At 51.3% G+C, this 224,389-nt stretch overlaps 7 protein-coding genes across 14 annotated transcripts; 5 read left to right on the top strand and 2 right to left on the bottom strand.

The window, feature by feature from the left end:
* Window positions 1-1,621: 1,621 nt before the first annotated feature.
* Window positions 1,622-26,983, top strand: LOC144734059 (chloride intracellular channel protein 5-like). 2 transcript variants are annotated; one of them, XM_078616110.1, is made up of 6 exons: window positions 1,622-1,776; window positions 11,158-11,267; window positions 12,529-12,654; window positions 22,494-22,600; window positions 23,746-23,933; window positions 25,028-26,983. In XM_078616110.1, the coding sequence occupies exons 2-6, from the start codon at window positions 11,212-11,214 to the stop codon at window positions 25,187-25,189; spliced, it is 639 nt and encodes a 212-aa protein (XP_078472236.1). In that variant the 5' UTR covers window positions 1,622-1,776; window positions 11,158-11,211; the 3' UTR covers window positions 25,190-26,983. The 2 variants fall into 2 exon arrangements, with proteins under 2 accessions (XP_078472236.1, XP_078472235.1); XM_078616109.1 differs by lacking the exon at window positions 1,622-1,776 and adding an exon at window positions 2,554-3,035.
* Window positions 26,984-28,324: 1,341 nt separating this feature from the next.
* On the top strand, window positions 28,325-37,889 carry LOC144734036 (diablo IAP-binding mitochondrial protein-like). Its single transcript, XM_078616074.1, has 6 exons — window positions 28,325-28,458; window positions 30,075-30,201; window positions 32,255-32,386; window positions 33,474-33,584; window positions 34,496-34,592; window positions 36,336-37,889. Exons 1-6 carry the CDS (start codon window positions 28,403-28,405, stop codon window positions 36,590-36,592), a joined length of 780 nt encoding a protein of 259 aa, XP_078472200.1. The 5' UTR covers window positions 28,325-28,402; the 3' UTR covers window positions 36,593-37,889.
* A 2,604-nt stretch (window positions 37,890-40,493) lies between these two features.
* On the top strand, window positions 40,494-49,017 carry AGA (aspartylglucosaminidase). The gene is made up of 9 exons (XM_078616075.1): window positions 40,494-40,676; window positions 41,905-42,058; window positions 43,652-43,764; window positions 44,065-44,177; window positions 45,541-45,646; window positions 46,143-46,218; window positions 46,888-46,995; window positions 47,840-47,973; window positions 48,664-49,017. The coding sequence occupies exons 1-9, from the start codon at window positions 40,538-40,540 to the stop codon at window positions 48,762-48,764; spliced, it is 1,044 nt and encodes a 347-aa protein (XP_078472201.1). The 5' UTR covers window positions 40,494-40,537; the 3' UTR covers window positions 48,765-49,017.
* A 3,035-nt stretch (window positions 49,018-52,052) lies between these two features.
* On the top strand, window positions 52,053-64,112 carry RNF41 (ring finger protein 41). 3 transcript variants are annotated; one of them, XM_078616071.1, is made up of 7 exons: window positions 52,053-52,538; window positions 53,451-53,531; window positions 55,036-55,154; window positions 59,731-60,002; window positions 60,157-60,292; window positions 61,288-61,391; window positions 62,633-64,112. In XM_078616071.1, the coding sequence occupies exons 3-7, from the start codon at window positions 55,065-55,067 to the stop codon at window positions 62,982-62,984; spliced, it is 954 nt and encodes a 317-aa protein (XP_078472197.1). In that variant the 5' UTR covers window positions 52,053-52,538; window positions 53,451-53,531; window positions 55,036-55,064; the 3' UTR covers window positions 62,985-64,112. The 3 variants fall into 3 exon arrangements, with proteins under 3 accessions (XP_078472197.1, XP_078472199.1, XP_078472198.1); XM_078616072.1 differs by lacking the exon at window positions 52,053-52,538 and adding an exon at window positions 52,792-52,883; XM_078616073.1 differs by lacking the exon at window positions 53,451-53,531 and having other exon boundaries at window positions 52,466-52,538.
* A 5,976-nt stretch (window positions 64,113-70,088) lies between these two features.
* On the top strand, window positions 70,089-78,304 carry EEF1E1 (eukaryotic translation elongation factor 1 epsilon 1). Its single transcript, XM_078615981.1, has 4 exons — window positions 70,089-70,214; window positions 73,026-73,220; window positions 73,844-73,939; window positions 76,467-78,304. Exons 1-4 carry the CDS (start codon window positions 70,128-70,130, stop codon window positions 76,596-76,598), a joined length of 510 nt encoding a protein of 169 aa, XP_078472107.1. The 5' UTR covers window positions 70,089-70,127; the 3' UTR covers window positions 76,599-78,304.
* A 10,331-nt stretch (window positions 78,305-88,635) lies between these two features.
* On the bottom strand, window positions 88,636-131,975 carry FAM163B (family with sequence similarity 163 member B). 2 transcript variants are annotated; one of them, XM_078616025.1, is made up of 4 exons: window positions 130,532-131,975; window positions 95,901-95,938; window positions 90,867-90,981; window positions 88,636-90,532 (listed from the first exon to the last, which is right to left on the bottom strand). In XM_078616025.1, the coding sequence occupies exons 3-4, from the start codon at window positions 90,957-90,959 to the stop codon at window positions 90,047-90,049; spliced, it is 579 nt and encodes a 192-aa protein (XP_078472151.1). In that variant the 5' UTR covers window positions 90,960-90,981; window positions 95,901-95,938; window positions 130,532-131,975; the 3' UTR covers window positions 88,636-90,046. The 2 variants fall into 2 exon arrangements, with proteins under 2 accessions (XP_078472151.1, XP_078472152.1); XM_078616026.1 differs by having other exon boundaries at window positions 130,633-131,975.
* Window positions 131,976-146,314: 14,339 nt separating this feature from the next.
* On the bottom strand, window positions 146,315-224,186 carry SARDH (sarcosine dehydrogenase). 4 transcript variants are annotated; one of them, XM_078616094.1, is made up of 23 exons: window positions 223,686-224,186; window positions 220,563-220,675; window positions 219,804-219,888; window positions 218,662-219,505; window positions 216,864-217,042; window positions 212,868-213,047; window positions 212,408-212,531; window positions 211,137-211,237; window positions 210,284-210,388; window positions 209,216-209,345; window positions 202,792-202,878; window positions 200,145-200,235; window positions 199,649-199,790; window positions 192,610-192,693; window positions 188,137-188,250; window positions 187,491-187,629; window positions 183,471-183,584; window positions 180,510-180,657; window positions 179,385-179,478; window positions 177,545-177,707; window positions 176,861-177,029; window positions 168,181-168,316; window positions 146,315-149,204 (listed from the first exon to the last, which is right to left on the bottom strand). In XM_078616094.1, the coding sequence occupies exons 4-23, from the start codon at window positions 218,990-218,992 to the stop codon at window positions 149,076-149,078; spliced, it is 2,760 nt and encodes a 919-aa protein (XP_078472220.1). In that variant the 5' UTR covers window positions 218,993-219,505; window positions 219,804-219,888; window positions 220,563-220,675; window positions 223,686-224,186; the 3' UTR covers window positions 146,315-149,075. The 4 variants fall into 4 exon arrangements, with proteins under 4 accessions (XP_078472220.1, XP_078472219.1, XP_078472218.1 ...); XM_078616093.1 differs by lacking the exon at window positions 220,563-220,675 and having other exon boundaries at window positions 223,686-223,861; XM_078616092.1 differs by lacking the exons at window positions 219,804-219,888; window positions 220,563-220,675.
* Window positions 224,187-224,389: the final 203 nt, after the last annotated feature.

The following is a 224,389-nucleotide window of genomic DNA, read 5'->3' as shown; positions in this document are numbered from 1 at the left end:
GACACCTCGTGAGGCCGGGATGAGTCTCGATATTTGCCAGAGTCACCTGGGGCATGTGGCTGCCTGTCGGGATGAGTCCCAATCGCAGCGGCCCTCCTCCTCTTGCGATTGACGTCAGGGGGTGGGTGGGGGGGTCTTAGACGTCCACCGCGAGTGAAGCGGACAGCGCGTCGTGTGGTCGTGGTTGTCAACACCGCTCGTGATAACCAGGGCGGCCGCTGGGATTCAAACCGTCGACTTTCTGCAACGAGCGGCGAACGCGCGGCCGCTACGATTCAGAGGGGGTGCCACTTTCCCCCGATGAGACATCGTCGGTGTGAGGGCCGCCACATCATCTGAAACCATTGGGGGTTTGACAGCAGCACGATGATGATGGGGAGGTGTCCTCACTCGCTGTGTGTTATCGGGGGCCACTGAGGCCGCACAGCGGAGCCCAAAGGTCTCTGGCCACGAGGCCCTTCCCGTCCAGAATTTGCAGCGGTGCGTATGCCACTGTGAGGCTATGTCACCGTCCAGGGTTGCCACCTCTACAAACAAAACCGGGACATGTGTTGAAGGGGGAGGGGTGGATCTCACAAGGAGAACCACCACGAGGAGAGGCACCCACGTGTCAATGCTTCTTCTTGAGTGGGTGGCGTTTGGCCCCTTCATGTTTATGATGCGAACTCACGAAAGCCGCTACACTTGGCACGTGCCGGGGAGAAGAGTCGACATCCCCCAACCCTCGGGGGGCGCGCGCCAGTGACCGCGATGTGGAGGCGAGACGGGGGTCAAAGGGTCACGCTCGCTTCGGGGGAAGCTCCCAGTGCAGCCACTCTGCCAGGTAGGCGGCTGATGAACGTCACAATGGGGTCGTTTTTTTAATCCTTTCTGGCAATATAACAGGAGGTGTGTTAAGATGTTCAGACACGACATAAGAAACATTTTAAAGGAATCAAGTACAGCACGAACCACACGGTACTCGGGGTGAACATGCAAACAACCACGTGGCTCTGATAATAACCAACTAGAAAGGTGTCGTCCGTATACAGAACGTGCCAATCCGTCACGAGTACAGCACTAACCGGTGTGTTGGAGAGCAAAGCCCCAACATTTACAACAATTGCCACGTTCTGTTTACGTGACGAACCTTACTAATTGGCTGTGTCGGGTGGTGGCGGGTTCAACGACACAGCGTTTATACATTTACGCCATCTAACCCAAAAACATGTGTTATGTATGATATTGGTCGCGAAAGCCTACAGCGCGTTAAACATTTTCCGACAATATACGCGTTGGCTTTGGAACTGATTGTCCTGCACCAGAGACAGACAGACACTCTTTGCGGCCTTTGTCTCACCAGCGTGAGGCCCGTGAAGGCCGACGGGCGAACACAGCAGAGGAACGCCAGCGACCCAGGGGACGCCAGAAGGCCGGCAGGTGGCAGTGCAGCGACGAGGGTTGCGAGCCGAGTCCCCGAGGTGTTGTTGTGGCTGCGTCCTCGCACGCGTGGCGGGCTTCTCCGTGACCCCTGCCGCCACACCACGACACACTCCCACAGGGAGGCGCTAGCCACAACATCCCCAACAATACTCTTCGGTTTTTTCGGTAAAGTCACGTAGGTAAAAAATAAAATTTAAATTAATAAAAGTAACATTAAAAATCACGACGTTTCGGAGGCAACACAAGCTTCCGTCTTCAGGTGGAACCGTCACAGCACGATTGCTGTATCAAGTATCAACAAAGCAGGACCCTCTTCAAAGGTTGCGTCCTGAGACTCGGGAGTGGCTCTGCTGGGTAAGTAACTGGCGCTGCGATGAGGGTTGGTGGATGATCATGAGATTCTGAGACACCCGCATTTTTTTTGTGTTTGGTTTGTTGTGCTTCCCTCCGCACCACCGGTTGGCTACGTACGGTGCGAAAGAAGTTCAACATACATACACGCACCTGCAGCAGCGAGGTGCCCCCAGGAGGCAGTACAGCAAGTATGTCGGGACTCGCTTCAGTGTTACCCCCTCTTACGCGCGCTCTTCACGCGCGCGCGCTGTGCACCCGCCAATGGAGTTGGCCGGACATCCCAATGCGCCACGTGTTCTCGACTTGCTGCCACTTGTTCAGCGAACTGAACTCCCAGCACGTGGCGCGAAACGTCGGACATGCCGAACGACCACGCGACAACGCAGAAACACCACATTGAAGTGCTGTGCAATCCTGAGCCTCAGTCTTAACGTAAAATATTGTTTAAAATAAAAATCCAGCTTTTCTCAAACCATCAATGAGGCAGGTTGATCATGGCGGGGTGGGGGGAGGGGTGGAGTTTGACCATACTTCACCACGCTGGTCAGTGCGGGTTGGTGAGTGAGGAGGAGAAGTGGGGGGGCAGACCCAGTCCCAAACATGTCACCCGACGTCAGCCGTGGAATCGAACTGGGCCGTCGCGGGTTCGTCGCACAGCCGCGCTAAGCACTGCGCCACCGCTCCGCTCCGTGCGAGCCACTTGGAGGAAGCCCGCGGGGGGGGGGGGGCTGCAGGATGCGGGGGGCGCGCACCGGGAGGCATCTCTCAGCTCACGTCACAGGCGGCATTCGCAGCGGCAGCAGCAGTAGGACAATCGGCAGCAGCAGCAGTAGACGCATCGGGAGAAGCAGCAGAATCAACATCAGCAGGAGTGGCAGCAGCAGCAGGAGCAGGAGAAGGAGCAGCAGCAGTAGGAGGAGCAGCAGGAGAAGTGGCAGCAGCAGTAGCAGGAGCAGCAGCAGGAGAAGTGGCAGCAGCAGCAGGAGTGGCAGCAGGAGAAGGAGCAGCAGTAGGAGGAGGAGCAGAAGCGAGAGCGGCACCGTCAACAAAAAGAGGAAGTAAGCCCCAGGAGGAGGGGCAGTGTGAGGAGACGCAGCGGCAGAAGCAGCAGGGAGACGGGAATAACGGAGTCATCATCATCAGCAGCAGGAAGAGAAGCAGCAGCAAGAGCAGCAGCAGCAGGAGGAAGAGAAGCAGGAGCAGCAGCAGCAGCAGAGATGTCTCGGGAGCGAGCCCCTGTGATCGAGCTCTTCGTGAAGGTGAGACGACAGGTCGTGGATGATGATGATGAGACATGTGGATGATGATGAGACGAGTCGTGGATGATGATGAGACGTCGTGGATGATGATGAGACACAAGGCCGTAATTATAATATATATTAGGGGGGGCACATCCCCCCCAATATTCAAATATGCTCAAAATGTCCCCCCCCCCAATATATTGCTATGAAAAAAATAATTGCTATGCTATGTAAATAAAAACAATTTTCTAAATCTTGGCCACAATATCTGGACTTGTCTTAATATAAATCAATGCGTAGATTTCTGTTCATATGATTGTGGTTATGGTTGTACTTTAGTCATCCCCAATCTCTGCCATTACATACAATGAAACAAGAAATGGTAAAAAAGTAAAAACAGAGCAAAGTAATACAATGCACTATTAGACATTATTGTAAAAAATAAAAAATAAAGTCCATCTCATGCGTTAGTGCATTTTTTTATGTTTTAGGCAGGAAATGAGTTTTCAAATGTAGATATTTTTCTGGGTTGGGACCCCCAGTCCCCCTGGAAGATTTGGTCCCCCCCCCCCCCCAATGTTAACTCCATGGCTACAGCCTTGATGAGACATGTGGATGATGAGACAAGTCGAGACACGTGCGTCCGCGAAGTCTGCAGGTCACCCCCGGCGGGGGTGGGGGTGTGGGGGGGGGTCCCATACGGGGTAATAATCTGGGGTCCGCAGGGTCCCAGGGGGTGCGTAAAGGTACGTCAGCCATACTGCGCAGGTCCACCAAGCCCACACACTCCGTGCCCCCACACACTCCGTCATGTTGGAGTGTGGGGATGCCACGTGTGGTGGTGGAGTCCACGTGCAGCGGCGTGTTTCGTGTGGTTATGGAGTCCACGGGCAGCAGTGAGGTTCGTGTGGTCGTGAAGTCCACGTGCAGCGGCGTGGTTCGTGTGGTTATGAAGTCCACGTGCAGCGGCGTGGTTCGTGTGGTCGTGAAGTCCACGTGCAGCGGTGAGGTTCGTGTGGTGGTGGAGTCCACGTGCAGCGGCGTGGTTCGTGTGGTGGTGGAGTCCACGTGCAGTGGGAAGGCTCGTGTGGTGGTGGAGTCCACGTGCAGCAGCGTGGTTCGTGTGGTTGTGGAGTCCACGGGCAGCGGTGAGGCTCGTGTGGTGGTGGAGTCCACGTGCAGCAGCGTGGTTCGTGTGGTGGTGGAGTCCACGTGCAGCGGTGAGGTTCGTGTGGTGGTGGAGTCCACGTGCAGCGGCGTGGTTCGTGTGGTTGTGGAGTCCACGGGCAGCGGTGAGGCTCGTGTGGTGGTGGAGTCCACGTGCAGCAGCGTGGTTCGTGTGGTGGTGGAGTCCACGTGCAGTGGGAAGGCTCGTGTGGTGGTGGAGTCCACGTGCAGTGGGAAGGCTCGTGTGGTGGTGGAGTCCACGTGCAGTGGGAAGGCTCGTGTGGTGGTGGAGTCCACGTGCAGTGGGAAGGCTCGTGTGGTGGTGGAGTCCATGTGCAGCGGCGTGGTTCGTGTGGTGGTGGAGTCCACGTGCAGCGGTGGGAGCGGGGTGGTTCGCGAATTCGCGTCCCTGCTTCGAATCCCGGCTGGGGACCCCATCCGTTGTGTGCCTCGCGGTACAGTACAATAGACTGGATGTCGACGTGTGTTGGGTCTCGTCTACGTCTGCTCGGTCCAAAACGACTACGTGGGTGATGCAGTGCGTGAACATCATCACTGGGGAGACAAAGGCGGCCGGGAGTGGCGCTAGGCCACAACACTCAGGCCGTGCGCCCTTACGACCTTAATAGGTGCTCGCTAACAGCACAAGCCCCAACCTTGTGGTCTACCATGGTTGTACTGTATCGTGGTCACATAGATGTGGACAACACCATCAGTGACGGTTATCCGAACCGGTCCTGGGCCTCCCCTAGGTCGATTCAGCCTCAAATGAGTACCTGGTGCGATCTGTAAACATCGCCACTGGGGAGACAAAGGCGGCCGGGCGTGGTGTTGGCCACCCACCCCCTCGTGTGCCGTGCCGACCTTCATAGGTGCTCGCTAACAGCACTTGCCCCAACAGTCTGTTAAGGCTACACGGGGGATCTTTGTCCTTTATTACATTATGTTTTATAAAGTCCGTGTATATATTCATGCATGCTATTGATTTTCCAAACGCTTTCAACTCGTTTAAACACCGTGTCGCCGATTAGGTTCGGCAAAAAAGTTCATGCATATAAATACTTGTGTATTCTGGTGTAATTGTAACGTAAGGGAGGGCCCGTTTCCTGGCTTCCTAACGCACTCCGAGATAAAATCAGCAGCAACTTCCTTCTGCACCAAGAGCAGCAGTTGCGAGAGCTGTAGCAGCAGCTGCGATTGCAACAGCAGCAGCAGTAGCAGCAATATCAGTGGCAATAGCAGCAGCAATTGTAGCGATTGTAGCAGCAACAGCAGTGGCAATAGCAGCAGCAAGTATAGCGATTGTAGCAGCAACAGCAGTAGCAATAGTAGCAGCAGCAATAGTAGCGATTGTAGCAGCAATAGCAGCAGCAGCAAGTATAGCGATTGTAGCAGCAACAGCAGTAGCAATAGTAGCAGCAGCAATAGTAGCGATTGTAGCAGCAATAGCAGCAGCAGCAGCAAGTGTAGCGATTGTAGCAGCAACAGCAGTAGCAATAGTAGCAGCAAGTGTAACGATTGTAGCAGTAGCAGCAATAGCAGCAGCAGCAAGTGTAGCGATTGTAGCAGCAATAGCAGTAGCAATAGCAGCAGCAAGTGTAACGATTGTAGCAGTAGCAGCAATAGCAGCAGCAGCAATGGCAACATCAGTAGCTCATATTCCTTGGGTCTTTGGGTAAAGTCACGTAGATAGGTTCAAAGAAAATAACAAAACAATGATCTACGTGGCTTTACCGAAAGACCCAAAGAATATGAATTCCTGCAGTCACGAAAGCTTTAAGTCAAGATTTAGAATCAGTAGCATCAAGAGCAGCAGCAGAAGCAGTCTTAGTGGCATCAGCGACATCAGCAGCGCACAGAGACGCATGTCACGTTTCGAGGAGTCAGCAGGCAAGTTCAAGTTAATGTATTAGGTATATAGCCCTGTGAGCCATTCGGCTCTTGAATCGGGTGCAACCGCAACAAACAAAAAACAAAAACATGAACAAAAAAACATCTTAAAGTGAATATGTGACTGAGTGCAAACAGAAAATCCAAGAAAAGACAGCAAAATATTGTAGAAAAAAACACCGTACACCAACGCTGTGTGCACAAATCCCAGTGGGATACAAGTCAAACAACCACCAACAACAACCACAAGACAACTTAGATTAAGGCCATCAGTCTAACTCTGTACTACTATAAACAAACATGGCAGGCGGTGTCTGCCCCGCGTATTCATCTCTCCGCAGACTGAAACCCCCTCCGAGTATTCCCGACAGGACGCCACGTGGCCGCGCGTGCCCTCGGCACGAGACGCCGCTTCCAGCAGCGTCATGTCAGCACGTGCAGAGCCCGTCGGGCCTGCTCCAAGCTCGAACCAACCAAGTCTCAAGACATTTGAAAAACTTTCACTGCAACGAACTCGAGTTAGTCGCGTCCATCCGACTCTCTCGTCAGCAGCGACGGCGTTGGGGGTCACGGTAACGAGCGCAGAGACGGCACGATGTGGAGTCGCCTTCGCCGTAGATTTTAAACAAACAGCGGCCACGTCTATCAAAGTGGTTTGCCCAGACGTGCGGACACAAACGATCGCTTTAGAACCCAACAATCGGAATTTTTCGATTTAAAGCTTTCGTGACTGCAGGGATTCATCTTCTTGGTTCTTTCGGTAAAGTCTCGTAGAAGGGAAATAATAAAATAATTAAAATGAAACATCATAAAATACAATGAACTTGTTCATTCAGACGCTGTCTTTCCGACAGCCCTGTTCTTCACCTGAGGACGGCTGCTTACGTTGTGGCCGAAACGTCGTGAGAATTGTATTTTATTATGTTTATTTGTATTATTTTATTATTTCCCTTCTACGTGACTATACCGAAAGAACCAAGAAGAACAATCGGAATGTGTATTTAGACTTGGGGAGGGGGAATCCGATGAGCTATGAAGCGCTTGTTTTACAGACGTACAGCATGGGCACAGAGTCTGCAAAGTTACAACAGCAAATGCAACAACGACGGCGATAGGAATGCAAATTGGAGAAAATGGTAAGCAAGTCCCTAAATATGAATTGTAGCTTCATTATATAATACGTCCGATGTCGCAAGCTTAGGCAAGGCAGCAAACACAACAGAGGTGTTTTATCCTGACAGCGCTCCATTCCGTTGATTAAATAAAGTGCAGTGCACATGGCCAAGGACAGAAAGCGTTGCGTGTGCCAAGGGTTTTCTCCCGTGTTCAGCAGGGTCCTGCACCACAATGTTTGGCCAATTTTGTTTGAACGACAGTTCTGTGTGGTGTTGGTTGTGAAAAAAGAGCTTTACAGCTCGTCGGATTCCTCCAATACAAGGAAAGCCCAGAGGCGCACACGGCAGGATACGGCACGCGCACCTGCACACCTGCGCACCTATGCACACCTGCGCACCTGTGCACACCTGCACACCTGCACAGGTGCGCGTCCATTCGCTGCTGCATGCGGCCTCCCCAGGGCCGTGTGGGTCCTGCGGAATATTTTGCCAAACTTCCACCTCGCTCGGTCAGCGCAGACTTGTGTGAAGTGGGCATAGAGGGTGGTGATATAAAAACACTAAACTGGTACGGAAGCGACTCGCCACCGATGTCAGCCGTGCTCCGGATGACCTCCTCGCCCTCACCGCCAGATGAATGAAACGCGACGGAAGGTTGTTACACACACTAAGTGCTCGCCACAATTGAAGCACAACACCTCGCTGCTGATCTCGTCAAGGGGCATAAACCATCATCACGCGAACTTCCCTGGTGGTCATCCTCGCAGCGGCGGGGGCTTTTGGCTGCGCCATCGACCAAAGACGGCGCTTTCGGATGCGCTTGTGCGGCCGTCTGGAAAGCTCTTCTGCTATTAGGAAGCCACTGGAGCTAGGCACTTTTAATCTAGATTGAAATCCCATTTCTATGGAACTGATTTTTGTGTTCAGTTTGTTGTCCTTCCCCCACACCTCCGATTAACACGGCTTGCTACGTACGGTGAGAAAGAAGTTCTGCATTCATAGACACGTATAGGCTGCTGCGTGGGATATGCGGTGGGGAGCACAGGGCAGTGCATAACATCCATTGTTGTACTGTACATCTATACTCGAGGGTCGACACCTGCCCAGTTAACATTCGGACCGATGCCAATCTGTGTGCGAGATCTGGTGCCGTCATTGCCTTGTTGAACTTCATGACACAGTCGCGTCCTGCGCACTTTCTCACGATAGACCCAGTGGCAGTCGCGTCCTGCACCCTCTCTCACCACAGACCCAGTGCTGACCTAGAGATGTCGTCCGGGTTTGGTCTGCAGCGGGAAAAGGTGGCAGCCCTAATATTGAATGCTCCCCACGTTCACCAACCCACACTACTGACGAGCGTGGTGAAGTATGGTCAAATAACTGCCACCCCCCCCTCTCCCGACAAAACAGCTGTACATGGAGCGCGCTTGAGTCGTGTGGAACTGGTGAGCGGGTTCGAGCCGTGATGGAACTGGGGCGCGTGCTCGAGTCGAAATCTTGAGTTCAAATCCCGGCCGCGAGTCGACTCAGCTCGCCCACGGCTGATAATTATGAATGAGAGCTCCGCCGCGAGATGTAAATTGTGTTTAATCTACGGACAGACTCACCTCCAGCATCGGGATGGGGAATGTCCACCACTGGCTCAGGGAGATGAGTCCCAGCCCCCGCACTCACTTGCACAAGAAACTCATTTAACCTTTTGACATTTGCCATGCGCGACTTTATATTGAGGCACGTGCTGCGATTGCCACGGGTCTTGGTTTTACCTGGTACAGTCTGGGAATTGGCATCCGTGTTCAGACGGCAGGAATTCATTCATACCATGCTCTGGTACCGGTATTGTGCCGGACTTTTTTTTTACCGTAAAACAACACAGCACCTCTAATTAGCGCGATTGGCTATGTATGGTGGAAAGGAAGTTTCACACACAGATAAATATGTCTGTGTTTGGTCTATCGTGCAAAAGGTGGCAACCCTACCGCTCACTCACTCACTACCTCGCCCACTCAATCACTGATTCATTGGTCCCGGTTACTCAGTAACTCACATCCGCTCGCTCGCTCGCTTACCCACCCACTCACTCGGCATTTCACTCATCTATGCACTTGGGGGGGGGGCACCTGGTCGGGAATTGGCACCTGTGTTTAGGTGCCAGTAAATTATTTGTACCCGAGATCTCGTGTTGGACTTTATAATAGTCGACTGCAGGTTCTTGATAAGACGCGGTACCGGCTGAGACATGTCTGGGTTTGATCCGCAGTGGAAATGGTGGCACGTGCCCTGCCCGGTGTGCACGAGGGCGGAATGCGTCATGCGTGGGTGACTGTGGATCTGCTCGCGCTGGGGATTAAATAACAACAAACGGCGTCATTGTCGTGTTTACTTTGGTCAAATCGCAGTGTTTGTCCAGGGAGTGGTTACCCCTCCATCGCAGCAGAATCTCGAACGTTCTAACTTTAAACAGGAATGCCGATCGTGATGAGACTTTGTCATAAAACGGGGTTTGTCGCCGTTGAACGCCGGGTTGGCTAACATAGAGGGGCTAGCAACCACAACAACAACCACAACAACAACCACAACAACCACAACAACAACCGCCATTTGCCACTAAGTGGCGGTGATGTCACTTAGTGGCACTCGGTTAACATCTTGTCTCTCCTCGTACTCCACCACCTTGAGCAGTGAGCGGAGTTGGCGGATGAGTTGCCGAGGCCCTGAGAGCAGCAGAGAGGCACAACATCACCTCCAATTAGCGAGGTTGGCTGCGTACGGTGCGAAAGAAGTTCAGCATACATACAGGGACTCCTCTACTTACGAACGTTCGACTTATGAACTTTCAGAGATACGAACAAACATGTCCGTATGTCCGGTTGCCAGTCCGGACTGTGAATCGTAAGTTCAACTGCCGTGCAATAGATGGTGGTGGTGGCATCTACATCTGCAGGACACGAAGAACCAGTGGAATCTACATCTACAGGCGATTATTCAACTTTTAAAGGCATTTCCCGTGGTTAGTGTACACGCCGTACAACACGTTCGTAGTCTTGATTTGTTTGTAATCTCTCACCTGAAGACGATCGCCTGTGTTGCGATCGAAACGTCGTGATCTATTATTGTTCTATCTACGTGACTTTACCGAAAGACCCAAAGAGTACGTTTGTAATCGACGGAATTCAAGTTGGACTTACGAACAAATCGGCTTACGAACAGACCTCTAGAACCGAACTCGTTCGTTAGTCGAGGAGTCCCTGTACATACATCAGCAGGGGCTAGGAGGAGGCCACTGCACGTGGGGGTCGGGCTATGTGAGAGTCGCAGAGGCTGCTCCCCGCTCACCACGTGCCCCTGTTGAGCCTCCCAGGAATATCGTGGCTCTGTCCGGCGGCTGCTGCCACGCTGGTGCCACGGCGAGCGGCACGCTGCGCTCGCGAGGTCGCCGGTTTGACCTCCCGGCGCGGCAGTGGCAACAACGGCGCAAGCTTCTCGAGTGCTCGCCCCGTCTCTGTCCACCCATGGGTGCAGCACAGTCCATGGTCGGCAGGTCGTGGGTGCTGGGGTCAAGTGTATGCGCTCCCTCCTCTGCCGAGACATCTCGCCTGTGTGGAAGAGCAGGCCAAATACACTCTGGAGGGAACTCTCTGGGCCTCCCTCCAATGAAGACCCTTGCACTAGCAGTGGCGTCAGCAAGAAATTGCAGGGGCTGCGCCTTCATTTGGTCGGAGTAGTCGGTGGTGTGTGTATTCACAGGGGAGCGGATATTTGAACTGGTCATAGCCCTCCCTTAGGTTGACTCAGCCTCAAATGGCTACCTGGTGCAGTGTGTAAACATCAGCGCTGGGGAGACGGAGGCGGCCAGGTGTGGCGTGCGCCCTTCCAACCTTCTTAAAGTGCCGCTACTCGCCAAAGGCACTTGTCCCAGCAGTCTGTTAAAGGCTATACGGGGGGTCTTTGTCTGTGTGCGTTCTCAGGCCGGCACCGACGGGGAACGCATCGGGAACTGCCCCTTCTCGCAGCGCCTCTTCATGCTGCTCTGCCTCAAGAAAGCCGAGTTCAAGATCGTCCTCGTCGACCCACGCAGGTACATTCATTCATTATTCATTCACTATTCGTTCATTATTCATTCATTGGGGGGCCGCAGTGGCTAGGAGATGTTACCTCCCTCGCCTGGTGCGCAGGAGGTCGTGGGTTCGATCCCGACCGTGACGCCTGCTGTGTATTTGGAGTTCGCGAGTTCTCTCTCTCCCCGTGGTCGCGTGGATTGTTCTCCGGCTTCCTTCGGTTAATTACCCTCCACATTTAGAAACTTTCGATTTAGATTATTTGGCTGCTCCTGTAGATTCCCAAATGGTGATATAAGCCACTTCGATGAGCTACAATGTGTGGCAAGGTCGCCTCTGAAAAAAGAGCTGATGGCTCGGTGGGCTTCATCTGGTGAGACCATTGTAGTCGACCACTTTCATGACGTGCACAATTTAACTTAAAATGGACATTGAGAGGCGCCAGAGAATGCGTCAAAGAGAGAGGGAGACGTCTGGAGATGCGCGCAGGAGAACGTCGCTGACGCAGCGAGAGACGAGGGAGTGAGTTGCGGACGATCGGAGCTGCGACACAGAAGTCGCAGTAATACGACTCCATTACACGCCGCGGTGGTGCATTGTGGGCAATTATGAATTGAATTAGCAGATGGAAGCCTGTTTCATTTTGCAGACAAAATCTCACGGAGTTTTAGTTCATCGCTCTGTGGGCCTTCTGAACCATCGCAGTGCGGAATGTTTATTCGTCGTAAAAGTTTCCTAACTTTCGCTGGACGGGTTCACGGTGTTCGGGGAGGGCTCTTACTCATGACGTCAGACAACTGAGCAGCATCAGTGACCCAGGTCTGGCTCTGCTGATGAGACTCGCAACGTCGAAACGGCTCCGGCAATTACTTGGATCAAACCGATGCCGCTGCAAAATGCACTCCCAGAAGGCCGCGTGGCTGATGGGACGCGTCACACGTGTGGCCAAAGGAGGCGGACATCACAGAGTTACCTCTGAGATCCCTTCAAATGACCTCCACTCCACACATTCGGGAGCAGCATCTTCCCACCCGCCCTGCCACTGGGAGCAATGTTGTCTGCGTACAATTCCAGCGAGTTACTTTCATTCTCAGAGCTGCCACTCGCTTGCTTAAGCGACCAAAGGCCGATGAAATTAAATGTCGGTTCATTTTCAGGTGGCGAGACACATCCCCGTCTCACGTTGTGTCTAAGTCACTCGAGCGCACGACAAACCCTCCGCGCGCGATGCCGTCGCGCTGCGTTAATGCCGCTGCGCTGACGCTGTCCGTGTGGTGCCAGGAAGCCGGCCAGTCTCGCAAAGCTCGCTCCAGGCACCCAGCCCCCCTTCCTCACCTACAACGGGGGAGTCAAGACGGACACCATCAAGATCGAGGAGTTTCTCGAGGATGTCCTGTGTCCTCCAAGGTGAGAGGGCCCCCCCCCATGCACACACAACCATCCATACATCATCACCATCACCATCATCATCATGCACACACAACCATCCATATATCGTCACCATCACCATCATCATCATGCATACACAACCATCCATACATCGTCACCATCACCATCATCATCATGCACACACAACCATCCATACATCATCACCATCATCATCATGCACACACAACCATCCATACATCGTCACCATCACCATCATCATCATGCACACACAAACATCCATACATCGTCACCATCACCATCATCATCATGCATACACAACCATCCATACATCGTCACCATCACCATCATCATCATGCACACACAACCATCCATACATCGTCACCATCATCATCATCATCATGCACACACAACCATCCATACATCGTCACCATCATCATCATGCACACACAATCTTCCATACATCGTCACCATCACCATCATCATCATGCACACACAATCATCCATACATCGTCACCATCACCATCATCATCATGCACACACAATCATCCATACATCGTCACCATCATCATCATCATCATGCACACACAACCATCCATACATCGTCACCATCACCATCATCATCATGCACACACAACCATCCATACATCGTCACCATCATCATCATCATGCACACACAACCATCCATACATCGTCACCATCATCATCATCATGCACACACAACCATCCATACATCGTCACCATCACCATCATCATGCACACACAACCATCCATACATCGTCACCATCATCATCATCATGCATACACAACCATCCATACATCGTCACCATCATCATCATCATCACCCATACATCATTATCTATTTATCACCACCACCACCACCATCATCATCGTCGTTATCCATACATCATTATCTATTTATCACCACCACCACCATGATCATCATCGTCATCCATACATCATTATCTATTTATCACCACCACCATCATCATCGTCGTTATCCATACATCATTATCTATTTATCACCACCACCACCATGATCATCATCGTCATCCATACATCATTATCTATTTATCACCACCACCATCATCATCGTCGTTATCCATACGTCAATATCCATTCATCGCCACCACTATCATAATTAGCATCATTCATACGTCATTATTCATTCATCGCCACCATCATCGTCATCACTTTGATCCATACAACACTATCCAATCATCACATCAATGTTACGCTGCTGGTGGAGGCTTTCCCTGCTCTGTCCGCTGCTTCTCGCAAGAGGATGATATTCCACGGAGCTGCAAGGCGATGCTGAGTGACGTCTATATACACATCTCTGTGGGATGCCGCCGTGGCGTAGCGGTTGGCACACTGGACTTGCAAACCAGCGGGCGTCGGTTCTATCCCTGGCCATGGCTAACATGTATGTAGAACTTCATGTTTGTATGTTGAACTTATTTTGCACCGTACGTAGCCAAACGTGCAAACCGGAGGTGCGGGGAAGGACAAAAAAATAACACAAAAAGGAGTTCTCAAGAAATGAGTTTTCAATCTAAATTTAGAAAGTTCATAGCTCCAGTAGCTTCCTAATACAGTACCGGAAGGGAAGAGCTTTCCAGACGGCCGCAGAAGCGCATCTGAAAGCGCCGCGCGATGCGGTGACCACCGCCTTTGTGTGATGGCTCAGCCAAGAGCTGCCGCTGCTGCTGCTGATGATGCTGCTGCTGCCGCTGCTGCTGCTGATGCTGCTGCTGCCGCTGCCGCTGCTGCTGCTGCTGTGAGGATGACCACCGGAGGAGTTGACGTGATGATGGTTTGTGCTCCTTGACGAGATCAGCGCGGTGTCGTGGTTAATTTGTGCCGAGCTGTGTCGGGTGGTGGCGGGTTTAACGACACATTTATATATTTACGCGATCTAACCCAAAAAAAAACCTGTATTATGGATGATATTGGTACCGAAAGCCAACATGTTAAACCAGTGGATAAGGAGTTCGTCTGACGGTCCATGATTGTGGTTTTAATGCATTTTAATGGACAAGCAGAGGAGGCTCACTTAATGGACTGGCTTGGCACTGCCGTTTATTACCCCACATTGATTTCCTCCCTCTAAGGGTGTATGCTCTTCGCCCGTGGCGTGCGCTTGTTTTACGATATTAATAATTGATTGTTGGCAAAAGCCACGTGCTGTTGTTACTTCGTGCAGACCTTGGCCAAAGTTCACCTGGTGTGCAAGGTTATGTTGTTTTATCGGAATGGTACGTAACTAAACTATCAAAAACGAATTTATTTTGCCAGGTAAGGCCCCACTGAGTTTACACAGCTCTTTTTGTAGAAGCGACCTGGCCACAAATGATAGCTCAACGAAGTGGCTCATCACGTGGAAATTCATGGCAGACAAATAATCTAGGCACACGTTACTAAATGTGGAGGGAAAACCCAGAAGACCCGGGGAGAGAGACATACATTCAAACTCCAAATATACAGCAGGTGCCAGGGTCGGGATCGAACCCACAACCTCCTGTATTCCAGGCGAGGTAGTTAACATCTCCTAGCCACCGTGATGATGATGACAGAGAGACACGCAAACTCCATTAAACGCAGAGTGTTCACTTGCGTGTGCCACGGTCTATCCACAGCTGCATGGAAGACCTTCCCAAAGCAGCCCTAAGAAATGAGCTTTCAACCTAGACGATGATTTAAAAGTGCATCATAGCTCCCAGTGTCTTCCTGATATTGGAAGCAGGAGCGTTCCAGACGGCCGCAGAAGTGCATCTGGAAGCGCCGCGCGCCGCGGTGGTCTGCATCCTCGAGTGGGCAGACTGGGGCGGCACGATGGGCATCCTGGGCTTGGCCCTGGGCAGCCTCTCGCTCGTGAGACAGAAGTTCGCGCATTGACGCCCTCAGCCCAGCCGGAGGCGACTGAGCAAACAAAAGCCCCATCGCACTCGCAGATTTGGGTTTTGACTTCGTTTTTGTGTACCGCAGCCATGAACATTAAAAATACCACGTCCATTTCCGCGCGGAAAACATCGAGACCGTAGCCTCACACAGCCTCGTATCGCACGGTTGGCGACACACGGTGGCTACGTACGGTGCGAAAGAAGTTCAACATACATGTGGCGCGAGGCTGGCCTAATATGTACGCACGTTGAACTTCTTTCGCACCGTACGTAGCCAAGCGCGCTAATCCGTGAAGAGATAACCCGGGCAGGGAGGGACACTTTGGCCGTGTCGTGATCGGATGGGAGAGCACAGCGAGAGAGGGCGCGAGGGAGGGAGGGAGATTCTGCGCGCGAGCACCACGCCGGGGCAAGGGGCTTGCGGTGAGACCCCCGACCGCTCACTAGGCCCAGAGGCTGCGAGGAGGCATCTGCTCCACCGCGGCCGGCTCCGTCGGCAGGAAGTCGGTGTCGTCCCCCAGAGTCCGGGCCCCCTCCGCAACACCGGGAAGCGGGTGGTTTTTTACGCGGGTGGAACAACAATGGTTCAGGCACGCGTGTCGCCCACACTCGGCGGACGTTTCGGGAAAAAACGACGTGTCCGGTGACAAACGCATCCTAATGTCGCCCAACGGTGCATCACGGTGACATTTCACCGTCCAAGAAACAGATAAATCTGTGTGTGTGGGGATGTGCTTACGCATCATTTTTATTCAATGAAGGTCAGGAGGGGTGGCGCTGCGGTTAGCACACTACGCTATAAAACCCAGCAACCTGAGTTCGATTCCCAGGCGTGGCTAGCCGTGGGGAGTGACATCTCAGCGGCTTGAGCCCCACGCCCCCCACTGCCCCAATCCTCACTGAGCAGCGTGGTCAAGTCAGGTTCATACAACACAAACAACCGACGTGGCATAACAACAACAACAACGACGACGACGAGGATGATGATGACGTGAAATTTCACCACGGCACCGCACGACATTCGCGCTCCTCCTCGACGCCCACGGGAAGAGAGTTTCACAGCCCATCTGTGTGTGATCCACCAACCCTGGCTGGTGGTGGTGGCAGTGGTGGCGGTGGCGGTGGTGGTGGTGGCGGTGGTGGTGGCGGTGGTGGTGACGGTGGTGGTGGTGGTGGTGGCGGTGGCGATCGTAGTGGTGGTGGTGGTGGCGGTGGCGGTGGTGGTGGTGGTGGTGGCGGTGGTGGTGGTGGTGGTGGCGGTGGCGGTGGTGGTGGTGGTGGCGGTGGTGGTGGTGGTGGCGGTGGTGGCAGTGGTGGTGGCTATGCTCATGTCGCGGCCTGTAATCCCAGCTGCTGTGGAGGCAGCAGCGAGGGTTTGATGGATCGCACACAGATGGGCCGTGCAACTCCCTGCCCGTTGCTGCATGTCGAGCCCTCACCCAGACACCCGAGGAGAATGGGGTACAGCGACGTGTGGACTCATTTCCGTCTGTTCCATCTGCATGGGATAGAAGTGTTGCTGCCTCGCACCTCTGGGTTGCTCTGGGTACTCGGGTTTGCGCGCACACGTTGTGAACACTCTCACTGGGTGGACACGTGGTTTCTATGTTGGACTTCGTTTGCACCGCACGTAGCCAACCGTGATAGTCGGAGGCGCTGGGGGAAATCATCTCCACGCCGCCTCTGTGTGTAGCGGATGACGCAACGGTGTGCGATGCAGTGGCGTACATGGCGCTACTGGATACAAACTCGGCGTTATTTTTTTAATTCGATAAGCGCAAACAACGTGGAACAATACGCCGGGAAGACAGATTTAATCAGTGCGCGCTGGTTTGCTCTTGGCACACGGCTCAGAAGCACGGCTAACAATGGACGAGGTGCGGAGAGAGAGGCACGGAGAGACGCTGGGGTTCCCGACATCATCCAAACAATTCAGAAGAGCAAGCGGGCCTGGGCACGACGTGCTGCTGGAGGGTTTGTGGATGATCTAGAATAGTCATGGAGACGTAGCCAAGCGGTGGTACGCGTCTGGGAGCATGGCCCCCACGGGAGACGGAGCGGTGAAATCACCTCGTGCGCAGGTGCGAGATGGATCGTTGTGTGGCAGGACCGCGTGAGAAGGCGACGATTTGGGGGAGGCCTACATCAGCAGTGGATAGGTCATGTCTGTATGTTGAACTTCTTTTGCACCGCACGTAGCCAACCGTGCTAACCGGAGGTGCGGGGGGAGGACAACAAACTAAACACAAAGGGCTGTTCTAAAGAAATAAGTTTGTCAATCCCCGGTGGCTTCCTAATATCAAAAGGAAGAGCGTTTCCAAGCAGACGAGCAGTTCACAGGCGTGTCTGCTTGCGGGCGGTCAGAGAAATGGGTGAGCCCCGCAGCTGCTGCTGCTGCGGTCAGGAATTGCGTCTGTGCTGTAGCACTTCTCCTTTCGTGTAAGCCGACGGCAGTGGGACGTGGCGTGTTGGCGATGTACCCCGTGACTTCCCGGGATGCTGAGCGGTGGCGTAAGTGAGTCTCCCGCAACAGATCTCGGTGGGCAAGTCGATGCGATGGGTTCCATGGGTAAGGCCCTCTGAGCTGACAGAGATATTTTTTTCAGAAGCGACCTGGCCACAAATGACAGCACAAATAATTGGCTTATCATCACGTGGGAACTCACGTCAGCCAATTACTCTAAACGCGTGACGGTGATTCTACACGTGGAGGGAAAACCCGGAGGACCCAAAGAAAAAAATCCACGCGACCACGGGGAGAGAGACACGCAAACTCCAACTATACAGCAGGCGTCAGGGTCAGGATCAAACCCCCGACCTCCTGTACACCAGGCGAGGTAGTTAACATCTCATCGCCACCGCGGCGCCACTTTGGAGGTCACATCCCTCGACTTCGGCTCGTCAGGCGGGTGGCGCCGACTCGTTTGAGGTGCCGTCCGCTCTCCTTCACGGGAGGTCAAACGAAGCCGGGGGCCCCTCTGCTGCTGGGCAGGCGGGTGAGGGAGTCCGCGCCTGAGGAGCACCGGCGGGAAACGGCGGTGTCTAGCACCGCGCTCAATTCACGAGAGAGATTTCGTCGCAGACAGGAAGGCGAGGCGACCGTCACAGTAACGGGAGTGATTGCTGCATGGTTGTATCCTCACAGTGTGTGTTTTCATAGCCACATTGTTGGCACGCGCCGCTGTGAGACCGCAGGACCCCCGGTTCGATTCGCAGCTACGAGCGAGATCTGAACTCAGCCCTGTGGTGCAACAATCTCTGGCACGTGTCGTGACCCGTACCGCGTAGATCTGACCCGTGTCCGTTCAATGCTCGCCGAGCTGCATTGGCTTCCGGTTGCACTCATTGCACGCAAAGCGCTCGCCACAAATGGTCCACAATACCTTGCCGATCTCGTCAAGGAACATAACACTATTGTAAAGAGGCATTATCACACAACGGATTAGCAGCAGCAGCCCCTGTGTCTCTGCGCGGCTGGCATAACGCGCCACGGTGGCTAGGAGATGTTAACTCCCTCGCCTGGAGCGCAGGAGGTCGTGGGCTCGATCCCGACCCTGATGCCTGCTGCTGTATATTTTAGAGTTTGCGTGTCTCTCTCCCCGTGGTCGCGTCGATTTTTCTCCGGACCTTCCGGTTTTTCGCCCTCCACATTTAGAATCAACGTCACGCCCTTATATCATTTGGCTGCTATACATTTCCACGCGATAAGCCACTTCGTTGAGCTATCATTTGTGGCCAGGTCGCTTCTGAAAAAGAGCTACATAGCCTAGTGGGCTTTGCCTTCTAAAATGTTTTTGTTTCATTTAAATGGAAGGGCCGTTCCATGCGAACTCTAGAGAGGGCCCCCTAAGACCATTTGCCCGCCTCTTATACGCAGGCCAGACGTCTTGGACGAGGTGGGAGCGCTCGCTCTTCACCACACCACACGCGGACCTGCCACTAAACTAACCGTGGCGCGACCCACGTGCACCCACACTGCCGCGTGGACAGAGGTCCGCGTGGGGATTTGAGAATCTTGCCGCGGCGGGAGATGGGACTGGCGATCTCTCTCGGACCGCCGGTGCGGCGCGCCGCTGACCGCTCGTGACACCGCTACCGTGGCAGCCTCCCGATTCCAATAGAGGCCACGGCAAGCTTACTCTTCTCGCGTTGTGTAAATATTTATTATGCAGTCGTTTCCCCTACTTTGTAGCGCGGCTGCTGTAAACCCGGCGACTGATTTAGCATCAGCCCCAACATTGTCAAGTTTCGGAGAGGGTTCACACTGGGCCAGAACATGCCCAAATTATATCCTCAGAACGCCCGTGCGGTTTTTAGACTCCCCCCGTATAGCCTTAAGAGACTTTTGGGGCAAGTGCTGTTAGGCGAGCACATGTGAAGGCCGGCACGGCACAGAAGGGGTGGGTGGGCAGCACCACGCCCGGCCGCCTTTGTCTCCCAGTGGCGATGTTTACGCACCGCACCGGTTACTCATTTCAGGACCACTTCTGAGATCACCCATGTGGACTGTGAGTGGGTTTCCAACTCGGGTCGCCGGGTTCGTAGGGCTGTGCGCTAACCGCTGCGCTGCTGCTCCCCGTCAGAAAGCAACACCCACGCACACACGCGTGCAACAACGAGAGGAAGTTCAAGTTTCCCTTCTAAAGTTTTGATTGTTTCGAGTTTCGATTCGTGGAAACATTTCCCAAAACTCTCGGCTCACCCGCCGCGTGTCACGAATGGCCGACGTAAATGAGAACGTTCACCAGTCCGTGGGAATGGTGGTCACGTGGGATTGGTGGTCACGTGGGAGTGGTGGTCACGTGGGAGTGGTGGTCTCGTGGGAGTGGTGGTCTCGTGGGAATCATGGTCACGTGGGAGTGCTGGTCACGTGGGAGTGGTGGTCACGTGGGCGTGGTGGTCTCGTGGGAGTGGTGGTCACGTGGGAGTGGTGGTCACGTGGGAGTGGTGGTCACGTGGGAGTGGTGGTCTCGTGGGAGTGGTGGTCACGTGGGAGTGGTGGTCACGTGGGAGTGGTGGTCACGTGGTGGGAGTGGTGGTCTCGTGGGAATGGTGGTCTCGTGGGAATGGTGGTCACGTGGGAGTGGTGGTCTCGTGGGAGTGGTGGTCTCGTGGGAGTGGTGGTCTCGTGGGAGTGGTGGTCTCGTGGGAGTGGTGGTCACGTGGTGGTCACGTGGGAGTGGTGGTCACGTGGTGGTCTCGTGGGAGTGGTGGTCACGTGGTGGTCTCGGGCGGTGCTGAAGCAAGCCCGAGGAGAATGCGCAAGGCAAGGAAGCCGTCTCGCCGTATCTCCATGGCCACCCACGGTGTCCGTGAGGAGATTCTCGGAACTCGGGAAGACAATTCCTGGAAGAGTTCCATCTGTGTGGGAGGACCTGCGCTTGGTCGCGGGCAGGGCATCAGCGGTTGATGGTGAGGGAGGTGTGAGCGGTGAGGTGGGGTGAGGGAGGGGGAGGTGGGGTGAGGGGTGAGGTGATATAGGGGTTGGGTGAGGTGGGGTGAGGGAGGGGGAGGTGGGGTGAGGGGTGAGGTGATAGAGGGGTTGGGTGAGGTGGGGTGAGGGAGGGGGAGGTGGGGTGAGGGGTGAGGTGGAGTGAGGGAGGGGTTGGGTGGAGGAAGGGTGGGGTGAGGGAGGGGTTGGGTGAGGGTGGGTGAGGGAGGGGTGTGGTGAGGAAGGGAGGGGTAGGGTGAGGGAGGGGTGAGGGATGGGTGAGGTGAGGGCACAAATAGGACGATTACCCTCACACTTGGGACCCCCCTAGATCCATATCCATGGGACCCCTGGTGGTAGATGACCCCTGGTGGTAGATGACCTCTCGTGGTAGATGACCTCTCGTGATAGATGAGCCCCCGTGGTAGATGACCCCCCGTGGTAGATGACCCCTGGTGGTAGATGACCCCCGTGGTAGATGACCCCCGGTGGTAGATGACCCCCCGTGGTAGATGACCCCCCGTGGTAGATGACCCCCGTGGTAGATGACCCCTGGTGGTAGATGACCCCTGGTGGTAGATGACCCCCCGTGGTAGATGACCCCTGGTGGTAGATGACCCCCGTGGTAGATGACCCCCGGTGGTAGATGACCCCTCGTGGTAGATGACCCCTGGTGGTAGATGACCCCCGTGGTAGATGACCCCTGGTGGTAGATGACCCCCCGTGGTAGATGACCCCTGGTGGTAGATGACCCCTGGTGGTAGATGACCTTTCGTGCACCGCAGGGCGACTCGGCACCTGATCCGCTCGTTGCCCGGCTTGGCCTGCGACGTTTCACAGGCCTGCTGCGGGCGTTGTGCGCCGTGTTGCTCACAAGGCCCACAGGTAAATACACACACACAGGCTGCGTCCAGCACGTGTCTGCACGCCAGCTGTGTGTATTCCTACTGCAGCTAATGGCTCGTGAAGGAGTTGCATATTCCCCCCATCCCCCCAAAATAAATGCTTTCATGGAGCAGTGAAGAAGAGGGAAAGGCGTAAACATCTGACTTGAGTGGGGTAGATGACCCCTCGTGGTATGTACGTGGCCATGACTAACATGTATGTATCTATGTTGAACTTCATGTATCTATGTTGAACTTCATGTATGTATGTTGAACTTATTTCGCACCGCACGTAGCTAACCGTGCTAATTGGAGGTTGGGGTTTGAGTTATTGCTTGGCTTGGTTTGCTGTGTGATTGGGTGGTTAGTTGGGTGGTTGGTTCGGTTATTGGGTGGTTGGCTGGGTGATGGCTGAGAAATCGATTAGTTTATTTGATCGGCTGAGTGATTGAGCGATTTGCTGCGTGGTTGGGTGGCTGAGTGATTGAGTGGATAGCTAAGTGATTGGGTTGGCTCAGTGATTGCAAGGTTGGCCGAGTGATTGAGTGGATAGTTACGTGATTTGGGCAGCTGACTGAGTGACTGAGTTGCTGGCTGGTTTGTGGGTTGTGGACTAACGTAAGTTTCGCTCGTGTGCTGTAGGTACCCAAAGCTGGTAGCCAACAACCCCGAGTCAAACACAGCTGGGAGCGACGTCTTTGCCAAGTTTTCTGCGTTCATCAAGAACACGAGCAGTGCCAACAATGACGGTGAGTGTAACTCTGTCCACGTGTCTCTGTGTCTCCCTGTCCCTGTGTCCACGTGTCTCTGTCTCCCTGTGTCCACGTGTCTCTGTGTCTCCCAACTTCCCGTGTCTCGTTTGCATGATGCACAATGGCTGTGTGCTTTGTGGACATTTACGTGATTTTTTACTCATTGCTATCCTGCCTGCACTGTTATTCTGTTATGATGATGGGTCTTCCCATCATTTACAAACTTCAATAACCAAGGGGATATCATTGGAGTCTTTGGCATGGGGCATGGGTGGTGGTAAAACACTCAAGGGGAGGAATGTAACATTGAACACATAAAGAGGTGGCCCACCAAATCTATAACACCCCCCCCCTACCCCATCAAATGTAACCCGGTGCTGTGTGTGTACGTACATGTGTGTGTGTGTACGTACACGTGTGTGTGCATGTGCACGTGTGTGTGTGCACGTGTGTGTGTGCACGTGTGTGTGTGCACGTGTGTGTGTGCGTGCACGTGTGTGTGTGCGTGCACGTGTGTGTGTGCGTGCACGTGTGTGTGTGCACGTGTGTGCGTGCACGTGTGTGTGTGCGTGCACGTGTGTGTGTGCGTGCACGTGTGTGTGTGCGTGCACGTGTGTGTGTGTGTCACGTGTGTGTGTGCACGTGTGTGTGTGTTAAGGCTAGACGGGGGATTTTTGTCTTTGTGTGTGTGGAGAGTGGTGGTGCAGCGGCTAGCGCTATGCTGCGCGACGAACCTGACCACCCGGGTTCAATTCCCGCTCGCGGCCAAAACCAGTGACGATTATCTGAACCGTCCCTGGGACTCCCCTAGGTCGACTCAGCCTCAAAATGAGTGCCTGGTGCGGTGTGTAAACATCGCCACTGGGGAGAGACAAAGGCGGCCGGGCGTGGTGCTGGTCACCCACCCCCCCTCGCGTGCCGTGCCGGCCTTCATAGGTGCTGCTCGCTAACCACACTTGCCCTCGCAGTCCGTTGGAGGCTCTCCGGGAGAAATCATCAGAGTTGTTTATTTTAGTTTGCATTTTGACTGCTTGTGTTGTGGTTATTGCAAACATGATGCCTTGTATAAAGGTGTCAGTTTTTGTACCAGTTGCAAGGGTACAAACCTATCACTACGACTTATTTGTCGTTTGGCTTTGCAGCGCTGGAGAAGGCGCTGCTGAAGGCGCTGGGCCGCCTGGACGACTTCCTCGCGACTCCGCTGCCGGACGAGGAGGCGGTGGAGGGCGAGGACGGGACACCCGGCACGAGCTCGACGCGCAGCTTCCTGGACGGAGAGCGGCTCACGCTCGCCGACTGCAACCTGCTGCCCAAGCTGCACACCGTGCAGGTCGGGCGGCACGGGGACACGCGGCACGCACGCACAAGGTCCCCTCCCCGTAGCCTTTAACAGATCGTACATGATCTTCTTGGTTCTTTCGGTAAAGTCACGTAGAATGGAAAAAAAAACATAATAAAATAATTCTCACGACGTTTCGGCCACAACGCAAGCAGCCGTCCTCAGGTGAAGAACAGGTCTGTCGAGAAGACAGCGTCTGAATGAAACACCCCAGGCTTGGAGCGTCTATTTAAGCTGGGTTGGAGGGGGAAGAGCGCCTTGACAAAAGAATTTGCATATCAATAGGAATTTAGCATATTTATTTGTATGATTTTATTATTTCCATTCTATGTGACTTTACCGAAAGAACCAAGAAGATTAATCCCTGCAGTCACGAAAGCTTTAAATCGAAATTTAGATCGTACATGAGTCAGTTTCCAGCGCTTGACACAACCTCTTTCACTCTGATAGGACTAGCGGTTGGAGTGGGACTGTTTTGCTGTTGTTTTACTGCCTTCTTCAAGCTCGGCAATTGATGTACGGCTGCTAATTCAACTTAGATACTTTAGAAATGTAATGGCCACCACGGTGGCGAGATGCGATCTTCTTCGCCTGGCGTGCAGGAGGTCGGGGGTTTGATCCCGGCCCTGATGCCTGCTGCTGCTGTGCATCAGGAGTTTGAATGTTCTCCCCGTGGTCGAGTGGAATTTTTTATCCACGTCCTCCGGTTTTTCCCTCCACACTTAGAAACGTGCACTTAGATTATTGAGATGATTTTGCTTCTATAAATGTCCACATGATAGGACACTTTGTTGAGCTATCATTTGTAGCCAGGTCACTTCTGAAAAATAATTTAATAGCTCAGCGAGCTTCACGTGGTGCAATAAAAATGGTCGAGTTTTATTTATATGTTTTTGTGTGATTTATTTTTTTACCTTTCCTATGCTTTCCACCCCCATCGTGTTGTTGTATTGTTTGTTCCTGTAACGTTCTGGCCCCCTGCCCCTACTGGACATCTGTGAAAAAAGAGCTTCATAGCTCATCAGATTCCTTCACGATATAAAAACTAAAAACATCTTATTCTCATTGTCTCTGTGCTCGTGCAGGTCGTCCTGAGGAAGTTCAAGGGAATGGAGATCCCCGCGCAGTTCACGGGGATTGCGCGGTACCTCAAGCACGCGTGCGCGCAGCCCGAGTTCACCGACACGTGCCCGGCCGACAGCGAAATCGAAGCGGCCTACACCGCCGTGGCCCGGCCCCTCGCATAGACGCGGCGCGACCGCATGGCACGGCACGGCATGGCTCGGCACGGCTCGGCATGGCGTGGCACGGCATGGCATGGCGGGTGTAACGGCCACTCCCCCTTACTCCTAACGCGTTGCAGCATCAGCTCTGTCCCTGGTTTTCCACCGTTGACCAATCCAGACATGTCTCTCGCTCAGCACTAGGCCTATTCACATTCGTGCAGCGTACTGTAATAGCCAGAGGTGTGGACTCGAGTCATGTGACTTGGACTCGAGTCAGACTCGAGTCATGAATTTGATGACTTGCGACTCGACTTGGACTTGCATAACAATGACTTTGTCCCACCTATGAGATGTGGACTCGAGTCATGTGACTTGGACTCGAGTCAGACTCGAGTCATGAATTTGATGACTTGCGACTCGACTTGGACTTGCATGACAATGACTTTGTCCCACCTCTGGTAATAGCCATCAACACGATGTATGTTGAACTTCTTTCGCGCCGTACGTAGCCAACCGCGCTAATCGGAGGTGTGGGGAAGGACAGCGACATATCGGCCACCGAGGCGTTGTCGGACATTGAGTCGTCACACGTCCCACGGCTCAACGTCAACCAACGTTGGACCAACGTTGGCATCTGCGTGACTGCCATACTCATCCCTGTGTAACTGCCATACTTGTTAATCTCTATTTAAACTAAACTATAAACTAATTTTTAGTTTACCAAGTAAGGCCCATTGAGCTGTATAATTCATTTTCAGAAGCGACCTGGCCACAAATGACAGCTCAAAGAAGTGGCACATCACGTGGACATTTATAGCAGCCAAATACCCTAAAAGCAAGTTGATTCTAAATGTGGAGGGAGACACTGAAGGATCTGGAGAAAAATCCACGCGACCACGGGGAGAGAGAGAGACACGCAAACTCCAAATATACAGCAGCAGGCGTCAGGGTTGGGATCGAACTCACGACCTCCTGTACACCAGGCGAGGTAGTTAACATCTCGCGACGGTGGCGCCCACTTGAGCATCTTCACGGCAGCCTGCTACGTGGGGAGCATGCGCCTGAAAGTCAATTTAAAGTTTGTTTTCTCACGAGCAGAGAGTCACATGAGTGTCGTGGCAGTCGATTGCAACGCAGCTGAGGTGTGAGTTGACAAGATAAGAGCCTGAAAAATAAGAAAATATGTTACCCCTTCTGGCAATAGAACTGGAGTTGTGTTAAGATGTCCAAACGCCAAATAGAAACCCTTTGCAAGGACTCAAGTGCTCACCACTCACATCAACCAAACACGGTACTTGTGGCGAACATGCAAACAAACGCGCTCTGCTGATAATAATTCACGGCATAGTCTTTGAAGCCGATTGGCCTTCACCATAAACAGCAGCTTCTTCGTGGTCTTGTCTCACCAGTGTCAGAGCAGAGAACAACGCCGACATGTGAACGGACGAGAGCCGTTTGGTTGTTGTTTGCGCTCGTTGCGATGTCCCTTCAATCCACACATTTAAGCCGCGATGGCACCTGCGCCAATAATCACAATTCCGACTGACAGAGCTGTCCGTTGTGCATGTTGAACTTCTTTCGCACCGTACGTACGCCGACCGTGCTAATCGGAGGTGCTGCGTTTGAAGCTACATCGTTAGCGTGCTATGAAGGAGGGCCACATTACCCAGACACGTTGCCTTGTTACACATTCTTCCTTTTAAAGCGACACACAGCCGTTACCTGCTGATCCGCCTAGGCTGGACATCTGTGAAGAAGAGCTTCACAGCTCATCGGATTCCTCCTCCCAAAGTCTAAATAAAACATTCCGATTCAGTGGCATTGTTGTTGTTGTTGACGAGCGTGTTGAGTTGTTGATTGTGAGCTGATGCTTGCGCACTGCTGCCACCGCAGCTTCTTTCGCATGGATTCAGAGCGGCAGGTTAAAGGTGTAAGGATCTTTGCGACGACATCTGTCTCCGCTCGGGATAGGCCCTCAACATGTCGCTGGCAAGGACGAACCGAGGGGTCCGATGGATCGGCTCGTTTGGCCCTGAGGAGGACCTTTGTTGCCAGGCTTGTTGTTTCTGCATGGCGACGTTACGGTTGGTTTCCTTAGCGATGTCGTCCCTTACGAACTTCGTCGTTGAACTTCGTTGCCGCAACCGTGTGGGGCCGCGCGAAGGCTGACAGCACCCCGCCGCAACAGCCGCAACAGCGTCACCAGATGTCGCAAGTGTAGTGTAACAGCGCCGGCTGGTGGACATCAGCGGCAGCTGTGGTGGACAGACGGCACACACGCCGGTGAGGGCGTGAGCACGGGGTGTGGGCAGAGCGGAGGAACTGGGGCAAGGGTCACGGAGGACCCCGTCTGGAGGCCCCTGGAACCTGCCGGTGGGTTCGAGAAGGGGGCGTGGTCAGGGGGAGCCAGGCCGCGCTGCCGGGAGCATAAAAGGAGCCGAGAGCGGGGGGCTCAGGGCTGTCGGTGCTAGGAGTAGACTCGTCTCGTCGCCGCTGTCGTCTCGTCGCCGCTAAACGTCTCTGCTAGCCACTGCGCTACGAAGGAGAGGAGTCGGCTATCTCAGTCAGCACCGTCAGTGTTAGACGGCGGGTGTTGTGTACAGGCTGGGCTACTGTGGAGAGTGTGTGGACGAGACCGTGAATGGTGGTGAATAAAGGTGCCTCCTACAAACCTTGTCTCCGAATCATTGACACTACACATTTATTGAACATTGTGGCAGTCTTTTGAAAGGGGGCCCTTTTCTCACAGTTGGGGTGGGGGGGTCAGGTGGGAAAAGATTTTACATTCGAGGCAAGTGGCTTACGGGTGGCAAGGGGCAGTATTGATTCGGGGGGGTTATTTCTGATATCGTGAAAAAGGATTTTTTTAAAGAAGCCATTAAATATCCATGCTGATGCGTTGGGCGAGTGCAATGCTGCCCTATATAGGCAACCACAGATGTTGGAGAGTGCGTGGAGGGGAGTGGAGTGAGATGAGAGGGGAGAGGCAGGAGAGTGCGTGGAGGGGAGTGGAGTGAGATGAGAGGCAGGAGAGTGCGTGGAGGGGAGTGGAGTGAGATGAGAGGGGAGAGGCAGGAGAGTGCGTGGAGGGGACTAGAGATGACGTCATCCTCTTGACGGCTCGTCGGGGCTCGTGACGTCAGCCCTCGAGTTGCACAAAGCGTGACGTCATGTCGTTTGAACCGAGACGCGCGAGTGCGTCACGCTGTGCGCGACTTCGTCACTGTGCTCGGCATGGCCTTCACACGAGGCCGCGAGGTGGCGACCGCTGCTCTGCGACTGCTCCGCTGGTGCGTGTGGGGAGCAGGAGCAGGAGGGGATCACCTCATCACCACCACCACCACCACCTCGCCATCAGCAGCCACCACCTCGTCGTCACACACACGCGCCAGCACCGGTCACGCCTCGCCAGCAATACCACATGCACCACACAGAGGTCATCCTCATCGGCGACAAAGCCTCTCGCACACTGGCAGGGCAAGTGCTGTTCGCGAGATGAAAGCCGGGACGCGGCTGTGTGTGGCCAGCACCACGCCCGACCGCCTTTGTCTCCCCAGTGGCGATGTTTTCATGGCGCTAGGGTACTAATTTTGAGGCTGAGACGACCTAGGGGAGGGCCTAGGATCGGTTGAGATGAGAGCGTCACACTGATGTAGGCCGTGAGCGGGATTCGAACTCGGGTGGCCGGGTTCGCAGTGCAGTTCGCTACCCATGTCGACGTGGTCTCACTCCACTGCTTGACTGCTCACTTAATAAGTTATTCACAAGTCCTCGTGTTGAGCTGTACACACACACTGTCTTATCTCATCGTTACTGTACAGTGAACTTTTTTCGCACCGTACGTAGCCAAGCGTGCTAGTCGGAGGTTAACTTCGTCCCACCCACACGCCGTCAGCGCACGTGGCAACAAGTTGCACCTCGTCAAGTTACACCTCGTTAACTTAAACGTCGTCAACTTAAACCTCAACAAGCATTTAAACTCGTAGTCAGATTTATATAATCAACCACAATACATCATCATCATCCATTACAAACGTTTGCAAACACCTCATCAACGTACAGTCACATAAAAACAAACTCATCTATCAGCTGCATAACATCACGATCAATTAATGCGCATACTTAAACTCGCATCATCAACACATCGTCATCAACACATCGTCACCGCGTCATCATCACCTCGTCATCAACACCGCGTCATCATCACCTCGTCATCAACACCTCGTCATCAACATCACGTCATCATCACCTCGTCATCGTCACCTCATCATCAACACATCATCAACACATCATCAACACCTCATCAACACCTCATCATCAACACATCATCAATACCGCGTCATCATCACATCATCAACACCGCGTCATCATCAACACCTCGTCATCAACACCTCGTCATCAACACCTTACAACGCGGAATCTGCACCTCATCGTATTCACAATCGTCAAGTTGTCGGCCATCAACGACACGCGTGGTTACCTCGTTACTTACACCTCGTTACACACATTGCCGCCTCGACAACGGAACCCTAAACACTGCACACCTCATCAACTACAACACTGATCAACACCAACAACATTGATTAACACCAACAACATTGATCAACACCAATAACACACCGTGCGAATTTAAGGTGTATTGTTGTAACGTTCTTACCCCGTACCCCCACTAGACATCTGTGAGAAAAGAGCATTATAGCTCATCTGATTCCTCCAGTATACATGTTCTGTTTCTGCATGAAGCTGTATGCCATGACAAATATACTGTGCAGACCGTGTTGAAGTGGTCTGGCGCGATGTGGCTGTGGTGCATACGAAGTGAAGTCACGGGCCGGATGTGTGGCACGGGCCGTGTGTTCTCCACCCCTGTCCCAAAGCGTGACCTCTGCTCTGTGCTCAAACGTAGGTCCGTGCTGGTGCCTCCCAAGCGCAGCAGCTTCCACGTCTGGGCACGCCGGCTGCTTGGCCCTCGCCTGCTGGGGACCGCCGGGGCGCTGGCAGGAGCCTCCCTCTGTGCTGTACCAGTCTTCCCTGTATGACCCAACACACAGTCACACACACACACGAGCACCACGGTGTCTAAGCTAAAAACTTTACTTTTATTTATTTTACAAGGGAAGGCCCACTGAGCTATAAAACTTTTTCAGAAGTGACCCGGCCACAATTGGTAGCGCAACGAGAAGTGGCTTATCATGCAGAAGTTTATTGCCGCCAATTACGATTTTAGATGTGGAGGGAAAAGCCGCAGGACCCTGATAAAAATCCACATGACCACGAGGAGAACATGCAAACTCCAAATATATAGGAGTTGGGATTGAACCCACGACCTCCTGTATACCAGGCGAGGTAGTTAACATCTTTCCACCGTGGCACCCAATGAGGTGACGTGTTTGCCAGTGAGTTCACGATGGCTCACAACGTGCATTTTCTTGGTAATTTTTGGTTTCCTTACGCACGCAGTCCATTCCTTCAAATGAAATTGAACAAACACCTCGATACCCTTGTGAAAGTCTTCAAGTTCATTGCAGCAATCCTTGATGACTGATCAGTGACATCGGTCACTCTGAATTTTCCAGGTTCTGAGGACAATGGGATTCATCAGTCACGGCATTCCAATTATTTTTTATTTCATTTAGTGCCATGTATTCATGTAACAATTATTTGAAAAATCAACAGTACAGATAAATTCGATGTCCATGCTAAAAGAGTATCCTGTTCAGGTACAGGATGAAACCATATACTTCCTTTAAAATTTGCATAATAAATGCATTTAGTCCATACTGAAAAATATTGCAATCGAAAATAATCTACACATGATGGACAATATCCCATTCATCAGTTGGAATCAGGAGGCTATTGTAAATACAAATGCATCGTGTATTATTCCAGGAGGTAGTGACTGCTAAAACTAAATATTTAAAAAACGAAGGATTACTCATTTTATGTGATTTAAAAGTGGCATTTTTTATCTGACTTAAGTTGATTAATTTCCCTCCTTAATGAAAACTCAGGTATTGCCTAGTTTGGTAGTAGGGTTGACATGAACTAACTAATACGTCAATTTTATTATGTACCTATGTACACGTTCTGCTTCACAAATCATGCGTGCCACTGCACGTGTGGTGCATGTTCACGCGTGGTGTGTATGTGTGTGTGTCTCCTTGCAGGTAAGGTGATCTGCTGTTAACTTCGTAATTTCCTGACTGTTGTCAGCACGTTCGTACTTTATATGTACCTGTGGGAATTGATCAAGCTTCTATGTAAACATAAACACTGGGGAGACAAAGACAGCCAAGCGTGGTGCTGCCCACACCACCCCCTTGTGCGCCACAAAGGCCTGAATAGGCGCTTGCTAACAGCACTTGGCACAACAGTCTACACGGTTACGCGAGGGATCTTTGTCTTTTAGCATGTGTGTATTCATGTTTGGCATGTAATAATTCACTCTCCTGATTAACGGGATGGTCATTTGTTTGCACGGTCTTGTTTGTATTGTCTGCCTCTTCTACCTTTGTTATGTGTGCCTCATGCTAAATTATGGTTCTTATTTGCAAGAATTAACCCATATGTCATGAGCAAACAAATGTATTGAGCGATTCCATGTCAACTGAATCGGAGTTACCCACCTCAAGATTTTACTTAAATGTTACGTTGAGGCAGTGGCGTGGCCCAGTGGTTGACGTTCACCGCTTTTTGCAGAAATTCACAGTTGGAATCCGACAGGCGGCCCTGGTTAATATTGCAGGTGTATTAACCGGGAGATACTACACGCCTTCTGCGTCACAGTGGATTAAAAGTGTAGGCTTTTGTGTGCCGTTGTCATTGTCAAATTTGTAAATGTTATGGATTGCATATATAGCAACATGGGCCCCTATTGTGAAACTACTAAAAATGTTTTTAATGAAACCAGGACAAATATGTAAGCACAGTAATTCATATTTACTGAGATACCCTCTTCTCGTAGGTCTGGGTCAAACACTTGAAATGCATCTCGTTTCAAAGTGATTTTTTGTCAATGATATTCATAATGACGGCACATACTGTAATTGATTGTTACCTGTGTCATGAATGCGTGGCAACACACAGATCCCCGAGGCAAACTCTCTGAGTCAAGAGACGCTGCTCAAAAGGGCTGCCTCCCTGGCCACGGATGGAGCCACTGCCTTTCTCTCTCAGGCTGCGCTGGCCCTCTTGGATTCCCTCGACAGATACACCAAGGCACGTTGGCGTCGCAGCACTCGCAACACAACCGTTGGGCGGTGGTGATGTGGCCCAGCGGTGGCGCATTGGCCGCTTGTCATAGAGGCGGCGTGCCACGCTGGCGAGATGTTAACTCGCTCGCCTGGTTCACAGGAGGTTTAAGGGTTCAGTTCTGACGCCTGTTGTATATTTGCAGTTTGCATGTTCTTGCCATGGTCACATGGATTTTTCTCCGGGTACTCCCGATTTTCCGTCGACATGAAGATTCAACACGCGTTTAGAGTAATTGGCCGCTGTAAATTTCCACAAGGTAAGCCACTTCGTTGAGCTATCAGTTGTGCCCAGGTCGCTTCTGAAAAGAGCTACTGTATATAGCTTAGTGGGCCTTAACCTGGTAAAATAAAAAATAGTTTAGTAGTTGGTTTACGGTTCAAATCTAGCGCCGCACCGATACTGTGGGTGTAGTAGCCATAGTATACTGCTTCACTCACCGTGGGCGTTAAAGATGCCCTGACGTCATTCACAAGAGTCGGCGTTGGGGTCCAAATTTGCCAAATTTGAAAATGATCCACAAATTATTCAATTGGGACGGTACACAGCAATATTTGTCCCTTACTAGCAGACTCATGCCCCGTGTCACTCTTGCAAAAAGACTGATCCCGGTCTCTCGGGTTCTGACCTTGTTAAACAAGTAAATAGGAAACATTCCAGCTTGTTTCCATTTTTCAAGTGATTAAAAGTCGCATGCATAGCTGGCATGGAGGTGCCATGTATAGTTTCCTGTTAGCATGTCAAATAATGATGGTTGAGCACAAAACCCACAACAACGAGCGGCTGGCAACAGAGAGCACTGACGAAGTGGTAATCAATAAGCGTGAGTGCATTTGCTTTCTTGCATTGAGCCAGGGACATTATAATTTTGGGAAAAGAGACGATGGGAGGGAATTCTAAAGTGGAGCAGTGTGAGGACAGAAGCGCAAAGAGTAGAGTTGTGACCTGCAGTGTGGTGCTTGTACGCAGCATGGATTAGAAGAAACGCATGTACTTGCGTGTGCTTATCTCTGTGTGTGCTTATTTCTGTGTGTGTGTGTGTGCTGGCGAGCAGGCCTTACACACGATGGGATCGCTTTCGCAGCAGTACGTGGACCTGATGGCCCAGCTCAGCTCGAAGGATGAGGAGTCCGTCTGGAACCTTATTGTTGAAGCTCGTGCAGACGTAATGATAATAACAACAATGCAATTCTTAACACGCACAATATTTCACAGGCATAATTACTCTGAGGCGTAGAGCCAGGCTTCGTGTCGCTCGGAAAGCCAGACAAGAGATGTGGGGCCTTTAAGTGTCTCTTAGAAGTGTTTGTAGATTGAATGCTGTTCTGAATGTGCACCAGTGGGGATGATCATGGCCACGTTCCAGATGGCGGAGGCTGCCACAGAGAAGCGACGGATGGCAGTGAAGGTCCTGGTCCTTGGTGTAGAGGAGGAGGTTTTGAGTTGCGCTGCTGTGGAGAGTTCTCCCGTGAGCCGTAGTGCAGGGTGACGAGAGAGATAAAGCGGACGACCAAAACCAGAGGTGTGGTGACACTGGCAGGTGATCCATGGTGGAAGAAGGGACATTTCCCAAAATATCACCTATTTTATATTTTTCATTATAAGGTCACAATGTGATTGACGAATGTGTTGAATCAGAATCTTTATTTAGATGCAGGAGGAGGAATCCGATGAGCTGTGAAGCTGTTTTTCACAGATGTCCAGGAGGGGTGGGTTAGCAAGTTAAACAGCAAACATAAACACATGATAGGAGTGCAAAATATAGAAGAAGGTAAGGAAGTCACTCAATCTAAATACAGACAAGTCTGATTTATCAAGCTTGGGAAAGGCAGCAAAAACAAGACAGTCCCAGACCACAGCAAGATAACGCCACACAGCAGTGATCCCTCAATACAATGGCACATTCACATTAAACTATCGATACACAGTTAAGGATCAAAGTTACATCACATTGGCAAATGTGACCTTATCCAGCAGTAATCTTCTGCTTCTGGATATTTTTTCGAAGGAACATTTCACGACGTTAATTCACGATGCACCACTGCCGTCGTGAAATCATCTGTTGTGATGCCGCAGGTCATCCGGCGGCAGGAAGAGTGTCAGAAGATGGAGGAGACGTGGACTGCGGCGCTGTACCTCTCGAAAGGGGCGGCCGAAGCTGCCTTCAAAGCAGGTGCCCTCTGCTGCCACCCGCCCTCCGCACACTCCCCCAACAACAACAACAACCGCCACTAAGTGGCGGTGACGTCACCCCGGCACTTGTGCCAGGCTATGTGGACGTTAAGGCCACGTGAAGCAGGAGGTCACGGCACAAACCCTGCAGGCGCCATGGGTTCACTGACTGAGTACTACTAAATTTTGTGGAAACAAATTCAACACTCTCCCCCACCACCTGCAGAGAAAAGAGAGGCTGTGGTGACTCAGATCCTGCATACGTCTCAAAAATTCCCCTGATAGACAATTTTATGCCGGTGGCCACATTATTATGGTTTTCTTGTCTTCTTACCAAAGGGCCCTCTAGCCATCTGAGTCGACTTTCAGCTTATCTAAGATGGGTACCAAGCACCATTCTTGCCCTCCTCCTCGTCTTTCCATATCTGGCCCAATGCAGAATCAGAATGTCTTTATGAATGGAGAAATTCAATAGGCTATGAAGCTCTTTTTCACAGATGTCCAATACGGGTGGTTCAGAAAGTTACAAAAACAAACAATACAGACAACGATCGGAGTGCAAAGTTTCGGAAAAGAAAACAAATCACAAAAAATAAATATGTAAACAAGATCAAGTATATTGCATAAAACTTTATTTGAAGCTTTCGTGACTGCAGGAATTACTCTTTGGTTCTTTTGGTAAAGTCACGTAGAAAGAAAATAAATTAAATAATAGAATTAGACGTTTCGATTGCAACACAAGCAATCGTCGTCAGGTAGAAAACAAACCTAGTGAACTTAGAAATACAATGCAATACAACACAGAGAGTCGGCTAACAACAGTCAGCACCTTACCTGGTTGATTACGTTCTTCCAAAGATTGTTAAATCTGAGAGAGAGACAAAACAGACACGAAGACACACAGACAGACACACAAGCAGAGAGAGACTGTGTGTGTCTCTCTCTGTGTGTCTCTGTGTTGTCTCTCTCTGCTTGTGTGTCTGTCCGTGTGTTTCCGTGTCTGTGTTTTGTCTCTCTCTCAAATTTAGCAATCTTTGGAAGAACGTAATCAACCAGGTAAGGTGCTGACTTACGTTAGCCGACTCTCTCTGTTGTATTGCATTATATTTCTAAGTTCACTAGGTTTGTTTTCTACCTGATGACGATTGTTTGTGTTGAAATCGAAACGTCGTATTCTATATTGCATACGTACACCAATTCCCCAGCTTAAGCAAGTCAGCAAAACAACATCAAAGACAGTCGTAAAAAATTGCACGTTAAAATGTTACTATCGATACATGGCAAAGGATGAAAGTTACAAATCACACTTGCAAATGATTGTTGTATCCAGCACTAACCTTCTGCTTCAGGATGCATTTTGAAGGAAGATTTATAACTTTATAGGAGTAAACAATGTTGTTCCTAAACGTTTGGTACTGTAAAGGCAAAAGCTTTATGCCCTTTTCATTTTCTTGCTCTCGGGATAGTTAAAAGGCAATTATATGGACGTCTTAGGCTTTTTGGGTTTGACAATGGGGTTAATGGATTGCCAAGTATCGCGCAGATTTGCCAATCCAGTCTTATGATCCCCGGAGATCCATCTCGCCATACTAATTTGTTGCACGACATCAACTGCGGCTTGTTTTGTATTTACTCTTTTAATATTCGAGCACATACTTGGCACTGATGACAACCCTACGAGACCCTAGTGCCGGTGGGAAAACCTCATGAACTCTACAATTGCTCGTGTGTTCTTCTCTGCCAGGTGTGGAAACGGCGGCAAAAGTAGCACTCACTCACCTGCAGCTGCTGCAGGAGCAGTTGGAGGAGGCTCATGCCCTGGCCAGGGCGGCTGAGACGAAGGTGGCCAAGGTGCAAGTGGGGGAGATCCAGCGCACGGCATTGCTGGCAAAGCAGAGAGAGGCTGGCAGCAAGGGTTCCTCCTCCCCGCAAGCCAAATCCTCTCAGCTCACGTACCTGCAGGAAGAGGAACTCCCCGAGCAGTACCTTCGTGAAGATTGAGCCAGAGGTAGCCCGGTGGCTGAGGGAGGCTAATGTTATGCACGTCAATATGTGTAGAGTCAGAGGTTAATATAGATTCTTTTTTTTCACAATTTAGGCGAATTATATGCAAATGACGAGGGGAGCGGTGGGGCAAGTGATCAGCGTGCTGCGCTGTGAACCCGAATAGCTTGAGTTTGTTTGCCGGCGATTGCTAACAGCCGTGGCGAGCGGTATCTGAACCAGGCCCCGGCCTCCCCTTCACCAACCCACACTGATAAGCTTGGTGAAGGATGGTCAAATAGGTGTGGGGAGGCCTCCATCCAGCAGTGGATTGACAAAGGGCTCCAAGTTGCATGCAAGCGACGGTCTAATGGAGGTAACGCTGCTGTATGAACGAGACAGGATAAATTAGAATTGTTACACACAAGACCATAAAATTTGATAAAATAATTGGAATTTGCTGTTCTTTGCACCCCTGTATAGTGACAATGAGTGAAATGGCTATTGGGGTGAGATGTTTACATGCCAAGCTGATGCCGTGTCGGAGCACTGATCTCAGCACTGCTGAGGTCTTGAGTTCAAGCTCAGGAGACGTAACCCCGTGATTAACCATGATGCTCAAATTTAGCGAGTTGAGTTTCAACCAATGACTGCACGTTAAAAAAACCCAAACTGTAAAATGTTAAATCTTGACTTAAAGCTTTTGTGGCTGCAGGAATTCATATTCTTGGGTCTTTCGGTAAAGCCACATAGATAGATAAAAAATAATAAAAAATAACTATCATGACGTTTCGATCGCAACACAAACAATCAGGTGAGAAATATCCCGCGATATGTTTCACCTGATGACGATTGCATGTGTTGCGATTGAAACGTGGTGATATTGTTATTTTTATCTGTAACATGTAATTATCTCAATTGTGGCATATTCACCTGTGCACTCAAACAGGACATTGCAGTGGTGTGAATTTGTTTTTGGGCTTTACACAAAAATGTTGCTGCCCCAGTTAAAGCACCTGCTACGTGCCAAGCCACCCCAGAGGGACACACCCTTGTAATGTGAGACACGAAGTCCAAATGATCATCATGTTCCAAAAGTTTAACATTGCAGTTTGATAGTGTTTGTAAAGGAGTGATTTGATGTTGCTTTACGCTTAGCACCCGCTCCCCTCTCAGGTTTTGATACGCCGTTATTGTTTGACAAGTTACGAATGAAAATGTTACGAAATAATAATTAAAATGCCCGCAACTGTCGATTAGGGTTTTTTTGTTTATTCTGTTGGAGAAAAAAAAACAATAAACGACGTTTTTCAGAGTTTTCTGTTAATATTTAGAACGTTCTGCTTTGCTGCGCTTATTTAAACTGAGTTGTCAATTTGTGAAAGACTCTTGGTCTCATTCGGCTCTTAACTACCTATGAGTGAATAATTAAAAGACATTGGTTTGATTGGCATGCAACGGACACTGCAGGGCACGTAAAGTATGTTCCGTCGTGTGCATAAAGAAAGCAATTGAAGTGACTTCAAGAGTAATTCTGTGGGTCATCCTATTGCAAGGTGGTACACTGGGACTTGCTACATGACATGATGCTGAAAACACAGTTGCAAACCAAAAGGGGAGAAAACTAAATGCACCGAGAGAGAAGACTGAACAAGGACCCACATCAAGACAAACTTGTAGGTTTTCAAGAAAAGCACAGCCCACAAATACGTGGTTCTTACCTTGCAGGCTACCTGAGCTGTCCAAAGCTGTCATAACGAGTTATATTACCCAGCGAATGCGAACATATAACTTTAAAGTGACTTTTGCATACCATAAGAGTGCTCTAGTAGAATCACTGCATTGGTATTAAAAGATAGGATGGTAATGCTGCAGTGATGTAACCAGAGCCTGCTTTCAGGAACGTGTGTGGCTGAAAGTCCCTTTCAAAGTGTGTTTTCTTCCCACTCGTGCTGAACAGCTTGGGGCCACAGCCTCGGTATTTGTCTGCGAACTCTTGAGTCAATGAAATCTCATGGAAAAGTCCCAGCTGCTGAGACGAATGTTATAGTCTACAAGGCTCGGTAAACCACAGGTGGACAATGAATGTGAACTGTTGTCAAATAGCGTTATCACGGTGTTACGCATTCACTTTTGCGCTTAATGATTTACACGTTGCTTACGTTTTTTGGATTAAAGAAAAATCTGAATATGCATTGCCACCATGATCTCAAGATGTAAGTAATAGATTCATCTTCAACATTCCACTTGATTTCTTCTGAAAATCTGGCTGTGCCTGATGATGCTCGTTGTAATTGCTGATGAAAGGTCATACTCAGATTGTAAATGTGGATTTCTTGCAACACACCGGTGTGCTGTACTAGTCATGAATTGGCGTATTTGCATGACAAACCTTACTGATTGGCAGTGTCGGGTGCTGGTGGGTTTAACGACACATTTACGCGATCTAACCTAAAAAAAACCCTGTATTATGGATGATATTGGTCGCGAAAGCCTACGTGTTAAACTGATTTCTTCTCTTTGCAGAAACTGTATCAATGTTATGACAGGTGGATGACAGCTCCCACTCACAACGATCAACTTCGTTTTGACGGAGCCATCCAACTCTACCGTGTTGTCAGCCAGAATGTGCGCCGCTCGCGGATAAACCCGTGGTGCCCAAACCGTGACTCAGTCCACGTGCGGCTCCCAGTCGGTTCAAAGTGCAACTCGATAGAGGGGCAAATCAGTTGTAACTTTGTGGTATTTTATCCGAAATAGGAGAAAACTGCTAAAGTGGACGCGGCCCCGGGACATGAGCATTTCCACGGCGCTCCCACCGATTTTTTTTTTAATCCAAAAAATCTCGTCCCACCAGCGCAAGTGAACCGGCCGAGTGACCACCGCACCGTGTAACTTGCGGTTATCTGCGGCTTGTGAATATTTCACTTTTGTGGCTCGCAGCGTCATAAGGTTTGGCCACCCCCGATCTCTGCTTTAGCCAGGACATGTGCCCACCTCCCCTGAGGTTGACAGGTTTAGCCTGAGCACCGCAACCACAGAAAAGCAATGTCACGGGTTTAAATGTCATTCATGTGCAGCGCACTTCAATGCCAGCCAGCATTTAGAGAGCGTGTAGACCACAGAGCTGTGGTCTTAAGTGAAAGTAATGTGGCCTGCTGTAGGATAGAGAAGTGTCTCGTTCATCTGCCTCTGGTGATCAGGTAAATGTCTGCTCCGTTGAAAAAGAGTTATAAAAATAATAAACGTAGAGTTTACATTCTGCCCCTAACACTGTGTAACATTTCCTCCACGCTTAAAAAGCCATACTTCTCATTTTTCTGATCACTCAAACCTTCAGTCGCATTCCCTTGTTACAGCACCTGAAACCAAAAAAATTAAGTTGCGTCGCCTATGACATTGTGATCACGTGGGTGTCGGTGTCGCCCAGGGGGCAATGCCCCTGCTGATGTCCAAATAAACAATCAAAATGTTTGCAACAAGCAAGTGCTGCAATTGTTGAGATCTGTTGGATGTTGTACAAATGTAATTGGAAGTCATTGCTTTTGCATGTTGTCTATTCACGTTGTACTTGTAGACAAATATCAGTAATCTCCGACTTTGCATCGGCAGCCTCCCAACACGTCCAGAGGTTAATCTGCTTACAAACGAGACCGGTTCATCACGAGTCAATCTCCACCACGAGCCTCACCACTAGTCAACATCACTAGCCATGTCCACCACGAGTCACCCTCACTCCACCACAGTCAGCCTCACTCAACCACCACTAGTCAATCTCACTCCACCACAGTCAACCTCACTCCACCCCTCGTAGTCAACCTCACTCCACCACTAGTACTCAACCTCACTCCACCCCTCGTAGTCAACCTCCAAACTACGCGAGACAGCCCCGCCCCTCGACCCCCCCACGCCTCCCGCTCCCCTCGTGACCCGCAGCTCGTGTGTCGTGTGGGGACCATTCTCATGGAGCTCTTCCGTCCGTCTTTGTCTCCCCTGCTGCTGCTGCTGCTGCTGGCGAGTGGCTGCGTGGTTCTGTGTTCCCCGCCGCCGCCGCTCCCCCTCGTCGTGAACACGTGGCCGTTCCGACAGACGGCGCGGCGAGGTGAGGAGGACACGGACAGGCAGAGAGCACCCCCGGTGTCGCCTCAACAAGCGTTGTCAGTAGCGTTGCCTGTGAAGGCCGGTACGGCGCACGGAGGCGTTGTTGTGGCCAGCACCATGCCCCCGGCCGCCTTTGTCTCCCCAGTCGCACGTTCACACCCTCGCACCGAGGACTCGTTTGAGGCTGAGTCGACCTAGGGGAGTCCCCGGGACCGGCTTAGATGATCGACACTGGCGTTAGTGGTCGTGAGTGGAACTCGTGTGAGGCCGGGGTTTGTGTTTTAATTTGCAGCGGTGGTGGGCGCGAAACGTCGGGCCCACCGCTCCTCGCAGCCGAGGCCGGTGAAGCCGAGGGCCCCAGGCAGGAGAAGTCGCCCTCTGCCCCGCAGGGGAACCAGGCGAGCAGGGGGGGCCGGTTACCGCGGTTGTGGCGATAGGCCGTGAAAGTGCATTGCGCTTTTACAATGTGTCACGCACGGGGGGTGTTGGTACGTACATCTATGTTGCCGTGTTAGCTCTGCTGCGTTAGTGTGGAGTGTTGGTACGTACATCTATGTTGCCGTGTTAGCTCTGCACCTCTGCTGCATTAGCGTGGAATGTTGGTACCTCTGTGTGTCGGCACGTGTGTATGTACGTTTAACTTCTTTCGCACAGTACGTAACAGCCGTGTGTGTTAGTGGAGTGTTAGTACAGAGTGCTAGTACCTATGTGTGTGTCAGCGTGTGGTGTGTCAGTGCCCCCCCGTGTGTTAGTGGAGTGTTAGTACTGTAACCATGTGTGTTAGTGTAGCGTGTTCGTACTCTGCGTGTTAGTCTAAAGCGGTGTTCTTCACTCATTCTCAGAGAGGGTGCAACTTCCCCCAGTACGACATCACCAGTGTTGTGGGGGCCGCCACACATTTGAAACCATTGGGAGATTGACAGCAGCACGATGTTGATGATGATGGGTGGTGCAGCGATTAGCGCGCTACGCTACGAGCCCGGCGACCCGAGTTCGATTCCCGCTCACGGCCAACATCGGTGACGATTATCTGAACTGATTGTGGACCTCCCCTAGGTCGACTGCCTCAAACGAGTGCCTGATGTGATCTGTAAACATCGCCACTGGGGAGACAAAGGCGGCCGGCGTGGAGTTGACCACCCACCTCCTCGAATGCCATGCCGGCCTTCATAGGTGCTCGCCAACAGTCTGTTAAGGCTACACGGGGGATCTCTGTGTGTGTGTGGCAGCGTGGAGTGAGCTGAAGGCAGGTGGATCTGCAGTGGACGCCGTGGAGGCCGGCTGCCTCCAGTGCCAGCTGGACCGCTGCGACGGCTCCGTGGGATACGGGGGCAGCCCTGACGAGCGGGGGGAGACCACCCTGGACGCTATGATCATGAACGGGTGAGATAGATAGGCAGAGAGGTGCCACGATGACGAGATGGTAACTATATTCTTAGGTTTTTTCGGTAAAGTCACATAGGTGAAAAAATGTTAATTAATAAAAGTGATTTTTATTTTTTATTTTACTTTTATTAATTATAATTTTTTTACCTACGTGACTTTACCGAAAAAACCTAAGAATATGAATCCTTGCAGTCACGAAAGCTTCAAATCTAGAGATGGTAACTACCTCGACTGGTATACAGGAGTTCGTGGGTTCCATCCCAACCCTTGATGCCTGCTGTATATTTGGAGCTTGCGTGTCTCTCTTCCCGTGGTCACGTGGATTTTTCTCCGTGTTTTTCCCACCACATTTGGAATCAACATCACACGTTTAGAGTATTTGACTGCTATAAATGTCCAATGATAAGCCACTTCGTTCAGCTATTATTTGTGGCCAGGTTGCTTCTGAAAAAGAGCTATACAGCTCAGTGGGCCTTACCTGGTAAAATTAAATATAGTTTAGTTTTTTAATAGATAGGCAGGAGGTCGTTCAGTAGGGATAGGTAACCCATTTCTTCAGGCACACCCGAATTGAGCCAGCGCGGGTCCCTCCTGGTACGGGTGGCTTTCCACTGCATATTTGCCTACCCAAGCCGGAACCAAACCGTGAAACTTTGGTCCCCACAAGGCATCTGAATTTGGCCACGGGCGGCACAATGGCTCCACCACATCATCTACGTGCATCTTGTTCTTGCCCGTGACATCAGTCAGGAAGGACTCTGTGAGGACACGGCCTCACCATGCCATCCACACGTGTCAGTCACAACCGGGTTCAGTGCGTGTGACGTCCACGGCACCGCTCGGCTTCTGCAGTTGAAACAACCTGGCGCACCCCCCCCCCCCCCCAGTCGCACCGAGATGGTTCAGTACAGCCCCAGTAGCTCGGTTGTGCAGTGGTAAAGAGGGAGATAGGAAATTACTTTTTAAAATTATTATGTTTGCCTGTATGTTGAACTTATTTCGTACTGTACGTAGCCAGCCATGCTAATCGGAGGTGCGGAGGAAGAACAACGCGGCTTGTTTATCCAGGAGAGGCTCATTCAGTCTCATGACGCTTTTTCAGGACGGTCCTGCCAAGCCTTTGCAGTCGGGGGTAATGATTGCAATTGAGTGAATCGCAGGTAATTGTTCAAATTTGGTTCATTTGGACCATGACACCGGCTAACGGTGCCTACTTTTGTGATTAACGCCACAGGATCTGTAACGTCCACTGTATTTTTACAGTTTATACACCCGCAGTATTAACCATAGTGGCTGGTCGGATTCGAACTGTGAGCCTCTGCAACAAGCGGATTATAAGATGCTCTGGGAAGTTAAGACGTTCCCCAAAACTCGTGCCCAGTGTCAAAAACCTCTTAAATCCCTTGTGATTATTGTTGTTGTTGTGAAGTCATTGATGACTGGAAGGAGAACCAACAACTAAACTGCAATCGATGGACGTCTGAATCCCAGATTCGAATCTAGGATCTCACCAATGCTGGCTGAGTGTCTCTCTGACAAGGTATTAACCCCGAGCCAGGAGACGACCTCGAACTCTGTTGTGTTTTGCAGCGATACCTTCGATGTGGGTGCCGTTGCCGACCTGCGTCGAGTGAAGGATGCCATCGGCGTAGCCAGGGCCGTCATGGAGCACAGCGAGCACACCCTGCTGGTGGGGGAATCCGGTAATCATTTTTTTCTTGCGAAACTTGAACTTAATTCTGCCAATTTTGTGAGGCTCAACCAGGACACATGGTAAGCTGGCAGCACCCTCCACCCATCAGCCATGCACGTTATTTACATAGCCATGCCCACGCAGTCACTCGCCCAGCTATCGTTTGTGGCCAAGTCGCTTCTGAAAAATAAGTTCATTTAAATGCAGTTTAATGGCATTGCCAACTACTAGATGTAATGTGATGATTTAAATTGTACAGAGGTGATTGTGGCTCATGTGACTAAGGCATTGTGTTTGTTGTCTTTATCAGCATCGAAGTTTGCTTTGGAAATGGGCTTTCCTGAAGAAGACCTCAGCACAAACTCATCCAGGGAACTCTACGAGAAGTGGAGGCGAAACTCATGCCAGCCAAACTATCGCAAGGTGCATTTTACTTTCATCATTGTAATGTAATCAAGGCTAATGCAACCATTACATACACGCATTGCTCTTACGTTGTGGAGGCTAGAGGTGTGGGCTCGATGGAATCTGATCTGGTTATGAATCAATCCAAACCACGATGTCACGGATCCGATCCGGATTGCTTATGTCGTCATCAATTGGATTTCATTGCAGAATGATGTATTGCTGGATTTTCAGGTTTTGAAGCTCCGGAAAGTATGACGCACCACAATTCACCAATAAGATTGTACAGACCTGGTCACACACACACAACCCTTCTATATAGTACAAGACCCACCACGATCTCTTGGTTTAAAATAAAGTTGTAAGAAGAGCACCTTGTAATCCATAGAATATAGCAATAATGTATAACACAATACCGTGTTCTAAAATAAATGTAAAAACACTTTTTTTCATGTAACGCTAATGTAACATTTATGAAGCAAGACTATTTACTCTTGGGATGCTTTGCAATTCCCCTTTGTGAAATGTTTCATATGATGCCTGTGGAAGGAATCCGCAGTGCGTGGAGACAACCTATCACACCTACAAGGGCAATAGCAGCCCCCCCCCCACTGCTCCCCCTCCCTCCACCGTGGCACGCTCCGTGCTCCCAGGTGGCCTGCATCGGCCTCAAAAACCCGACGAGAGCGCTGACGGTCACTCATGCGGTGTCGGGACACGGCCACACTGTGGGAATTGTGGCTGTCCTACTCGCGACTGGCTCCCAGTGGTGATTGCCCAGATTACAGATGCACAGTATGGGGGGAGGGGGATTGTGTGGCCTGCCCGCACACAATATTGCATGCACATGCCCCATGACCTCAGGCAGTGCGTGAACTAATGCTCATGCGGATGGATGAATGAATGAATCGCCGCCAAGCCAGTGTGCGGTCAGGCCTCTACTCCCTCGAGACGCAGCCTTCTGTTTATAGTCACACCGCTGAATATGATTTGCTGCACTTGCCCTCTGCTGCCCACAGTGTGTTATAGACTACCGCACAGCTTGTTGTGGGCAGCAGAGGGGATTGCAGCAAAATCCACTGTTGGATCGTACTTCTGTGCCTCCCACATTTCTGCTCTGCTGCCCCCCACAGTCTGGAACTCCCTTTCCCCAGCTGTCTGTGCTGTTGAGTGCCTGCCATCTGTTCAAGTCCAGGCTCAAGAACTTGCTTTGGTCCTCTGCCTATGACCGACTGCCTCTTTCTCTGTAACAACTGTGCCCACTGCTTTTGTGCCCACGGTCTGTGCCCATGGTCTCATTTAGACGCTATCCAAATCCCCATTGCATTGTACTGACTTTGATTTCGATTATTGCATTTTATAGACCGTGTTTCAATTGCAGAATGTAACACCGGACCCAGACAAGTCTTGTGGCCCCTACAAACCAATTGCCTCTTCTACGCAGACCTGGTCAAGTCCCATCGGCATTGACAATCACGACACGATTGGTAAGACAATGTTTGAATGGCAATGTGTGATGCAGACACCGCTGTGTCCTGTTGCGATATTTCAATAGGCACTGTTAATTCCTGAGGACAATCCTGTGATGGTGGGAGGGCTCAAACGTTCCCTCCTCTGTTTTCCGAATTACAATCTGAGCCACAATACCCGGCGATGGAATAAACTGATGTTCGTCCTGTAGTTAAGAGTACGTCCAGAGCTGGCACAATTAGTCGGTTGAGTGTTGAGTCGGGAGAAAATTATAATCGTGTGGTCGCGTGGATTTTTCTCCGGGTCTTCCGGTTTTTCCCTCCACAATTAGAAACATGCGTTTAGAGTATTTGGCTGCTATAAATTTCCACTTGATGAAACACTTTGTTGCGCAATCAATTGTGGCCAGGTCGCTTTTAAATAAAAAAAAAAACTGTTTTTCAATATATTTCGATTTAAAGCTTTCGTGACTGCAGGGATTCATCTTTTTCAATATACTTTTCATTTTCGAAGGCATCGTGGTGATCGACTCGCAGGGCCGAGTATCTGCGGGGACCTCCACCAACGGGGCAACTCACAAGATCCCTGGGTGAGTTTAGATGCAGTTGCTCTCTCCTCAATTGATGATTATAATAAAAACGGAGCGATTTCCTGCTATGACAATTGAGGCAGTGCTCATCTCCCGTTTACAAGCCCCGAGGTGGAAATTCCTCATTCCTATGGCAGGTGTGAATTTACACAAAGGAAAAACACCTCACCTCGTTACTTTCAAAGGGAAATGACGACTCGGAGGCGTGAGGAAACACAGACGAGTGGCAAAGGTGGCCGGGCGGTGAACTTTTGAGGAATTCCCCCCCGCCCACCAAGCTGTACGGCCAATTGATGAGCATTTACTTGCGAGAGGATACCAGAGCACCGAGATAAAACCGACATGCAAGAAGGGACTGCTCTGTCGCATACAGATCGAACGGATGTAGCCCACATTTTTGCTGCACCACCTTCTCCAGGCATGCCAGGGTATGTGTGGCACCTCGATGCGCTTGATTAGGGAGTTTCACAACATTTGTGCGAGCCACCAACCCTCGCCTCCACACTGCTGGATTACAGGCGTGGTACTTATTTTATAAGGATTTTGAACTCGCGACATTACGATTGTGAATTACTGTAGCACAAAAATGTTCATAATAATACCAATTTACAGCCCTTTGTGTCTGCGCGGGTTATTTCTTTGTTTGGTTTGCGTGCTCTCGTGTTCCAGCCGCGTTGGAGATTCTCCTATACCTGGGGCCGGCGCCTACGCAGCAGGGAGTGTGGGAGGGGCATCGGCCACGGGCGACGGTGACGTCATGATGAGGTTCCTGCCAAGGTGCGTCTGCGGCTACTGTCGCCAGACAAGGCTTGATTTTTGCAACTCGCCCCAAAATGTGGGACGTCTGGCAAAAAAACACTACCAAGCTGCGGCGTGTACAACATTCTCTGGCACGTGTCGTGACGGGTACTGCAAGATCCGACCGTGTCTGTCCAGTGCTCACCGAGCTGCACTAGCTTCCGGTTTCCGAAGGAATACGGAATAAAGTCACGCTCATTACTCACAAAGTGCTGGCCACAAACGAACCACAATACCTCGCTGATCTCTCCCTCCCCCTCCCCCCCGCCGGGAGTCTATAAAACAAGTACTACTTTGTGGATAAGTTAACAGTAGTTGTCATATGGATAGACTCTCCCCTGGAATGAGGAATTTCCACCACTGACTCAAGGCTGTAAATATGAGATGCGCACTGCCTCTGCTCATTAGAGCAGGAAATCAACGTTTATCATTGCCTATTAAAATAACATTTTTACAACAACCCGATCAACTGTGCCTGGGAAAGCCTTAACCCAGAGGCATTTCTGGGAAATACTCAGCAATTGTTATTACGTCACAAACAAAAGCCACCCTGAATCCTAAGAAGTTGTTCAGAGGGTCCGCACTGAGGATGTGTGGCCAACACCAAGAACGTTGCCATGCTTTTGGCAATGGGAAGAACCCAGAGAGCTTGAAGGGAACCCCACGCAGAACAGGGGAAGGGCACACAAACTCCACACGGAAAGGCACCCGGGTCAGGAATCGAACCCCCAGGTACCTTGCTGTGAGGCACAATTATTTCCATTGCGTGACTCTGACACCCATAACTGGAGTACCTCGAGACGATGACCAATTGGTGTCTCAGTTATCAGGCAGTGGAGAGCATGAGGAGGGGCATGGATCCCACGCTTGCTTGCGAAGACGCCATCCGGAGGATCAAGAAGTTTTTCCCGAGCTTCTTTGGAGCCATTATCTGTGCCAACATCACTGGAGGCTTTGGTAAGTGTTGTGTGCCGTTTGTTGTTGTGCTGTCCGTGTTTATGGGGTGTGGTGGCGCTAGTTATTGTGCCGAGCTACGAATCCGGCTACCTGGATTCAATCCCTGGCCACGGCTAGCATCGGTGGCGAGTCTTATCAGAACTGGTCCAGGACCTCTCCCATATACATTCAGCCTCATGCAAGGGATGCCCAGAGCCGCCTTTAGCGGAGGCTCTTCCGCCAGCAGTGGAGTAAGCAGAAGGCGCAAGCGGTTCAGCATACATTGTATTTAGAGTGGTCTAGCGCCGTTATTGTTAAAGACATTGTGCTCACTGCAGAGACCGTAGCGACACGACCGCACTCTATGATAGCTGGCGCCAATCCGTGCCACACGCCCTCCCGCATGGCTTGTGGGAGCCTCAGTACCAATAAAGTTATTTCATTTTTTCTTTGGGTTCCGTTTCGATAACATACGCGTACATCATTGGAATGGAAAAGGGTTAATATATAGAGGACCGCAGAGCTTGGAGGGGAATTTGGCACCAGCTCAACACGTGGCTGCTGCCTGCCTGCCCACTTATCTGTGGTTCCTCCTCGCGCCACTGAGTCGTTCACTCCCTTCGAGAGTAAGCAACCGTTTAGTATGTTACAAGTTGAAATTATGACACAATGTCCTGTGCTTTAATTCACTGTTCTCTGTCCTGCTTGCAGGGGCAGCATGCAACCAGGCTCCCGGTCTTGACCAGTTCCACTACACGGTCTTCAACTCTGCCATGGGCCAGGCTACAGACTATACCGCCAATTGTTTATAAACCTAGATGATGGAGCGTTTTACACGCTTTTAAAAGGCTTCGCAGAGGTGGTTGGGGGAACCGGGAGACTGATACCATGCTAGACCCGTGACACACTTGAGATCTTGGGTGGAACCTGGGTTCAGGCCACGAGTGGTTGTGAGGGTACGTGTGATGGAGGAAGACCAGGTTATGCGGGTTTTACATTCTGGAGGATTATGAGTTTATGGTCTCGGCCTGGTGTGCATTGACCACACACAAAATAAAAAAAAAACACATTGGGTGTTTCACTTAATTTGGCTGATTCCAACTTTTAGAATTAAATATATCAGTTTTATTATTGTGCGATGAACAAACAATTGTTACGATCTTTCCAGCTCATAAAATATGTGTGCACCTAGTGGAGTAGTTCTCAGCCTCCTGGTATGGCAGCGCCCCAATCAAGACCACTGGTCCCCGTGCCACCCTTCTGATTGCCCAAAAGACATCAAAGGTTACCAACAATGCGGTGTTAGAGATTATTTCATGTCGTGTGCTTTGTTGCGCAAAGTGGCGCTTGCATTCCTCGTACACATGCCATGTTCCCTGCACAGTGTCCATGTCACAGCCTATCACCTTAAACCCCCCCCCCCACCCTCTTTAAACTTCCATGGGGCGTCACCGATAGGTTGAGAACCGCTGCTCTAGTTTAAAGATGTCTGTTGAAGGAGCTTCAGAAGTTGTTCTGTGATCTCATCCTCTGGGCTATTCTTTCACGATGTGGTGCAATGCAATTTACGGTTCGAAATGGAAATGTTTGTCACATGATATGACACTGATAGCACAATTGTAATTGGTTAAAAAAAAAAACCTTTTAGATTTTACAAAATGTTGACAATTAGTTTTTCATCCATAAATCGAGTTTAATTCTATCTTATGAATTAATTTTTCAAGGCAATGATTAACGAAGAGCCTGAATCATTTGTGTCCATAGTTTGAGGTTTTCTTTGAATTCTCAGGGATCTTTACATTCCAGAATCATTGATTAGTCTACGACACAAGTCATCTTTAGCAGCAGGATCATGATTTCCAAAACAATTTTTTTTAATTATTCAAAGATGTACATACATATAAGGATGTACATAAATATATATAAAGCAGGCAACCACAACATTTCCAATATAGACTGCTATGGGAAACGGCAATTGATCAAATACCTCGTAGCGTACACTTACTCATTTAGTTTAACTCGTAGGCTTTAACACCGACTCGCTTACATTTTTAATACTGTTGAGATAAAAGTATTCTAGCTAGGTGGTGCGTTGTGGGACCAAATCGAGTTTAAACCATTAAGGAATGACCATTGCATTAACATAGCAATGTCATCGTCAGATTTGTCTGGAGTCGAGGAGGGGAATGATAACATAACAATTTGCAATCAACACGGATGTTGGGAAATTGCATCTTGGTTGACACTGCAGGTCATTTGTTTCTTAAAGGTTAACTGTCGTTTAAATTAGATTTAACATGCAATTAATTCCTGGGTTAGGCTACGCAATTATGGGACCGAATCTGTGTTGTAAGGCCCTCCGCCACTCAACAGAGGCACACATTAAAATGTCACTTGCACAGGCGTTTAATGTGCACATTGTTTCAGCTCACCGTTAAGTTAAAAGAGCAATTCTCACGAGCACATTTAGCAATTAGATACGTGATGTTTCGCTGCAAACTAAACCAAGAATGTTCGTCAGAATAATCAGGAAGTCGAAATAAAATCCAGCAAGTCAGAAGAAAACATCGTGTCAACATGAAATTGTCACAATTAAACATTCTGACGTTTGTTAAATGATTGTAAACATTTAATTTGTTTGGCTATGTCGTATGTCGGGTGGTAGAGGGTCTGACAATACATTTGGCCTCACCCAAACATCAACTATAACTTATAATACTTGCTGCAAAAACATAGACGTTAAGGTTTCTTGTAAATTACCAAATACCACTCCTTATGTTCATGTTGTGATATAAACTATTCCGGTGGGGTTTATGGTGGTGTTGATGGGGATGATTGTTCATAGTGTTATGACATAAATTGTGATCTCAAAGTTTTATGAGCAGGGGCAATTATGGACATGTGTTCTTTCTAACTGGGTAATATCCAGTGAGACTTTTTGCAAGGGATATCTGGGAAGAATACATCATAGGGAAATTACTGCACAGGTTGTGTGTAAAAAAAAATACTGTACAAGAAACGAGGTTTTGTATGTACAGGTGGTCCATGTGCTGAAAACCCAACACAATATGAAGATACTGTCATTGTACACGCAAACTGTGCAAAAAGAAAGTGCTGTAAATTATTATGAATCATTTAAAATGAATTATTCCTTTAACCTTTGTGGCTGCTTGTTTTATACATTGTAATGCTTTCCAACTAAGGTCGCCCAACACTTGTGAGGCACAGACCAGGGGAATGATTCCACAACTCCACGTGGGGGGGGGGGGGGTTATACCCCGGGTTCATGTCTGCGATTTTAATTCCACTTATCAACGGAGTAAAAACTAAACTATTGGATAACCCCGTGGGTAACAGGATCGATTTGCCGTGGGGAGATATTTTGCGCAAGAAAATTGCAAATTACAGAATGCCGTTATGTAATAAGTTACGGTGAAAGTCGCGGAAAATTTGCAAGGAATATGGCTCAGCGAATGGCAATAACTCAAGTCAATAAATGTTAATAAATTACGGGGAAAGTCACGGACAAGTGCATTGAATACGGCTCAGCGAATGGAAATAACTTATGTCAATAATGGCAATAAATGATGGCAATAATTGATGGGGAAAGTCACGGACAAGTTAATTGACTACGGCTCAGCGAATGGCCCTGAACAGCAGTCCTAGTATTGTTGTTGTGCTGCTGCTGACGCCGTGAACGACGCGTTTGCACACAAAGCCACCCGTCACCTTCCGTAAACAAACATATATATGCTGTAGCAACAGTAAACAATAATCAAGAGATAGAACAACAATAGCAATATGGGAAACAAGCGACGTTGGGAGAAGTCGTTGGGGCCAGGCCCTCCGCCTTGTGAGGCGCTGTTACTGTGGGGAGCTGTCATTGGTGGGTTCTAACCGATTCCAAGTGTCACGATTAAAGTACACATACGATTCGCACGTCGATTCCCTCCCAACTCTTCCAAGCTACAATATGGAATCAATACCGGAATCGAAATCATCGGTTCGCACACTCCCAAAAGCACGATTCTACACACGAAAGCGAGCTCAGGAGTCGATTCCGGCTTACAAGGAATCGCCGAATCGGTGCATAAAGAACCAGTGACGTGTAGAGTTCACCGCGGACCCAATCAGCGCCGTGTGTGTCGCTGGGGCGGCGTGGGCTGAAGCCGCCCTCTGCCTCTCGCTCTCCCCGAGTGTTGCCGCAGAGCGCGAATGGCGACGTCGAGCCGAGGCCTCGGACGAGCTCCACGGCCCGCTTGAGTCACAGGCGTACAGCCACAGGCGACGAGAAACTCATCTCGCCGACGGGGGGCACCCTCCTGCACGCTGGACGGATACGCTCAGCCGTACCGCGTTCTTGTTGTTGTTGTCGTCGTTCAGTGGCGGGAGTGTAAACAATAAACACATCGATGTTTACAGCGCCCGCACGCTGAAGAGTCGTGCGCACAGCGCGGCGGGGGCTGTGGGCGCGGCACGAACAGCGTGCTGCCTGGAGAGGGACGAGCGGGAGGGGGGCGGGGGGCGGGGGGAGACGTTAAAGCAGCAAATGACCGCGGACTCCGGGATCGCGTTTCTCCCTCTCGGTAAGCGGGAGGGATGGGGGGCGGGGGTCAGGAGGGGGAGGGGATTGGGGGGGGGGTAATTGGGGGATCAGGGGGGGAGGGGATTGGGGGGGTAATGGGGGGATCAGGAGGGGGGGAGGGATTTGGGGGGATCAGAGGGGGGGGTCGTTCAGGGGGTTCAGGGTTGAGGCCCCCTGACGTTCCCATCCATCGCCCCGTGTTGCTGTGACAGCCCCTCGACACGATTGACAGCGACTTTGCCACCACCATGAGTCGTGCCGTCAACTTCGTCAACATCATCGTCACCGGTGGCATCTTCATGTGGAGCATCACCTGTGCCAACACAACACATCGCCACCATCAGCAGTAACGTCTCCTGTACCATTGTTGTCATCAGCATTGGCTGTACCATCAACAACATCATCATCATCACCGTGATCATCATCAAAACCATCATCAATCTCCTGTACCAGCAAGAGATACATGTCCAATGCCATTGTTGACATTTACAATATCATCATCAACGCCATCATAATCATCATCTCCATGGTTAGCATCAACACAAACATCATCGTCACCACCATCACAGCAACAGTCCCACCATGATCCTCGATAGCAACATGAACATCACCAACACCTTCACATTGTTGATCAACAGCAACATCTCCCAACACCTCTGTTTACACAGCAGTACCTCACACCTGCCATGTTTATGTAACTTAGTTGGTAAATGTGCTCAGATCAGTCGAAAAAATAATCTGCCCGAGCGAATTTCTAATTTAATGTTGATTATTTGGGCGGTGTTTTCTATTTTTCACGTGACACTTGCTTTTGCCCCTATTTATATTTGTTTTGCTTTCATCATTTTGCTGACTCGGGTCACTATTCCACGTGTGTGTACTGTACGTTGAACTTCTTTCGCACCGTACGCAGCCAACCGCGCTAATCGGAGGTGCGGGGGAAGGACAACCAACTAGAGACGCGGCAAGAGAGAGGCTGCCCTGGTCTCTTGAGGTCTCGGCTGGTGATACACAAACAACACGACACGTTTAGGCACCATTATTAACACCAACACCTCCACCATCAACGTCACGAACGGCATTATCAGCAATATCAGTAGCAAGAGCACCATCATGGGCAAACACATCCCACCAACACCACCACCATTACCACCATTATCAAGAACGCCCCATCACTACCATCATGAATATCAGTACATTTCTAACACCACCATCATCATCAACACAATCACTTACCACCACAATCACCACATCAGTATCACCACATTGGTACCACCACATCAGTACCACCATCACCAGCATCTTTACGGCTGTGCTTTGCCATTATGTTATCGTTGCTTTACATCGTTTGAATTGATGACAGGAATGTAACAAGGAAATCAGAGTTGATCAATGTGTTAATGATTTACCCTATGATTGGTTAACCATGGTGAATCATTTATCGTCTACTTATTAATCTGTTATCTCTCACTTCCATAACTGAAGAAGTGGGTGAGGTGGAGTGAGAGCAGAGAGGGTCTGTAACATCATCACCTGTGGGAACACAACATCAGTCTTTGCTTTATACCACCAATCTGAAGATCCCTGGTGGTGTGGAAGCTTCCCCATCTGGTGGCACAACACTAACATCACAAGTGCACTCTAATTAACCATCGTTAATTTAACTTTTTACTTTTACCAGGTAATGCCCATTGAGCGACTTAACCACAAATGAAAGCTCAACAAAGTGGCTTATCTTCACGTGGAAATGTTTATATTCTTTGGTGATATCGCATTGGCAGTGGTGCTCAAGTACAACATTCGTTATTGACAATTATTTAGTTTTTTGGAACTTAAATAGCTTAACACCATATTTCTCCAGTCAACAAAATTGATAATTGAATGTGTTGATTAGGCCACGAAATTATTCTGGAAAAAACTGTAATTAAGACCCTCCACCAACTAACAACAGCCACACAAATTGAAGAAACATTTTCTCAACAAAATATAGCAATTAGATGTGCAACGTTTCGCTTGAAACTGCATCAAGCATAATCAGGACAAGAACCAGGAAATCGTGAATAAAATCTAGGAAGTTGGAATAACCGTGTCACCTGACCCAGCATCTTAAATATGTGTGCTGGTTGTTCCTGTGAAGCCAATCAGATTAACTAAATATTAAACTTAATTTAATTCCTAATTTTACTTGTTTCTCTCCTTCAAAACGTTGATTCCTTAGATGCATTTAAGTCTGGTCTGAAGACTCGCTGTTTTTCCTGTGCATTCAAGTGACACCTCACTCCTTGCACTCTTTTCCCTTCGTACTTTTTTTCTTCTTCAATTTATGGTCTTGTTTTTACCCTGACTGTAATTTTAGTTTGAAGCAAAGTTTTTGCGATGCATCTTGAGTCGCGGTGGCATTTTGACGCTTTGTAAGTTGAAATTGCATTTACCTGTCGATCAAACCAGTAATGTGCCTGTGTTGTTGCTGCGCGTGTGTGTGTTTTGTCTGTCTGCAGCTGTGTCATTGCTAGGGCAGCTATGAGCCATGGGCTACGAGGTGACTCGGTTTGAAGGAGGAGTGGATGAGGAGCTCATCTGCCCCATCTGCAGTGGTGTCCTTGAAGAACCTCTGCAGGTAAATCGAGTTGGAGATGACCTTCGTAAACAGGTCAACAGGGAATGTGGTGGTCAGGTAGCTCGGAGGTGGAGAGCGCTGAGCTGGAACCGCTGAGATACCTGGGTTCCCATCAGTTCCTGTGATTAAACTGGGTTCTCAACTTTTGTGAGTTAGCCGTCTCAGTCCATTTACCAATAACTACTTTACCAAAAATGTGTATGCAATAAATTTGTCTTGTATTTCTTTCTGCGCTTAATTGAGGTATTTCTAGCCCTGGGAATTAAAGACGTTTTTTTGACTATCATGTGACGAACATCACTCTCTGTAGCAGAGCAGGCGATAAATTGCTTCCTTCTACTAAGTGGATGAGAGGCCACCTGAAAGAATGTCAGAAGTAGTTCTGTGGTATCCACTTCTATTGGCTGTCCTTTGACACAGCGTTCCGAAAGCATTCTTCGTCTCAATACATGACACTGATATCACAAACATTTGAGGGTAAAGGCCGACATGTTTTGTGAACGGCGTGAGTAGGTGGTGTGTCTGGCAACAGTGGAGGAGGTTCTATAATTCGGTCGTTATTTGGCATGAAGTTAGCATTTCGATTTAAAGCTTTCGTGACTGCAGGGATTAATCTTCTTGGTTCTTTCGGTAAAGTCACGTAGAATGGACTTTACCGAAAGAACCAAGAAGATGAAGTTAGCAATCGACATGTCAATTAACCCTTTTTCGTTCCGATGTACGTATGTGTACGTCATCAGTGTGTCTTCCGATTCTGTTCCACTGACGTGCGTTTACGTCATCAGAACGAAACTGGAAGAAAAACTAAAATAAATAACTTTATCGGTACCGATCTTCCCACAAGGCCGTTATCGTAGAGTGCGGTCGTGTCTTTACGGTTCTCTGCGGTCAGTACAATGTCTTTAAAAACAACGGCGCTACTTCGCCTCTCTAAATCAAATTAACGCTGAGCCGCTTGCAATTTGCAGACATCTCGGAACGGGAAAGGGTTAAAATACCCATATTCTTTGGTTCTTTCGGTAAAGTCACATAGATAGAAAAAAAATAAAGGCAATAAAAACAAAAACCACGACGTTTCGATCGCAACACAAGCGGTCGTCATCAGGAAAAGGGGGGTTAGCCTCTCAAGGCAAACTGTTTATAAAGGTTTAGAGATGGGCGTAGCCCAAGTGTTTCAGCAGCATGGGCGGGGCAGCTGATGTTAATGTAGGAGAAAACAACTAAGCCGGCAGTGGGTCTCCACCAAATCATTGCACCTCGCTCCACACACCCACACTGCTGACGGTGGAGGTTGACAAGAAAACACAAATCAAGTCATGACCCAAAATGGTTGATATACTGACGCCTACCTGATTCCCACCACCATCCATCCCAGAAGAATTCCCTTATCAAAACGCTACACCATAGAGCTCAATGTATCTCCGACCATGAACACCTGACCAGTGAACTCAAACACGTACACCAAGCTCTCAAGGCGAATGGAGTTTCTGACTACAGAATCCGCCAAGCCATCAGTTTTGTTTGGATCACATGATCATTCACATTATTTGTTTTTAACCTTGTTCATTATCAATCTTTATTTTTACCCAGGAAATACTCAATTAGGGTTCAGACTTTTTTCCTAGAGGGTCATGCTAAGTTTTAACAACAGGAGGAGACAATGTGGCTATGCGTTTCCACATAGAGTAATTTTGTGGCGATTTTAAACATTTGGTCAACCTGGACTGCGAAGCCGACACACAAGGTCGTAGTACTTTTGAAATAACGCCTTGGGATCTCTGACATCCACCGTGAAGCCGGTATGGTTAACCACAATATTAACCAGGGCGGCCGAGCGGCTTGAACCACCGATCAGTCACGTTTCTCACGTTTCTTCACCTAATTTTAGGGGTTGGACAGGTGGGGCGGGGGACGTGGGGAGCAGGGCAGAGGGGATGAAGGTCGGGTCGCTCTCTGGGCTCAATGTCGCCTTTTTATTTGTCTTCAAAGCCACGTCTGAAACGTGTTTGAAAGCGAGAGGCGTTTGTTTCTTGGCTTGCATGTTCTTTGAAGGCAAGGTCTGCAATGTTCCAACCTCTGGCAGTGTGCTACTGCGCCAGATGGCTCACAGTGCCTGCGTCTTGCTCTTTTAATACATTTTGCTACGTTCTCCCGATTGAAATGCTACTATCTGCGTCGTGTCATGAGACGCGCCCGTTCTCAACTCTTTTAGCAACCAGTGTCGGAGAACAGCCCACGAAGATGCGGCAGCAGGGCTACGTTTGAAGTCACCTCAATGGGCCTCGTTATTCCAACTCCGCGGCGGGCGTTTGCTGCATGCCAATTGGACAGAAATCCTCCACAATAATGGGCGCGAAATGCCTACGTCTTAAACAGAAAACTCCCAATTGTCGGGGCTCAAAGAGACTGAATTAATGTCGAAAACCCAGTTGTGTGTGTTCACTTACAACCCCCATTTGCAGTCCACTGCTGGATGAGGGCGTGTCCACACCACGTGGGGGTTTATCAGACCAGACTTCACCACTCATAATAAACGTTTTTGGGTTAGATCGCGTTTATTATTAATTATATTGGTGGCGAAAGCCTACTTGTTAAACATACTTCACCACGCTGGTCAGTGTGGGTTTGTGAAGGCAGGGAGCAAAGATGTGGGAGTATGGTAACAGTACAACAATTAATGTTTGCTGCACGGCACTCTGCTGACAACAGTAGCCTATAACACCTGTTATGCATGGCAGTCACCAATCAAGCATTATCCAGGCTTAACCTTGTTTATCCTCCAGGGTGCAAATGATCAAATTGTCTCATTGGGTAGAGCCACAGAGCAACATCGTTCCCTACTGGGAAACTACTGCTGACTGTAATCATCTGTGAAACAATAGTGCCTTTGTGATAGCCTCACTCCTTAAGAATGGCGGAAATGCCAGATGTGCTGAGGATAATGATCTGGCGAGATGGCGCGCATTCCGGGCGATTTGAGAATTGGATGGGCTAATAATCGTATGTTGGTTTCAATCGTGTCATTCGTGCAAATATCGTCAAATGCTGGAGAGTTTGTAATGAGCACAGATTTCGCATCGGGGCGAGGGAAGCCACAGACATGGGGGAAGGCAGCCAGAAGTGATGTCAGCAGTTGCCAGGGCTTTGTGGTCCTTTACTTGAATGTTTGGCCAACAGGTTTAATGGGGTTTTATGCATGTGGGAGCAAATCAGAATACAGGGAGAAAGCCCCGGCGTTCGAGGGGGATAACACACGATCCCTGTACGGACGGGAACGAGTCCACTTGCTGTACTGCCATCACACCCTGGCAAGCCAGGAGGTGGCAACGTCAGCTCTCGCGGGTAGAGAGGGAGTTTCGTGAATTTGGGCGCTTGCACATGCTGTGTAGTGATATCGCGCGGATCGCTACAAAACCCAGCAACCTAAGTTATTCCATTTGGAGCCAACATCAGTGACAAATATATGAACTGGTCCTGGACCACCCATAGGTCAACTCAGCCCTAAATGAGTATCTGGTGCGGTATGTAAACGTCAGCACCGGGGCGTGGTGCTGTCCACCCATCCCCTCGAGCGCCACCACCGATTAGCACGGTTTGCTACGTACAGTTCGAAAGAATTTCAACATACATAATACAGGTGTTTTGGGTTAGATCGCGCAAATATATAAATGTGTCGTTAAACCCGCCACCACCCGACACAGCCATCAGTAAGGTTTGTCACGTAAACAGAACGCGCCAATTTGTCACTAGTACAGCACTAACCGGTGTGTTGGAGAGCCAAGCCACAACATTTACAATCTGAGTACGACGTTTCGCCAGTAATTACAACTAGCTTCATCAGGCGACAGAGGGGTAGATGTGATGACAACACTTATGCGCTCTTCTTGCACGAAGTGGGGGAGGGGTTGAATAAATCAACGTACATTATGCATTCCCATTTTGCGAGCCCATTGATCTAAGTACTTCCTGTCGATTGTGTGTAGTAAAATAGCCGTACCAACGGTGTGCTGCACTAGTAACGAATTGGCATGTTCAGTGACAAACCTTACTAACTGGCTGTATCGGGTGTGGTGGGTTTAACGACACATTTATATACTTACGCGATCTACCCCATAAAAAAAACCTGTATTATGGATGATATTGGTCGCGAAAACCTAAGTATTATACGTTAACAGCATTTCTCCCAAAAGTTTGTAGGATGGTGACATGGCCCAGTGATAGTGCGTTCGCTGCTTGTTACAGAGGTTCCAATTCGGTAGGCCACCCTGGTCATAACTGCAGGTATATTTACCATAAAATATGCACCAACTACTTCACAGTGGACATTAACGACCTCGTGATGTGAATTGAAAAACTAGGCCATGGCCCAAATTTGTCAAATCTTACAAATTACTTCCAAATTGCTCGATTGCGATTGGACATAGTAACATCACCCCTGCTGTGGAACAACTGCAAACTATGTAGAAACACAGTTCCGTCGTGGCAGCCTTGCACTGTAAGAATTGTGCGGGTACCAAATGTACTCAATTAATGATAAATTGTTATTATTTGTGTGTTGTGCGTGTGACTTGCCCAGGCCCCGCAGTGCGAACATGCGTTCTGCAGCGCCTGCATCCACCAGTGGCTCCTGCGGCAGCAGACGTGCCCCGTGGACCGCAGCGTGGTGACGCCGGCGCACCTGAAGCCCGTGCCGCGCATCATGCGCAACATGCTGTCCAAGCTGACGATCCGCTGCGAGAACGCGCCGTCGGGCTGCACCGCCATGCTGCGCCTGGACCTGCTGGCGTCGCACCTCGCTGACTGCGAGCACAACCCCAAGCGGCCCGTGCCGTGCGAGCAGGGGTGCGGGTAAGCAGTCTGCTGCAGCAGGGTGTGGGTAACCAGTCTGCTGCAGGGTGTGTGTAAGCAGGGTAATGGGTTCCCTCCGGGTTCCCCGGTGTCCTCCCATAGCTGCATGCACGCGTTGGCGTTCCCTGCTGACGTCGACGATTTGCGTCCCCAGGCTGATCGTGCCCAAGGACGAGATGAGTGGCCACGTGTGCGTGCGAGACCTCCGGGCCCTCGTGCTCACTCAGCAGCACAAGCTGAGCGACCTGGAGAAGATGGCGGCCGAGCACCGGCACCAGCTCGCCGAGCAGGTGGGGGGCACGCGCACAAAGACAAAGATCCCCCCCCCCCCCGTAGCCCACCCGGGCTTTTGGGGCAAGTGCCTTTAGCGAGCGCCGATGAAGGCCGACGCGGCGCACGAGCGTGTGGGTGGCAAGCACTACGCCCGGCCACCTTTGTCTCCCCAGTGTTTTCACACGCCGCACTGGGTATTCGTTTAAGGCCGAGTCGACATAGCGGAAGCCCGGGACCGGTTTCATACATTCGTCACCGATGGTGGCTGTGAGCGGGAATTGAACTCGGGCGGCTGGGTTCGTAGCGCAGTGTGCGAACCACTGCCCCACCATTGGCACGCTCAGTTCACGCACTCATTGACAGTCACTCGCTCGCACGCACTCAAGCACACGCGACACGTGACCTAAGTCACGTCCACACACATGCGTGCACAGCCAGGCAGACACACATACATGCAGGCAGCACGCACACACAGGCAGGTAGTCACGCACGCATATAAACACGCATGCGCACACAGACGTACGCACACGTATAGGCGTTCACGCACGTACTCGTACACATGCTCAGGCTAACACACACACACAGACTGTTGGGGCAAGTCTTGTTAACGAGCACCTGTGAAGGCTGGCACAGCACCAGTTCCGACCGCGTTTGTCTCCTCAGTGGTGATGTTTACACACCTCACCTGGTACTCATTTGAGGCTGAGTCGACCTAGGGGAGCCCCAGGACCGGTTCAGATAATCGTCGCTGGTGTTAGCCGTGAGCGGGAATCGAACTCGGTTCACCAGGTTCATAGCGCAGCGCGCTAACCGCTACACCGCCGCTCCCCACACGGACAGACAGACAGGGACACGCAATCACTCGCGTGCAGGCAGGCAGTCGCTCCCACAGACACATTCTCACTCGCTGTACAGCTAAGCCACCTGGCTGGTTTGTGAGACTACGAATTCTCTCAGCGTAACACCTTTACGCGTGTGATCTAGATGTGAGTTTGTGTGCCGTTCATTGCAGAAGCGGGAGATCCAGCTGCTGAAGGAGTACATGCGGGCCCTGAGGAACTCCACCGCAGTCCCACGCAGCATTGAGCCGCCCTCTGAGCAGAACGAAGTGTTGGGGTGAGAAATCGGTGACCCTGCCTCGAACCATAGCCCTAGCATAACCCTAACCTGACTCTCACCATAGCCTGAAGCTAACTCTAGGCCTATCCTAATCTTACCCAACCGTAGCCCTCACCTAACTCTAAACGATGACCTCAGCCTACCTCTATCTCTAGCCCTAACATAACCCTGAATCTCGCCCGAACACTAACCTAACCATAACTATAGCACAAGCCTAACTCTAACTTAACTCTAACCGCAGTATACAATGTATGAATATTGCGTACTCGTGATAACGTAGTTTATAAGAGTTCATTCTAAATTTGAAGTTTTCGTGACTGCAAGGATCCATACTCTTTGGTTCTTTCGGTAAAGTCACGTAGGTGAAAATAAAAATGAAAATAAGAATAAAAAAATTGAAATAACTAAATTAAATCACGATGTTTCGGAAGCAACACAAGCTTCCGTCATCAGGTGGGAAAACCACAGCAAGAAACAAAATTGGCCCACTACAGTCATTTTGATTCTTGCTGTGGTTGTCCTACCTGATAACGGAAGCTTGTGTTGCTTCCGAAACGTCGTGATTTAATTTAGTTATTTCTATATATTTTTTTTATAAGAGTTGTGCGTTAGGAAATGTACTTCCTAGTCCCAACCTAACCCCTAACCTAAACCTAGCCCAAAACTAAGTTTAACCCTCACCTATCCCATGAACTGTCGTATTGCTGTGTGTTTGTGCTGTATATGGCTGGCTGCTTGTCCCCTTGCTGCTGGGGGTCTTGTTCTCTGTTGGAGGGTGTCTATGCCGTCTGCCTACCCAGTGTCTCCAGTCTCCCCGGCCGTCTGCACTTACTGTTGGGTGTTTTGATGCCTCCGTCTGCTGAGTATCCGTCCGTGCTCGCCGCTGGGGATTTGTCCTCTGTTGCTGGGTGACTGCTCAGGCTGGAGGTCTTGTTCTCCATTACTGGGTGGTTCCCTTTGTTGCTGGGTGTCCTCTGGTCACTGCAGGTTGTGGTCCCCTGTCTTGCTGGGCATCTGCGGTCACTGCTCGGTGCTTGTGCCTTGTTGAAAGGCTTCTGTGCTGTGTTGCCGAGTGGTGCCCCGGGCTGCTCGCTGCTGGATGTCCTCTGTGTTTGCCAAATGCCCGCAACTCGCTGCCGTGTGTTTTGATCCCTCTATCGTTGGGCGTCGTCACTCACCGCCGTGTGTCCCGCTTCTCGCCTCCCGTCCGTCCGGCCCGCCGGGACTGCCCGCCGCAGGTGGGTGAGCGCGCTGCAGCCGGCGCGCGTCACTCGCTGGGGCGGCATGATCTCGACGCCGGACGCGGTGCTGCAGGCCGTCATCAAGCGCTCGCTGCTCGAGAGCGGCTGCCCGCTCGTCGTCGTCACGGGCCTCATCGAGAACTCCCACGAGCGCAAGTGGCCGCCGGGGCTGAGCACGCTGGAGACGCGGCAGATGAACCGCCGCTACTACGAGAACTACGTGACCAAGCGCGTGCCGGGCAAGCAGGCCGTGGTGGCGATGGCCTTGGAGAACCAGCACATGGGAGACGACATGATCGTGGAGCCGGGCCTCGTCATGATCTTCGCGCACGGGGTGGAAGACGTATAACGCGTGCCGTGCGTCGGGCAGAGAGGGCCGGGCGCTTGCGCGCTCGCTTTTCCGGCCGTTCAGCGGACATCTGCCACTGGGGGGCGTCCCCCTGATGCTTGGACGAATCCTAGAGGTACTCTTTTTTTATATACAGTTGCTGGGCACAGGCCCAAAGGCACCATAAGATCAAACGGCCAGCAACAAATTGTCACTATCAAAATTGTAATAGATGAGGGTTTACGGGTTTCTTGGATTGAGTAAGCGATCGTGATAAGAGGTGATAGGAGGAAATTCTAAAGTTAAGCAGTGGGGGATAGGGGGGGGAGCAGGAAGAGAGTTGCAGTGACCTGCAGTGCGGTGGTTGACCGCAGAGTGGATGAGAAGAAGCAGTCAGTCTGGCAGACCCGATTCCTCAAAATGGGTGGAGGAATCAATGTCCGAATCACTGCGATGGAGGCACGGTATAAATACTGAGGATTTATGAGGAAGGATTGAGCCGTTATTTCTGGAGTCTAACTTCAAATAATAATAAAAAATATTTAGAAAAACTAAAATTTCCCCACCATTTTCCAATCGTGCCATCGGCGTTGTGAGGCGAGACAAACAGATTCCCTTCGGGGTTCTCCTGCCGGCGAAGGGTCTCGCGTCACGCCGACTCGGAGAGCGCCCCCCTCATTGAAGGTGACGTCGCAGAGCCACGGCACTGGGCTAGGCTGCTCAACTCGCCACACTTCAGGATCCAAGTTAATCACAAGCGGCTGCAACCTGGGATTGAACTCGGGTCAATCCCATTGTTGCCGGCTCAGTGCTCCGACACGGATGTTATCCCTCTGAGCCGCTTGGACACTCCCAGCCTTGAGAGACTTCTCAAGAATGTGTGGAGCCTCACACCTGCGCTGGTCCAATGACTTACTTCTTGCAGCTCTGGGACAGGAGTTTGAGGGTTTTTTTTCTAGAAGCAACGTCGACGGTTTGAAGTAAAATGTCAAAGGAAAGGGAAAACCGATACCCAGCCAACTACACTACTGGCCGTCGCGAGGTCAGGGAGCGACCCTCGGTGTGACGCGTCTCACCTGGTGACATGAAGGTCACAAAAAACTCAACAAAATATTCCGAATGCTGAAATAAAGTTATATTTTCACAGAAGCTTTGGTTTTAGTAAATGCAATGTGAAATATGCTACATGACATGTGGTGGAGAGGGAGAAGGTTTACTTATAGATGAGTACTTTGGGGAAATATATTTAAAATTGTTTAAATTTTCCTAATTTGTATAATTATTTCCCATGTGTCAGTGTCAAATAATTTGACTTCTGTAACCCACAGATTTCTGTCCTTGTCCTGTAACTTCCAACGCGAACGGATCTCTTGTTGCTTCAGATTATCGTGGCAAGTGCTGCGAGCGTAAGCGAAATACGTCGTGATAAATGTGCTTGAGTGGTGAGAGTGATGAAAATTTAAATGCAGAACACTTGAGAGCGTCAGGATAAAAGCCCCAATTTTACTCCAGAGTTTCCAGGTTTCGTCTCGTGCTGGCACCCACCAGCGTTGAGTTTTAACTTTGTTTTGTTAAACTGAGCGAGTACTCTTGAGTGGCAGCGTTGCTTTTGCATCTCAGCCTAATGAAACTGCACAACCCCAGCAGGGATGCACTTGTCAGAGTAGGGACAGGATTACCGAGTCGAGATTTTTCTACGTAGCTGATTGCGATAAGTGTATCATTTAGCCACGAAGCTTTCGAAATACTGGCCATTCTTTCCATCCTGTTTAAGTCGGAAATATAATCATCACCATCCAATAATCATCACTGATGTTTGTTTCTGATTGACAGCGTCGTCGTGAGCACCATTGCTTTTATCACAGTTCCACAATTCTTGATCATCCAAAAGTGGCTCTAATGTTACTCCAATTTACCCCTCCCTCCCAAAATGCAGCTGTCTTTTCATTCCACATTTCCCTCGACCTGCCCGCGTATCTCCCAACCCCATATGCCGGTCCTGGTCACCTCTCTTCATTCTCGTGTCTGGAACACTTCAGTCTGAACTTTTTGCAGCCGCGTGATTTTGGTACAAACACATCTCTCGTGCCGCTTATTGGGTGCATGGTGGCGCTTAAAGTAACACACCGAAGTCTGCTCAATAGGTCATTTTACAAAGTGGCTCATCGTTGCACTTAAGTATGCAGTGAACTATTAAGGAAATGTCAGTCCCCTTATTGTTTTGCTATTGTGATGCAGTGTTCATGCAGACGGCGGTGAGCGTTGTATCGTTTGTGCTTGTGCCTCACTGCCAGCACGGTCCCTTCGCTCGGTGCTTAACTACATTGGCCCGTCGCAGAACGCAACAAAACACTAAAGTTATATGTATAACTTAGGAAGGAGTCTGCTGAAGGGAGTGCTTGAAAGCAATGCTGCTGTGGGCAACAGTAGTACAAACTGTGAGCATGTGGCGATTCAAATCGGTTCTTACGCTCGCGAATATCTGCATCAAACACTGCGCTTGAGAATGTTTTCACGACGTCTGTAGAATATGGAAACGACACGACTGGCACGTTCTTGCCACCCGCTATTTATTAATATATTTATTGTTGTTGTCATCATCGTCGTCCTCATCCATTATTCACTTTCCATCCCAGTGCAGAAACGGTACAAACGAGGCAGTTAAGAGAAAAACACAACAACAACGACGAGGAGGAGGTGTAGACAACGGAGCGACGTCAGCCGAAGCGCCACACAGTCGACGGGGGAAGTCGTGCTGAGCACGTGCTCAGCAGGCGGAGTGTCATTAGCCGTCAGGAGTAGTCGCCTCTGGTGGTGTTGGCGCTCTCGTGTGCATCGCACGAGTTGCAAAAAGCAAGGACGATTCGACACTTGAGACGTAAATACACTCGTGGCTGGAGTACGACAATTCTCAACTCGGTGAGCCATTTCCCTCCTCGTGCGGTCACTCGTCAACACCAGAGATGTACAGAGAGTGCACATTTCATACACACGAACTCAATGTAGCGATAGTTTTTGTTGCATATTGAGGGTTGGGAATCAAGCTTGGCAAGAAAGTGCCGCGTAGAAGTTGGGAGAGAGGGAGGTGGTGGCGGGTGGGACGCGAGTTGCAGGAGGAGGGGACACCCCCGGGGCGCACGTGGGAGCAGTGGCGGCGAGCCCGAGGTGAGCGACAGAGCGAGGCGCAAGACCTCGAGCCGTGCGATGTCTCCGTGTGTGTGTGTTGATGCGACTGGAGGAGTGGTCCTTCGGAGGTCGGGTGGCGACCATTTGGCAACGGTTTGCAGTGCAGTGACTTGCAGCAGAGCAAAGCAATAGCGACGCCTTTACGGGTTGTGCAGTTCGATTGGGTGACGGAGAGAGTTGAACAACGCTGACCAACTTGAATCGAGAGGTGATGCCGCGCATCATATCTCGACGGAAGGTGCAATTGTAACCCAGCTGCACCTGCAACTATTAGAACTTGGGCTTTTCCCCTGATAGTCCTTAGGGTTTTATGTGTTTTGTATGTACGATGTACACACACGCGCGCATCTGAACTATTCTGTGGAGCTGAATGAATGATCGATGTCTAAGGAATGCCCCTTGTCCATACACAATGTTTCGTGTCCATGCACAATGTCCAAATACAAGCGGTGATCAGAAGGCCTCTGTCCCGATGTTTTAAGAAGAATTCGCATTTCGAAGCGGAAGAGACACTTTCATCTTTTGCATTCTGTTTGAAATAATCACTTGTTGTGTGTTCATCAAAAAACGAGACATTTGAGCTGAGAGCAGGCCTATGTTCACAATGAAGCCATGCTGCCACAGGAAATCCATACTTACGATGGAATCCTTGGAATAATCTTCCACATTTGTGTTCCATGGTTTAGAGGTGGTGTCCAGGATTTAAATGCGGGAGGGAATCTTGTTAAGATCCGTGTTTGGGCACCCAACACCATTTACAATTTGTGAACGCCAATTAAATTCGTAATCTCCTGAAATTCCTCTGCATAATTTGATCGTAAGGAATATTTCCGAGTCTGTCGGCCCTTGCGTATGTGTCACAAGCGTTATCAACCGACAGTTTTGTGGTAAACAATGTCTCTGGTTGCCCAGAATCTTGGCCATCAACTAGAAGTGAGCCAGAATACGGGCATGGTCAGGTGCTGCAGGGAAATCCAGGACCTGTTTGTGACAGGTTCGTGGCAGTATATGATAGGGTGGCTCTCCTTATCTTGAATGCAGAATCGAAGGCCAGAGATTTCACTGGAAACCATGGATTCCCCCCGACTTTTCAGGGCTTTGCCTCTTCTGGCCTCTTCTGGAAAAGTGATAGCCTCTGCACCAAAACTGAAACCTTTATACAAGGGATCATGTTTGCAATAACCACAACACTTGCAGTCGAAATGCAAACATAAAGAGACAACTCTGATAATGATATGCACTGTCCTTGAAATTGATTGGTCCACTCAATTACCCCGAGCTCTCAATACTCTGATAGTGCGCTGTTTTTGAGTTGTGCGCCTTTTGGCGTCATCTGGTCCAACACCATGTGAGACTAGGCTCTAAGAAAATCCGTCTCGGGTGTAGACCAATTAATTTCAAGGACAGTGCATATCATCAGAATTGTCTCTCTTTGTTTGCATTTTGACTGCTTTTGTTGTGGTTATTGCAAACATGATCCCTTGTATAAAGGTGTCAGTTTTGGTGCCAGATAAAAGGGTAAAACCCTATTACTATGATAGCCTCTGGTGAGATGCAGTGAAAGCCATTCCGACTTCATAACGCACAAGCTTCACCGCAGGCTGTGCAGGTTCTTCTCAAGCCCCCACCCAGCTTGATAAACAAAGCTGCGTGGGGATTAAAGCCTTGGGATATTGTTGGACCAAGCGCATTGCACGTCAAGGGAAAGGTGTAAACAACCTTTTCGTTAAGGTCACTTTGTTTTCCCTGTCAATCGGAATCAGAATCTGTATTTATACTGGAGGAGGAATCCGATGAGCTATAAAGCTCTTTTACACATGTCCAGTCGGGGCGCGTCAGAACGTTACAACAACAAACAGTGCAAAAACACGATAGGGGTGCAAAGCGTTGGAAAGAAAAATAAATCACTTAAAAATATACAACTAAAACTAAGCTGTTTGTTTTATCTTACCAGGTAAAGCCCACTGAGCTGTTAGATTATTGTTCAAAAGCGACCTGGCCACAAATGATAGCTCAACGATGTGGCTTATCATGTGGACATTTATAGCAGCAACATAATCTAACTTCTCTGTCACTCCTTGTATGCGTGACTGAAAAACAAATCGCTCCAAACAGTTGAACACTTGCTCCTGGTTCACAGACCACTGCTGGTTCACAGACTACGCTAGCAGTAGGCAAGTTGAGTCCACAGTGGCAAAGGTAATAATCATCTCTCTACCGGTTGCTGATTGTCAGCTACGTACCAATGAAGCTATTTACGTCGCCTGTTCATTTCGCTCTACACTCTTGACGTTGCTCATCGTTTACGTTTGTTTACTGCGAGTTGGCTGGCAATTGTGAGAGGCTGCCTGCTGCTGGAGCAAAGGTGTAATGTAGAGAGATCCGATGCCGAAATGATTAAAGGTATCCTGAGAGTGCTGCGGATTGTTCGACTATACTTCACCACCCCGGTCGGTGCGGGTTTGTGAAGGGGGCACTTTAGACGCCCCACCGTCTCGCGTCTCACCCAGTGCCAGGTTGGTGTGTGGGTGTCCCTGCCCCGTAGTTGTTCCGCAAGTCTTCAAGACTCCTTCGCTACCAAGGGAAGTGCCCACTTTAGAACGTGACCATTATCCCGCACCTCCGACCAGCACGGTCGGCTACGTACGGTGCGAAAGAAGTTCAACGTCCAGTAGATATATATTCGTATTGTTTCCTACGGAGCCCAGCAGAACGCCACGTCTCAGTCTTAGCGCACGAGTTAAATCCCAGCTGCAAATCAACAAATCATTACACGGGGTTTATCGATCAGGTGCCGCTTTGTGGGAAGTCCACACTCGTTCTCCTGTTTTCAGATGCGCTTCTGCGGCCGTCTGGAACGCTCTTCCTCATATAGGAAGCCACTGGAGCGATGCACTTTTAAATCATCTAGATTTAAAACTCATTTCTTTAGAGCTGCTTTTTGTGTTTAGTTTGTTGTCCTTGCCCGACACCTGCGATTAGCACGGTTGGCTACGTACGGTGCGAAAGAAGTTCTGCATACGTTCAAGACTTGATTTCTCATTCGGTATATTCCGTAACGCTGCTCGGCTGGTTTGGAGTAGGGATTATCTGCGTAAGGCACTACTACCACGAGAGTGCAAGGTACACCTATAACGATAACGGCCCTCCCATATAATTGTACCTTATATTGATGTAATCATGAGGACAAGCAACCACCTCGTGAAAGACCTCACGGATTTTACACAAAACATTCGGGAAACCAAAGACCGGATCAGCACAAACCGAGCACAAATGCAAGATGAACAACTCCCCGATGTGCTGCGACTGTTGCCATCGCTTCCACTGTGGGGATATCTGCACGTGTTTCACTTCCTCTGTTGTTCCACGTCTCCCCCGACACCCTCTGCTGAGGCTGCGTCCACAGCTCAAGCTGCCCCCCTCGTCGGCGAGTCTCCTGCCGTGTCCTGCCAAGGGACGTGTGGAGATTGACGCCTGGCGCACATGGGCAAGAGGACAGTTGTTGTGTCCGTGAGTTTGGGCCATTATAAATTATTCATTTAGCACATTTTTTTTATCGATCGTTATCAGTTATGCTCGACTTCTCATAACTTTATGGCAATCAGTATCGTAACTCGCTTATTTTCTCGGACTCACGTTTAATCTTATCGTAAACTGAACTTACGATATTGCTGCCATGTCTGAAGTCGTTATATACTCTGACCCAAGAGGTCCAAACATAGCAATGAGGTATCATTTTGGTTGGAGCTCCCGTTGTTGTCATGATAACCTCACCCCCCTTGTCGTCATGACAACCTAACCCCACCCCCCAATCGTCATGACAACCTATCCTCACCCCCTCTATCGTCATGACAACCTAACACCATCCCCTATCGTCATGACAACCGAATCCCACCCTCTCCGTCGTCATGACAACTTAATCCCGCCCCCGTCGTCGTCACGGTAACCCGGCCCCGCCCCCTCCCCCTCTAAAGGAAGATGGAGTCGCGCGTGGAGGAGCTTCGCTCTCTGCAGAGGCTCGTGGGCGGCCCCGCGGCGCCGCTGGAGCGGCAGGCCGAGCGAGGGGTGCGTGTGAGAGATGGGTGCGTGTGAGAGAGAGGGGTGCGTGTGAGAGATGGGTGCGTGTGAGAGAGAGGGGTGCGTGTGAGAGATGGGTGCGTGTGAGAGAGGGGGTGCGTGTGAGAGAGAGGGGTGCGTGTGAGAGATGGGTGCGTGTGAGAGAGGGGGTGCGTGTGAGAGAGGGGGTGCGTGTGAGAGAGGGGGTGCGTGTGAGAGAGGGGTGCGTGTGAGAGAGGGGTGCGTGTGAGAGGGGTGCGTGTGAGAGAGGGGTGCGTGTGAGAGAGGGGTGCGTGTGAGAGAGGGGTGCGTGTGAGAGAGAGGGGTGCGTGTGAGAGAGGGGTGCGTGTGAGAGGGGGGTGCGTGTGAGAGGGGGGTGCGTGTGAGAAAGAGGGGTGCGTGTGAGAGAGAGGGGTGCGTGTGAGAGAGAGAGGGGTGCGTGTGAGAGAGAGAGAGGTGCGTATGAGAGGAGGCGCACGGGGGATAGGGAGAGAGGGAGAGGGGGGAAACCCTCGGCTGGAAGTCGCCGGCCCGTGTCGCGGGCGCTGTGGGGTCGCCGCGTGGTGACACGTGGGGTTCGGCCGGGCCCTGTCACCACCACCACCACTCTCTCTCTCTACCTTCATGACGCTCGCTGCCTACAGCACGCAACAACACACTGCGGGAAGCTGTGATAGGCGACGTTTCGGGCAATAGCCCTCGAGGGCGATTTTTCTGGCTATGGCCCTGAATAGCACTCTACGGCGCTGATTAAGGACCATTGCCCGAAGCGTCGCCAGTGTTAAGGCCACACGCAGAGTATTGCTGACGCGCGCGGTTTGGTGAATTGTGGTGGTGCACCACTGCCAAGGGATTTTCCCTCCACATTTAGAAACTGGGGTTGGGATTATTCGGAGTGTTTGGCTGCGATAAATGTCGAACATGATAAGCCACTTCGTTAAACTACCATTTGTGGCCATGTCGCTTCGGATAAATAAGCTAATAGCTCAGTGGGCATTACCTGGTGAAATTAAATAGTTTAGGTTAACTTTTAATACTTGCTTACGTTTTTCCTATACTTTGCACTCATATCGTGTTGTCTTTGTTGTGACTTTGTGACCTGCCCCAACTGAATATCTGAAATAGAGCTTTATATCTCACGGGATTCCTCCAGTTTAAATACATATTCTGATTCTGAAAGATGTAAACACTTTAGCATTGTGAACCACGAATATACATAAACGTGAATCATACATAACGCATACAGACAGCAGATTAGTCAAGTAAATATTAACCCAGACATACAGCCAAAAGAATACAGTTTCTAATTAATGGGTACTATTCGCTGTGATGATATGGTTCGGAAACTTGGACAATAACATAATACATGGAACAGAAAATAACTCGCGTACGTTGAACTTCTTTCGCGCCGTACGTAGCCAACCGTGATAATCTAAGGTGTGGGGGAAGGACAACAAACTAAACACATCAAGCAAGATGGATTTGATTCCAGCCAAGTCGTGAGTGTAAAAAATTACTGATCCGCTTGGAATTACATTGAGTGAACGCGAAGATAAGAACACATAGGCTGGGTCCAAAGACATTCTAACGATTAGGCAAATGGATTTGGGCAGGGCACATCGCTGGAATACATCAGTCGGTCAGGAGCCTTTTCTTTATTGAAATGTCAGATTGAGACCTGCCCAATGAGACGGGTGATTAATGTGCGCGTTCGCGTAGACGACCTGGGTCGTGGCGACCCAGGGCCAAGATTTATAACGGTGACAGCCAAGGGGTGGAATGCACAATCAGAATATTTATACTGGAGGAATCCGATGAGCTATAAAGTTCTTCTTTCACAGCTGTGCAGTCGATGCGTCATGAGGACGCGTCCGCCGCGGAGATGGAATGATGAAAAGAAGCTCGGGTGCTAGGCGGATTATTACATCGCAGGGTCGTGAGAGATGCGTTTATCCAGCAGTCTGTTTGGGGCAAGTGCTGTTAGCAGCAGCACCACGCCAGACCCTCTGTCTCCCAAGTGGCGATGCTTACGACCAGTTAAAATAGATTATTAAGACATGAACACAATCACACACACTAACACGTCAGCTTATATTAACACGGCAGGGCACAGCACCATAGATTAGTACAGACAGCACACATGTACACACATGGTACACTGACAGCACATGCAACATGGCTGCATCGTAAGCCACACATTAGCACACTTTTCCACAGCTCGCATTAGCACGGTAACGCTAAACCAGCAATATAGTGAAACATAGATTAATACGTCACGCAATCATATTACACACATCACATTGAACTACTGTAATGAATCCATTCTATTACATTCATGTAGTATTCGCTGTTTAATGTTGTTTGCTATGGTCAATGTAGTATGCTATGGGTAATGGTGAATGACTTGTGTTATGCTGAATGTAGCATTCCCTTTAGGACTGCAATTATTTTCTCATCAGGCTTGTAAGGATTAATTGATTGCTATGTAATTAATGTAGATTCGTGCGCTTATGGTATAACACTTTGCGATTCACATATCATTGTTTTATAATGATACCATAAATAATGTATGCATGCACACAATTCCCTTTAGGAGAGGAATAGTGGAGAAAGATGACTCTGAAGTCAGACCGAGAGAGCCGGCGGTTTGACGTGCTGAACGGGGACGAGAAGGATTGTCGAGTGGACATGGAGAGATGATGGCCCAGGACAGGAATGAGTGGAGAAAGAGCACCTTGAAGGCAAACTCCCACGTGAGTGGTGAAATCACATGAAGCTCTGGTCTCACAATGGTGTATGCGTGTGCCGCATGTGCTGCAGGTACCCGTGCTGCATGCGGGAGATGGCTCCAGCGTCGTGGGGCTTGTGAGCGCCGCGTGTCACGTGGTGCGCGCGTCGGGGCAGCTGCAGCTGCTGGGGCTGGACGCGGAGGCCCGCGCCGTGGTGCAGCAGTGGGCAGAGTACGCGGTCGCCCTGGAGCAGGGAAACAAGGACTCCTTGAGGACTGCCCTCCGGGTCAGAAACATGCACCAGGGTGGCCACCTTGCCGCCTAGGATGGCCACTTGTCTGGGGATCGGCGTCTGTGTTTTGGTGGCAGGAATTGATGGAGTGCCACGATGGCGAGATGTTAACTCCCTCGCCCGGTATACAGGTCGTGGGTTCGATCCCGACCCTGACGCCTGTAATATTTGAAGTTTGCGTGTTCTCCCCGTGATCGCGTGGATTTTTCTCCGGGTCCTCCGGTTTTTCCCTCCACATTTAGAAACACGCGTTTAAGAGTATTTGGCCTGCTATAAATTTGCACGTGATAAGCCACTTCGTTGAGCTGTCATTTGTGGCCAGGTCACTTCTGAAAACGAACCCGTATAGCTGAGTGGGCCTTGGTAAAATAAAAAAATTGGTTGTTTTTGCTGCGTTGTACTTTTAGGTTTTGCGTTTGTCATTTTGGTAACTCAGGTCACTCTTGCGAACCAGACTCATGCTGATCTCTCGAGCTCTCACCTTGGTTAAACAAAAAAATAGACCAGTTTTGACTTTCACACACTCATCAGCAGAGCCGAGCCTTTTTGTTATCATCATACGCTGTCGGGATGATCTGTAATCGGTGTGTCACCTGCGCAACTTTGTGTCGTTTTAGGAGCTGAATGATTACCTCGCAGACCGGGTGTTCATAGTTGGCAACGACCTCACACTGGCTGACATCATGCTGTACCACAGGCTGCACCCCGTGTTGGTGAGTTGGGAGTCGGCACGGAATAGATGGACATCGCCGCTCGGAATTGTGCGCGTGTGAATAATTTATACGTAATATTGCACGTGGCAAAATCCTCGTTATTGCATTTCCCATTTCTTGCGTTTCGCCCCGCATCTGCCCTTTGCTGGTTTTAGGTCGCAAAACTTCGTTATTGGTACAACGTAAAATTTTCCCACTACAAGCGTTGCAATAAAATGTACTGCACGCGCCGTTACGTATTCCTATCCCTAAATGTTCCGCGTGCGTTTTCTCCTACCTCGGTTTGTGCCACGGCGTGCGTTGGCGTGTGCGGCGTTTTAAGTCGTCGTGGCGACGCTCGGCAATCCGCGTAGCTTCTCTCGCACACTCTGTAGCTCGCGGCGCCGAGTCCCCACTTCTCCACCGCATCTCCGGTACTCCACGTTGTTGCACTACAAACCCGGCGACCCTGTGTTCGATTCCTGGCCACGGCTCACAATCGTTAGCAAGAGATGTCTGAATTGGTTCGAGGTCTCGCTGCAATTGGCTCGGCCTTAAATGAGTGTCTGGTGCAGTGTGTATTAACACCGCGGAGATAAAGGCAGCCAGGTGTTGGTTTTTTTGTGATTTGCTTATCTTTACAATACTTTTCACTCCTATTGTGTTTTTGTATTGTTTGTTGTTATAACTTTCTGACCCGCTCCTCTTTGACTTTGTGAAAAAGAGCTTTGTGGCTCATCAGATTTCTTTGTACGGTGTGAAAGAAGTTCAACACACGTACAGGATTCTGATCTGGCCACGTGTCGCCTGGTTGTATCACCCCGGCGTCTCCCCCTCTCTCCCCACCCTATGCCCATTACCTTGCTCTGCTTGCCGCTCTGCCACCAGCTCCATCCACGGTTATCCTTCTCAGCGGCACGTCCCGCCAACCCCGTGTGTCTGTGACGGTGGTGTCTGTGTGGGTCCTCCTATTCTCTGGCCCGGTGTTTGCTCTGCATTTGCTACATTTTAATCATCAAGCACTTTTGCTAAGGTTTGTTTTTTCAGTGATAAAGGACTAAATATTTTCATCCATCCATGTATATTTGCTTCAGTATAAATATTTTAATTCCGAAAACCCGATGTCCACTGTACCGGCCTTAGATATTCGCCTACGTAACAGTGTGTACGGTAGGCGACACGGGCGATCTTAGTTTTGTAGATGGAGGGGGTGGTATGTATGCATGTGTTTGTGGAGGTGGGAGTAGTGTTGGTGTTTACAAACACACGGTTTGTGTATACAAGCAAGGCGGTGCTCTTCTATTTGTGCGTGTAAACAGAGATTGTGAGATTCTGTACGTGCATGTGTGTGCAAAGGTGGTCCATCGTGTTTGTGTTTTAATGAAGATGGTGTATATTATGTATGTGTTGGTGTGAATGGTGTGTGCCCATGTTTATGTGTATATTGAGAAGACGTGTGTGTTTGTGTGCGTGCATGCGTGTTTTGTGGCGAATGGTGGCGCAGTGGTTAGCACATTGCATGACGAACCCAGCGACCTGAAGTCGTTCATGGCCAACACCAGTGGCGAATATCTGAATTGATCCCGGGCCTCCCCTAGGTCGACTCGTTCTCAAATGAGTACCTGGTGCGATGTGTAAACATCTCCACCCGGGAGACAAAGGTGGCCAAGCCATGGTGCTGACCACCCGCCCCGAGTGTGCTGTGTCATCATAGCTGCTCACTAACAGCACTTGCCTCAACAGTCTGTTAATGGCTACACGGGAGGGATCTTTTGTTTATGTGAAGCTTTTCTGTTTTCATATCGAGGGGAATAACGTGACAGTGTTAGTGTCTTAGCCACCTGAATTTAAATCCTGGCCAAGACAAACAAGCGTAACGTATCAGAACCTGTCCTGGGTCTCCCCAGGCTCTCATGGTGGTGTTCAGACCTCCGCATGGGGTTGACAAAGGTGGCCCAGCACGGCACCAGCCCCCGCAGCCCCCACAGCCCCCGCAGCCCCCGCAGCCCCCGCCTCGTCGACCGTCCTCGCCTCAAGAGGCTCTCGCTCGACAGCGCTCGCTGCAACACTTCCTTTGGATGTTTTTGTTGTTGTAGATTGAGGAGGTGGTTTGTGTTCTATTAATAAGGCCAAACACAGCAGATGAGCCTCGTCCATAATCTACGAGGAACTGTGTGGACTGGTGTCTGTGAAATGGGGCTTTTATTAACACAAATTTTAAAAAAAATATTTGACCAGGTAAGGCCCACTGGGCTCTAGAGCTCTTTTTCAGAAGTGACCTGGCTATAAGAAATGATAGCTCAACCAAATGGGTTTCTCGTGTAAATGTATAGCTGCCAAATACTCTAAAAGCACGTTGATTCTACGTGTGGAGGGAATAACCGGAGGACCCGGAGGAGAATCCACGCGACCACGGAGATAACATGCAAACCTCGAACAGACAGGCGTCCGTGTTCGGATCGAGCGCACGACCTCCTGTATGCCAGGTGAGGTAGTCAACATCTCGCCACCGTGCTGCCGGTGACGCTAATTGTGCTTCTGATTCCAGGCGGCGCTCTGCGTGCAGGAGCGCGAGCAGCACGTGAGCGTGTGCCGCTGGTTCGACAACGTGCAGCGGTGGCCGCGAGTGAGGCAGCACCTGCCAATGCTGGTCATCCTCCGCAACAAGATTTACTCCTGAAAACTGCGACCGCGTGAGACCGCGTCAGACCACGTCATCGGTTTTCCACGCGGAGAGAAACCAGCCGGTGCGCAGGAGCAGCTACACCGACGACGCGCGCTTCTCCCGGCCGCTCTCGCATCGTTGTGATCACCGTAACGTGGCCTCCGCAGTCGAGTGAATTCCGTGGGTCTCCCCTGAGAGTCGGTTGGCTTCGATCGATTGTGGGTTTGGTACGGATTTTTCCCAATGTGACGACGCAAAGCGGTGACTTTTAAGACCAACACGATGATAGTGTTTTTTTTATTTTTGGACATTGATTGCTGGAGCGATAAATAATAATGGGTGGTGGTGACATGGCTGAGCGGTCGCACAACTGCTGCTTGTTGCATAGGCTCGTGGTTCGAACCCCCCACGGCCACCCTGGTTAATACTGCAGGCGCATTGACTGAATGCACGCCGTCTGCTTCACGTTCGTGGAAAAAAAGGTGTGCTGGCATCATGGTCCAAATTTGAAAAACGACTTAAAAATGACTCGATTGGGAGAACACTGTCGTTTTCTTTAAAAGTTGGTGCTTCATTTCCAAATGTATTATACAGGTGAGCACCTCCTCATGCTGGCAACCTTGACTGCATCCCACGAGTGTTGTTAAACAAGAGCAAATTTAATTCGTGCTCCACAAGTCACTGCCTGTTCAACACTTGGGGCTTCTTTAAAATCTGCCAGTTGGACTTCAGCGGAGTGGAATGCATTTGTAAAGTGTATGCGGGTAAATCAAGTCCATACCTGTCAACTCCTTATCAGTGTCCTACCATATTACAGACCACTTCAGACCTTATTGGTCACCCCTTGCCCTTACAAATCTCAACGTTCATCCTACAAAGTCCCATCACAAGGTAGAAACACAGACAATTATTTTTGTTGTGCCCGTATTGAAACGGCTATACGCCGTATTGACTTGAAAACTAAATTTCCCTGTACAAGAATACGGGGTAAAGCGTGTGGGTTGACAGCTATGAAAGTCCAAACTTGTTGTGTATATTTGTCATCACCATTGTTTTACGCGAGAGAACAGAAGGGAAATCGCGTAATGTATAAGAAGTGACGACACGGCCACATTGATACTCTTCTGTAGCCAATTGGCTTGTTTTGGGGTCCCTTGAAAAATCTGTGAAAAAAAATCGGTCACAGCCACATTCATCATGCGTACTGTGTAATTGCCAAAATAACGTTTTGCTGCATGCATCATTTATAAAGCAGGCTTGCGTAAACATTTGTCTTCTCATAGCAGGCTCCTCTAGAATGTTGATCTTTTCAACTGGTTGCAGTTTACATTTGAATTAACTTTATTGCGTGTTTTTGTTGCCATAATAATACAAGTACTGTATGCCGTCACGTTAATAATGCCAGGTTTGAAAATTGCCGAACAATGTCCCCGTCTGTTCCTGTGTTGGTATTTGGCATGCGTCTGCGATATACATCGCTTCCTTGTTTCAAGAAGGGTTGCCGCGTATGATGATGCTCCGATGTAAGTGAAATCCACGTTAATCGTATAGCCCGTTTTGCTAAAACATCGTTTAATATTTGTGATTGTTTATATTTTATTCCCTGCTGAAATACATGATATTACAAGAGCACAACACTGCAATTGAGGTTCAGAAGAAATGGCTGTTACCTATTAAATAAGTACTTTGCTAAACGTTTAGCAGAGTAATTGGCAATTGTATGACCTCGTTATTGTCATAGCTAATTAAATTACTTCCTATGTAACTGACGGCCACGTAAATCGAAATTTAAGATTGTAAGAGTGAAGCGATTAGAAGACTCGTGGCGGCGGGCCTCTGTTGAGCGAACTGCTGTCCGTGCATGTTGAAGCAAATCTTGATTTGTACTGGGAAGGATAGCGAAGCACCAACACGACACAATAAACTCGTAAAACACAATAACAAAATAATAACAGGACAATTATATCTACCCAAAGAGTGACCAACGCTGACGTCAGAAACGGGCTGCACATCGACGGTGATGCAGGCAGTGATGAGAAGGGGAAACTGGAATTATTTGGACACGGGATGGCCAACAGGAAAATGAAAAGTGTCGTTGTTCGGGTAAAATGGAAGGAACAGGAAAGAGGGGAAGACCTCCGAGAAAATGGCTTGGCGGCAGAGTCAGAGATTGGTGTCAGAAAGATGTTGCACTACTTGAGCATTTTGGCACAAGACAGAGGAGTTTGTAAACATGACGAAATGTGCATTGGACACCTTACAGGGCTATCTGCCCATGGATCGTGATGATGATATGGCGATTAACCGTCGTCATTAAAATGAACATCCTATCTTGGGACGTTATATCCGGCAGCCCTAATTAACAGCCGTGACTCGTGTGACCTGTTTCTCTTGGCGCATGTTCATCAATTGTATGTTGTGTGACTCCCGTGAAGGCACGGGACACTTCATGTATGTTGATCCCTTCTGGATCGACAACAGCGGAGCCAGACGTGACAAAAGGGGACACGGCTCGGCCTGTTTGTTACCCGTGCATCCATCAATTAAAATCGATTGTGACGTGCAAGATACACGCTTTGATTTGTGTGAGCAATAATATACCGGACTGTTCTCCATTTGTACATGGCTGTAATTTGTTCACGTAAGCTTTGCTTATGTGTGTCCGCCTGCCCTCCAAGGGGGGGCTTTCATTCGCCCACAGGTCTCCCAGAGGATTTCGGAAAGGCTGAGGAAGCAAGAGAATCTGATACCAAGAGACCGTGGACCTTGTCTTGAGAGAAACTCCACGAGTTTTAGGGCCACGTGAGCCACAGCAGAACAACCTCACTTGAGACAGAATCCCCCTCGAGTGGAGGCCCTTTCACCAGCAGTGGCGTGGGAAATTGAACGGCTGCACCTTCATTGATTTACCCATCGATGGGTCATCTTTGAAGTCCCGCGAATAGTGTTGAATGCAGTGGCAACTTCAAAAAATGTCCCACTGTCTTTACAGACAACGTGGTAGAATGTGATGGCTATGCACGCTTGGGCTACTTTTAATGGGGGTTTGAATGGCTGGGCTGGTCATGAAGAAAAACAACATTTGTTGTACAGCCAATGTGAGATGCGTTGGCGTTTCATTGGGTAAAGTTTATGTCTTAATGAGCAATATTGGCGTTGGCCTATCAGAAACACCACTGCCTGAGCTCTCCGTTGAATTGGGTAGCAGAAGAGTAGGCGTCTGGTTATTCGTTCAAATAGCACCAATTTGCAGAGGAGCCGATCGCAATACAGAGCGGAGCATTCGGGGGGGCGGGGAGCCTTTTGATGTCGCGCCCACACCGAAGGGCAGGGAGGTCTTAGCGCATCCCATTTGCTAGTCACAAGCCGCTATTTGCGAAGGGCAATTGCCCGAAACGTCGCCTATTCTATATATTTTAAGGCCACTGTTGTTGACACGGAATGTGTTGAGTCGCATGTTTCGTTAATTGTACTTGTGCACATCTGCCAACGCAACAGCAGCATGACCAGGATCATGTGAGTATTGACGATAGTTGCGTTTCGTCGCTTGTGTCTCTCTGAGGTCGATGAACAACATTCTGGTCGTACACGACACGGTCTGCCGCACGCATCGAAGACAATCTCGACTGGCCGATGCAAGTTCTGGATGGGCGATGCATTGATTTGCTGTAACTAAAGCGTCTCGTTTTTTATGTTGTTTGGTGTTGGCCGTGAACGGGGATTTAATTCGGGTGGCCGGGTTCGTAGTTCGGTGCGCTAACCGATACACGACCGCTCCCCACTATACATCAAATACATTCACACCTACACGATAACGTACACACACACACGTGTGTGTGTGTGTACAGGCGGCGTGTTCTGTGTAATTCAGCTTTGTACGCACCACACGTGGGAGTGATTGTCAGACCCACGTGGCCATGCCGTGCACAGGTCGGGAACCCGCGAAACCAGCCAGGTGACTTCTCGACGCAGGCGCGACCATAAATACACGCAACGCAGACGCAGAGTGGCAGCACACCCGGTGAGACTCGGGGCTGTGGTGTCTCCGGAGACGTGAGCCGGTGGAGGTGGTGACCTAGGTGGATGATGAAGGTGGTGACCTTAGCAGGTGGATGATGGAGGTGGGGGATTCTAAATGCACGCGCTGCGGAACGCCGTGGGATTCAAGGGGGAGACCGAGCCAGGCTCACAGCAACAACAACCCTGGGGACGCAACGCCTGGAGAGCCCTGGGCCCTGGGGGAGCCCTGGGCCCTGGGGGAGCCCTGGGCCCTGGGGGAGCCCTGGGCCCTGGGGGAGCCCTGGGCCCTGGGGGAGCCCTGGGCCCTGGGGGAGCCCTGGGCCCTGGGGGAGCCCTGGGCCCTGGGGGAGCCCTGGGCCCTGGGGGAGCCCTGGGCCCTGGGGGAGCTCTGGGCCCTGGACTCCGTCTCCAGCGTGGAGTCGACTCCTCCGTGGGGCCCAAGTCGGTCTGGGGTCCGCCCCAAGGGACGCCCCGTGACGGGCCCCGGGTGGACAGAGACACGAGTTGGGGCCCCCTTGACAAGCACCACGAGAGATGTTTTCAACAACGGTGTCAAAGGACAACAAACAACTTGTTTAAAACGCGGTTTTAGTTAATGTTTTTAATGACAGCGCTTTGATTCACGTCCCACGTTGGATGTTAATGTCACCAGAGCAGTCAGGGTTGGCTTCTGCAAGTTGCGCATCGCCTTCCACTCGTGTCTCGAGGGGCCTTGAGACATTAGTGGAAGGCGCCTTACAAATAAATGTTAATTATTGTTTATTTCTATGTTGTCATAGTGTCAAGAGGCACTGCTACGGAGGCTGTAGTGGGTGCATGTTGCGAAGACGGAGCGCCCCCAACAGCGTTAAATGTCCGAGACCGTGAGCATCACGGCGACGTGGATGAGGGCGAGAGGAGCCGCCATCTTGGGTTGGAGTGATTCGCCATCATTGTCCACACGTTGCCTGGAATCATCTCCAGGTGGTCTCCAGAGCCTGGAGCCACATTTCTCGTGGTGGTGTTGTTGCAAATTCTCAGAAGTGTTAAAAAAAAATGTTGACTTCTCTCGCATAATCACGGTCTCGAACATTTAACATCCCTTCTGGCCCAGGTTCTCCATCATCTCAGCAGCGTTCCATCTCCGGCTGCGTGGAAGCTGCCACTTGAACACACATGAACACTTTTACCGCTTTCTTTCACATCTCCGTGCAGTTGTGCAACATCCTCCAAGCCTTTGGGGGGGGGGGGCTGATGGGGTCATTCCCCATCATCCTGCGACACCGCGTACACTTCGCCACTGTGTACAACACAACCATCCCGCTCGTCCACGTGGATATTAACCACACACACAAAAACCTCGCGTGGGACTTGAACCTGGGTTGACAACTTCTAAAGCAGCAATACCACCCACTACGCTATGAGGGCCCTTGCTGAATGTCGCGAAAGTTGTGGATATTAAATCACTGTCGTTATTCAACATTGTTGTTTCAGATTGTGAGAAAGATAATATGATAATCGCTAGAGTTGACTTTGTTTTCATGATTCAATTGGCAAAAACATGTTCATGGGTAAGTTGGAGTTGAACCTGGGAACTCCGTGACTCACACCGCCACGTGCAAAAATAGAACTTTTAGCAGGAGCTCAAAACTGAGACTTGAACCCGAGTTGATTATTCCATAGACAGCCGTGTTGCCCACTACGCCATGAACGCCCAGGCGATGCTGGAACCATTCTGGCTATTAAATCATTGTCATGTCAGTGTTGTATTGTTTTATTAAATTATATGAAACATGCCACTCCGAGCCCTTTGGTCTGCATCCATTATTGAACTTCATAATAATAATAAGCGAGGTGGATATAATCATCATCAGGTGGAATAGTTCATGCTAAATCTGTGTATTTGAACCCAGGAACCAATGACACCCACACACCAGTGACACACACACCCACACCAATTACACACCCACAAACCAGTGACACACACACCTACACACCAATTACACACACCCACACCAATTACACACACACCCACACACCAGTGACACACACCCACACACCAATTACACAGACACCCACACCAATTACACACACACACCTACACACCAATGACAGACACACCCACACCAATTACACAGACACATCCACAGACCAATTACAGAGACACCCACACCAATTACACACACCCACACACCAATGACACACACACCCACACACCAATTACACAGTCACACCCACACACCAATTACACAGACACATCCACAGACGAATTACACAGACACCCACACCAATTACACACACCCACACACCAGTGACACACACACCAATTACACACACACACACACACACCCAATGACACACACACCAATACCAATCGCCGTTATTCGCCACTAAGTGGCTGTGACATCACCACGGCGCCTGTGCCAGGCCAGGTGCACTTTGAGGCCACGTGAAGTGTCGAAGGCTCGCTGACAGGAGGAGGTCTCGGGACAGACCCTGCAGGTGCCATGAGAGAGCACCTGTAGATGCTGCAGCTGTGGCCCCTGCTGTGCCAACTTGCTGCATTTTAACCGCTCAAGACGCTCCGCTCGTTGTTGTGAGCGTCGCTCCACTGCGCATCTGATAGGCTCACAGTGACAACATCACATGTACCCCCTCTATTTAAGAGCGAACCAGGAGGAGGATTTCTCCACAACTCTGGCTGCCGCCTGATGGTGCTGGTTGTCGTAACTACCAGCGGAACGTCACGGTGAATGTGGGTTTGCTCTCCAACACACCGGGGTGCTCAACAAGTAACTCATTGGCACGTGTTGTTTACGTGACACACCTTACTAATTGGCATGTGTTGTTTACGTGACACACCTTACTAATTGGCATGTGTTGTTTACGTGACACACCTTACTAATTGGCATGTGTTGTTTACGTGACACACCTTACTAATTGGCATGTGTTGTTTACGTGACACACCTTACTAATTGGCATGTGTTGTTTACGTGACACACCTTACTAATTGGCATGTGTTGTTTACGTGACACACCTTACTAATTGGCATGTGTTGTTTACGTGACACACCTTACTAATTGGCTGTGTTGTTTACGTGACACACCTTACTAATTGGCATGTGTTGTTTACGTGACACACCTTACTAATTGGCTGTGTTGTTTACGTGACACACCTTACTAATTGGCATGTGTTGTTTACGTGACACACCTTACTAATTGGCATGTGTTGTTTACGTGACACACCTTACTAATTGGCACGTGTTGTTTACGTGACACACCTTACTAATTGGCACGTGTTGTTTACGTGACACACCTTACTAATTGGCACGTGTTGTTTACGTGACACACCTTACTAATTGGCACGTGTTGTTTACGTGACACACCTTACTAATTGGCACGTGTTGTTTACGTGACACACCTTACTAATTGGCACGTGTTGTTTACGTGACACACCTTACTAATTGGCATGTGTTGTTTACGTGACACACCTTACTAATTGGCATGTGTTGTTTACGTGACACACCTTACTAATTGGCATGTGTTGTTTACGTGACACACCTTACTAATTGGCATGTGTTGTTTACGTGACACACCTTACTAATTGGCATGTGTTGTTTACGTGACACACCTTACTAATTGGCATGTGTTGTTTACGTGACACACCTTAGTAATTGGCATGTGTTGTTTACGTGACACACCTTACTAATTGGCATGTGTTGTTTACGTGACACACCTTACTAATTGGCATGTGTTGTTTACGTGACACACCTTACTAATTGGCATGTGTTGTTTACGTGACACACCTTACTAATTGGCATGTGTTGTTTACGTGACACACCTTACTAATTGGCATGTGTTGTTTACGTGACACACCTTACTAATTGGCATGTGTTGTTTACGTGACACACCTTACTAATTGGCATGTGTTGTTTACGTGACACACCTTACTAATTGGCATGTGTTGTTTACATGACACACCTTACTAATTGGCATGTGTTGTTTACGTGACACACCTTACTAATTGGCATGTGTTGTTTACGTGACACACCTTACTAATTGGCTGTGTCGAGTGGTGGCGGGTTTAACGACCCCTGCTCGGCTGCAAGATGACGCTTCAACGAGAGTGCCATCTTTGCCGAGTGCGGTGTGGAATTGCCCTGCGGGTGGCTGCTTCCTTTCAGATTAAAAAAATCGACGGGAGACGGATCTCAGGGAGTCAGCATTGAGAGTCGGTGAGACTTGTGTTCGCAGGATCCGAGTGTGGACCGAGACCCAGTGAGACTGGGTCTCTTTAAAACAGAACTGGCCAAACAGTCCACGACTCTTCTGTCTGTTCATAAAGCAGTCTTGAGGCGGAGGGAAGCCGACGTGGATGAATTACATCATTGACATGAATTACATCATTAACATGAATTACATCATTAACGTGAATTACATCATTGACATCCACAGACGTCCATCAGCAACGGCGACGAGAGCGATGATGATCGAGTACATCATCATCAGCAGCAGCAGCATGATGATGATGATGATCAGCAACATTGATGGCTCCTTCATCGCGACTGTCATCTGCTTGTCCGTGGGATATTGTGAAGAGGATCAATGTCGTTAAAAGTGCAGCCCTACAATTGCCTGATCACTACCACTCGGAAGCTTTGGCCTACTCTTCCACGCTGGCCAAATGTCTCGGAAGAGCCGGGAGTTCCCACACTTTGCCCCACCACCATCACCACCACCACCACCACCACCATCACCACCAGCACCAGCACCACCACCATCATCACCACCACCACCAGCACCACCACCACCAGCACCACCACCATCACCACCACCACCATCATCACCACCAGCACCACCACCATCACCCTCACCACCACCAACCACCATCATCACCATCACCACCACCACCGCCACCATCACCATCACCACCACCACCACCACCATCACCATCACCACCACCACCACCATCACCACCATCACCACCACCGCCACCATCACCACCACCACCACCACCATCACCATCACCACCACCGCCACCATCACCATCACCACCACCACCACCACCATCACCATCACCACCACCACCACCATCACCACCACCACCACCACCGCCACCATCACCACCACCACCACCACCATCACCATCACCACCACCGCCACCATCACCATCACCACCACCACCACCACCATCACCATCACCACCACCACCACCATCACCACCACCACCACCACCGCCACCATCACCACCACCATCACCACCACCACCACCACCACCATCACCACCACCACCATCACCACCACCACCATCATCACCCTCACCACCACCATCACCACCCTCACCACCACCACCATCACCACCACCACCATCATCACCCTCACCACCACCATCACCACCACCACCATCACCACCACCACCACCGCCACCACCGCCACCACCACCATCACTACCACCATCACCACCACCACCATCACCACCACCACCGCCACCACCATCACCGCCACCACCATCACCACCACCATCACCACCACCACCATCACCACCACCACCATCACCACCACCATCACCACCACCATCACCACCACCACCATCACCATCACCACCACCACCATCACCACCACCATCACCACCACCACCATCACCACCACCACCACCACCACCGCCTCGTGCAAACTTCCCGATGGCATCCAACTGCGCGGCAGCGATTTTCACCGCTCGGTGGACGGAGGCAGTGGGAGGGACTTGAGGCACTTGGTCCCGCGGCTTCTGCTGCCACGCCGGGAGATCGCATTGACCCGGCCACCTCTGAGTTTCAAGTCCCAGTGTCGCTCACCATGACATCGTCACAGCAGCAGCATCAGCAGCATCTGGTTGCATGAATCGGGCTCTATTCATTTAGTATGTAATCTGTGCCGCACAGCGATTTTAATAATACTATTAAAGTCAGCAACCGTTGTTTATATTAAGATGCAGCTTGTTTAAAAATATTCAACAAATTACATCTTCGTGCTCCCGTTAAGCTCATAAAAATCATCGCGTGAAATAATGGCAGAGCGTTTTGCGCTTAATTACATAATCTCTATAGGAACGTTCATTCGCGACACTTGCTATGTGCTCATTGTGTGGTGCACACATTGAAGTATTGACGTGCACCACAAAACAAACACGACCACAAAGACCGCTCCGGTAACAGACGACGGGGGCAAGTGCTGTTAGCGAGCACCTATGACGGCCGGCACGGCACACGAGGAGGTGGGTGGCCAGCACCACGCCCGGCCGCCTTTGTCTCCCTGGTGACGATGTTTAGACACCGTACCAGGTACTCATTTGAGGCTGAGTCGACCTAGGGGAGGCCTTGGACGGGTTACAATAATCTTTATTGATGGTGGGCGTGAGCGGGAATCGAACTCGGGTCGCCGGGTTCGTAGCGCAACGCGCTACGGCACCCCCACACACACGCACACCTCACACACACACCACACACACACGCACACCACACACACACACCACACACGCACCACACACACACACACACCACACACACACGCACACCACACACACCACACACACACACACGCACACCACACACACACACCACACACACACGCACACCACACACACACACCACACACACACGCACACCACACACACACGCACACCACACACACACACCACACACGCACCACACACACACGCGTGCACCACACAAACACACATGCACCACACCACACACACACACCACACACACATATGTGCATCACCACACACACACACGTGTACCACACACACGTGCATCACACACACACACCACACACACACGTATACCACACACACACACACCACACACACACGCACACCACACACAGACACATGCACCACACACACACCACACACACACCACACACACATACGTGCATCACCACACACACACACGTGCACCACACACACACACACACGTGCATCACACACACACACCACACACACATACGTGCATCACCACACAACAACAAAGACAAAGATCCCCCGTATAGCCTTAACAGACTGTAGGGGCAAGTGCTGTTAGCGAGCACCTATGAAGGCCAGAACGGTACACGAGGGGGTGGGTGGCCAGCACCACGCCCGACCGCCTTTGTCTCCCCAGTGGCGATGTTTACACACCGCATCAGGTTCTCATTTAAGGCTGAGTCGACCTAGGGGAGGCCCAGGACCGGTTTAGATAATCGTCACTGGTGTTAGCCGTGAGCGGGAATCGAACCCGGGTCGCCAGGTTCATAGCGCAGCGCGCTATGAACCTGGCGACCCGGGTGTGTGTGTGGTGATACGTGCATCACCACACACACACACGTGCATCACACACACACACGTGCACCACACACACACCACACACGCGCATATGCCACAGCGGGATTCACGGAGGGGAAGAAAAACATGTTGATGCATTTCCATGTATTTATTATTCTGTTCCCTCCACCCAAATTCGCAGGCCAATTCCGTAACTCTGTACAATCATCCCGTCATACAAAGAATACAACCGCCACTAATATACACGCATTATTGACCCAGATGCTCAGCTGGATTTTAGTGGTGAAATTTCACACACACACACACGTGCACCACACACACACACGCAACCACACACACAAGCGTGCACCACACGTACCACACACACACACACGTCCACCACACACACACACACGCAACCACACACACACGCGTGCACCACACGTACCACACACACACACACACGTCCACCACACACACACACGCAACCACACACACACACACGTCCACCACACACACACACGCGCGTACCACACACACACGCGTGCACCACACACACACCACACACACACACCACACACACACACCACACACACACGCGCGTACCACACACACGCACGCACACAAATCCTCAGCATCGCTAAAAACTCGACAACATCCATCATCACGATCACCATCTATCGCCCCGCCAAAGCCAGCCAGCCGCCAAGCCGTTGTCACATCGCTCACGCAAACCCCTCCTCCGGAAAGCAACAATTCATACAAACTCGTCTTCGTGTCCTGGAGTTTATTTTTTTCTTCTTAAAAATAGCCTAATTCGTGCAACCATATCAACAAATCACACTCGGGGACACCACTGCGCGTGCATCGTGTAACACTGTGAACGCCTATTAGTGGCGGTGACACGGACATGGGATGAGCCCGTCCCCAACGAAGCGACAGCTCCACACCGGGATCCTCGCAGGTAAAGGTGCAGCGCTGCAGCCGCTGCATCGTGACACCGCTGCTGCTGCTGCTGCTGCTGCCGCTGCTGCCGCTGCTGCTGCTGCCGCTGCTGCTGCAAGAGGCCTCCCGCTGGGAGGGTAGCTCTAGAGATGACCCCCCCTCTATTTTGAGAGGGTATTTTGGCCTACTCTTCAATGCGAGTCGGACATCTCGGGAGAGTTGGGAGGTCGCCCCAACCCCTCGCTTCACCCCGCGACCGGTCGACCCTGGTGGTCGACCCTGGCGGTCGACCCTGGCGCGCTGCTCTGCGGTGCACGAGTCAGCGCTGACACTGCTGCTGCTGCCGCTGGGTGGACAGAGCGCCAGGGATTTCAGAAACCTCACTGTGGTTTTGACTGCCGCGCCCGGGGAGAACGAACTGGCTATCCCTCTGGATTAGGAACCCCGTATCTGTATATATATATGTGTGTGTGTATATATATTCAGTAACACTCCGTAAAATATTAACAAAATATCTTATTTTCATGCCGACCCGTTCCACTCCACTCATGTGGCCGTGTTTAATCAGCGAAATCAGACGGAATTCTGTTTTCGAGTCCTGGTGACGACTTCCCCACTTTGTAAAAGCCTCTCTTGTCGTCCGTCGACATCCACACAGCGACACACACACACAAAGCGGTGTATCCAAATACGCATTGTGACACCTAAGGAGTATAAAGATATAATAATGTTTTTTTTCACCCCGCCAAAAAGTCTCACAATCCCACGAACTCTCCCATTGTGTGTGTTTGTGTGTAAATAACCAAGCGACATTTCCAGCCGTGAAAACAAAAAAGCCCCCCCCCCCCCTCTCGACGTTAAAAAGGCCCCGTGGCCAAATGTCATGGACGGCTGTGATGTCGCGACATTCACGTTGATAAAATTGACGAAGCGGTCGGAGGGATTTTGAAAACGAGGAGACGCAAAACGAAGTGACGAGGCGGCTCGGGCGTCGTCGTCCTGCCGTCTCCGCCGCAGCGCCGGGCTTCCGCCCCCCTCTCCGTTCGCCGCCGCAGACCGAGACCCGCCAACCCTCCCGGAGCGGGCCGGGCGGAGGGGGACGGACGTTGGGCCCGTCGGGCCGCGCTCCTCCACGGCGGAGGGCGGCGGAGCAGCTCATGGAGCTCGCGGAGCTCGCGGAGACGCGAGCGCTCGGGGCGCGGGGGGGGGGACGGCGGCGGCGACGAGGGTGGCGGCCTTCATACCTCCGTGCTCACGCTGTGCGAGAATCCGCCAAAGTGTCCGGGCCGCTTCGCGGCCGCGGGGAATCCGTGCGGCGGCGGCAGAAGAGACATCGGCGGAGGGGAGCAGGCCACCCTCTCGCCGCCGTTACGCACGCCGCCCGTGGGCGACACGTGCACGTAGAACGGGCTGCCGTAGGGCGCCCGCGACGCCGCACGGCAAGTCCTGCGCTCGCAATCGAGCCGGTCGGGCCGGGAGGCCGGCGGCGGCGGCGGGGGGCCCGCCGGGAGCCACGGGTCGCGGTCGCCGCGGGGGGGCCGCTGGTGGCGGCAGGAGGGGGCGCGGGGGGGCGGTGGCGGGGGCGGCCGTCCCACGGGCAGGTGGTTGCATTTCCCGTCGGTCGCCGGCTCGGAGCAGCGCGAGTCCGGGGAGGCGGGCCGCGCGGTCAGGTCGGGCTGCTCTCCGTCGTCGCTGTCCAGGTCCTCGCGCTTACAGCAGTAGTACTGCCGGCGGGGGGGGGGGGGGCACAGGTTGGCGGAGCGTCACGCGCGTGCGTGCCTTGAACTTCTTTCGTACCGTACGTAGCCACCCGCGCCAATCGGAGGTGCGGCCGGTCATGTGCGTAGCTGTGGCACGCGGCACCACGGTAGCGCGTTCGCGGATCGCTTCTGACGGGGCCTCGTCAAGAGCGCTAGTCCGGCAGCGACGCTCCACCGGGGCGGAAATCCCCGTCAAGTTGTAAACAAATATTATTTTAAAGTCTTTCTTAGTAACCCCCCCCACCCCTTCCCGCACCCGCCACGTGGTGTCATGGTGTGAAGGCAACGTGCCGTTTACCTGCAGACGACAGTAGCACAGAACAGCGATGATGCAGAGAAGGATGACCGTAGCCAATATTCCGCCCGTGATGACAACGGTTCCTGCTGTCATCCGCACCGCTCTCCATTAACCGCTGCACACGCACAAGGACAAAGATCCCCCGTGTAGCCTCTAACAGACTGTCGGGCAAAGTGCTGTTGGCGAGCACGGCACGCGAGAGGGTGGGTGGGTCACACCGCACCGGGCTGCCGCTGTTGCTCCAGTGCTGACGTTTACACGCTGAGACAGGGACACATTTCATGCCGAGTTGACCTAAGGGAGGCCTCAAGCACTGGTCCAGATATTCGTCACTGCTGTTAGCTGTGAGCGGGAATCGAACTCGGTTGGCCAGGTTTGTAGTGCAGAGCGCCAACCACACACGCACACACGCACGCATGTACACACAACAACAACAACCGCCATTCGCCACCAGAGGTCGCAACCGGGTACCCGATACCCGTACCCTACCCGATACCCGGCTACCCGTACCCGGCCGGGTACGGGTAGCCGTTTGCGACTCTGGTGCGGCCGGGTACGGGTACAGGTAGACCGTGAGTCACTGGTGAGTAACTGTTTGTCACTCATTTCCCAACGTCTTGTCTCCACACAATTCAAGTTCCTAGAATAAACCCACCCGCGCCTGCAACATGGCTTCATCCCAGAGGTCGCAATCAGGTACCCGATACCCGTACCCTACCCGTACCCGGCCGGGTACGGGTACGGGTACCCGTTTGCGACCCTGGTGCGACCGGGTACGGGTAAGGAATCAAAACCCGTTTGCAACCTCTGTTCGCCACTAAGTGGCGGTGACGTCACCACAACGCTTGTGCCAGGCCATGTGCACCTTGAGGCCACGTGAAGTGTCGAACGCCCGCTGGCAGGTCACATGCACACACGCATGCACACATGCATACACACGCGCACACGCACTAACATACTCACACGCTTACATGCACATACACACTCACACGCACTAACACACACACATGCACTCACACGCACTAACACACACACACGCACTAACACACACACATGCACACACACACATGCACACGCATGCACACACACACACGCACACACACACGCACACACACATGCACACACACATGCATACGCACACACGCACACACACGCACACACACGCACACACGTGTGTACGTTTAACTTGCTTTGCGCCGCACGTAGCCAACCACGCTAATCGGAGGTGCGAGCGAAGGACAAGAAACTAAACACTAAACGCAGTCTTAAAGAAATTAGTTTTCAACCTCCATGATGATGTAAGAGTGCATAGCTCCCAGTAGCTTCCTAATACCGGACAGAAGAGCGTTCCAGAAGGCCGCAGGAGCGCACCTCGAAAGTGCGCGGCGCGGTGACCGCCTTTGTTCGGCGGACAGCCTAAAGCCGCCGCTGCGAGAATGGCCGGAGTGAAAGTTACGCGCTGACAAGCCGGGCGATGGCGTGGAGGGAAGAGGCCGCCGCAGCAGGATGATGCTTGCGGGGGCCACGGCGATGACAATCCGAATATTTGATGGGAATGTTTAATCAGAAGAGAATGTCCCTGCAAGCGTGACAAGGGCAGGATACTATCACGTCTGCGCCAACGCGGACGCGGTGTCTCTCGTGTGCACTGCCGACTGTGATCCGCTCCATGGCCAGCCACGATCAGTCCACTGCCGGATGAAAACATCCCCCCTTCCAGCCTTTGCCATACTGAGCGACCTTTCTTCATAGCACATAGAGGTCAGAGAGTGGATACACAAGTTACTAAGACTGCACTTTACACCACGGGGCCTGATGAGAATTCTATTTTTAGAATGCTTTTTGATAACCCAGTTTTTAAGTTGGCGCATGCATTGATACCTATGAGGAGCTATTGAGTAAGAGACAAACCCTTCAATAATCGACGATTTTAATGACCGTGATTCTGTCGATGCAAGCTTCTCGCGAGAGTCGTACAAGAACAACAACTCGTCGTGGAGGGGCCCTCGGCATCGTGTCGGGCACGTGGGCTGACGGAGCAGAGTTAAAGGGCCTTGAGATCGGGAAGATAATTTCTCGTCAAGGAGCATCAACCATCATCACGCCAACTCCCCCCCCCCCCCCCCCCCACGGTGGTCATCCTCGGAACGGCTTTTGGCTGCCCATCGAACAAAAGCGGTGGTCACCGCATTGCGCAATAATCAAATGCGCATCTGCGGCCGTCTGGAACGCTTTTCCAACCGATGTTAGGAAGCCACCGGAGTTGTGCGCTTTTAAATCATCTCGACTGAAAACTATTTTTTTTTAAACTGCTTTTTGTGTTTAGTTTGTTGTACTTCCCCAGAATCTCCGATTAGCAGAGTTGGCTAAGTACGGTGCGAAGGAAGTCCAACGTACATACAGACAGTAACGCGGGAGCAGAGCTGCTGTTAACTGCTGATGATGCGGATTGTATCCAGCAGCGAAACGTCGAACACAAATAGTCAACATTTTGCTTGCTTTTCAACGTTCCTCCTCCTCCAGTTTACTGAAAACCAAATCGATTGGCACATCACCCACGTGGTGACTTTGTTTCATTGGCTCCGTCCGGTGTTGGAGGCTACAGATGAAAATTGGCTCTATACCGACGCTGGGGTTTAGCCCAAAGTAAACGAATTACGAGTCATAACATTGGTCGTGAAAGACTGCGAATCAAATTCAAACTTTAGCCATTTAGAACGCCCTGTCCCAGGGAAGTGTCCAAATCCTCACTCTGCCAGAAAAGTCTGAAACCCAAATTCAAACCCAGAACCTCATCAGCGGCAGACCAGTGCCCTGACCTCCGAGCCAACCGGTCACCCCAATTACAAGCGGGGTTGCTTTGTTACAGAAGTGATATTGAATCAGCATCGAGCCTGTGCACGTGTCACCGTGTGATTAGAAGCCGGCTCACACCGACGATGACGAGCCCAGCACCCACACCACCCTAATAGTGGGAGACAGACCACGTGCTACGTCGCTGTGCTACGCCGCCGTCAGAGTTAAAGGCCACGTGGCCTTTTTAGCTATCAGCTGCTATCATATTCTTAGGTTTTTTCGGTAAAGTCACGTAGGTAAAAAATTAAAATTAATAAAAGTAAAATAAAAATAAAATAAAAATCACGACGTTTCGGAGGCAACACAAGCTTCCATCTTCAGGTGGAACCGTCACAGCACGATTGCTGTATCAAGTGAGATACAGCAATCATGCTGTGACGGTTCCACCTGAAGACGGAAGCTTGTGTTGCCTCCGAAACGTCGTGATTTTTATTTTATTTTACTTTTATTAATTTTAATTTTTTACCTACGTGACTTTACCGAAAAAACCTAAGAATGTGAATCCTTGCAGTCACGAAAGCTTCAAATCTAGAATTAAAGCTGCTATCATATTATTATTATTGTTGTTGTTGTCCTTCCCCCGCACCTCCGATTAGCACGGTTGGCTATGTACGGTGCAAAAGAAGTTCAACGTACTTACAATTCCCGCTCTCAGGTCCAGCTCCATCTACTCTCAGATTGGGGGGCCTGTAGAGCTAAACTAAAACTATGTTTTATTTGACCAGGTAAGGCCCACTGAGCTGTACAGCTCTTTATGTAGAAGCGACCTGGCCACAAGCGATAGCCCAATGAAGTCGCTCATCACGTGGAAATGTATCGCAGCCAAATACCCTAAACGCGTGATGTCGATTCTAAACGTGGATGGGGAACAAATTACCCTGAGAAATATCCACGCGACCACCACGGGGAGAGCACGCAAAGGCATCGTCAGGGTCGGGGTCAAACCCACGACCTCCTGTATACCAGGCGAGGTGGTTAACATCTCGCCACCACGGCTATTGTGTGGGGGGGCCACCATAGCAGTGATTCGCCACTAAGCAGGAGAGTGAACATGGGTGGGGGGGGGTGCAGGGCCCAGCCTAGCAACCCCCCCCCCCCCCGGCAGGCGCCAGGACCCTACCGGCCGTGACACATCGATCCGACACCCAGACATTGACAGACATTGACAGACATTGACAGACATTGACAGACATTGACAGAGACGGTGGAACACAAGGCAGAAAGGGGGCATGGAGAGATGCGTGCTTGGAATTGCATTGAGGGACAGCAGAGAGAGGAAGTGGTGAACTCGGGAAGGAGGGAGCACGCCCCCGAGAGTACGTCTATGACGGACACGGAGCGATTAAATGATCTCGTGTAAGAGAGGTGCATGTGCTGTATCACGGGACCAGGAGACGTGGAATTCATGGGGAGGCAATCATCCAGCAGTGGATCGGTCATGGCCGACGTCGATGATGATGATGATGATAATGGCCTTGCTGTAGTAGAATCCAGCCAGCAAAACGTGTTTCTAATATAGAATGTTTGCAGACCCTTTAGTTATAAACATTGTACGGTGGAGGTTTCTCCAGCTACTTAGGCCAATACATCCCCAGTGCAGAAGCTTCCTTGACGAACAAAAACAATTTGCGTCTTCGTGGAGATCATAAATCACCACTCATGTCCGCCTCTGCACATAACAAGACAACAACATTCCCTGGGCAACCCATGGGTCACGCCCTTCATTCTGGGGATGCGTCACTTCATCAGGGTTGATTCAGTGACACACGCAAAACTGTGGAGCAGTCTCGATACACAATGTCTCATCAGCAGAGTCAGGCTGCCCTCGATCAATGCTGGGGAATTTAATGTTTTACGATTTTATTTCACAAGGACCCGCTTGTCACGATATGGGGTCCCAGTTCAACACAAAAACATAATGGATTGCTCAAATGATCATCAGCATCGTATTACATCGCCTTATAATATTCTACATGTCTCCCACCCATCTCAATATTCTTGCTGTATCGTTTACTGATGCATTTGGTCCAACGTGGCCAGCGCGATCCGCTAACAACATTCAACAGAGGCAGGGGTCATGAGAAACCCATGGGGTATCTACACACGGATCACCCATCATCATTATTCTTGTTTGTCAACGTCGTCAGCTCATGATGGGGATGAATGGACGTCTCTCACCGTTATGCACCAGTCTGATTCAGCAGCATTCGTTGCACCTGCAGCGGAGGAGAGAACACAGGGCAGGCTTTAGTGTCACGCAGACATTACACAACACGTGTCTGTGTGTGTGTGTAGGTGGTGATGGTGCAGTGTGTGTGTGTGTGTGTAGGTATTGATGGTGCAGTGTCTGTGTGTAGGTGTTGATGGTGATGGTGCAGTGTGTGTGTGTAGGTGTTGATGGTGCAGTGTCTGTGTGTAGGTGGTGATGGTGAAGTGTCTGTGTGTGTGTAGGTGGTGATGGTGCAGTGTCTGTGTGTGTGTAGATGTTGATGGTGCAGTGTCTGTGTGTGTGTGTGTAGATGTTGATGGTGCAGTGTCTGTGTGTGTGTGTGTGTAGGTGGTGATGGTGCAGTGTCTGTGTGTGTGTAGGTGGTGATGGTGCAGTGTCTGTGTGTGTGTAGATGTTGATGGTGCAGTGTCTGTGTGTGTGTGTGTAGGTGGTGATGGTGCAGTGTCTGTGTGTGTGTAGGTATTGATGGTGAAGTGTCTGTGTATGTGCGAGGTAGTTAACATCTCCTAGCCACCGCGAGATGTTAGCATGGCGCACACGGGAAAACCCTCATGTGCCACGGTGGAAGCACGACATCCAATAAATAACAGCACCAAAGTGAATGTGGCCGGCTTGTTGTGGGGCCATCGAAACCATCAACCTACTCCACTCGAGCACCCAGTTTCATTGTGGGAAGCTGCCTCAGCAGTGCCGGCTCTAACCTCTGACCTCTGAGCCACCCAGCTACATTGCCGACCGGTAATTTCTAGACAAAATTTCGAAAGCCCTCCTTTCGGCGGTGAATCATCATTTTATTAGAGTTAGGCCATTGTGTGCTGATGTCTCATACTAAGATTCCAAGAAAGAAATACACATCATCATCAGCATGAGCTTCCATGGTCATTCCACTGTTGGATCAGGGCCTGCCGGAGGCGCCATCTCTCACCATCCTGTGATGTAATCGATACACAGGTTCATTTCCGGTGTTAAACATTGTCCCAATGTCATGGCAGTCAAACCAAATCTTAATCTTAGAAAGATATTTGAACCTCAATGAGATGTCACGTATTTAAATATAAGATCTAAATCTATCAGTTAATAGAAAGAATCACATTAAAGATGTCTACTCAAATTAATACAAAAAAAACTCAACACACCCATGGGTAGCCTTAAAATGAAAAAGTAATTAATTGGCGAGTTTCCAAGTCATGGCTCCTCTTCAGAAGGCAGAGGAACGCGAGAGAGGCCGAGAGCTACTGAGAATGCCTCTCCACGTGCTCTAAAGAAGGACCACTGCCCGAAACGTCACCCATTATAGTTTCATTTTAAGGTCACACGGTGTTGTTATTGACGAATGTGTTGAGTTTGTTGTTGTTGATTGTGCACCACTGGCAGACAGCAGCAGCAGCAGCGGCGGCGGCGTCACCAAATAATGTTGGAGACTTGTTTAAAACAAATTGTATTTTCATCATTCCTATTTCCCTCCGACCGATTGTTCCCTCTGTGCCGCTGGAACGAAGTTGAGGGACGCGAGAAAACGCTCCCACTCAGCACCAGCTTCCGCACGGAAACCGCCGCCACACAATTATTGATGACGTCTCATCAATGGCACTGTTCATCCACACTCGTTTAATAAGCTCCGCTCAAGTGCGTTCACTGAAGGGCAATCAAACCCACACGTGTTCATTCTCTGAGCTGGATTACGCCAAATTAATTGAAATCCAAATGGTGCTTGCAATCGGGACGGCCCAGAGGTTCCTGGCTGCCCGGGGAAGAATCCACGCAGGGCCCCCCCAGGACCCCCCAGGACCCCCACCTCCCCCCCTTATTCATGAGCGGCTACCGGCCCATTATGGGGTTCTCTTTTGTGTGAGCCCCGGGGCACAGATTTCCCGTGTGGGCCCCCCGGTTTCCGAGTGGTCCCGTGTGCAGTAATTGGTGACCGATCTGAGGCCAGCAGCGCACTGCACTTAGCATCAGCATCTTTGTTTAAGCTGCAACGCGGGGAATCCGATGAGCTTTGAAGCTCGTTGTCACAGGGGCAAGGGGGTAGCGAGCTCCAACAACAAGCAACGATAAGAGTGCGAAGTAGTGAAAAGCTCGGCAAGTTATTCAACGTAAATAAATACTTATACAAGTCCGATTTATCAAGCTTGGGCAAGGCAGCAAAAACAACAAAACAGTCCCAGACCACAGCAAGATAACGCCACACAGCAGGAGTCCCTCAATACAACGGCACATCAACATTGAACTACCGATAACATGGGTAAGGATCAAAGTTACAAATCACATTTGCATGAGAGAATCGGGTTGCCACCTGAGGTACAAACACAACGAAGACAAATCACAGAGAGGACGTCTCGCGATAACCGAACGAAAGGAGAATTGCATGTAAATGCATTCTCTGGAGTGGTGTCTTGTTACTACTACCACCATAATCATGCAGCAGGACATATCCAGGAGTTGTAACGCTCTCCCCTTCCGAGACGACTGCAAGTTGCAGGGTGGCGGTCTCGGTCACCGCGGAATCTCGGAACGTGCGAACCAGTCAGCATCCAGTTTATTTAGAGAGGCGTAGCGCCGTTGTTTTTAAAAACATTGTTACTCACTGCAGGGAACTGTCGCACTCGACGATAGCTGGCGCCAAACTGCGCCAGACGCCCTCCCGAACGGCCTCGTGGGAGCCTCGGTACCAATAAAGTTACTTTATTTTTTTCTTCCAGAAGAAACAAAAAAACGAAAGAAGGTGAATGTCCTGGGAAGACTTTTACATTTCCCAGGGAAGCAGCTACCTCAAAAAGAGGATGATCCCGAGAAACCCTGGACAGGTAGCAACCCAACTTGAAACCCCCGTTTAGTCGCCGACGGCTGAAACAGTGGCAGCTGTATTTATTATTTGTTGAGCTTCAACGCTTCCAGGAGGGTTTCCCGTGTCGGACAAGACATCGCTGTGTGCGTTGTCCCAGAGGAGCAATTCACGGACAATATTTAGAGCAACTGGGATGTTATGGACAATACCAGTCACGCTGGATGTCTTTCGTGCCTTTGACCGGAAACCGGAGAACCCGGGAGGAACACTGGGGGGGGGGCACGGGGGAGAACATACCAACTCGTACCAACTCCGCACAGCAAGGTACCCAGAGCCACGAGTCGAACCCAGGCCCCCTGTTGGTACGAGGCGCGAACGTTTCCATGCCGCTGCGTTTGTGTCCGCGAGGGCATAACAATCATTCCGGCAGCGGCCAGGCTCAGCTCCCATCAGTGGCCGGCTTGAGAGGCACAAATATTAAACCTGTCACGGATGGCTGCCCGTTCATTTGGAATGGGACACGGGAAGGGACCGAGGGCCACATTTGTTCAAAGCACACACACACACATGTACGCACGCACGGAGATGGTCAGGCTTGTACGTTCGAGCCAATCCGACCCAGTAAACAGTGACAAATGTAGGACATCGATGTTTAACTTTAGACCTGTGTCAATCTGTGGCGGTGGGGAAATGAAAAAAAATACAATGGCTGTGGATTAAAGATGGAGGAAAGATTCCATTCCCTTATTCCCTTCTAGAATGAGACTGATCGGACATGGCCGTGGCTCTCTGGGGGCGCAGGAGAGAGAGAGAGGAGTGGGGGTGGCAGCAGCAGCAGCAGCAGCAGCCCAAGTCTGACTGCGCAGCCAGCACTGATGCAGCAGGCAGGGGGCCCCGAGGCAGGCCAGATATCAAACCGAGAATATATTTATATACAAATTAAAAACAAAAACGCCTCGCGGCTGCAGCTGCTGCCGCTGCACAGGAGGGAGGAAGGGAGGAGGAGGACTGGGAGAAGGAGGAGGAGGACGTTTGTTCGTGTGGAATCAGGCGGCGGAGGATCGTCGCAGACTCTCGTGGCCACGGGCGGGCTGGCGTCCCCAACGCCTTCCTCGACGCGGTCCACCCTCCGCGTGACCCCCGCGTGACCCCCACGTGACCCCCCGCGTGACCCCCCGCGTGACCCCTCACATGACCTCCGCGTGACCCCCCGCGTGACCCCCCGCGTGACCCCCGCGTGACCCCCGTGCCAGGAACAGCGGTGGGGGGAGCGAGGCTCGCGCGCGACCGACCGACGCTTCTCGCAGAGGTCTATCGATTTGTTTTATAATTATCATAATAATGTTACCCCCTTAATGTCATTTAGATATCGACTGAAGCAGCCCTCACCGGGTCGGGGACCGCTCTCAACCGCACCTCCGGATTAGCACGGTGCGAAAGAAGTTCAACATTCGTACGTACTTACCTGTTCGAACAGCACGTGGGAGAAGGTTGGGGATATTTCCTCCATAAACTGAACAATCAAGGACTCCGCCAAGCTACGAATGCGGCGAGGTGCAAACCCATCGGGGCGCACATCGCTGCCGCCCACCCCAGTTCCACGCACGCAGTCGGGTGGAGCGAGCGGATTCCGCTCAGCCACCACCCCAAACGCCGTGGAAATGGCTTACAGAATTAAACCTACAGAATCAGAGTCTTTATTTAGACTGCAGAGAAATGCGATGAGCTATGGAAGCTCTTTTTCAAAGATGTCCGGTATGGGTGGGTCAGCAAGATACAGCTGCCTGCTACTGCGAAATATAAAGAAGCAGAAGGCACCAAGTCTCCGGACTGCAGGTGGATAACTGAATATCCCTTGCAGGCAGCAATGCGCAGGCATGGAGATGCCAGCTTGAAATGCAGAGCATGTTGGGATTTCTGTAATGCTTTTTCTGGTGAAGGCACCTCTTCGTAGAAAGGGGTGAAAGTGCAGCCCTGCCAACTGCCTGCTCGCGTGACCGCTGGCGTAAGTGCCTCCCAACAGAAGGCGCTTCAGAGAGCCCCTCTAGCGGGTACTTGGCCTACTTGTCCAAGATGGCCAGACATGGTTGAGGAGGTGGGAGTGCCCACGACTTGTGCCGTGCCGCACCGCACGCGACCTTCCCGTCACCGAGGTTGCGCCCGTTCATTCCACTGGGTGGAGAGATCCGGAGGATTGTTTAAGAAGTATTTAAGAAAGCTGCACCGTTGTTTCAGCTGCCGAGACCTCCGGGGTCGTAAGGTCAGTGAGCAGCACCACCGTAGCAGTGTGCATCCCGTTGCACTTTCAGGAGGGACCCTGTGATTGGGATTCTTGGCCATTTCCTTTCTTAACCCCCTTTGCCCGTTCTCAGACGTCTGCAGGTGGCAGGGCGGGTGTCCCGTTGGCGATTATCTGAACCGGTCCTGGGCCTGCCCTAGGTCGACTCAGCCTTAAATGAGTACCTGGTGCGGTGTGGAAACATCGCCACTGGGGAGACAAAGGCGGTCGGGCGTGGTGCTGGCCACCCACCCCCTTGTGTACCGTTCCGGCCTTCATAGGTGCTCGCTAACAGCACTTGCCTCTACAGTCTGTTAAGGCTATAAGGGGGATCTTTGTCTTGTCCCATTCGCCGCCGAATCGTGGAACGCGCGTGCGGCTCAGCGTTCATTTTATTTAGAGAGGCGTAGCGCCGCTGTTTTTAAAATACATGGTAACTCACCGAAATAAACTGTAACAACACGACCGCACTCTGTGACAGCTGGTGCCAAAACTGTGCCAGACACCCTCCTCCCGCGCGGCCTTCGACTTTCGATTGCGTTCCGAAGCGGTTCCGTTGCGATGACATAAACGTACGTCATCGCATGAGGGTGTCGGCCATGGTGAGTGTTGACCATACTTCACCACACTGATCAGCACGAATTGGTGAAGGTGGTACCCAGGATTGGTTCAAATATTGCTCGCCATCAATGTTGGCCATGGCCAAGTATCATGGGTGCTGCGGTGGCGAGATGTGAACTACCTTGCCCGGTATGGAGGAGGTCGTGGGTTCGATCCCAACCCTGATGCCTGCTGTATTTTTGAAGTTTTGATATTCTCCCAGTGGTAACTTTGATTTTTCTCCGGGTACTCCGGTTTTTCCCTCCACATTTAGAATCAATGTGCGCTTAGAGTATTTGGCCACGATAAATGTCCACGTGCTAAGCCACTTTGTTGAGTTATCATGTGTGGCCAGGTAGCTCAGTGGGCCTTACTTGGCAAAATAACAAATAGTTTAGTTTACGATGGAACTGATCACCGGCGTTCTTTGTGCAGTGTGCAATCCACTGCAACCGCTGATTTCCAATACATTGAGAACACATCTCATGGGATTCACGTAGATTCACGTAATTGACGATCGTTGAAGCAAAGTCAAAGTGATTTCCTGCCCAATTGAGTATTCACAGCCCGCGAGCCAGCGTTGGAAATTCCACATTTCTATTGCATTAATATTCATAAGGGATGTGCTGTCAATTTTCAGATTAATAAACAAAAATATCAGGCCTGGCTACAGAATATCGGAGGATTCCAAAAAATAAAACTTGTCTCGGATTTATTCCGTAAAAATCGAAGCAACGTGACTGATATGACGTCACTTCACCGGTTTTCCCACCAAAAAATAGCGTCACGTAACATCGAGTGACGTCACTTTTACTGAGCCCAAAGACACACGAACGAATATATAAAACATCAGGTAAATGATACAAACACCGTGAAGTGGTGGCTAGGCACGTGGCCTGTAAGCCAGCAGTGCGGAGGAAGCCGGGGTCGGTGGATCACCGCACAAATGTCGTGAAACTCCCTTCCCGACGGCGTGGAGGCGGATCCGTACCCTGGCTCGCCAGGAGAGGTGGTTCCAGCAAAGTGTGGACTAATCTCCATCTGTTCCATCTGTTCCCTCCGTACGGGATTAAGCGTTGCCCCCTCGCACGCGTGGGTTTTCTCCGGGTGCTTCGGTTATCTCCCGCATGTGTACACTCATTAATTGGCTGAAAAACGTCTTCACAGGCAGGTAACCACAGAGCCTTGGCAAGTGTTGGTAGCGCCCGCTCAGCGCCAGGCTGTTGCCTTCCAGCTGCCTCCGCTGTGGTTCCTCGGTGATCGTGAGATGCGGTTTACTTGAAAAACGACGACGCTATAGACCACGGAACGTTGTATTGTGCAGCGAAATTCCGATCCGTGATTTTCCCCCGATATATAAATGCCCAAAACTAAACCCTCGTGCACGGGAACACTAATTCAGATTTTGCATTGCCACAAGTGGGAAAAAGGAAACACGCGAATTCATACACAGTAGAATAACGTATTCAATTCATTTGCATAAATTACCATAATTAGTGTGTTCCATTAATGCATCAATGCTATATTTAAATACCAAGCACATTAATTATAAAAAAATGTGGAAATGTGCTAAATAATTAATCATTTCCAATCTACAGACATCCACGTCAGATGATTTATTATTCTTCTTCTTCTGCTTCCTGACAGCATCACCGCACAATTGTCTCAGTCCGAGTCACATTTATCCGGCTGCATAAAGGGAGGACAAATCTATTATCAAATTATCAAATTATCAAATCTATAATCAAATCATCAAATACGTTACCGGCACAGCCTTCAAAATGCCTCGACACGCGCCAATTGTCACAAATCTCACTCGCACCGTTCAAACGCCACTATTTCTGTATGCCACGCGCTGCATCAGGCGCCAGCCGTTTGATGCACACGGTTTTTAAAGCTTGCCCTGTGTGTGTCTGTGCGTAACAACGATGGCGACGATGGTGATGACGATGCTTTCTGTTTGCCATTTCATTGGGGAGCAGCACTTAAACCTCAATTCCCGCTCATGTAATTTACAGCTCTGAGCCAGTGGGGGGGGGGAGAGGGGATTCCACATTCCTATGACGGGGGTGAGTCTATCCATATGCCAACCAACCGGTTGTTTTTGTCTTGATTTCTGTTCGCTTCATTGCTGCACTGGCGCCGTGGTGGCGATGAGATGCTGACTCCCTCGCCTGGTGTGCAGGAGGTTGTGGGTTCGATCTCGACCGTGACGCCTGCTGCTGTATATTTGAAGTTTGCGTGTCTCTCTGTGGTCGTGTGGATTTTTCCCCGGGTCCTCCGGTTTTTTCCTCCACATTTATAAACACGCGTTGAAGAGTGTTTGGCTGCTATACATTTCCACGTGTTAAACCATTTAGTTGAGCAATCATTTGTGGCCCGTTCGCTTCCGAAAAAGAGCGATACAGCACAATGGGCATCATCTGGTCAAATAAAAATAGCTTGCGGTTTAGAGCTGTTTCGGACCGATCCGATTAGAGCAGAAGTGACATTTCTCACGTGACCTCACGGCCGCTCTTTTCCCACCAACGGTGGCGTCACGTGGCATCGGGTCACATCGCTATCGTGAGCATGAAGACATTCTTCATTCGCGCAGAATGTAAATGACCAAAACAATCATCAACATCTGCCCTTAAAAATCCAGAGTAACTTTCTTTTGTTTTACCCGAAACCCATCCCTGTTGCGGCGCCCCAACCACTGCACCACCGCTTAGCAAGTGCAAATGTTTCTCGTTCCAGGCACCTCGACAGTGACCAGAGCCTGACATCATACAGTGCGAACTCTGGTGACCATCTTGATGTACTGCCTTCCATCAGTTTAATAATAAGTGATCACGTTTATATGGAGCTGCTTGAATGCCTCCGCACTACAAAGAACCTTGCATCACTCTCCATCTCAAGCAATCGAAGGGCACTCCGAGTGGCAGCAGCTCGGACTGTGTGGCACGGGCCTGAAAGTGGACATTCGTCTGCCAGTGAGCGGTAATGGTTGCTGCTGTGTGCACTCTCATCGGAGTAATTAGCTTGAATCCAGGTTCAAAAGGTCGCTCGCCCAATGCGAGTATTTCATGGTCTGTTACCGGTCCGGCGTGCCGATGAGGGCCTGAACGATGCTGCATCTTCTGGGAATTCCAACCCGAGCTGTGTAGAACCTCAACACGTGGTGAGCTCATTCCAGGCCAAGTTGACCTTGGGGAGGTCCCTTAACCACGGGCAGAAGAGGAATTGTGATAGTGCCGAGCCCCCGAGAACATAATTCAACTTGGGTCTCTGCAATGGAAGCAAATAATGATTCCAGGGCAGAGACCAGAGAGACCACATGCGTACAGTAGAGGCCATTGGACTTATGCACTGAAGATACCCCGAGGGCTTTTGCAAAAATGGTCTTAAAATACAATTAGAGATAGAATCAAGATAAATCTTCAGCCGAAAGGTTCAAGCACTGTGTAAGATAATGAAGCACTCGGGTGGATGGATGACTCAGGGAGTTCATAACGGCCATGTCAGAGACACTAAAAACTAAACTTAACTATTTTCTATTTTACCAGGTAAGGCCCACCGAGCTGTATAGCTCATTTTCTGAAGTGGCCTGGCTACCAATGATAGGTCTACGAAGTGGCTTATCACGTGCAAATGTATAGCAACCAAATACTCTAAAAGGTATGTTTATAAATATGGAGGGAAAAACCGGAGGACCCGGAGAAAAATCCACGCGACCACAGAGAGAGAGAGAGAGACACGCAAACTTAAAATATACAGCAGGAGTCCTGTATACCACGAGCCATGCCGAGTTAACATCTCACCACCGTGGTGCCCAAACTAAACCAGCGGCCCAGCGCCTCCGAGAGCCTGGGGCTTGAACCTGTCCTCAATGATGAGCTGCCCTGGTGTAATGGGCAGCTCGCTGGACTCGCAATTCTGAGGTCACCGGTCCGATGCCAGCTCGTGCGGTGGCAGTTCACAAAACGGTGCCAGTTGATTACCCCCCCACCCCCCACCCCCCACATCCGCCACCTCTGCCCACCCAGCAGTGAAAATGGGTTCACCACAGATGGGCGATTGCCAGCTCGTATGTGGTGGGTGTCAAGCGTGGGCTTGCCAAACTCCTCAAACACGTCTGGTTAGCGTGGACGAGTAGGCCAAATACCCTCTTCGAGCTCCCTCTATTTGGAGGCCCCTCCGCCAGCAGTGGCTTGAGCGAATACTTGCTGGGCTGCACCATTTACCTTTTAACTGGAGAATTAGTTCAAATGCACCACTCACGCGGCGACGTAGACCACCGCGCTGGTCGCCTCTGGTGTTGTTCTCTGGTCTGGCACTGGTGGTGAGACTGGGCCACGAAGAAGGCTGCTGTCTCTAGTGTAGGGCAATCCGTTTCAAAGACAGTGCGTATATTATATCAGAGCATGTTTGTTTGCATGTTCACTACAAGTGCGTGTGGTTAATGCAGACTCCATGCCTTGCAAAATGTTTCTATTTGGTGTTTGAACATCTGAACACGCCTCCTGTTTTATTGCCAGAAAGGGTACACATACACCATTCTTATTGTTTCATCATTTTGATCCTGGCAAACGAGGTCCCAGCGATACCGCTGTGCTGCTTGTACGTCTGCACGTGACGAACTTGGCACTGGAAACAATGACCGGCTCCCGATTTTCGGATTCTGAAACATGGCTAAGTGAACTTGGGCTGCCACTCAAAATAAACAAGCCACGTTCGCGTGGCCCTGAGCCTCGTCTCCAGTGACAGTGCATGATAATAATAATAATATCAACAACCGTGAGTATAATACATTGTTTGCTTAATTGGCTCAGGGCCAGCTGTGACACACGCAGAGCAACACAACAACAACAACGGATGTATGATAGGGCGTTTCCACGCAGTCGCATCGCGCAGAGGAAATCAATCACCGATCTGTGCGTGCACAGCTACAGGGAATCCCTGCCGGCAGGTCTGTACGAAACCTCCTTCGAGGACACAAACCAAGTCACGAGTGGTGGGGTCCCACTCAATTGAGTGTGCAGAGGAGCTAAGCTCCCTTCCACAACTCAAAGCCAGTTCTTTAAATCACCACGTTGCTACGGGGGAGGTTTGTATCTCGGGGGAGAAATACACCGCCGTTGTTGACGTCCCACAATGCGCCACTCGGAGAAATCGTGAACCGAGTTGATTGCCGACCGAGAGTTGAACCCGCGACCTTTCTAGTTGCGAGTCGTGCGCTATGGCCTCCACCGACAAAATGGCAGACGCATTTGGTGGAAAATACAAAAAGTAAAATACAATACTGGAATCTCAGGGCAGGCAAGTAAAGTGCGGCCAGCATCAGCTGGAGATGGAGCGTGGTTGAAGAGGGGGTTTCTGGCTCACAAAGACACCCTTTTCCACTGGCACACCTGAGCCGAGCCAGCATAGGGCCCTCATGGTACGCGTGGTTTTTCCACTGGCTATTTGCCATTCTGAGCAAAAACCTGAACCCCTACAAGACATCTGAATATGGCTCGGAGCTAAGCAGGGCCGGTGAGGGGGGGGGGCGGAAGCAGGGCTAATAACCCATTCATGGCGCCTAACGACAGCCAGTACACTGCCAGGGTACAACGTCTCCGTCGCATCTCAACGGTCTCAAGTAATATCCGCGTTTGACATCAGCACCACGGCTCGGCTTCTGCAGTGGAAAAACAACCTGGAGCCTCCCGAGCCCTTGCCGGGCTTCTTCTTCTTCCGCACGGCCGATGTAGACACAAGGCACCGACTACAATTTCACGTTTAGGTGGCTCAAGCCGGCTAACAGCATCAGGAACAGCAGAGTGCATCGCCGTGATGTCTCCTTCATATTTGTGGATCGGTGTGTCGCATCGTTACGGTCTGTTCTGGATGACCGCAATCGCACACTACTCGAGAGTTTTACATTTTCAATTTGTGCATCATCAGCTGTCCGCATCCACTGCTGCCGTGGTTTGTCCAGTGGATGCGGTTTAGGGTGGACCGCGGCTCGACGCCATTACGTCCCCGCCGCAGTGCAGCCCATCGCTTATTGAGCCACGGAACGTCGCTCCACTTGAGAGCACACTTTGTTCATGGCCAGCTGAACCGTGGTCTCAAACGCCCTCGGTCTCGGCGGTGCCGACTCGCCGTCGCCTTGACCGATGCCGACAATTCTGTGCGTGAGAATCATAACCCTTGGCGGGCTGCAAAAACGGGACGTCGATCAATACGTCAATACAAAAACGGGACGTTAAAATGCGGCTGGACAACTTAACGCAGCGTTTGTTTAAGGCCGTATTTCAATGAAGGTTATTTATTTTTTACATCTGTCCTCCCAATTAATTATTGGCAGTTTGTCATGAGCAGAAGATGTCTCTATTCAGGACTCGTGTGAACGGTGGACTACCGCGTGTGGAGTGAACAGCCCTGGAAGATGCCATCACAGAATGTATGTTTCAAATCCCTTGAGACGTCTTATCCACACCAGGGCACACGAGGGATGAGTTTTGTGTGTCAAAAGTTTTTCGGAAAGTTTAGAATCTTTTCGAATCATTCGCTTTGTCATGTACACTTGTGTGTCCTTGGGGCACGCAAAGGGTGGCGTCACTTGAATGATTCGCAGTGGAAGTGACGTCATATGAGTGATGTCACTTGCCTTTTTAGAATCCGAAACACAAAAAAATATCCGGATCATACAAAATGTCCTATTCGGGTCTCATGTGATTTTCAGACGTTTAGGATTCATCTGAAATTCTGGAGCACATCCCCAGGACACACCAATTATATGCCCTGCGATGATTGTTCATTGTATGGTAAATAAACCCTACATATTCAATTCCCAGAGGTGGAATATACCAAATTAATATAAATGTTTAATGTAATGTATTGTTTTTGTCGATGCAGTCTTTGCTAACCGGGCTGAGACCACAACTTGCTAGATTTGAGAAACAGTTTAATTCCAGGCGGCTAAAACTTGGACGTGAACCCAGAAAACTCAGCAGCTCTGCCGACTCGGCATTCTCTCATCGCTTTGTTTCTTTCTTGCTGCGATTTCTATTTCCTGCATTGCAGAACTTTGTTTGACTTGTTTTGCTTTTATCAGTTTGGTGACCTCGACTCGTCCCGGCTTCTCGAGTGCTCACCTGGTTCAACAAAAATCAACTTGACTTGAGCCACCCAACCACCTCCATTTGTGCGCATTAGAAATCAGTTACTCTGCTTGAAGCGCCGCGTCAATCATTCCAGTCTCTGAGCCCATGGACTCTCCATTTTAATCAGTACGCACTTGGTATAATCATAATAATACGTGGTTCAGAAACACCGTGGTCGTGAACAACGTATACAGAGCAGAAAGTGAGAAGTGCACAAAGAAGCGCGGACAGATGCAAGATTCGAATTATATCTAGAGATGGGAACACGTGGATTAGACGGCACAAGCAGGCTAATGACATAATTCAAGCGGCTAAAAAGGGCGGCGGGCTTGGGCAGGACACGTCGCGGCCAGGAGGGGCGACGGACCACGGTCGAGAATAGAAACGGAGCGGCAGCGAAGGGACGGGGCGTGTACGCGCGTTACATCCACCGAGGAGGTGGAGCGGTGAAATAATTTTGTTTGCAGGCGCTGGGTGGATTGTAGGATTTTAGGATCATGAGAGGTGGCGGTGGGGTTGGGGAAGCCTTCATCCAGCAGTGGATTCACCCACGGCCCGACGATGATGACGATGGCTCTCCGAGGCAATTGTGAGGATTGATTCTGTACCTTTCTCTTTAACCATCTTGATTGTAATGTCCCTCATTTAGCCGACAATTCCAGTCGCTCCCTTAGCCGAGATAATTTGCACAAATATCTACGACCCGCAGTCAACCCACTGCCGGAGGAGGGCACTCCTCCTCCCCTACGCCGAGCGCGCCGTGAGGGCTACATGACCATACTTCACCACTCTGGTCAGCAGGAGTTGGCGAAGGGGGGCGCGAATAGATGTTGGAGCAGCCTATAGCACCTGTTAATCCACAGCAGCCACCTATCCCAGGCTCAAACCTGCTGAGCTGCCAACATCTGACAAAGGTCATGGGTCATAGGCGTGCGTTTATCAAATGAACCGAAATAGTCTGAATGCTCATTAGATAACGCTTTAGCCCGGCTACCCGTGTGGAAGCGTGCACGTTTGACTAATGTGCAACAACGGCCGATTGGTCGCTTCAACTGCAAGTATCAAGTTCGACGTGGAATTCTCGACAGCTATGTGCGTGCGTGAGCGCGACTGTGCACGCGTGGCAACAAGCAACGGCGAATGTCCGATTGCTCAGAAAAATACCGCGGATCTCTGCGCACACGCAAGAGATTACAAGTCGCTTTGCATGAACTCCAAGGTCAGGCGGATTTTTTTTTCTTCCCGTAAAAGCGTCGTCGCTTTCGACGTTGCGGAATAAAATGATGTGGACGCAAATTTACAAAAGGAAAAAACTGAAATGCTGGCAAATCATCGGTGCTGACGTTGCAGACAAAAGATTCCTCACGCACGCAATGTGCAAAATGCAAGGCTGCGCTTCGAAGATACGTTTTACTCAAAGTGAAAAGCCATCCTTCCTTCCTGCAAGTCGGCGCACCAACCATCCCGCACGGCCACCGCACCTCTGATGAGTACAGTTGGCTATGTACGGCGCGAAAGAATTTCAACGGACGTACATGAACACATACGCACGTATCAGCAGCCTAAGCACTGCTACCTAGATGCCCTGGATGTTGTGATGCGTGCTCGTGACTCTGGCTACGACAGTCGCAAAAAAAACGATGAAAAAACGATGAGGTGGCCTCATGCCCCCAGAGGTCGGGGCGGTGAGCCAGCACCACTGCTGAGGTTGCTGAGATCAAATCTGGGTCTTGGCTGCCGTGGTTTCAACTGGGTTCTCAGGGGTAGTGAGTTTGTGAGCTCAGCCTGGTCATCAATGACTGCACAACATACAACAACAACAACAAAATTAGGTTCTGCACTCAGTTTGGCCACATTCCAGCTCTGAGAATGAAATATTTGTTTGACTGTCACGTGGACAATATTACTCTCATATGAGAGAGCGGGTGGACAAGTGCGAGCTTCTACTGTGTGTGGACCAGAGATCACTTAACGAGGTGATCTCAGAGGTAGCTCTGTCATATCCGTTTTCGTGGGCGATGCTCTGACACAGAGGGTTGCTTTGCGAGACATCCGAATGGATACTTTGTCCCATGACCCGACACCAATGTTGCATTTGGGATAAAATTTGGGCTAAATCACCAATACTGGCCTAGACGGACAGTTGCATCCCGAGCCGGCGAGGGATGGTAACGGAATGGAGAGGTCTCATTTCAGTAGTGGATAGTTCACGGTTGTGATGATGATGATGAAATTGATGAAAATAAAATGCTTTACTTGCAGGTTTTCAGGGTACTACCTCGCAAAAGTGATGACGGATGCTGGCGTGCCCTCGGCTCGATGAATAACGCCTCCCCGCATGATCGACGCACAGGGACGGGACGGCAGCATCTGAGTGAGAAACTAAATCTCGACGCTAAGTCAATTTTCACTTTTATTGCCCCTCGCAATCTCAACAGCGTCTGGGCGGCCCGCGTAACCGCTCGCGGCGGTGCCGCCTGCCGCTCGCCTAAGACCAGCGCTCGTTCGGCGCAATTTCTACTCCCCCACCCGCCCCCGCCAGCAGCAGCCCCCCCCCCCCCCCGCGTTTCTGTGGTTTGATCGTCGTGATTGGAGCCGACGACAGCGAGGAAGGCGATGGTGGGGAGGTGGGGGGGCGGTTCGGCCGGCTGGGCCACGGTCGCCTCGTGACCTCGTGACCTCGCAGCGACAGTCGCTCACTCCTCCCGTCCCTCCACACTCCCCGCCACTGCCCGCCGCCGTCATGGGGGCCTCGGCGCGCCGGGTGTCCCGACGTGGAGGGTCCCTTTAGCGTGCGGGGATACTCGACTCGAGCGGTCGAGCTCTCGGTCAGAGGCGACCCGGGCCACGAAGCAATAGCTCGGCGACGTGGCGGCTTACTGTGGGATTCACAGCGACCCAAATTATATAGACGCATGTGTAGGGCAAGAGGAGCCGGAAGAAAATAATCCGCACGACCACAGGGAGAGAGAATGCGCTAACCCCAAATATACAGCAGCAGCAGGCATCGTCAGGGTCGGGGTCGAACTCACGACCTCCTGCGTACCAGGCGAGGGAGACAACAAGTCCTCAGCACCACGGGCCCAGCCTCGCTGGGTTGTCCGTGCAGTCAGGAGAAAGGAGGGATGGCTACTCCAGGTCAGGGTGCACGGGCAGCCTCGGGAGGGACGCAAGAGGAAGAACGAAGGGCAGAATCTCAGATAAAAGCACAGTCTGCTGCGTGTCGACCTCGCCAAGTTTGGCATTCCCACGGCGAACTGGCGGCAGCTTGCCCACGACCATCCATCGCGGAGACAGGCAGCACGTACAGGAGTGGTGATCAGGGAGGGACAACTCTAAAAACGATTTAAGTGAAACTATTTTTTTATTTTACAAGGTCAGGCCCACTGAGCCATATAGCTCTTTTTCAAATGCTCTAAACGCGTGTTTCCAAATGTGGAGGGAAAAAACCCGGAGGACCCGGAGAAAAATCCACGCGACCACGGGGAGAGAGACACGCAAACTCCAAACATACAGGCGTCAGGGTTGAACCCACGACTTCCTGTATACCAGTCGAGGTAGTTAACATCTCGCCCCCGTGGCACCCACGCATTGGCCTCCTGCCTCAGGGCTGGCGTGTCGGAGCCAGGCTCAGGAGGCAGCGGCCGGAATCGCCTGACAAGTCCCCTGTGCAGCAGCACGAGTCTGTCCCGTGACCTTCTGCCAGCCGGTGTTCGACACTTCACGTGGCCTTAAAGTGCATATGGCCTGGCACAGGCACCGTGGTGACGTCACCACCACTTAGTGGTGAATGACGGTTGTTGTGTACACGTGTGTGTGTATACACGTGTACACGTGTGTGTGTGTGCGTACACGTGTGTGTGTATGTACACGGGCGGTCAATTGTAGGTGGCTGGCGGAGTTCCGGAGTGGTAACCTTTGTTTCCACACCAACCACGTGGCTCATGGAGGCCTGCTGATGCAGGCCTGCTCAGCGCGTTGTACAGATATTAAAATTAAACCCTCGATCTGGAGCCCCACATCTCTTCATTTCGAACGCACAACGCCGGTGAATCCATTCAGAAATCTCGCAGAGCAGTGCGATCCGTGGATCAGAGATTTATGATGTCCACAGGACCCTTCTAAAAATAAATCCTCCGAGTGGCCGCTTTGCCCTTCACGCACTCTGCCATGGAATCGTCGCATGGCAGGAGACGAGGCAACAACATTTCGTTGGCAGAGATGGGGATTTAAAACATATCAGGCAAACTTCCAAATTTTACGATGTTTTTTTTTTTTGCGCGCAGTCACCGGTGACATGGATTCAAACTCCGCACATCTCAGCGGTGGCAGCCGCATGAAAGGTCTGACCTCTCAGCCACCAATGAACACAAAGGAACTTTACGCAAGGCTCGCCCCACTTGTTCCACGACTCTGACTCGGACACTTTCTGTACTTTTTCAAATTTCGGACATTAATTATACATGGCCCGAGAGAATTAATGGTCTAGTGCACCCCACATGAATCTGTCTGCCTCTCTTCCCTCGCCTCCAAATCAGCCCTGGCTTTGCCTCCAGTTCCCCCAATAACTCAACTCCTCTCCCTCCCCCACAGTGGAACTAAAGTCTGGCCACTCACGTCAGTCCATGATCATTTACAACAAAAGGCGCGAGCTTTCACCTTGACGAAGGTGAAGGGAGATTCAGGATTAAATCCCCACAATTTTTTTTTTGCACAGCCACTGATAATGACGTCACCGTGATGTCATCGCGGCCAGGGCTACCGAAACCAACGAGCTGCGCCTTCACTTCCTTCCATCTGCCAGATCCCGTAAACCGCTGTGAGGTCGACGCTTCTAGGACCGCTCCTGCTGTCTCCCACCGACATTGTTTGCGTTTAGTTTTGTTGTCCTTCAAAAAAGAAAACTGCTGATGATGCGCATTGCATCCAGCAGCGAAACGTCGAACACAAATTGTCAACATTTTGCTTGTTTTTCAACGTTCCTCCTCCTCCTCCAGTTTACTGAAAACCGAATCGATTGGCACATCACCCACGTGGTGACTTTGTTTCATTGGCTCCGTCCGGTGTTGGAGGCTATAGATGAAAATTGGCTCTATACCGACGCTGGGGTTTAGCCCAAAATAAACGAATTACGAGTCATAACATTGGTCGTGAAAGACTGCGAATCAAATTGATACTTTAGCCATTTAGAGCGCCCTGTCCCAGGGAAGTGTCCAAATCCTCACTCTGCCAGAAAAGTCTGAAACCCAAAATCAAACCCAGAACCTCATCAGCGGCAGACCAGTGCCCTGACCTCCGAGCCAACCGGTCACCCCAATTACAAGCGGGGTTGCTTTGTTACAGAAGTGATATTGAATCAGCATCGAGCCTGTGCACGTGTCACCGTGTGATTAGAAGCCGGGTCAGTACCAACGATGACGAGCCCAGCACCCACACCACCCTAATAGTGGGAGACAGACCACGTGCTACGCCGCCGTCAGAGTTAAATGCCACGTGGCCTAATGAGCGAGCGTGCGAGGCCTGCCCACAAGACTGTGGCGGTACCCAGTTACACGGCCGGGTGGACATAGGGGGTTTTGGGGGGACTCAAGGACCTTGCCCCATTGTTTCAACTGCCTCGCTGGGAGGTCAATCCGGCGAACTCTGGACTGCAAGTCCAGTGTGCTGTTCACCATTATACCTTGGCGGTTTACCGATCTGTATTACTTGATACAGCTATCGTGCTGTGACGGTTCCACCTGAAGACGGAAGCTTGTGTTGCCTCCGAAACGTCGTGATTTTTAATTTTAATTTTATTAATTTACATTTTTTACCTACGTGACTTTACCGAAAAAACCCGAAGAATATGAATCCTTGCAGTCACGAAAGCTTCAAATCTAGAGTCAAAACCCCCGTTCACCGCGTCTTCGCGTGCACCGCTCCATAGAGGACCGCAGAACTTGGGGGGGGGGGGGGGCGACTTGCCGCCGGCTCCTCGGCGCGTGGCTGCCGCCGCTGCCGCCGCCGCCGCCCTCCGGCTCGTCTCTGCGACTCCTCCTCCTGGTTCTCCCCCCCTCTCTCTCTCTCTCCCCGCCCGAGCGAGCCGGCACTGCGCAGTGTGTCCATGACGTCACTCGCTTCGTGCAATCTCGGCGTCCGCCTGTCACATTCCTGGTTCGGGAGAGCTCGATTGACCCATCAATTTCCACCGAGTCAAATTTCCACTGGGATCCAAAAAATGAAATAAAGAGGACGCGCGAGAGGAGATTGGATTGCTTTTGGGGGGGTGGGGTGGGGGGACCCCGAACTTGGAAATAAAAAGCAAAGGCACCAATGTGTCTCGAAAAGGGAGATTCTCATCAGCGTGCACCGTACCCGCTACGCCACGCGGCACAGACTCGCCGGACGACGGCCAAGAAAACAGATCGAGAGCTGAGAAGTGCGCAAAGAAGCGTGGAGCGATGGGCGAACTGTAGAGACTCAAGACTTTGCTTCAGCGGGTGAGGCCCCATTGGGCTAAAGCAGCCCTGCGGTACAAGGACGGCCACGGGCAGAGACCGCCGGCAGTGGCGGCAGTTCCAGGGGCATTGCAGGGGCGGAATGAGACAACGCAGAGACGTCGTAATGAGCGTTAAGAAGAGTAAGAGGGCTTTCACTTAGAGGGGATGACGGCTCGCAGTTAACATCTCGGTGGCGTTGGGAAATGTCGTTTTAGCGAGCACCTATGAAGGCCGGCACGACACACGAGGGGATGGGTGACCAAAACCACGCCCGGCCGCCTTTGTCTCTCCAGTGGAGATGTTTTACACACCGCGGCTAAGTCGACTTAATCGTCACCTGTGTTGGTCGCCGGGTTCGTAGCGCAGCGTAGCGCAAACCGCGACGCTACGGCTCCCCCTGTACACATGAACACACACACACACCTGTTGTCCTCCACGTGTGTGGTCAAGCCACCGGGTGGCTCAGCGGCAGTGCGAGCGGTTCACCACCGGAGAGTTTCCAGTTCAAGCTCTGGTTGGAAGTTGACTCAGCCCATCATCCCTGCAGAGTTGATAAAATAAGCACCACTTTGTGAGGAGGTCAACAGTGATTGTTCTATGGATTATTTCGCCCCTGCCATATGAATGTGGAATTTCTACTGGCTTTGCAGGGGTGTAATCAGGAGATGAGCACCAATGCATCAATGCTCATTTGAGCAGGAAATCACTTTGGTTTGTTTTGAACATTTGTAGCCCATATTCTTTGGGTCTTTCGGTAAAGCCACGTAGATAGAAAAATAACAAAATGATCACGACGTTTCGATCGCAACACAAGCAATCGTCTTCAGCTTGGCTGAGTAAAAAGGCTCCCAGTCACGAGATTCTGAGTTCAAATCTGACTTAGGGTTATCATAAATCATAATATACACAACTATAATCATCGTCATCATCATGCCTTCAGTATCCCTAATGCTGTACAAGCACCACGTTCTGAGACCATGTGATGCAGGGATTTTTGTTTCTTCTCACGTACAGACTGGCCTGGTCCCTGCCATATGAACATGGAATTTCTACCACCACCTCACGACCATGAGTGGAGATGAGTGATATAACAAAACGCTTTGACCTTTTTCTAACACATTTACAAAAACGCAAGCACGCACGGACACTGCGCTGCACGCAAATCAAAATCTGTGGCCATGGCATCACCCAGAGTCAAGAATGCAGCACATTCATCATCAATGAAACAGCCTGCAAGGAGCAACCTTAAGGGGTGACGTTTCAAGCAATGGCCCATCTTCACATGACATAGATCAACAACACAGAGTGTCACAACAAATGTGCTTCATCACGTGGTAAAATGGCCAAAACGTTGTCTACTGCAGTACATTTATTTATTTTCCCCCTTTATTGGCGGTGTTATTGACGAACGTGTTGAAATTATTTTGTGCTTACACATCAAGAAATCATGACCTGCGGTCAGCGTGTGTGTGCGTGTTTGCGTATTACGTGCGTGCACGCGCGCGTGTGTGTTTGTGTGTGTAGCAGATGTAAAGTATTCATTTGGAGAGGATTTGGGTTTGTGCACAAATACACCTCGACATTCGCCAGATGCCGCTCACAGATTAGGGACTTATCCCACGCAGATAGAGAGAGGGAGAGAGACACACACACACATGGCACTCACGCACACACGGCACTCACGCACACAGACACGCACACAGACACACACACACAGACACACACACACAGACACACACACACACAGACACACACAGACAACAACAACCGCCATTCGCCACTAAGTGGCGGTGACGCCACCACGACGCTTGTGCCAGGTCATGTGCACCTTGAGGCCACGTGAAGTGTCGAACGCCCGCTGGCAGGAGGTCACGGGGCAGACCCAGGTGCCACGGGTCGACTGACTGAGATGACCGAGATGACTGGCTGATGCACCACCTGTGCCACCTACTTTGCCAACTTGCTGTGCTTTAGCCACCCGGCGCTCCGCTCGTTGTTGTGAGCGTCGCTCCTCCGCCCTCCGTTGTTTTTGGAGGGCGACTGCCTCCAACTGCCCAGTAGCGTCCTTCACGAGCCTCCTCCACTGAGGCCGATCTTGACACCGCTGGTACCGGTCATCGGCAAGTCCACTCAGCTCCACGTCCTCCTGTGCCACATCACTCTATCTCTTCTCTAGCCCGTGCCGCGCCCGTTTAGCCCCCTCGATCCGGCCGAACAAAAGCTGTTTAGGCATGCGGTGGCTGGGCATACGGGCAACATGACCCAGCCAACGCAGCCTTGCCTGCCGGAGGAGCTCACCGATGGGACTTTGCCCAGGATGGATCGTAGGCAGGCCAGCCTAAATGTTTCTAACCGGCGTAGATGCTCCATTAGGGGGGTCCACGTTTCGCAAGCGTAGAGAAGGGAGGGAATGATTGTGGCCGAGAAGACCTGAAGCTTCGTACGGAGCGACAGACCAGGTAGCTTCCACACAGCGTTACGCAACCGATTAAAATATATTGCCGCTCGACTGATTCAGAGTGAGACCTCTGCTGTTAAACTGGAGCAGGTCATAAGCACACTGCCCAGGTATGGGAAACTCTCCACTATCTCCACAACATCCCCATCACCGATTGGGAGTTGTGGGAGTGGAGTGTCCGATGGTACAAAATACCCAGGCAGGTACTTCGTTTTGGTGGGGCTGATGGTAAGGCCCCACCTCTTAGTGGCACTCTCCAGTCTCAGCAGCAGCGTCTCCAACTCTGAATGAGCAGCTATTACCAAATCATCGGCATACATAACGTGGTTGACCAATAGGGAGCCATCCCTTGATCGCACCCGGGCATCAATCAGCCTCCCATTATATCTGTACCAAATGGAAATTCCCCCGGTACAGCTATTGAAGGCTTCCCGAACTACATGGTCAAAATAGATGTTAAATAATGTGGGAGCCAGAGGACATCCCTGTCGCAACCCAAGGTGTACAGGGAATGGCTCTGACTCCCGGCCACGTAGTTTTACCCGGGCCCTCTCACCATCATGACACACACACAGACACACACAGACACACACATACATACATACAGACACACACAGACACACACACAGACACACACAGACACAAAGACAGACACACACACACACCTGCGAGCTCCGCGCATCATTGATCGCTAGCCTGCCTTGCCGTACCCTGCAGCAGGGGGCCGGGGGGGAAGGAAGTGGGGGGGCCTGTGGGTGGGGGGGTGGTGGTGGTGGGGGTGGTGGTGGTAGGGTGGTGGTGGGTGGTGGTGGGGGGGTCCTGTGAGTGGGGGGCTGGTGGTGGTGGTGGTGGGGGGGTGGAGGTGGAGGGGTGGTGGTGGGGGTGGTGGTGGGTGGTGGTGGTGGGGGGGGTGGTGGTGGGGGGGGTGGTGGGGGGGGTGGGTGGGGGGGTGGTGGTGGGCGTGGTGGTGGGCGTGGTGGTGGGGGGGGGTGGTGGGGGTGGTGGTGGGGGGGGGGGGGTGGTGGTGGGGGTGGTGGTGGGGGGGGGGGGTGGTGGTGGTGGGGGGGGTGGTGGTGGTGGTGGGGTGGTGGGGGTGGTGGTGGTGGGGTGGTGGGTGGTGGGGGGTGGTGGTGGTGGGGTGGTGGGTGGTGGGGGGGGTGGTGGGTGGTGGGGGGGGTGGTGGTGGTGGGGGGGGTGGTGGTGCTGGGGGGGGTGGTGGTGGGGGTGGTGGTGGGGGGGGATGGTGGTGGGGGGGGATGGTGGTGGGGGTGGGTGGTGACAGTGACGGCCCCTGGAGCGAAGTGGACGAGGGGAGTGGAGACGGCGCCCGCTGGGCCCAGACGGCGCCGTTGAGACGGAGAGAGCCGTGGGGCCGACATCGTTGTTGTTGTTGTTATTATAGTTATTATTGATATTATCATTATTATTCTAGTTATTATTGTTGTTGATAATCACGCCGCTTGTGTACCCAGGAAAAGGCTCGCAGAGTCTCAAGACTCTTCTTCTTCTTCTCAGGAGGGCCCTGCCACGTTTGTTTGTCATTTACAAAAAAAGCCACCACTGCCATCATCGTTACCGTCATCATCAGGAGCATAAATATCACCATGAAATAACCGCTACCATCATCATCTTCAGTAGCAGCAAGCAATGTCACCACCAACAAACCACCTCATGTCTACCATCATCAGTAGCAGTAGCAACAACAGCATCATTACCACCATCAATCCACCACTACCATCAGCAGCAGCAATATTTATCCTCACTACCATCCACCATCATCATCATCATCATCAAAAGTATCATCACCACGATGATGATCATCAGCAGCATTATCAACATCGCGACCATCACCACGATCATCAACAGCACCACCACCACCGTCATCCGTTGGAGCAACAGGATCATCATTGTGGTCATCAGCAGTAGCAACGATCATTTTCAGGAGCGGCGACACCACCTATCCACCACTGCCATCAGCAGCAGAATATCATCAACAGCAGCAGCAGCATCAGCAGAATATCATCATCAGCAGCACCAACAACGATCGCACACAACGCTGATCCTAGTGACCACAAAAGTGGCCTCGCACCTTCTACTGCCCTCCGGGGCCTTTAAAGACCCCGTGACGTGAGCGGAAGGGAGAAGGGGCCACTGGGTGCAAACGTCGCGGTGCAAATTTTGAAAATTTAGAGAGAGAAAAAATTAGCTGCAAATTACTTGATTTGTATCAAGCGCAGGAGACAACATCGCCCCATACTGTGACACTCCTGTCGGCTGTGTCTGTAAAATGTGCGTGACATAGCCCTGCTCTGCAAGAGTGCCGCGAACACCAACTGGACTGAATTGCTATTATTTCGTGTCTGTTATGTAATGTGTGTGGATTGTATGTTTACAATGTGCAATGTACGTGCAGTGGTGATGATGATGATGATGACCATAATGGAGGGATACTCTGTCGTGATGAAAGCATGCTTAGAAACGTGCGTTTCTAGTAGTTGACTGCTCTCCGTTTACACATGCATCGCCGCTCCGTTGTGGGCTATCATTCGTGACGGACACGTCGCTTCTGCAAAAACAGCGATATAGCTCAGTGGGCCTTACCTGGTAATACAAAACACGGTTTCATAGTTTAGTTTATAGAAAAAACTGCAGTCCCAAGGCAGATCGTTGAAAGATGCCAGCAAAGGGACTAAATTCACAAAACAAAATAATTTTAAGTCCTGAGATGAGATGCCACTCCCCATTGGGATATTTTTGTGTTACGATTTCGACTTACGGAATGAAGTCGACATCACAATTAAGCTACAAGAAACCCGATGAGCCAGGAGGCTCTTCTTTCACACGTGTCCACAGACTAATCATAATTACAGCTTCCAGAGCCCCCTTTCAGGAAACCTCAAGGCGCTTTAGTCCAGATGCAGACGGCACGAGTTGAAGCGATGTACATCACGTGGATGTAAACAAAACACGAATGGTAATTTATTTGTGTTAAAATGCAAATCATCCAGACCCCCTCCCGTCTTCCCGAGGCCTTGTAAACTTCTGAAGATCTGAGCAATCACGGGACACGGTGCTGCACATTTTATTAAACTGGCTTCCAGTTTGGCTTCCAGTTTAATAAACAAAAAATACTTGTACGCATTTTAAATTTCCATCTCTCTCACGTGGGGTTTAATCTTACACGGCACTTCAATTTCCTCCCGCACACAGAATATGACACTGACCAAGACGTGAGAAACAAAAAAACGAATTGGCCAAACAGTGACGACGACATTCTCCAGCCACCCCAACACAGGGACCCCCCTCCTGAGGCCGGGGGCCTTGAGACTCCGCGAGGCTTTGCTCTACAAATAATGATTTCTACAAATAATGATGCCATCAAATGTAGAGCCCCATTGTCAGTCCACTGCTACATGAAAGCCTCACCATTAAAACAGTGCTGGACTGCGTTCCACATAAAATTAACCGGTTTGCTGAGCTCAAATGTCCAAACCGTCAAGCAGACAGCAACAATGAGCTCTGTTATGAAGATCTGTAAGGAATGAGAATAAATGCGTTTCTTGAATTCGGTAAAGGTCATCTGTGGCCGGAGATACAAACTCGGATGGCTGAGTTCACGGCGCAGTACCAACCCCCTGGACAAACAAAGAACCGATGTATGTATCGACAGGCTGTGTCTGCAACTCCCTTGCGCGTGAAAACACGAGGTAACAATGGACTCGCGCTTGGGAGATTCACTCCGAGGCATTCCTAACGAGCTTCAATAAACCAACTGTTGCGGGATGCGTCATTAGCGAGTCCAATTAATTTGGACTCGCTAATGTACGATGCACTTAATTTTGATATATATATTCATGTCGTGTGCAAATTGTTCGGTCTTGATTAGCAACAGTTGAATACATCTGAAGCAGAGGCATTGGCTGCCCATCTGCGCAGTATCAAGTCGAGTCTGTTGCAAAAGCACTGAGCTGCTACTGCCAAGATCCTGGATTCCCATTTGGGTTGCAGTCGCCTGTGGTTATGCCGGGTTGTTACGTACGTATGTTGAACTTCTTTCGCATCGTATGAAGCCAACCGTGCTAATCGGAGATGTCGTGAGTTGATATTCTAAGCCCTGCGAAAACCACGTTGAGAACTGTCGAGCAGACTGATTGGTTAATAGGATTATGATACGACAGTTTTTTTTGTCTGATGATGCTATTTGTTAATGGTGAAGATCTTGCTGCTGATGTTTCGTCCCATCCACACTCTGTTCAACCACAACACTCCTGCTCACCCACTCACCCAGTCACTTGCCCACCCACTCACCCACCCGCTCACTCAGCCACTCGCTCACTCAACCACTCGCCCATCTACTCACTCGCCCACCCACTCACCCGCCCACCCACTCACCCACCCACCCACTCACTGACACACCAATCCTCCAGCTCACTCACTCACCCACCCACCTACTCACTCACACATCCATCCTCCCGCTCACTCACCCACTTGCTCACCCACCCACCCGCACCACAGCTCACGACGTTTCGTTCCACCATCATCTTTTCCCAAGCTCTTGTAATAATAACAATCTTGCTCGATTCAAGAAACGAGTGGCACTCTTATCGATTACAACTTCACAATCGCTGCTTGTTGCTGGCCACGTCGTATTTTGGGGCCTTTAATTCTGTGCTCAGCAACCTTGACACAAAAAAAGACCGTACAAAAAAACCCTTAATGTTAATTACTATTTCGTTTGTCACCGAATTTAATATTATACTCGAATGACGGATACATTTGTTGGTTTGGTTGCCCTGCTATGGAGGTGACAGACACTTATAGGCGTCTGCTGTGGGGGTGACGGGCGCCTCGGGTGAATACGAGGCAATGCAGAAAGGGACCTTGGGAGGAGGTCTCTGACGTCACCTTCCAGAGGACATCCTCTGCGCTGAAATGGCGCATTGCTTTCTGGGACGTTTTGTCTCCTGAAAACACGAGAAATGTTAACTACCTCGCCTGGTGCACAGGGGGTCGTGAGTTAAATCCCGACCCTTGACGTCTGTATATTTGGAGCTTGCGGTGTCTCTCTCTCTCTCTCTCCCTGTGGTAGCTTGGGTGTTTCTCTGGATCCTCCGGTTTTTCCCTCCACATTTAGAATCAACATCACGCATTTAGAGTATTTGCAGCTATAAATGTCCACACGATGCTAAGCCACTTCGTTGAGCTATCATTTGCAGCCAGGTCGCTTCTAAAAAAGAGCTGTACAGCTCAGTGGGCCTTACTTGGTAAAAAAAAAACTAGTTTGTAGTTTTTTTTATAAAAAAAAATTGGATAAAACAATTGTATTACCGCTGGGGTGAATCATCTCAGAGTTAGGGTTATAGTTCAAATTAGGATTTGCTCAGTGGTCAGAGCTTGCCGTAGAGCGAGTTTGCCCAGAGCCAATGGTTTCATTTTTCCCTTCAGGCACCTGGAAAGTTTTATATGGAATTACCAAAGCATGCCTTCACTTAGAAAATGTAAATGAATGACCCTGTGACTTCGCTGTAAGATGTAGGAATCGTATCAGGGGTTAGCTTAAGAACTGTCACCCTGTCACAGCACACCGGTGTGTAGGAGAGCAAATCCACAACGTTTTAGATGTTGTGTTTGTAAATGTTGTGGATTTTCTCTCCAACACACCGGTTAGTGCTGTACTAGTGACGAATTGGCATGTTCTGTTTACGTGACAAACCTTACTAGTTGACTGTGTCGGGTGGTGGCGGGTTTAACGACACTTTTATATATTTACGCGATCTAACCCCCCAAAGAAACCTGTATTATGAATCGTAATAATATTACAGTCCAACGCCTACGTTTCATGTCATTCGTAAATATTCACATTCACCTCGTCTCTTGTAATTGTTTCTGTAAAGATATCTGTTGTCCGCAAAACAAACAAACACAAATGAACACCCCGCGAGCAAGTGTACCCCCTCCTCCTGCCGCCGCTGTGGCTCGCAGTGCCAACGGCGTGGGCAGCTTCAAGCTCACGTGGCTGTCGGCCCCGTCTCACGGAGTTCGTGTTCAATGCCGCACGGGGCAGAAGCAGGAATTAATTTGCCGGCCGAGTCAACCTTGAGGAGGGGGAGTGGGTTGGGGGGAGGGCTGCCCAAGGCAAAGCGAGGTGCTAATTGGACACTGGTGATGTGTACCGTGGCCAGAGGTCGACCCCAGGTTACCCAGATTGCAGCGCAGTGTGTCAACCGCCATCTATCACTACCCACAAATATAAAATAAGATCCCAAGCACGGCCTCATCGGCTGTTGTTGGCCAAGTGCTGTTATCAGGCGCCAATTACGGCTGGCATGGTGCACCGAGTCGGTGATGTGGACAGCAGCAAGCCCAGACGCATATATCTCCGCAGGTATTCATAAAAGGCTGAGTCTACCTAGGGGAGGCCAAGAACCGGTTAAGATAGTCGTCACCGGTGTTGGCCGTGAGCGAGAATCGAACCCGGGTCGCCGGGTTCGTAGCGCAGCGTAGTGCTAACCGCTACATCACCGCTCCCCCACACTCACACTCAAAGACAAATGTCCCCAAAGTGCTGTTTGCGAGCACCTATGAACACACCAGGCAGGCACACCACACACAGGCAGGCACACACGCAGATATGCACACACGCCGTCTGCATGCATGCGCTCACGTGTGCATCGCTCACGAACGTCCGTCTCTGGAGAGTTTCACAGCATGGGGCATGCGCGTAGAAATGGGGGCCTAGCGCGTGGTGGTGGTGGTGATGATGATGGTTGATGGTGATGATGGTGATGGTTGATGGTGATGATGGTGGTGGTGATAATGATTGATGGTGATGATGGTGGGGGTGGTGATGGTTGATGGTGGTGGTGGTGATGGTTGATGGTGATGATGGTGATGGTTGATGGTGATGATGGTGGTGATGATGATGGTGGTGGTGGTGATGGTTGATGGTGATGATGGTTGATGGTGGTGGTGGTGATGGTTGATGGTGATGATGGTGATGGTTGATGGTGATGATGGTGGTGATGATGATGGTGGTGGTGGTGATGGTTGATGGTGATGATGGTTGATGGTGATGATGGTGATGGTTTATGGTGATGATGGTGGTGATGATGATTGATGGCGATGATGGTGGTGGTGGTGACGGTTGATGGTGATGGTGATAGTTCATGGTGGTGATGGTGGTGATGGTGGTGATGATGGTTGATGGTGATGTTGGTGATGGTGGTGATGATGGTTCATGGCCCGGGTAACACGACACCACTCTAGACCACTCTAGACATGCAGCAGAAGTTGACGGCAGAGAGCAAGTGGGGTTCAGAAACATATTTTGAAGTATTTTTTTTGGCAATTCAATCCCGCTCGCGATATCGCCACATCACGAGACGAGGCTGACATTTGGATCTCCCGCAGAGCTGTCACAAACCGTGTTAGACAGCGGCCCACGAAAGTGGGAGTCATAGAACTACCGTTGAGGACTCCGAATTCGAGCCCAGAATCTCAGCGGTGTCAGCAGCTCTGTGCTCTGATCTCTGAACCATCGCTGCCACCCTCGTCTCTGCAGACGCCTAAGCGTGATGCCCTGGGGGCTCGTGTTGCTCCACGTGTCACACACTCCTTCTAAATAACGATCGGCTCGCAAATGCCGCTGTGGCTCAGGAACTGGAGGACTGAGCGAGCACCGCTGAGATTCTGGGTTCAAATGGAGGATCTCAGTGGTAGTTCTGCGATTAAAACGAACGTTCGCACAGATCCGAATCAGAATATGTTTTGAGACTGCAGGAGGAATCCGATGAGCTGTAAAGCTCTTTACTCACAGATGTCCAGTAGGGGCGGTTCAGAACGTTACAAAAACAAACAATAGAAAACACAGGAGTGGAAAGTATAGAAACGGTAAACAAGTCGCTAAACAAAAATAGAAATAAAACTAGACGATGTTTTATTTTAGTTGATGCTCTCAGCCTGATGCCGAGGGATTTCACGACAAAAAAGAAGCTGCATTCAATTTGGGTTGCCACTTGAGTTGTGTAAATTCCAGCTCTTGAGAATAAAACAAATTCACATTAGTTTGACTTTCATTGTTTTTACGCAATTTGCAAAACGCACAACTGGAAACCACAAACCAGTGGGCAGGCAGCCAGAGCTGTTGCTGCCAACACTTGCCCAAGCTCTGTGGTTCTCTATTTGGATGTTTGGCCAGCTCCAACTTCCCACGCAACACCATCATCAGCTCCGCGACTTCCCAGTCCTGCGAGAGCTCCCCATCGACACGCCCCCCCACACCACGTGACGGGCAGAGGAGTGAAAATGGAAGCAAATTGAGAAAGCACAAAATACTTTTATATTTTTAGAAAGGCTAAACGTCCCAAAGCAGGATCTTCCTGAAAGGTGTTTTTAGACTCGGCCAGGCTCTCAGATAAACGACGTCACTGTGTTTTGTCCATTACACAAAGCACATTGTGCAACATTATGCACTGCCGTTGCCACTTGTCCAGATCTGACCTGGAGTCCGTGGATTTGCAGCTTCTGTTGTGTTCGGGTGGCAGGAATGAATGTTCACCCCAGACACGCCCCCTTCTAGCGAGTCGTGATCAGAGGTCGCAACCGGGAACCCGATACCCGTACCCTACCCGATACCCGGCTACCCGTAACCGGCCGGGTACGGGTACCCGTTTGCGACCCTGGTGCGGCCGGGTACGGGTAGACTGTGAGTCACTGGTGAGTCACCGTTTGTCACTCATTTCCCAACGTCTTGTCTCTTCTCACAATTCAAGTTCCTAGAATCAACCCACCCGCGCCTGCAACATGGCTTCATCCCAGAGGTCGCAATCGGGTACCCGATACTCGTACCCTACCCGTACCCGGCCGGGTACGGGTAGGGTACGGGTACCCGTTTGCGACCCTGGTGCGGCCGGGTACGGGTACGGGTAAGGAATCAAAACCCGTTTGCGACCTCTGGTCGTGACGCAACTTGCCCATCCCCGCGATTACCCTCCAGGCCGACAGGTGGCACCCTGTCATTGGTGTACTCGGCTGAAATTAAGCCTTGTGCACATCACCGCCCAACATGTCGACCTTGCTACCCACTCAGCGGGTAATGTTTATGTCTGTAATCACGTTAATGTGTTCGTGACTCTCTCAGTGTGTCAGCCGTAGCACTCGAGAGTAACTCATTGGACTGGGTTGATGATCCCTCGTGACCAGAATAAACCGGGGACCTATGGCATTGAATTTAGACCTTTGGTGACCGATGACCTTTCAGAACGAGCCCTTCCTCAACTCTGCACAATGACAATGGTTCAGGGTGTTGTAACCGACAGACGCGCACATGGTCAAATGACGTCTTGTTGCGTCGCGTTGCCGATCGGGGTCGCCACCTCTTCCGCTGCGGAGAAAACCTCGGCACGTCTCTCGGCCTGGGTCTATCAACACCGCGCAGTCTCCCGTCATAAAGTTAAGCACAATACCGGCACCAGATCCCGGTCTAAATGGATCGCTGCCACCTGACACACAGACGCCAATTCCCCACGATGTACAGGGTCAAACCCAGACAAGCTGGCGGCCCTCGTGACAAGGCAGCCGTGACAACATCGGTGCCACCGCCATCCCCATCTCACCCCTCCGTAGGCCCTGACCTGTCGACCCTTCGCACGGTGACCACAATCACAACTCGCCCCCCTCACCTGGCACTCGCCCCTCAGCGGACACAACGCCGCCACTCACTCGATTGACGCACACTCGCAAAACACACAACTCACCCCCACTCACCTGGCACTACACACTCACCTCACCAATCTCTCACCTGACACCACTCACCAGATACTCACCACTCACCTGGCAACACATTGCCCATCTCACACCAGTCATCGCCACTCGCTTCTCCATTACAGTTTGGGACAACGCGTAAAGGTTTCACTTCTGGTACTTTGTAGACGATCAACGCGTTCTGGAAAAAAACTCCAAGAACATTTCAGATTCATCCGAAATTGTGACGTCACGGGAAAGTGACGTCACGCCCAATGCCAACAGACACGTCACTTTTGTTATCACGAAGACATGTTAATTACAAAACGGGAATAATTCGATAATCCGAATATTTGATAAAAAGATTACAAAGTTATTTGTAAAAATTCCGAAGCAAAGCCCGACTATACTCAACACATTCATCAATAACACGGTGGCCTCAAAATGGAAAATATAAGAGGTGACGTTTCGGGCAATTACCCTTCTTCATTGCCCCGACGTAGAAAAGGTGCCGCTCGTGTCACGATGAGGATGGCGCCCTTCGTCCAGCAGGCGGCGCGTCACTCAATGCGATGACCACTTTGGCCTTTTAAAATAATTTACTGCATTAGGTCAAAAGCCATAGGTCGTACAGAGGTCAAATTCAACACCGAAGATTCCTGGATTATTCTGGTCAAAACAAGAGGGCTCAATTTAGCTCCTCCCAACTCCATCATTCACCCTTCTGAACTATTTTTATTTTTACCACGAAGGGCCCACTGAGCAGTATTGCTCTTTTTCAGAAGCGACCTGGCCACAAATGACAGCTCAACTTAGTGGCTTATCACGTGGACATTTAAACCAGCCAGAAACTCTGAACGCATGTTTCTAAATGTGGAGGGGAAAACCAGAGGACCCGGAGAAAAATCCACACGACCATGGAGAGAGAGACACGCAAACTCCAAATATACAGCAGGCATCTGGGTCGGGATCGGACCCAAGACCGCATGTATACGAGGGGAGGTAGTTAACATCTCGCCTCAATCACAGTCCACTAACTGGGCCCCAGGTTTGTTGATGAGAGTCACGGTCACTCGTCGTACACAGATCATCTTCCTGCAGCGTCTGGCAGGTAAAGCACAAAAGTGATGCCGTGGAAGTGACGTCACTTCGACATCACATTCCAGATCATTCTGAACTAGTTGTTTTTCTTCAGATAATTAAAAATGTCGTATCCACGCAATGGACAAAGAGCTCCCGTGTAGCATGAACAGACTGTTGGGCCAAGTGCTGTACTCGTGTGCACAGACACGAGCTATTCGCCTGGCCAGTTCCTGCAAACTAAATTATTTCACGACGCCATCTCCATGCAAAACGTAGCCTCGAATGCATTCTCGCCCATCGGCCATCGACCCTTGGGGTGAAAATCTTCTGCCCAACTCCATTTTTCTTAACAGTCAAAACGATGTAATGTCAACCTGCGTATGTTGTCTAATTCCACGTGTTCCTCGCTGTAGCTAAGCAGCGTCATCCCAGCTTCGTTGCCCACTTGTAAGATGCTGTGGTCGATGACACATCGTCGTGGTCAATGTCCAAGTTTCTGATCCAAATCTCACAAGCTGATGATACTGTTACCCACGCAAGTATTCAACACAAACCACACACCCCCTAGACAACGACTACTCCTCACCCGTGTCGCCTGTCAGCAGCCTGTGGTGGCAAGTGCTGTGGTGAGCCTGCAGCACCTAAGAAGGCCAACACGGGACACGAGGGAGTGGCGTTGCCAATAGCACGTCCACGGCCGCCTTTGTCTCCCCAGTGCTGTTTAAACACCGTGCCAGGTTCTCGTTTAAGGCTGAGTTAGCCTAAGAGAGGCCCACAACCGGTTCAATCAAAATACTCGTCAGAATGGGAATCTTTATTTGGACTGCTGGAATCCGATGAGCTCTGAAGCTGTTTTTCACAGACGTCAAATATTTGCAATAGTTATGGGTCATCGCAGACACAACACGATACCCACAACACACACGGACACACATGCACCATACTGTGCACGCATATATTACACACAGATACAATAACACGCACACAATATGCATATCAGCACACATGCAGAAACATACTTTACAGGGAAAACATACAATGCAAACACAGACTCACATTACACCCAAATAGACACAACGCACAGTGCTCACACGCAGTCACACAAAGTACACCGGTCCACAGACACGAGCCGCATGGAGACAGGCACACAGACTCACAGTCGGCACATACAAGACACACAGACCGTGCGTACCACACACGGACCACACACAGACAGATGGCAATCAGACAGACAGATGTCAATCACACAGACACACAGTCGGCACATACAAGACACACAGACCGTGCGTACCACACACGGACCACACATAGACAGATGTCAATCACACCGACAGATGTCAATCACACAGACAGATGTCAATCACACAGACACACCAAATACAAAGACACAATACGCTGCTGATACAGGACAACACGTACCGCTAAGAATACACAATTACATACAAAGACAAAGATCCCCCCTCCGTCCCTGTAGCCTACACAGATTGTCGGGGCAAGTGCTGTTAGCGAGCACCTACCAAGGCCAGCGCACTAGGGGTGGGGTAGCCAGCACCACGCCCGGCCGCCTTTGTCTCCCCAGTGGCGATGTTTATACAGCGCACCAGAGACTCATTGGATGCAGTCGACCTTCATATACAAACACATACCAACGTGTAGCAATTCTTTCGCACCGTACGTAGCCGACCGTACGAGACGTACATACAACCCCCTTGTCCACACAAACGCGCACACACCACCACCCAAATCGCATTAGACACACACACGCACGTTCATATAGGAATCTTCGTTTTTAGATGCGAGATTTAAAAAATGCATCATCTCAATCCAAGCTGAAACCGCGACTGCCCAGTACAAAGGGCATCGTCTGCATGGTCCGACTCCACACACACACACAAGGACTGCGTGTGCCCTGTGTGCGCGCGCGTGTACAGCAGCAGCAGCATCGCGGGGTGGGTGACAGGGGAAGAGGCGAGAGGGGAAGAGGCGAGAGCGAGACGAGGAGGATGATTCTCTCCTTACCCGGAGCAGCATCTCGCGCGCTCTCTTAGCTCTGCGACATCCCGGAGCCAGAGACGAACGCGTCACGTGACGCACGCGGGGGTCTCGGAATCAGCACTCACATCGCAGCTGCAGCAGGGGCAGCAGCTGTAGCTGCAGCAGTGCGTGTGGGTGCTGCTGCACGCGGCACCAGCAGCACCACCACCGCCGTCGTCATCGTCGTCATCATCGGCAGCATTTCCCCTCTCCCGACACGCGCCGCGTGTGTCCGTGTGCACCTTTGTCCTGATGATGGAATGCGGCGGGCGGCGTTGCTGCTGCTGCTCTCTAATTCCAGTCCAATGGCGCGAGCGAGTCAACGTCGCAGATGCATCCGTCCGGCTCACGCGCTGCCGATTTCACGCGGTGATGATTGAACACGAGACATTCATTCGCCTTAAACTTTCGCCGCGTTGTGCCGCGCCTGTGTGTGTGTGTGTATTTATACACACACACACACACAACAATAGGAATTATAATGCTCCTGAAATAGTCTGCAGGGTTTTTTTGTGGGTGAGTTTTCGCAGATATCCCCTTTTAGATCGCCGGGTTCATCACGACTTCATCCAGTGGGAGACGTCGACATCACCCTCCTGCTGGGCGCTGCTGCTGCTGATGATGTTGTTGTTGCTGATGATGATGTTGTTGCTGATGATGTTGATGGTTTCGATGTTGCTGATGATATTGATGGTGTCGATGTCCACACGTTTCCTGTGTGCACGGCGTCTTCTTGTCCGAACGGCCGCTTCGATGCAATCCTCTCGTGTCTCTCGTGTCTCTCTCTCTCTCGTCTCGTCTCTCTCGTCTCGTCTCTCTCGTCTCGTCTCGTCTCTCGACGTCTCTCGCGGGCGCCGTGAGACGGCACCTCGCACCTCGCCCAGCCTCACTCAGCCAGTGCGCGCGATGGCGGAGCCTGCGACCTGGGAGCCTCCCCAGCGTCCAAGACGACGACGACTCGAGGCGGACGACTGTGTGCAGGATGACGACTGTGTGCAGGATGTCTGCCGCTAGCTCGCAGCGGGGGGGCAGCGGGGGGGCAGCGGGGGGGGGGTGCAGCGGTGCCTCCCCAGCACCAGCACGGCCGTTCACGGCTTGCACGCTCGCAGCAGCAGCACCACCACTTGCAGCACCACCACTAGCAGCAGAACCACCACCACCACCAGCACCACCACTAGCAGCACCACCACAAGCACCACCACCACCAGCAGCACCACCAGCACCACCAGCAGCAGAACCACCACTACCACCAGCAGCACCACCAGCACCACCACCACCACCAGCAGCAGCACCACCAGCGCCACCAGCAGCAGCACCACCAGCAGCAGCAGCGCGTCTCTGTGTCCCTACCGCCCGTCTCGCCGCACGCTGAGCGGGATGCGTCTCCACTGCGCCTCGACTCGCGGCGATGCAGGGAGGTGCAGGGAGGTGCCCCCGGTGCTGGTTGGGTGGGACCCGAGTCGGGGGTGGGGAGCAGAGGGATGGGGCTGAGCCCGTCGTGCTGGGGGTGGTTCGATGTGGGGGGGGGGGGGTGGAGGAGAAGGGGTGGGGTGAGCGGGGTGAGTGCGGGGATGGATTGGTCCGTTGGTGGATGGGGTGAGTGGAGGGGTGGTGAGCGGAGAGGAGGGTCGCTGGGTGGAGGAGAGGGTTGGGGTGAGGGGGAAGGAGGGAGCGGGTGGGTGGATGAGTGGACAGAGGGGGTGGGTGGAGAAAGGTGGTGGGTGGGTGGTGGATTGTGGTAAAGAGGAGCGAGGCATGAGATAGATGGGGGGGAGGGTGGGGGGTTAGGTGAGTGGAGGAGATGGATGGGCGAGTGGGTTGATGAGTGGAGGGCAGCGGAAACGAGAATGGGTAACCGCGATGGAGAGGATGGGTTGCATGCAGGAGCACGGGGGGGGGGGGCAAAGTGAATGTTGATGACTCCTAACAGTGATGACGCCGCCATACAGTCGCAGCGGGAGGAGCCGTGGAGGAAGGGGGAGGGCGAGTGGGGGTGATGGGAGTGGTGGACGAGGGGGGAGGGCGAGTGGGGGTGATGGGAGTGATGGAGGAAGGGGGAGGGCGAGTGGGGTGATGGGAGTGGTGGACGAGGGGGGAGGGCGAGTGGGGGTGATGGGAGTGATGGACGAGGGGGGAAGTCGAGTGGGGTGATGGGAGTGATGGAGGAAGGGGGAGGGCGAGTGGGGGTGATGGGAGTGGTGGAGGAAGGGGGGTCGAGTGGGGTGATGGGAGTGGTGGAGGAAGGGGGGTCGAGTGGGGGGTGATGGGAGTGGTGGAGTAAGGGAGGGATCGAGTGGAGTGATGGGAGTGGTGGAGGAAGGGGGGTCGAGTGGGGGGTGATGGGAGTGGTGGACGAGGGGGAGGTCGAGTGGGGGGTGATGAGAGTGGTGGTGTATCCCAGGGGTCAGCAACCTGCGTCTCTGGAGAGGCAGGCGCCTCTTTCAGGGCTGCCTTGAGACTCTTGCAACATTGAGGGGTTTTATTGGCGAGTTCGAAAAGCATGTCTCCTCTTGTTATTTTGGTTGCCGACCCCTCACCAAGGTAGTCCCGTTCACCATGATTCAATATTCACTCCATCTCCTCGTGAGACCGCAGGAGAGATGGTGGAGACGAGAGAAATAGATGCAGTGCGACAGGAGCGTAGAGAGCGAATGTGAGAATTCATGCAGACACGAAATCGAATCGCGGCGAGGTGAAAGATGCAGACGAGACAGATGCAGTGAGACGGGAGGAGGGATGTAGCCGAGCTTGAGATGTCGCGAGTTGATAGAGATAACGATGGGAAAGGTATCGTGACATTAGAGAGATGTCGACAACAGAGATGCAGCGAGATGAGAGTTGTAGGCAACAGTGAAAGACGGAGTAATATGAGAGATGGGAACTACAGACAATTTAGGGATGAGAGATGGAGCATCAACCATCATCACGCGAACTCCGATCATCCTCGCAGCAGCGGCTCTTGGCCAACCGGTCGCCGCATCGCGCACTTTCAGATGCGCTTCTGCGGCCGTCTGGAACGCTCTCTTTCTTGTGATATTAGGAAGCCACTGGAGCGAGGCACTTTTAAATCATCATCCAGATTTAAAACTCATTTATTTAGAGCTGCTTTTTGTGTTTAGTTTGCTACACTTCCCCCACACGTCCGATTAGCACGGTTGGCTACGTACGGTGCGAAAGAAGTTCAAAGCTACATACATTAATTAACGTGTTTATGTTAATTTTAACGTTTACTGTGATATTAATTTGAGCTGATATTGGGTACGGCTTTGGCGCACTCCGATTTTTTTTCTCCTGAATTCGGGGGCCCCTTGAGCTGCTAGGGGCCCCGAGCCCTTTGCTTGCTTCGCTTGGGCTTCGTGCCACGAGCAGCAGGCGAGCGCGTGGGTGGTGGATGGACAGCGACTGGCTGCTGGAACTTTCTTTCGTGGTTCCGCTGGGGAGACCGGGTGGATTGTGTGCTGAGCGGAGGGGGCGAGTCGGGGTGGGGGTGACCCCTTCTCATGGGCAGCCTCCTCACCCCCGAGAGGCTGACGCTTCGTGCAGAGTGGCACCTCACACAGGCCGGCGTCTGCTACCGCTGTGTGAGTATTTCTGCGAGGACGTCGCTCAGTACATCGGGTGAAGAGGTGGCTCCGGTGGTTATTGTGAACCCGGCGACCTGAGTTCGTTTCCCGGCAACAGCTCACATCGGTGGCGTGTCAATATCTACACCTATCCTGAGGTCTCATCCCCTTATCGCCTGCCCCCCTTTCCAATGCTGTGGCTTGATCTTCATCAAATGGGGGGGGGGGGGGGGTATACAAGCAAGAAACATCACACGGTCACGGAATACATTAAACATGTTCAAAAGCTGGCTAGGTGATCCACACGATCCTAGCCCAAAATGTTAAACTAATTATGATTAAATATTTGAACATATTACGTGTCCGCGCGATTCCAGGTGATTGTGTGAGAATAAAAGAGTAATGATCACACTATACTACAGCATACATATCGATGTCCCTTTGTTTAACCAGCGAGAGTCAACCGGCATAAAAAAAGTCCACGGGCTAACACAAGCCGGACACGGTGCGCTGCATGCCAAGAAGGTGTCCGTGGCTTAGATATTCGTGCGTGTTGTTGCCACAGCGTGGCACTGACCTTCCCCTGCACACGTTCAACATTCATCCTGCACGGTATCCATGCCACAGCCTGCGACGACCCTAAAAAACATGGGTGCCACGGTGGCTAGGAAATGTTAACTACCTCGCCTGGTGTACAGGAGGTCGTGGGTTCGATCCTGACCCTGACGCCTGCTGCTGTATATTTGGAGCTTGCGTGTCTCTCCCCGTGGTCACGTGGATTATTTCTCAGGGTCTTCAGGTTTTTCCCTCGACATTTAGCAACACGTGTCTTGACTAGTTGGCTTCTATAAGCTTAACACGTCGGCTTTCGTGACCAATATCCATAATACAGGGTTTTTTTGAGGGGTTAGATCGTGTAAATATATGTGTCGTTAAACCCGCCACCATCCGACACAGCCAATTAGTAAGGTTTGTCATGTAATCAGAACAGGCCACAGCGGGCCACAGGGGGCCACAGGAGGCCACAGGGGTCACAGGAGGTCACAGGGGGTCACAGGGGGTAACAGGGGGCCACAGGAGGCCACAGGGGGTCACAGGGGGGCACAGGGGGTCACAGGGGGCCACAGGGGGTCACAGGGGGCCACAGGGGGTCACAGGAGGCTACAGGGGGCCACAGGGGTCACAGGGGGTCACAGGGGGCCACAGGGGATCACAGGGGGCCACAGGGGGTCACAAGGGGTCACAGGGGGCCACAGGGGGTCACAGGGGGCCACAGGGGGGCACAGGAGGCTACAGGGGGCCACAGGGGGTCACAGGGGGTCACAGCGGGCCACAGGGGATCACAGGGGGCCACAGGGGGCCACAGGGGGCCACAGGGGGTCACAGGGGGCCACAGGGGGGCACAGGGGGGCACAGGGGGCTCGATGGACACGCGATTGGGAGCCGGGAGCTCCTGGCAGGATCGAGAGGGGGGCTCGTCTGTGGAATGAGCCCTGGGCCCTGCGCCTCGTCGTCTTCGGTCAAGACATCGTCGACAAGGCGGCGTGCTCGCCGACCTGGGCCGATTGTCTAGTTAACCCCAAGTCGTTATCCCGTCGAGTGGTTATGTAGTTACGCGTGGTGGTTACCGCCCTATATCGTTATCCCGTCGAGTGGTTATATGGTGGCCCTGTTGTGTTAAGACATCAACGTGTTGTCTCCAAGTTCGAGTGTGCGCCCTGTGGAGCCCACTACACCTGGTAATATAAAATAATAATATAGAATAGAAAATGTGCTCGCTGACAGGACTTGTCCCCAACAGTCCGCTCAGCTCAGGCTATAACGGTGGGGGGGGCAGGAGATCTTTGTGTTTGTGCGAGCGTGCGGTTTCTACGCAGCGTGTTTACACCGCTGGCTCGAATGAAACATTGCGACAACTTCGCAATTAGCGGCGGTCAAACCTTACCTGGCAAAATAAAACACATTTTTTTGTTTTTCAAAAGTATGGGCGCATCGCGCGGGTTGAAACCCACCGGCTTCGTGGCACCACCCAGCCTCGAGAATGACCTCAGCCGAGAGACTCCATCACTGGCCTCGACTCCGAGAGACTCCATCACTGGCCTTGATTCCGGCCTCGTCCTCAGAGGCCCCCCCCGGCCTGAAAGCCACGACTGGGTGCAGCCTCAAATAGAAGTCCCGTCACCACGAGGATGGCTTTATCCGAGGGGAACGCTGACAAAACCCACACTACCCATGATAGCTGTTAGGTGAAGTGTATTTCTTCCCACTTTCACAGCGCTGAGGGTCGAGCGAGTGACGGGGCCGCCCTGCTGATCTTGTTGGGTCTCTCGCTCCAGATATGGGCAATGGGAGCTTCATCCAACACCCTGGCTTCAATCAACATCACCGAGCAAGATCCTGCCTTGACAGTTTCATTTCCCCTGATGAGATTTCGTGGTGAGGTGAGCCACTGCGCGGAGGCTGAGACCCCCCCCCCCCACCCCCAGCTGAAACAAATTGACACGTGGACTAATGCAATTACTCGTACGACGTATGTAGTACCCATTTATGTCCAGAATATACACGAAGTGATCACGAAACATGTTGCAACATATGGCGAGTGGAGGCGTCAGGCACAGAAATATACAGCCGTGAAAAGACACAACGGCACACACAGAGGCAGTGACACACACAGACACAGAGAGACACGCGCAGTCACACACAGACACAGAGACACAGACCAACACAGAGACACACACAGACACAGAGACACACGCGTGCAGACACACACAGACACAGTGACACACACCAACACAGAGACACAGGCCAACACAGAGACACACAGACACAGTCACACACACCAACACAGAGACATAGACCAACACAGAGACACAGACCTACACAGTCACACACAGACACAGTGATACAGACCAACACAGAGACACACACAGACACAGTCACACACAGACACAGTCACACATAGACACACAGACACAGTCACACACAGACACAGTGACACAGACCAACACAGAGACACACGCGTGCAGTCACACACAGACACAGAGACACAGACCAACACAGAGACACACACAGACACAGTCACACACAGACAGAGACACAGACCAACACAGAGACACACAGACACAGAGACACAGACCAACACAGAGACACAGACCAACACGAGACACACGCGTGCAGACACACACAGAGGCAAGGACGAGGAGACACACGAGGAGACAGGAACAAGGACAATGACCCCCCGTGTCGGGCTGAACGATTTGGGGGAAATATCTAATTGCGATTTTTATAACATTGCGATTTTATTTGCGATTACATTTTTAAAGTCAAGCTTCAGTTCAATATTCACTGTGTAATAGATTTTTAAACATGTGATGGAGCATTACCACATGATACCATCAAAATATGAACTGCTCTATATATTCTAATGCAAGGATGAGAACTTAAAAGATATGAATTGCTTCCAACATGTATTTATTAAAATGTTTTGATTAAAATAGAACAATCAAACATAGAACAATTGTTAAGTTAAATAAATAAAGTTATAATAATAAAAAATAAAACAATTCCAATAAGAAAGTAAGAGGACTTTTCAAATCGCAAAAAATCGCAGCCTTTACGATTTGCTAATCGCATGGTTTCAAATTGCGATTTCGATTTGAAATCGATTAATCGTTCAGCCCGATCCCTGTGTAGCCTTCACAGGCTGTTGGGGCAAGTGCTGTTAGCGAGCAGCACCTATGAAGGCCGGCACGGCAGACGAGGGGGTGGGTGGCAGCACCACTCCCGGCCGCCTTTGTCTCCCCAGTGACGATTTTTACACATCGCACCAGGTACTCATTTGGGGCTGAGTCGACCTAGGGGAGGTCCAGGATCGGTTTAGTTATAACTCGCCTCTGATGTTAGCTTATTTTATATATATAAAAAAACTATTATTTGTGCTTGTGGACCACTGCCAACGCAGCAGTTAGCATCACCAAACAATTTGTTTAATTGGATTTTACATCGCAATCATCGCCCCCCGAACTGCAACAATACCTTGGCAGGACCCTCCTGCGAGAGAGTCGTGAGACTCAGCGGTTTGCTATCCGGTCCATTTATTTCTGGGTGGCATGGACACAATCGCACCACCGTGGCTCCGTCTTGTGCCGTTAACTTCCCCATTCATGAAGGAGACGCGCGCCCCGCGGGGCCTGTCGAGGTCTCCGACTGTCGGTTCCACCACCGCAGTCTTCGAGCTGCTGAGTCTGCGGAACGCCACCGTAGCCCCCCCCCCCCCCCACGTGGCGCTGCTGCCCAGCCTCGTGGCTCTGAGATTCAGGGCCCCGTCTTTATCGCACGACCTTGTTCTCGGCCCTTGATTGTGATGGATTCCTCTGTCAAAAAAGCCACCACCGCCTCGAAAGCTGCGTCAAATTGTAACGAGCCTGGCAGCCAACAGCTTGCGCCCCCCCCCCCGTCCTCCACAGGTATATTCCCATCGTGCTATCGGCATTGTGTCACGAGACGGGGAAAAATTCCAATCGGAACGGCGGCAGCAGAAAGCAGTGCGTCACCCCGTGCTGAGAGAGAGAAGGGCCGTCTGGAAAAGGTGACATCGTGAAACCGCTGCGGATACATTGCTCTCCTTCAAATGTCCTCGCGCGCACGTTGTAACAACACGCAACGCATCACGCTCATCAATAACACGACGTGGCCTCGAATGGAAAACAAATATAGCGGGTAAAATTAATGACAATGGCAATTTTCGTAGCACGCAAATGTGCTTTGTTAATTGTGCTCGTGCACCACTTGCACGGCTACAGCTGCTTTGTTGTGCTTAGTGTTGTTGTCCTTCCTCCGCACCTCCGACTAGCACGGTTGGCTACGTGCGGTGCGAAAGAAGTTCAACATACTTACTTGCCAACGCAACAACACCAAATTACGTGTTTAATTCCATATGCACAGTCTGTGATGCACCTCCTAGCATGCCCTGCTACAGGGGTGTGTGTGTGTGTCACACGGCAATCAAAGTCAACTTGCTCTGGGTCCCGCAGTTGCTCAAGGGCAGAGGCCACGTTGACGGTGAAGTCCAGTGGGGCCGAGCAGGCTGAGCCCATCGCCATTCGCTCCACTCGAGACTCCTCTTTAACCTTGTGTGCTATGTCCTATGAAGACGGGCCATGGCCCGAAACGTCTGCCGCTTTATATATATATAGTCTTTGTAAGGCAATACTATTGATGAGTGTCATTGATTATGTCTTGAGTGTTTGAGCCGGCTGGCCGGCCAGGCTTGGGCAAAGACTGAGCTCACAATCAGCCAGGCGAGCGGAGAGCGCCGTCGAGATGAATGTATGAGAAATAGGAAGAGGTTTGACCCTTTCTGGCAATATAACAGGAGGTGTCAAGATGTTCAAACACCAAATAAAGGAATCAAGTCTGCATGAACCAGACGCACTTGTGGTGAACAGGCAAACAACCACATGGATCTGATGATAGATGATGCGTTGTCTTTGAAGCTGATTGGCCTACACCAGACACAGCAGCCTTCTTCACGACCCAATCTCACCACCAGTGTCAGACGCCCAAGGCGGACAGCGCAGAGACAACGCCACGCGTGTCAGAGCGTGTGTAAGCTCGCGGTGAGCAGCGACAGCAGCCGTATAGAACAAGGCTGCGGCTGTCTCTGGTGTAGGCCGATCAGCTTCAAACACAACGCATCAAATATGATCAGAGGCACGTGTTTGTTTGCATGTTCACCACAAGTGCGTGTGGTTCATGCAGACAAGATTCCTTGCAAAAGGAATCTATTTGGTGTTTGAACATCTTAACATCACCTGCTTTATTGCCACGAAGGGTAACACCTCTTCTTATTTCTCATACTTTGATAGGCCCCATGATAGATAGAATGTGTTGAGGTTTCTGTTTAATCTCGGGTGGCTAAACCTTGAAGTTGAACCCAAGAAGACCTCAGCGCTACTGGCTCAGAGTGCTTTGACGCAGCCTTAACCCCTTGAGTCACGCAGAAACCCTCCGTTCGCTGGCTTCCTTCTCTCCTGCACAAGCCACACCGATGAATACTCAACAGTGGCTGTCCTATAAACTGCCCCCCCCCCCCGTAATATGAACGTAGACTTTCCAATGCTGTTTCAGAGGTAAGTGTCACACCACGCTTATTAAAGCCGGATGATGCTTGAACTTTTCATTTTTAAAGAAAGTATTTGTCGAAAGATCCCCAACAGTACCTCCTTGCCTGTAAGGGCTTGCTGAGTTACTGTGCACGAGTAATATTTGATCGCCTGCAATGTCACGGTTACCCAAGCGCGATTTCACAGCCATTTGTCAATCCATTGCTGGATGAAGCCCCCCCCCCAACGATGAATCGGTTTTGGGGGTTGTTTGACTATACCCCACCTTGTCTACCAATCTCTCAGCGCCACGCGCTACAGTGACTCATTCAATGTCACTACAAATGGTTACTGCAACGCAATTTTCCCATAAAAGCGGTGTTCTTCAGGAATGCGACGAACACGTTATGGGAGAACAAGACTGTAATACAAGACTGTAATACAATCATCTCAACGTGCAGCGTGCTGCCGCACGGCATTCTCTTTCTAAATAAAGAAGTAAAGAAAGAGAGAGGCCCACTCAGAGGCGCCAGGACAAGGAGGCACCCACAAGCCGGAAGGCAGCAGCAGCAGCCACGCGTTGAGCCGGTGCCAACAATTTCCCAAGCTCTGCGGTCCTTTACCTATTATTGCGTCATCAGGCAATTGAATATAATCGGCTGATTACTTTGTTACCATTACTTTTGATCGTAATATTTTTTAAAGTACGTGTGTATATCTGACGATTGCAGAAGCAGATCGGGTCAACGTGAGGGCAGCAGGAGCAGCAGCAGCCAGGGTAACAGATCACGGCCACACAGCCTCAGTCACAGATCACAGCCCTGTTGTTTATGAGTTTAACATTAACCATGTGTGGTTATTTATGAGCAATCATGAAAGTAATCAGGCCATTCAAGTAAGTTCAATCAGGAAGAACAAATATGGGGTGGCCTGTAAGATGGGCAGTTGGCCAGCGTTGATTGAATGGAGCCTGACTCAGCTGATGAGTCACCTACGCCGGGACCGGTCCAGACTTTTGCTTGTACTGAATAAATGCTGCTGAAATGACGCACTCCCAGAAGGCCGTGTGGCTGATCGATTGTTTATCGGTATTATTTTGTAAATACTTTACATTACTTGCTAAACCTAAAGTCCTCAGCCACCAGATTCGTTTTCAAAAGTTCCCCTTTCTCAGCACTGGATATGAAGATGACGAAATAAATCTGTAGTGTAATAGTGTTGCCTGGCGCACAGCAGCGGCAGCTGTGGTGGACAGACGGCGCACACGCCGGTGAGGGCGTGAGCACGGGGTGTGGGCAGAGCGGAGGAACTGGGGCAAGGGTCACGGAGGACCCCGTCTGGAGGCCCCTGGAACCTGCTGGCGGGTTCGAGAAGGGGGCGTGGTCAGGGCGGAGCCAGGCCGCGCCGGGAGCATAAAAGGAGCCGAGAGCGGGGGGCTCAGGGCTGCCGGTGCTGGGAGTGGACTCGTCTCGTCGTCGCTGTCGTCTCGTCGCCGTCGTCGCTGAACGTGCATGCTAGCTAAACACTGCACTACGACGAAGGAGAGTCGTTGGCTATCTCAGTCAGCGCCATCAGTGTTAGACGGCCGGTGTTGTGTACAGGCTGGGCTACTGTGGAGAGTGTGTGGACGAGACCACGGAAGTTGACACTACGAATGAAAAAAAATTACATTCTAATGGCGTTATTATTGGTGCGGTGATGTGTGGCGCAGTGGTTCGCGCACTGGGCTATGAATCCGACCACCTTCAGTTCGATTCCCGTCCAAGGCTCACATCAGTGGCAAGGAATATCTGAACCTGGACCCGTGCTGGTCACAAACCTGACCATTTTGGAGAAGTAGAGGCCAAGGGACCCCATGAATGATACTGCACAAGAGTCGTTCATAGAGCAGTGGATTGACAATGGGGATGTGAATTAATTCATCATCATCAGCTATCCACTGCTGGATGAAGGCTTCCAAAAACTGCTGCCAATTCTCACGATCCCGCAATCCACGGAGCACCTGTACACAGCAACTGATCTCATCGCTCCATCTCCACGGTGTACGTCCTCCGTTTTAGTTTCATACATCAAATACATATTTCAGTATCATTATTCTGATTGTCACTGACACGCCTGCAAACAAAGATTAATATCCCCCACGTGGACTTTAACACTGTTGGGGCAAGTGCTATTAGCGAGCACCGATGAAGGCCGGCACGGCACGAGAGTGAGTGGCTAATAACACACCCGGCAGCCTTGGTCTCCCCAGTGCTGATTCTCACACACTGCCAACAGGCACTCATTTAATGTTGAGTCGACAGAGGGAAGGCTCCAGGAACAGTTCATATATTCGTCACCGATGTTGGCCATGAGCTCGGCATTTCAGCGCAGCGTGCTAACCACTGCACTAATGCTCAAAATATATAAAGACAAAGATACCCCGTATAGCCTTAACAGACTGTTGGGGCAAGTGCTGTTAGCGAATAGCACCTATGAAGGCTGCACGGTATACGAGGGGGTGGATGGCCAATACCACGCCCGGCCGCCTTTGTCTCCCTAGTGGCGATATTTCCACATCGCATCAGGTACTCATTTTAGGCTGAGTCGATCCAGTGGAGGCCCAGGACCGGTTCGGATAATCGTCACTGGTGCTGGTGGTGAGCGGCAATCGAACTAGGATCACCCGGGTTCGTAGCGCAGCGTGCTAACCGCTACACTACCGCTCAAAACATACACACACAGACACATACGCATTTATATCAGTGTCGGGAAATATTTTGCAATTTAGGCAAAACATATTTCCAAGCAGCTGGTGTTATTTGAAGGATAATTTATTTTCTGATCTTCCAGCCAGATTTCAAAACATTCGAGCAGAGCCGAGCCACTGAAGGCAGAATCCAGAGGCGAATTTTTCTGCATACCGAAGCATTTTTTTAATATCCAAAATCATATCAGGGGGCAGCGCTGACCTCAGCTCCTCATGTCCTCTTACCCGGTGGGCGCGGTGGGGTTATCATTATCTGGCCAGACGGTGCGAGATCTTCTCATCCGCAGAAACACGTGGCTGGGTCTGACGCGGCGCGCCTGGGTGTCGGCACAGGACCAAGTTTCTCCTGCGCCAGTGAACGCATAGCTCCACACACACCACACGCACCACACCACGCACCACACGCACCACGCACCACACATACCACGCACCACACGCACCACACCACACGCTCCACACCACGCACCACACGCACCACACCACGCTCCACACCACGCACCACACGTACCACACCATGCACCACACCACGCACCACACGCACCACACGCACCACACGCACCACACCACGCACCACGCACCACACGCACCACACCACGCACCACACGCACCACACGCACCACACCACGCACCACACGCACCACACCACGCTCCACCCCACGCACCACACGTACCACACCACGCACCACACCACGCACCACACCACGCCCACACGCACCACACCACGCACCACACACCACACACACCACACCACGCACCACACCACGGACCACACGCACCACACCACGCACCACACCACGCACCACACACCACGCACCACACCACGCACCACACCACGCACCACACGCACCACACCACGCACCACACACACCACACCACGCACCACACCACGGACCACACGCACCACACCACGCACCACACCACGCCCCACACGCACCACACGCACCACACCACGCACCACACACCACCACGCACCACACCACGGACCACACGCACCACACCACGACCACACCACGCACCACACGCACCACACGCACCACACCACGCACCACACCACACCACGCACCACACACACCCCACGCACCACACCACGCACCACACCACACCACGCACCACACACACCAAACCACGCACCACACGCACCACACGCACCACACCACGCACCACACCACGACCACACCACGCACCACACGCACCACACCACACCACGCACCACACACACCAAACCACGCACCACACGCACCCCACGCACCACCCCACGCACCACACCACGCACCACACCACGCACCACACGCACCCCACGCACCACACCACGCACCACACGCACCACACCACGCACCGCACCATGGACAACACACACACCACACGCAAGGCAACGATGTACAAACACATTGCCAACGAGACGCGGCCGACTCGTACGAAACACACAGGGATGACAGATTCTGTTAGCGAGCGCCTATTAAGGCTGGCGCAGCAATGCTGAGGGGGGGGGGGGGCAGGGTGGAGTGTGCTCCACGCCACGCAATCCCAGCCAGTTGTGGCTCTCACGGCTGTAGAGAACACACACCGCTAGTTTAAGGCCGAGTCGACCTAAGGGAGGACCAGGACAGGTCGCCACGAGGAATGGCACCAGGTGGCCAGGGCGAGGGGCGCTGTGCGTGACCACCGCGGCTCTCGTGCCGTGGGACGCGGCGCCAAGTCCGCGATGGTTTCGGCTCGCGGGCGAAGCTCGAGAGCGACCGCCACGAGCTGTGTCGGGTGGCGGACGGTCTTGACGACACGCATTGATGTCAGATTTCTACGTGGAACTGACCCAAAATGATGCATCTTAAAGGGTGTATCTACATATTGCAAGCGGGCCCCTTTTATAAACGGGGCTTGGCACTCAGCCGTCGTTGAGTGATTAATGAAGGCATTATTACTCACATGTATATAAATTCGTGCTCCAAACTCATAACTAAAAAGGCAATTAATGGAAACTCTCACGAGGGCCAAATCCGCTAGAGGAGTAAATGCAAACGCAGCTGCTTTCGCCCTCTAAGCCGCGTAATCTAATTAATAAACGCACACACTCGGAAATCGCCAAACAAATAATCGCGTTCCCGGCCGCTCCGATGGTGCGGGTCGGCGCGGCCGCGATGTTCAAGCCACGATCACCGAAGATGCCACGGGGTCAGCGGTCGTGACCCCGAGAGGGCTTCTGTTAGCCCTGTGTCATTTTCTTCAGAGGAAGGGCAGGGGAGGTCGGTGGGGTCGGTGGGGTAGAGGGGGGGTGGGAGTCATTTCCGTGGCGTTGGGACGTGATGTACCCCACGGCATGGGGGGTCGGGGGGGGCAGAATGTGGAGCATCGATAACCGTTGAAGATGCAAGAAGCAAACCCGCGCCACCCTTGTGTTGGATTTCACATCGGCCGTACGCCCAACGTTCGTAACGAATCCCTCGTCCCGAGCGATAATTCTAATAAATAAAATGACAATTACTTAGTTACCCAACGACAATTCTCACGAGCAAATCGAGCGATAAAGTATTTAATTCAATTCGCTCTTCCATGCCGGTGGCGATGTGACACAGTAACATTTGGCTCGTCGCTAAGCGCTTGAACGCCGCGCGGCAATTTAATTTGTTTTGGCCACGTCGGGTGATGGAGGTCCTTGGTGGCACACATTTGGTCAAGATCATTTGCGTGGCCTAATCCGAAAATAAATCATGAATCGGAGCGAATGCATTTCCACTTTCCACCTTAATTGGGAAGCATAAAAGAGCGTAATAAAGTTGTTTTTATTTTGTGTATTTGGCCTCGGGTGCAGGTGCAAGATCGATGGATTGTTGCATCAAAAGGACGACTGCGAGGAATGGCAACAGTTTGGGGAGGCCTTCATCTAGCAGTGGATAGATCATGGCAGGTAGCGATGATGATGACAAATCGAATATTTCTCAATGTTTTGAGCCACTGACAGAACGCGAAGAGGCGCCCTCTAGTGTTGGGTGAGAAAGGCCAATTGAAGGGACTCGGAAGTAGTTCTGTGGCGTCAACTTCCAGGGCCGGTTGACGATACGACTGTGAGGCTGTGCCTGCTGTAGCACAATTGTCACTAAAGTTTGAATGATATAATCAATGTCACTATTCCACAGTGGTGGCAGAAGGAATGCCCTTTGGTGGGGTTTTAAGGGAGCTTTGCCTCAGCCCACAACTGGCAGAAGTTCAATGAATCCCTTACAGATGAAGCAATGACATCCATTCAATATCCGTCGGGAGCTTTACGCCTAGCACTCCACTCGCAGTGGTTAATTACCGTATTGAAATCATCCCGAACGGCCAATTCCAACCACATTAACAAACACGGACAAGGGTGCAATAATTAACATATATATTGTATGTAATCACACGTTCACGATACACGCATAAAAGAAGCCAATGACCTACGGAAATGAGTACGTTAGGAGTAAGTAAATGTTGCTGAGAATTAAACCTGAAGAAATCAAGTGGAGATGGGGCAGAATTACGGCACGAGACGAACCCGACGAGAGATGAGAAACAGAATTAACGAACGAGCGGAGCCCGTGAGAGAAGGGCAAGCCGAGCCGAGAGAGACCACAGAAGAGACGGTAGCAACGAGACAGGACCGTAGAGTTGGGAGGCTGCTAAAGAGTAAACTATTTTTATTTTACAAGGTAAGGCCCACTGAGCTATGTAGCTCTTTTTCAGAAGCGGACCTCGCCACAAATGATAGCTCACTAAAGCGGATTAATACGTGCAAATGTATTGCAGCCAAATACTTTAATTGTGGATGGAAAAACCGGAGGACCCGGAGAAAAATCCACGTGACCACGGCGAGAGAGAGACACGCAAACTCCAAATATACAGCAGCAGGCGCTAGGGTCGGGATCGAGCCCGCGACCTCCTGCACACCAGGCAAGGGAGTTAACATGTCGCCATCGTGGCGCCCTGGACAGGAGCAACTGGGGTAAGGAAGGAATGTGAGGCCTTGTCCCAGAAGTGAGACGTTACCGGCTGACAGCAACAAGCACAGGATTTATTTACGATTCGCACAATCGGGTCGATTCCACGATGACGGAAGTACGGCGCGGGAAATGGAACCCGGCCACAATCACGAAAAGCGCCATTTTATTACCAGGGTGGTTTCAAGGCAAACTCCACACTTTTCGTTGTAGAATATCTTAAGTGAGAGCGAAATGAAGGAAACTTCCCCTGTCGGTCTCAAAGACTCCACCCGCCACACCGCACTCACTTTGTGTCTCGTCGCCGTCATAACGCCTTCATCGCCAGAAGCGTGGAGTCATTTGCGTAGTCACGTCAGGACGTCCGCTCTCGCATCCTCGTCGCGGTCTCACCGACTCTTTCCCGTTCCTAAACGTTCCGCACCAACGCTCAGACTCGAGCGTGCGAGACGCGCCGTACTGCTAACCTCCTACAATGCCATCACGTTTGGCGGTTCCCTTCACCAGGTAATGAATCACACGACAAGATGTCTCGCGCAGTCCGCGAGTCGAGATCAGACGTCTCTCGCGTGTCGCTGCCACCCGAGGTGGGATAACTTTCGTGGTCCCCATTTGTTTGTGTGACCAACAACGGTGACCTGTTTGATAGCCACTTGAAATCTGGCTGTCGCCTGATGAAGCTGGTTGTAATTACTGTCGAAACGTCGTACTCAGATTGTAAATGTTGTGGCTTGGCTCTCCAACACACCGGTTAGTGCTGTACTAGTGACGAATTGGCACGTTCTGTTTACGTGAAAACCCTTACTAGTTGGCTGTGTCAGGTGGTGGCGGGTTTAACGACACATTTATAGATTTACGCGATCTAACCCAAAAAGCCTCTGTTATGCACTTGAAATGAGTTGGGTTATCAAGTAATTAATTTGTATTAGTTGCAGAAATAAATCGATGCGACTAAGGTTTCACTACCTATGTTGTCCCTAATTATAAGTGTTGTGAGTTTACTCGTCAACACACCGGTGTGTTGAAGTAGTAACTAACTGCGTACCTGTCAACCCATACGGTTTACCCGTATTATTGGACAGGGAAATTGAGTTTCCAGCTCCATACGGCGTACAGCCGTTTCAATACGGGCACATCTTTTTTGCCTATTTGTTTGTGTTTCTCCCTGAGACTTTGTACGATGAACGTTGAGATTTGTAAGGGCACGGGGTGACCAATAAGGTCTGAATTAGTCTGTAATAAGGTAGGGCACTGATTAGGGGTCGACAGGTATGTAATTAGCACGTTTTGTTCATGTGACAAACCTTACTAATTCCCTGTGTCGGGTGGTGGTGGGTTAATGGCACATTTATATTTATACGATCTAACCTAAAAACCTTTATTGATTAGAGTGGCCTATGTGGTACACATTTCCGCTGCTCTGGCCCACTGACTAACAGCTCACAGCTCACCGTTCTCCATATTAGCAAATATCCAGCCTGCTTTGCGGTAAAGATTCATCGACTCGTCAATGTGAGTCTGTTCTAGTTTTTTCATACGCGTGTGAACCAACTACTTACGATTCGTGCTAGTTATACGCTAATGTTATTTTCTTGTCATAATCCTTCAACTTTATCCAGACTGTTACGAGGCATCCTTTCAGATCTCTCGCAGGGCAGTGCGGTTAACCCTTGGTGTTGGAGAACGGCCCACAGACGCGGACACTACAGAGCAACCTCTGAGACCCCCTTCAACCCTTCAACCGACCAATGGTCTACACATAGCAGAGGGCACCATTTTCCCACTCGCTCTGCATATGAGAGTGGTGTTCGTCGCACGACGGTCAAACCGATATTCAACATTCTCGGAGCTGGGATTTAGCGGAACAAGGGCTACGATGAGATTGAACGGAGCAAACGAGGCAGACAGCACAGGCTGAAGGCACGAGACGTAAAATACAAACGCCTCGCTAAGATTGAGATAGAAAACCATTGATTCTCGAATAGAATTGCAAACGTGAATTGCGACAATTTGTCTAGCCGTGCGGGCGGGGCCGAGGGGGCAAATCGCCGCAGGCCTTAGCGATCGCGCTTTGTGTAGGCCGTACGTCACGGGCGACGCTTCGAGATGAGCGGCTGCTGGTGGCAGTGGTGGGCGCGCTGTGAGCGGCGCGCGTCACTCGTAATTCCCGCGCACGCGCTTGTTTTCGGGGTCGAACGGAGACTTGAGGTGCAACTTGGCCGGGTATTTGACGCCCATCCTCTCGATGGCATAGTCCCCGTTGCACAGGAAGTCTGTGGTCACCTGAAAACGACAATCGTGCGGTAGATAGTTGGTCACCACCAGAATCATCACGAATATTTAACCAAACTGAACTATGCAACTCTTTTTCAGAAGCGACCTGGCCACAAATGACAGCTCAACGAAGTGGCTTATCACGCAGACATGTATAGCAGCCACATACTCTAAACGCTTGATGTCGATTCTAAATGTGGAGCGAAAAACCGGAGAAAAATCCATACGACCAGGGGGTAGAACATTCAAACTCCAAATATACAGCAGACAGCAGGCATCAGGGTCAGGATAGAGCCCACGACTTCCTGCATACCAGGCGAGGGAGTTAACATCTCGGCACCGCGAGACGCTGAGACAGCACGGGTCCACACACAGGCGGAGCCGTGCTGTGAGGTGACCTCCGAGGTGACCTCCCAGGTGACCTCCCAGCACAGAGGTGACCTCCCAGCACAGAGGTGACCTCCCAGCACAGAGGTGACCAAGTGGCTCAGAGGTGACCAAGTGGCTCAGGGCAATGAGTGGAGATTTACCGACACGCTTGAAGATGGTTTTCAGTCAAACGTAATTCTACAGTTTCTCAAGTGGCATGAGTCGATAGCCTCAACCCGGTCACCAACGACCACTTACACGCAAACACCAGCACATTTACCCCGTGTGTGCGTGTGTGCGAGTACAGCGGGGAGCAGGAGTGAAGTGGTTTGCACACTGTGGTATGAACCCGGACAACCGAGTCAGATTCACAGCCACTGGTGCAGAGTGTGAACATCAGCACTGGGGAGACAAAGGCGACGGGGCGTGGTTGCTGGTCACATCACCCTCTCATACGCCGTTCCGGCCTTGTATGCACGTTGGACTTCTATCGCACCGTGCGTCGCCAAACGTGCCAATCGGAGGTTGACACGACGCTCACTTACAGCACTCTCCCCAAGAGTCGGTGTAGGCGACACACGGGGGATCGTTGTCTTCATGTAGGCACAACATGTCTCGACATCTACTACACACATGCCTGCAAGCTGGGTGGAGCGCTGGTGCAGTGGATCGCTCACTGCGCTGCGAACTTGACTTAAAACCCTACGAGGCAAATTAGTTTGTTCTCCCCCCCCCCCTCCGCCACCCCCCTTCTCTGCTCCGGTTTTTAAGAAACGGGAGAGCTGGCGAGGCTGGAGACCGCGCTAAGCGCGCGCTAAGCGCGCGCCAAGCACACGCTAAGCACACGCTAAGCACACGCCACTCGACGATGTGCCTCGAGACAAAGGCGCGCCTTGCTCGAGAAAGGCGACAGTCAGCGGCCAAAGCCGCTGGCGTTGAGCGGTGATCCACGGCCGAGGGTTGCAGCTGCTTTTGAGGCCGGCTGAAAAGAGGCCGGACGCAACAGCAGGGACTGAAGGGTGTTGGGCCGAGTGTCCTGTGAGGAGAGGCACACTCAAGTCACTCGCACGCGGAGGTGTTGACGTGAGGCTCGCATTCTCACACCTCCTCCTTACAAACACTTTTGGTGAAAATAATTACGATAATAAAAATATTTAATGTTTAGATCGCGTCGTTCCTGCCAAACTGCATCTCACACTGCTCTCGTCAAAGATCATGAACTATCATGACAAACTCCGGTCATCCTCGCAGCGGCTTTTGCCTGGCCATCGAATAAAGGTGGTCACTGCGTCATACACTTTCAGATGCGTTGGAGCTATGCACTTTTAAATCTAGATTGAAAACTAATTTCTTTAGAACTGAGTTTTATTTTTAGTTTGTTGTCCTTCCTTTGCACCTCAGATTAGCACGGTTGGCTATGTACGGTGCAAAAGAAGTTCAACATACATACATTAATTAAGGTGCTTATGTTAATTTACTTTTAAGAATGAAAAGCAATACAATAAACAAAGAAAGCATGCTGCACCTCGCAAGACACTGAGGGCACCCAGACCAAGGCAAACTCCAGTCAACGTCCAAGTTAACAAAACTAGGTTTGTAGATGGGAACTCGAGCAGTGGAAGGGGAATTGATTCGGCGAATGTGGAGTGGGATCGCGTTCCGCGCCGCGTAGGCGGAACTCCGACCACACCGGCGAGCACTGAAGCTCTACACCAGGGGTGGGGAACGTCCGCCCCGCGGGCCGTACGAGGTCCGCGGAATCATTTGGTGTGGCCCTGCCAAGGCAACCGCAGGCGGGACTCGAAATTCAATAAATCTAGGAGCAAACCTGGAAAAGCAGTTGCGAGTAGCAACATCATCAATACCAGCTCACATCACGCGCCTCGCCAAAGAGAAGCAGTTCCAGCCCATCGCGTTAGGGGCGAGTTAATTGAATGTTTGACTAAATCTAACGGGCTAATTTTTAAGTTCATAATTTTGTATGGCCCGCGAATGCAATTTTGTACAAAGGTGCAGCCCTGCAATTTCTTGCGTACGACGCTGCTGGCGGTAAGGGGCCTCCACAAGAGGGAGATGTAGAGAGCGTCTCCCCGTAGGAGGGAACTTTGGCCTACTCTTCCACGCTGGGCAGACATCATGGGGGGCGGGGGGGGGGATGAGCAAAACTAAAGGTGAGTGTGTACAAACACAACGTGTGTACACACACAACTTGTGTACAAACACAGCTTGTGTGTGTACACACACAGTGTGTGTGTACACACACAGCGCGTGTACCTCGAGCTAAATCAGCGCACACCGCTCGCGCGTGACAGCTCATTCACAGGGACGGCTGCACGAGGCACGAGGTCAAACGCCGGAATTGAAAGGGCGGCGTGCATATTCAGTTAGAAACGTACCACACGCACACACACACACGTGTGTGTGTGTACAAGACAAAGGCAACGATCTCCACCCCCCGTGGAGCCGACAGGGGCTGTTGGGGCGAGCGCTGCCAGCAAGCAGCTGTGGAGGCTGGCACGGCACGCGAGGGGGTGGGTGTTGGCCAGTCACCGTGCCCGGGCCGCCTTTGTCTCCCCCAGTGCCGATGTTTACGCACACCCCACCAGTGGCTGATTTTCGGCAGAGTGGACCTAGGCAAGGCTCAGGACCAGCTGAGACATTCTCTGAGCGGGAGGTGACATCGGCTCGCCTGGGCTGCAGCTGGTGTTGCGCCCGAAACGTCGTGATTTAATTTAGTTGTTTTCATTTATTTTATTTTTTACCTACGTGACTTTACCGAAAAAAACAAAGAGTATGAATCCTTGCAGTCACGAAAGCTTCAAATCTAGAATTCTTATAGTTTCTTCATTACTTCATTACCCGCGATCCGCAAATGCGGTGGTATTGATTCTGCAGCACGGTGCCTGTTGCTGTACTGCACTGACGGGGCCCCACGGGGTGATCTGAGCAATGACAACAGGCAACCCAGCAGACATTTGTGTAGCAGGCCACGCGAGAATACTTAGAATGAGACCGGATTTCACATTGTGTACGTGATGTAACAAGTGCCGTTACATCACGGCGCACTGGGGTAGTGGTCGTCTCCTAGTCACACCCCGGCTGAACCAGTGGTGGAAATTCCACAATTCTATGACTGGGGTGAGTCTCTCTGTAAGACAACCACTGTTGACTTTCTCACAAAGTGGTACTAATTTTATAGACCCCAAAATGATGATGGGCTGAGTCGACCCATCCCCTCACCCCCAACTAGAATTTCAGCTCACAACCTTCCAATTGTGAGTCGTTCGCTCTGCCGCTGAGCCACATGGCTACAAGTAACAGCGGAAGGCTGAAGCCGCGATTTGACCCCAGGATCGAGGTGATGTAACCTCTGTGCCTGGCGTGGCCATTGTGAGCTCCCCGGCTGGGAGACTCAGATCCAGGCCTTGAACCCAGGATCGCAGCGGTGCCATTTAAAAGTCTGACAGCATTGAATGAGCCCCCTTGAGACGGCCCAACAGACCCAGGGCTACAACTTATTTCTCGGCATCACTGGCTCAGCACCGGGCGGTGGTGGCGACGCACGTGGACTGCAATCCAGCACTGTGCAGGCAGCGGCCAGGGTTGGTGGGTCATCCGCACAACGAGTGACCAAATGTTGCGAGACTCTCTCCCCGTGGGTATCGAGGTGCCAGACCGTTGCTTGCCAGCAGAATGCGGCACAGCAAAGTGTGGCCTGATGTCACCTGTCCTTCTCTGTGGGATGGAGCAGGGGTGGCCAACCTCTAATAATTATCAAAGAGCCAAACCCTACCCAGGAGTTCTGCAAAGAGCCAAGTGTATACATATTTAAATGTGTATATATATATAAATGTGTGTGTATATTGACAGTTTTCGGCACAGCACGGGAGACACTCACTATTGTTTTCTACGACTGTGATAGTGAATTCTACGTTACGCCCCTTCGATAGAGCCGCATGTGGTGGTTTAAAGAGCCGTATGCGGCTCGGGACACGCCGGTTGCCCACCGCTGGGATAGAGTGTTGCCCCCTCGCATTCGTGAGTTTTCTCCGGGTGCTCCGTTTTCCTTCCACGTATATAAACACTTATTAATTGGCCAAAACATTTGACCATGTAGACAACTGAATTGTTGTTGCCGGCTCCCTGGCTGTCAGCCTTGTCTTATGAGAGATGCAATTTACATGAACGAGGCTATGGTATGTAAAATGAATTATGAGATGTTTAAACATTCATGTATTACCTCTGAAAAAGCTGTTAATGAGCCCTCTGAGAGAGAGATGCGCAGACTCAGTGCGTGAACTCGGAATCTCATCTGTGCCGGCTTAGAGTCTCTGACACAGCCATTAACGTGTCTCCGATGAGACGCTCAGCCACCTCACATCTTTGCAAATGTCCGAGCCAATCAGCCGCCAGCGCTCTAATGGGACGCTTAAAGAGTCACGGCTAATATCGTCAAGACAGTTTATGTAAAATGCGTTTGTAGGCAATAAGTAATTTTGCGGAATGGGGTGAAATCAAATTGGACTTTGATTACGAGGGGCGGAATTTGCTTTTTGTGTCAAGCCAGACGGCGCCGGTATAATACGTAAACTCGGGGTCAAAGCGCCTAATTGCTTCGCAAGGAAATGCATCGCAAACACGTTCAAAAAGAAACGAATCATCGCAAAATGTCTGATTAAAACTCTTGCCCTTTCGCATCGAAATAAAATCACGCTTTCCCCCGGGGAACACGCAACACGATTCTTCAGTGAATTTGTGTTTGTGGGGTTTTTTCTTTCCCGGGATTACACACAAACGTGTGGACCGCTTCAACGGCCCGTGGCTCAATCACCCGTCGTAATTAGTGCCACACGGCCAGTTTCTCCGCTATCGAATTGAACCCTTTCCCGTGACGTATGTGTACGTCGTAGTTTTTACGCACACGTCATCGGAATGGAATCAGATAACGTAACTTAATTGGTACGTCAGATCGGAAGATGTACCGACGCTCCCACAAGGCCACGCGGGAGAGCGCGTGCCACAGTTTGGCGCCAGCCATAGTAGAGTGCGGTCGTGTCGTTACAGTTTTCTCCGGTGAGTACGATGTCTTTAAAAAAACAGCGGTGCTACGACGCCTCTCTAAATAAAATTACCGTTGAGCCGCTTGCACGTTCCGAGATTCAGCGGTAAACGGGACACCCACCCTGCGACTTGCAGACATCTCGGAACGGGAAAGGGTTAATGTCTGAATCACGTTCAGGAAAACTTTTACAAACCGATTCGAGTGAAATGTAGCATGCCGCTTTGCGTAGCGCCTCAAATCTATCGCCGTCTGCTGAAGCGGCACAGTGTCCCGCAGATTTATGTAATCATTTTTATACGAAAAAGAATTTATAATTATAAAAAAGAAGTTTGGTACACTTTGGAAAAACAAATTAATATATGCGCTTATACTGGCCATAAGACATTGTCAACGTAGGTTAGTATTTTATAAGTTTTGCTCAAACGATGATAAATAAATCCATCCTTCTCTCCAAGTACCTGCAATAGGCATGCCCCCCCCCCATCTTGTAGATAATTTATGAACCAAAATGAATAAAACATTTTTACATAATTCACTGTGTCACTCCACTGCTGAAGGCCTGCCCATGCTGTGTGGGCCATGGGGATTGCATGACCATACTTCACCACGCTGGGCAGTGGGGGTTGGTGGAAGGAGGGGGGGGGGGGGTCCAGGATGGTTTAATAACTTGCTGGCCACTGACGCTATTAATCGCAACCGGGCATCTCATTGAGGTCACTGGGGTCACAGCGCGGTTTGTGCGACTCACTGCACCAACAGCTTCCCCCAAATCCAATCTGTATTATTTGACGATGGTAATCGTGCCGACGACACTCGAACTAAGTTGACCATATCTGGAACTAGGACTCACGCTCTCAGCGACGAGAGCTCGGTAGCGACACACTCTGAGCTGCATCGCAGGGGGTCTCGGGAGTGTAATGGAGGTGCAACGATTCGCCCCCCGCCACGTGGCTCGATGGATCGTCTCACTCCGGGGTCACGGCTCTTTGGCCCCTCGTGGTGCACAGGGGAATCCATAGCGGACGCAGCGTCTCCGTTAGCCAGTCGCAAACAATGGTAGCATTACCATAGTACAATTGGAAATAATCGATCCTTGCAGGCGCCATTCAATGCAGGTATCGTGAGAGAGAGAATTGATTTTAATCGCTCAAATTGGTACCAATTCCGAGTGACGGAAACACGCACGTTGCTGATTGACTTCATCGAACAAAATGTTAAGGTTGCGAGTCGGGGCCCAACGTTAAATGGATATCCAGCTCACAAAAACTGTCAGCCGAAGCCTCTGGCGAGCCACCGTTGTCCACAGCGGGCGGTCGGAAGACTGTGAGCGGGAACGAAATTGGGCCCCGTGACACATTCACGCGCAAAAATAAAACACCGCCGAAAATTCCGCTGCGTCACGCGTGGCGTTATTTAGGAGCATCGGGGCCTGCGTGGGGGATGAGACACGGCTAAGTTCCCTGATCGATCGCAGAGTCCCGGGGGGGATCACGGGCCGAGCGAGGGTGGGGGGGGTTGGTGGCAGTGAAGCCGGAGAGGGCGGTGGGGGGGAGGACCAGGGGTGGGGGCGGGGGGGAGGACCAGGGGTGGGGGCGGGGGGGGGAGGACCAGGGGTGGGGGGTGGGAGGAAACGGTGAGGAAATCGCCGGCAGCTCTGCGAGCCGTAAACTGCGCGGCGGTGATTTGACGTGGAGGCCGCTGATATTTCGCGGCGTCAGCGCGGGTTAACCCTTGTGGATGTTTCATCCATTTCCGACCGACGCTCGCGAATTCGCGCCGCCGCGTTCAGCCCCATCTGCTGGCTCGACACCACGAGCCAGAGGTGGTGACCTCCAAGTGGCTCGGAGCAACGAGCCGGGATTTGCTGAGATCCTGAGTTTCAAGTTGGGTTTTGGGCCAAATGACATGAAATAGCTCACTCAAGTTCGGTGAGTTTGTGAGTCTCTATCTGGTCACCAATAAATGCACAAATTAAGCCATCTCATTAAATTTGGATGTCTGCTTAAAATCATAATTTTCCAGCTCCACTGGCGAACATTAATTTGCCTTGAACGCTGCTGCACAATGCACAGCCTGCGCAGAAGGCGACCGTCTCATCGGCACTGCACAGAGGGCACACTCGGAAGTAGTTCTGCGATGTCCTCTTCCAGGTGTCATCTCGTGACACGAGGCGGTGCTCTGCTCACTGCTCGAGTTCTGAATGTAAGTGTCGTGGACTCAAGGACACGACGCTGTACTTCTTTGGTTTTTTCGGTAAAGTCACGTAGGTGAAGAATATAAAATAAAATGTAAATCACGACGTTTCGGAGGCAACACAAGCTTCCGTCGTCAGGTGGCACCGTCACAGCAACATTACTGTATCAAGTGAAGAGAACTCTAAGAGACACGAGACTATATACAGGTTAAGTGGGGGGAGGAGCCAGGATGGGCCGGGGGGGGGGTTAGAGTTCTCTCCACTTGATACAGTAATGTTGCTGTGACGGTGCCACCTGAAGACGGAAGCTTGTGCTGCCTCCGAAAACGTCGTGATTTACATTTTTATTTGATCTTTTCACCTACATGACTTTACCGAAAAAACCAAAGAGTATGGACCCTTGCAGTCACGAAAACTTAAAATCTAGAATAGACATGACGCTGATTTACGTGACGTAGAGTCCTTTTTCCAATCCACTGCTGGATGATGGCCTCCCCATATCGAATCGGGAGTTATATCACAATACTTCGCCACGATGCTGACTGCACAATTCAAAGCCAATTGGGAGGGGAGTAAAACATTTTTAAACCTTGGGCATTGGTAGCCAATGCAATGATCCATATTCGCTTTTGAGTCAGGGCCACGCTAAAAAACCTTACCATTAAACCCTCCCCTACCTGATTGTCACGTCTACACTAATATTATTATTTAAACAGACCGCGTCGCGTTTCACCAGGGAGCGAACTCCGGGGGGTCGAATTTAAAGTCTCCGCCGCCTGATGAAGCTCGGAGCAGCGTCAGCGAAACGGCGCCCGACGTCGATTGCCGAATTCAGTCGCGGAAGCCTCGAGCCACCGTCGAGGAAGAGCGTTACAGGTCAGACTTTGATGAATGTATAAATAGAAACAACAATGCACCCGCGCACAGGAGGCGATCTCGCCGGGGGGTGGAGTGTTGGCAAACTACCACCACGTGGCCAGACTCAAAAACGACGAATGCTGATCGCGCCATTTCTCTTTGCGAGCGTGAAAGCCGCTGCGCGCGCACGAACCAGAGGGCCTGGCGAGAAGCGGAGATGAGAGACGGCGTTGGAAGATAGAGGAGGGGGGTGGTGAGGGGGGGCGGTGAGGGGGGGGCGGTGAGGGGGGTCGGTGGGGGGGGGGGCGGTGAGGGGGGGGGGGCGGGGGGTTCGTGCGATCTTTTCGCGAGCCGCCGACGTGTTTGCGGCTCGCGCTTTCGCTGAAAAGTCTCCGTTGAAGACGCCGTGACAACGCCGCCCTCGGAAGTAGCCCATCGCGATGGCTCGCCGCGGGGCCGCGACGCGCCGACGCCGCGAGGATCGTGGCAGACTGTGGCGGCTTACGGAAGCCCCATCTCACCCGGCAGCGGATGGACCACGGCTGCTGACGATGACGATGGCGATGAACCCACTGCACTCGGTGTGAACCGGCGTGTTCACCAGGCGCGGACGCACGCTGCGATCTGGCCACAACGCCTCTCATCGCCGGTCTTTCCCCACTCAGCCGCATCTATCGATGCCTCATCCGTTCCCAGCTGCCATGAAAAGGTCAGGGGGAATTAATATCGTCGAGCGACTTAAAAAACACGCCAATAACCCCTCGCGTGCGCCGCGTGCGAGCCAGTGCCTATGAAGGCCCGAGCGCCGCACGGTGATGGTGGTGGTGGTGAGGGTGGTGAGGATGGTGACGGTGGTGAGGGTGGTGAGGGTGGTGAGGATGGTGACGGTGGTGAGGGTGGTGAGGGTGGTGAGGATGGTGACGGTGGTGAGGGTGGTGAGGGTGGTGAGGGTGGTGAGGGTGGTGAGGGTGGTGAGGATGGTGTAGCCGGCACCTGGGGAGCGGTGGTGTAGCGGTCAGCGCGCTACGTTTTGAACCTGGGAACCCGAGTTCGATTCCTGCTCACGGCCAACCCCAGTGACGATTATTTGAAACGGTCCTGGGCCTCCGCTAGGTCAACTCAGTCTCAAATGAGTACCTGGTACGGTGTATACACATCACCACTGGGGAGACAAAGGCAGCCGGGCGAGGTTCTGGATACCCACCCCCTCATGTGCCATTCCGGCCTTCATAGGTGCTTGCTAACAGCACTTGCCCCAACAGTCTGTTAAGGCTACATGGGGGATCTTTGTCTTTGTGGTCAGCACCTCCGATTACAGTTGGCCAAGTACGGTGCAAATCAAAATACGCACAACACTGTGTCCTGGCTGCCTTTGTCTCCCCAGTGCTGAGGTTTACCCACATCACACTGGGTACTCGTCTAAGGCTGAGTTGACCTAGGGGAGGCTTAGGACCGGTTCAGATCGTCGTTGGCCGAGCTAAGACGGGAGTGCTCACACTGTGCCCCACCACACGCTACCGACCGATCAACCGTGGGTGAACCCAATTGTACTGCCGAGTGAACAGAGGATTTAATAAACTTGCACATTTGTTTGAATTTTAAATACGATTAAGAATTAAACTTCAAAGTTAAATGGCGTAACGCACATTCTGAATTCTGCTTATGTTGAAGGACTCCTGCACACCGTGTCGCGTGTGGGAGCTGTTTGACCATACTTCACCACTCTGGCCAGTGCTGGTTGGTGAAAGCGGAGGCCGGGACCGGTTCGGATATCAGCCGCCACCGATATTAGCCGTAGCCGGGAATCGAACTCGGGTCGACGGGTTCACAGGGCGGTGCGCGGAAACCACTGCGCCGCCACTCACCGTTCAAAGGCGTAACTCGCACACACGACTGTCCATTACGTCGTGAAAATGTTTCGGCAGCCGGGATGCGAGGTGATTTCTTTCTCTCGTTTGAGAAGAAACAAAACAAGAACGCGACTGGGGACATTCCGAGCTCACGGGCCCTCCACTGCTGCACCGCCAGCGCGGTGACGCGGCCCAGCGGTTCGCGGTGCGAGCGACCGTCGAACGGCCTTTTGTTCGATGGTTGATCACAGAGGTTCGTGGTTCAACTGATGCCACCGCCCCGATTATCACCGCGGGTGTAATAACCGCGGTGACTCTACGCCGCTGTCTGCGTTCGTGGCGCAGCGCGCTGACCGCTACACCACCGCTGCCCAGGTCCTGGCCACACCACCCACACAACCCTCCCCACCCTCGCCACCCACACAACTTAAACCACCCACACCACCCTCACCGCCCTCCCCACCCACACCAACCAAACCACCCACACCCCGTGCGGCGCTCGGCCATCGCAGGCGCTCGCTATCACGCGGCGCACGCGAGACGCCATGGGGTCGACCTCAGGGAGGCCCAGGACTGGTTCAGATAATCGTCATTTCCACCAGCACCCAAACACATGCACACAAGACAAAGATCCCCCGTATAGCCTTAACGGACTGTTGGAGCAAGTGCTGTTAGCACACGAGGAGATGGGTGGCGAGCACCACGCGCTGCACCCACACACACACGCACATTCAAGTCACTGACGAAAGGCCCACGGACAGAGCTCGCTCGCGACGAAAGAGATGCTAAAATCTATAAGGCTGCTGCCCTGCATAATTGTGTGGGATCCTTGAGGGATAATTATCAAGCAGATTGTCGCGTGAGAGCGATCGGAGATTGAGAGGAATCCCAGGGGAGCCACGGAACGCCGAGGCCAAACCACGGCGCTCAACACGACGGCGAAGACGGCGACCCGAGTTCGATTCCACCCTCACGGCCAACACCGGCGACGATTACCTGAACCGGTCATGGGCCTCCCCTAAGTCGACTCAGCCTCCAATAAGTACCTGGTGCGGTGTGTCAACATCGCCACTAGGGAGACAAAGGCGGCCAGGCGTGGTGCTGGGCACCCACCCACCGTGTGCCGTGCCGGCCTTCAAAGGTGCTGCTCGCTAACAGCACTTGCCCAATAATCCCTTGGATAGCAATATGGGGAACAGTCTTTATGTGTTTAACGTTGGCACATGTCCGGGATTGAACCAGACAGTCTGAGAATGTGCAACAGTGTTCAGGTAACAGGAATGGATTTGTACCGACATCTGCTGGTATTGTGTACAGGGTGTGGTGGGAGCAAGTGCTGTTAGCGAGCACCTATTAAGGCCGGAGCGGCAGACGAGGGGGTGTGTGGCAGCACCACGCCCGGCCACCTTTGTCTCCCCAGTTGCGATGTTTACACACCGCACCAGGTACTCATTTGAGGCTGAGTCGACCTAGGGGAGGCCCGGACCGGTTCAGATAATCGTCACCGGTGTTGGCCGATGCGCCACCGCTCCATGCACACACACACACACAGGAATAGAGCCGGCAGGGCAATGCGTAGAATTGGCATTAAAAGCTCTCCGATCGATGCTATTGAATGGGGGCAGCTGGGAAGCGTCCCCCCCACCCCCCACCCCTGGCGAACGCTGGGGGAGCGCGGCTCATGCACCGAGAGCATTGTTATGCGAGGCGAATGTGCACATCGCATCATGCCGTCGGATACAAAGCCGCGTGCACGACGATGCACGCAGATGCTCGCGTGAATCCCTCCGTCCCTCCGTCCGTCCGTGCCGCGTCCTTTCTCAAAGACGTCGGCGGTCGTGGCCTTCTTCCTTACACTTCACTCTGTCCGCGATGTTCACTCGGGAACTTTGCATCGGATACCCCTCCCGGTCGCATTGCCGATGTAACTGATTCACGACGAAGGTTGTTTCAGTGAATGTGAACGACTGACAGGGGCGGCAGCAGCAGCAGCAGCAGCGATGCGGCGACAGACAACTGCGGCCGGCAATCGACCCGATTGACGTGGGTTCACTCTCCATCACGCCGCTGTGCTCACGTAGTCACGGATTGGCACGTTTTTGGTGACGTAACAAACCTTGCTCGTTGGCTGTGTCGAGTGGTGGTGGGTTAACGACACATTTATATTCACGCGATCTCACACATACAACCTTTGTTATGAATTCCACTGGTCGCGACAGCTTTGTGTGTTCGACTGACGTCACTTAATTTTCTGTCTTCCCCCGGATTTTTTGTGCCAAGAATTTTCCGAGTCAAAAAATATTTAATTCATTCTCTTGTGGTCCCATTTGACATGTCTAAAAAATAAAAAATGCCACATATAAATAAACAAATAGAAACACGCGTGCCTCCGTGTGTGCGCATATGGCTGTATGTACAGTGTTGCTTTTTATCAATCCACTGCTGGATGAGGGCCTTCCCATGCCGTGCGGTGTCACGTGGGGGGTTTCTCACCGTTAAATGTGCTACGTACGCAAAACGTATGTAACTAATACATGTACGTTTCTGATTGTGTGTCTGTTTGTGCCCGTGTGTATGTGGGGAGCGGTAGTGTAGCGGTTAGCACATTGCACTATGAACCCGGCGTCCCGACTTCGATTCCCGCTCATGGCCAACACCAGTGACAATTATCTGAACCGGTCATGGGCCTCCTCTAGGTCGACTCAGACTCAAATGTGTACCTGGTTCGATGTGTAAACATGGCCACTTTGGAGACAAAGGCGGCCGGGCGTGGTGCTGGCAACCCACCCCCTCGTGTGCCGTGCTGGCCTTCAAAGGTGCTTGCTAACAGCACTTGCCCCAACAGTATATTAAGGCTATACGGGGGATCTTTATCTTTGTATATAAACGTATGTGTCTCTCTCTCTTTCTGTGTGCACGCTACTCGTGCAGGAATGAGTGACCAGTGACACACGCAGTGGCGTTTTAGAACAAAACAATTGGGAGGCCGCAAGTTCACATCCCGGTTCGCGGGTCAACTTAGACCCTCATCCCTTGAAGGTTAACAAAGCCACGGCAAGGTGACAGTGAACACGCTACACATAGACTGGAACACTTTCAGGGACCACCCAACCACAAACCCCACACTCTGCCAAACCCCATTAACTATTTTCCAGAACTCAGCCCTGGACTGCTCCGGCCACAATTATTCTCTGCACTGGCTCCCCAAAATCAGTCAATGAGCCAGTACAGGCACGAATGAAAGAGGCCCCTATGGGATGTGCTAAATAGTGTCATAACGACGTCGCATGTGTCACTCCATTGTGGCAGAGAGAGTGAGAAAGACGGACGAGCAGCATCCCACGCTTTGTTTGAGCGGGGGAGGCGCACTTTGACTGAACTGCACCGTCCCTCAACCATCCTCTCCCTGGGCACACACCGGGGCCGCCCCACCCCGAGGCTTTTAAGGCGCATCAGAGGAACTTCAAGCGGCGCGAGGAACACTTCCCACGTGCGCGGCGGAGCGAGCGGGCCCCGCTGGGGGTCAGCGAGTGGGTTCGCGTTGATCGGGCGAGTCGACACGAATTCCGCTTGAAACGCCCGGTGCGGCGAGGGGCACGAGGCTTTTAGGGCTCGGCGGGTGGGCGGCGAGAGGTCGGCGGGCGGGCGAGAACAGGCCGAATTAAAATTAAAATCAATGAAACAAGGCAGCCGGGAAAGCCGGCGCGGGACGTTTTTCCCGACGTTCAAAGGATTCGCTTCCACAGACAAGCGATTGAGATGGATTCTCATAATTCGGGCGCTGCGATTCGATTCACAAATTGATTGTTTTTTTCGTTCCATCTTTACCGTCGTGTTTATGGGGTTCCCCCCCCCCCCCCCCACGAGTTATTCTGTCTCATCTATTCCCTCTCGTTCGGTAGTATTTGAATAAAATTTGCACCAATCGTAAAAAATATTATAATCTCATGCACGTGAGTCTACACGTGTTACGAGCGTAATAATCGGCTTTGATCCGATGCCAAAACTCCTTCCAAATGACTGATCCAGAGATCTGGGCTCTCCGGTTACTTAGTGAATCGATTCTTTATTAATCGACTACTAAAGAAATCGATGACTTAATCAAGCGATTACTCTCCTAATTAATTATCCGTTCTGTTACGCGACTAACCGTATGACGTGGAAATAGTTGGGCTAAAACATAGTTTCTCCACTGTTCCCACCGGACAGAAATTTTGCCAGAGCATTCCATGACCCAACCCAAACATCAATTATTAATCCGGTACATATCGCCAGGGTTTTATATTTTCCCTTTTGTATTTTCACACATGCCGAGGTCTGGCCCGACAGGTCCCTGAATGACAAACCGCCCCGGGTCCTACTCCTACCCATAATCCCACTCGTGTGCACGGCAGATAATGCCGGGGCGCGCGCACAAACTCATTCTATGTTTTACGTGCCCCACTGATAATATTCCTTTTGAGCTCACGGGACGCAAATAGATTTCTTCAAAATAAGTAAAAAAGAAAACTCAAACGTTATCAATTTGCAATTGTGGTGGATCCAGCAAATGGCAGCGGCAGCTTTCATTTGACACCGAGGTTAAAATCCGTTGTGGCTGTGGAGCCCCCCGATTTCCACTGACTGTCGCAATCTCCTCTCAGCAGGCGATTGAATGTTGTGAGAGTGATGGGCGATGTGTTGGACAACGTGTATCAGCAGAGTGTTCAACGATTTAATACGAAACGGAAATTATTTGGCGCTGCTGCTGCTGCTGCTGCTGCTGCTTTGGCAGTGGTGCAAAAGCACAAACTAACAACGAAAACGGACCACATCTGTCAATAACGCTGTGTGGCCTTAAAAGGGGGGAAATACATTTAACAGGCGATGTTTCAGTAAACTGCTGTTCATTATAGCACGTGAAAACAGCTTCAATTTTATTTGCTAAATGAGTAAGGGCTTTCGATTTAAAGCTTTCGTGACTGCAGGGATTCATCTTCTTGGTTCTTTTGGTAAACTCACGTAGAATGGAAATAATAAAATAATAAAAATAAAACATAATAAAATTATATAAATTAATATTATAATATAATATATTATATTATTTTATTATGTTGAATTTTTATTATTGTATTATTTCCATTCTACGTGACTTTACCGAAAGAACCAAGAAGAGTAAGGCCTTATTGTCCAAAACGTCACCTTTTATATGTTTATCTTTGTAAGGCCAGAATGTAATTGATGAATGTGTTGAGTTTTTAAAAATAATAATAGAATTTAGATTGGTGGGAGATGTGTAGAGGCTCTGAATTGAAATACTGTTTTCTGTATAATTTATATTATGATCGAAGCGGGGTAACTATAAACCGGCCAGGTGGTACAGGCAAAAGAGTGAGTGGCTCACAATCACAAGTTCAGATCCCGGTTGAGAGTTGCCTCATTAGTCATTAGCGGCTGCCCTTTGGCTAGACGTCCCCCGCTATAGGAATGTGGAATTTCCACCACTGGCTCAGGACTGCAAACGGGAAATGAGCGCCGCATCGATGCTCGTTTGAGAAGAGCGACACGGAGAGCTCCCCATGCTCCCGTCCCGTACGGCGTCGTGGCGACGCACGCGTCTCTGGCGACGGCACAATGGCCGAGGCGATGCTGCACGGCTTTCCGTTGCGTGCTTGGGCTGTGCCCCATGTGTCGTTCGGCAAGAATGTCCGACGTTTCGCCCCACGTACCGAGAGCTTCTTCGGGAACTGAAGCTATTGCAGGCGTTGAAACTCGCGCCACATTTGTGCCGAACGACACTCGGTGGGGAAGGGGGGGGGACAACCTGGAAGCGCACTCGAGAACGAAGCAGGGCAACCGCGGCAACCAACCCCATGCAGGCGACGCTGTGTTTTGGCTGCTGTGTGTGCGTCTGGCACTTCAACTATCGTCTTGTGAACAAGGGTGTTGAAGACCCTGTCACGTGGTTCGCAACAGGAGGCTGCCGAGTGCCGTCGCCACGACCCAAAGCGTGGAACCCGACTTTAAACGTTGATTGCGCAAGCCACCAGGATTGTGCAAGCCACCAGGGCTCTCGCTTCCCCCGTAAACGCCGCACCACGGAGAATCGTCGCGGTCGGACACCGCCCAGGACGATGGCGCGAACTCCTGCGCGAGTGGAAGCCCCGAGGCGGTTGCACCTGCAGCCGCGGAGGGAACAGATGACGGCACGCGGCCAACTGCCGCCCCTCCCCCAAGGACCATCGAACGACGGCACCAAAGCATCCACCGGCTCACGGCCGGCGCCGTCGAGTGGCTCAGGAACCTGGACACCGTTTAGAACATTCGTGGCGGTTACACAAATCAGGTGGTCCGTCGGTGCAATGCGCCGTGTGCCAGAAGAAGAACAGGGTTAACATACTTATTGGTTCTTTCGGTAAAGTCACAAGGGTATAAAATAACTGACGACGTGCAACACAAGTATCCATCACCTGATGACGGATACTTGTGTTGCGCCCGAAACGTCGCGATTTATTTTATTGTCTACCCACGTGACTTCACCGAAAGAACCAAAGAGTTTGGATGCCTGCAGTCACGAAAGCTTCAAATCAAGATTGAACGGGGCTAACGTTGTGTTTGCTATTTAATTATTTATTCTTCTTGTTCTTAGCACTGTTCCCAGGTCAGGGTGCCCCATAAATTGACCACACTTCTGTACGCGGCAGAAGCTGTCTCACAGATGACCAGGGGAGGCCATGAATTATTAGTGAACAGAGTGGCTCAGGCGGCAGGGCGCACGAGACGCGGGCGGCACACGGAGTTTCGTCTCGCCTGCCACACACGGGGTCGTTCTCTTCACGCGTGAACTCGCGGGAACTTGACAATAGGAAAATAAATAAATCTAAACGTAGGAAACATTTTCTCCGACGGCGCCCGCTGCAATAACAGAATTGCTATTAGCCGAGCAAATGTTCCCCTAAGACTAAAACATACATTGCAATATGCGCACACGTGCATGGGTTGTGTGTGTACACGTGTGTGTGTGTGTATTGGGAGCAGTAGTGTAGTGGTCAGCGCGCTGTACTACGAACCTGGCGACCCGACTTCGATTCCCGCTAACGGCCAACACCGGTGACGATTATCTGAACCGGTCCCGGGCCCCCCCTAGGTCGACTCAGCCTCAAATGAGTACCTGGTACGGTGTGTAAACATCACCACTGGGGAGACAAAGGCGGCCAGGCGTGGTGCCGTGCTAGCCTTCATATGCGTTTGCTAACTGCACTTGCCCCAACAGCATGTTAAGGCTATACGGGGGATCTTTGTCTTTGTTTTGTTCTGTGTGTCAATGCCAGTGTTTAGATGAAGGCCTCTACACAATGTGTCAGTTACGTAGGAGTTAATATTATTATATCTGATTAACTTTAACCATACTTCACCACGCTGGTCAGTGTGGGAACACAAGTCCAGACACAGATGCAGATCTAGAAACTTCAATAGCGGGGGGGGGGGGGTTGTGGGCGGCAGTGTTCAGCAATGTTAAGCTTTATAAATAGAGCCCTACATTAATAAGAAAAGACATCAAAGTGTGTTCTGTGGCATGTATCAATAAAATAATCATATTCAGGGTCTCAGGGGATGGCAGGTTGGGGGGCAATCGTCCCAACAGCCCCCCCCCCCCCCCCAGCCTCCTCACGTGGATCCACCACAGTTCGTGTGGCACTCGGCACGGGCCACCGGGGCTCGACGTGCGGTGCGCTAACCACAGCGCCACCACTCCCCGCCACTATGCTGATCTAAACGCTCCAACGCCAACATCTGACGCGTGTCCTTAGTGACGAACTAAAAACAACAACAGCAGCAGCAGCGCTGAGTGGGACACCTCGTGCACCCGAGTGTGGTGAGTGTGGTGAGTGTAGGGGGTGTGGTGAGTGTGGTGAGTGTGGTGAGCGTGGGGAGTGTGGTGAGTTTGGTTAGCGTGGGGAGTGTGGTGAGTTTGGTGAGCATGGGGAGTGTGGTGAGTGTGGTGAGTGTGGGGAGTTTGGTGAGTGTGGTGAGTGTGGTGAGCGTGGTGAGTGTGGTGAGCGTGGTGAGCGTGGTGAGTGTGGTGAGTGTGAGGAGTGTGGTGAGTGTGGTGAGTGTGGGGAGTTTGGTGAGTGTGGTGAGTGTGGTGAGCATGGTGAGTGTGGTGAGTGTGGTGAGTGTGGGTAAGTTTGGTGAGTGTGGTGAGCGTAGTGAGCGTGGTGAGTGTGGTGAGTGTGAGGAGTGTGAGGAGTGTGGTGAGTGTGGGTGAGTTTGGTGAGTGTGGTGAGCGTAGTGAGCATGGTGAGTGTGGTGAGTGTGGTGAGTGTGGGTGAGTTTGGTGAGTGTGGTGAGTGTAGTGAGCATGGTGAGTGTGGTGAGTGTGGTGAGTGTGGTGAGTGTGAGGAGTGTGAGGAGTGTGAGGCGTGTGCAGTGTGGGAGCAGTGAGGGGGGTGAGGAGGAGCGTGTACGTCTGTGCTCGCTAACAGCACTTGCCCCAGCAGTCTGTTAAGTCTTTGTACGTCTGTATGTACGTAGTCGTAGTTAGCCAACCACGCCAATCGGAGTGTGTGAGGAGGAGTGTGAGGTGGAGTGTGAGGTGGAGTACGAGGTGGAGTACGAGGTGGAGTACGAGGTGGAGTGTGAGGAGGAGTGGGGTGGTGGTGGGGTACTCACAGCGATGCCCGCGGGGTCCCGCACGTACCCGTACGCGAGGCTGCGCTCGATGTGGAAGCCGAAGTCGGCTCGCCGCACGTGCCCCACGGCGCGGCCGTCCCTCCAGACCGCCTCGAGACCCAGCAGTGGCACGCGCCTGACACACGCGCAGAGGGCCCAACACGAACGTGGTACACAATCACAAACGAGACCCAGCAGTGGCACGCGCCTGACACACGCACAGAGGGCCCAACACAAACGTGGTGCAGAATCACAAACGAGACCCAGCAGTGGCACGCGCCTGACACACGCGCAGAGGGCCCAACACGAACGTGGTGCAGAATCACAAACGAGACCCAGCAGTGGCACGCGCCTGACACACGCACAGAGGGCCCAACACAAACGTTGGTATAGAATCACAAACGACCGAGCTGACTGACAACTGGAACTTGACCTCGCGATGTTCTGGGTTTACTCTCTTTACAATTTACAGCTGTGAATGTTGTGGGTTTACTCTCTTTACAATTTACAGCTGTGAATGCTGTGGGTTTACGCGACAACACACAGGTGCTGCACTAGTCACGAATTGGGAGGTTCTGTTTACCAATTGGCTGTGTCGGGTGGTGGCGGGTTTAACGACACATTTATATTTACACGATCTAACCCAAAATCCTCTCTTATGTAGGATATTTGTCGCAAAAGCCTACGCGTTAAACGTATGTTCTGACTGCAAGCAGTCCATTACTCACCACACCAACCCCCCCACCCCCCCCCCCCGGGACGCTGTTCCATCCAAGAAGACCCCTTCTCAATTTTAGGAGTTGAGAATTACAGTTTTATTGTACACGGGTGATTCAGTAAAATTAAACACTGAAAACGCAACGACAGGAAGCGGCTAAGAAATAAAACATGACTGCGGACAGCGACCACCCCGCGCCGCCGCGGGTCACGCTGCTCGTCCATAAGCCACGCGGATCTCGTGACTTCGCGAATGTATTTTAGTTTTGCAGACAAGTAGAAAGGGTACCGGACTTTAAGTTAAAGTGTAAACGGTCACTTTTGTGGATAATTTTTCAGGTTTGCTGGCTAATTAAAATTATATCGCGTAGCAAATGAATTATTTTAGGAACGTATTTAGGAATGTTCCGGCAGATTGCCGATTTTACATAAGAGAAAACACTTGTACAAAGGCTATTCCCAGGGAATATTAATGGGGCTATGTAATATTTAACTTAAACAGAACACGGGGTTGGATGAATCGATATTACTTTTAAAGTGCCACGTTAGTTAGCGCGAGATCCTCAAAGTCAGCGGACATGAGCAGCCCTTGCTTACCGCCTCGCGCGAGTGCTGGGAAAGCCGAGATATGGTCGCCATATCTCGGGCTACCGGACTAGCTCCACCCACTCGGACTGAGCGAGCTCTCAAATCACTCAGGTGGCAGCGGTGGCGGCTCCCAATTCCAGCTGGAGTCACTGACGACATCTGCCCTCATTTCTACTCAACAGCCTCAACGTTCTTCCTCCTCCCCTCGTCTACCCCTCGTCTACCCTCTCTCTACTCTCCTGCTTCGAAGCTTCACTCGAGCAGCTGTCGCCTCCTGATGAAAGGCCCCATCACCCCCCCCACCATCACCCCCCCCCCATCACCCCCCCCATCACCCCCCCCATCACCCCCCCCATCACCCCCCCATCATCCTCCATCACCCTCCACCACCCCCCATCACCCCCCACCACCCCCACCACCCCCCACCACCTCCATCACCCCCATCACCCCCACCACCCCCCATCACCCTCCGGGGAGGTTCCTTCTTCTCCTCTGCTACCGTGGCAAATTTGGCAAATTTGGGACCATTGACGCTGGCACATTTAACGGCCTAATAATGTCTCCCTCCTTGCACCCCTCGACTGGAATCAACTTCCCCTGTACATTGATTAGCACCATCCATAAACTCAACACTGCCCATATACTCAGCACTACCCATAGACACAGCACTGCCCATAGACCCAACACTGCTCATAGACTGCCTCTGTACATTAATCAGTCCCCCTCCCTAACCGCCTTCCATTCCTCTCTCAAAGCCTCGCCTCTTCTCTATCGCCCATTCCCTTCCTCTTCCCTCCCCTTGCCCCTCCACTCCTCCCCGTCCCTCCCCTGCCCTTTCGTGACCTCGAAGTACCCCTCAATCGCGGTCACTCATTGCCCGATCCGTGTACGCCCCTGCTATCTAAATCATTAAATTCTGCGTCACCGTTTTGTAAGCTATGTCAAGTGCCTCGCGCGAAGGCGTCCCATAAATATGAATGAGATGAGATGTAGAGTCCACTGCGAGAGAAGCAGACTGGTACAGTTACGGTTCCGACACTAACGCGTTAATAACCAGGGCAGCCGCTGGATTCGAACCGTGAACCTCGACAACAAGCGGCGCATGCGTGAGCCTGCTAGGCCGCGTCACGGCGAGCGAGTGTACATTCATCAGCACCATCCATACGTAGCCAACCGTGCTAATCGTATCGCTTGGTGATGCAAGTAGCGAGCATGCGAGTGATGATGATGGAGGTGGTGAATCTGATGAATTTGACGATACTAGGAGAGAGAGCTTGGTGGATGGATGCTATATGTATGAATGTTGAACTAGCCAGCCGTGCTAATCAGAGGTGTGGGGGAACGATAACAAACTAGACACGGCAAGGAGGAGTCCCGTGGAGGAAGACAGAGGGCCGGCTTCTTCCTCCCGCGAGGCTGGCTCCATCACCTCCCTTCCACCGGCCACAGCTTCATGGGGAGGTCTGGACTGGCCACTCATTCCCTCCGTCGATTGGAAGGAGGATCAGAATGAGAATCTGTATTGAGACTCGAGGAATCCGATGAGCTATGAAGCTCTTGTTCACAGATGTCGAGTCGCAGGAGGGGGGGGGGGCAGTGGCTAGCAGCAGCAGCAGCCGTGAACAACTTCTTTATTTTTCTTCGTTCTTTCGGTAAAGTCACATTTCGGGTCTTAATTGATTGTGTTCACGCTTACGGTGACTTTCAGACCGCATTCCATTCTCTTCCTATCCCCCCTCCTCTTTTCCAAACATAGATGGACTCGTCCATCTGACCAACTGCCAAATCGCTGTCCGTGGTCCTGACGTTAATAAAAAACCGCCACTTTTTTCAAAATTTCTTGCCGTGTTTTTTCACACCTGATGATGATTGCTTGTGTTGCGGTCGAAACGTCGTGAGAATTTAATTGTTTTATATTTTTATTATTTTATTGTTTCCCTTCTACGTGACTTTACCGAAAGAACCGAGAATATGAATCCCTGCAGTCACGAAATCTTTAAATCAAAATGTAACTTCTTCATTCTCGCAATCTTCAACAAGCGGCCAAGACCAGGGCTCTTGCGCGCTTGAACGCGAAGCGAAGTGGATGATCCTTACTTCCGCAAGGGTACGAATGCCAGGTGCACCCTCAAGATGAGCAAGCTCAATGGGTCAATGGACGACATATCAGCTTCACAGCAGCTGCTCGCGTCAAAGGCGAGGGTTTGCATTCTCGCTCTTCTGCTACGAGCAGATGCTTGCGCTCAGCGCCGGGATAATGCACCCAAGGTGCTGTGTACATTCGCCGGCGCGTCGTGATAATTACTTGCCTGTGGGCAGCGCACACAAATCCTGAAGCCTCCTGCCATTATTATTACCGAGCAGATACGACCCTATGCCTTTCAATCATTCCTCCCCAACTGATAACATCGAGACTAAGACGGAAATCCCCTCATGTCGCCTACGACAGACTCTGCTGGGGCAAGTGCTGCTCAAGCAGGCACGGCACACTATGGGGTGGACGGCCAGCACCACGCCCGGCCGCCTTTGTCTCCCCAGTGGCCATGTTTAGAACACCACGCTGGGGTACTCATTTGAGGCTGAGTCGACCTAGGGGAGGCCCATAACTGGTTGAGATATCATCACCGGTGTTAACCGTGAGCGGGAATCCAACTCGAGTCGTGGGTTCATAGCGAATTGCGCGAACCGCTACACTACCGCTGCCCAGGATATGACACACACACACGGTGCACACACACACGGTGCACACACACACGGTGCACACACACACACGCACAAACGTGTCCTCCGTGTGTGCCTCAGCACTCAACCCACAGCCGGGTTCATCGAGAGCCCTCGCCACGCACACACACGTGGCGCGCACACACACACGTGGCGCGCACACACGCACGTGGCCTGCAAACACACGCACCCGGCACGAGTGGACACACACGTGGCACGCACACCTGGCACACATACACGGTGCACACACACACGGTACACACACACACGGTGCACACACACAACACACACACACACACGGTGCGCACACACACACAGTGCACACACACACACGGTGCACACACACAAGACACGCACACGGTACACACACACGCACACGGTACACACACACGCACACAGTGCACACACACTCACACGGCTTGCACACACACGGTGACACACACGGTACACACACACACGCACACACACGAGGCTGGAAGGGGATTTACTCTGCAAGCAGCAGGGGTCGCGACGACGCATGCAGTGGCAGGGGCGCTGCGAGCGTGACCCATGGGTCTCTCCCCCCCCCCACCTCTCTCTTCCCTCTCACCCCCTTCTCTCCCTCCCTCTCTCTCTCTGCCCTCTCTCGCTCACTCTCCTTCCTCTCACGTGTTGCCTCTCCCCTCTCTCTCTCATCTCTCGATTTCCTCTCGTGCTCTTCTCACTCTCTCTCTCTATCTTTCCTCCCTCTCTGTTTCTGTAGCATGCCTCTCCCCCCCCTCTCCCCCCTCTCTCTCTCTCATATCTGACGCACTCTGTCCCCCGTTGCTGGCTCTTCCTTGAATTTCTCTCTCTCTCTCCGCTGTCTCTAATGCACCTCTCTCGTGCCTCCCTCACTCTCCCCCTTCACATCTCCCTCCCAAAACTCTCCCCCTCCCTCCCCCCTCCCTCCCATCTCCCTCCCATCTCTCCCCCGCTCTGCCTCTGGGGATCCTCTGAGCCACGTTGTCTTTACGGGCGCCAGGGCTTCGTGTGGCCGTGGACTGCGGTGGTGATGCTAATGTGAGTGGATTAATAACTTCACGCACACTGAGCTGCCAAACACAGGCTGCAGCGCTGCTGTGCGTGTGTGTGTGTGCATGTGTGCGGGTGTGCGTGTGTGTGTGCATGTGTGCGTGCGTGGGTGTGTGCGTGTGTGGGTGTGCGTGCGTGTGCGCGCGTGTGCGCGTGTGTGCGCGCGTGTGTACGCGTGGGTGTGTTGAGAGTGGAGGTGCAGCGGTTAGCGCGCTGCGCTAAGAATCTTGCAATCCCGGGTTCGATTCCCACCCACGGCTAATACCAGTGACAATTATCTGAACCGGTCCTGGGCCTCCCCTAGGCCTTCTCGGCCTCAAATGAGTACCTGGTGCGGTGCGTAAAAAATCGCCACTGAGGAGACAAAGGCGGACGGGCCTGGTGCTGGCTACACACCCCATCCTGTGCCGTTCTGCCGTTCATAGGCGCTCGCTAACAGCACTTGCCCCAACAGTCTGTTAAGGCTACACGGGGCATCTTTGTCTGTGTATACGTCTGTGTGCGGAGTGGTGGCGCGGTGGTTAACGCTCCGCGCTTTGCAAACTCGTGACCCGAGTTTGATCCCCGGCCTGGGCTCACATCGAAGGCACCGGCATCGGAAATAGGCGCTGGGCCTGAAACGAGCATCGAGATGCGTCAACATCGCCAGAGACCAGAGAGCCGCTGGGTGCTGCGGTGCTGCTGCCACTCACCCACCCACCCACCCCTTGGTGCGTGCCGACCTTTAATAGGCGCTCGCTAACGCCACTGGGGGGGGTCCCTACGGTCGCGCTCCCTCCGTGCGCTCGCTCGCGTCGGTAAAGATGTTTTCTAAACACATCCTTGACGTAACACCCCCTCCGGGAGCCATCGTCTCCTCGTCTGCGAAGGGGAGCAACGTTAATGACGTTCCGTGGTTCTGAGTCACTCCGCAGATACCCCGGGTAACGAGGAGGGCACGGGGCGGAGGCGGCTCCCCGCTTAACGTCGCCGCGTCATCAGCCTTCCCCGCACGTCGCAAACGCGGCGCCAGGAATAAACAAAGACAAAGATCCCCCCGCGTGTAGCCTCGGCAGACTGCAGGGGCAAGTGCCGTTAGCGAGCACCTATGAAGGCCGGCACGGCACACGAGGGGGCGGGTGGCCAGCACCACGCCCGGGCCCCTTTTCTCTCCCCAGTGGCGATGTTTTGACACACCGCACCGGGTACTCAATTGAGGTCGAGTCGACCTAGGGGAGGCCCAGGACCGGGTCAGATAAGTAATCGTCACCGGTGTTGACCCGTGAGCGTGAATCGAACCCGGGTCGCCGGGATCACAGCCGCAGCGCGCTGACCGCTGCAGCACTGCCACTCCTCGAGAACAAACACACACACACACGCGCGTGCACACACACACGCGCGTGCACACACACACGCGCGCGCACACACACACGTGCGCACACACACGCGCACGCACACGCTGCGGTCATGAATAATGAACGCGTACAGACGCCACGAGGCGTGTACGCGTGAATCATTGAGCACAGCTGGAGACGGCGGGGGGCAGCGGGAAGGGGGGGGGGCTGGGGGTTTGGGGGGGGGGGCGTTTGGTGAACACCGCTGCCGCTCGCTCGTGCGTCATTCCAGCAGTGGTGCTGGCCCACTGGGGTGGGGGGCGGGGAGAGGGGGGGGCGACAGATCAGGAATTATGATTGCCCCCCCCCCAAAGAAAAAGATCCCCGGTACAGTATAGCCTCAACAGACTGTTGGGGCAAGTGCTGTCAGCGAGCAGCACCTATGAACGCCACAACGGCACACGAGGGGGTGGGTGTCCAGCACCGCGCCCGGCCGCCTTTGTCTCCCTCGTGGCGACGTTGCTAAACACTGCACCAGGTACTCGGTTGAGGCTGAGTCACCTCGCTCCCCTCCCCCCACAATCTTCTACATTCTCCGTCGAGAGAAGACGGACGAGAGGTTGGCGACAGAGAGAGAGGTGTGGCGACATGAGAGCAATGTGGCTCAGTGGTAGAGCGAGCGGCATTGGAAGCTTTGCGAGTTACAAATCTTGGTTGGGGGGGGGTCGACTCAGCCCATCATCTCTCCGGGGTGGATAAAATTGAGGACACTTTGCAGGGAAGTAAAAAGTGGCTGCCCGATATAGGGACTCGTCCCAGCCATAGGAATATCCACCGCTGGAATATCCACCAGGGCCGTGAACAGGTGATGCTCACCACCTCAATGCTCATTTGAGCAAGAAACCATCAGAACTGTTTGAGATGAGAGCTGCAGAAATATCTACATGGCACCAAATACCCCCCCCCCCCAAGCTCTGGGGGTCCTCTAAATATGAAGGTGTTATCGGCCAATTAATGAGTGTGTATACACGTGTGAGGACACCGGAGTGCCTGCAAAAAACCCACACGTGCAAGGGGGCAACACTCTATCCCGTGCTGATGGAACAGATGGAGCCCACCGTTGCTGTACCGCCTTCTCCTGGCCAGCCACAGCTCTGCCTGGGACCCACCAACTCTCGCTGCTGCCTCGGCAGTCCAGGATTACAGGCTGCCACCTGCAGCGTGGCCTCCACCGCCCGCGATACACGTCAACCACGGTCGGCGCCGTTACGGGTCTCGCCTGGCATACAGGAGGTTGTGGGTTCAGTTCCGACCCTGACGCCTGTATAGTTGGAGTTTGTGGTGTCTCATCTCCAATGGTCGCGTGGATTATTCTCCGGGTCCTCCTTTTTTCCCTTCACATTTAGAATCATCACGCATTTAGAGTATTTGCCTGCTATAAATGTCCACGTGACAAGCCACTTTGTTGAGCTGTCATTTGTGGCCAGGTCGCTTCTGAAAGAGAGCTACACAGCTCAGTGGGCCTTACCTGGTAAAATAAAAAATAGTTAAACGTTTACCAGTTTTTCTTTCAACGGCGGTAGGAACAGCAACGACACAAGATTCCTACAAGGCCGTCTTCGTCAGCGAGCATTAGCGCTGATTGCGAACGAATCCCAACGACTCAGTGAAGCTTTCCTGGATTTTGAAAAAAGAAAGAAATAAAAAGGCGAGGGACCTGTGCATCGGAGAGACGTTTAAGGGGAGGTGAATAATGAATGTAAGGAGCCGCTCGCTCTGAAAGGGTTTTTAGGGAGCGGTGAGTTTGACTCGGCCCAACCATCCCTGACCGCACTCTCTCAAAGCCGACGCGGCAGCACTTAAGCCTTTTACACGCACGCACGGACACGGCACGGACAGACGCACTCACGGTACAGACAGACGCACTCACATACACGGTACAGACAGACACACTCACAGACACGGCACAGACAGACACACGCACAGACACGGCACAGACAGACACACGCACGGACACGGTACAGACAGACGCAGACACAGACGTGGCAGAGACGGTCGCGGGCACGGACACCGTGCGTGACGACGCCATGACGATGGCACCCGCAGTATTAACCAGGGTGGCTGCTCTACCCGAACCGCAAATCTCTGCAGGGAGCGAGTGGCAAACGCGCAAATTCTCTGCTCTGTCAGCGCCCAGGTGCGGCGTGTTTATATTCTTTACCGCCGTTGGTACAGGGGCGGCGAGAGCAGCCGTGGGATCGGAGAGACGCGGCGCTCGGGGAACTCACTCGTCGATGGTGAAGCAGGCTATGCGCTTGGCCAGCCCACGCCGGCGCTGCTCCTCCAGGGCGCCGCGGCCCAGGAACGGGACGGACGACTTGAGCTTGCAGGTGAAAGCCAGGCCGGCCTCGAGCGGAGAGTCGTCCGTGCGGAGGTCGGCGTGCCAGTGGCGGTAGCCTGGGGGGGGGGGGGGGGGGGGGGGGTGCCGGGGACACGGCGGGGTAAACGGCGGTGCCGGAGCGGCAGAGCGGTCGAGACTCCGCCGGGGGCCCTCCTCAACTCACGCGCTTCGGTTTGTGCCAACGGCGTCACGAGACGCAGCGACCGTGCGGCTCTCTCTCTCACAGAGCAGCTCAAGCGATTCGTGGAAGTGGATATCGCAGAGCTACCTCCGAGATCCCTTCTTCACGTGACCTCTGGCCAACCGATTAGCACGGTTGGCTACGTACGGTGCTAAAGAAGTTCAACATAGGTACATATACGTACGTGACAGTAACGTTCATCGCGTGAGACAAATTAAAGCGATGGGTTTTTTTTTGCACAATCGTTGGTGGAGGCCATCGACTCAACTAGACTTGAGAATCAGTTTTGTTTCATCACAGGCGGCTGAGACCTGGATTCGAGCCCAGGTCCTGAGCCCTGACGGGGGTGGGGGACCCTGGGAAGGAACAGTCAGCCCATCACCGGCCCACCCTTCTCGATGGAGAGCGAGTCGATGGCGCGGTAGCCGGCGTTGACGATGCCCAGGGGCCGCCCGGCCTCCATCACGGCCGCATAGACGGCACCACACGCGGCCGCTGGCACGTGCAGCTCCCAGCCCAGCTCCCCCACGAACGACACGCGCATGGCGCGCACCTGCTCCCGCGACGGGAGGGGGGGGGGACACGGCGGTCATTCCGTTAGCGCAGGGGTCGGCATCCGAAAACTAACGACAAGAGCCTTTTTTGTTCGAATTGGGCAAATGGTTCAATGTTTCAAGAGCCGCCATGCTCGTGAAAGCGAGACGCTCGTTCGTAAATAACGTCACGAGGCAGCGCTTTGAAGAGCTGCGTGCGCACCCGTAGCCGCCGGTTGCAGACCCCTGCGTGAGCGAAATCGGTGGCAGCAATGTCCACGTTGTTCACGGGTGGCTCGGTGTGTGTAGCGTCGGTGAAAACCATCGAGCGTGACGATGGCCTGCGACTTCATCTACTTCACAGTACGGTGATGAGAGCAACAGCTGTAATTTTATATTGAGTTAGTTGATTGGTTCGCAAAAGCCCAGCTTGATTGATTGGGCCTAGACAAAAAGATTTCCGTACAATAATTTGTTTTTGTTTAGGATCGATCTGAAAGTACGCCGTCACGGGCAGTGACGTCACGAATATTTACGTCCCGCCCCCCCCCAATTGGCATCGAGTGACATACCTTTGGTAAGCACGAAGACAAACGTTCAAATAATACAAATAAAAAATGGTAAATTATCTGAAAATCCAAAAAAATATTTTCTCAAAAGTCTAACCTTTTTTAAATCCAAAACTCATTCCTAGGGGGTGGTATGGGAGAGGAAGAACCCAGGAAGCCTCACTGCTTAACGAGCATGGCGACCAGGGCGTGTGGAAGGTCTCAGCGCATCCCTGGGTTGTTCTTGAGCCGACCCGGCCAGGCCCGGCTCCAAGTGTTTGTAGAAACGACGCACACTCGCAAGGCTCTCCCAGGCGAGCGAACGAAGAAACGCAAGGGAGGCAAAGCTGCCGGCTGCCAAGGCAGCGTCGACTGACGATAATCGGAATAACGAACCCAGGGCCAAGGGGCGGCGACTTCCCACACCTCCGAGTATGACGCCCGCACGGCTGCCGAGGGTGGACTTGTTACGCCGAGGTCGGCGCCGGGCTCCAGGCTCGTTAGGGGGCAGAGCGCGCTGCCTAAAGTAGTCCGAGTGGAGACGTGGCGCGCGTGTCTGCGTGCCGTGTGTGGCACGCACGGAAAGACAGCGCACTGGAGCGGTGGCGCGGCGGTTAGCGCGCCGCGCTGCGAACCCGGCGACCCGAGTTGGATTCCCGGCCAAAGCTAATGTCACGTGACGAATATCTGAGCCGGTGCCTTGGCCTCTTCTGGATTCGCCCAGAATTAAATTAGTTCCTGGTGTGGTGAGTCGGCAAAGGCAGCCGGGAGCGATGCTGGCCACACCACCCTCTCATGCGGTCTTCTATAGGTTCTTACTAATAGCACCTGCCCCCACAAGGACGCTATATCAGGGATCATTATCTTTGTATAGGTGTGGGAAGCAACAGCGTAGTGGTTAGCGCACTGTACTATGAAGCCAGCGACCTCGATTAAGATTTTCGGCCACGGCTAACATCAGCGGTATCAGAAACGATCCTGGGTTATCCCTCGGTGAACGCAGCCTACAATAAGACCCTAGTGCCTCCGATGTAAGCACGGTTGATTACGTACGGTGCGAAAGAAGCTCAGCATACAAGCGCAGTGTGCAAACAAGTTCAACATGCAAGTGCCGTAAGTGAACAGCTGCCGCTGGCATCACACACTCACCTCGTGCCCAGCCGCCTTCACGACCTTGTGCGTGGAGAAGGGGAAGCTCTCGTTGCTGAGATCGGCATCCAGAACCTTTTCCAAGACTTCCCGGCTGCAGACACACACGGCCCCCTGGTCACCTACGGTCACCTCCTCGTCACTCTGCTATTGCTACTGCCATGGTTGCTGTTCCTGTGAACTGTCCACTCTTTGATTGCTCCACCCCATGTCGGCGACTTGTTCTACCGGACTGTTTTCAGAATCACAAGTTGAGTATCCGAGTCAATTACCCGCTGAGCTATCTTGGCTCTGTTTCAAGGGTGAATTTATACAGTAAATTTAGCTGTGACGGTCCCACCTGATGACGGAGACTTGTGTTGCCTCCAAAACGTCGTGATTCATTATTTTATTTCTATTATTATTTCTATTATTTTTATTTTTTATTTTTACCTACGTGACTTTACCGAAAAAACCTAAGAGTATTCACCACGCTGGTCGGTGCGGTTTAGTGAACGGGGGGGGGGGGGGGTGCGGAGGAACTAGGACTAGTTAAGATGTCATTGATGCCAGCTGTGGCCGCAAATTTAAATCCAGTTGCTGGGTTGACAGTGCGGTAAGTCAACCACTGCGCCACCACTCCCTCCACTATGGAAACATTCAATAGACAGACGTCCATATCTCCACAATGACGCAAAATAAATTCTGATTCTGATTCAATCAGTCATTCAACAGTGAGAGTCCATGGAGAATAACAAATACACTGTGCCTCTTTGTCAGCGATAACTTAGACAGTGTACGCACGTATACGTACATAATCCATAATAGAGGTGTTTGGGTTAGATCGCATACATATAAATGTGTTGTTAAACCCGCCACCACCCGACACAGCTAATTTAGTACGGTGCATCACGTAAACAATTTAGTGTAAATATGCTTCAGCGTGTGTGTGTGTGTGCAGATGAGTACCTGGAGCCGTGTGTAGCTATCAACACCCCCTCGTGTGCCGTGCCGGCCTTCACAGGTGCTCACTAACAGCACCTGCCCCAACACTCTGTTCAAGGCTACACGGGGGCCTCTGTCGTTGTACGAACGCCGTCAAGTCCGGAAACACGTCAAGCCACGTTGTGCTTTGTCGGACCGCACCTGCGAGGGCCCTGCACGCTGAGGAGTCCCAAGCGGGGCGAGGCGTCGACGAGGCGACACCTGAAGGCGCCGTCCTGCAGCACGGAGCTCACGTGGGACCAGGCGTGCTGCGCCGCGGCGCCGCCCACCGCCAGGTAGAAGCCGGCACCTGCGGTGCACCCAGACGGCGCACGCGGGGGGGGCACGCGGGGGGGGGCACGCGGGGGGGGCACGCGGGGGGGGCACGCGGGGGGGGCACGCGGGGGGGGCACGCGGGGGGGGCACGCGGGGGGGGCACGCGGGGGGGGGCGGTGTCGTAGCCACCGTGGCAGTCGCCAATACCGGAATGTCACAAGGTCGGAATCGTAATATTTGTTTATGCTGAAGGAAAACATGAATACACGTGTGTTGTTTGGGGAACAATGCACGTGTGTTGTTTGGGGAACAATACACGTGTGTTGTTTGGGGAACAATGCACGTGTGTTGTTTGGGGAACAATGGAAGGAAGCGGAAAGAGAGGAAGACCTCACGGAGAGTGGATTGACGATGACGACGACGATTGGTGCCAGACAGATGTGGCACTACTGTGAGCATACGCAATTCGTGCTTGGATACTTTATGTATTTATATTTAGTGACTTGATTACCTTTCCTATAATTTACACCGCTATCGATTTGTGTACTGTTTGTGGTTGTAACTTTTCTGACTCCTGGACATCTGTGAAAAAGAGCTTCATAGCTCATCGGATTCCTCCTCCTCCTGCAAATGAAGATTCCGATTCTGCCCTGGCGACACGTAAAACGGGAGCGCGTGTATCAAGTGTTGAATGTTTCGAGAAGCCAATTGGGCAGGACACGCCAGAAGTGGCGTGCGCCTGTACCTTCACCGTTGCATGACAACCGCAATGCTTAACGTCAGCTTTGCAAGCTCCATCATAAGCCACGCCAAAGCTATCGCCCCCATCTGGCAGACTCAGAGTGCAGAGCAATAGAGCTGAGCTCGCCCACACAAAATCCGCGAGGGCAGCGGCGCGGCTGATGGACAGGAAGAGTAGCAGCCAATAGACCCAATCGTGTACGTGTGCACGTATGTTGAACTTCTTTATCACCGTGCGTGGGCCTTACCGTGCCAATCGGAGGTGCGGGGGAAGGACAACAAACTAAACACAAAAAGCAGCTCTAACGAAATGAGTTTTCAACCTTGATGATGACTTAAAAGTGCATAGCTCCAGTGGCTTCCTAATATCGGAAGCAGGAGCGTTCCAGACGGCCGCAGAAGCGCACATGAAAGCGCCGCGCGATGCGGTGACCGCCGCCTTTGTGCGATGGCAGTAGCCAAGAGCTGCTGTTGCTGCTGCCGCTGCCGCTGCTGTGAGGATGACCACCGGAGGAGTTTGCGTGACGATGGTTTATGCTCCTTGACGAGATCATCAAGGTAACAGCACTCCGTTGCGTGTCACCAATGGAAGCGAGGTGCAGCCCTGCCGTTGCTCCGATGAGGTGCATTTGGGTACCCTGGGAAGAGGTGTGAGTACCCACACTCTACCCCACCACATCTATTCAGACTCGCCTCTACATGAAATAAAAAATATATAGAAAAAAAAACTGTCTCTTTATTCGTTATTTATTTTACATTTTGTTATTTACTACTTACCTTTCTTATGCTATTCGTTGTGCACGGTTGCACTTTATTGTGTGCGCTGTTGTAATCGACTCTGCTCAGTCGGCGTTAGCCACTGAGGTCGTGACGGGTTTCTCTTCCGGCTCCGGCTGCTCCGTGCCCTCCCTGCCACCGCTCCCTTCCGTTGTCATGTGCACTGATGCATACTTCATTGGGGGCTATAGTGGCGCGTACAATAAAGATTGATCGATTGATTGATGTGATCTGCTGGGCGACCAACTGTGATGTATCCATTTATACTGCTGGCCGATGAGGATGATGAGGAGGATGAGGAGGACGATGAGGAGAATGAGGAGGAGGATGATGCCCGCTGTGCCATGGCACGGCGAAGGGGAGGCGACGCCGCTGTGGATCGTCCGACTGCTCGTTGCACAGATTCACGGTTAAAATCCTGCAGGAGGCTCTGAATATATATTATTACTGCTGTATGGGTATATTCATCATAAAGTGTGCGCCGTCTTCTTCACAGCGACCGTGACAGTTCCCCCTGACGTGATTCAGGAGTGAGTAGGCCACCGTGAGCCAGAGTCGTGTTCTGGATTTGACAAATTTGGAAGATTACACCGCAAACTACTCCATTGGGATTACACATAGCAGCCTGAATCGTCAGAATCTTTATCTAGACTGCTGGAGGAATCCGATGAGCTACGAAGCTCTTTGTCACAGATGTCCAGTAGCACAGTCACCGCCCCCCTACTGGCAGACCCATGCCTGCGCATAGGCCGGGTGCCCAGTCACTTTGTGCTGCGCGGGGGCAGCTGCCACTGGGGGAGGTGCCCTTTCAAACACGCGTCGAGGTGAGATGTCGCGTGTACAGTGCTCCGAGACGTCCCCGGTGTGAAGGAGGGCGGCTCGAATCAAACGCACGTCGCTCTCATCATTAACACTTTCCCATTCCGATGACGTACTTGCACATCGTCACCGTTTCTTCCGATTCCATTCCGATGACATACACATACGTACACGTACGTCATCGGCATAGAATCAGAATAAAATCTCAAATAAAAAGGCCACGCGGGAGGGCGTGTGGCACAGGTTGACGCTAGCTATCATAGAGTGCGGTCGTGTCGCTACAGTTCTCTGCGGTGAGTATGATGTCTTTAAAACAACGGCGCTACTACGCCTCTCTAAATTAAATTAATGGTAACCGCTTGTGCGTTTGGCGATTCAGCGGTCAACAGGACACCCACCCTGCAACTTGCAGTCATTTCCGAATGGCTAAAGGGTCAACAATGCTGCTGAGAATGGTGATGATGATGATGACAACGACAATGACGATGCTGATGATGCTGTTGCTCTTACCCTCGAACTCGGGAGCGAGTGGGTCGTCTCCTTTCCCGGGTGCCACACGGCTCACAGTGAGGTCGCCCTCCACCCCGCCACGAGTGTTCAGCAGACACGTGTACACGGTGGCACCTGGCAAACCACGAGCGTTCATCAGACACGTGTGCACCGTGCCACCTGGCAAACCACGAGTGTTCATCAGACACGTGTGCACCGTGCCACCTGGCAAACCGCTCACACGCAGGAACACAAAACATGCCACACGAGACGCAACCACAATAGACAAGACCGGGATGTCAGCGGTTGCCAGCCCAGCGCTCCGACCTCCGAGCCACCCGGTTACCCCCGCGCCATTTCACGCTGTAACGGCGCAATGGCACAAGTGCGGGGTGGGTTCACGAGATAATTTGGATTGAACGAGGCTTACGATGGAGTCGGTATATTTATTTCATTCGGCAACACACACACTCACACACGAGTCCTCGCAGCTGAAAAGCATCTGGAGGGTAATGGGGCACGTCGTTCCGAGAGTGGACCGGCACTTACAAAGTAGAAAGAAAAAAAACAACCTCCAACCTCTGATGATAACGACACAGTTAACTGCACTAATTCCCAGGAGGAATGGCACCTTGACATTCTTCGCACTAAAAATAATAATAATAATCATAACTCCCACAGAGCAGCTGTGCTACCCAGAAATCCTGCACGTGTCTGCAAATTACAAGCAGAGTGCAATTCGTGTCGCATAAACAGAATATAAAACTGGAGTCCCTCGGGAGAGATTTAAGAGCAAAGTCTGAATCCAGGTCTCAGTCGCGATGATTACACCAGCGAGGTGATGGTCTCGGTCAGGTCAAGGTTAACTGCAAAAAAAAAATCCTACAAAAGTTAATTAGTTTTTTTCAATCAACCCTTTCCCATTCCAATGACGTACACGTACACAGGGTGTGCGGCACAGTTTGGCGCCAGCTATCGTAGAGTGCGGTCGTGTCGCTGCGGTTTACTGCGGTGAGTAACAATGTCTTTAAAAACAACGGCGCTACGCCTCTCTAAATAAAATTCACGCCGAGCGGCTTGCGCGCTCCGAGATTGAGACGTCTCGGGAGGGGAAGGATGCATTGTAGCGGACCCTGCTCTGAGAGGCACGCTGTATTAGACGGCTGGCACGAGGAGAGCCGCTATTCCACCACAAGAAGGAGAAACTCTGTAGTGTCGAGTGAGAGAGGCCGACTGAAGCGACTCAGAAGTAGTTCTTTACGGGACATGTCTGTCGACACCTCGTAAGATAACTCAGAAAAAGTCAAATTGTGGATGTTTTCCATTTTTCCAAAAAGAGCGGTACTAATTTGATCGATTCCAGAGGGATGATGGTCCATGGTGATCGCCAGCCAGGAATTGAACTCGCACATTTTACGATTGCGAGTTGGGTGCCCATTCCACTGTGCCAACTCTCATCGAAGGCAGAGTTTATGAATCATTGTCATCAAACAACGTGGACTTCGCACCCAGAGAAAATCATTTAATCAACCGGTGGCTATGAGATGTTAACTACCTCGCCTGGTATGCAGGAGGTCGAGGGTCGTTCGCGACCCTGACGCCTGCTGGATATTTGGAGTTTGCGTGTTCTCCGCGGGGTCACGTGAATTTTCTCTCTGGCTTTTCCCTCCACATTTAGAAACATGCGTTTAAATTACTTAGATTATTTGGCTGCTATAAATGTCCACATGATGAGCCACTTCATTGAGCTCTCATTTGTGACCAGGTCGCTTCTGAAAAAGAAGCTAATAGCTCGGTGGGCTTTGCCTGGTAACATTAAAATAGTTTAGTTTTATTTGTATTTCTTTGAGTGATTTGCTTACCTTTCATATACTTTGCACTCATATCGTGTTTTTGTATTGTTTGTTGTTGTAACGTTCTGACCCGTTGCCCCTTACTGGACATCAGATTGCTCCAGTATAAATAAATATTCTGATTCTCACGAAATAAAGATTCTGATTCTGAGTCGCCGTGAGACCGGGATTTGAACCCCACAAGGCGGGTTCTCCGATCGTCGAGCCGCCCTCTGCTGGATGGCAGCGCCACCCACCTCGGATAAAAGCCGGCGATAAAAAACACAACATCAAAAAGCACGGGGCAAAAGTGGACGACTGGTAAATAAGTAAACGACGTTAAAAATGGGACAGACGGAGCTTGGCGAGTGATCAATGGCGTCGATACCCGGCGGTGATTAAACACCTGGTGCCAAAGGCGAGTTAACGAGGGCCGCCGCTGCTGCTGGGGAAGGGGCCCATCGATCAGCGGTGGGCGGCACGCGGACGTCACGACGGGGTCCCCGAGGCAGCGCGACAATCAACGGGGGCCCGGCCACAGAGGGAGGCCCCAGAGACAGACGTGGAGACAGAGAACGTACACCGAGGGAGACACGGAGAGAGAGACACGGACAGATAGAGGGAGACATGGAGTAAAACACTGAGAGAAAGTAGGAGCCATATGTGTGTACATGTATAATGATATTAAGTTGAACTTCTTTCGCACAGTATGTAGCTAACCGTGCTAATCGGAGGTGCAGTAACTCCCACCTCTTGAGACGTGCACCGAGACAGACAAGCAGAGAGATACCGAGAGAGATACAGAGACAGACAAGCAGAGAGATACCGAGAGAGATACAGAGACAGACAGTGAGACTTTGAGAGAGACGTGGAGAGATATATGGAGGCAAGTCCCACTGAGCTATATCGCTCTTTTTCACAAGTGACCGGGCCACAAATAATAGCTCAACGAGGTGGTTTATCACGTGTAAATTTATAGCGGCAAAATACTCTAAACGTGTGATGTTGATTCTAAATGTGGAGGGAAAAACCGGAGGACCCGGAGAAAAATCTACGCGACCACGGTCAGGGTGTAACCCAAGACCTCCTGTATACCAGGCGAGGTAGTTAACATCTCCTAGCCACCGTGGCACCCGTTAACATCTCAACGCTGGCGCGGAACTGGAGTCTTGTCAGCCCAGGAGAAGCCCAGTTTCCCTAACCCATCCAAATGATCGTGCCATCTGTCTCCCTGCTCGATACGCAAATGAGGGTCTGTTTAGCTCAGCGCCTGCCACGTTGATGAGCTGCTTTCAATTATTCAAGTTTGGCTTTCTGAACGCACCCCGACCCGATCTCGTGTGCAGCATCTTTATTCCGATCGCGTAGATCCCCCGGATCCACCGTCACCGCCTGCCCTAGGCACGCACAACTCTTGACGCGTGCGCGCTCTTATCCAGATCGCACGGTGAAGAGGGATCTCCAAATGACACCGGGCGACACAGACGGGCACGGCAGAGAGAAGAGAGAGGAGCACGTGGATGTGAGGACGTGCGCAAGTTTCGGGGACGTGGGATTGACCGTTAAGGAGGGGACGTGGGTCGTGGGGTTTGAACCGGGTTGATGGCCGGCGGCGGAGGCCGACCCTAGAGATCCGCTCGCGTTTCAGCTGCTCCCGTTTCGGGCAGGATGTTGACGGTTGCATCACATGTCCATGAGGGATGACGGCCTCCATCAAGCAGTGCACATCCACACACGCGTGCACACTCGTACACACTCACGCAAAATCAAAAGATCCCGCCGAATAGCCTTGAAAAGACTGCTGGGGCAAGAGCTGTTAAGCGAGCACCTGTCAAGGCCGGCACGGCACACGAGGGGGTGGGTGGCCAGCACCACGCCTGGCCGCCTTTGTCTCCACAGTGGATAAGTGTACGCATCGCACCAAGTACTCATTTGACACTGAGTCAACCTAGGAGAGGCCCAAGATCGGTTCAGATAATCGTCACTGGTGTTGGCCATAAGCGGGAATCAAACTCGGGTCACCGGATTCGTAGCGCGGTGCGCTAACCGCGACACCACCGCTCCCTCTTAAACACACATACAAAGACAAAGATCCCCCATACAGCCTGAGCAGACTGTTGGGGCAAGTGCTGTTAGCGAGCAGCACCTATGAAGGCCGGCACGGCACACGAGGGGGTGGGTGCCCAGCACCACGCTCGGCCACACTCACCCACTGGCTTGGAGACGTCAGCTGTGAAGAGCCAGTCGGCAGCTTTCTGAGCGTCGGGGCCCACGAGGTAGAACTTGCCGAAGTACGACATGCTGAACACTGCGACGGCGTTCCGGCATGACACACACTCGTCTCGGATCTACATGCGATGCGAGCGATAGTACAATGACCTCATCATCATCATCATCATCATCGTCGTCGTCGTCGTCGTCACCAACATCATCAACGACATCATCACCGACATAATCAACATTAGCACAGCACCATCGCCATGATTAAAACTTCCTGATCACCATCATCACCATCGTCGTCAAATGCATCTTCATCATGAACAGCATCAACACCATTATCCCCATCAATCACCATAAAACTATCATGACACTGCTGTTAGAGCGTGGTAGAGGTTCTGCTAATGAAGCTGTTGCTGCTTTCACTGATGATAATGATGGAACTGCCAGTGGCAATGGTAGTACTGCTGGCGACGCTGCTTCTGCTGCTGTTGAAGATGATGGTGACACTGCTGGTGGTGAAGCTGCCATTATTGAAACAACTGCCAGTAAGTGGTGCTGACGATGACGATGCAGTTGCTGTTGAACACGTTGGTGGTAGTGGTGCTGACGATGACGATGGTACACGGGGGACTCACCACGTGGTGATGGGGAGGGAAGTCGAATGTGTACTCGTCCGACAGGAGGCTCTTGTATTTGTAATCCTGGTGGGGCTTGTGACCGTAGGAGCCATAATAGTCGTAGGGGAGAACCTGCAGCATGCGACACACACACAGCATCACTGAGACATGGGGAGAGCCTACAGCATGCGACACACAGCGTCACTGTGACATGGGAGAGCCTACAGCATGCGACACACACACAGCGTCACTGTGACATGGAGAGCCTACAGCATGCGACACACACACAGCGTCACTGTGACATGGAGAGCCTACAGCATGCGACACACACACAGCGTCACTGTGACATGGGAGAGCCTATAGCATGCGACACACACACAGCGTCACTGAGACACGGCAAAGGGCCTGGAAAACGCAACGGTAGACCTCATTGCTACTTCTCAAGGATTGATGGTTACTGGTGTTACCATCAATCGCATCAGAACATCAACAGAACTCAGTGCAACCAACACTATGGACCATATAATAGACCGACAGAGACCCACAGAGAGCCATAGAGACCCACAGAGACACATATATACCTATAGAGACCCACAGAGACGCAGAGATACATTAAAAACCAGTCTCAGTGCAATTGTGGGCCACGGTGGCTATCTTGTCATACGTCACCACGTTAGTGAGTGCGGGTTGATGAACAGGAATCAAAGACGTGGGAGAATATTGGTACAGCACAACCAATGCTTTTCTGCAATGCCCCATGCTACCCGCAAGCAAACCCTACAGCCTATAGCACCTGTCATGCAAGATCGTTGCCCATCCAATCACTATCCATCATCAACCCCGCTCAGCTTCCAGGATCGGAGGCGATCGGCGCGTTCCGTAATTTGCCGACATTATTTACGTGGCTCGTTAAAAATTCAAAGATGCTGCAACCCCCCCCACCCCCTGTCACGAGCGCTGTTTATTGTCGCAGCAGTTGGCTCATTACTGCCGCCAGTGTCCCACGCGCAGCGACAATGAAGCCGTGATCAAAACGGGACGCTTGGAGTTTGAGCCGCGCTGTCATCCCTCAAGGTCGGTTAGACGCGTCCTCACAAGAGCGTGGGAGTGTGCCTGCCTGCCTGCGTGCTCATGGTTGGCGCGCTGCGCTACGAGCCCGGCGACCCGAGTTCGATTCCCGTATCAGTGATTCCTGTGAGCAGAGACACAAAGATAAAGATCCCCTGTGTAGCCCTAACAGGCTGTTGGGGTAAGTGCAGTTAGCGAGCATTTATGAAGGCGGGCACGGCACACGAGTGGATAGGTGGCCAACACCAAGCCCGACCGCCTTTGTCTCTCTAGTAACGATGTTTACACACCACATCAGGTACTCATTGAGGCTGAGTGGATCTAAGGGAGGCCCAGGACCGGTTCAGATAATCATCACTGATGTTGTTAATCGAACCCGGGTGGCCGGGTACATAGCGCAGTGTAGCGCTAACCGCAACATCACCGCTCCCTTTTATAAAATTCGACCTCGCATCAGCGATTCCCGTGAGCAGAGACAAACACACACACGCATCCCATCCCACCCACTCGGTAAGCACTGTAATATTTATCACAAATGTGAACCTCGCTTATATCAGCTTCTGTTACAGTGCTTATACTGTGCGCATGGCTCAATGTGGCACAAGTAACACAAAGCATTTTGAGACTTTGTTTGCACCTGCGGTTTACGTTTCGAGGATGACGCAAATAGGATTGAAACTGCGACTCCGAATGTTCGAGGGCCACATGGCTGGATGTGTGGGCGAGAATGGGGGCCCCAGATTAACACCGCTGCCACACACCGAGGGCCGGACGCACGCCTGGCCAAAGGGGACAGAACGCATCACAGTGGCGATGTCGTTTCGTCGGTGGCAGCGGGCGTGACGGCACGATTTCACAAGTCGGATCGTTGGCTGCATACGGTGCAAAATAAGTTGAACATGGTACAAAAAGGTGACGAGGAAATTCATCGACACGGGAAACGGTTGCTTATACAGTCATACCCCGATTCACGTCTCGCCCTTATGTCGTTTCACAAATATGTCGTCGTTGTACGTGAACACTGCTCCCTGATGAACGTCGCCTCAACCCACACTTACGTCGCTAACAGAATCGTCCATCCTCTCTCGTAGCCGTCACCCACTACCCTGTACACGAACCACTTTGCTTCGCGCATAAGGAAATGCACCGTACTGTAGAGTGCTATATATTATTGACGTGCGGTGTTTTGGTAATTTAAACAATTTGCTTTAATTTACGACAAATGTCGCGCCTGTCAGGGACGCATCGCCAACATGAACCGGTATTGCTCCAGTTGGTTATTTGCAGTTGCACTGTGTTCTGGAATAGGTCCATGAATGGCTCGCAGCTCTAACGCTGGATTAGTCAGTGGCATTGGTTTCAGAGGCCAAACCGTGCTGATGAGGCCCAGATTAGCTAGAAACCACTCCAGCATTTGCTTGTGCAAGTAAAAACCTGACCGGGATAAACTGATCCGGAAAACTCATCGGTCGACGAGTTGAACATGACTTTGTCTTGACAATTAACCAATTAAAAAAGTCAAAGTGCCCCTTGTCTCAAATACACATTGGGCTTGGCAGAGCTGTGATGGCGGCCCTTAAGGCAGTGGTGGAAATTGTCCATGATGGCATCTCGATCTTGATCTTGAGTGATTCAGGCCAGCCAGACTCTGCCGATGCCAAAACGGGTCCAGGGTTTGCTTGTATTCAAACAGTGCTGCTGAAATAATGCACTCCCAGAAGGCCGTGCCGCCGATGGGTTGCGTAAGAATAATTTTTCATATTTTTTGAAGCGGAGAGGCGGATTTGTTAAGGAGCACACACACACACATATTGTCTATTCATTTATATTCTCCAAAATGACGCTTGTGATTATATTGTGTCACAACAGAGTAATTCCCAGCTCTCTGCTGCCTGCATGGTCTTATCGTAATTGCGCCATCATGATGGGATTGGTGTCCACTAATTTCCCACACCCCTGGTGCCGCCGTATGATTAACAGTGGAATGAGCCAATCGATAATTATTTATTTAATTTCTCCTGCGGAAAACGTCGGCCGCAAACGCCGCTTTGGCTGCGACGGACTTTGCCAAATCACAGTCGCCAGCAGGGAAATCAATCCAGCTCACCGGGTCTCCAGCCCTGCGCTCGTTCTGCCGCTCCTCGCACAATACGGTAACACGCAACACTTACGAACGATGTCTTCTTCCAGGGGTGGGGTTGGCGGTCATTGGGGACGATTGGCGTGCGGCCGGGGACTCTGCGCTTCGGCCCTCGCTGCGCTTGCCACGGCGTCACTCGGTAACGGAGGGGACAAAGCTCCGGGTGCACGCCACTCGGAGCTTCGTTCCCGCCGATTCCATCCAGGTCGGTGAACCAGTGAAATATTCCCGTGCCCGGCGCACCACATCCACTTTGCCTCTCCCTATGGCTTTAGCTACGAGCCTTGTACGCCTGTACGTTGAGCTGCATTTTCACCGTACGTAGTCAGCCGTGCTAATCGGAGGTGCCGCCATACTCCAGTATATCAGTGACCTGGCAAATGTTCAGCGGGCGCTCAAGCTCTGCTATGGTCATGTGATCATGAGGACGGGGAATGATCAGAGCACGCCGACTCGTGCGAAGTGTAATAACATCACGTGAGTGGCCGTCAGAGACCCGGCGACAATCGCCGTTTGAATGATGAAGGCGTTGCTGGCAGAGGAGTGGTCCCTCTATACCAAAACCCAGACAACCCACACACGCACCCTTACACGTGGCAGTATGCGCACGGACGTACGCAATTTCCTATCCGTGCCAATTGCGTTGCGATGAACCAGTACCCAGTGGCCAAGACGTGCCAGTATGCAATGGTAGGCCACGCCGGTCACGGTCCACAACACCAAACTCTTATCTTTTAAACAGTCGTGTTGTGTTTAGTTTGTTGTCCTTCCCACCGCACCGTAGATTAGCACGGTTGGCTACGTGCGGTGAAGCTGTACGTACGTGCGCACGCGTGGATACCGGCACGTTGACAGAACGCCTCCTAAGCCCGTGGCACCAAGCGTTCCCGTGGAGGGGGAACGGGGCGAGCATGGCCTACACTAGTGACGCGATCTAACCCAAAAACCTTTATTATGAACCTCTTAGTTTGTAGGAGTGCAGTTTAAAGCTTTATTAATGAGAACAAAAAATACTTTAAAGTGAACTACATATTACATATTTATACATATTTACAAATACGTATTCACGAGCAAAAGAGCTGTACAGCTCAATGGGCTTTACTCAGGTGGAAAACTTCTGCCTTCTGTGCTGCCCTATTGCTCGATAGCGATACACATTTTGTATTTTTCACACAGCGGCGTGATGCACGCAAAATTGTGTCTCAAAGCGCCGCAAGAATTGCAACGCGACGGCGCGGGGTCGTGACGGAGGGAAATGAGACGTAAAACAATTGAGCACGTACGTCAGCGGCTCCTTCCAAGTTGAACCATCCGGGTCTCTCCCACCCGTGGCGCTCTTGGAACACGCAGCCTTGCTGCTGCAGCACCTGTTCAGAGTCAACAAAGAGAACGGCCATGAGCATCACGTGGTCATCATCATCAGCATCATCATCATCATCATCGGCAGGAGCAGCAGTGGCATAACCGTCATCAACACAATCATTCAACATTTCTTCATCAACACAACAATAATTATCACCACCGCCATCATCGTTATCGTGACCATTAGCAACATCATAACTATCAACTTCGAACAACACTATTATTGTCATCACAACTAACACCGCATTCATCATCAGCACCACCTCCATTATAATCAACATTACCACCATCATCGACTACGACCATCATCATCATCGTCGTCGTCGTCAATATAACTACCAGTCTTCATCGTCAACACCACCAAAATCACCATCACAACTACAACAACCTTAACCACCATCAACAACCTTTACCACTCCTACCACCGTCATTGTCATCACTATCAACCACCATCGACGTCGACACCACCATCTTTATCATCATTATAACAATCACCACCACCATGACCATCATCATCATAACGACTACCACCATTCTCATGATCAACATGACCATCATTATTATAACCGCCATCTTTGGCTTCTCCAATAGCCCGACCACCACGACTAAATAATATCATCATCCCACAATCATCATCGTTTTAGAGGCAGGCCAAGAGATGTGACGTGAAATGTCCCTTTTATTTTTCAATGCCACCGTGACCCGCAACGGCCAAGGCCACAACCTCCTCCCACGGTGCCACTCCGTCTTGCTTTGTAATCGAGGACATAACGAGCGACGCCAGGGGATTAAATGAATTGCGAAAAATTAAGAGCCACTGAACCAACAAAACGGTTCAACGGTGAAGTGCGAAGAAATGTGAAGAAGTGCGAAGAATCTTCTTGGTTCTTTCGGTAAAGTCACGTAGAAGGGAAATAATAAAATAATAAAAATAAAACATAATAAAATACAATTCTCACGACGTTTCGGCTGCTTGCGTTGTGACCGAAACGTTGTGAGAATTGTATTTTATTATGTTTTTTATTATTATTTTATTATTTCCCTTCTACGTGACTTTACCGAGGAACCAAGAAGATAAATCCCTGCAGTCACGAAAGCTTTAAATCGAAATTTAAGTGCTAAGAAGAAGTAGAGCGCGGGAAACCTCCACAACATCCGTTCTGCTGTGGGGAGCAACGTTAAGTATCCACGCACGCTCCCTAAGCTGGCGAGAACTTCAAGAGGCATGCACCGCTGACATTTGGCTGTGTTTGGATTTCAGTGCAAGGTCCCTTTTAGCTCCTCTAATTAAGCGGGAACAATAATTCAGCTCGTGCAGTGGCCGCCAATGTCACGAATGAGCCGGCAATTAAACTCAAAGCTTTGGCGAGGATTATGGGCATCACGACAACAATCCTCGACATTATTTTAGGAAAAGCATAATATTTTAACAAATTTAATATCACCGTGTTTTCAAGCATCTGTTGTGCATCTGTTTAAAACGTTTGTAATGTCTCACGAAGCGTTTGGCTATCTGTGTGCGTGTGTCCCGTGACACCCTTGGACACCCGTGTAAAAAAGATCAATAAAGGGATCGTGCAAGGAAATCATAAAACATAATCATGCATTGCTCTTTTATACACACTCGTAATAATAATTACAAATAATGTCAGCCACGTTAGTGATTGGCGTTGTTTGACCATACTTCACCACGCTAGTCGGTACGGGTTGGTGAACCAGTGGGGCAGATGTCCAGGACCGGCTCGGACATCACTCGCGCAACCACGTTAGCCGTGCTCAGGAATTGAACTCGGCTCACGGGATTTGTGGTGCGGCGCGCTCACCACACCGCTCCACCATACGCCCTCCCACCCCTCGCACCACTTAACCGGTGAAGTGCCGTGACAAAGCTTGGACTCCTCAGTGGGGCGGACCCCCCGGTGGTCTAACTGATGCTCGCCGTCCACACACACACAAGGGGGACCTCGGCCGACTTCGCACCGCTTTTATAATCCCTGGATATCAACCGTCGACCCGCGGGGGAATGGGCTGTCGGGTGTGACTCAAGCAACTTGCACTGACCCTCGGTTGTTCAGCATATGAATGCGTACACCGCTCGTGAAGGTGTCGGTGTGCGCTGCAGGGTGGTGCAGTGGTAACACCTGTACCTCACGGCAAGAAGCGCCTGGGTTCGATACCCAACTGGGATCCCTTGCTGTGTCGAGTGTGCATGTTCTCCCCGTGTTCTGCGTGGGTCTCCTACGGCATCTCCGGTTTCTGCGCATTCACTACGATAAGGAGCCGAGAATGTCTGTGTGTCCCGCGCGTGATGTCACTCCACGTCGAACAGCCCCCCTCATTAATAATCATGAACATGTGATGTCCTCCAAATGGACACCCAGCGGGTGACGTCACTCCACATGGGGGAGGCGAGGCGCCTCCTGCCCCCTCCTCGGCGTCAACTCACAACCCTCACTACAAAGGCAGAACCCTCATGTCATCACGTGATCTCCCTAACGCTGTTGAGACATCGAAGTAAAAAGGACGTCGTGATGAACAAGGGATTATAACCTTTAAATAAAGTAAGTCTGTGTCATCGCGCCCTTACAAATTGCACACGAATTGTTGCTATGAATATCACGTCGCGGTCTGCTTTTTGCTTGCAAGTTTCAGATTTACTGCAATACACCCGTCCTTGGACGGGCAAAAAGCAAGTAGCTAATAAAACCCCACAAGGTAACTGACATTGGCCAAACAACTCAACGCTGATCAATGGCATTGCCCCCTACTTTAACAGTTTGGCAGGATTCTCTGGAAAAGAGTCTTGAGACTCAATGAGGCTTTCCTGGGTATATACACACACCAATAATAACTAGCTCTGAATCATATTTGGAATAGAATCCAAACTAATTAATCGGCACCGTACAACAACAATAAAAAGACGAAGATCCCCTGCGTAGCTTTTTAGACCGTTTGGGTCAAGTGCTGTGAGCGAGCACCTATGAAGGCAGGCACGGTGCACCAGGGCGTGGTGTGGCCTGACCACCACGCCCGCCCGCCTTTGTCTCCCCAGTCACACACACAGATACACATTAAATCAAACAAAAGCACTTACACACTGACACACTCACCCGCTCGCTGTCTGGGAAAAGCCAGCCAGCAGTATTTTGTGCATCGGGTTCGGACCGACGTCAGGAATGATCACTGTTGGGTCGAGTATTGGCTTTGAATTTATTTGATTTATTTTTCATTTATTAGGTATAACCCTGTGAGCCATGCAGCTCTTGACTCGGGTACTGGGTTCCAGCCAACTGTGAATCAACGTGGGGTTGTCCAATGGAGAGGTATGAAGATCTTGGCCCGCTCACCGATGACTGTCAAAACAAACCCCCCCCACTCCCACAGCCCCCGTTATTGATATCTGTGAGTCACTTAAACTGTCTGACTGCAGCTCAGAGGAGTCGACATTTCAGTTCGACTGGCGTGTGACCAACACATCCATCGAGGAGCCAGCGAGGAGGCGACACGGCCTCGTGTGGAGAGGAGGCAACCGGGGAAAGGTCGGGAAATACGTTCCCGCGAAATCAAATTTCACAGGCTGTCATTGCAGACGGAGAGGGCATGGAGGAGAATTGGACTGAGTTTAGGGTAGAGAGGCAGGAGAGTGTGTGGAGGGGATTACAGTGAAATGAGAGATAGGAGAGTGCGTGGAGGGGAGTAGAGTGAGATGAGAGGGGAGAGGTAGCAGAGTGAGCGGAGGGGAGTGGAGTGAGATGAGAGGGGAGAGGTAGCAGAGTGAGTGGAGGGGAGGAGAGTGAGATGAGAGGGGAGAGGTAGGAGAGTGCATGGAGGGGAGTGGAGTGAGATGAGAGGGGAGAGGCAGGAGAGGGGAGTGAGATGAGAGGGGAGAGGCAGGAGAGTGCGTGGAGGGGAGTGAGATGGGAGGGGAGAAGTAGGAGAGTGCGTGGAGTGGAGTGAGATGAGAGGGGAGAGGTAGCAGAGTGCGTGGAGGGGAGTAGAGTGAGATGAGAGGGAAGAGGTAGGAGAGTGCGTGGAGGGGAGTAGAGTGAGATGAGAGGGGAGAGGTAGGAGAGTGCGTGGAGGGGAGTAGAGTGAGATGAGAAGGGATAGGTAGGAGAGTGCTTGGAGGGGAGTGAGATGAGAGGGGAGAGGTAGGAGAGTGCGTGGAGGGGGTAGAGTGAGATGAGAGGGGAGAGGTAGGAGAGTGTGTGGAGGGGAGTAAAGTGAGATGAGAGGGGAGGGGTAGGAGAGTGTGTGGAGGGGAGTAGAGTGAGATGAGAGGGGAGAGGCAGGAGAGTGCGTGGAGGGGAGTGAGATGAGAGGGGAGAGGCAGGAGAGTGCGTGGAGGGGGGTGAGATGAGAGGGGAGAGGCAGGAGAGTGCGTGGAGGGGAGTGGAGTGAGATGAGAGGGGAGAGGCAGGAGAGTGCGTGGAAAAAAGTAGAGTAAGAGGAGAGGAATAGATCAACCACCCCAGAAGGGATCACGAGGCGAGGCGCCGACTGAGCCGGATTTGAACCCACACACGTCTGGATGTGAATTACGCTCTCTAACCACAGTGGCGCCTGGCCACGTGTAATGTAAAGATAATTTAATGAATTACGGAATTAATTAACTTCCCCCACCCCAGCGCCTAACCTTGGCATCACTTCAAGCTAAATTCCACACCCTGACACAACAAGCATCATGGCAGAGAGATCCTCCATCCCCTTCACAAGATCATTTAAATCCTCTTGCAATCAGCTCGGCATCTCATCTCATTAGGGCCTGATTAAATGTCAACTCAACTCGCCCGGAGCTCTCACTGCGGCTGCTCGACCCCCCCCCTCCACCGCCCCCCCCCCCCCCAGGCTCCCCCATCACAAACGGGCGCTCTCTGCGTACCCAACATTGTGGCCGAGTGCCGCTGTCGTCGGAGCGTTTGACACGCAAATGAAATGTCAAGGGGTTTAAATGTTGATGCCTCGTCCCGCGCTCCCTCTCTCCTCCGGCCCTCTCGTTACCTCCGACTCGGTCGGCCCCTGCTGCCGGGAGACGTCGTCTGACCCCCCGCTGCTGCGCATGTCAGCTCAGGGAGACGAGCACCACCGCTCCCTGTCGTCACTGTTGCGTTGTTGTTGTTGTAAATACATTGTTTTGTTTTTTAAGTTCCAAGTTCGACATGAGGCACCATCAACAGTGGATGTCTTACGGACAGGTCAGTCCCCGCCATAGGAAGGTGGACCTTGACACCGTAAAGACAAACCAGTGCAGGACCAACGATCGTGTAAGCAGAGCTGCACTGACTGCCTTCACCCAACCGGGGGTATTTCTGACGGGGGGGATACAAATGCTGTATTGATACGACGGCTTTGATCATCTCAGATTATCTGGGATATGAAAAGCAGGATTGTCTCAGGCCATCTCGGATGCTTGATAGATTAACAAACACATCAAGATCCCCTCTTTCCTCTCCCCACCCCTCCCTCGGCCTTCCCTCTCCCTCTCCGTTTAAATCCTCCAAGTCCCCTGCGCGTGGTCCCCCACTTGGCCGGGACAGCGAGTCCGATCCCCACTTCCCTGCGGACCGGTCCTGCCGCGCCCAATTCGAGTTGCCGCTCGCGGAATTTCTGTTCCCTTCCAATGACGATCGGCGGCATCGTACTGGGCTCCCGTTGTGTCACAATGAAAATTAAAAAATCAGATGCATCAAGAGCGTCCGAGCCGGCTCGCTTGCTATGCACGCCCACGATCCAGTGCCTCGGACGCAGGCGGCTGGTGGATCACGCACATTTGTAAAATCCCCCGAGACAAATTGGCTGCGACGTGGCCAGGAGGTGGAAGTACAGCAAGTGGGGTTCGTGAACCCATCTGTGTGGACGTTAGAGAGTCTTATGACCGCACCACTGGGTATTGGGTTTCTGCCCATGCACAAAACAAAACACAAAAGGAAGTTACCAAACATCCCAACCCAGCACAGTTCTGGGGGGAAAAGATCAACTTTGAGGCTTTGCTTTGCAGGAAACTAGACAACTTATCCGAGCGTATTTTAAATAATAAACGAAGAACATCTCCAAAACACAAACGGTGACTATAGGGAGAGTGCACGTCGACAAAACTGACGCATTAAACGCGGAATAAATACACGCACAGAGATTCAAAGGAATATTCTAAAACAGCAATAAAAACTATCTCAGTTATCTACTCCACTGAGGTGTGTCACACCACATTATGTATTCGTAGTTTTTATGTACGGCGCAGACGTGCGCCCACTGGGTTTATTCAGGCCTCCTTCCGTTAGTCGTCGCCCCCTCCACCGCTCGATTGGCCCTTGTGAAGGTTTTCACTGATTTTGGGGGACACGTGGAGCCTGGGGCTCACCGGACCGGACTCTCCGAGCATGAAATTATTCCCGACGACCGGCGCGCCGTGACCTTTAACGGCCGCGGCGCCGCCGACTCCTCGCATTGCACCGGGCAGGGTCACGTGACCGGGGCTGGATGCTTGTTGCTTTATTTTTGTTCAAGCGAGCTCTTCATAAAGCCTTGATCCGTTGATTCTTTCGGGAAAACACGTGTCTCGGGAAGGTCAAGAACTGCAAATTTATCTTCTTGGTTCTTTCGGTAAAGTCACGTAGAAGGGAAATAATAAAATAATAAACATTATAAAATACAATTCTCACGACGTTTCGGCCACAACGCAAGCAGCCGTCCTCAGGTGAAGAACAGGGCTGTCGGAAAGACAGCATATTTTCATTCAGACGCTGTCTTTCCGACAGCTTTGGCCAATAGCAGTTCCATTGTGCATGCTGTTTATGTTTTAGCTACGGGAGGAAGCCAGAGAAACAGGACAAAACTCCATGCAGAACAGAGGGGGGGGAAGAGGACACCCCAACTCCCGCAAGCTGGGAATCGAACCCAGGCTCTTAAAGCTGCGTGGCAACAACGGTTTCCCGCTGCGCTGCCGCCCCAGCGCGAGCCGACCTTGTGGAAGGGGTCGAGGCGAGCGTTGCGGAAGGCCAGCGGCTCGTCGTGCGGGAAGACCACCGAGTAGTTCTTGGCGTACGACTCGTGACTCCGCTCGCGAATCCAGCGGTTGTCATTCGTCATGGAGCCGTGGAAACGTCTGGCGGGCGAGGCAGGGAGAGGGGGGAACACGCGCCGCACGTACGTATAGAGGGTGCCGCAGTGGTGAGATGTATGTACGTACGTTGAACTTCTTTTGCACCGTACGTAGCCAACCGAGCGAATCGGAGGTGCGGGGGGAAGGACAACAAACTAAACACAAGAATCAGTTCTAAAGAAATGAGTTTTCAATCAAGATTTAGAAGTGCATAGCTCCAGTGGTTTCCTAATAGGTGCAGGCGATATTCACGTATCTGACCTTTTCACATATCCGCCCACAGCCTCAGGCCCCAGGGAATCGGATATGCGACGTTGTACTGCATCGTCTCGCGTGACAATGCGTTGCGTTCCCTACCGTATGTCGTAGCTGAACATGTCTTTCTCTGGGCGTCCGTGAATGATCCAGTGAGCCAGCTCCTGGCCACAGCCACCTCCCAGCATCATCCCTTCGCAAGCATCAACGCAAAACGCGCACCGCACCACACCACGCATCAAATGCACCGAGTGGCGGTGATGTCACCACGGCTCCATACACCGAGTGCCGCGGGCTCACCAGCAAGAGATCACGTGACAGACCCAGGTGTGGAGGGTTAAGAGACTCCAGTGACTGGGAGATTCGCCATCCTACATTGCCCACCACTCGTTGTGCTAGCTGCACATCCGAGGCTGCTGCCTGAGTGACCGGACGCTGCAGAGGGCTCAACATTTGCCAGCGTGCCTGTGGCTATGCTGCACTTGACCTGTAATCCAGCACTGTGGAGGTGAGGGTTGGTGCATCACGCACACACCGGTGAAACGCCATCTCCACCCGTGGGAGTTGAGGTCGCCATCTTACGGTGTGGCCAGGATGTGATTGCAGTACAGCAAGCGGTTAAATTTCCACCTGTGCAGGGATTGAGGGTAACTCCCCTCATCAGTGTGGGTCTTCTCCAGGTACTCCGGTTTCCCCCCACGCGTATGAGACGCTCATGAGTGGAGTTGGAACATCATGTCAATATAGGACCACAGAGCTTGAGCAATTGTTGGTGCGGGTTCTGGCTGCCTTCGTGCGCTGTATTACAAACTCCACGAATCTCTGTGATCTCTGGAGGGAGACCTCCTCTTGTCCACACGGAGACATGGGCACTCGCCTGAGTTTGTATTTTCACATTTGTAGTGATACACTTTGAGACCCTATGAGTAGGAAGCACTCTATTAAAGACTTCGCAGGGTACAGGGGTAACTACACTTCAGTGAGGACAGCTAACAGACTGCCTGACTGACAGAGAAGGTGAACACGGCCACGGCGACTCCAGCAGCACGACGAGGGATCCACTCCAGACGCTCGGGGTCCCCTCTTCTCCTCCTGGCGTGGCCTCGCTCCGCCCCCGGCCACGCCCCCTTCTGGAACCTACTCGTGGGTCCCGGGCTGACCTCACGTGACCCCTATCTCACCTTTGCCCTGCATCCCTCTCTCTCTCTGCGTATCACGTGACCTGCTGACAGACAGGGCTGCTGCCACCGCAGATCGCCTTCTCTGCCAGCAACCAGCGCTATGCTCCATAGTGACCCATTCCATGTCACTACACGTTTACCAAGGCATTACTAACCAGTTCATCTGCATTAATACATTTCCACGATTAACTATTTTAAGACATGCCTCGAAGTTTTCTGCCTTACGTCCCAAAAGTAAATTCTAAATCTTGAGACGATTCGTTCTTGCACAGTGCAGTTCATCGCGAGCACAACACTGTATCTAATTTTCCTCTTAAACTTATTCCCACAAGTGACATTTAATGAGCAATTAAAACTTTTAGCTTGGTCGAATATGAACGTAAGAGGCTACGATGAATCAAAGCTTCTGCCTCAATTAAAATTAATCTCACTGAAAATTTTAATTCTGTTTCAAATATCATGCCAAAAACATGTTCACTTGAATCCGTTCACTCTTTATGCGTATCTTCACTGAATGATATGTAAAACATTTATTTTTATTTTCAAGTAAACATTTGGGGCTTCTGAGAATACACATTTTACTTCGCCTGCATTTTGAAAAACTCCTCTGTGATGCAAGACCCTGTTGAATATTACTGGAATGCACTTGTTATTAAGTTTCAACTCTATTCACAGATGTATAATAAGAAGACATTTTACTGGTAGGAACCCACTGGTTCCACCAGCCCACAGAGGATTATTGTGTCCGTCCGTCGTGAAGGGGGGGCTGGGTGGGGAGGGAGGGGCTGGGTGAGGAGGGTGGGGAGGGGCTGGGTGGGGAGGGTGGGGCTGGGTCGGGAGGGTGGGGCTGGGTGGGGGGTGGGAGGGGTGGGGCTGGGTGGGGAGGGGCTGGTCACCCCGTGGTGCCCTTATAAAACTCAACGTTTAACCTACTCATGCTGGCTTGTGCCCGCCCTCACAGTCGGGCATATTTGCGGAATACACCACGCCGCCGTTGACCCTGGCCATTGACCGAGCAACCCAACGTTCCTATTAGCTCCCTCCGCAGGAATGTGTTTTTTATTAAGCGCACAGTTTTTGTTCCTTTTCAGAGAATGAGTGATTTAGAGGCACGGGGAATCACAGGCGAATGGGAAGGCAATGCAGAACCGGGTGCCAAGACTGTCCCAAGCTCTGTAGTCCTAGTTTGGTTTGTTTGACAAACTCGATTTAATGAGTCGATTATAGACGCGGGAGTAAACTGGAGAAAACCTGGAGAAATTCGCATATGCATGTGGGGTAAACGCACAATCCCCATACAGATGGAAACAGGTGGAAATAAACCCTCTTGCTGTGCTGCCATCATACCCTGGCAAGCCAGGAGATTGTGACTTTGATGCCACACGGGTGGGGCATTTGTGTGATTAGTTTCACGAGTTTGTGTTATCCACCAACACTCACTGCCTCCGCAGCGCTGGACTACAGGACTGTACGAGCCATCATGCTGTGGTTCATGTGTGCACGTGAGTGCATGAGTGTGAGTGCATGAGAGTGAGCGGGAGAGAGATGCAGAGCTTGAGAGTGCTCACCTGCGCTGTTGAAGCCGCAGCCAAGAAAAAATCCACGCACTTCCGGCGACTCTCCCAGCAGTGGCTTGTGGTCTGCAGTGAAGGATTCTGGGAGAACACGTGCACAATGTTCCACAGCGTTAAAGCAACAAAGTCCCAAGTGGCTCACTCTTTCACACGAGCACGTGGTGGTGCTGGTCTCGAAAAAGAATGCAGCAATACTGAGCCCGTGGTGGAAATTCCACATTGCCATGTCCAGAGGAAAAACACTGTCAACTTTTCACAAAGTAGAAATCTTTTGTATTATTATTGCAATTTTCCCAATCCCAATTGTGTTATGCCGTTAGGTCTTGAGGCGAAATGCCTGTTCGGAACTGTCTCAGAGCGGTGCAGCCCCTTTGTGTCAGAGATTGGTCCACAGATGTAGACGTCACAGAGCTACCTCTGAGACCCCTTCTTCAAGTGGCCTCTGGTCCATATAGTAGAGCAGTGGGGGGCAACCTGCGGCCCGTGGGTCTCCACGTGGTGGCCTGGTCTAGGGGTGTCCAGGGTGAAGCTCCTCGTGGTGGCCTGGTCTAGGGGTGTCTCCAGGGTGGAGCTCCACGTGGTGGCCTGGTCTAGGGGTGTCCATGGTGGAGCTCCACGTGGTGGCCTGGTCTAGGGGTGTCCAGGGTGGATCTCCACGTGGTGGCCTGGTCTAGGGGTGTCTCCAGCGTGGAGCTCCTCCTGGTGGCCTGGTCTAGGGGTGTCCAGGGTGGAGCTCCACGTGGTGGCCTGGTCTAGGGGTGTCCAGGGTGGAGCTCCACGTGGTGGCCTGGTCTAGGGGTGTCCAGGGTGATGCCTGAGGTCATGATGATGAGTGCACAAGCACCACGTCAAGCTTGCGGCCCACTGAGGTGAAGGAAGGCTGCTCACGTGGCCCACTAACTAGTCTAGGTTGCCCATCACTCAACTAACGGGTAGCACTTTTCCACTCACTCTGCCATAAATGAGAAAATCATTAAAAGGTATTATTTGGGTAAAGTCACGTAGAACAAAATATTTTTTAAAAAAACTACGACGTTTCAATCGCAACACAAGCAATCGTCATCAGGTTTTTTGTTCTATGAATTCCTGCTATCACGAAAGCTTTAAGTCAAGATCATTAAAATATTTTACCAAACTCTAAAGATACACAAAACAGCACTAAAAGCATAAGTAGCAATGAGCAAACGCATTTTGTCCCGGGTACTGCAAATAAACACTTCCAAAGACAAGCGCATGTTGGAACCGCGTTACGGAATCTACGCGTATCCGTGATCCTTCTCCCTCGTTTTGGTTTCCATCTTCCACAAAACAGCGTAGCAGGGCTGAGGACTCATCACGCCTGTGCATTGGTCTCTAGGTGGCCCCGGGGGATGATTACGTGGTGACAAGCCGGCGCACGCACACACATGTACGCACGCACGCAATGATCTGTGACATTTAATCTGGCCAGGGGAGTGCGACGTTCTTTAATATCCATGCAATGTGACCAGCCCACACCGCTGAGCACACCCAGAGGGCACGGTTTCGCCTCTCAGCGCACCATCCCTGCCATGGTGCCCCATATCCTGATGTTCCTGTGTCGTCATTAGAAGGGACGATGGTCGACGGTCAACATTAGTCACGGAGTGGAGGCCAAAGGGACTGGACGCGTCCGACGGGACGTCTGCCGGCGAGACGGGGCGATGAGACTCAGCTCTTGTGCAGGTGTGCCGCGTTACTACGGCGAGGGTCGTGCGAGGTGACGGCAGCTTGGGGGGAGACCGTCATCCAGCAGTGGATTGCACACGGCTGATTATGACGATTGAGTTGTTGATTCAAGCTCGCTGACGATGATGAAACTCTGCGAGTGGTCTTTGAATGGCGCGTGGACTGTGTTGACAGTGTCCCCCACTTGCGCCACCCTGCCGCCCAAAGTCGATACGGCAAGAAGGGTCTGTGTTCAATTCCTGACCGGGGAACCTTTGTGCGTGTAGTGTGTACATTCTCCTATTGATCTCCTATTGTCTCCTCCGAGTTCTCCGCTTTCCACCCATAACTAAAAAAAAAACCCATACAATGTAGCTGATACTGGGCAAAAACAACATCCCGATGCTGCAAAATGACACTGAAAATTAGCCTACATAGCTCATCGGATTCTTCCAGTCTAAATAATTATTCTGATTCTGACTAAATTGGGATTGCACACAGCAGCCAGCAACATTGCCCCGGACTGAAAAACTTGACAGGACCCTCCTGACAAAGAGTCTTGAGACTCGGCGGGGCTCGCTCGGGTAAACGAGCGCAATAACAAGAAGGGTGGTGAACTACATCAAGCTGGAGACGAGGATGTAACAGTGGTCCTTGAAGGACACGCTGACTGTGTCACAAACAGGAAGAAGTAAAGTTTCAAGTTGATTTTGTTGAACCGGGTGAGGGCTCATGAGAGCAGCGTGAATGCCATCAACAAGAGTGACTCGGGGCACGAGTGTGTGAGCAGGGGCACGTCGGCCGCTCTACGTAGGGTCCCAAATGAGCAATTTGTGGTGCAATTTTTCAAAATTTGACAAATGCAGACTCTGGTGCCAGCACACGGTGAGCCCACTCCTGCATAACTACACCAGGGGATCTCCATCGTCCACTGTGAAGCCTACGGCGGGTCGTGTTGTTATGGTTCACGTGCACATCGCAGTAATAACCAGGGCGGCCGGTGAATTCGAACCGTGAACCTCTGCAACAAGCGGCGAACGCCGCTACCAAACCTTCATAGCGACTGAACGAGGCAGCAATACTGGCTACAGAATGGGACCCATGGCAGAGGTGAGTTATATAGAATCAGGAGTTGAGTATCCGAGTAAGTTACACGCTGAGCTACGCGGCTCTGTTTCAAGGGTGACTCGGCCAGCAGACAGACACACGGCAGCAAGAGTTACACGTTAATAAATAAACACGATATAAAATATAAATTAAGCAATTAAAACCAAAGGAATTTACCAAACAATTCTGTAGTTGTGCATTGTTTTGACCTCAATAATGTATAAGAGAGTAGAGAGATGGCAGAGCGGCGATCCTCAGAGAAGAGACTCAAGTTGGTTCCAAGGCCTTGCAGCAGCAGCTGCATGAAACGCTTTTAAACCAAGTAGCGTACGAAATCTAGGAATCGTGAATAATCACACACACGTCGAAGATTTTTTGGTGGATTTCGGTATTAATACATCTGATAAATAAAGTACAGATCGAGATTTGAAGATTTCGTGACTGCAAGGATGTATACCTTGTTTTTTTCGGTAAAGTCACGTAGGTAAGAAATAAAATAAAATAAATGAAATTTAGTTGCTTTCATTTATTTTATTCTATTTTTTATCTACGTGACTTTACCGAAAAAACCAAAGAGTATAAAGTACAGATCTTTGGGTAATTGCCTTATAAATGGATATCGCTCATGAGCTCGCAGCAGAATAGACACGTGATGGTGATCGAGATGTCACTCCTTGGAGGAGAGTTGTCGACGGTGCAACAGTGGTGGGAATCTGGCAGAAAGAAGGGAGTGATGGCTGCATCAACGGCAGTGCCCGAGATGACCTCTTGACCTTGCTGCCTATTGCGCCGCGTTATTCGACTTGTAATCACATCACACTTGTGCTCCGGGCGTCGAGGAGTCAGAATTAAATAAATGAGGCTTGTGGTGACCTTTCCGATTCCACACCGCAATCTATTCACCAGAGTAATTAACCCACCGCACACAGGTGCCTCAGCCCGGATATAAAATTTTAAAGATGCCCACTAATAAACGAACGTGCCAGGTAAACCACAGGTAGTAGTAAGTTTATAACAGAAGCAGCTGCGTGCCAACGAGTGAGCCCACTGAGTTCCTGGTTTTTTTATTTTAGGTTTCAGCCGCCCACGATAGATTTGGGTTGTCCGGTGTGGGCGGCGAGCTGATAGCCACAACTCAGTCGCCCGGTGGTTGCGCGGCATATTAAATTCGGTTAATCACCAAATTTGGCAATTTCTTATGGAGAACTCAAAATGACACTTTGATCTCTGCGTAACATTCTTTACACGGGTATGGAAACGAATCTGAGAGGTCGTCCGCCTCGGAGATGGTGGGATCGTGAATGGTGGCGGCAATTTGGAGAGGGGCCTTAATCCAATTGTGGATTGACCATGCCTGCTGCTGCTGCTGATGATGATGATGACAAATTGATGTGGTATCTCGTGTGGATAGGAGGCAATTGAAGTAACTCCAGGGCTGTGTTTGTGCCATCATCTTTTAGGACCATTGTCTGACACAAAATGACTAAACTATTTTACTTACCAAGTAAAGCCCACTGGGCTATTAGCTCTTTATTAGTGGCGACCTGGCCACACACTATATAGTTCGTCAAAGTGGCTGATCTAATAATAATACTTTAATTTTATATAACGTCATTCAAACTAATAGCATCCAATAACGCTGTACATTAATTATATATAAGGACCAAATCCTATATACAGCCACTACCAAGCAAATGAAAAGCCTACTATCAAGCAAAATAAAATGAAAAAACTAATTAAGAAATGGCACCAAAACAAGAAGCATCGTATCTGTAGCAGCCAAATAATCTCAACGTGTGTTTCGAAATGTGGAGGGAAAACCCAGAGGAACCCGGAGAACAATCTATGCGACCCACGTGGGGAGAGAGAACACGCCGACTCCAAATATACAGCAGGCAGCTGGGATGGAACCCGCGAACCTCCCGCGTACCGGGCGAGGGAGATAACATCTCGCCACAAGGTGATGCACTGCCCAGGGTCAAAATTTCCTTCGGGGGGAAATTGTCATTTGGCACGACACTAAATTATTATCCATAATAGGATCAACGTAATTACGTTTATAGAACGCTATGCCAGAGATAATGGGTCTCACTGGAACTTGATATATTAAATGAGTCGAGCCCAAGATAAAAGCATATCTCTGTCATAGGAATGTGGAATTTCGACCACTGGGTCAAGTTTACCAACAGAGATGCACACCACCACATGATCGTGGAAACAAGTTCAGCTTTACATTTATAGTAATTTGATTTGGTATTTGTGCTATTCTTATAGCACAAGGATGTCAAGAAGGTGCTGTGTCACAGATGGATAAAGTCCTCCCTTAGGGGGGAGGAGGAGGGGGTGTGGACATTGCTTTGTTGTTTTACCCGAATCAATAATTTGCAATACATTATTATTTTTTTCAAACTTGGACAATTTGAACCGTGACGCCGGCACACATTGCCCACTCTTCTTCGAACAACGTCACGGGATCTTTTAGCGTTGCCTGTGAAAGCAGAGGGCGTGCATTTCTTTAGTCAATACACTCACGGTATTAACCATGGCAGCCGCTGGGTTCAAACCACGAACTCTGCAACTTAGCAGAAAACGCGCCACTATTCGACCACATCACTGCCGAAGTACAGTCTTTGGATACTGAATCTCGGAGCCACTGGGGCAAAGCTACGAGCTCAAGGACCACATGCAGGATGTGCCATCTACTGGCCAAGAAGGCCACGTTCCCGTGCGCTCTGATCAAGTGTCGGAGCATCACCATGGAGTGGGGAAGCCTTCATCCAGCAGCGGATTAACAATGGGCTGCAGAGAATGCCGGTCCGCAATCGGAAGGTTGAGAGTTCAATTCCTGGTTGAGGGTTCACTCAGCCAATCATCCATCTGTGCTCGATTAAATGAGCACCACTTTGTGTGGGATAGGCTCGCCCCCACCATAGGAATATGGAGCTTCCACCATTATCTCAGGGGTGTAACAGGGCATGAGTACTGTCATAATCCTCGTTCGAACAGGAAATCAGTGTAATATTGCATCGTCATTATTGGTCAGGCAAAAATCCTCCATGCACTGGTTTAATGACAGGCGGCTGAAACCCGAATTTGAACCCAGGCTCTCAGCAGTGCTGGCTCAGTACTTTCCCTCTCTCTCTCTACGTATGACCGGGCGAATAACAAGTTACATAAGTCTACGTCCACATTAGTTAGCCAGGAATTGGCTTCAGCTGATGTGTGGTGGATATGATTCAATGCCTCCGCTGAGCTTTCGGAGTTCACAGTGGTCCAACTGCCGTGTGGTCGATGGTCCGGTTGGCGATTTCGCAATCATTGACGGGGTTTTCACGACTTTCCAGAGGTCACAGTGGGAGGATCTGACGCGAGATGGAGCGGATTCGATTTTTTTAAACAAACCGTTCTTGTTTCGGTGTAAATTCACTCTCCGAGGTTTTGCGGCGATCAGGCCCCAGGCGCTCGCTCGGGATGTCGGTACTCGGCCAAACCCGTCGCCGTTTTCCTCCGAAACGCCGAAGCCCGAATTGTCACGGGCTCCGTAGCCGCGCCGGAGACCGCGCGAGCGCGCCGAGCCAGCCGGGCCACCGCCAATCCCCCCCGGCACGCCACGGCCGAGCCTCACCGGGGCCGCACACGGTGGACTTGATGCCGGTGTTGGCGAGCGTGGGCACGCGGTTGACGGCGCCCTCGATGTGCTGCGCGAAGACGTCCCAGTCGAGGTCGAACAGGCCGAACGCGAAGCTGTCGGAGACCTGCGCTCGACGCAGGAGAGAGAGAATTAGAATCAATCAGAATGTTTATTTAGATGGCAGGAGGAGGAATCCGATGAGCTATGAAGCTCCTGTTTCACAAATGTCCAGTATGGGCACGGGGTCAGCAAAGTTACAGCAGTGCAAAATAGATAAAATAGTAAGAAAGTAACAAAAAATTTGTAAATATATAATGTACTCATGATAAAGTCCGATTCATCAAGCTTGGGGAAAAGCAGCAAAAACAACAACAATGCAGTTCCAGTAGACAGCAAGATAACGCCACACAGCAGGAGTCCATCAATACAACGGCACATCAACATTGAACTACCGATACACGGGTAATGATCAAAGTTACTAATCACGTTCGCAAATGTGACTGTGTCCAGCACTAATCTCCTGCTTCAGGATATTTTTTGATGGAACATTAACGATATTAAGTAGGGAACAAGGTTGTTCCAAAACGGTGCTGCAACGGCAAAGGCTTTGTCACCTTTTACAATTCTTAATTTCAGGGATATTTAAAAGGCAATTCGACAGACGTCAGAGGTTTCTTGGGGTTGACAATGGGGACAATGAATGAGCCAGGTACAGCGCAGGTTTGCCAATCAGAATATTGTGGATGAACAGGACGCAACGTAGACTTCTTCTCTGATCAGTTGAGAAAGGCCCCCTCGCCCACTGAACAGCGACGTGTTGCACCGGGGCTACGACGACGACGACGAAGCGAGAGAGGCGAGAGCGGTGCCCCCCGCGACCCGCCGCTTTCAGAGACCACAGCAGCAGGAGCAGCAACTCAACACGCCCCTCGGTGACGCGCCCCAAAACGCGTCGCGCGACTTGCCACGCCGTGCTGAATTGTGCGCGTGTTATAACTCGTCCTTGTCAATGTGTGGCTACGTCGGGCGATGAGGGGTGGGGGCGGGTAACGGGCTCCGTACCTCCTCCCAGAAGACGGGGTTGGACTCGTACCCCCCCACGGACAACGCGTCGCCCTGCAGGCGCAGGTACACGGAGGCGTCGTGGTCTCGGACGTTGGGCATGTTCTAGGGCAAACGCACACAACAAGAAACATCGTGCTCTCATCACTTCAAATGAGGTAACAAAAGGCAGCAGCTATTAAACCATGTTTTGTTAATATATTTTAATAGGGAAGGTACACTGAGCTACATAGCTCTTAGAAGCGACCTCGCCACAAACAATAGCTCAATTAAGTGGCTTATGACGTGGACATTTATAGCAGCCAAATACTCTAAACGCGTCATGGAGTTTATAAACGTGGAGGGATCAACCAGAATACCCGGAGAAAAATCCACGTGACCATGGGGAGTGAGACACCCAATCCCCAAATATACAGCAGACGTCAGGGTCGGGATCGAACCCAACACCAGGCGAGGGTTGTTAACATCTCCTAGCCACCGTGGCACGCTGGTCTATCGTTAAACCAGGTGAGACCTGAAGAGGCCAGAATGGAGTCTCATTGCTCGTGTGCGCGCATAGCCTAAACAGACGACTGTCTTGGGGGAAGCACCGTTAGTGAGCACGGCACACGAGAGGGTGGGTGGCCAGCACCACGTCGGGCTACTTTTGTCTCCCGAGTGGAGAGATTTACACACCGCACCACGTACTCATCTGAGGCTAAGTCGACCTAGGAGAGGCCCCAGGACCGGTCCAGATAATCGTCACCGGTGTTCACCGTGAGCAGGAATGAATTCGGGTCCCCGAGTTCGTAGAGCAGCGTGCTAACCACTGCACTACCGCTCTCTCCACACACACACTCGCCGCAAGGGTTACCTGGATTCCCTCAATGCGCTCCGTCACCACGTACGCGTGGTGCATGGCGCAGAGAGGCACATTCACGCCCGCCATTCGTCCCAACTTCCTCGCCCACACCCCTGCAAAGAGAAGTGCACCCATTGAGGCTGCCGTGCCACGCAGGTGGACGGGGCGGGGGGTGAACTCCACCAGAGCCGGCCGCAGCCGGGACTCATTTAAGACTCACAATTGAGTTTCGAGTCAGATCACGTGAGTAAAAATGTGCGTCGTGATCCCTCCTCCACCCGACATGGCCAATAAATAAAGTTTCCACGTGGCGAACAATCACGATGAACAAACGCGGCGCGTAGCAGCGCAGGTGGGTGTTGTGAAGCGGTTGTTAAGCGCGTGGACGGCTCTGCAACACAACGCAGTGCAAGTCTCTCTTGCGGGTGAGTCCTGCGGTCAGTCGCATCGATGCAGTGGGTGAGCACACGGCCTCGCGCAAGCTCCCCTCCCCCACGGGGCCGGAGCGGGGCCCTCTCCCCACGTGCCCCCCCCCGCCCCCCGCCCCCTCAGTCTGTGAGGAGTGTACATGCCCCCCCATCTATCATAGAGCTCTCAAGGTGCAAGAAGTAGAACACGCTCTGCTTTACTTTAACCCTTCTAACTCAGCCCGTCCCAATGGGATTTCACTGAAAAAAGAAATCCTGACATGGGCATCAAGTTCCATAGCAGTCCCGATGAAGGAACCCTTTTTGACCCATTAATTGTACCAAATAGACTGCCTAACGACCGGAACGTAAAATTTCCACCAAAGGCTCAGAAGCACTGTAAACGGGAGATGAACCCCCAACTCAATACTCATATGAGCAGATCACCACTTTGACTTGGCTACGAACACGAATTAAACGATGCTAACCTACATACATTTTTTTTATCCGGTGAGATCCACTGAGCTATTGAGTCTTTTTGAGGAGCGATCTGGCCACAAATGATTCATCCACTAAAGAGGTTTACAACGTGGAAATGTAAAGCAGCCAAATGCTCTAAATGCTTGCTGATTATAAATGTGGAGGAGAAAATCCGGAGGACCCAGAGAAATCCACACGACCACAGGGAGAGAGAGAGAGACCGCAAACCCCAAACACACAGCAGGCGTCAGGGTCGGGATCGAACCCACGACTTCCTGTATACCAGGCGAGGTAGTTAACATCTCGGCACCGCAGTGCCCCATTCACACTGGTGGCGGCGGAACCGGAGGTCATTACCGCACACTGTCACTGTAGGCCGTCACTGGAGGCTGTTACCGGCACAGTTGACGACGCAGGGCGTGTGGATGACGCCGTGCTGCGTCTCCACGGCGCGCACCCTCGCCACGCCCAGGTCGTCCTCCTCCACGCGCACGCCGGTCACCGCGCAGTTCTCCACCACCTGCAGCAGCAGCAGCAGTAGCCACACACAGGGTCGTCGCGCTAAGTCCTCGCTTCACGCGTGGTGTTCACACAACGCCTTGTCCCTAAAACGCGGTCCTATCACGAGGGAACACTTTTCGCGCAATGTGGAACGCGCACCGTTATAACGCGGCTTCTGAGCACCGCGTCTCCGGTACTCAACCTTGCATCTGTGCAGACTCAACACCTTCTCCTTGCGCCGCACCCACCCTCAACACCGGGTCTCCCACACACCGGGACCTGCGCCCCCTTCTGTCGTCCGCCACACCTCTCACCCTCGCCGCCCACTGCCAGGGGGACGCCGGAGTCTACCCACCTGGGCCCCGCGTGCCGTGGCGGCGCGGGCCAGGGTGGAGCACGTGCCGGCGGGGTCCATGGTGCCGTCGCCCGGCACGTACAGCGTCCCGTAAAGGTCGTCGACGTTCATGAGCGGGTAGAGCGCCTTGGTGTCGGCGGGAGACAGCACGTGCGACTCGATGCCGTACGCCTTGCCCAGCTGGGGGCACGGAGGGGGGGGGGCACGGAGGGGGGGGGGGCACGGAGGGGGGGGGCACGGAGGGGGGGGACGTGGAGGAGGGTCAGTGCCATCCGCTGCGATCACCGCCACCGCCGTCGTCGTCGTCGTCGTCATCATCACCGTGGAGCAGACCGTTTCGTAAATCGATTTGTCATTTCTAAGGCGGATTGAGAAACTTCCCAGGGTGGCGGCGACGGTTACAAAAGTTCAAGTTTTTGACATAGGGCCCTACATTAATAATAAATGCCAATGTATTTTCAGGCAAATATAACAAAAAAATATCAATTGCTGAGGTCTCAAGGGGGAGGTGATCACCCCATCACCCCCCCTCCCCACTCCAAAGAAAGCGGATATATACAAAGGGTGGGCAGCAGGGGCTACCAGGACAAGATTATTATTTTTCTTCTTCTTCGTGAGTTGACTTTGAGGCAACACTGTTCATGTAAAGGGATAAGAGAGAGTGGATCCACGATCTGAGGCTTCAGGGACTCCTCTTCCACGGCTGCCAGACGTCCAATGAATTGTTTCTAAATTCTCCGCAAGATTACTTGAGAACGCGTCTAATTTTTTGTTTACGAGACTTAAGCAGAACTTTAATAAAGAAGCAAAGATATATAAAAGTCCAATCAGCCTATCAGCTTTCCAGACAAATATTATCAAGAGACATTCATTCAAGGAAGCAAACTCAGGACCGGTTTTGACATTCTGGTTCTCATCAGCAGTCAGCCTTGTTAATCCAATGCAGCTGGATCAGCTGATCACACTGGCATCCGAGTCTGTGGCGGCCTTATTGCCGCCACCACCACAGAGTATCTGCGTGGAGATTAGAAAGTGAATTATTTATCATGTCAAAGGCTATTTATTTGAGTCAACATATACAACCAAACATTTGCCTCCTCTCTAAAACAAGGTTACATGAGGTTACATCATTTAAAACTGTCATGGTAGCTGACAGTACTCTGTGCCGAAATCGGGTTGCTTTAAATGTTAGATGATACTGTCCCGAGTGAAGGAATACATTGGGGGTTTTTTAACTTCATCTCCCGAAATTATGTTTTTAATATAATTTGCATTGATTGTGGTGGTCGGTATCGAACCCACAACCTCCTGAAAACCCGGCAAGGCAGTCAACATCTCCTAGCCACCGTGGTACCCGCTCCGGGTACTCCAGATTCCTCCAACATATAAAACATGAAATATAATTCTAGATTTGAAGCTTTCGTGACTGCAATGATTCATATTCTCAGGTTTTTTCGGTAAAGTCACGTAGGTAAAACATTAAAAGTAATGAAAGTAAAATAAAACAGGCACTATTTTAATTTACTTCACCGAGTGTTAACATCCCCAGTTATTTTTAACAGTACTCTCTTCATTTTTCAGCCTGCATTGGTATAAACATGGGCATTTTCGTTCCTTTGTTCTATCATGTGTATCAGACCTCCCCTCCCCCCTTTCTGCCCATTGTGTTGGCGTGCGCAGCAGCCGCGTCCAAGCCGTCGCCAAATGTTTTGTTGGCTCCCTCCCCCTCCCACCCCCCTCCCTCCCTATACGTTCCATTCATTGGCTACCACATTCTGATGAACTCCCCCCCCCTCTCCTCCCCCCCTTCAACTTGCTTATAAGGGATTACATTTTGAATCATTGCTTCACTTGATGCAGCTAATCTGGCTGTGACTGTCCCACCTGATGACGGAGACTTGTGTTGCCTCCGAAACGTCGTGAATTTTATTTTTATTTTTGTTTTGTTTTATTTTACTTTCATTACTTTTAATGTTTTACCTACGTGACTTTACCGAAAAAACCTGAGAATATGAAATATAATATAAAACGTGAAATATATTATAAAACATGCCTTAATAATCAAATGGGAAGAATAACATACCAGTGCAGGATCCTCCTGTAAAAATGTCTTAATACTTAAGAAATGATCTACGTTTGTTAATCAGGTGACACCTCCCGCTAATCACGTGACTTCCGCGTAGCCACTCCCATTCTGAATCGCTCCCCTGTCCCCGCCCCCCGTGGAAACAGACTCCGCCGCTCCTCAGTGCAGCAGCAGCAGCATCGCTGCCCTCACGGAGCCTCTTCCTCCCCATCCTCCCCATCCTCATCATTCCACACCTTTTAGCCCCTTTTGACATCCATTCCCTCAGTATGTTGCTTCTCTCTTCCCTTTCCAGTTCCTTTTGTGTTTCGATTTAAAGCTTTCGTGACTGCATTGTATTTTATTATGTTTTATTTTTATTATTTTATTATTTCCCTTCTACGTGACTTTACCGAATGAACCAAGAAGATTAATCCTTTTGTGTTTTCCATCCTTGACTCTCCTTCCTGTGGTGTGCCACGAGTAATAGGTTGCTCGTTTTACCGATTACACCTGGTTATTAACATTGTCTTTATAGTAAGACAGCACAGGCATGCGTGCTGTGTTGACTCCACCACTAGATGGGCCACTGTGGACAGGCTCACACGAGCAGCACCCGCCCCGGCAGTCTGGAAGCTAAACACAGGAGTCGGTGTGTGCATGCGCGAGTGTTGATGCTTGTGTACAGCCAAATAATAACGGCAAGTGGATGGTTTAAGAGTGCACGGTCACTGTTAGCTCTTTGGATGCAAATATTGATCCAGTTGGTTAATGGCTCAACACAATACAAACAAATGGATAAGCACTTCATTATATAAATACACGAGTGGGCTAAATGTGCTGACTCCACAGTGAAGACAAAGTACCCTTTTCATCTGCGTTCCTAAGAGTTATGAAGGCAACAGGGGAACCACTTTGCATGGCAGAAAAATGGGAAATCGTTATTCACACGAACAGGTTGAACAAAAAAAATCCGACAATATGTTCATTTCAAAGTAAAGGCGCAGCCCTGCAATTACCTCCCCACTGCTGGCGGAAGGGCTTCAGCTCGGAGGAGCTGCTGATGTCTGATGTAGACCAGTGGATCTTGTTTATTCAAACTTTTTCTTTTACCAGTTAAGGCCCACTGTGCTATGCACCTGGCCACAAATGATCACTCAATGAAGTGGCTTGTCACGTGTAAATTTCTAGCAGCTAAATACTCGAAACGCGTGATGTTGATTCTAAATGTGGAGGGAAATACCGGAGAAAAACCAGAGAAACATCCACACAACCACAGGGAGAATATGAAAACTCCAAATATACAGGTGTCATGGTCGGGATCGAACCCCGGACCTCCTCCTGCACTCTAGGCGAGGCAGATGTGGGCCGCGCTTTGTCTGGGAGGAAACCAGAGTGCCTCGAGGCAGCCCATCAATGTTTTTTATAAATGTGGTTAAACTGGAGCTTTCTTCAGTTCCTGATGAAGCGCCCAGAATGTGGACTGAAACGTCGGACATCGTGCCGAACAACACGCAGTACAACCAAAATACGTGTCCTAGAAAGTCGAAGAGAAGTCAGTCTTGGAGATAGTCGGTGCTGGAGATAGCAGTCAGTGTTCGAGATAGGAGGCAGCATTGGAGATGTGAGTCAGTGTCATTAATGTGTTAGAGATAGGACTTGGTGCTAGAGATGGTAGATGGTGTTAGATATATAGCATAGATAATAGATAATAGCAAACAGTTATGGATATGGTAGACAGCGGTAGAGATAGGAGGAATTGAATTGGAACTCTAATCAGTTTCCGAACAAGCCCCCAAGCATGTGAATGGAAACGTCGGACATCGTGTCCGCACGCCACATGCGGCAAAACCCGCAAAACCCCCACGCGGCGGAGGCTTTGGGGAACGAGCGCGCGGACAGCAGCGGTGGCGGCCGTGCCCTTCACGTACGGACATGAGGCGCTTGTACTCGTCGAGGCGCTGGCGGTTGGAGGCGATGAAGAGCCCCCCGTTCTGGATCCAGCCGGTGTGCAGGCCCGTCTCGCGCTCCAGGTCTTCCGAGACAACGCGGCGCGTGTGCCTCAGCAGCTCCACCTCCGTGTCGCTCGGCCGCAGCTGCCATAGCAAGCCTGGGGCCCGGACAACATCGTCGTCGTCGTCATCGGTGCCTCTGTCTCTACGCTCGGTCGTCCGCCGTGTCTCTCTCTCTCCGCCTCCCGTCACCCTGCGCTTTGTTCGTATGGCTGATGTAGATGCAGCGCAACGACTACAATCTCACATTCCGGTGGGTCAGGTCAGACAACCGAGTCAGGAGTAGCGGAGTGCGATGTATCCTTCGTATTTGTGGATCGGGCATTGCGTCGTTATGCGTTTGTACGGTCTGTCCTGGATGACCGCAGTTGCAACACTCCTGGAGAGTTTTACATTTTCCGTTTCTGCATCATCAGGTATCCGCATCTGCTGCTGCCATGGCTTGTGCAGTGGATGCGATTTTGCGGTGGACCATGAAGAGAAAAAGAAGACCCTGCACTATGGCTCGCATCAGCACGACTCACAACCTCCTCCTGCTCTCTGCACCGAGAAGCAATTACGCCTCTGCCGGGCGTCGATTCTCCACGGCAGCACCCCCCCCCCGCCGTGTGGAGCGCGACCACTGTCATCCCGCTGCTGCTGCTGCTGCACATTCACAGCAGTAAGCGTTCAACCCACGCCGACTTTGAAGAGACATTAAAGGCTTCCACCTCTATCCCTTGGCTTTTTGAGCCACGCTGAGCTTGACTCCGCAAATCAGTCGTGGTCATCTAGATACGTTAAATATTGCGCACATTAAACATTGCATTATTATTATCAGCAGCGTCATCATCATCATCATCATCATTTTTCGATGAGTTTCCGGGTTGCCCCAATTGTTGTTTGGTATGATGTCTGACTTTTCCTTCCATGTGCTGTAAATTAATTCAGTTCCTGAAGAGCGATACAGCACAGCTGCGATAACCTATGCATCAGTATCATACAATCTTGATTTGAAGCTTTCGTGACTGCAGGATTCCATACTCTTTGGTTCTTTCGGTAAAGTCATGTAAGTATAAAATCAATAGATCACGACGTTTCGATCGCAACACGAGCAACCGTCATCAGGTGAAACAAACACAGCAGCAGATCTGCTGACGTACAGTCACCACCGCACACAAGGGCACGGATTCTGCTCATCGCCAATCGTGATTGGTTGCAATGGCAAGGGGCCAAACTCTTCAGAGGGCAACTGTTGACTTGCCAATGCAAAGCACTGCCAATGAAATCTATTTTACCGTGAAAGATATGGATAAGGATTTTAATGTAAATGGTGCTTAAACGTCTAAGAAAATCACAGCACCCTACACCGCATCTCAACCATTCCCAAGCCTGCCGCAGTTTTGCCAAGCGGACCCCCAGCGGCAGCTGCACCCCCCCCCCTCAGCACAGGATTCCTGTGGCGCCGGCTGGCAGGGGGACATTGGCCTGCCGGTGGGAGGAATGTCACCTTGCAGTTTTGTCTTTCTTCTTCAAAATCAACGAGAATAATTAGCACTAAAGTAACCATTGTGATGACAACGATTAGCACGGTTGGCTACATACGGGGCGAAAGAAGTCCAACAACACACATATTGACAATATTGATGACATTGATGATATTGGCGACAATGCCGATGACCATAACGATTATAACGATCATAACGACGATGACGATGACAATGATGAGCCCACTCACCGGCCGTGTGCCAGGTGGTGCCGGCGGTGAGCCGGTCCCTCTCGAGCAGCACGGCGTCCGTCACGCCGGCCTTGGCCAGGTGGTAGAGCGTCTGGCAGCCCAGGCTACCGCCGCCCACCACCACGACGCTCGCGTGCCGCGGCAGCGCTTTGCTGGGAGCGCCGGGATCCTTCGCCCCGCAACCGCCCTCCTCCTTCAGCGTCTTGGCGTACGGCACGGCCTTCCCTGCCGACGGTGGCGACGACGACGACGAGGCCGCCGCGGACAGGCCACGCGTTCCCCTGCTCAGCGAGCCCGGGGCCCGCGATAGGATCCGGCAAACCTGCGCCATCTCTCCTCGTTGTCAGTGACAGCGACAGATCGGTCCTCTTACTCGACGCACTCTGGTTTTCCTGCCACGTGTTCAGCTCGTTGGTATTGTTACTGCGTGTTACTTTACGCCGTTATTGTTCTACCAGTTTCGTGATTGATTGATTTTGTTGATCGTCCTCTCTTCCCACCCTCTCACTTGCCTGGTATCTTCTTGTGGCGTTACTCTTTGTCTGCTTGTGCTTGTTAAAATCTATTTGCTTGACCTTCTTTTACAGATTTTAATTAAATTTCCTTGTTTCACAGTTAATCCTACATTTAATAGAATCTTCTACCAATGGGTTACTTAAATTTGTATTACAGTTCTATTCTTGTTTCCCTGTCTCTATTACCTTCTTTAGTTATTATTGCACATTTCTTTATCTTGTATTTCTGTGTTGTTCTAACTTTAAATTGTTTCCGTCTTCTGCTTCTTCCCTTGATTATCGTCCTGTTATTCCACTCACCTTTCCTCCTCTGTCTTCAAATGCTCAATCTGAAAAAGGAACAAACATATTATTTCATGAGCTGAAAGAGTTTTTCATTGCTGTGTCCAAAGAGTTTGAACTATATTAGGACCAAACAGGTCCACACATTAGAGTTTGGTATAGCAAATACGGCACCTAACACATTTCTAAGAGACACTATTAACCCGTTCCCGTTTCGAGACGTCTGCAAGTGGCAGGATGAGTGTCCCGATCACCGCTGAATCTCACAACGTGCAAGCCGCTCAGCGTGAATATGATTTAGAGAGAATTAGTAACGACGTTGTTTTTAAAGACATTGTTACTCACCGCAGTAAACCGTAGCGACACGACCGCACTCTACGATGGCTGGCGACAAACTGTGCCGCAAGCCCTCCCCCGTGGCCTTTTTTGTCTGTTTGAAATACAGATTTTTGTGTATATTAAGTTTTATTTTGTGCACGTATTGCATAGTGGTTATGTAATGTATCATAATTTTAATGTGTCTTATTATACAACGTGTTTTATGTATTTGGTTTATGTGATGTGGGTAATGCGTGCATTGTACGTATAGGTTAGTTATATGCATTGTTTATTATGTGCATGAAACATTGTGCGTACTGTATGCAATTATGAATAGTTTGTTGCGTGTGTGTCTGTTATAATACTTTCCAAGCAGGCCTTTGCCCGTAGCCTGCATTGCTGTTTTTATTTCCAATGCTGGCCAGGGAATATTTGCAATGGAACTTCGTGTAAAGATGCTAGATTGGGTAAAATGCATGTCTGAGCAAGAAAATAGCCTCAAGACATTTATGCTGGCCACGTCTCTCTCTGAGAAGGCCACAGCTTGGCATCATGCCAGTGACTAATGACGGCCAAAGCTGCTGCTTGCTGCTATGCTCCACAAAATCGCAATTCCAATCCGTCTCCTCCGATTAGCACGGTTGGTTACATACAGTGCGAAAGAAGTTCAACACACATACATACACACTGCCCATAGACTTACACTACCCATAGACTCAACACTACACCTCCCATTAGCATGGTTGACTATGTACGGTGCGAAAGAGGTTCAACATGCATACATACACAGGCCTGAGATGTGGATTTTTTTCGGATTAGTCTGGCAAACGGGAGTGCATCCTGCACGCGTCAGTGAGCATGAGGCACCCTGAGTGGAGTTCAATCGGCATAAGAGTTGCCTACACAGATGCAGAGACAAACAGGGGTAGCAAGTGGCACGCGTGCACAGAATGTTGTGATGAAGAGCAGTAGGGCTGGAGCGATGCATCAACGAAAATGTATTCTTTATCCAATTGATGCAAGCATGGGAGATAGAACATCACTTTGATTTACTAAACTCTATTTAGCGATGCGAGTATAAAAATCGGCATTCATTATTATACCATTGTGCCTGAAGAGGAAAGTGTATAGTAATAGTATAATTTACACAACCTATAAGCCCTACATCCTTTTGGGAGGGCATACATTCAGTAGCACGGATCGAACACAAGCAAACTCTGGACTGGTTTTGACGTGCAATATCCCATCAGCAGAGCCAGGCTTGCTTGTGTAGCAACACCCTGCTTAGTAAACTAAGTTGCCTCCGTTTCTCCAAACAAGCAGTGGAATGGTTAAAAAATTACCTCTCTTCTCGCACCCAAACTGTATTCATAGATGCTTGGAGGTCAAACAGTGTTAAGATAACAAAAGGGGTTCCACAGGGTTCCATCCTCGGCCCACTCTTGTTCTCTCTTTATGTCAATGACTTGGGCACTGACCTGGATCATTCCAGGGTAAATCTGTTGCAGATGACACGATACTGATTACTGCTGGCCACTCTCTGGATGACGTGATTGCTAGGCTCCAGGGTGATTTCAACAAACTACAACATCAGCTAGTTGCTCTTAAACTCGTCCTGAATACCTCCAACACCAAGGTGCTATACTTCTCACCAGGACTAAAGCAGAAAGTTATTTTTCCCCAATTACATTCCTTAAATAATTATCAAATAGAGCAAGTCAAGATCTATAAGTATATTGGGGTCATCTTTGATTCAAAACTGAATTTTCAAGATCACATTGATTATATTGGTCAAAATAAAAAAGTGGTTTTCTGGATAATAACTCTTTTTCAGAAGCGACCTGGCCACAAGTGATAGCCCAATTAAGTGCCATTATCGTCTCGAAATTTCTAGCGGCCAAATACTCGAAACGCATGTCCATTCTAAATGTGGAGGGGAAAACCGGAGGACGACCACAACCACATAGAAGATATGTTGATCAGCTCACGTGCAACAGGAGAGGGATTGGATTGTGGCGACGCAATAGGCCGTGGGGCTGATGGTGAATCATTGTTTTCGGCGTGCACACGTTACAGAGCGCAATGGCCACGGGGAAGATGAAGCCACGTAACACCGAGCAGTGACCTGTCAAGTTGAAAGTTGCGTTTAGTTGAAAGTTGCGTTTAGTTTAAAGTTGCGTTTAGTTTAAAGTTGCATTTAGTTTAAAGTTGCATTTAGTTTAAAGTTGCGTTTAGTTTAAAGTTGCTTTTAGTTTAAAGCTGCTTTTAGTTTAAAGTTGCGTTTAGTTTAAAGCTGCTTTTAGTTTAAAGCTGCTTTTAGTTTAAAGTTGCTTTTAGTTTAAAGTTGCTTTTAGTTTAAAGTTGCTTTTAGTTTAAAGTTGTTTTTAGTTTAAAGTTGCTTTTACTTTAAAGTTGCTTTTAGTTGAAAGTTGCGTTTAGTTTAAAGTTGTTTTTAGTTTAAATTTGCTTTTAGTTTAAAGTTGTTTTTAGTTGAAAGTTGTTTTTTGTTGAACCAGGCGAGGGAACTCAAGAGACCAAGAAGAGACTCATTTGCAAACGTGGCCTGGGCCAACAAAATGACACAACCATGAACAAAGTCGAGCACTGCTCCAGCAATGAAGTATAGCAATCAGAACAAACACAAAAATACGTGAACTGCGAGATGCACTCATCAATAGATAGTGGAGTGAACAACACACCAGCTGAGTGTGCCGAGCAGGAGCTTACTCTTGTGGACCAGGTGGCTATGAGAAACAGCTGCATGCACACCGAGGCTGCAGAACACCCCGATTGCTGTTGAAGGTTTAAGAATATCAGTGTCGCATAAAAAACATTAACAACGTGAAGATGTATCCCTCCTCAAACAAGCATGGCCAATACTCATTGTTGGCGATGGTGGAAATTCCATATTTCCATGGTGTTGGATATTCGCATTTACTGCTACGATATCAAACTATTAAACTGTTTTATTTTACCAGGTAAGGCTCAATGAGCTATATAGCTCCTTTTCATAAGCAACCTGGGCACAAATGATTGCTCAACAAAGAGAATTATCATGTAAACATTTATAGCAGCCAAACACTCAAACACGTTTCTAAACGTGTAGGCTGTGGCGTAAAACCAGAGGACCCGGAGAAAAATCCACGCGACTACAGGGGAGAAAGACCCCGCAAACTCCAAAAAATATACAGCAGCAGGCGTCAGGGTCGGGATCGAACCCACGACCTCTTGTACACCAGGCGAGGTAGTTAACATCTCCTAGCCACCGTGGCGCCCATCATATAAAGCAGAGGTTCGGCTGACGGAATACTATACTGCAGTCATATCTGGGGTATGGCACCCAAATCCTAACGACCTCAGAATTCAGCATCCAGCAGTCAGGGTGACTCCAGGCACTTGCTCACCGGTGGACAGCCGCCTCCACGTCACTCTTATCGCTACTACGTTGGGAAACAACGTTCCCAGCACCAAACAGTTTGAATACCACAGCGAATTGACCATGGACGCATGGTACACAGTTATCCAATTCATGGTCAACAGGGGTTGCTTGCTTGCTTGCTGTATATGAGCGCGATCTGTTGCTTTCTAAACCGGGCAACTTCGAGTGTCTGCTTGCACGTGGACGTCCGACTCGTTGCATGCGCAATCTTCCACGCAGACGCGCTTCGGTGTCATAACCAAAGTCGCGCGGAACTGATCGCTCCAAGTGTGGAACCCGCACGAAGCGAGTGTCGCCGTTGGAGGAGAGAACACGAGCTCTGGGCTCGTCTGACTTCACGGAGGACTGCAAGAGCTCAACAACTTCGTGTTTGCGTTTCGTCTGTCAGCCCGTCTCCCCGCATCTCCGATGAGCACGCTCGCCTACGCACGGAGCGACAGAAGTTTAGTAGACAGGCGTTCTTAACTTACCGGGCTGGAATCTCGCTCGCTTGCCCGCCCGTCTGCCAGCACGGAGCGAGCGGTGGTGGATACGTCGGGGTCCACGACTACAACAACAACCATCACCACCACCCTGGGGAGCCGGGGGAGTGGGGACGGAGCTCTTCAGACCAATGCCACTCCCCGGGGCTGCTGGAGGGGGGGGTGTGCCCCGTGTTCTTTGCGACCATTGGTGGAAGCCAGGAATTAGATAACTCGCTGCTGCTATTGCAGCAGCTGCTGCTGAGTTGGCAGTGGTGCTGAGTGGTGCACCGAGAGAGAGAGGCGGGTTCTCAGGCGCGCTTCTCCGCGTCTCCCCGCCGCGCTGCACACGCGCCAGGCCGAGAATGCGGCTCCCGCGAGACAAACGCAGCAGCAGCAGCAACGCGCGCGTGGCTCTCATCCTTGCACAGCACAGGCAAGGATCCCCCGGTACGACATGCTGCTGCAGCCCTGTGCCAGACTTCTGTTTGACTCTCATGCGGGAATCCCACGGCGGAGAGAGCGCCTCGTAGCGGCCAGAGGCTAAAGAAACAGAATGAGCGGAGATTTTAATTTATTAAATTTAAATAAAAATGTATTAACGTGGTCGCGTGGATTTTTCTTCGGATCCTCCGATGTTTCCCTCCACATTTAGAAACATGCGTTTAGATTATGTCGCTGCTGCGATACATGTCCACACATGATGATCATGG

This window comes from Lampetra planeri, chromosome 49 (genome assembly GCF_965212315.1).
Source record: "Lampetra planeri chromosome 49, kcLamPlan1.2.h2, whole genome shotgun sequence".
In the NCBI taxonomy this organism is placed as follows: Eukaryota; Metazoa; Chordata; class Hyperoartia; order Petromyzontiformes; family Petromyzontidae; genus Lampetra; species Lampetra planeri.
This window is presented reverse-complemented; position numbering and strand designations above follow the sequence as displayed.

Bases quoted from the DNA above. Each gene is read 5' to 3' on its own strand.
- LOC144734059 (XM_078616109.1), top strand. From the start codon at position 2,994: ATGTCTCGGGAGCGAGCCCCTGTGATCGAGCTCTTCGTGAAG. The intron at 12,655-22,493 runs GTGAGAGGGCCC...CGTGTGCTGTAG, and splicing joins GATGTCCTGTGTCCTCCAAG to GTACCCAAAGCTGGTAGCCA. The intron at 23,934-25,027 runs GTCGGGCGGCAC...GTGCTCGTGCAG, and splicing joins CCAAGCTGCACACCGTGCAG to GTCGTCCTGAGGAAGTTCAA.
- LOC144734036 (XM_078616074.1), top strand. From the start codon at position 28,403: ATGGCCTTCACACGAGGCCGCGAGGTGGCGACCGCTGCTCTGCGACTG. The intron at 30,202-32,254 runs GTATGACCCAAC...GGCAACACACAG, and splicing joins GTGCTGTACCAGTCTTCCCT to ATCCCCGAGGCAAACTCTCT. The intron at 32,387-33,473 runs GCACGTTGGCGT...GCTGGCGAGCAG, and splicing joins CCCTCGACAGATACACCAAG to GCCTTACACACGATGGGATC.
- AGA (XM_078616075.1), top strand. From the start codon at position 40,538: ATGGAGCTCTTCCGTCCGTCTTTGTCTCCCCTGCTGCTGCTGCTGCTG. The intron at 40,677-41,904 runs GTGAGGAGGACA...TGTGTGTGGCAG, and splicing joins CCGACAGACGGCGCGGCGAG to CGTGGAGTGAGCTGAAGGCA. The intron at 42,059-43,651 runs GTGAGATAGATA...TGTGTTTTGCAG, and splicing joins GACGCTATGATCATGAACGG to CGATACCTTCGATGTGGGTG.
- RNF41 (XM_078616071.1), top strand. From the start codon at position 55,065: ATGGGCTACGAGGTGACTCGGTTTGAAGGAGGAGTGGATGAGGAGCTC. The intron at 60,003-60,156 runs GTAAGCAGTCTG...TTGCGTCCCCAG, and splicing joins CCGTGCGAGCAGGGGTGCGG to GCTGATCGTGCCCAAGGACG. The intron at 60,293-61,287 runs GTGGGGGGCACG...CGTTCATTGCAG, and splicing joins GGCACCAGCTCGCCGAGCAG to AAGCGGGAGATCCAGCTGCT.
- EEF1E1 (XM_078615981.1), top strand. From the start codon at position 70,128: ATGGAGTCGCGCGTGGAGGAGCTTCGCTCTCTGCAGAGGCTCGTGGGC. The intron at 70,215-73,025 runs GTGCGTGTGAGA...CATGTGCTGCAG, and splicing joins AGCGGCAGGCCGAGCGAGGG to GTACCCGTGCTGCATGCGGG. The intron at 73,940-76,466 runs GTGAGTTGGGAG...TTCTGATTCCAG, and splicing joins ACAGGCTGCACCCCGTGTTG to GCGGCGCTCTGCGTGCAGGA.
- FAM163B (XM_078616025.1), bottom strand. From the start codon at position 90,959: ATGACAGCAGGAACCGTTGTCATCACGGGCGGAATATTGGCTACGGTC. The intron at 90,533-90,866 runs GTAAACGGCACG...CCCCGCCGGCAG, and splicing joins TGTGCTACTGTCGTCTGCAG to TACTACTGCTGTAAGCGCGA.
- SARDH (XM_078616094.1), bottom strand. From the start codon at position 218,992: ATGGCGCAGGTTTGCCGGATCCTATCGCGGGCCCCGGGCTCGCTGAGC. The intron at 212,532-212,867 runs GTGGGTAGACTC...CTGCTGCTGCAG, and splicing joins CCACGGCACGCGGGGCCCAG to GTGGTGGAGAACTGCGCGGT. The intron at 209,346-210,283 runs GTACGGAGCCCG...CGTCGAGCGCAG, and splicing joins ACCCCGTCTTCTGGGAGGAG to GTCTCCGACAGCTTCGCGTT.